The sequence below is a fragment of the Prunus mume genome, linkage group LG6 (assembly GCF_029339155.1).
Source record: "Prunus mume cultivar Tortuosa linkage group LG6, ASM2933915v1, whole genome shotgun sequence".
Classification (NCBI taxonomy): Eukaryota; Viridiplantae; Streptophyta; class Magnoliopsida; order Rosales; family Rosaceae; genus Prunus; species Prunus mume.
In genome coordinates, this window is record NC_142703.1 from 12768642 (window position 1) to 13039503 (window position 270862).

Here is a 270862-nt window from a genome sequence, read left to right on the forward strand (position 1 = left end):
CAGATTGATCCCTGAGACTGAGGAGTAGCCCTCCTATTATCAATTCAAATATCTATACTAGGAAAGGTAAGACCTGAGGCAAATCGTATTGAGAAATAAAATAATTGGGGTTTGTTTCCCTATATAAACACTTTTTTATTTGTCTAGACTTTGACGACCGGCATCATAATATACCTCCAGAATTAGCAGTTTAATACTGTTAAATATTCCTCCATGATAAAATTTATTATTATTAAATAACTGTTCAAAATTATAAGAACAGAAGAAGGTTGAGAGACAAGTGGTACTAGTCCGGGAGGAAGAGGGAATCGAATCTAGGATTTAGGATGCATAAGTAAATACTCTTAATTACTTGAGATACAAATTCTTTGCGAACGTTGAGAGTTTGAATATATTAAAGTTTCTTTCTTTAAATTGTCAAAAATGAGAAATTTAAATGTTGTGACGTTAATAGTTATTATAAATCTTGAAAAAGCTTATGACAGCAATTATGATTCACTATTTTTGTTAAGCATATCTAATCACAAATATTATTGTTGGATGTGCGTGTGCATACCCTTTTCTCGCTTTCCTTTTTCCTCCCACTCTCTCTAGAAGGGAGGAGGAGAAAAGGGACAATGTTTGAAATTACAAAAGTAGCCCAAAATATAGACCTGGGTATTTCTTAATTATTCTCACTAATTGGCCCATCACTGATAAACTTTGGTCCACTCCAAATGTCTTATATGGCATGATCTTGGATTAATACACGGCTTACATAATAATTTATGATTCAAATAATAAAAAAAGCAGTCTAGATACTTAAAGCCCGTCTAGTAACATTTTCGGAGAATGTTTTTTTAGAATATTTTCAGAGAATGAAAACAAGAAAACAAATTTGCATTTTCAGGAAATGAAAATGCGTTTGGTAGATTAATTAGAAAACATCTTCAGAAAACAAAAACAATAAAAATGTGTCTGGTAGTACAATTTGAAATAATAATATGTGAGTTCTTTTTATGAAAATGTTTCCCATGAGAATGACAACAACTTTTTCTGTTTTCTACAAGTACACATGAATTTGTTTTCATTTTATGAAAACATTCTCAGTGTTTTATGTTTTTGAGCTACCGAACGTGTTTTTGCCTCATTTTTGTTTTCTGAAAATGAAAACAACCCCTTAAAACGTTACCGAACGGGGCCTAACTTTTGGCTTCCCAATAATTCTTCTAGAACCTAGAACATGCATGTCTTATACGGGATTGAATTAGAAACCTCCTTTAAAAATTTATAATAAAAAAATAAATAACAGAATAAAGGTATCATATTTTAATATTATTACATATAAAATTTGAGAAAAAAATATAAAAAAAAAACTTTTGAAAAATATGTCAAAGCGTTTAGTGGATAGAAATTAATATTCGAATAAAAGTATTATTATTAAAAGGGTTTAGAGCCATAAGTTGAACGTAGAAAAATTAGCATAAACTAGTCATTTTCAAAATTATTGGATGTCGTGGTGGGAGATCCGCCTAATTAATTAAGGATATTTGTTCTTTTCTCAGCTGGCTTGCTATTGTGCAGGTAGGTGAGCACTGATGCTGAGAGAGTGATTCACTTGGACTACAATCTCAGCAGAGGTTAAAAGCTCAATCGAGTTTCAAGTTTGACAAGCAAACTAAAATACAATGAAATCAAATCACTTCACAGCTGTTCTTATGAATTATATCTTTGACTTTACAATTTTAGCTGTAATCAGCGACGGACCGAGAATTTTATTCATATGATGTTAATATAGGGGCGTAGTAGACTGCGAGCTAAATTGACGAAATTAAATTTTTACTGTGGGCTATATTTGACAAAGTGAGGGCTAATACTATTAATAATTAATATGTTTGGGTGAGTAAGTTGTATGAATTTGACAATGAAAGCTTAACAAAATGAAGTGTGGGTAGAAGCTTATAGTTGGCCTAGCATGGGTTTGCCGGTGACTGTAAACCGTGTTAAATAATTTTTATAGTTCTATATTTATTTATTTGTTTATACATCGTTAAATGGATCGCACTTTTGTATATTATATTATTATATAAATATGATCGGAAAATGCAAGAGGTTTAGAAGTTAAATAGTTCAGAGCGTTCGATATAACCTAATGAGACACATGAACTAAGATTTTGCATAGAAATCATGATACGATTTGGACTTGAACACAAAATAGTTGACTTATGGGTCTTGATCCAAGTCCACATTTGACATTCCCTCCACTTTTCTTGTTCCTAACCTCACATATAAGGTATCGACTGAAAGAAAAAAAACCACACATGTAAGGGACTTAATCCTCACTCACTCACTGAGCTTAACATCAAAGTTAAATAAACCAATTTAAAATCAATTGATATGCAACATGCAAATTTGTTAACCCAAGAAGTAATCTTAACTTTATATTGTTTCTTTCCCACACATTATCATTCACAAACAAGATCGAAAATGCATAATAATGAGGGGTTTGTGTGCGAGGTGTGAAATTGAGCCTTGTTTCGGCCCATTATCCATTCATAATTCAGTGAGTTTCTACGATTGAGCCTTCGTTTCAGCCCAAGGTCCCAATCTAGCCCAGACTTGGAAGACAACCCACCTGGTTTTTTTGTTTTCTCCAGGACGAGAACCCACCTTGAATCCCATCCCCTGCTGACTAGGCTTCCTTTTTTGCTTCTCTCTCTCTCTCTCTCTGATCTCAATGCCACAATTGATATCTGAAACCAGAAAAAACGATGGCATTTTGGGGAAGAATCAGCCAGTCCAGGCTAAGGCAGTTGTCCCATCATTCCAAGACTATTCCTTATGCTGCTTTGCTCAACCCCACGGTTTCACATTCGAAAGCATGTGTTTCAGAAAATCCATATTTGATCTCTCACCGCGGACCAACTGATTTTGGCAGTAAAGTTAGATTCTTTGCTGCTCCAGTAAAGGTAATCATTTGGGCATGGCTATTTAATTATTTGGGTAATCAAATATTTTATATAAATCGTTTAGGGTTTGAATATTTTTTTTTGGGTTGATTTTATTTTGTGGGTTGTTTGGCTTATATGCTGCTATTTAGTAATGAGTTACGAAGACATGATTAAACTGAGGTGGCTATTGACATTATTTGTAGGCATTGTGAATTTGTTTTTCACTTTTTGGAGTGCCTCTGTTTTTGAAGTAGCATATTGAATTTGGGTTTCTGTTTGGGTGTGACTTGTGAGGCATTTGGTTCTTGATGATTTAGTAAAGCTGAGTGCTGTGTGGTTTTAATTCATGCATTGTTGATGTTTAGGGAAGTAGAAAGTTGGCCACGAATGTTCCACGATTGAATGAGAAGATTGAAGCTGAGTTTGTTAGACTTGTGATGGACGAAGGTATTATCTTTTATAAGTGATTAGAAGTTTATGAGTTTATGTCTATCACATGTGTTTAAGTTTTGGAATTGATATTAAGAAGTGATGCACGCAAACACTATATTATGTGTATGAGAAAATGATGGCAACAATGTAAAAATAAAAGGTTTTAGTTTGGATGTGAAAGCTGTTAAATGTTAAGGAAACTGATAGAAGGAAGCAAAAATGGCATTCCGGCCAAGTGGTGTTTTGCTGAAGATGTGAGTCGGTATTTAATATTATATAGGGGGCATGAAAAAAGAAAAGGAAAGAAAGTAAGAGAAGGAAAGGAGTATCAACAAGTTTTCTTACCATTGATGACAGAAAACTAAGAATTCCAGTTAATCACAGCTAGTCTTGTAAATTGGCGGTTTTAAGCTGCATACTTATTGGGAGAGAGATAACAAGTTTTGAGACTTTTAAGTCATTGTAAAACAGATGGAATGCTCTGGTAGGTACAGCTTGGAGGGCTCATGGGTATATGACTAAAGCCAAAGGAGAAGGAAATAAAAGAATCACTATGTTATGGGGTGGTTTCAATGAAATGATGAGCTGTTTTGGGGTGACGTATGAGTGTAATGGACCCTATTAGATGTCATTCTGATTATAAGTATGCAGGGCATTGTATTGTCTCAAGGAGTGAAGCTCTGGAACGCGCAAGGAAACTCGAGCTTGATTTAGTTGAGGTAAACTTGTTTAATCATGTAACCATGCCACTTTTTCTGTATATTAATGATTTTGTTTTTCTTTTCTCATATATTACTAAACAAGGGGGTTTTTTCACGTCACTTTCTCCTTCATTTTTGCTATGGTATTTTTAGTCCAGGATGCACACTCGTGTAATTGCGATGAATATCTGAATGGTTAACTTAAAATGGGAGTTATCAATTAGTTTACTTTTTGTATGGATTCATCAATTAATTTTGCTGTATTTTTTACAGGTTCAAGGCACGAGTAATCCTCCTGTTGTTAAAATCATGGATTTCCATAAAGAGAAGTACAAAAAAGTTGTAAGGGAGAAAGAGCGGATTAAAATCAAGGTAAGTTTGGTGTATATTTGTGCCTTTTGGCTTTGGTGTTGAAATGAAAAACCCTCACCAGTAGGAATTATTAAAAGATAAATCTAGTGAAACTCATTTACAAGGAATCAAGGTGGAGGTGTATCTCTCTCTCTCTCTCTCTCTCTCTCTCAACTATAAACTAATGCTTCAATTTTAAGATGGAAAGCTTTTAGAAAATTAGACTACCAGTATGAATTTGTCTTTACTGTGGTCACTCTGCACAACAATACACGTCAAAAAATGCAAACTAAGCGGTTGAGTTGGCTGAACAATGCAACACTGAGAGATGATGTGGTTTGAGCCATTTCTCGGTGCATTAGCTACACCTAGGCAGTTTATAGGGTTGTCAACTAGGTGATTTGAATGGCAGATTCTCAGTTCACAAGTTGTTAGGAAATTTAATAGAATAAAATGAAATTATTTTATCCGGGTATAGATTTGGATGAAAGTGTTGTGAATCAACATGGTGAAGTGCATTGCTTTCTTATTTTTATCCCTATTGCCTATAAGTCAGTTGGGTTTGGGGGAGAGCAAAATATCCCATATTTTCAATAATTTACAATTTGCTTCACTAATCTTATAATGGTCATGATGATGCTAAAAAAACAGGCATCAGATTGATAACATGGGCATGATAATTCCAATCTTTACTTTCTGTAGAGTTAAATGAGCATTAGACCTCGTATTTAATAGATGTAAGTATAGGACCGTAGTTTTAAGTTGTTCCTATTGAAAACCTATTGATGTAATATAAGTAAACTATATATGGTCCATGGTAGTCAATTCCTTCCCCCCCCCCTGTTTTTGTTTTTAGTCTTCCTCAGCCTTCCTGTGATGTCTTGGTAGAGTTCTTTGAAAAAAAAAATAGAAAAAAGAATGTGCTGATAATGTTTTAATCAGATTTTTAATCCATGCAGTCTGACAAGACCTTGCGATCAGAGTCTAAGGAAGTTAAATTCTCTCCAAAAACTGTAAGTTATATCTTTAGTGCACTGTTCTTCATTTCATTCCACCATCCATTTATACATCTTCAAGCCAATGTCATTATTCAGATTAAGGGAAAATTGAAAATATTTTGTAAAGAAGGGAATTCTCATCAATAACCGCAAAGATTATGAATTGAAAACTAGTCAAGGACTCAAAGAACTAAATGATAACATGGTTAAATATTATTTTGTTTTCTTCACTAACTCAGATTATCATGTTGCAATGGATTGCTATGTGAATTTATTTGTGGTGCCATTCTGGGTTTCCTGAGAATTTCAAATTTTATCTCCCTTTAATCTGTTCGCTCGGTTTTCTCTTTCCCACCCCTCCTTCTCCATGTGTAATTGTGTAATTTTTTGTATGTATCTACGAAAGGTGATTTATAGTAGAGCAATAGTTCCCCACCCGCGCGGGAATTCCATCCAGCGTTGAGCATCTGGAATGTTGGGTGTCATTGGTCAACTCACTAACCTAACTGTATGGGTTGCTTGGAGAATTTTTCATAGTATCTTCTGTATTTATAGGTAACTTTAAACAACAACTAAGTAAATGGTTTTTTCATGCTTTATATATCATGGTGTTCATTGCACCTGGGATATGTAATATTGGGTATGCCAGTCATCTTGCTGGCTGGACTATTTCTGGGTTTTCTCATTCTATTTTCGTTTTCATTTCTGGATGAATATGCTGATTATATTTCGAGTATCAATCTAGTAATTTTATGATTTAAAGCATTTTGGGGTGATGTTACAACATACATACCGCTTCTGAGTACAGGACGCAAAGGACCTAAGGATGAAAGCAGATATGGCGAAGAGATTTATGGAGAAAGGTTACCGAGTGAAGGTACTTATTCCATTCGATTAAATAGTTGTAATAATCAACGGATCCATAATTGTTATTGTTAGTACATGCTGTCATGAAATTATTAGTGTTTCCCTGGTAAAGGCATAGATAGTCACAGCTTGCTCCTCTCTTTCTCCCTAGTCTTCGCTGCAGCTTTCTTTTGTTTCTTACTGTCTTTTTCTTAGACTGCATGCACTCCTTGTGAACACTACAAATTGCTACTGTTACCTTTTGCATCAGAAAATTTCTATTTGACAATTCTATTAAGAATCTCACACCCTTCATTTGATCAACCAAAAAATACTCAAGATGGTCATTCACGCTATCTCCTTCACTATTATTCTAAATTTCCTGAAACCTCTGCATCAAACCTCAACTTTCTCTAACCTTTAGAACTTGAACTTGCAATCTTCTTAAAATTTTGCCTGCCCCTATGGACTTGTCTGCAGCATATGCAATCTGTCCGTGCTGCCTAACGTCAAGATAGGATTGATGTGAAACTGAATTTGCATAAATTTCTCAATGCTATGATTCAAATGATTGTATAGTCTCGAGGTTTACGGTTAAAAAGAAACACACTTGTATAGTTTTGGGGAAAGGACTGCCCAGTTATCTGTGGCCAACGTTGCTTTTGTTTTCAAATCTGTATTTTGGGCCAAGGGAGGGGCAGATGGTTGGAGTGGGTTGGCTAGTTTCTAGGAACTTTCTGCATTGGATGATGATTCTGTATGTACCACTCCCTTTAGTGCAGGAGTTCAAGTGAGCTTTTAGCATTGGGAGAGATAAATGTTGCAATATTTTCATGGAATTCATATTTGCTATGGTAGCTACTGGCTTCTATTCAGGTTATCCTCAAATTGTGTTGTGAAAATAGAGAATTACTTAGCTTGTTCATTCACGAATTCTGTTGATAGTGAACTATGAATGCCGGATGGGGTTTGTTTAGCTTAAACTTTAGACGTTATTTTAACACAACAAACTTTTGGAAGAGTTTATACGAACTTTGAGATCAATTTTGCCCTCTGAAAGGAATGCCAAAAGCTAGATCATAAGCCATCCTAGAACATACCGTATTCCTCACTAATTTATTTATTAGCCCATCTAGTTCATATGTATGCTTGACAAACGCCTTGTAGATTCATGGGATAAGTAGTGTTGTATTTCCACATACGTCTGTTTCATGGATCTATCCACAAAATCCTTCAATTAAAGTAATCAGAATTAACTAATATTTACCTAATTGTGTTCTACGTATCTGAAACAGTGTACTGCCACAGATGCTGAGGATAAGAACTTGGAAGCATTGTTTGCTCCTCTCACTGTGTTGGTATCGTCAGATACTCTTTTGTCATTGTTTTGTATTCATTACTGTTTGTCTTCCTTTTTTCCTCCCACTCTTAACTGTAGCGACCATTTGCAGATAGAAGATGTAGCTCTCATTGAGTGGGAGCCGACGCGGGGAAAAGGAAAAGAGGCATATATAATCGTCAGGCATAGGAAGTTTGGCCCATCAAAGGGGCTGGAAAGAAAACGAAGACTGAAGAAGAAACTACCACTGATGTTCAAATGAAGGGTAGTGATGATGCAAATGCTACTACTTCACAGCGTGATATTCGGATAAATACGGTGCCTCAAAAAGCTTCATCGCAGTCAGATATTAGTGATTCAGGCTTATTGCATGCCACACCTACCAGAGCACACACAGTTCCACTGCCCCCACGAGAATCTTATGACGGGACTCAAAATAGGTACAGAAACGATCCAAGGAATCCTTTTCCACCAAGAGGAATGGATAATAGGCGCCCTGAAATGAGAGAACCGAGGCAAGCTCAGACCAATGCACCTGTATTTAGAAACTCGACGCCTCCTCCTAATGATATCCCCAAGCAAGAACCATCGAGTCCTAGCGCTCCCCGTACTACGGGACCTGGTTATGGGATCTTTAGCAATCAAAAAGGTAATGCTCCTCCTAGACATGGTGTAACGGAGAGGGTCCCAGCAAATTCAAACTCACCCAGTTCAAGACCTGATAGTAGCCAAAGACCAGGCGCAGGCATTGATAAGGTTGGCGGATTCGGGATCTTCAGTAGAGAAAGCTCTGGTGAGAGCCCAAACAGGACATTTAAGCCGAACTAAGGATGCTGAAATAATATTTAATATGTTATGATGATTTTTCAGAAATATCTTACTGTATGGTGCTTGCGATAATTAGTCATTGTGTTCACCAATTATTTTGAGATGACCATAGAATTGATTTCTCCTTCAAATTCAAGTTTTTCTGCCTTGGATTGAAGGGGTCAAACGAATGTTCATCTGTCTAGAATTTTTATTTACTTCGCTTAGTAAGCATATTTTGCTATGGTTTTGGTATCCTGTCGGTCTGTAAACAACATTCTAAAGATTGCACGTTTATTTTTTCTGTAAGCTTTAGAGATGGCCAGTGTTCGAAAAATCAACCTAAGCGGCGCCTAGGTGCTAGGCGGGAGGACACCACCGCAATTTCACCCTAATCATTAGGCCGTGCCTAGGCAGGTCGGGTGGTTGCTTCTCTACTAGTGAGAGAGGAGAGACAATGGAGTTAGAGAGAGATGGGAGGTGATGGAGGAGGAGAGCTAAGAGATAAGTGAGGATACGGTTCGTCCAAGAAAAAGGTGAAGATAGGGCTAGTGAAACGATGTGTTTCACTTATGGGCTTGGGCCCATTTACTAAAACATAACCTAATTATATTAGCCCATATGCTAAAACATAACCTAATTGTGTTTTTATGTCAATCCTCTGATTTATATCAAAGTATATATCATATGACTCACATATATGCATTCGTTAATATTAATTTTGGTATAAATTTATAATACAAAATAATATTTTTTATTATCAAGAAACGCCTAGGCGCCCACATAGGTCTCGATTACTCCTCTAGACATGTTATATAGTTTTGGTACTGCATTTAAAATTAGAGAGTTTCACTAAAACACCCAAAATGGGGGTTGAAATTATAAAAAAACCCAAGCACTGTTTAAACATATAAACACACCCAAAACCCATCATTACACACACTCAAAACCCATTTATAAACACACCCAAAAAGTTGACTTTGTGGTTGATTTTGAGTGTGTTTCTATGTTTAAATAGTGCTTGAATTTTTTTATAAATACATGTCTAGGATTGAATTTATTTATAAATTTGTATTAAAAGTTATAGTCTCATAAAAAAAACCCCAAAGAATTGAAAATGGGATCAAGAAAATTGGAGGACCAACGGACCCTTATGCTTTTTTACATAGTGGATCCAAATCCATGTTGTGTTACTCACCCAATTCAAAGCTCCGGACCCGGTTAAAACAGGCCAACCCACTCGGGCCGGGTCATATATATGACGTGCCGCCCAAGTGGTCAGCCCTCACAGTGCACTCACTTAAGCCCTAGCGCGAGCCCGAGACACAAACAGAGAGTGCAACACCACCATTAATCTCCAACTGTCAGCGCTCTCAATTTCAAGCTCGGACTTCAAACGCATATTCAGCTCTTCTTTGTCTACGTCTCCAATTCAACTGGTTCTTCTTGCCCGTCGTTCTCGTTCTTATTCTTCTTCTTGTTTCTACTCGTAGCTCACTGGAGGTAAAGATTTCAAGCTCGCACAAAAACCTAAAACCTTGTTTGGTTGTTAATGAATTTTGGGTTGGGAGATAATACAAGGAAAATTTGGACTGCTCTTTTAGGTTTCCTGCTGTTTTGCGAAGCTGTAAAAAGCAGCTGATTTGACTGTATTTTACGAACTAGGTCTTGGGTTTAGTTGATTTGTGTCCTTTTCACTCTGGTTATAGGGTTTCGGGATTGGTAATGCATTTAAACTGAGGTAAAATAATGGTTTTGGTTACTGAGTTGTTGGAGGTAAAATAAATCTGGTATTTAGATGAATTATAGTTTAAGAGAACTCAGTTTATGGGAGATTTATGTTTTTAATCTTGTTTTTTGGGTTTGTATCACCTACATTTAGAAGCTAGGTGTTTGTGGATACTTGAAAATACAAAAGCTCTAGAGTTTGAAAGGCTTTGAATTTGGTTTACTTTCTGCAAAATGCAGGCTTAGTACTTATAAACTCATTGCTCTGTTTATTTATTTTTTGGGCAAATGGTTGCAGATATCAGAAGCATTAAGGTCTATCTGTGAGGTTGTTTTTTGCTGCGTTGTTTGATTAGAAGAAAGGTTTAATGGATTTCGACGAGTATGAGTATTTAGAGAAAACGGTTGAAAATCCGGAACCCCAGAAAGCAAAGGAAACTGCAAATGGTGGTGAGGAAACTCTGAAATCTGGAGAGAAAGGTCGCAGTCGAAGTTCAAAACATAAGAGTGATGAGAAAGGTCATGATGAGGAACGTCACTCAAAGCGTTCAAAATCTGGAGATGACTCACGTGAACATGATCATGATCAGCACAGAGAGAGGGGATCTTCTCGTCATCGCTCACGGTCAAGAGAAGTAGAAAAGGATCGCCACAGGAGTAGCCGGGAACACAGAGGTAGGGAGGAGAGGGAAAGGGAGGAAAGAAATGGAAGGGAGAGAGACAGGGACAGAGACAAAGAGCGGGATCCCGATCGAGCTAGAGACAGGAGAGAACGTGACCGTGAGGGTGACAAGGAGGACAAGGACCGGGAGAAGGAGAAGAGCGATCACGCCGAAGTAGGAGTCATTCAGAAAGGCATCGAAGTGATCGGGATGAAAGAGAGAGGAGCCGGGATGTGGAGCATAAAGAAAGAGATAAGGAGAAGGATTTAAGGGAGCGGGAAAAAGAAAGCAGGTATTCTTTAGATTTATATTGTTTGGCTTTTTGGCTGTCAAATTCTTATTTAGACTGCATAGTTTGTGTTTGGACCACTATCCTTTTTAGCACACTAGCATAAGTGACCATCCACTGGATTAATCATTTAAAGTTTGATCAGATAGCAAGTCATTGTACTGCATATTAATACCTCAAAGTATCTGCAATGGAACAAAATTTGGTCAATGAGTTTTGCTGTATGGAAAGTTCATTGGCTTCTTGAGTGAAAACAGATTAATTAATCCATCTTAAGATAATATTTTCTGACATTTTGTGATGCTTCGTTGTTTTTCTCTTCTAAACTTGGACTGGATGACAGTAATTGTACTTTCAGAGGTATGAGAGAATGACACTGTTTCTCACTGCTTTACTTTCGGGGAGTGTGGATATCTATTATTAGCTATTGTTGTGTGCATATTTCTCTTTGTTCTCAATAGATTTAAACTATAGTTCTCGTGAAAGAGGTATTGCTGCCCTTTTAAAGTTAGTAACACACAGGAAACATATTTATTTTTGGTTTTGCATTTAAAGGACAACGCTTGGAATGATGCATCAACACCCTTCTATTTTATGAAATCAGGGTGAGATATTGTAGTTTTAGCAGTTAAAGAGTATATTATGCTTTTAGTTAGGGATCAACAAATACTTAAGAGTGGTAAGCCTATATATGTTTAGATGAAAAACAGACCTCTAAGTATGTCTGATGCTGAGTTATGTACTTCTGGAATGTCTTGGACAGTGTGAGCAAACTCTGTTCTTGGTTGATTGAATTTATGATTCATGGACCAGGCACTCTTCCAAAAGTAATGGTGGAAATAATTTGTGTAAATCTGTTGGTGAGGCTGCAGAGGCATTTACTGAGAATCCTTTGTCAGGATTTTGTTTGTGCAGTTTCAGTTGGCATGTGTGTGTATATGCGGCATATGCAAATGGGTAGTTTTCCCACAGGAGATAATTCGTGGGTTTCATAGGTGTTAACTGTGACAGGGGTATGTTAATTATTTTGTTTCCAGCTTTTCTCTCTCATTTGTACTTTCCATTTAGAAAGGGGGCAATTTTGGTTTGGGTGACCGATTGTGTTGCTATGTGCACTTTAATGTCAATGTGACAATTCGGAAAAAGGGCAGATGGTTAGGGTGGTGGTGTTTCTTTGTTATATGCTATATTCTTCTCTTTGTGGTGTCTCAGTGTCATCACTACCTATGTAAAACAAGAATTGTTTTTTTGGTTGTCATGAAGGCTATATTTGGGCTTCAGGCAAAACTAATGTGAAATTGCTAAATATGGTGAGTACTTGGTAGCCCCCCTTCTCTCTCTTTCCCTCTCTCTGTGAATATGCCTTGTTTGGTCATGCTTTACTTTTCTGGGTGGTAGTTGATGTAGGATTTTCTAGCTGGAAGTTGATTTAAGTTTTTTGGTCTCGATGTCTCTAGAACTGGAAGGCTGGCGAGTTGGTTTGAAATTATAGTATTGATAAGGACCTTGTGGATAATTTATCCGAAAAAAGAGTATCCTTTACATTACAGTAACTATTTAAGTCGATGGAGACTTTGTATGCAGAAATATAGTGGCATGTGTCCAATTGTTGCAACTCAAAAATTTTTTGGTTGCTAAGTGGTAAACTCACTTGATAGTGAACCAATTGTGTGCTTATTTCAAGTCTCCAATTCCCCAACAGTTTCCTGTTTGGTTTTTATGTTTATCCAGTCTGATTTGACATTGGTTCTCTGCTGGGTGTGGAAGTGTATCCACTTTGAACATAAACTCACCTTTTCTGTGCCATAGATTGTTATTATTGTTGTTATATATATTTTTTTCAGTGTCAAATTTTTTCCACCCAAGTACTTTTTAAGATTGGATAAGTGGGTTCATGCTATTGTTTAATTGAATATTCACAGTTAGTGATACTTAAGCTTCATAAGTTACTTCTATTAACAGCCTTAGAAATTCTGAATATTGAACACTAGATTCTGGGAACTCGCAGATATGCTAGAGCAATCTTCAGATGGTCTTTCTGGCAATTGGGCCAGGCACAGCTCAGGTCATGGGTCTTAAATGTTTCTTCTAAACTTTCTGGACTCTATTTAGAAGCTTGCAATGCAAGAGTGAGGGTTCAATGTTGGAGTTTTGATCGCGGTGGTGATGTCATGTTTTGCTTTTACGTTATCCTCCCCCTCTGAACTCAGTTGCTTAATTATATTTATTCTGTTGCAGAAATGCTGGTGGGGGAGTGATGGGCTTTGCTTAGAGAAGCACCTGATCTTCTGATGCTTGTGGGAAATTCAGTGTTCAGTGGTTACAAGATTGGCTGTTATTTTCTTGTAGTATATATATATATATATATAATTTAATTTTAACGTGATTGATTGCTTGCCCGTAGTGTTTAGGTTATAGATGACCCTCTGCAACCTTTGGAAGTTGTTTTTTGTGATCGTTGGGTCTGGAGAGGACTTTTGTGGTTCTCCCTTGCAAGCTTAGATATCTGCTACTATTTAGCCTAATGTGTCTGTGTATAGGTACAAACATGCATGCATCCTTAAATATGTATGTACGTACACATAAATTAATACATATATATACTCACCTGCAAGCTTTTATTCCCATAATGAGAAACTTATGCAGATTGCTCATCTTAGAGGTCTCACCTTAAGATCAATATTGTGTTCTATATTTGCAAGCTTTCTTATTGAGAATCATAGTTATAACACTCGCATCATTTTAACGTTATGTTTTGGTGTGACTGTGCAAATAGATATAGTCTGTGTTTTTAGTTTATAGGTATCATTTTGTTCTGTATGTTTGTGATTCTTTCACTGGAATAAAACTTCTAACAGGTTCCAGATAATTGCAACTAGGTCCTTTGGTACTGCCATCCATACAACTTGATGATGCTGTTTCATTTAACATTATATTGCTTATATAAGGTACAAAATCTGTTGTTAGTCCATCCTATGAAGTTGGATTGCATACATTACCTGCTTAGAATCAATGTTCCCATTTCACCTAATTGCCATAATGTACTCCAGATTGGTTCTATTTATGATTACGATAACAAAGGCTCTTATGGTCACCATCTACATACATTGGCAATTTCATTTTAACTTTGTGTAGTTCCCTGCAGAACTATGATTCATGGGTTCAGCCTTTACTCACTATTGGAGAAAAATTTGCTGCCATTTTGGAAATACTCTTTTATTCCTTTCTGTTTATCATTTAAGGTTGTTTTCTTTGCCAAATTGAGAGATTTTATCCATTTTGAGGATCCAAGGATATTCTATGTTTGATCTATACATGTGTTGTCTTGACATGTTCTCCCCTGGATTCATTTATTAATGTTTTGTCAATAATATTACAATTGTTGTCAATTTTTGGTTTCTCTTTTGCAGAAGACATAAAGACAAGAAGGAAGAAGTGACAGAACCAGAGGCTGATCCTGAAAGAGATCAGAGGACGGTATTTGCTTATCAGGTAAAGCAAATATGTTGGTGCATGCATTCTATGGTGTTATCTTGAACTTTCTATCTTTCACATTCTCATATCTTAACTATTAAGATATGGTGAACAACTTTGACAGATTTGTCTGAAGGCAGATGAAAGAGATGTATACGAGTTCTTCTCAAGGGCTGGCAAGGTTTGTACGTTTCTCGTTTATTTATCTCATGTTCATTTAACAAATCATAGAGGATGGTGGATAAATATCTTAAACTATTTAGCTAAAAGGGACTTCTTGATATAAATGCATTATATTTTCACCTTCTACTCTCAAGGGCACCCTAACACTATCTGATGCAATGCTTCAACTAAACCAAATACTGGAAACCCATAACGTTTTCCATTAAGTTCTTCTGTGGATGTAATTGTTAGTATATTTCTATGATTGTCTCTCTAATAGCTCTGAATTGTGTATTTTTAGGTCCGCGATGTACGCCTCATTATGGATCGCAATTCAAGACGTTCTAAGGGAGTTGGGTAAGTTTTTCTTATGTCTTGGTAACAAAATCTTTGGATGGTTGTTAACAGAAGGTTCACTTTAACAATTACCCATTATGCAATGGTAGCGTTTAAGATGATGTGAGAGTCTTAAATTATCCGGTTGTTAATGAAAAAGTTTATATGGTTGTGTTGACAAGAAACCAAAGATTTCATTCTAAGGTTCAAATAAGACTATCCTTTTAATGTCGCTTGGTCATTTTTGGAATGGTTGGCAGTTCCTGCTTCCTTCTTGATGGCTGCATCTTCCTTGTTCCAACGTTTTCTTGTGCAGTATGAAGAATCATCACATCATTTACAATGTTCAAAATTTGCACCATCATCTTAGAAAGTTTACGATGATATTGATCGCCTTTGTACTAAAAGCAGTACATATAGTATATACTATAGGTTATTCTAGTTGGTCAAGATGATCAGATATATCATATAGGACATTTTTCTTTCCCCATTTTGAACTATGTGTGAATGTGGCAATTGGTTTTTGATTATCCAAGTGTCTAATGTTGTCTAGTTTGTAGGTATATTGAGTTTTATGATGCAATGTCGGTACCTATGGCGATTGCACTTTCTGGTCAGCCTCTTCTTGGTCAACCAGTGATGGTGAAGCCATCAGAGGCTGAGAAGAATCTGGTTCAATCAACATCTGTGGTTAGCGGACCAGGTGGGATGATAGGCCCATATTCTGGCGGAGCTAGAAGGCTGTATGTTGGAAATCTCCATACCAATATAAAAGAAGACGATCTTCGCCAGGTGAGTACTTTTCTGACACAGATCTAATGTTGGCATCAGATAATGTACATAATCAAGCTTGCTGTTGGTTATGTAAATTTTTTTTTGGTTGCTTTTGAGCACTTCTGTTCACGGTTTCCTAATTTCGTCTTTGTAATTGTGAATATGTTTTGCATTTTGACTTTCACCCTTTAATATGTGATATATATGCAGGTTTTTGGAGCATTTGGTCCTGTAGAACTGGTTCAGTTACCTGTTGACGAAACTAACAACTGCAAAGGTTTTGGATTTGTGCAGGTCTGTTTGACTACAACTTTCAACTTAAGCAGCCTGGATATAGAATAAATATATAAATGTTTGCATGCAGCTAGTTATATTAAGCCAAAGGTCAACCAACAAGCAATCCATAACATGGTTTAATTAAAACTTCAAAGACTGTTGGCATCCTTCAGTTCTGTTATTTATTTATATTTATTTTCAAGTCCAAATCCATGTAGGGGAAATTTATTAAAGGAAAGAAAAAGAAAACTGTCAACTGCCGGTTCGTTGTAGCTTGAGTTGGAATTTGAAATTGACTCCAAACAAATGCACACCTTTTCTTGATTGGGTCTTCTACTGCACCAGAATTTAAAAAGAATCTAGTGTATTGTCTTTCAAGTTTCTTCCCAACTCAAACTGAGAAGAGTGGGCACCAACAACTTCCAACTGCCAAATCCTTAGCTAGGTGCGGGCATGGGTTGGGTTAAGGGTCAACCCATCATACAGTTTCAGGTTACAATATTTTAAAACCTGAAGGGCCAATGAAATCAAGCTGGGTTGGCGATGTATTTTTTCCCTTCCTTTTAGTTCAATTCCATTCCAGTTGTTCTTATCAGATGCTGGATATGATTCCTTGTAATTGTATTGAATAAATCAAACTCATTGAATCAGTTACTTGCTTGCAGTTCTCACGTCTTGAAGATGCTAGAAATGCACTGAGTTTGAATGGACAATTGGAGATTGCAGGTCGACTTATTAAGGTAATGGCACTTTACTATATTGTTATTATATTTCTTCCTCCAGAAATATGCTTGCAGTGTGTACTCTTTCCAAGTTCATCAATTAGGTTGTGTGTGTTACTGGTATGTTAGTTCCTCTGGTTAATTTGGCGATGCTTTTTTGACATGGCATGTATTTATTTGATTGTTGGAATTTTCTGTTGCTGACTCTGTTCAGCCTTTCATTGTCCAAATGGATTATATAGTGTGATCACTGTAAGGTAGCAAAACCCAGCAGGCCTACTGTGCAATAGTGCATGAGCTGTGGTTTTTGTTAATGCGCACATTGAGTAGCACGTAGTTGATGTGGTGAACTTCTCATAATGTGCAGATTGTTGTAGCACGTAATTTTACCGATAACTACAAGCACTAGTTGATGATACTATTAGTATCATGGTCTTAAATAGTTATTGTGGTATTTCCGGAATAGAAGCCGTTTTGCTTTTGTGTTTTGAAATATTTGAATGTGTTGTGGCGATGTGTCACCAACTGCTATCATTCTGAGACTTATAGGGTGGATCAGAGTTGCCACTTAGAATGATGTTTTAGATTCAGGTTTTCAGAAGTCGTTGCATTGTTACATAATTGTGCATCCTTATGGTTTCCCAAACGGATGATTTTGCTTAAAACCATATATTAAGTAATTTGGGAGTTCATCTACCCGTGTCCTCATTTTTCTATTTAGGTGTCAGCTGTTACAGACCAAGCTGGAATGCAAGATCTTGGAGCAAATGCCGGTGATTTTGATGACGATGAAGGTGGTGGCTTGGTGAGTAAGATCTTTCCTTTTATTTTCTATTAACACAAAGAATTTGTGGACTGATATGATTGCTAAGAACTGTTTGCTCTGGCTGAGTAATATCTGGGAATAATTGTTGGAAGCTGCTGCTGCTCCATTGCTTTTAAGCTTTTTTGCTGCTTGATGCTTATGGTATCTATAGTTGGTTCGATTGGCTTAGTATCTTTTGTGTTTATTGTTCTATTATTTATTTGAGTAGATATATATTTCTTACTTCTTAAATGATTAGAGTTCATTCTCCTAGGTGAAAAATGAGGTCAAAAAATAATTTGAACTACCATCTCTTGCACTCCTGCCAGCTTTTTAACCTTTGATATTGGAAAGATTGCTCATTTAAGATTGTTTTTTTTTGCTAGCAGATTATTGAAGTTGAGCTTGATAATTCAAAATAACATAGCATCCATGAATTTTGTAATCATTTTACTGGTTTCGGCACTTATCCCTCCCTTTTGCTTTAACTAGTAAGATATGCATCGTCTCTCAAGGCATTGCAGACATCAGCACTGCAAAGCCAAGGGTGATAGTTTGGCATAGAAAGAGTGTCTGCACTGCATAATTTTTGTTGTTGACCTGAGTGAAGGTGATTGACGTATTGTTTTATTAATCTTACAGTCATTGAATGCCCGCTCTCGGGCAATTCTCATGCAGAAATTGGATCGCAGTGGCTCTGGATCAGGGTTGGTATTTTCTGAGCACTTTATTCTATTTTGAATTGTTTTAGTTGGTCTTAAATTGGCTTTGTATGCAGTATTGCTGGTCCCCTAGGCACTCCTGCTGTCAATAGCCCTGGTGTTTCTCTACCAATGGCACTACCAACGGCACCACTCCTGGGAGCTGCACCAGTGGTTTCTCCTCTTGTTCCACCCATCACCGCTGTTCCTGGTATTGCTGGACTTGGTGTTGCTGGTCTTCAAATTCCTACTGCTACTCTTCCTTCTATAGATACAATTGGTGTTCCAAGCGAATGTTTACTGTTGAAAAATATGTTTGATCCGGCAGTTGAGGTTGGTGGTGGATTCTTCTGATACTGAGAGATTTTCTTCATTCCCTTGGTGGTTATATTATATAATTTGTCTTCCTTTTTGAGCAGACGGAACCAAACTTTGACTTGGACATTAAAGAAGATGTTCAGGAGGAGTGTTCAAAATACGGGAATTTGAGGCATATCTTTGTAGACAAGTAAGTTTGTTCGCATTAGTTATGTTGTCCTTTGTCTCTTGCACATGTCTGACTTGCATTCATGTCAATGAGCAGGAATACCGCTGGTCATGTGTACTTACGATTCGAGAACACACAAGCTGCGATAAATGCTCGGCATGTTCTCCATGGAAGATGGTTTGCCGGAAAGATGATTGAGGCAACGTTCATGGTACTTACATATGTTTGTGACTCTATATATATATATATATATATATATATATATATATATATTTCATTTTGGAACATCTCGTTTAAAAAAATATATTTTCATCTTTGCAGTTGCCCCAGAACTATGAGGCTAAATTCCCGGAAAGCAGATAGGATTATTATATGCAGTATTGGAAATGTAGAAAATGTAGCTGGTAATGCCTGTTGGTGGTTAGCCTTTTGGGTCCAATTTTCATGTGAGAGAGTATTTAATGAATTATCCTCAGGGCTTTTTGTGTGAGAAGAAAGAATGTCACGCTCAGTTCAGCATTTGGAATTTGTTGATGGGTCAAAAGTTAGATGTACATCAACTTGAAATTTTTACCGCCAGGGTGCCATGTGAATTTACAGTTACAGATATGGGTTTGTAGACTTATTGATGTTCTCATTTGTCAACAACTTTCAATGTTATAATATTTGTCTGCACTAAACTGCCTCATAGAAGGATTTCATATATTTGCAAGATTCATCTCACCTGAACTACAAATTGTGTTTTGTCAGAACTTGAAAAAATTCAACGCAATTTCTTTTACGCATTTACCTTCAAATTTAAATAACCGTTGATGGTACGTCCTTGTTTCGTATTTTCTGAAAAAAGGAAAAAAGAAAAAAATAAAAGACTATTTGTTTATGTTTTTCGATTAAAGAATGAAAAGGAAGAGGGAGATGTAAAACGAAAATGAAGAAAAGAGATGCAAGAAAATTAGAAAAGATAAAAGGTCCGTTTTTCTCAATTTTTTTATATTAAATGGTATCGCTCGTGGGTATAGGCTATATCCATTTGAACGCATGGGTGCCTAAATAATGGGTGGGGGTCTTATAAATAGTATAGCAGATCGACTCTACTTATTTTGACACGTGGGCGCTTAATAGGATGGCGGGCCTTTTTTAATTATAAATAGTATAGCCGATCGGCTGTACCCAGTTTTTTTGGATTTAAAAAAATAGTATAATCTACCGGCTATACTCTGCAACTTGAGAAAAAGTATTTCGGATGCTGCAACTATTTTGCAAGAGAGAATGCCAAACTGTTTTGTATTCAAAAAAGTCATCATGCACCTCCTCCATTATACAATCATAAGAAAAAGCTGAACTAGAGAAGAAGTTCCCGATGATTATCTTGCGGGTTTAAACTTGAAACAACCCACGATTTATTTTGATTTGCCTCCACAGTCAAAACAGAAGAAGAGAAGGGAAGTCAAACCCAAACACTGTCTGCTGCTGTCAGCATTGAAGACCGCCAATCATCATTCGTCATCCTCATCGTCATCTTCTGCTCAATTATACCTGACCTTTACATCCCCATCACAAATATGAATAATATAGTCATCTATCATTCTCACTGGTCTCTTTTGTGTATATATCTTTATTCTTCTCTTTCCACACTGTATCAAAACCCAAGTATAAGAAGTAAAAGCCTGAGTCTCCAGAGCATAATCAAGTACAACATGGAAGCAGAAGCAGATGTTGTGATTGTGGGAGCTGGAATTTCTGGCCTCGCAACATCCTTAGGACTTCACAGGTTCTCTCTCTCTCTCTCTCTCTCTCTCATACACACATATGTTACTGTTCATGGTTCATATATTTGTTACTATGGTTAATATCAAAATTGAAATTTCTGGATGCAGGCTGGGGATTAGAAGCTTGGTGTTGGAATCATCTGATAGTTTGAGGACAACAGGTTTTGCATTGTCAACATGGACAAATGCATGGAAGGCCTTAGATGCCCTTGGTGTTGCCGATTCTCTTCGCCAACAACATGTCACACTTGATGGGTAATTTTCTCTCCATGCATCACTCTCTCTTGCTCCTTCAACTATCCTAACATGTTATGTTCTCAGATTGCCAATCTCGACCGTTAGTTAAGCAAAATCAGTCCTAACATGTTTGCTGGTACTTACTAAGTTCTACTTTTGCACGCACGAAACTGATTGTAGAGATTTGAATGTACAGGAATGTGACTTCCTCAAGAATTACAGGGCTTCAAACGTTTGAGATGTCATTTAAGGCCAAAGGAAAGCAGTAAGTTTATCAATAGCTTAAGTGCGAAAAGTATCTTACTTGATGCTTAATACTGGAAATCAATTGTTTGCTAGATTCTATTTAAATGATTTTGTTAGTATCCATATTCAAGCATGCTCAAATGATTGAGAATGTACATGATGTGCAGCGGAGACCATGAAATTCGATGTGTGAAAAGGAAGTTGTTGTTGGATGGCCTTGCAAATGAACTCCCTAGTGGCACCGTCAGGTTATCATCCAAGGTGGTTTCCGTTGACGAATCGGGCTACTTTAAGCTGGTTCATCTTGCAGACGGGACCATCCTCAAAGCCAAGGTAGACTAATCTTTCCTTTTTATCTCTATTTTTCCCTAAAAAAACCCTTGCAAAAGTCAAGTCATTATCTGAAGGCCAAGATCTTATCCTAAAGAGGCACTCTCTCTTGCAACTTATCCCACATCGCTCGGTTGATATAAAAAACCACACTTCATAAACCTAACAGGAGGAAGTTGGATCGCCGAGCTCAGCAACGTGAGCTTGTAACCCGAGTGGGGGCTTTGAGGTGCTGGAACATTGTCTCAGTATTAGCTGGTCGGGTTCGGGTTGGCTATCCTCTGGCCCGCCCATTCCAAGCCAGGAGTTGAACCCTGTGGCTTGAGCGAAGGCTCTGGGTCACTGGGTTTCTAGAGTGGAGGGCACTGCGTAAGGCTGGCTTCACAGAGCAACGATTACCTCCCGCTCTTGGCAGTGGAAGGATAACAGGTCGGTGCCACTCGGATCCGCCATGGCCTGCTAGACTGTCCCAATTGAACCAAAACCTTTTTGCCTTTTTTAACCTCAAAGCTGGAAACTTTGTCATTTTCTTCCTAACTAGGTTGGTTCCACAAGGCAAATTAAACTTTTATGACATGTACGCCGTTAGAACAGCTTCACTTTTTAGGGAATACTTATTCATTTTAAGCAGAGTATCTGTTTGATGGGTGTAAACCAATAACATAACATCATCTCTTTTTGGATGGAATACTTAATTTTTTAGGTACTTTCATCTAGTCACTTACGGTAATAATGTTGTGATTGAATAGGTCTTGGTTGGGTGTGATGGAGTGAACTCCGTGGTGGCAAAATGGCTCGGCTTTAAGCAGCCGGCATTTACAGGGAGATCTGCTATTAGAGGTTGTGCTACCTTCAAGAGCAGTCATGGATTTGATCCCATGTTCATGCAGTACTTTGGGAATGGTATTAGATCTGGTGCCGTCCCTTGTGATGATGCAAATGTTTACTGGTACATTACTTGGACTCCCTCTAGCCAAGGTAAGATTTCACACAAATTTTGGGGATTTTTTTGCTTCCGTGTTTCCTTTTGGTACCCTCAAGGCTCAAACATACGACTGATCCTTGGGGCTAAAAATATAACTTAAGATAGAACCTTAGATATTGGTACTGTTTCACCGCATTGTAGCACCGGTATCGGTATGCTTCAAAATGGTTTTCAGACCTCAATCTCATCACAAATAAAAAACCCGTGATAGAATGTTTCATACGTACTATGTTACTGTCAGCATCTAGACAAGATGATAATTTTTTTCCTTTCCAATTCAGAAACTTTAGGACTTCATGTTGGCTGCTAATTAAGTGTTTGTAGTATGTAATTGCAATTGAACCAGCATCTGTATGTTACATTTTTTTGTTTATTCTTCTTGTCTTGTAGAGAAAGAACTAGAAGAGAACCCAGCTCAACTGAAGCAATATATGTCAAGCAAGCTCGGAAAGATACCTGATGAAGTAAAAGCTGTGGTAGAAAACACCGAATTGGATGCTTTTATATCCTCTCCATTGAGATATAGGCATCCCTGGGAGCTTCTTTGGGGAAACATCAGCAAAGGCAATGCTTGTGTCGCAGGGGACGCGCTCCACCCCATGACCCCAGACATTGGCCAAGGGGGCTGCTGTGCATTAGAAGACAGCGTTGTATTGGCAAGGTGTCTTGGTGAGGCCTTATTGAAGAACTCAGGGGGAGAAAGAAAAGATAAGGAGGGTGAAGAAGGAAAGGAAGAGTATGAGAGGATTGAGATGGGGTTGAACAAGTATGCCAACGAGAGGAGATGGAGAAGCTTTGATCTGATTAGTACATCTTATGTGGTTGGTTTCTTACAAGAGAGCAATGGAAAATTTATGAACTTCTTTAGGGACAAATTTTTATCTCCAATCCTGGCTGGTTTGCGATTGAAGAAGGCAGATTTTGATTGTGGAAAGCTCAGCATCTCTTAAATGCAATGATACGTCCTCTGCATATATAATTGTGATTTGCATGTAACCTTACATGTCAATCATATTAGTGCAAGAACTTTTCTTTTGTCATTTTGTAATTTGCATGGAGTTTCTGTAAGGGGAAATTTCTTTTTAATCAACAAGGGAAATAAGATTTGAACTTGAAATATCTTTTAACGACGTTGAAAAGAGAAACGCCATTAGATTACGAGTGAGTTGGTGTTGGACAGTATAATTTGTTGATTTTTCAATGAGAAATGATGTGCAGTTGTAGCTTTCTTCTCTATTTTAGCCTTAAACCCTAAAATAATGACAAAATTGTATATTTAAAGAGTACAGCCGATCGGCTATACTCTTCGAATATGTTTGTATAGCCGCGCGGCGATACCTTCTAAATACATTGCCCAGCGGCTATACTTCTTAAATATATTCAAGACGACCACGAAGCTTGCACTTGCAGATGACTGAACTTGCACTCGCAGTCAACCTTCGATTTGTTTTCTTTGGTTTCGGCTGCTTCGCCCTGCGGGTCCGGCAACGAAAAAAGACCCAACCCGCGCCTAGGTGCCCGCTAGCTACCGCTAGCCGCCTAGGGCCCGCATAGCAGCCTAGCGACCGCCTAGCCGCCGTGTGCCCACCTGGCGACCGCCTAGCGACCGCTTAGTCGCCTTGTGCCCGACTAGCCGCCTCGAACCCACCTAGCAACCACCTTGCCGCCTATCGACCGCCTAGCCGCCCGCCTAGGCCGATTTTGTGATTGGCTACTTTGTAAATTAAGGGTTCTGGACTTGGTGTTGCTGGTCTTCAAATTCCTACTGCTACTCTTCCTTCTATAGATACAGTTGGTGTTCCAAGCGAATGTTTACTGTTGAAAAATATGTTTGATCCAGCAGTTGAGGTTGGTGGTGGATTCTTCTGATACTGAGAGATTTTCTTCATTCCCTTGATGGTTATATTATATAATTTGTCTTCCTTTTTGAGCAGACGGAACCAAACTTTGACTTGGACATTAAAGAAGATGTTCAGGAGGAGTGTTCAAAATACGGGAATTTGAGGCATATCTTTGTAGACAAGTAAGTTTGTTCGCATTAGTTATGTTGTCTTTTGTCTCTTGCACATGTCTGACTTACGTTAATGTCAATGAGCAGGAATACCGCTGGTCATGTGTACTTACGATTCGAGAACACACAAGCAGCGATAAATGCTCGGCATGATCTCCATGGAAGATGGTTTGCCGGAAAGATGATTGAGGCAACGTTCATGGTACTTACATATGTTTGTGACTATATATATTTGTCATTTTGGAACATCTCGTTTAAAAAAAATATATTTTCATCTTTGCAGTTGCCCCAGAACTATGAGGCTAAATTCATGGAAAGCAGATAGGATTATTATATGCAGTGTTGGAAATGTAGAAAATGTAGCTGGTAATGCCTGTTGGTGGTTAGCCTTTTGGGTCCAATTTTCATTTGAGAGAGTAGATAATGAATTATCATCAGGGGTTTTTGTGTGAGAAGGAAGAATGTCATGCTCAGTTCAGCATTTGGAATTTGTTGATGGGTCAAAAATAGTAGAGCCGCCTGGCTAGACTCGATATTTGATTCTTTTTTAAAATAGTATAGCCGCACGGCTATACTGGGGTTTTTTCCTCTCTAATTTCTTTTAAAGCCGAGCGACTATACTCCGTACCTTGAGAAAAAGTATTTTGGATGCAGGGACTATTTTGCAAGAGAGTATGCCAAATTGTTTCTGATAAGATAAAAAAAGTTTTTGTTGTTCATTATTTTGCAAGAGCTCACTATAAGTAGTAAATACTTCCGTCCTCCAAAAAAGTGATCATGCACCTCCTCCATTATACAATCATAAGAAAAAAATTGAACTAGAGAAGAAGTTCCCGATGATTATCTTGTGGGTTTAAACTTGAAACAACCCACAGTTTATTTTGATTTGCCTCCACAACCACAGTCAAAACAGACAGCTTATCTGTTTTGAGCACAAGAAGAAGAAGAGAAGGGGCTCACCTTAACTTTGATGAGGTGTAAGTCTTAATAGTATGTGTTTTATCATATGTTGATTTCTAGGGAATACGCAATCTGGCAGCTTGTTTAGCTACAATGAACTTATATTTATTACTTTCCTCTGACAGTCATTCAGGTTTGCTTTTCTGTTTTTCCTTTTTTCCTCGGCTCAATTTTCCTTGTCTTAATTAGGGTGCTCTGCAGCTCAGTGATACTCACCCATCTCTGAAAAATAGCTGAGGTCATGAGAGTGCTTGTTGATGAAGAGCATTTGGGTTGGAATAAAGCATGGGACATTGCTTGCAACTGGCTTGCAAGCATATGCAGCAGATCTTGACCTTCAACAAGAATGGATGATGGTACCCACTAGGTTTAAATATCTGCTTAGGAACCAAAAATATATTAAGATTTTGGCTTCTTTTGTATTTAAATCTGTTGTATATATGCTCATGTTGTAGGTTAAGAAGGTTAACAAAATGAGGCTCACTGAGTACATTGAAGCAATGAGTGGTGTGAAGGTTTGGTCACAAGTTCTTAGAACTTCTATCCTGTTCATCTTTTCTCTTTTGTCTTGAAGGTATGCCTAATAGATTACACTGAAATTTATCACTTTCAACTGCAGGTCAGTTTAGATGCAATGTTTGATGTGCAGACAAAGCGAATACACGAGTACAAAAGGCAGCTGCTTAATATACTTGGCATTATCCATCGATATGATTGTATCGAGGTGAATATGATTTTATATGGTGAAAAACTTTGCATTCCATATTTTTATAACTTATTAACAAAGAACTACCTTATACCTTCTAAAGGGAGCTATCACCTTCAACATTGTGCATACCTAGTTCATCTTCTTATCACGGTAATTTAAGTTGTTGGACAGTAATTTGTTGATTTTTCAATAAGATATGATGTGCAGTTGGGCCTTTCTTCTCATGCTTTTTGTATTTTAGCCCTAAACCCTAAAATAAATTGACAAAATTGAATTTTTAAAGAGTATAGCCGAGCGGCTATACTCTTAGAATATGTTCGAATGTTTAACCGTTCGGCTATACGTTCGCAATACATTCGAATATTTTAAAGGTATAGCCGAGCGGCTATACGCTTTAAATATTTACGAACACGAAGCTTGCACTCGCAGAGGACGAACTTGGACTCGCAGTCACTGCTTCGTCCTCCGAGTTCGGCACCGAAAAAAGACCCAACCCGCCTAGGCGCTCGCCTAGCCGCCTAGTGACCGCCTAGCCACCGCTTAGCACCCGCCTAGCCACCGCCTAGCAGCCTATCACCCGCCTAGCAGCCTAGCGCCCGCCTAGCGACATCCTAGCAGCCTAGCGCCCGCCTAGCGACATCCTAGCCGCCTAGCGCCCGCATAGCGACTTCCTAGCCGCCTAGCGCCCGCATAGCGACTTCCTAGCCGCCCTTCTAGGCCGATTTTTCAAGCACTGCGATTGACTGAAAGTCTGAAACCCGAAATTGAAAAAATTTAGCTGCAAATTTGAGCTTGAGATTGGGAAGCTGAAGCAGTGAAGCACAAGTCAGGTCCATAGAAGAGCAAATATGTTGGTGCATGCATTCTATGGTGTTATCTTGAACTTTCTATCTTTCACATTCTCATATCTTAACTATTAAGATTTGGTGAACAACTTTGACAGATTTTTCTGAAGGCAGACGAAAGAGATGTATACGAGTTCTTCTCAAGGGCTGGCAAGGTTTGTACATTTCTCGTTTATTTATCTCATGTTCATTTAACAAATCATAGAGGATGGTGGATAAAGATCTTAAACTATTTGGCTAAAAGGGACTTCTTGATATAAATGCATTATATTTTCACCTTCTGCTCTCAAGGGCACCCTAACACTATCTGATGCAGTGCTTCAACTAAACCAAATACTGAAAACCCATAACGTTTTCCATTAAGTGCTTCTGTGGATGTAATTGTTAGTATATTTCTATGATTGTCTATCTAATAGCTCTGAATTGTGTATTTTTAGGTCCGCGATGTACGCCTCATTTGTAATTGTGAATATTTTTTGCATTTTGACTTTCACCTTTTAATATGTGATATATATGCAGGTTTTTGGAGCATTTGGTCCTGTAGAACTGGACGGAAGTTTACGATGATATTGATCGCCTTTGTACTAAAAGCAGTACATATAGTCTATACTATAGGTTATTCTAGTTGGTCAAGATGATCAGATATATCATATAGGACATTTTTCTTTTCCCATTTTGAACTATGTGTGTATGTGGCAATTGGTTTTTGATTATCCAAGAGTCTAATGTTGTCTAGTTTGTAGGTATATTGAGTTTTATGATGCAATGTCGGTACCTATGGCGATTGCACTTTCTGGTCAGCCTCTTCTTGGTCAACCAGTGATGGTGAAGCCATCAGAGGCTGAGAAGAATCTGGTTCAATCAACATCTGTGGTTAGCGGACCAGGTGGGATGATAGGCCCATATTCTGCTAGAAGGCTGTATGTTGGAAATCTCATACCAATATAAAGAAGACGATCTCCAGGTGAGTACTTTTCTGACACAGATCTAATGTTGGCATCAGATAATGTACATAATCGCTTGCTGTTGGTTATGTAATTTTTTGGTTGCTTTTGAGCACTTCTGTTCACTAATTTCGTCTTTGTAATTGTGAATATGTTTTGCATTTTGACTTTCACCCTTTAATATGTGATATATATGCAGGTTTTTGGAGCATTTGGTCCTGTAGAACTGGTTCAGTTACCTGTTGAGGAAACTAACAACTGCAAAGGTTTTGGATTTGTGCAGGTCTGTTTGACTACAACTTTCAACTTAAGCAGCCTGGATATAGAATAAATATATAAATGTTTGCATGCAGCTAGTTATATTAAGCCAAAGGTCAACCAACAAGCAATCCATAACATGGTTTAATTAAAACTTCAAAGACTGTTGGCATCCTTCAGTTCTGTTATTTATTTATATTTATTTTCAAGTCCAAATCCATGAAGGGGAAATTTATTAAAGGAAAGAAAAAGAAAACTGTCAACTGCCGGTTCGTTGTAGCTTGAGTTGGAATTTGAAATTGACTCTAAACAAATGCACACCTTTTCTTGATTGGGTCTTCTACTGCACCAGAATTTAAAAAGAATCTAGTGTATTGTCTTTCAAGTTTCTTCCCAACTCAAACTGAGAAGAGTGGGCACTAAAAACTTCCAACTGCCAAATCCTTAGCTAGGTGCGGGCATGGGTTGGGTTAAGGGTCAACCCATCATACAATTTCAGTTTACAATATTTTAAAACCTGAAAGGCCAGTGAAATCAAGTTGGGTTGGCGATGTTTTTTTTACCCTTCCTTTTAGTTCAATTCCATTGCAGTTGTTCTTATCAGATGCTGGATATGATTCCTTGTAATTGTATTGAATAAATCAAACTCATTGAATCAGTTACTTGCAGTTCTCACGTCTTGAAGATGCTAGAAATGCACTGAGTTTGAATGGAAAATTGGAGTTTGCTGGTCGACTAATTAAGGTAATGGCACTTTACTATATTGTTACAGACCAAGCTGGAATGCAAGATCTTGGAGCAAATGCTGGTGATTTTGATGACAATGAAGGTGGTGGCTTGGTTAGTAAGATCTTTCCTTTTATGTTTTTATTTTCTATTAACACAAAGAATTTGTGGACTGATATGATTGCTAAGAACTGTTTGCTCTGGCTGAGTAATATCTGGGAATAATTGTTGAATGTATGGAAGCTGCTGCTGCTCCATTGCTTTTAAGCTTTTTTGCTACTTGATGCTTATGGTATCTATAGTTTGTTCGATTGGCTTAATATCTTTTGTGTTTATTGTTCTCTTATTTATTTGAGTAGATATATATTTCTTACTTCTTAAATGATTAGAGTTCATTCTCCTAGGAGAAAAATAAGGTCCAAAAATAATTTGAACTACCATCTCTTGCACTCCTGCCAGCTTTTTAACCTTTGATATTGGAAAGATTGCTCATTCAAGGTTGTTTTTTTTTGCTAGCAGATTATTGAAGTTGAGCTTGATAATTCAAAATAACATAGCATCCATGAATTTTGTAATCATTTTACTGGTTTCGGCACTTATCCCTCCCTTTTGCTTTAACTAGTAAGATATGCATCGTCTCTCAAGGCATTGCAGACATCAGCACTGCAAAGCCAAGGGTGATAGTTTGGCATAGAAAGAGTGTCTGCACTGCATAATTTTTGTTGTTGACCTGAGTGAAGGTGATTGACGTATTGTTTTATTAATCTTACAGTCATTGAATGCCCGCTCTCGGGCAATTCTCATGCAGAAATTGGATCGCAGTGGCTCTGGATCAGGGTTGGTATTTTCTGAGCACTTTATTCTATTTTGAATTGTCTTAGTTGGTCTTACATTGGCTTGTATGCAGTATTGCTGGTCCCCTAGGCACTCCTGCTGTCAATAGCACCGGTGTTTCTTTACCAATGGCACTACCAATAGCACCACTCCTGGGAGCTGCACCAGTGGTTTCTCCTCTTGTTCCTCCCATCACCGCTGTTCCTGGTATCGCTGGACTTGGTGTTGCTGGTCTTCAAATTCGTACTTCTAGCCTTCCTTCTATGGATACAATTGGTGTTCCAAGTGAATGTTTACTGTTGAAAAATATGTTTGATCCAGCAGTTGAGGTTGGTGGTGGATTCTTCTGATACTGAGAGATTTTCTTCATTTCCTTGGTGGTTATATTATATAATTTGTCTTCCTTTTTGAGCAGACGAAACCAAACTTTGACTTGGACATTAAAGAAGATGTTCAGGAGGAGTGTTCAAAATACGGGAATTTGAGGCATATCTTTGTAGACAAGTAAGCTTGTTCGCATTAGTTATGTTGTCCTTTGTCTCTTGCACATGTCTGACTTACATTCATGTCAATGAGCAGGAATACCGCTGGTCATGTGGACTTACGATTCGAGAACACACAAGCTGCGATAAATGCTCGGCATGTTCTCCATGGAACAACCGACAGTTTATTTTGATTTGCCTCCAGAGTCAAAACAGACAGCTTGTCTGTTTTGAGCACAAGAAGAAGAAGAGAAGGGAAGTCAAACCCAGACACATTCTGCTGCTGTCAGTATTGATGACCGCCAATCATCATTCGTCATCTTCAGCTAAAATTGGGTTTTGCCAGAACTTGAAAAAATTCAAAGCAATTTCTTATACGCATTAACCTTCAAATTCAAATAACCGTTGTGGTATGTACTTGTTTCATTTTTTTAAAATAAAAATAAAAATAAAATATTATTTGTTTATGTTTTTCGATTATAGAATTAAAAGGAAGAGGGTGATGTGAAACAAAAATGAAGAAAAGAGATGCAGAAAATTAGAAAAGATAAAAGTTCCATTTTTCATAATTGTTTTAGGCTTAATATCACAAAACGTTCGTAATGTTTACGAAACTATTAGATTACATCTTTAATGTTTTTCTGCGTCATTCGTGGTCCTCAAGGTTAGTATGTGTGATCACAAATGGTCCTTGTTGTTAGGTTCTGTCAAAAATTTCGTTAGTTTGCTAACGAGGCTATACTATTTAATATAATGTATTTAAAGCGTATAGCCGGGCGGCTATACTCTCTGTTTTAATTTTTTCAAAAATAGTATAGCCGTTCGGCTGTACACATTTTGACAAGTGTACACCTAATCGCATGGCGCGCCTTTAAAAAAAATTATAAATAGTATAGCCGGTCGGCTATACTAAATTTTTTCTGATTTTATAAAAAATTAGTATATCCGCTCGGCTATAGGCGTATTTATTAATGTTTCTTGAAACGCGATTTTTTTTCCTTTTTTTAATAATAAAAATAGTATAGCCATTTTTTCCTGATGTGTTTTTTAAAATAATATAGCCGTGCGGCTATACCCTACAACTTGAGAAATACTATTTTGGATCCTGAACTATTTTGCAAGATAGTATGCCAAACTGTTTTGGATTCAAAAAAGTGATCATGCACCTCCTCCATTATACAATCATAAGAAAAAATTGAACTAGAGAAGAAGTTCCCCATGATTATCTTGCAGGTTTAAACTTGAAACAACCCACAGTTTATTTTGATTTGCCTCAACAGTCAAAACAGAGGGCTTATCTGTTTTGAGCACAAGAAGAAGAAGAGAAGGGAAGGCAAACCCAATCACTGTCTGCTGCTGTCAGTATTGACCGCCAATCATCATTCGTCATCATCATCGTCATCTTCAGCTCAATTATGCCTGTCCTTAACATCCTCATCACAAATATAAGAAGTAGAAGCCTGAGTCTCCAGAGCATAATTAATCAAGTACAACATGGAAGCAGAAGCAGATGTTGTGATTGTGGGAGCTGGAATTTCTAACCTTGCTACATCCTTAGGACTTCACAGGTTCTCTCTCTTTCTCTCTCATACACACATGTTAATGTTCATGGTTCATATATTTGTTACTATGGTCGGAATCAAAATTGAAATTTCTGGGTGCAGGCTGGGGATTAGAAGCTTGGTGTTGGAATCATCTGATAGTTTGAGGACAACAGGTTTTGCATTGACAACATGGACAAATGCATGGAAGGCCTTAGATGCTCTTGGTCTTGCCGATTCTCTTCGCCAACAACATGTCACACTTGATGGGTAATTTTCTCTCCATGCATCACTCTCTCTTGCCCCTTCAACTATCCTAACATGTTATGTTCTCAGATTGCCAATCTCGACCGTTAGTTAAGCAAAATCAGTCCTAACATGTTTGCTGGTACTTACTAAGTTCTACTTTTGCACGCACGAAACTGATTGTAGAGATTTGAATGTACAGGAATGTGACTTCCTCAAGAATTACAGGGCTTCAAACGTTTGAGATGTCATTTAAGGCCAAAGGAAAGCAGTAAGTTTATCAATAGCTAAGTGCTAAAAGTATCTTACTTGATGCTTAATATTGGAAATCAATTGTTCGCTAGATTCTATTTAAATTATTTTGTTGGTATCCATATTCAAGCATGCTCAAATGATTGAGAATGTGCAGCAGAGACCATGAAATTCGATGTGTGAAAAGGAAGTTGTTGTTGGATGGCCTTGCAAATGAACTCCCTAGTGGCACCGTCAGGTTATCATCCAAGGTGGTTTCCGTTGATGAATCGGGCTACTTTAAGCTGGTTCATCTTGCAGACGGGACCATCCTCAAAGCCAAGGTAGACTGATCTTTCCTTTTTATCTCTATTTTTCCCTAAAAAAAACCTTGCAAAAGTCAAGTCATTATCTGAAGGCCAAGATCTTATCCTAAAGAGGCACTCTCTCTTGCAACTTATCCCACATCGCTCGGTTGATATAAAAAACCACACTTCATAAACCTAACAGGAGGAAGTTGGATCGCCGAGCTCAGCAACGTGAGCTTGTAACCCGAGTGGGGGCTTTGAGGTGCTGGAACATTGTCTCAGTGTTAGCTGGTCGGGTTCGGGTTGGCTATCTTCTGGCCCGCCCATTCCAAGCCAGGAGTTGAACCCTGTGGCTTGAGCGAAGGCTCTGGGTCACTGGGTTTCTAGAGTGGAGGGCACTGCGTAAGGCTGGCTTCACAGAGCAACGATTACCTCCCGCTCTTGGCAGTGGAAGGATAACAGGTCGGTGCCACTCGGATCCGCCATGGCCTGCTAGACTGTCCCAATTGAACCAAAACCTTTTTGCTTTTTTTAACCTCAAAGCTGGAAACTTTGTCATTTTCTTCCTAACTAGGTTGGTTCCACAAGGCAAATTAAACTTTTATGACATGTACGCCGTTAGAACAGCTTCACTTTTAAGGGACTACTTATTCATTTTTAAGCAGAGTACTTAATTTTTTAGGTACTCTAGTCACTTACGGTAATAATGTTGTGATTGAATAGGTCTTGGTTGGGTGTGAATCGTGATGGAGTGAACTCCGTGGTGGCAAAATGGCTCAGCTTCAAGCAGCCGGCATTTACAGGTAGATCTGCTATTAGAGGTTGTGCTACCTTCAAGAGCAGTCATGGAGTTGATCCCAAGTTCAATCAGTACTTTGGGAATGGTATTAGATCTGGTGCCATCCCTTGTGATGATACAAATGTTTACTGGTACATTACTTGGACTCCCTCTAGCCAAGGTAAGCTTTCACACAAATTTTGGGCATTCTTTGCTTCCATGTTTCCTTTGGGTACCCTCAAGGCTCAAACTTACGACAGATCCTTGGGGCAAAAAATATAACTTAAGATAGAACCTTAGATATTGGTACTGTTTCACCGCATTGTAGCACTGGTATCAGTATGCTTCAAAATGGTTTTCAGATCTCAATCTCACCACAAATAAAAAAAAACCGTGATAGAATGTTTCATACTATGTTACTCAGCATATAGACAAGATGATAATTTTTTTCCTTTTCAATTCAGAAACTTTAGGACTTCATATTGGCTGTTAATAAGTGTTCGTAGTATGTAAAATTCCAATCAAACCAGTATCTGTATGTTGCATTTTTTGTTTATTCTTCATGTCTTGTAGAGAAAGAGTGTGAAGAGAACCCAGCTCAACTGAAGCAATATATATATGTTAAGTAAGCTTGGAAAGATACCTGATAAAGTAAAAGCTGTGGTAGAAAACACCGAATTGGATGCTTTTATATCCTCTCCATTGAGATATAGACATCCTTGGGGAAACATCACCAAGGCAATGCTTGTGTCGCAGGAGACGTGCTCCACCCCATGACCCCAGACATTGGCCAAGGCGGCTGCGCTGCATTAGAAGACAGCGTTGTATTGGCAAGGTGTCTTGGTGAGGCCTTATTGAAGAACTCAGGGGGAGAAAGAAAAGATAAGGAGGGTGAAGAAGGAAAGGAAGAGTATGAGAGGATTGAGATGGGGTTGAACAAGTATGCCAATGAGAGGAGATGGAGAAGCTTTGATCTGATTAGTACATCTAGAGTGGTTGGTTTCTTACAAGAGAGTAATGGAAAATTTATGAACTTCTTCAGGGAAATTTTTTTTTCTCCAATCCTGGCTGGTTTGTTGTTGAAGAAGTCAGATTTTGATTGTGGGAATCTCAGCATCTCTTAAATGCAATGATACTTCCTCTGCATATATAATAGTGATTTGCGTGTAACCTTATATGTCAATCATATTAGTGCAAGAACTTTCTTTTGTCATTTTGTAATTTGTATGGAGTTTCTGCAAGGGGACATTTCTTTTTAATCTTTATTAACAACAGGGGAAACAAGATTCGAACTTGAGCCATTTTTTAACGTTGAAAAGAGAAACGCCATTAGATTAAGATTTGGTGTAAGACGGCTTATACCGATCAATCCAACAAACAATATTGCACTTTCCTAGTGCTCAAAGATAGCTGCTAAAAAGAAAACATGGATGCTAAATAAACAGTACAAAGCATTTGGTGGCATTATTGGTTTAGTGCTTCAATAATAGATAAGAAATTGTGCTCCCTCTGTAGCACCATCCAATTGCCGCTGCAAAATATAATATAAATACCCATCTCGTCCTTCTATGTCTATATATTTGTTCTGCGAGTCTCTTTCCACTAAAACCAAAGTAAAAGCCTCAAATATCATTCATGGAAGTAGAAGCAGAAGCAGAAGTTGTGATTGTAGGAGCTGGCCTTGCAACATCCTTAGGACTTCATAGGTTTTCTCTCTCTCTCTCTCTCCCTCTCTCTCTCCCTCTCTCATCTGTGCGAGTCTGTGTGTGTTTTAGTACTGCTAAAACAAGTTATGATTGTAAGTATGTAGTTCACTATGACTCAAAGCAGCAAGCAAAATTCAAATTTTTTTGGCTGCAGGCTTGGCATATCCGAAGCTTAGTGTTGGAATCGTCGGATAGTTTGAGGACAACAGGGTTTGCATTCTCAACATGGACAAATGCATGGAAGGCATTAGATGCCCTTGGTATTGGTGATACTCTTCGCCGACAACATGAGACACTTCATGGGTACATTATTATGTCACCATTTTGGACAATTTGACATATTATTGTGTCAAATTATGTTTCAATGTTTGAACACTTTGACAACACAGCAAAAAAATAAACTGAGTTAGATATACCCCTTTTGCTTGATAAATTTCTGGACAATTGCTGTGTGTGTATATATATATATATATATGTATATTTTTTCAGCTAGTAGTTACTTGCTTTACATGCACACGTGAAACTGAGAGCAGATATTGAATACAGGAATGTGACTTCCTCAACGATTTCTGTGCTTCCAATGTTTGAAATGTACATTTAAGGCCAGGGGAAAAAAGTAAGTTTAACAGTAGAGCAGTTCCTCAGTTTTTTTTTTTTTTTTTCAATGAGATATGATGTGTAGTTGGAGCTTTCTTCTCATATTTTTTTTTATAGCTCTAAAATATACTCTTCAAATATGTTCTAATATTTTAAACGTATAGCCGTCCGGCTATACTTTCTGAATACATTAGCCGTTCGGCTATACTCTTTAAATATATTCGAACAAAGCTTGCACTCGCAGAGGACGGAACTTGCACTCGCAGTCACTGCTTCGTCCTCCTGGTTCGGCACCAAAAATAGACCCAACCCGCCTAGGTGCCCTCCCAGCGACAGCCTAGCTGCCTGCCTAGCAACCTCCTAGCCGCCTAGCTCCCGCCTAGCCGCCTAGCGCCCGCCTAGCTTAGCCGCCTAGCGCCCGCCTAGCGACATCCTAGCCGCCTAGCGCCCACCAAGCGACCGCCTAGAGCCCGCCAAGCCACCGCCTAGCCTCCTAGCGACCTCCTAGCGCCCGCCTAGCGTCCGCCTAGCCGCCTAGCCGCTCGCCTAGGCCGATTTTTCAAACACTGCGATTGACTGAAAGTCTAAAACCCGAAATTGAAAAAATTTAGCTGCAAATTTTAGCTTGAGATTGGGAAGCCGAAGCAGTGAAGCACAAGGCAGGTCCATAGAAGAACAGATTATTTTTCTATTTAGGTGTCAGCTGTTACAGACCAAGCCGGAATGCAAGATCTTGGAGCAAATGCTGGTGATTTTGATGACGATGAAGGTGGTGGCTTGGTTAGTAAGATCTTTCCTTTTATGTTTTTATTTTCTATTAACACAAATAATTTGTGGACTGATATGATTGCTAAGAACTGTTTGCTCTGGCTGAGTAATATCTGGGAATAATTGTTGAATGTATGGAAGCTGCTGCTGCTCCATCATTGCTTTTAAGATTTTTTGCTGCTTGATGCTTATGGTATCTATAGTTGGTTCGATTGGCTTAGTATCTTCTGTGTTTATTGTTCTCTTATTTAGTATCTTTTGTATTTATTGTTCTCTTATTCATTCTCCTAGTAGAAAAATAAGGTAAAAAAATAATTTGAACTACCATCTCTTGCACTCCTGCCAGCTTTTTAACCTTTGATATTGGAAAGATTGCCTATTTAAGTTTTTTTTTTTTGCTAGCAGATTATTGAAGTTGAGCTTGATAATTCAAAATAACGTAGCATCCATGAATTTTGTAATCATTTTACTGGTTTCGGCACTTATCCCTCCCTTTTGCTTTAACTAGTAAGATATGCATTGTCTCTCAAGGCATTGCAGACATCAGCACTGCAAAGCCAAGGGTGATAGTTTGGCATAGAAAGAGTGTCTGCACTGCATAATTTTTGTTGTTGACCTGAGTGAAGTGATTGACGTATTGTTTTATTAATCTTACAGTCATTGAATGCCCGTTCTCGGGCAATTCTCATGCAGAAATTGGATCGCAGTGGCTCTGGATCAGGGTTGGTATTTTCTTTACCAATGGAACTACCAACGGCACCACTCCTGGGAGCTGCACCAGTGGTTTCTCCTCTTGTTCCTCCCATCACCGTTGTTCCTGGTATCGCTGGACTTGGTGTTGCTGGTCTTCAAATTCCTACTGCTACTCTTCCTTCTATAGATACAATTGGTGTTCCAAGCGAATGTTTACTGTTGAAAAATATGTTTGATCCAGCAGTTGAGGTTGGTGGTGGATTCTTCTGATACTGAGAGATTTTCTTCATTCCCTTGATGGTTATATTATATAATTTGTCTTCCTTTTTGAGCAGACGGAACCAAACTTTGACTTGGACATTAAAGAAGATGTTCAGGAGGAGTGTTCAAAATACGGGAATTTGAGGCATATCTTTGTAGACAAGTAAGTTTGTTCGCATTAGTTATGTTGTCTTTTGTCTCGTGCACATGTCTAACTTACATTCATGTCAATGAGCAGGAATACCGCTGGTCATGTGTACTTACGATTCGAGAACACACAATCCGCGATAAATGCTCGGCATGTTCTCCATGGAAGAAGGTTTGCCGGAAAGATGATTGAGGCAACATTCATGGTACTTATGTTCTTCATATGTTTGTGACTATATACATATATATATATATATATATATATATTTATTTATTTATTTTCATTTAAAAAAAATTATTTTCATCTTTTCAGTTGCCCCAGAACTATGACGCTAAATTCCCGGAAAGCAGATAGGATTATTATATGCAGTGTTGGAAATGTAGAAAATGTGTAGCTGGTAATGCCTGTTGGTGCTCGGTGGTTAGCCTTTTGGGTCCAATTTTCATGTGACAGAGTATTTACTGAATTATGATCAGGGCTTTTTGTGTGAAAGGAAAGAATGTCGTGCTCTGTTCAGCATTTGGAATTTGTTGATGGGTCAATAATAGTATAGCCGACTGGCTAGACTCGATATTTTTATTCTTTTTTAAAATAGTATAGCCAAACGGCTATACGCATTTTTATTTTATATTTAAAAATAGTATAGCCGGCCGGCTATACTGGATTTGTTTTCCCTAATTTGTTTACAACTTGAGAAATTTACAAGAGAGTATGCCCAACTGTTTTGGATTCAAAAAAGTCATCATGCACCTCCTCCATTATACAATCATAAGAAAAAATTGAACTAGAAAAGAAGTTACCGATGATTATCTCACGGGTTTAAACTTGAAACAACAGTTTATTTTGATTTGCCTCCACAGTCAAAACAGAGGGCAAACCCAAACACTGTCTGCTGCTGTCGGTATTGACCGCCAATCATCATTCGTCATCCTCATCGTCATCTTCAGCTCAATTATGCCTGTCCTTTACATCCCCATCACAAATATAAGAAGTAAAAGCCTGGGTCTCTAGAGCATAATCAAGCACAACATGGAAGCTGAAGCAGATGTTGTGATTGTGGGAGCTGGAATTTCTGGCCTTGCAACTTCCTTAGGACTTCACAGGTCTCTCTCTCTCTCTCTCTCTCTCTCTAATACACACATGTTAATGTTCATGGTTCATATATTTGTTACTGTGGTCGGAATCAAAATTGAAATTTCTGGGTGCAGGCTGGGGATTAGAAGCTTGGTGTTGGAATCATCTGATAGTTTGAGGACAACAGGTTTTGCATTCACAACATGGACAAATGCATGGAAGGCCTTAGATGCCCTTGGTCTTGCCGATTCTCTTCGCCAACAACATGTCACACTTGATGGGTAATTTTCTCTCCATGCATCACTCTCTCTTGCCCCTTCAATTATCCTAACATGTTATGTTGTCAGATTGCTAATCTCGACCGTTAGTTACGCAAAATCAGTCCTAACATGTTTGTTGGTGTTGGCGTGACCGTTAGTTCTACTTTTGCACGCACGAAACTGATTCAGAGATTTGAATTTACAGGAATGTAACTTCCTCAAGAATTACAGGGCTTCAAACGTTTGAGATGTCATTTAAGGCCAAAGGAAAGCAGTAAGTTTATCAATAGCATAAGTGCTAAAAGTATCTTACTTGATGCTTAATATTGGAACTCAATTGTTGAGAATGTACATGATGTGCAGCGGAGACCATGAAATTCGATGCGTGAAAAGGAACTTGTTGTTGGAAGGCCTTGCAAATGAACTCCCCAGTGGCACCATCAGGTTCTCATCCAAGGTGGTTTCCGTTGACGAATCGGGCTACTTTAAGCTGGTTCATCTTGCAGACGGGACCATCCTCAAAGCCAAGGTAGACTGATCTTTCCTTTTTATCTCTATTTTTCCATTAAAAAAAGCCCTTGCAAAAGTCAAGTCATTATCTGAAGGCCAAGATCTTATCCTAAAGAGGCACTCGCTCTTGCAACTTATCCCACATCGCTCGGTTGATATAAAAAACCACACTTCATAAACCTAACAGGAGGAAGTTGGATCGCCGAGCTCAGCAACGTGGGCTTGTAACCCGAGTGGGGGCTTTGAGGTGCTGGAACATTGTCTCAGTATTAGCTGGTCGGGTTTGGGTTGGCTATCTTCTGGCCCGCCCATTCCAAGCCAGGAGTTGAACCCTGTGGCTTGAACGAAGGCTCTGGGTCACTGGGTTTCTAGAGTGGAGGGCACTGCGTAAGGCTGGCTTCACAGAGCAACGATTACCTCCCGCTCTTGGCAGTGGAAGGATAACAGGTCGGTGCCACTCGGATCCGCCATGGCCTGCTAGACTGTCCCGATTGAACCAAAACCTTTTTGCTATTTCGACATGTTAGAACAGCTTCACTTTTTAGGGACTACTTATTCATTTTTAAGCAGAGTATCTGTTTGATAGGTGTAAACCAATAACATAACATCATCTCTTTTTGGATGGAATACTTAATTTTCTAGTCACTTACAGTAATAATGTTGTGATTGTATAGGTCTTGGTTGGGTGTGATGGAGTGAACTCCGTGGTGGCAAAATGGCTCGGCTTCAAGCAGCCGGCATTTACAGGTAGATCTGCTATTAGAGGTTGTGCTACCTTCAAGAGCAGTCATGGAGTTGATCCCAAGTTCAATCAGTACTTTGGGAATGGTATTAGATCTGGTGCCATCCCTTGTGATGATACAAATGTTTACTGGTACATTACTTGGACTCCCTCTAGCCAAGGTAAGCTTTCACACAAATTTTGGGCATTCTTTGCTTCCATGTTTCCTTTTGGTACCCTCAAGGCTCAAACTTACGACAGATCCTTGGGGCAAAAAATATAACTTAAGATAGAACCTTAGATATTGGTACTGTTTCTCCGCATTGTAGCACCGGTATTGGTATGCTTCAAAATGGTTTTCAGATCTCAATCTCACCACAAATAAAAAAACCGTGATAGAATGTTTCATACTATGTTACTCAGCATCTAGAAAATATATTTTTTTCCTTTTCAATTCAGAAACTTTAGGACTTCATATTGGCTGTGATTAAGTGTTCGTTGTATGTAAAATTCCAATCAAACCAGTATCTGTATGTTACATTTTTTGTTTATTCTTCATGTCTTGTAGAGAAAGAGCTAGAAGAGTACCCAGCTCAACTGAAGCAATATATGTTAAGCAAGCTTGGAAAGATACCTGATAAAGTAAAAGCTGTGGTAGAAAACACCGAATTGGATGCTTTTATATCCTCTCCATTGAGATATAGACATCCTTGGGAGCTTCTTTGGGGAAACATCAGCAAAGGCAATGCTTGTGTCGCAGGAGACGCACTCCACCCCATGACCCCAGACATTGGCCAAGGTGGCTGCGCTGCATTAGAAGACAGTGTTGTATTGGCAAGGTGTCTTGGTGAGGCCTTGTTGAAGAACTCAGGGGGAGAAAGAAAAGATAAGGAGGGTGAAGAAGGAAAGGAAGAGTATGAGAGGATTGAGATGGGGTTGAACAAGTATGCCAATGAGAGGAGATGGAGAAGCTTTGATCTGATTAGTACATCTAGAGTGGTTGGTTTCTTACAAGAGAGTAATGGAAAATTTATGAACTTCTTCAGGGACAAATTTTTATCTCCAATCCTGGCTGGTTTGTTGTTGAAGAAGTCAGATTTTGATTGTGGGAAGCTCAGCATCTCTTAAATGCAATGATACTTCCTCTGCATATATAATAGTGATTTGCGTGCAACCTTATATGTCAATCATATTAGTGCAAGAACTTTCTTTTGTCATTTTGTGATTTATATGGAGTTTCTGTATGGGGACATTTCTTTTAAGCTTTATTAACAACAGGGGAAACAAGATTCGAACTTGAGCCATCTTTTAACGTTGAAAAGAGAAACGCCATTAGATTAAGATTTGGTGTAAGACGGCTTATACCGATCAATCCAACAAACAATATTGCAATTTCCTAGTGCTCAAAGATAGCTGCTAAAAAGAAAACATGGCTGCTAAATAAACAGTACAAAGCATATGGTGGCATTATTGGGGTTTAGTGCTTCAATAATAGATAAGAAAAGGTAGATCAGATTGAACATTGGCTTTTGTCACTTGTCTTTAGTGTGAACGTCATCCCCATCGTCGTCTAAATTGTACTCCCAGTGTAGCACTATCCAATTGCTGCTGCGAAATATAATATAAATACCCATCTCATCCTTCTATGTCTATATCTTTGTTCTGCGGGTCTGTTTCCACTAAAACCAAAGTAAAAGCCTCAAATATCATTCATGGAAGTAGAAGCAGAAGCACAAGTTGTGATTGTAGGAGCTGGAATTGCTGGCCTTGCAACATCCTTAGGACTTCATAGGTTCTCTCTCTCTCTCTCTCTCTCTCTCTCTCATCTGTGCATGACTCTGTGCGTTTTAGCACTGCTAAAACAAGTTATGATTGTAAGTACGTAGTTCACTATGACTCTAAGCAGCAAGCAAAATTCAAATTTTATTGGCTGCTGGCTTGGCATCCGAAGCTTAGTGTTGGAATCATCAGATAGTTTGAGGACAACAGGGTTTGCATTCTCAACATGGACAAATGCATGGAAGGCATTAGATGCCCTTAGTATTGGTGATACTCTTCGCCGACAACATGAGACACTTCATGGGTACATTATGTCACCATTTTGGACAATTTGACATGTTATTGTGTCAAATTCTGTTTCAATGTTTGACCACTTTGGCAACACAGCAAAAAAATAAACTGAGTTAGATATACCCCTTTTGCTTGATAAATTTCTGGACAATTGCTGTGCGTGTGTATGTATAAATTTTTTTTTTCAGCTAGTAGTTACTTGCTTACGTGCACACATGAAACTGAGTGCAGAGTTTTGAATACAGGAATGTGACTTCCTCAACGATTTCTGGGCTTCCAATATTTGAAATGTCATTTAAGGCCAGGGGAAAAAAGTAAGTTTAACTGGAGAGCAGTTCCTCAATAGCTTATAATCCTCCAGTTGCTGCATCTCATTTTTGCATACTTTTCGACCCCCCAAATATTGTTTTCCAGTTTTTTTGATTTTTACCCTCTATTGAAAATCACTTATGACAAGACCATGAACATTCAGTTTGAGCATGCTCAGATGATTGAGTATTTGTGAGTTTAACTGATGTGCAGCGGACATCATGAAGTTCGATGTGTGAAAAGGAACTTCTTGTTGGAAGCTCTTGCAAATGAGCACCGTAGTGGCACCATCAGGTTCTCATCCAAGGTGGTTTCAATTGACGAATCGGGCTACTTTAAGCTGGTTCATCTTGCTGATGGAACCATCCTCAAAGCCAAGGTAGACTATAAAAGGGAACCTTCATCAAAGGAAATCATCTCATCATCAACGCAATCATCTGCTATCTCTCATCAAAGTCAACCTTGATCTTTGCCTTCCTGTCATAGCTGATCTGGATTGATTCTCTTCATCAATCCCATTGTATTTACCTTATCTAGACAACCTGGATTGATTCTCTACATCAATCCTGTTATATTTACCTTATTTAGATATTATCAATTTGTATATAATAGTCATTCCGTGTATCAATCATATATCAATGAAACATACTATTCATTCTTAATATCTTTATGGTATCACAGCCCTAAGGCTCCAACGAGCATCCTCTGTTCCTTTTTTTTTCCTTCCTCTTCCAGCAGTCTATACTCATGGCTCCTCAATCCTCTGATATATCCAGCCCAATCATCACCAACACCAACTCCAACACCATATCCTCCCTAATCACCATCAATGCTGCTGCACAACTTCCCGTCAAGCTTACCCCTACAAATTACCCATCTTGGCGTGCCCAGTTTAACGCCCTCCTTATTGGCTATGACCTCCTGGGCTATGTGGATGGTTCTTCTACATGCCCACCAGACACTCCAGCCGCGCCTCGCGCCCTTTGGATTCGTCAGGACCAGCTGCTCCTCCATGCCATTCTTGCATCCGTATCACCGCAAGTAATATCCCTTATTGCCTCCGCCAAGACCTCCAAGGAGGCGTGGGACAAACTGCTCCATCTCTATGCTAGCAAAGCACGTGCTCGTGTCCTTGGTCTCAAGAAACGCCTTACTCTTATGCGTCGTGAGGATAAGCCTGTCTCTCAGTATTTGCAAGATGTTAAGGTTATCGCCGATGAACTTGCCATCATCGATGTCCCCCTTTCTGATGATGATCTTCTCCTTTACATTCTCAATGGTGTTGGTTCTGAATTTAAGGAGATCGTTGCTGTTGTTCGTTCCCGTGACACCTCTATCTCATTCGAAAATCTTCATGATAAGTTGGTTGAACATGAAGCTGCCCTTACACGTGCCGACGCTCCAGTTACCACACCTGTCATCACTGCTAATGTCACTCAAAGCTCCCAGCGAGCCCCCACCAACCGTGGTTCTCGCTCCCACACCTACAATCACAATCGTGGTTCTTCTAGCTTCCGCAACAATTACCGTGGTTCCTCTGAATCCACCTCGCCCTCAACCACTGACAATGGTCGTCATTCAAACAACACTACTGGCACTGGTTATCGTGGCTATTGTCAATGGTGTGGTACACAAGGTCATAGTGCCAAACGTTGTCCCCAGCTTCAATCTGGCTCCCAAAGTCAGCCAGTGGTCAATTCTACCTACCATGGCCGCCACAATGCCTCTCCCACATGGTTGCTTGATTCCGGTGCTTCTCACCATGTTACCTCCAAAGTCACCAATCTCTCCGATGTCTCCACATATGCTGGCCCTGATGAAATAATTATTGGTAATGGTTCAGGTTTGGGTATAACTCATGTCGGTTCATCCTCTCTCACTACCCCCTCCTCCAAAACCTTTGCCTTATCTAATGTTCTTTGTGTTCCTTCCATTAAGCAAGATATTATTTCTATTTCCAAATTTAACAAACAAAATAATACGTCTATTGAACTTTTTCCTGATTTCTTTCATGTCAAGGATCTGAGCACGAGGGCGGTACTTCTTCAAGGCCCGAATAAGGACGATGTGTATGAGTGGTCCTCCCAATCCCTCCGTCAACCTCAGGCCATGGTGGGTGTGGTGGTCTCTCCAAATTTGTGGCACCGGCGTCTTGGTCACCCACATTCTAAAACTCTTCACCAAGTTCTTCGTTCCTCTTCCATTCATGTGTCCTCCAAATTTTCCGAGTCTCTTTGTCATTCATGTCAATGTAATAAAAGCCATAGGCTCCCATTTGGTACTTCTTCCCTTCAAAGCAATGGTCCGTTAGAGCTCCTTTATAGTGATGTTTGGGGCCCTGCCCCTTATTCTTCCATTGATGGCTTTTCCTACTATCTTATTTTTGTTGATCATTTTACCAAGTACATATGGCTATACCCTCTCAAAAAGAAATCAGATGTGTTTTCCACCTTCACCACCTTTAAAGCCCTTGTTGAAAATTATTTCAAAACTAAAATCATCACCTTATTTACTGATGGTGGAGGGGAATTTGTCAAACTCAAAAACTTTCTCTCTTCCGCTGGCATCTCTCATCTCATCACACCACCACATACTCCACAACACAATGGTGTTGCCGAACGACGGCATCGTCATGTTGTCGAAACCGGTCTCACCCTTCTTCATCAAGCCTCATTACCTCTTTCCTATTGGTCATATGCGTTTCAAACTGCTGTCTACCTCATAAATCGAATGCCCACTCCCATCCTTAAAAATGTCTCACCATATCAACAACTCTTTCATCAACAACCCAATTACTCACGTCTTCGTACCTTTGGATGTCTGTGTTTTCCATGGCTACGGCCTTACAAGTCCAACAAGTTACTTCCTCGTTCCCGCGCGTGTCTTTTTCTTGGTTACTCCTCCAATCAAAGTGCCTACAAATGTCTTGATCTCTCATCCAATAAACTTTTTATCTCTCGTCATGTCCAATTTGATGAGTCCACTTTCCCTCTTGCTAGTGCCCATAATTCCACTTCTTCTGTCCCCTCTCCTACTTCCACCTCTTGCTCCTCCTGTTACTCTTATTCCTTTCCAAGCAACCCCCATGCCACCACCATCGGCTATCACCTCCTCACCGACTGCACCATCCACATCGTCCTCCGCTGCCTCTTCGCCTTGGAGCAGCTCTGCCCCCCTCCGCACATACCACCTCCAGCCCCTACTGTCTCTCCAACTTCCGCCACAAAACCCACCCTCCTCTAACCCACCTCATACTACTCATACCCCTTCACAAACCATGACCCCAACCCATTTCCCTTCCAATCCAACCCCCACTGAACCAGAAACCCAACCTCCCACCATCCCCTATCCGTACCTACCTCGAAACCCAAATAGACTCGTTCTTACCTTCCCAGCCCCTGACCCATCGCCTCCCCCACCATCTTCTATCTCACAACCCTTGGTTCCCGATCACCAAATGGTGACGCGTGCCAAAGCCGGTATTAGCAAGCCCAATCCTCGGTATGCTTTAGTCGCCACCAAACATCTCATACCCTCATCCGTTGAACCGACATGTGTTTCTCAGGCCATTAAAGATCCACTTTGGCGAGCTGCCATGTCTACTGAGTTTAATGCGCTCATTAGCAATGGAACTTAGGAGCTTGTTCCATCTGACTCTACTCAGAATCTCATTGGTTGTAAATGGGTATTTCGTATCAAACGACACCCAGATGGCACTATTGACAGGTACAAGGCCCGTTTGGTCGCCAAGGGCTTTCATCAGCGCCCCGGCGTCGATTTCTCAGAAACTTTTAGTCCAGTGGTTAAGCCCACCACCATCCGTGTTGTGTTGCATCTTGCCTTGTCTCATGGCTGGCCTATTCGTCAGTTGGATGTCAACAATGCCTTTCTTCATGGCACACTTAGTGACACTGTTTATATGTCACAACCCCCAGGTTTTGTTGATACCAACCTCCCATCTCATGTTTGTAAACTCCGAAAGGCTCTTTATGGCCTTAAGCAGGCACCTCGGGCATGGTACAAGGAATTGAGCTCCTTCTTGCTCTCACAAGGCTTCCGCAATGCTACCTCTGATGCCTCCCTATTTATTTCTACCTTTGGTAGAAATGTCATTTATTTCTTGGTTTATGTTGATGACCTTATTGTTACTGGCAACAATTCTTCTCTTGTAATCCAGTTCATTGCCACATTGGCTCGCCGGTTCTCTGTCAAAGACTTGGGGTCTCTTCATTACTTCCTTGGTGTTGAGGTTATTCCCACCACGACTGGTCTCTTTCTCTCGCAACACCATTACATTCGTGATCTCCTACTCAAAGCAAAAATGGACGGTGCCAAGGAGGTCAGCACTCCATTATCTACTTCTGATAGTCTTGTGCTCAATGATGGGACTCCACCTACTGATGTTACTCGATTTCGTCAAATCATTGGTGGTCTTCAGTATCTCAACCTCACACGCCCTGACATCTCTTTTGCCGTTAATAAGCTCTCTCAATTCATGCATAAGCCTTCGGAGTCTCACTAGCAGGCCCTCAAGCGTCTCCTTCGTTACTTGAAGGGCACCTTATACTTTGGTCTTCATTTGTCTCGTCGCTCATCTCATCGTCTCTATGCTTTCTCTGATGCCGATTGGGCCGGCAATCTTGATGATCGTAAGTCCACTACTGCCTATGTTGTTTATCTTGGTGGCAATCTCATCTCTTGGAGCTCTCGCAAGCAACGCTCTGTGGCCCGCTCTTCCACTGAAGCTGAATATCGAGCCATTGCTACCACCACTGCCGAAATTGCATGGATTCAATCCTTGTTACGTGAACTTGGCATTTCCCTTTCCGGTCCACCGCTCATTTCATGTGACAACATTGGAGCCACATTCTACTGTGCTAATCCTGTTCTCCATTCTCGCATGAAACATATTGACATTGATTTTCAGTTTGTCCGGATCGCGTCAATAGTGGTCTTCTTCAAGTTTCACATGTTTCTACTGTTGACCAACTTGCCGACGCCCTCACCAAACCACTTCCACGTCTGTGTTTTCAGCTTCTCCGGTCCAAGATCGGTGTCTCCGATGGGACCACCGTCTTGCGGGGGCGTAAAAGGGAACCTTCATCAAAGGAAATCATCTCATCATCAACGCAATCATCTGCAATCTCTCATCAAAGTCAACCTTGATCTTTGCCTTCCTGTCATAGCTGATCTGGATTGATTCTCTTCATCAATCCCATTGTATTTACCTTATCTAGACAACCTGGATTGATTCTCTACATCAATCCTGTTATATTTACCTTATTTAGATATTATCAATTTGTATATAATAGTCATTCCGTGTATCAATCATATATCAATGAAACATACTATTCATTCTTAATATCTTTAGACTAATCAGATGAAAAGTTGATTGTTCAAATTTTAACACCTTTTCATATTTATAAATTTTAGCATCTGGTGCATAAGAACATCTCAACCTTGCTAGGGACTATCTGTTTGATATCTGCACATTGTACACCATTAACTACATGAAGTTCTTGTTGTTGAGAGAATGCAAAGCCTTGCCCTATTATATATAATGTCTTAGGCCACCTCTCCATCCACCGTTATCAATTGGTTTTAGGTTGGATATATGTTCTAATCCTTTCGGTTATAAGTATCTATATCTTTAATTTCTAATCACTCACCAAGGCCTTGATTGAATAGGACTTGGTTGGGTGTGATGGAGTGAACTCGGTGGTTGCGAAATGGCCTGGCTTCAAGCAGCGAGCATTTACAGGGAGATCTGCTATTAGAGGTCGTACCGACTTCAAGAGCCCTCATGGTTTTGATCCCATTTTCATGCAGTTCTTTGGGAATGGTATTAGATCTGGTGTCATCCCTTGTGATGGTAAAACTGCTTACTGGTATTACACTTGGGTTCCCTCCAGCCAAGGTAAGCCTTCCATACCAATTTTGGAACCTTTTCTTTTGCTTCCACTGAGACTTTTTCTTCCATATGCTTCAGAATCAATGGTTTTCAGCTCTCAATCACAATACAAATAACAAAACAACAGTGATAAACTGTTTCAAAATATGTTGCTCTTACAACTTGAAGTAAGTTTTGTTTTGTTTTTTTTTTTTGGTTTTTTTTTTTTTTTTTTGTGCGTTTCTTTACAGTTCAGATATGAATGTGTTTTTGCTGCTAGTAAATGCACCATCCAAAATATGTTTATGTCACATTTGTTTTGTTTTGTTTAGTCTTCATGTCTTGTAGAGAAAGAGCTAGAAGAGAACCCGGCTCAGCTGAAGCAACATATCTTAAGCAAGCTTGGAAAGACACCTGATAAAGTAAGAGCTGTCATAGAAAACACTGAGTTGGATGCTTTTATATCCTCACCATTGAGATATAGGCATCCATGGGAGCTTCTGTGGGGAAACATTAGCAAAGGCAATGTTTGTGTAGCCGGAGATGCACTGCACCCCATGACAGGACATTGGCCAAGGCGGCTGCTCTGCGTTAGAAGACGGCGTCGTATTGGCAAGGTGTCTTGGTGAGGCCTTGTTGAAGAGCTCAAGGCAAGGAATGGAAGATAAAAGTGAAGAAGGAATGCAGGAACATAAGAAGATTGAGGTGGGGGTTGAAAAAGTATGCCAATGAAAGGAAGTGGAGAAGCTTTGATCTGATTAGCACAGGTCATGTGGTTGGTTGTCTACAAGGGAGTGAGGGAAAAATTATGACATTCTGAACAAGTTCTTGGCTCCTTCCCTGGTTCTGCTGCTGTTGAAGAAGGCTGATTTTGATTGTGGGAAGCTAAGCATCTCTTAATGCAATGAGACACTAATTTTATTTCATAACAAAAAAATCTGGAAGCTTCTTGTAGCAACAAATAAGATATTAACATATACTTACTTGTGAACATGTTTCGTGAATGGTTTTCTGATTGACAAATATACTCTTATTTATATCATTATAAACAATTTTTCATAACATATTTAATTAGCAATAATAACTAATGGCGGTGCGAAAGTTTTATGTTAAAACCTGAACTTGTATATTTTCGAAAAATGAAACCTTTCTTAATGAAGCTAAATTTTGATAGTGTGATGCATAAAACGGTCAGAAATTTGAATATAGGAAATCAAGTGCATAGTATTCCGTGCATAAAATAAAAGAACTGTTAAAAATTCAAACACAGGACATGAAAGGCATGAATAGAGGCTCTAGCCAATCGATTCACAAGCGTGTTGCTTTGTTTCCTCCATCTTTTTTTTGGGTTACATTATTTCCTCCATCTTTGTGTTGTTTAAAAGGCTGTTTGGATTGGGCCTTGTGGTTTCTTGGGCCAATCCAACCTATGGCGCTACGTAAAGTGAACCTATCAGATTTTTTTTCTTTTAAAAAACAGAAAAAGCGACGCCGTATGAACTTCGGCCTTTCCCTTCATTTCCTCTCTCTCACTCTTCTTCGTTCTCTCCATCTCTCTTTCGCTTAAACTTGCAGGGGAGGAAACGTAGCAAAACCCTAGTTCCTCCATCGCCAATTCCGATCAGCACCGGGCTACAACCAAAATCAAGGTAATTTCGTCTTAATTACAAATCAATTTCAACTTTTTCGCTTTCATCTTCGTTCAGCATTTGATTATATTTTGTTCTCTGTAATCTGGGTACAGTCTCTTCAAGATGACTCAAGACGTGGAGATGAAAGAGGTCCCAGTGCCTTCTATTCCTTCTAATTCAGCTTCTTCTACTTCTCCTTCAACTCTTCATAGTAAGTTTTCCATCTACATTCATATATCCCTCTTCTATTAAAACCCTAATTTTCATTTTCCTACATTGTTTCTGAAGTTTAACTAAGTTAGTGGTACTTTATCAAATTGGTTATGCGGGATTTGACTTTAGATGTTCACTCTTTACTGGTTTTTTATAGATTTGAAGGAGATTGCTTCACTCCTTGAGACTGCTGCATATACTCGGGAGGTTCGGCGAATTGTGCGTGCCGTTAGGCTAACCATGGTGTTGAGGCGGAAGCTGAAGGTTTCTGTGCTCTCAGCGTTCCTCAATTTTGCCCTTTCGCCGGGATCTGAGGTTCACAGCCGGCTATCCTCGTATCTTCCAAGGGTGATTTTGGATCTACCTTATTGAATTTTGGATTTAACCTTGCATAGTCAATGTTCTTTTTTACTTTTGTGCACTGGGAATGTGAAACATTGGTTACACAGGACGATGAACATGACATGGACGTTGATACTGCAACATCTGCTACCCAAGTTTCCTCAAAGCATGCCTTACCAGAGCTAGAGATTTACTCCTACTTGCTTGTGCTCATTTTTCTGATTGATCAGAAAAAATACAATGAGGTGAAGCATTGTACTTGTCATTACATGTGGGTCTTATACTTAAATAAAATAAAATAAATTGAAGTTCTCATGTTTTGTAATAATGTTGCATTGCGGTTTTTTAGGCTAAAGCTTGTGCCTCGGCAAGCATTGCTCGAATTAAGAACCTCAATAGGAGAACCATCGATGTTCTGGCATCCAGACTATACTTCTATTACTCCCTTAGCTATGAACTGACTGGTGATCTTGCAGAGATTAGAGGGTGAGTTGTATGATATCACGATTTTAAAGATTCTTTTTAGTGAGTTGTGTTTGTCTGTGTGTTCTTTTGACGTAAGAATGTCTTTGTACTATGGAAAGGTCTGATTGAATTTTTTTAAAAATTTCACTTATTCCCTTAAAACTAATTTATTCAGTCATTCATTAACAGAAATCTCCTTAATCTTCACCGGATTGCAACTTTGCGCCATGATGAGCTGGGTCAGGTAAATCGTAATATTATGAGCAATTGTGTCTGTTTTACCGGTTTCTTACATGTGTAAAACAATGTGATGCAGGAAACACTTCTCAACCTTCTGCTTCGCAATTACCTCCACTATAACCTGTATGATCAGGCAGAGAAACTGAGGTCCAAGGCTCCTCGATTTGAGGCTCACTCAAACCAGCAGGTCATTCTTAATTATTTCACTCTACTAGCCATAAACTGTCTATCTAGGATCACCATCATGTGTGAATGTAGATGTATGGTCCATCCTTTTTTGGAAGGCTAAGTTATGTTCTTGCATGTATATAACCAACTTCTAGGCTTCTGTGTAGTCTATTGTAATGACTTGCTGGTCTATCTCATGTCTTTGCTTTCTTCAATTGTCAATATCATGCTTATTATCAATGGATTTTATTCCTACAACCTTTTTTGTTTCTTAATTTTTTTTTAAACATATTGTAATGATGCACTGGTCTATCTCGCATTTTGCATTCTTCCACTGCCAATCAACAACTGACTATCAAGGACTTCTCCTCAATGTTAGCATGTTGCAGTTCCTGTTCTCTTAGGAATAAGCAAAGTTTTAAGAGAACTTTAGTGATTTCTGTTCTCTTAGGAATAAATTATATTGTGTGAGCTTTGAGTCTATATTTCAGAATTTTTTTTCTTCTTTTGTTTCAATCTTAAGCCAGGACAGTCCCTTGGGATGTAAGTTGATTTACCACCATTTCTCATAGAGTCAAATTAGCTTGATCTAAAACAGTGTGGTAGGTAATCTATACGTGGCAAAAAAAAACATATATATTTCCTCAGTGGTGGTTCCTTTCTGTCCAATTATAGGATGCATATTCTGATTCTGACAATGTTCTCTTGCAGTTCTGCCGGTATCTCTTTTACCTAGGGAAGATCAGAACAATTCAGTTGGAGTACACCGATGCAAAGGAGTCCCTCCTTCAAGCTGCCAGGAAAGCCCCAATAGCTGCCCTTGGTTTTCGAATTCAATGCAATAAGTGGGCAATTATTGTACGCTTATTGCTTGGGGAAATCCCTGAGAGAACTGTGTTTATGCAAAAAGGCATGGAGAAGGCTTTGAGGCCGTACTTTGAGCTAACAAATGTAAGTCTGAAATTCTCAAACCTTGAACCCTGAACTTTACTTCTCCTGGAAAGAACAAGGGTTGACAAAGGAGGATTATTTTTATTGCCCATCTTTTCTAGTGAAAAGCCGAACTCAATTACTTAATTGTGTGGCTTTACTGTCTTACCAAGTTTGAGAGTAATGACTGTATTTTCTGCTGAATATCGGAGATAATAATGCAATATTTTATAACTTCTAGGATGAGGCTGGGATGGCCTTCTTGGAATCAGTAGGCCCCTGAGCCTTTTCTAACTGCTGGTTTTGATTGAGACAATTTTTGTTTTCAGGCTGTGAGAATTGGTGACTTGGAGCTGTTCAGAAATATTGCCGAGAAGTTCGCAAATATATTCAATTCAGACCGAACCCACAATTTGATTGTTAGGCTGCGACATAATGTCATAAGAACTGGGTTGCGTAACATTAGTATCTCTTATTCTCGTATTTCTCTGGTTGATGTTGCTAAAAAGTTGAGATTGGACTCTCCAAATCCTGTTGCTGATGCTGAAAGTATTGTTGCCAAGGCAATCCGTGATGGTGCAATTGATGCCACCCTGGACCATACAAATGGATGGATGGTGTCAAAGGAAACTGGGGATATCTACTCTACTAATGAGCCCCAAGCTGCATTTGACACAAGGATTGCGTTTTGCCTCAATTTGCATAATGACGCAGTTCGAGCACTTCGGTTCCCACCAAACTCTCACAAGGAGAAAGAAAGTGCTGAGAAGAGGAGGGAGAGACAACAACAGGAGCAAGAGCTTGCAAAGCATATAGCTGAGGAGGATGATGACGAGTTTTGAATCAGTTGTATACTGAGAGGGCATCTACTTGCCCTGTGAACGCTCTCAAAAAGCCGTGCATTGATATGCGTGTCAAGGATATTTTTAGCTTCCAGTCTTATTGACTTGGGATAGTGGATGTTTCCATTTGATGTTATAGATTTATTGTGTTGAGCCAGAGCGACATCTGTTGCGATCATATTTTGAGGCCTGCTTGTTTCTTTTTCTCAGATATGACAGGAACATAAAATATTTTACATTTTCACCAGACATTGAACATGTTATCAGGTTCCCTTAGGAGTGCCCTCATGCATGCTCTTTTGTTCGTTCTATGTTCTCTGTAATTTGACAATTGATGAATTGCATATTGCTAGCAAGCATGTTTGGTCATGGGTATGTTAGAAAATTCTATGGGAACTATGGAATTTGAATTTGATGCACGATGGAACTATAAACGATCCTTTTCATGCCAGGAGATTTAAAATATCCCCTACCCTTTTTCTCGGTACTCTGTTCAACTTGTTTTTGGGGCAGATGTTTTGTAACCCATTTTCTTTCCTTTTCATTTTTGATATGTGCGTTTAGGGATGGAAATATTATTTTCGTTTGTATGCCAATTTTTAAAGAAGGATGAAGAGAACTTGCCAAAAAGAGAAGAAAATGAAGAAAGCCTTAATCAAGGCAATACTTCTCAAGTCATTGCGATTTACAATCTCACATTATCAAAATTAATCTAGTTTTAAGTTGCACAAAAAAATGTTAACAGATATGACTCCCTGTGAATGATCAGAAGCATATCAAATCCTTACATCTCTGGCATTCACTGACCCAGCGGAGCCAAATTTTACAAACTTTACAATGTTTCTGATTGGAAAGGAAGAATCACGATATTGGTTCCATCTCTAGTAGGACCGAAGGGATGCAATCTCTAATTCTAATGTCTTTTGGGATACAAAACATATGAGCTTATGTAATTCCACTTCGTAGGTGAGAAAAGGCAATGAATTCCACCAGTTCGATAAAGACCGACTCTGAAGTTCAGTTGCACTCTAGTTGAGATCATTCACCCAGTTGAACTTAAGCCAAACGACTTAACGATGGTGCTCACCCTTTCTGCAAAAGTTTTTGAGGTTATCTTTTTACCTGGCTCATGAAATGGGTTTGAAATTGCATCCACATAAGCAGCATGAAATCTCCTGAAAAACTATACAACAAACGAACCAATCAGAGGGCTTATCTAAACTTGGTTGCATATATAGACCACAATCATAAAGAAAGCATTGTGGAAGGACAAGGAAGCAAAACGAATTTAGAAAAATGGAGCAATCCAAACAATTATAGCATGCTTACTTTCAAAAAATATAACATCTGCCCTACAGTTATCGAAATAAGAAAATCATGACGGGATTAAGCATTTCTTATCAAGGGATGCTTTAAATGCATGCAAATAGAACTCCTGCCTCAATATTATATCTAACTCATGCTCACGAAGGTTAAGCAAGGACAAAGGTCGATCAAGAGCTCTTTCAATCTTTCAAAATAGATTCTATCTCAATCACTCTAAGTTCACATTATATTAGATATTTTCAACTATCTAGTCAGGTTACTTTAGCACAAGGACTGGTTGCCATACCTGTTAGTTGCATCCTCATGGACTGGTTTTATGATTTTCAAGGTGGCATTTAAATCTTATTTAATTAATGCAATAAACAACTCTGTATAATGTAGCTGAAAGTAAAGGTATGCAGTTTTAGTTAAGCAGCATAACATCACTTCCTTTTCACATCACCAGACTGGAACAGAAGGATGAAATCTATAATATCTATTTGCCACTCAGATGACAAAACCAATCTTGCATTTGTGCTCAATGAAAAAGTGAAAAAGTAAAAAAGTAACATAACTCATCAGTCAACTCCCTTTAAATCTACACAATCCTCCTAAGCTCAAATGCCCTAAATAATATTCAGGGTTCCATTTCTTCCAATAAAACTTGCATCATTCGCTTCCTATTTTAAGTCATTTCCCCATAAAACAAAATAAATAAAACTTGTTTCAGAAGGATGCACATAAACTTAAGAACAACATTCAGATAATCAGCTAAGAAACCAATTTATGCTAGAAAACATCAGTTCACTAGGCTAATAACTTAAATATGATGTCGTAAAATCGATGAAATATTGCTGAGTAAATGCCGCATCATGTTTAATTTTTTGCATAATGAGTTCTTTAGGAAGGTCCAAAACTCAGAGCCATACTCACATTTCTAACATCTGCATCCTTGACATCAAGATCAGTAGTTACCAAGATAAACTTCACCTTCGTATTGGTTAAATAGCCATACCTGCAAACAATATCACCATGTAAGACCAACATAACGCAATATACTGGTACTAAAAAAAAAAAAAAGCAAAGACGAACAAAAGAAAAAAAAAAAAAAACTCACACTTTGTAATTTTCAGTTGGATAAAGCAGACCCAAGAATGTCTCATTCAAGGTCGGTCCAGCCTTTTTAGGATTGTTCACTGCAAAATCATACCCAAATTCACAAACATACTTGAATCCAAACTTCAATACGAAAACCCCAAACATCAAAATCCTAATTTTGAGCTGAATAAAGCAGACCCAAGAAAGTTTTTCATTCAGCAATATCATCATACACATATGATTTCAGTGTTTCGTGCATTTCAAAATCCTAAAAGCACCCAATTCATAACTATTTACCAGAACCCAGAACTGAAATTTTCAAAATGTGAAAGAGACCCAGATCCGAATTTTTTTTTTACCTCGCTCGTCGACGACATCGAGGGAGCAGTGCACGATGTGGTGGAGCTTGAGGGCGTCATCGGCGTCGGTGAAGCTTTGAATGTAGAGTGGGTTGTTCTGGTGGCCGACGACGGCGACGCAGACAATCATCTTCTCCGGTTCAGTTTTCCGTTTATTTGCTTCAGTGGTGGGAGCGATAAAATGCCGCGTTTCGACGTTGTCCCGGGCTGCGTTACGACGTCGTTGTGAATATATGAGTTGGTCGATCTACACCGTCTAAATCTACCCGGGCCTTTTAACTACATGTACCGCTCATGTTTTGGGCCTAGGCCTCAGGCCCATTGTTCTGCTTGATTTTTTGATTATTTTGCTTTGATGACATTTAATTATGTAGAAAATATAAGGGCTAACATCAAAACACCCACTCAATATGGGCCCGAATTTCAATTTCATCGATCTACTCTATATACTATGATTTTTAAATCTGACCAATTTAAAGCTTTATGTTAAATTGACCGTTTGATCAGACGTTAACTAATGACGTGTCCACTATGAATCCTATCATTTTGTCCCATAAATTATCATGTGAGTATAAAATTATCTCTATAATTTTTTTTTTGGTAAATTAAGGGCATGAGTGATAAATCAAGAGTAAAGTGGTTTTTTATCCCCAAAAAAATAGAGATTTGTTTTCCATTGATTTTGAGGATATCCTAAGTTCATATTTTATGGACGATTGTTGTATTATAACAAAAAATAATATGGTTGGGGATGATTTTAATGCAATTTCATATATACATTTATGAAACTTTTAAATAATAGCGAAAAATAAAAGCTTTTTTCACTCTAAATTTTGACTCTTTTTTTTTAGTACAAACAATAATATAAATTATAAGAGGAGGGGGGAAATGATTTCTCACACACACTATTAATGTGTCATGGGGGTTCAAACTTGAAATCACTAACCTGCAACTTAAGGCATTTTCATAAGAGTTTTTATCAATAATAGCCAAAATTTACACCCAAATTTCATAAATGTCAATTTTTATAAAAACTTTCAACTATAGCCAAAAATCGACTTAAATTGACACAAATACCCTCAAAATTAAAATATAATTACCCATAAAACCAACCTCTTCGCATTATCTATATTACTAAAACAACAAAACAAAAAGAGGAATTTTTTTCCACAAACGAAGACTAAAGTCCCAATTATGCTGCTTTTTAATTATCACCACAAACACAAACATAGAACCTCAAAGATTGACCATGAAGAAATTCAAAATCCCATTTTGTTTTTGCTCGACTTTTGTAGATCTAAAACTTCCCCTTTCTAATAATAAAAAACCTTCAACCAAAAACAATGGAACCCATATCAAGAGAAACACAGCAAAATCGCAACAATATTTGCCTTCTGTTGGTTTTTATGTTCCAAAAGAATACAAACACAATTCATTTTATTTAATTTAAGAGAGTGCAAGGGAGATATTATTATATTTATACAGTTTGAAATTAAAAGGAAAAATCACATACGACAATGCAGAAGCATTTTATTCAACATCAGATAAAGGATTAGAAAAATATGGTATTTTAGTTTTAGGGTGAGAGAAGAAAGAAAAGCGATTGAATTTGTCAAGTCCATCAAACTTGAAATAAAATTAGGGTTTTGAGTTTTTAAGTAGAGTTTAGGGTTCATCGCCATAACTGCCACCGTAGTTGTGAGTAAGCTTGGCCACCGTAGTTGTGAGTTATTTGATTTGTAAGTTTTTTGTTATTTGGTTTAATTTTGAGAGTATTTGTGTTAATTTAAATGGGTTTTTGGCTATATTTGAAAGTTTTTATAAAAACTGACATTTATAAAATTAGGGTATAAATTTTGGCTATTATTGATAAAAACTCTTTTCATAAGGTTATACCCGTTAGCTACTCCAAGAATTGAAATATGTTTGTCTAAGGATGACGTATTGACTTAAAACAGTCCATAGCTAACTTTGAAAGGCTTTATACTGCCTTGAGGGAAAAGGCTACCTTGCCTTGCCCTTAAAAACTCTAATCCCAATTTCCGGGGCCCAAGAAAGCACAATCTATTTCTTTGCTTAAAGTCTTTCACCTATAAATCATATTTAAAATCAATTAAGAATTTGAACAAATTTTAGGCTTGAACGAAAGGAACAATCAGAGTGAAAAAAAGGGCCAAATATACCACTTATACCCCCACTTTTGGAAGAAATTATAGAATACTACGGTATTACGATCACGTAGTACATTTTGTACCCATATTATAATATGAGTGGACGACGAAATTTATTTTCTCCCTTTTTGGAGAATAGTATCTATAAATATCTAACACGTGTACAAGACCATAATATCATAGTATTCTATAATCTCTTTATTTTTACAATATTAACTATTGGTTTGTTCCTCACATCCAATGGTGGCAAGTATTTATCTTTAAAATTTTAATTGAAAATATTTAGTGAATTTTTTTGCTCCTTTGTCAACTCATTGTTATATTGAATATAGAAACAATATATATAAATAGAGAATGAAAAATAAGTTCGAATCCCATTATACCACCTCTCTCAAATATTTTTATTTTTATTTTTTAAAATTAATCTTTGAGTGAACAGTAATTAAATATAATAATTATTTTTTAAATGGAAGGGCGTATCTAAAATCACCAACAATCAAATTACGAAACCACCCTTATGCCGCTTCCAGCTCCGCCCTCTGCATTATATTCTCCACGACAAATCACAATACCCTGGGAGCCCCTCTCCGTTCAAAAAATCACAAAGCTTTTTCTCTTCTCTGTTCGTCGTCTTCTTCTTCTTCCTTTATCAGACTCATCTCTGTTTTTCTCTGCTCAAACTCTCAGATTTTCATTAGGTAATTTTCGCATAACTCCTTCCTTCAATCCTCTAATTACATATAGCTCCAAGCTCCTTTTTTTGTATTTTTTGATTAATCGTTTTCCTTTTTATCAAGTGATTTCAATCTCGATTGGGTTGGATTGAAATCTATGATATATAAAAAATATGTAATCTAATGGAGACGTTATTGTATGCCGAATTTTGCTGATATGGTTTTTCCATTGTTTCTTTATATTTAAAATCGAGTGCTTGGCTCGTCTGCTAAATGTGAGCTGCTCGAGGGTTTCTTAGCTGCGATTTTATTGATAAGATTACTTTTTCTATTTATCCAATACCCACCCTCTATCTTATTGAATCCGGTTGGACCGTTGGGTTCCACGTTCATATCTGATGATTTTCACCTTTGGATGTGTTTGTAAATTTTTTTATAGCTTGACGTGATTTGATTTTGAGGTTAACTCTTCAGTTTCTTATGTTGGATGAAGATCAAGTATTTGCATCTATGTTTTTTCAATTATTTATTTTTGGGGTGAGACTTTTAGAAGTATTTTATTAGTATCCATCTGGGGCATAATCAATTAACAGGCATTAAGTGTTAATCTTTTGTACGTATATATTTTTTTTATGAAGAACTTAGAAAAGTAACTCAGTTTGCTGGTTAAGTAGTAATCCACATAACTCTTTATTTTCCCAGAAGCTTTATGAAGAGGGAAATCATATGAGTTTAGCTTTATGATTATTTAAGTACGAAAAATTTAGCAAGGTGTTTCCTCTCTCTTAAGAAGATGATAAATCTCAAATTTTTGTCGCTTTTTTGGTTATATCAGCTGGACAATAAGACCACATTTAGCGTGTGTTCTCAGATTTTTGGATGGGAACTAAGCAGCATGACTCCGTTTTTAAAGAGGATGTGCCCACTACTCTTGACCGTGATAATAATTCTTTGAGTCAGGTTGATTCTTCAACAAGTGCAGTTCTATCTGATCCAAATGTAAATAATGAAAGCAATGAAGTTAAAAAGTTGAGTGAGGTTGTCAGTAACATTAACAATACCCCATATATCTATAGGCAAGACGTTGTGAGGAGCAAGAGTGGTATGATTGGGATTGTGACTGAAGTTGCCGGTGATTCAGATTCTGATAGCAGCATCACTGATGATGAGGATGATGATGAAGATGACGACAACGATGATGATGATGATGATGGTGAAAATGAGGAAGAAGCTCGTAACGATAATACTACCCATGGGAATGGTGACAAGAACAAAAGTGGTGGTAATGATAAGAGCGGTCCCCTTCCTGCTGACCAGGTTCGAGTACTTTGGATTGATGAAACTGAGTCAACCCAAAATATTAGTGATTTATCAGTTGTTGATCGAGGATTCTTACATGGGGATTTTGTTGCTGCTGCTTCTGACCCAACTGGGCAAGTTGGTGTTGTGGTGGATGTCAATATCTCTGTTGATTTGTTAGCTCCTGATGGATCAGTCATAAAAGATGTATCATCTAACAACTTAAAACGTGTGAGGGAGTTCACTGTGGGTGATTATGTGGTCCTTGGTCCCTGGCTAGGTAGAATTGATGATGTTTATGATAATGTGACAGTTTTGTTTGATGATGGTTCTGTGTGTAAAGTTATGAGAGCAGAACCAATGGATCTCAAACCAGTTTCCAAAAATATGCTTGAAGATGTGCATTTCCCTTACTACCCAGGACAGCGTGTGAAGGCAAGGTCATCATCAGTTTTCAAGAATTCTAGGTGGCTATCTGGCTTGTGGAAACCTAATCGTCTGGAAGGTACTGTTACCAAGGTTACAGTTGCATCAGTATTAATCTATTGGATAGCCTCTGCTGGCTGTGGGCCAGATTCTTCTATTGCTCCTGCTAAAGAGCAGATTCCAAAGAACTTGAAACTGTTGTCTTGCTTTACACATGCAAATTGGCAATTGGGTGATTGGTGTCTTTTCCCCATCAGTGTCATCATCTTCCATTCCCTTAGACAAGGGTTTGTCAAAATTAGAACTTCATGATTCTGTAAACGGTGAGTTAGAATCTGCTCAAATAGGTAGTGGGTGCGATTCAGAAGAGAGTGCACTAGAAGAATCAAATCGAAATAATGAATCCATGGATCTTGATCCAGTGTCTGTATTAGATGGAAACAATGAAAATACTGGAATGAATACATCTATTGATTCTAGTTCCTGCTGTAGTTCATTGTCAGTTTCAAAGGAGCCTGTCAATGAAACTTGGCCTCTTCATCGCAAAAAGATCCGCAAAGTTGTGGTTAGGAGAGACAAGAAGGTGCGGAAGGAAGAAAGTTTTCAAAGATCCTTTTTGATTGTGAATACCAGGACAAAAGTTGATGTGGCATGGCAGGATGGTACAACAGAATGGAAGCTGGACTCAACAAATTTAATTCCACTTGATAGTCCTGGTGATCACGAATTTGTTGCTGAACAGTACGTGGTGGAGAAGGCATCTGATGATGGTGACGATGCTGGTGAAGATAGACGTGTTGGGCTTGTGAAAAGTGTCAATGCCAAGGAGCGAACAGCTTGTGTAAGGTGGTTAAAGCCAATTTCCAGGGCGGAAGATCCTAGAGAGTTTGACAAGGAGGAAGTTGTGAGTGTCTATGAGCTTGAGGGGCATCCGGATTATGATTACTGTTATGGGGATGTTGTTGTTAGACTGTTGCCAGTTTTTTTTTCTGCTCAAACTGCTTCAGGAACAGACTTTGATGAGGAACCAAAGCAGCAAGATATTCCAAGTGAGCTTAGATCTGCTTGTAAGAAAAAAGAAGATCCATCTAGCAATGAAGCTTGTGTGGACTTCTCAGATCTTTCTTGGGTTGGAAATATAACTGGTCTTCAGAATGGGGATATTGAAGTTACATGGGCTGATGGCATGGTGTCTACGGTATGTTCATTGCCTGATTTCAAATCATCACTTTTGTTTTCTTCATGATTTGTATGTCAATCTTAAACCTCAAACTCTGTAACTTAGACTTATCAGATTCACAACATCAGTACTATATACTCTCCTGTGTATAAAATGGTTCAATTTAAAAGGTTGAGGGTATCTGTTATTTGAATTGTTAAAGTTATGTTGATTAGGCCAAAGAAACTTGTGAAAGGGATGTAAACCTTGTGAAATAAACCTGTTTTCCAATAGAGTATGAGAGAAGAGTAGGAACTCATGGGAAATTTCTGATGGTAAGAATAGTATCGTTAGCTGTGTAAAACAAAATTAGGATCTTTTGAATATTTTGGGCTTGGATTATTACTTGAGAATTAAGAAATAAAAATGAAAATCTTGGTTCAAACTGCTCAACCTTGATGTGCGGCATAAGTATAAATAAGTTTGTGCTTGTTTTTTATATATATTCGTACTTAACATTTTATGGAAGAGTTCCAATTATTGTTGATTCAATTACTTGTTTCTTTGATTTGTTACTAGGTTGGACCTCAAGCAATTTATGTTGTTGGTCGAGCCGATGATGATGAGTCAATTGGTGCTGGGAGTGAGGTTAGTGATGCTGCTAGTTGGGAAACAGTGAATGATGATGAGATGCATGAACTATTTACCCCTGAGGGTACAGAAGAGGTTTGTTTCTGTTCGAAATAGTAGTATTTTTCACCAAATTTACAATCAGATGTCTGCCAGAAAAGTTACAACCAAATTTACAGAAGAGGTTTGTTTCTGTACAGATGTCTACAAAAAGAACTCTAATGTGTAGCACTCTCATATGGGGTTGAAATAGTTATTCAAGATGTAGTTTGCTCAACTGGGATAGAGGTTTTGACTTTTGACATTATTGTATTCTGGAAGATCATGACCTAGCATGTTTTATACCTTTGGACCAGTAGGCCTTATTGTTCTCCCTTCCCTTTAAAAACATGGGTACTTGAATTTATCTTTATTGTCTTTCAAAGCATTATTAAATTGACAGACTGGGTACTTGAACTCATCATATTGGGAGACTGATTCTTTTTTCGTATCTGCGAGTCTGACCATTAAAAGTTTGATTCCTCCACTAGATGAATTTATTCTTTTCCTTGATTATAATTGGATATTGAAGACCTTACATATACTCGATTATTTGTGTGATTTTTTATTGTTGAATAAGATGAGCAAGTTTTTGATGTTCAGGAAGTTGGGCTACAAAATGCCTTTGATATTAATACTGAACCAGAAGAGAGTGAAGAGAACAATTCTGGAATTAACCCAGCTTTGTCCGTCCCCTTGGCTGCACTTCGGTTCGTTACCAGACTTGCAACTGGTATATTCTCAAGGGGTCAAAAGAATTTGGATTCAATTTCTTTGGATGCTGATGGTGAAGGTGAATTTGAGCCTCGTGAAGTGGAAATTTCTCAGGGAAGAGATCATGGTGAAGATTCCAGCTCTCAAAAATCTAACGTGGTGGATACTTGTGGTGTGGAAATAAATAAGGGAGAAGAAGAAAAACATGTTTCCCCCCAGACTGCAGAAGTGTTGGATGCGGCAGAAATCCTATATAACTTGAGGACTGAAGAATCAGATGCTAAAGAATGTAGGAAGGATGATGCTTGCAGTTTCAAACGCTTTGATATAGCCAAAGACCCTTTGGACCATCATTTTCTTGGTGCAGCTGGGCAGGTATTTTTTCTATTTCAATTCCAACCCCAATGTCCCTTTGTGTATTAGCATTGTGGCAGGACTGTCAGTTAAATCTTGAAGGATTCCTCATTCAGCATGCATGGACATACTATAGATTAGTTATAATAAAGTATAAACTAGGAGTTTATCTTTAGGAAAAGAAAAGAAGGAAGGAAAATGATGTGTTTAGGATATTTCGATCTAATAATGAATTTGTCCATTTGATTTCCATTTTTCTTTTCCTGCTATATTTTTGATTTGACAATATGAAGATAAATGAACTCGAAGTTCTTATGTCAAGAGACTTGCCCGTCATTCTATACTGACCTTGTTAATTGGTTTAGTCATTTTATTTGCGTATTGGCCATATGTGGTTGTTGACCGGACTGCTCTTTATATTTTTAACCTGTTTTTCACATTAAATGTACTTACAGAATACCAGTGGAAGAAAGTGGTTAAAGAAGGTTCAGCAAGATTGGAGCATCCTTCAAAATAACCTTCCTGGTAAGAATTGGTGTCTTATTTTTATTCTCACTATCTGTCCCAGTTTAGCAACACTTGGTTTTAACAGTAAAATTTAAACAGATGGGATTTGCGTACGAGTTTATGAAGATCGAATGGATCTCTTGAGGGCAGTTATAGTTGGGGCTTATGGGACTCCTTACCAAGACGGCCTCTTCTTTTTTGATTTTCACCTCCCTCCAGAGTACCCTGATGTTCCTCCGGTTAGAACTACTATCTAATTTTTGTTAATCGTTGGTTAAGCTATAATTTATTTTTATCATTTAATTAGCCAATTTGTAACATTCTCTTTGGATTTGATGCAAAGAAAATGTCATTTCCTCTGGTTCTCTGAATAAATTTGTGATGTTACAGACAGCATACTATCATTCTGGTGGCTGGCGGATAAATCCAAATCTATATGAAGAAGGCAAGGTGTGCCTTAGTCTTTTAAATACTTGGACTGGCAGAGGAAATGAAGTATGGGATCCAAAGTCTTCTAGCATCCTTCAAGTGCTTGTTTCACTCCAGGGGTTGGTGCTAAATTCTAAGCCATATTTTAATGAAGCTGGCTACGACAAGCAGATTGGGACCGCTGAAGGAGAGAAAAATTCATTGTCCTACAATGAGAATACTTTCTTACTGAACTGCAAGACAATGATGTATCTTATGCGGAGGCCACCGAAGGTGATGTTTCATATTTCGAATATTCAATTTTCCATTATAAGATTCTATTCTCTTTATGCGTGTCATATATATAGTTTTCCGTTATCTTTGTTTCATTAAAATTTTCTTGGTGATAAGGATCCCATCCTCAGGTGGTCCCATATTAGTTGGATTTTACTCAATCGGTTCATAGAATTTTCTTTGTTGCGTGTCTGATCATATACATCCTACCCAGTTGTAGCTTTGGCTATGGCTCTGGGTCCCAGTCACCTATGTGTAAATCTACCATACTTTTAAATAGAAGATGATGGTGCAGTCTTATGTGAATTAGATTCGGTATTGAGTTGGGTGTGCACCTTGAAATAAGTGGTATGATACGAGCACTATGAATATACATGGTAGGAAAGGAAGTTTATATGCCTGCCATGGCATCATGTTAAGTTTATCATGTAAAATATTTCCACCAAACTATATCATGTATAAGTTATCACCAAACTATATCATGTAAATATTGAGCTTATTTGATGTTTGTTAATACTTGCTTGTTAAATACTTGGAGACCACTCTTCATGTTCTTCTTGTGCTGACTCTCAGTAAAGGCTGGATCCATTGTTTAGCAGTATTATTCACATTTCAATGTCATGTACAGGATTTTGAAGAGCTTGTCAAAGATCATTTCAGGATGCAGGGTTATTATATCTTGAAGGCCTGTGATGCATATATGAAAGGGAATTTGATTGGCTCTCTCACTAAAGACGCCTCTGCTGTTAAGAGCGATGTAAATTCGACCTCGGTTGGTTTCAAGTTGATGTTAGCTAAGATTGTGCCAAAGCTCTTCTTGGCTTTGAGTGAGGTTGGAGCAAATTGTCATGAATTTAAGCATCTGCAACAATCATAGCATAGGTTTGAAGATGCAATTTGCCACTGGATCCGTCAAGCCAACAAGGTCAATCTGTTTTGATTCATTGTTGTTTCCTAAACAATTGAGATACTTGTCAATGTAAAGGTTTTCACATTCTATTAGATTTCAATTTTTTTCTTTTCTTTTACTCTCAATAGAAATTGAAAGCCTTGTCTATTTTAGGCTGTGGGGATTTGCTATAGCAAAGTTGCTGGCTGGCACTCTCGGTTTTTGGTAAACGGTAATTTTCTACGAGGAGCAAAATTGGCTGCTAGCCTTTGTTGACATAACTTTTGGTACGTTTTTGTACGGGGATTTCTGCGATTGCAAAAGCTTTACCTTTTGTCTGCTCATTTGTTCAGGATTTCAATGGATTGTATTGAATTTAAAAAAAATAAATGGCTTCAAATAATTATATATAATTTACCATGTGAAATGGCTTCTCATACTTCAATTCCTTAGCTCACTTGTTTATTTTGAGTCATTACAGAAAAACCAAAATACATCTCTTCTAGGCATCACCAGCTGTGTGTTCTATTCAATATTCAAGAATTTTGAACAAACTTTTTTTAAAGAATGCTTTCTTAGTCCTTGTAGAAATCAAACTTTTTGATGACCTTTTTCGGAGGGGCGATAGTATACTAAACTCACTGTCACACACTATATGAATGCTAGGACTTGAATCCAGAACTTTTCTTGGAGGAGCAATTACTCCAAACCACTACACTAGTGGGTCCTTTGAGGCTGGACTTGAGTTACATTTGCCATTTTATACCTGAATCATTTCAATTAATCCATTGAGCTTCAGCTTTAAACTTTTCGTTTTTACCATGTAGTGCATCTATTTGCAGATAGTGTCAATTTAAAATCCACCTCGTTGGAAAGGGAACTCGAAAGGTGCTTTTCCACTTTACAATAAGACATGTTTATCATGTAGCCTTGACCAGTTCCATAATTGTAATCATAAACCAGACAATTTGCCCAGTGTCCATTCACTAATTTTACCAAATAGACGTCGAGCCTTGTAGCATGAACTTGTAATTATGTATGACATCAAAGTGATTGGTTATCTATACTGTTGTATTAGAGCGGCTTCCAGTACGGTGTGTACCCAATGTGCAGCAAAGTTTGAGTATTTGAACGTGTAACATGTACATTATTAATAAGAACAAAATAAGTTCAATATCACACATCCAAATCTAGTTTAAAAAATAATAATAGTGGGATTGGAGAACCCATTTTTAGCAATAACATAATTCTCTTCTCACTGGTTTGGAACAGGTGCATTGTTCCCCTGCAAAGCTTAAACTGAATCTACTTTCACTACTCTCTGCAAACCGGTGGATTCCACGTGTTGTCGTCATCGATAATTACTAAAACTTCCATGGCTGTTATGGTCCCAGTGCTCCTTCCCCTGATATGCCACAAGAAAGATAGAAGAGTTTCATGCTAAAGCACCCCAGCAAGCAAGATTGCATCTGCATTGCTATATATTAATTGCAAGGTTAGGTTTTGTGGTTTCTGATTTTAAAGATAGTAAAGGCCTTTGTGCAGGAGCATAGCTTGCACAAACATCAAGTTATCAAAGCAAGTGAAATTTACACACACGGAAATGTATCTTTTTCAAGCTTTATACAGTACAAGAATGTAGATGTGAAATTTTGATTTCATGAACTTCTAAGAATTTCTCTAAAATCAAGTGACAACAAGATGAACACCAATACCATTACAAATTCCATCACGTCAGAGATGATGTCTTCTAGAAATAAGCATCCATGCCCAAGCATATCATCTTCATCTTTTAACTCAAGGTTTCTATGTGTTTTTATATACCCCCGATTACAGACTTTCTAATGCTAATAAAATTTTTTGAACCCTTAAGGATTCAGATAAACTAGATTATCAGCACCTGAAATTCAGCATTAGCTAGCTAAAAAGCTTATGTATGCAATACTATACAACTTTCAACAGAGACAAATAACTTAACACTGAGATGCTACACCGATTGATCCTCTGACTGATTTATCACTCTTAAACACTACGCAGTTCAATATTAACAATCATAACTCATTCATCTCCATTTGGATCTAGAAGAAGACAGAGGAAATAAAATTTGGTCATACTATTTGTGTTCTTTGTTTTTCCCAAGAAGTTAAACTTTGAACCAACCAGACAGTATTATTCACGAAAAAGTATAATGCGATACTTCGTCTTAAACTTCAAAGAGTTCATCTAATACCCGGATTTTTTCAGCACAAAACCCAAATCATGTTCTCAGAAAAAGTTGTTCACCCAATTCTAAAACAATTAAACATTCTTGATTTCGTCCAAAAAAAAAACATTCTTGATCAAGCTCTCACCTTTTCAAAATATTGCTTTTAATTTAGTCCATTCTAATCAAAGTATATTATAACCAGTTGCTCAACTTCAAATATCATCCAAGTTCCATATTCATAACATTGCTAAATCAAAAATCCACCATCAAATTCAACCCATGAATCCAAGTAGAGAAAATACAAATACCATGTAGCTGAACAGCATTCACTAGCCATTTTCTATGTTTATTTTCATCCCAATAAACATCACGGGAACTGGAAAAAAAAACTAAGGATAAACAAGTACCAGCAAAGGATGTTCATAGACCACCGGTCTTGATGAACCTTCTCCGAGCCAAAAACCTCGACAACGGAGGTGTAAGCGCCAGAGTAATCGGAACCCGAAGGGGAAACAGAGCCTTGTTACAGAGCACAGCCAATGCCAGTGCCCCACCAGTTGAAGCCGCGAGCTCAGCCGTCCGATTCCTCTTCTTTTCCTCAATCACAACCGTTGATGGGCCAATTTCGGAGGTGGGTCTGTCGCGAAACACCGACCCATCGGAGATTTCGGGTGGGTTTTGGGCGCTTTCGTCTTTGGAGGAGACGCTTCCCATGTGAAGCTTGTCGAGCAGCAACTCCACGTCGAGGTTGTTGTTGATGGCTACGTAGAGGCCTGTAATTGAGGCAGCTGAGACTGAGAAATGGACCCCAAGTGCCACCTTGCCGTACTTCTTCAGGAGCTCTTTGAATCGGCCAGCGCTGAGGATGGAAGCCATTGATGGACGAAAAAAAGTTGAGATTTTGGGGAGTCGGTGAGGTTTTTTTGAGAGAATGCTAGGGTTTTTGTGGACTTTAAGGTAAACTGGGTTACTGGGTTTCTTATAATTTTTTGTCAGTTTGATCCTTCTTTTCGTACAAGAAACATGAATAACTTGGTTATGGGGTCAAAGACTCAGCCATTCAAGTGGTTATTGGAGCTCCAAGTGGTTGCTCTTGGGCCTCATTCTACCTTGGTTCTTTTTTTTTTTAATCTTTTGGGCCATAATTGGTTAAGGACTACAAGTGGGAGGCCCATGATTGAAGATTGAAGCTTCAATTATATATATATATATATATATATATATATATTTATTTATTTTTTTTTTCCTCTCCATAAGCTACAGCTACTGCTACAGCATCATACTTAGTTCTTAGGACCAATGTCCTTGAGGGCACAGATCTGCTCCTCTCCCATTGCAGACATGACAATCACCACGAGATCCTTTCCATCAGCAAACCCATCTTTAATCTGGCTAAGCAGACTTTCATCGGTGGGAAGCCTCAGATCATCCTTGGTGTTTCCATTTTCAGTTAAAAGACTCACAAAACCATCTTCAGAGATATCAATCAGCTGGTAGTCGGTACGGTTGACATGAGGAACACCACAGTTGTGGGATGAAGGAACAATATCTTCAAGTTTCTTTCCATTAAAAATATCAATTGCAAAAAAGTGGCACTTTGCATGACCATGCTTGCCAGTTTTTGAAGTGGAGACTTCAACAACCTTGCAAGGCCTGGCCTTGATGACTATGTAACCATTCTTGCGAATGGTACCAGCCTGCTGAGGGTAGGTCTTGGAAGCCCCAGCATCGGCCTCAGACATCTGTCTCTCTCTGTCGAGCTTAGTAAGCTTCTCTGTTCCTCTTCTTTTTCTTTTCTACCAAAATAACGAAGAGGACTTCAATTTGATTGATGAATATTGTTTGTGTATGTGTTTGTTTTTCATCATTAGAGTGGGTGTGAAATTCACTGTTTATAGTGAGTTTCACATTTTTATGTGTGCAAGTTCGACACACTACATTGAACGCACATAAAATTTTAATGTAACTTTAGACCATGACTAAAATTGATGATTGGTATTATATCGAAAACTAAAGAATTTAATTCAATAGTCGCCACTTCTAACAATGGGCGGATAACATGTTTTTATAAGTCCTGTTTGCTGCTACAAGTACTTCTCAAAATCTTCGAACTGAATTTTAAGATATGTAGAATATGTCCTTTGAGATTGCGTCCGCAAGCTTCAACGAAAGTGAACAAATAAACAAATAAAATACTCAACTAGTGCTTTTTTCCATATAAAACACTGATGCTTCACGTTTCATTAGGAAGATGGCGCAAGTGGAAGGGATTAATATGGCGGTTGTGGAGGTGTAGGTGGTGGTGATGGTCATGGTCATGGTTGTCGAAGCTGACGCCATTCTCTGCGGCTTTAGCTATCTCACTACGCCATCTTGATGGGTTCCTTGTTAGCTCTAGCAAGGAGTCCCTCACATCATCAGCTTCAACCATCTCACTATCCTTTTCTGTTAACCAACAAATAAATAGGGATCATTTTATATAAGATTGCTTCCTTCTTTTTTTATATGGAAGATGTTACAAAGCCCACTTTTCTCTCAATGCTTTTTTCAACTCTCTCACAAGGTAGGTTGACCTACATGAGTCTCACAATATCACGAGTCTCATATTTTGTGAGGAAACTTTTTGTTTACAACGAGTGTATACAACATAGCGTTCATACGCTTACACGTTGATTATGTGACAAATGATTGTAAGAGGAGCAAATGATTGTGTGTAAGAGTTGGAAAAAAAAGAAAAAAAGTTAGGTTTTATAAGCCTTCCTTTTATGTACATGTTGAAATGTATTTTCTTAAGCCAGATTATGCTAGAAGAAACTAACCTCTACGACGAAAACATTGGACACGAGGCATCTGAAGCTAGTCACATTGGCATTAATAACTTCCAGGCTTAGAGAGCTCAAAGCCTCCATCAATCTCACAAATCCACCAGGCTTGTGCTCACAGAACACTTTAACAAAGAACTGATTTCCATCTAATTGAGCCACTTCCACTTGGGGCTACAGTATTTTCCCAATTTCTTTGATTATTAGCCAAGAAAGAAATGAAACCCAAAAGAAAACAAAAACAAAAAAGAAAGAAAAAAGATACTTAAAGAGAGAAGAACACAAGATATATCATATATACCTCCATCTGTTGTGTCTTGTGGTCATGGATAACATCTGAATCTTGGCTTTGTTTGGAGACGCTATCATGTTGATGATCAGTTTTAGGCCCCCCAGGGTCAAGTCCACTTTGAATCTCTGATTGTATATTGTTGTGGTGGCCAGTGATGCCAGAGTTCTTTGGACCTTCATCCTCTGCATGATCCATCAAGCTCATCTTGGAGTTGTTTAGCTTGCTTCTGCAACTCCTGCACATACTCGATTGCATCCCCAAGAATGGAAGCCCTGTCCAACTGTGAATCAAAATGAGTTGGCATTAGAAATAAGATGTCACTTTTCTAATAGTAATAACATCAAATGCCAGTTCACAAGAGTTGAGATTGCTAATTGGCTTTTTTCATCTTTTCTTGTATTGTTTATAAAGCTCAAATTGATCGAATACATAAGCGATGTGAGACATGTTTGCATAACATAAACACAAAACAATGAGGTATCAGAAGAAAAGGAGTAAGATGATATAATGGTTACCTTGGAAATATTGGGAACCAGAGCTCTAAGAGCAAAAAGTCTTTCATTAAGCTTCTTCCTTCTCTTTCTCTCAGCAACAAGGTTTTTGGCTTGAGGCACTTTCCCTGCCCTCCTTCTCTGGTATTTTGCATCATCCTCATCATCATCAATCTGATCACTGCAATCTGACAGTCCATCTGCAGCTGGTCCTTCATCATGTAAAATCGAGTCCTGCTTATCATTGCCGTCCTGCTGATCCATGTCTGGTGCTAATGCCTCCATGTATTGCATATGCATGTGTTGTTGTGTCTCATCAGCCATCATGGACCTCTGCATTGCCTCCATCTCTTGAAACCCGTTTTCTGCTGTGCAAATAAATGGGTCCATTTGTTTATCTGAAAGAAATGGTTCATGTGATGAATCTCCATAAGAAACATCAATACTACTCTTGGTTCTGTTTCCCAAGTTGTAATTAGTAAATTGCTGCAAGAATTTGATTGGAGAATTGCTTATTGTACCCATGGAGACATCATATGGTAGGTTCAGATTATCTAACTTCGAACAATTTCTAGAGGAAAGGGGTGGCTGGAAATGAACATTGTTGATATCCATTTGATCATTTCCATTATCTAAGAGGTTCTTTGATTCGATTTCACTCATTATACTCGTACCAGTTATGTTATCGAGGGTGTCCTGCTCCATTGAGATGCTGTATTGGGCTGTGATAAAATCAATAACATGCTGATCTTCAAATACCTGCTGTCACAGAAAACAGAACAATTAATACATTCTCAATGTGAGAGTTTTATTACCATGCAGTAGATCATTTCTTTCAGATAATGAAGGAAAAGGCTGTACTTTATTGCTCATACAAAATGTGCATGATTGTGGTAAAGATAGACAAATGAGAATTAAAGAGCAATGGAAACATTACTTGTTTGGTAACAAGCAGCTCAATTAATCCTCCTGGTATTGGAATCAAAACCTTGGTACCAACTGTTTCCTGCAATTGTAAATTGGAAAACTATGAGCTCAATACTAAAATTGCTTTCTCTTTCGGAAATAGGAGAAAGAAGCTGAGTGGTACTTGCCTCTAGAGTACTTAAACATGTGTTATTAGAGAAGTTTAACCAACTGGGTTGGTTTGATATCAAGGTCTCTGCATAAATCCTGTTCATAATCATGAGCTCTCATGGTTAACTAATTTAGATATATCAAAGAAAGTATCGCACCAGATTTTTCAACTGAGCTCGATATGAAAAGGGCATGTTATATTGCTAGATTGTTAATTCTGATCATACACATTTAAACAAGATTCTTTCTTATCGATAGTTCGGATTGACAGTTCCATAACATATATAACACGTCACAACGTCTAGCAACATAGTATGCCAGATCGTCTCGAAAGAGAAAATTTCTTATATATATATGAAAGAAATGAGGGATAAAGTAGAGAAAGGATAACCATGTAAATAGGTGCATACCCGGAGTCTAGGGGTAGAGAAGAAGGCATTTTGGCAAGAAGATCACAAGCTGTGGTTCTTGGATGCTGTAACATGGTATCCCTACAAGGAAGGACTGGAGGGAAAAGAAGATCTTGTCCAGCATCATATTGGGTGATTTCAGTCCCCGAACAGCAACAACCCATCCACTCAATGAACCTAAAAATTAAACAAATCCCAAAGTCACACACATATATATTTGTGACAGGAAGAAATTGACAGATTATAGTTTCTTATACCTTTGGTCTTCACTCAGTTTCCAGATAACACAGTAGTCCCAGCCTTTCAAACCCACAAGGGATCTAAGTCTCTGTATGAGGCTTGGCATTATCATCATGATGTTCATTCCACCTACAAGGATTGATTTTAAAACATTTATAAATAAAAATCAAGCCTAAACGAGGAACAAATTAATTAAAATTCCAACAGTTAGCTAGAGTACTAGTAGCTAAGAAGAAGAGAGAGAGAGAAAGAGACCTGAAAGATGATGGTTTGAGGAGTGCTTGGTCTTGCTTGGGAGATGAAGGTGGCTACTGCCTCTTTTGACTGAACAAATTAGCAAGAAAAACAAAACGAGGATGGAAGAAGAAACAAAGAGAGAGATCCATACAAACTTCAGTTGATAGCAATAGTTAACTGCTGCACCATCATCATATTCATATCCAAAAGCTAGACTAGATATAACACCCCATCTCAGCAAACTCACAACAAAACAAAAATTTCTATATCTGGTACATATATTTTTGGAGCTTGGAGTAAAATCAAGAAGAAAAACAATTGGGTCCTCGCTGCATTTCAGAAAATGTATCTTTTTATATGGAGAACTTGGTAGGTGAACTGCAGTCCATGCATGAGTGTGAGATAGAGCTTATTAATTAATCTTTTTTTTTTTTTTTTTTTGAAAAAGACTTACCTCCTTCTCTGTAAGTAAGAACTCCTAACATTCCTATCAAGGGCAGTTTGACATGTATGCAGAAGTTTTTCTTTATGGGTTTTTGATAAATTATTTTTGCATATGTGATATCAAATGTGATATGCAGGAATGAGGAGTTTTTTCTTTTCGGGAATGAGGCAAGCAGTATCTTTAATGAATTATTATTATTATTATTTTGGTATTTATGTTAATGATGGCAGGAGCATATTGCATGAGCTAATATAGCGTACAAAATGCTAACTAACTTTGCAAAAGTTTTTCATTCGTTTCGGTTTGGTATATGTATTTGCTCATGTTTCAACTACTCTAAGGCTTTAAACCAAAAATGGAAACCATGCATCAGCAATTCATCAAACAGGTGGTGAACAAAACGCGGGCTCTGCTGTCCCCCATTTACATGAAATGGCCAACAGTCCACAACAAAGCTAGCTACGTATGAAATTGAAGCTAAGGCTTCCACAGAGAAAAACTCTTTTGAGACGTCTTGACGTAGAACAAACATTTGGGCTTTGCCGTGACATATCAGCTTTTTAGGCTAAATAATTTTGTTCGCTAGGTCAAAAAATACCATTTTAAATGTTAAGGGTATTTTTGGAATTTTGTATTTCATCTTTTGCTTCCAATCCAATTAGGCTTCTTATTAGAGCATCTACCTTGGAGATGTCAAATGCAAAATGTTAAATTTTGAATTTGATGTCTTATGTGCAATTTGACATTTTGGAAAAAATTTAACTCTACCCGAAATGCCAAATATCATATTATTTTATTATATATTTTAAAGCAAATGGGGCCCATATGATACATAAAGTTTTAAAAGAAAGTAAATGATAATGCATGATTAAAATAATATTTGACATTAAGCTTTTTGATATGTTATTTTTGACATATCTCTTCTAGCCTTTAAATCCATGTAAGATTTGACTAATCGATTGGAACAACTTTAACCTTCAATTTTTGTCATTTTCATTGTCCATGTGACAATTTAATATATTAGCTAGAGATGCTCCAAGTGATGCTAGAGTTTGAGCTAGTATTAAAAACAATGGTAGCTTTCCGATTAGAGTTGTTATTCCCATTACTTTTCAATAAACTTTGAGATTTTTCTCCAAAAAAAAAAAATTTGGTGAACTTTAGACTATGTTTTAAAGCTATTGGTTCCAGCCCAACGGTAAATGATCTTTATTTATTAGTGGTCTCAAGTTCAAACTCTCATGGCACATTGGTAGTGAGTGAAAAAACCACCGCATCCTTCCTTCCTTTGGCCCCAAAAAAAGCTACTGTTTAATTGTTTAATTGCTTTTGCTTATTATGTCGTGTCACATTAACTAACAATTAATCAAACACCATTAACTAACAATGTCACTCATCGGTAAACTCAAACGTAGAGTAGCGTGTTTGTCCATCACTTTGCATTTGAGTTCGATCCTCCTTCCGCATATTATTGTAGTTTAGACAAAGTAGCAGTAACACCATGAAGCATGTTTAGTACTGAAAACGACCATTCTACCACTTAATTATAGGAAAAGTGAAAGAAACTGAATGTGCCTAATTAATTGATACATAACTAGTAGCTAGATTAAGCTCAATTAATAATTATAAAGATGTTGGAGGTATGAAGAAGCATGGTAGTTGTGGAGATGGTGTTGCTGGTAATGATGTTGATCATCATGATGAAAGTGATCCAATCCACTCCCATTTGCTGATGCTTTTGCTTTGGCCATCTCAGGCCACACTTTTGATGATGGGTTCCTTGTTATCTCCAGCAAAGAGTCCCTTACATCGTCAGCTTGAACTACTTCACTGTCTTTCTTCTGCATAACCAGACATAATATAAGCTAATATTAAGGGAAATTTATATAAATACCACCTAAATTTTAAGGCAAGTGCACGATTACCACCTACCTCTAACTCCGTTAAAGTTTCCGTTAAGTCAAGTCACAATCAAAATCAAAATCCTAATTAATCTTATTTGATAAAGTTAACTTATTATTACCTCAACTTTAAAGACATTGGAGACAAGGCTTCTGAAGCTGGTCACATTTGCATTGGTTACTTCCAAGCCTAAAGTATCCAATGCCTCCATCAATCTCACAAACCCTCCAGGCTTGTGCTCACAGAACACAGTCACAAAGAATTCATTGCCATCTAACTGAGTGACTCCCACTTGTGGCTGCAATTTTTTGTCCAAAAAATATATAATTTATTTTACATCCAAATATATAAGAATAAAATAAGATTTTATATTAAGTCTATATATGTACCTCCATCTGTTGTCCTCTGTCATTTGTACCCTCTGAGTCCTGTTGCTGCTTTGAGATGTTGCCAATATCACCTGCTGTGCCCACATAAAATCCATCTGGAGGCTTATCATCATTTTCTTGCTTGTTTGTAATGCTTGTTCCATTTTGATTTAGAATCTCTGGTTGGAAATTGTTGTGGTTTCCACAGATATTGGCACTAGTTTTCTTATTAGGTCCTTCATCATTTGAATGCTGTTCAAGCTCATCTTGGAGTTCCTTTACTTGCCTCAGCAAGTCCTTCACGTAATCAATCGCGTCCCCGAGGATGGCAGCCTTGTCCATCTGAGAATCAACATGAGTAAGCATTAGATGCTGCTGAAGGGGTCATGTTTTTCTAATCACATTAACTATGATCTCAACTATTAATCAACATATCAACTGCCACATGAGAAAATGTGGTTCATCTAGCATTACTTTTCTGTGTTACTTTCCTATTGAAAATGCTACTTTGAGAAAGAGCCAGGAAATTATACTAAGTTCTGAAGAGTTGGCAAAAATAAGGCCAATGATGATCATCACCTTAGAAATGTTGGGAACCAAAGACCGAAGGCGATACAGTCTTTCGTTGAGCTTCTTCCTTCTCTTCCTCTCTGCAAAAAGGTTTTTGGATTGAGGCCCTTTCCCTGTTCTCCGCCTATATTTTGTGTCATCTTCATCGTCAATTTGATCACTGCAATCTGAGCCTGAATTATCTGCAGTTCTTCCACCCTGGGCATCATGTTTAACTGAATCTTGATCCTCAACACCCTGCTGCTCCATATTTTCCATTGCCTCCATAACATGCATACTATTGTGCATGTTCGGTGCATCAGCATCAGCTTGAAGCCCCATCTCTCCTAAGGACTCATGTGAACGCTGCTCATAGTACAGATTACTATTACCATTCTTCATGCAGTTCTCTGAGTTGTAAGTGACATGTTGTAGGAAATTCATTGGAGAAGCGCTGCAGAGGCGGATTCGATCAACTGATATGTCGTATGGCACATTAGAATCATGATCCACTGAAGGGGAAACAACAGGTGGCTGCTGGAAATGATTACTGTTTAGATGATCATTTCCTTCATTCTCATTGCCTGGAAATGCATGTGGTTGTATTTCAGTGCTCATGTCATTTATATTGACAGGGAAGCTTGTATTGCAGCCAGCACCAAGCAGGGTGTCTTGCTCCTTTGAAATGTTGCATTGGGCTGTGATATAATCAATCACTTGTTGGTCTTCAGAGACCTGTGAAATTTGACAGTTACCAAAAACAAACTATTTGTGAGAGAGGTGACCAAATTATTTTTTTCAAATCTAACAAAAGAAATTAAGGAAGGTTTGAGAGAAGCATCATAAAATATCACACATCTTTGGAGACAAACAGCTCAATCAACCCTCCTGCACTTGGAACCAAAACTCTGGTCCCATCTCTTTCCTACAAAATGTAAGTAGAAGTATATAGTTACATTTCATTATATGTTCAGAAAAATGACTTTCTTTTGGAAATAGCTAGGAAAATGGGAAGTTGAGCTCACTGCCATGGCACTTGAATCTCTGTTAGAAGATGAGTTCAACCAAATGGGCTGGTTTGATATTAAGGGATGTGCATAAATCCTGCTCATGAGCAGCCATGGTTAATGATATAAAAACACTAAATAATTTCTTTTGTCGAGATATGTATGGTAATTAAAAGGATTTATAGGTACCCAGAGTCTAAGGACAGAGAAGAAGGAAGCTGGGCAAGAACATCACAGGAATTGGTTCTTGAGTGCTGCATTGTATCTCTGCATGGAAGGACTGGATAAACTGGAAAAAGAAGTTCTTGTCCCCCATTAGTCTGAGTGTTCTCATCAGCCCCAGAACAACAACAATCCATCAACTCAATAAACCTAAAAAAAATTAACCAATCTAAAAATTAGTCACAAAAAGAAAACATGAATTAGTAACAGTTAGTTAAAAATTTCCTCCTTAACCTTTGGTTTTCACTCAATTTCCAAATAACACAATAATCCCAGCCCTTCAAGCCCACAAGGGGTCTAAGCCTCTCAGTCAAATTTTGCATAATGATGATCATGCCTCCTGCAATAATTAACTGCAAAAGACCAGTGGAAACATGGAATTAATTGCATATTCTTGTTGTGATAGATCAGCTAGAATTTGTCAGAAAACCAAGTTAAGATGACTATCAATAATACAACAAATTGGGAATTCTTCACAATGCTCCAAGTTTTTTTGTTTATTTCTATTGGACAGTTGTGTTATGTTGGTTCGAGGAGGTCTCAAGTTAAACTCATATGGAAGCGATGACGATATATGTATATATTTGTGGTGAGTTCGATGCCTAGTTGTAGCTCTCATTTTAGTACACTAACAAGCACTCAAAGAGAACCAGACCTGTCAGGTGAGAACAATGCTTCTTGCTTCCAAGATTAATGTGGCTGTCTCCTTTTACTGAACAAAGTAAGAAACTTTTTTGGTGAAAGAACAAAAATTAAAAATTAAAAAATTACCAAAAGAAGAATGGAACCAGAAAGGAGTAAGCAATAGTTACCTACTGCTTACACCATCAGTCAAAATAAAAGCTCACAGAAATCTCCACCCACCTCATCCCTGAAAACCCATCTCAGCAAACTGAGAAGAAACAAAGCTCAATATTCTGTTTTGAATTTTCCAGTGAGATGTCAAGAATGCAAAAAACAGTTTAACCCTGCGTCTCACAAATGTTCCTTTGTTTATATATATGTGTTTTAAGGCTCTGGCTACCTTAAACCTTTGGTTGGTGAACTGCAGCCCATGCATGAAGGAGAGAAATTTGTTTTTATTAAAATGATGTATACATTTCAATAAAACAATGCCGAAGGGACCACATTTCTTAACCGTAAAAGTTAAACCATATTACGTGACATACGGAGTTCACCGTATATCAATTATTATGAACGATTGTACATAATACAAATACTTCATGTGATTAAATTAATGTAATCTTGCTAAAATTACTCCTTTTTTTATGTGTTTTTAGATAGTTAAAGAAGAAGAGATTAAAAAAGATTGTATGTGAGTTGGAAATGATGGGTAAACGCAAATCGCATGACCTTAGAACCCTAACTACCTTACCTAGTTTTTTATTCGTTTTGGTTTCAGTTTCTTTCATGCTTCAACTACTCTACAACTTGGAAGTTGGAGCTGAAAACAAAAACAATTAACACACCAGCAATAATATTATCATGCTATCATATAGGGCAGTGCCACTGCCATGTGGTGCAAGACTTGTCCACCCATTTTGATTAAAGGGCCGGCTAACAGCCCCAGCTATATATAATATATGGATACACATATCCATATGCACGTACGCGTGTTCCATTATTACACTTTAATTTTTACAAATTAGCACACAAACTTTCGGAAGAAGAAGAAAAATCAAATTCGAAGCCAAGAATTTAACTCAAAATGTAATGTTTTTGGAGAATATTTTTTGAGAATAAAAACAAGAAAACAAATTTGCATTTTCAGGATTCGAAAATGCATCTAGTAGATTAATTGAAAAATAGATTTAGAAAATAAAAATAGTGAAAACGTGTATGGTAGGATAATTTGATAATAATAATATGTGAGTTATTTTTCAAGTATTTTTTTGCTAATTTATGTCCTACAATTTTTTTAATTGTGATATTATAATAATGTATAATAAAATAATAATAATAATAATCTAACTTTAGAAAACACTAGATAATAAAAATCTTAGTACCTTTAGTTTAAAATAAATATGAAATGAATAATATATGATGGTTTTATCATAAAATTAATCTACACTAGTATAGCAAAATAAAATAATGAAGTGGAACGAAAAAACTAAAAATTTGAAGGCAAAAAAAGGGACAAATGAAAAAAAAAATTAAAAATTAAAAACCAAACCAATAAAAAAAAAAAAAAAGCAATCAGACCAATACACTGGGTAGAAAATGAAAACGATAATTTGGTGTTTTTAGTTTTGGTACATGAATTTGAATTTGTTTTCAGAAAATGAATTCCAGCGAAAATATTAAAAAAAAAAATACCAAACGGGTTTTTAGTAGAAAATAAAAATAGGACTTTAAAAACTTTACCCAACGGCCCTAAGTTATAGTTGGAGAGAGAACTTTTAACAAACACTAGGTACCCACTTGCACCTTTCCTCTAACAAAATAGATGCAATAGCTTAGGTAAAACTCCAACTCTCTTGAAAGCTAATGAGAGAATGGTAGCCCGTAAAGGGATCTACCGACCTCGATTATTGATTACGATGCATCTCTAAGTTATATATTTAAATACTCCTGCAGGTCGGGGAATTCAATCTCTCAGCTGGCATGTTCAAGTTCCTCCACCTGTGCGTGCGGCTCATAGAATTTTGTTAGAAGCTTTACAATGTGGACTTCGTGCGGTTTTTGACTTTTTATTTTATTTTATAGAGAGGAGAAGATCGAAAAGGGTTTACATATCCGTGACAGAAAATGACCTATATCACGATCTGACTAGGGCCGGCATGTGAGAACTCAAATTTTCATATTGATGAAATCTAATTTCCTCTCACGAGACCATCAAAATATTACACTAAACAAAGAAACCAACGGAAGTATCCATGAAGTCATTTGGGACCTTAATAGTTATTTCCCAACTAATTTATAGGCGGTCCATGTTCTACTTATTCTTCGTAGGGGGCTCCCTTATTCACACCTTTAAATGCAAGAGAAAAAGTACACTTTTTTTTATATCCACATGAGCCTGCCATTTTCTTGGGAACAAACAAGGGTGGCAAAATGATGAAGGTGCATGATGTAGAAAGCAATGAGCTTCTAGAGAGGAGATGCAGATGATGTATAAAAAAATTCACTTCTAGAATCGTGTGATTTATTGCATTTAAACTAAAATTCACTAAATTGAATTCTGATTATTCAAATTTAATTTAATAGGAGTGCTGCTATTTTCATACTCTGTTCTGTTTTCCTACTTATTTTATCTTAAAAATTTTAAAGATAAATGTATCCTTTTGTAAAATGACTTCTAAGGACTTGGGGAAAAAGTATCAACTCACGTAACCCACTTGTTCTATCGTTTGACATAAAAAAGCGTACAATTTCTCAGTTACTAAAACATTTATCCAGTCCGTCAAACACAACTTGATCTTCTCCATTATCTCAACTACTCATGATTCGCAAAGAGAATTTGCTTGAATTAATAATTAAACGGTATTTTAGGAATAATGGTGGGTGGAAAGATATAATTTGTTTTTTCAAATTTATATGGTAGGTGGGAAGATAAGGTAAGTAGGAAAATAGAACACAAGTGAAAATATCAGCGCTCATTTAATGATTAATGTCAATCTATTGAATTGGGGATTCCTTACTTTAATAATAGAGATCTTATCCTTTTATATTCACACAGTCAATTCTTCCCAACCCAAGCGATCACGTAAAGTAGCTCATATCTAATGGCTTATGACTAACTTTCTAGAAGTATTTTACACCTATGCTAATGTCAATTGATCCCATTATCAAATCAAATCAAATCAAATCAAATTGTTAGGATATGCAATAGAATCTACACATCAAAATGTGCCTCTCGATGAATTTGAACTTAACATATTTTGTTAACAATAAAAAAAGGAAAATTACTAAACTAATAGCAAGTAAGTTCTTTTAAACGCTCATTAGCACTAACAAGGCTATAGTTCAATAGTAAGAACATTACTTACATTGCATATCAATAATTTCATATTCGAACTCCAATAACACCTCCTTCTTCCCTTTCCTAACTTAGACAACGAACTAAAGTGCGCAAAATTATTTACAATTGATTACATGCATGATGTGGATGTATAATGTGCAAAATTATTGGTACATGACAGGTATTTTCAAAAGAGAATACATACAAGAAAACGTACCTACCACTACTTTAAAAACATAATATTGTCTTCGATTTTTCCCTTTTGGGGCTGTCTTTTGTCTTTAACTATTTACTTTCCATCACCTAAATCTTTGTTCTAAACTCTCATTTCCTCCACAAAAATTGTAGCCAATTGTTAGTAGGAGCCACAACATCATCAGCCAGAACGTCAGCGAAGGGGGGCCATGGAGAAAAGTGGGCAGTGGCTGGCTCACCCCACCACCTATGCCGTCTGTTTACCGTGCAGGAGTACATAATAATCAACTTGGAAAAATATTAAACACTTTCACATTGGAAAACCTGTGAACTTTTCGGGGTTTTTTAATTTATTAGTTGCTTTCTTGAGAGAACTGATTAGTCATCCCCATGGTCAAAACAAGAGTGCTCCACCAACTTTTAGTCATCTGCTCTTCGTCACACAAAAACCGTTTCCTATAGAATCGCTGGGAGAGCAGAACAGAAGTCCCCACAAAACCCATTTCATTTCAAGGTCTTTTCTCTCACTCTGGCCCTTATATTTTTTTTCTGTTGGTTGTTATTTTTGGTGGAATTCTGATGTTGGTTTTCATTGGAATCTGTTAAAGATGCTAAATTCTTTAAGCCCATGAATGATCTTGTGGTAGTTGATGAGAAAGTTTAGGAAATTATATGTGCATGTTTTTATGTTTTTGAAGATTGCTCTTCATACTCTGTTTGGTTGCTGAGCAAAAAGTGAGAATACCAAGGGACTTGAGCTTCTGTTATGATTTAAGTTCTATGGGTTCTTTTTTCATATGAAAAATCTTATCTTGTCAGCTTAGCTGACTTGTTAAATTGACCTGAATTGAGTGGTGAATGTTAATTCTTGTTTGCTTGGTTGCCTGATGGTAAAAGGTTCAATTTTAACTTTTCTTATCTGTTTTTTTTTTCTTTTCCCTTTTCTTACTATACTTTATCAGCAACCAAACGAACCTTTATGGAAGTTGTCGGTATTTCTGAGTGTTAATTTTCATGATTTTATTAGAAGACATGTTGCTTTTTTTGTTTCGGTTGAATGATTGATTATCAATTGTATGCCTGCCTGATTATTCCTGAACTTCTGTACAAAATATTAGAGAGAACCTAAAGGTTTTGGAATTTGAAGAAAATTATAGGAAAATTTGTTAGATTTGAAAAGAAAATTTCAGAAGCTTCCAATTGTCTGGATTAATAAAAATTCAAAATTGTTTAATGGAATTATAATTTGCAGCCTTGTAGGTGAGCTCAATAGAGAGATGTCTTTGATAGGAAGAGTACACCCTGACTGCGTAAATGTATCCAATCCATACCATGAATGCACTGAAAATTGCTTGAGAAAGATTCAGGAAGGGAAAGGCCGGAAGACTAAAAAGAAATCAGGTTAGTATTCTTGGATCAATTTTTTTTATTTTTAGATAAATGTAATTAAATATGCTTGAACACTGAAGATTGGCAAATTCATTTTCACTATAAATTCTGACTAGTTTTTCTTAAAATGTGAGTACCCGTGTTTTCCCCTGTTGGCACACATTTCATGTCATTGGTTGTTGCTCACATAATTTCTTATTGGATAATCCGTTCTGTGTTTTGCGTAAATGATTGGCATGTTGTTTAGTCTCATAACTCTTTAAATTTTGTATACCTTGCGGCTTTCATTCAAATTTTATCTGGGCAGCAGATATGTTTTACTGTCTTGATTGATTAGGAAGTAGTAGGGTCTTACGAGGTGCAGTGAATTATTCGTTTAGAGATTGTTTCTTGTAGTGAATTAGTGGCTCATAGAGTGTTTCTTCTTCTTTGAGGGGTCTTTTCTTTTAATCATTTTCTGAATGTAGGTTGGAAATTTTAGAATTTTTTTCTTTTCTTTTCTTTTCAAAGATAATGGAAGCACTTTTAAAGGTGGTGAGTTCAAAAAAAAGGCAGCGGACGATAGAAGAGCATCTAATCCTTACCATGACCCTGAATATTACCTGCAACAAACCGGTGGTGCCAAACCTCGTGGGGATATAAAAGAACCAGGTTTTCCCCCACTTTCGTGTGATAACTCTCAATACACTGTGTTAAGTAATTTTGTACATTTTTCCTTTCCATATCTGCAATAATTGAAAAACCACATAGGAGAGCAAGCTGTTCATACAGAGCTGAAAATCATTCCAATTGTCAAACCTATGTTTTCTGTTTGACAACAATTAGATGCTCTTCCCATGCAAGATATTTATTTCACCATCACTTTATATTACCTTTCATGACATTCCCTTCTTACATACGAAAAACCTACAAAACTTTAACCCCCCAGTCCTGGGAAATGGAAATGCCATCAATTCATAGCCAGTGTGTAATTCTAAAAACAGAATCTAGTCTCATGTTTGCCTTAGGAATGCCTGAGGTTCTGCAAGGAAATCTTCTTCTTCCAAATGATGAACTGGAGTTTCTATGAGCTCCTGGGCAAGAGAAGCCCTCTTCTCGTTGTGCAGGGAATAAACAGATTGTGAATTATTCATTCCTCTTCCACCGGCAATGCAAATAATGCTCATGGACTGTAATCCTGATTGTTAGCTAATCCTGGTTGTTCCCTTTTCTAATGGGCTATTTTAATTGCAGGTTCCATACTCGATGTTCCTATATTGGGCAGAAAAAAGGAGAGATCCCGACCAAAGCCCCCTCAAGAGCTTGACAATGTCCCTGGGCAAGGAGCAGTTTATCATTCAGATGCTCCATCATATAAGGAAAAGGTGAATTTAGAGAATGGTAAGCGTAAATCTTCTTTCACCTGACATGTTGTGGATTTATTTATGCATTTCCTCTTTCCCCTCCCATGCACATATACTATAGGTGCACTGTGCAGATGTAATTATGCTTTTTTTTCGTAATTTAGGGTCAGTTTTGATTGCAGGCTCCATCCTTGATGATCCTATTTTCAGCAGAAGAAAGCAGGGATCCCAACCAAAGACTTCGGAAGAGCTTGAAGATGTCCCAGTTGAAGGTATAGCTTATCCTTCTGATTCTTCATCATCTTCATCTAAAGAAATAGTGAAACTAGGGAATGGTGGGCATGCATCTTCTTCCACTTGACAGATTGTGGATTTATTTATTCAGTTCTCTTCCCCATGCCATTCCCATATACACATGGATGCAGACGTATTCATGCTTCTTTTTCCTAATTTAAGGTCAGTTTTAATTGCAGACTCCGTGCTTGATGATCCTATATTCGGCAGACGAAAGCATGGATCCAAACCAAAGCACCCTGAAGAGATTGAAAATGTACCAGATGAAGGTGTACTTTATCCTTCTGATTTACCCTCGTCTCCATCTAAGGAAAAGGTGAAATTACAGAATGGTGACCATAAATCTTATTCTCCACCGATTTCTGAAGTAAAAGATCCTTCTTTCAACAAAGGACAAGTGCAGTCCTCTCTGTTAGTGCCTCCATCTGGAATTATCACCATGGTGCGCTCCCTCTCTTTCTCTTCTCCCCACACACCCCCCCAAAAAAAGGAGCTAACACACAAATTTGTTACAAGTTGTGTCTTTTTTTCCGTATCAATTTGACTCCCCTGTCATGTTATCTCTCTCTGACAGCCTGAATATCCCAAAGATCCTCCAGAGAATGGTGCTACTGATGTCACTAGTGAATTACCTGGTCATGGGGAAGACAATGAAAATCTTCATCATTCTGTTCCAAATCTTACTGTCAACAATGCTGGAGAGGGTGCTGCTGGTTCAGCTTCAGATTCTAGAAGCTTTAGTTTCTCAGGTACTCTCCAACCTTTTGAAGAGAGTGATGAAGAAGAGACACGATCTGTTAACTCTGATTCCAGTGTGTCTGTGGGAAAATACCGTGTGAAAGGAAGTTTCTCTTCAATTCTCCAGTCGATTGTTGACAAATACGGTGATATAGCAGCAAGCTGTCAATTGGAATCAATTGTCATCCGCTCTTACTATCTTGAGTGCGTATGTTATGTGGTTCAAGAGTTGAAGCGAACTTCAATCAAGCAGCTGACAAAGCCTAAAGTCAAAGAAATGTTATCCATGCTCAAGGATGTAGAATCCTCAGGAATGGATGTTGGTTGGCTTCGTCTTATCATCAACAAATGTGCAGAAGCCACCGAACTTGTCAGTCAGCATCGAGCATTCGAAGCAGCAAAGGCCAACTGTGATCGCGATATAGAATCAACAAAGAAAGAACTAGAATCACAAATGGAGGTTTTGGCTCAGAAAGAAAAGGAGGTTGCTGAAACCAGAGCCCACCTGAGGGAGCTTGAGCTTAAATCTTCTGCTCTGAGTGAGACTGTTAGTAACATGAAGTCCAAGGTTGATAATCTTCAAACCAAGCCATTGTTGGACAAAGTGTTGTGAGGCGACTTCAAAAGCTGTAAAGCCTGTAATCACTAGGTCACATATAAAATGTTCTGAAGGGTGAAACAAATTTAGTACATCCTTTTATACTTGTAGCTATATAGTAAACATAGGTTATCGTGTGGATTTCGGTGTGGTACTTGTACTACAAGTCATGTGAAGATTAGGGGATTGAAGACGCTACTGACTCAGTGACTTGATGAAATCATGTCACTTTTCTTTTGATTTTTTCTGTTTCTATTTATATGAACACGCTGGAGGTAGAAGAAAGTAATTGAAAAATAAATGCTTCTATATCCTTTTTTCTGAACAAGTGAGCTAAATTAGATCCGGCTCGTTTTCTATAAACTGCCAAGGTTCTTGTTTGTGCCATATTTCTCAGCTTCATAGCATACTTTTAGCATCTACATCATTTGTGATTGGATGGAGATTTGATTAAATTTTGGAAGGGAAATCTAACCTTGTAGCAATTTTTTCCCATGTGATTTTAGAGAAAAACATATATATCATGAGGATAGCACTATTTTACAATCCCCAACTAATTATGTTATGCCACACTTGATAGAAATTCCACATGGCAAAACATGATTGGTTGAGAATAATTACAATACTATCTCCATGACATGCAAATTCTTGTGATTTGAAGTTGTTGGATGGAGGTCTTGGATTTAGATTTATGAAATTTGTATGCGATAATTGGGCAAATTATCACAGTTTTGTTGGGCCAGCCATTTAAGTTGACCTTTGTTTTTTGGGTCGAATGCTTTGGGACAAACTTTTTCATTTCCATATCAATGAGGAGGCATATTAAAAATAAAATAAAATAATCACAGCTTCACCTCACCGCCCAAAAAAATAGAGAAGAAAGAAAATATAGAATTTTCTTTTTTATTCGAATTCGCGCGTCAGTCTTAAGCCTTTTGTTCCTCATCCCTCTTTCCCTAAGCAAAACCTCAACCCAGACACCGACCACAGCAATCGAAGCAATTCATCACGCAGGTTCGTCCTTTATCTTCGCAATTAGTTTCGTATTTGATTTGGCTATGCTTCTTTAGGTTTTGGTTTAAGTTAGGTTTCGTTTAGTTCCCGATAAGCCGATGAATGATTTCAGGAATTGAAATTATAGAGCCAGACTTCATTATAAGCTTTCTAAGTAAAGATTTGGAATATAGAAGAGTTGGGTTTTTGACATTATTGTCATTGGTTTGGTTATGGAATCTGAAATTAGGTTTATTTGATGTAGTTTATTTCAGGTAGCTTCAGAAATATAGAATATCTGAATTACATAAAACATGTCTGACGAAGGAAGAGTACACCCAGATTGCAGAAATGCATCCAATCCCTACCATGAATGCAGCGAATATTGCTTTGCAGTTATTGCCGAAGCTAAGGCTCGAATGGATCAAAACCAATCAGGTAATGCTTTTTTCTTTAACCAGTGCATTTTGTGTCTGTTTAGTATGTCATAATTGGCTATTTTCTGTTGTGTCGTTTCGTGGCCTTGAGAAATATGAAATCTTTCTTGCACTTCAGTTTTGACTCCATAACTGTAAGCTGTATGGTCTTGGACAGAAGCTGCTTTCATCTGAAACTGAACCTCAGGGGACTGATTTTATGGGATAATACATTATTTTCAAATGTTATTACGGAGCAGGGACTCAAGTTATCAATTTTTCCTCCTTTTTTATATAGAAGTCTGCATTTTTATTTTTATTTTATATTCAAATATGTGTGGTAGAACTTTAGCTATACTTGAAAACTCTAGGTCCTCCATGTCTTTGACCCCTTGTGAAACTATTTTCCACCCCAATTTGTGTCTGTATACCTAAATCATTCTGTTCTACACTACATCAGAAGATGTGCAAGCCAGTGGCGGTAGTGGAAAATCCAACTCAGAGGCCGCTGAGCAAGAGGAATATGTACATAATGAAAAACCAGATTCTGAAGAACTTGCTGATGATGGTGATGACCATCCTGAGGAGAATATGGAAGGAGACTTCACAAAGTTCACAGGGAGGAAGAAAAAATTGTGGGAATTGAGGATGAAGATGGTAAGTCCTTGTCATTAAGTTCATTGGAATTTAAAATATAAAACTGTTCCATCATACTTCTTTATTGATTCCACTGTTAACTTTTATTTAGAATAAGGCAAGAAAAGACAATCAAACGGATATTGCAGCTGAAAAGAAAAGACTGGAACCTCCACAAGAGTCCAGGGGCATTTCTAAACAAAAATGGCTTGAAGAGAGGAAGAAAAGAATTGGCAAACTTCTAGATGCAAATAATTTGGATATGAAAAGCGCATACATGCTAGATACACAAGAGATGGCAGAGGCAAAATACAAGAAATGGGAAAAGGATCCCGCCCCAGCTGGCTGGGATGGTATGCTTTAGAATCTCTGCTCATTAATTCATTATTATTTCTGTGTTTGGTTAAGGTTTTAGCTGGTCTCCTCAGTTCGTTGTTAATGATGATACATATGCTCTTTATGTTCCTTTGTTTCGGAACATACTTGTAGCTCTATTTGATATGGACTCTTGATTTTTATCAAACTCAATTTGCTTTTGAAGTTATAGAATATGAGAGAAAGTTTGTTGATGTAAACTGGAATGGCTTAGTTACTCTTAATGAGTAAATACGAATATTTAGGACATATGAGGAAAGGAAAGGGCATTGTGTAACCTAGGGTTAAGCAAGATAAAGAGGCGTATTATTGTTATTACATTATTTATTTGATACTACGCCATACATATGTTTAAGCTAAATTGGGTTTGTATACATCGTATTTTCAACCATGTGCTTTTATGCATGCTTGCACACATATCAGAATTCTCTATTGCCAATTATGATGCAGAAAGAACAATATTCTTGATATCCACTTTGTTCTTCTATTCTTGTATAAATTTATAAAATCAAAATGTGATCTGACATGTTGTTCAAACAGTTTTCAATCAGAAAACTCTGTATGATGCATACAAAAAGCGAACAAAGAACATTGAGATTGACTTGGAAGAATACAATAGGATGAAAGAGGCTGATCCAGAGTTCTATCGTGAAGCTTCCAGCCTCCAATATGGGAAGGTATTTTGCTGTTGAGGGAAATCTGATTCCTGGTAATCTGGTTAAAAATGGAGTCTAAGCCCTGAATGTTCTATTTAATTGTGCAGGCTCCAAAGATATCAGAGGACAAGATTGATAAGATGGTGAAGGAACTCAAGGATCGGGAAGAGAAGAAGAATTCATTTAGCAGGAGGAGGAGGTTCCACGATGAGAAAGATATTGACTCGATCAATGACCGGAATGAGCATTTTAATAAGAAGATTGAGCGAGCCTTTGGTAGATACACACTGGAGATCAAAAACAATCTTGAGCGAGGAACTGCCTTGCCTGACTAAGGTAAACTCAACAAAATGCACTGTCTTCCGATGTTTGTCTAATTGTGTAATCAACTGACGTATGGGAACTTATGATTCCATCGCCTTACTTCTGGCAGATTGGTGCTGGGGAATTGTAATAATACATGGAATTTGGGGTGAAAGTGTTTTGTTATACTCAGATTTCGTTACAGTTTGAAGTGGCATAACAAGTTTTCGTGTAGAAACTGATAATAGTTGTCCAGTTAACACCGGAATTTATCATTTTTTCATATGAGCATATATGTATCATTTAAAAAATATATGAAAATGCCTGATAATATGTGGAATTGCTATTATCAGTTTTATGTTCACTCTGAAGTGCCTAAAGGCAGATGCGGCCCTCCCGCAGATAGGTCCCATGTGATAGGAAAGTGGAAACTTTATCTAAATTTGGGTGATTTCAGCCCTGCAATAACAGGCTAAAAATCATGAATAATGGCACGTTGCCCAAAGAGGAATGGAATGGGCCTACAAAACTCTCAAACGTCCTAGCTATGAGTCCTTCATGATTGCAGTGCTTTTATTGATGGCATCTTCTTATGAATGTTTCAGAGGGTGTTAGAAGACCCCATCCAGATTCCCCCCCTTTCACCAAGATTTTTTTTTTAATGTCCCAAAACGCGAAGTTCCTCTCTTGTGAGGTCCAATCACCATTAAAATGGTAGAGCAGTGCATGGCATATCATTGTAAATGAAAAAAACAAAGTTGTTAGCTCTCAATTTCAGAATGTTGCACAAGTTGGAAATATAAGAGTTGGAAAAAACATATATATACATATATTGGGTTGCATAGCATTGTCCTATTCATTTATTCTTCTGAGATTCAAGCTTTTGGTGGTGTGTTGAGCTTCACGTGTATCTCATATTCCACGCGTTGATCTGTAGGTGCAGCTTTTGAATCTTCTACCAGTTTGAGGCAAGATGAACTGAAAGATACTACACAAGGATTTCTTTTTCTTTTTAGAACTCAGAGCAGATGTGGATTAGGCTATTTAACCAGAGCAGGGCGTCTTTTTGTATTTAAGTTCGGGTCTCCTTGAATAATTTAGAATATTGCTCATACATAAAAAAAATATCAAGAAGCGAGATGAGGTTGACTGCTGCTTGAAAATTTGTAGCAACGATTTTCAGAGAATTGTTTTGTATTATTAACCATCTACAACGGTAAAACCCTGTGGTCCTGCTGGAGCGACATTCCTATCATTTCAATTTCTCTTCATGCTTATCAAAAAATACTGAAAAATAATAAAGGAGCACAGTTATTTTTGAACCACAACTATGCCTCACTGGCATCCTCGTGAAGAAAATATTGAAGACCCAGCAGGACAGGTGAGGACCACAGCACTAAATAAACCAATTTGAAGCCTGATTTTTTGACACTGCATGGACCACACTCTCTCTCTCTCTCTCTCTCTCTCTCTCTCTCTCTCTATCTACATCAAATACACTTAGGTTTCCAACGAAATGACCATCGTGAAAAGACGAGAGGCAAATAAAATAACAGGTAAAAAATATACAAAATGGTCATTTTTCCCTTCCTTTTTCTTTTTTGGAATTTCAGTGGACCAATGAGCTTCATCGACCCATGTGCTTGCCATGACATGCAGTCCAATGCGTGGCAAATGCAAATACAGAGAGTATTGGTTTATATATATAGTCCCGTCCCGGTCCAGTCCAGTCCCATTCTGCTTTCACTTTCTTACTTTATTACGAGGCTGGGTTATTATTATAGTCCCACTCTGTTCCAAAAACTGGACCCAATGCACTTGTCATTTCAGACCTTTCCAGAAAGGCACAAAGAAACCCGGGCTATAGCAGCACCTCACTCACAAAACCCTGCAGGCCATAATGTATATAATAATATATATATGTGTGTGCAGAGGCATCTTCAATGCTCTAGGCTGCTCTTCTGGAAGCACACGTGGCCTGAACGAACCCACTGGAATCCAAGGCTAGCAGGACAAACCACCCCGCCAACACCCACACCTACACAGAAAGCAGCTTTGCTGCTTTGTAGAGCCAGCAGTTGTGCCAAGAAAGTTTAAAACTTTGGCCTGTGCAATGCATGGATTGAAGACAGCTAGCTGGCTTAATTATTTTAGCTTTGCTAATGCAAGTTGGTCTAAAATTTTACCTAGTAAATTGCTTGTTTGATTTTCTATTTTTAAAGGGTTTCCAAAATATAATTATTAGGTGGGTAAGAGAGACCATAATGAAAATAATTAGAGAGAGAGAGAGAGAAAGAGAAAGAGAGAGACGGGAGCAAAACATCACTACTCAATGCACATCATGCACAGCTAACAAGAAGAAATTAAAAGATAATAGAGAAACAAGAAAGATATAAGATGATCATCAACATCAAGATCTTCTCATACACAATCATCAACAAACTAATAAATAGAACAAAATATCAGAACTTGACACTCTTTTCTTCCTTTTTCATCTCCTCTCTTTTGAATCAGTTGGTTGGGTTGCTTCTGAATGATCCCAAAGCCTTGATAGCTGCTGCTCTGAGAATGTACTGGTGGTATGCAGCTGCAGCCAGAGCTCCCACAAATGGCCCAACCCAGAAGATCCACTGCACAAATTCACAGAACCATCGTAAAAAAAGACCAAATAATCACAACAAACAACAATCAAAACGGCATGTAGTATGAGTTTAACAAAGACCAAAAGCAAAAGGGTCTTCTTACCTGGTCATCCCAGGCTTTTTTGTTGTTGAAAATCACAGCAGCACCAAAGCTCCTTGCTGGGTTGATTCCGGTACCAGTGATGGGGATTGTAGCTAAGTGCACAATGAACACAGCAAACCCAATAGGCAGTGGAGCCAAAACCTGCTCATACAAACCAACCCACATGTTAAAATCATCAAAATCTCAAGACCCAGAAACCAAAACCCAATCTCTTTTTTTGGTTTGGAAAACAAAACAGAAACCAATTATGGAAAGGAAAAGAGAAACAAGAAAAGCTAAAGAATTTGAGACTTACAGGCACGTGGGAGTCACGTGCACTCCTCTTGGGGTCAGTGGCTGAGAAAACCGTGTAGACGAGAACAAAGGTGCCAATAATCTCAGCACCCAAAGCTGTGCCCCTGCTGTAGCCAGAAGCCACCGTGTTGGCTCCACCACCCTGTGAGTTGTAGTTGTGTTTCTGGAAGGCCTTGACAAGCCCAACGCCAACAATGGCTCCTAAGCACTGCGCCACGATGTAAGCCACAGCTCTGATCAACGAGACCTTGCGAGCCAAGAAAAGCCCGAAAGTCACAGCTGGGTTAATGTGACCACCTGAAAACACAAAACGAAACCAAAAACTCATCAGAAATCAAGCACCAACAGGGCAAAAAGACGACATGGGTTCTGAAGAAAAGGCCTGAAACGAAATGGGTTGCTGGTATTTCTTACCAGAGATGCCGGCGGTGCAGTAGACGAGGACGAAGATCATGCCACCGAAGGCCCAGGCAATACCCAGAAGGCCAACGCCATCGCAAGGCCCGCTCTGGACCTTGTTGCCTATGACAGTGGATACGGTGATGTAGAGGAAGAGCAGGGTGGCTATGAACTCGGCTATGAGGGCTCTGTAGAAGGACCACCGCTTGAGCTCATCGCTGTCGATGAGAGGAGCTGGTGGTGGGTCCACATAGTCCTTCCCATGGTGGTGGGCTTGTCCCTCTTCACTCACTTCTTTGGACATTTTCCTCAAGCAGGTAGAGAGCGCTCAAAAAGTTTGGTCTTTTGCTCAAAAGAGTGTAGAGAAAGAGCTTGGAGGTTTTTGGGAATGAGGGGTTTGTTTTTAAGAGTGAGCAGCGAGGAGGGAGAAAGGAAGGGAAATGGTACATTTATGGATAAGGGAGGGGTATTTTGGGGATTTTTGAAATATGTGAGAAATGGTTGGGAGTGGGACAGAATAGGTTAGGGAGAGAAAGAAAAAGGATGTGTTTTTTTAGGGTTTTTAGAGAGAGAGAGAGTAGTGGGTGGGGCTAGAGGGTACAGCAAGACCATGTGAAGGTTAATCATCTCTGTGACGGTAAAAGGAATAAGGGGTTTAGAGAGGTTATGCTGATGGGTATTGGGTAGGGCCAAAGGTGAGTCAGCCTGGCACCCAACTAGACCCCGACCTACAACGGTTATATGTCTCTCCAATCTCTCTCTCTCTCTCTCTCTCTCTCTCTCTGTATGAAAACTTGTAGGGTTGAAGAGACTGGTTTGGAACCAGTGGGTATATTTGTATTTGATGCATTTAGGGCTTGCATTTGCATTTAGAGCTGTATGTAGAGTAACCAACCTTTTCCCTTGAACAATAATTCAGCTCAAATATGTGTGGCTTATGTTTTAGTTTATTGGATTGAAAATTGAAACTCACCAAACCAAATGTTGAGCCATGTTTAAGGGTTCAATGTTTTTTACCTACTTCCGGTTGAGGACACATGTAATAAACAAATATGTGACTTTCTATTTAAAGTGGCATTTTGATTTCTGTTTCAATTACACTAACCCTACAAAGGCTGCTTTAAAATGGGTACTTTCTAATCGTAGATTTTCATGAGTCCTACAATAAAATGCATTTACAAAGTACCTGACTTTAATAGAATTCAAATGACAATTTTAGTTGTGCAAGTCATTCTTCTTCAAACATTAATATCATATGATCACTAATAATAGAAAGTTTCAAATCTTTAGAGGCTTATCTTGTGAAATACATCGGATTTCAAGATTGACGGGTTGAGAAAGATAATATATAAAATTATGATAGCTACTGATTAGTGCATTGAACATGCATTAGACATATACACTAAAACCTATTAATGAGAAATGCTAACGTGACCTGCTCAAAATACAATGAGGTGACAACAAATCCGTGTATGAAATTTCTCTTGAGCAAGTATGATTAGCATCTCTCATTCTTAATCTAATTAGGATTTGTATAACATAATTTAATGGAACACACGAAGATTCACAAATTTGAATTAAGAGATGGATGACCCCGCCACCCCCTCATGCGGGTTTACCCGAAGACATGTGTAAGGCATGTACAGAAAGAAAAGGGACAAAACTATGGCGACAGTCGCATGTATGTGTATCATCAGAGACACAGGATTTGAGCTGGACTTACATTCTTTTTGAATTATTTTAATGGTTGAAATTGAAGATGTGGGCCCTTTCACAGAAAAACAAAAGAAAACGGTTGTTGCTGGTTGTGGGAAAGTTTTCTTTATTTTGATAGTAGGATCATCGTCCAAGACGTCTTTTAGCCTGGCTTTTGTTGATTGCTTTGTCTTCATCCAATCCAACGGTACTATTTTACTAGCAAATTGCAATGCGAAGAAAAAGAGAGTGATGCAGTGCAGTCACGAGCATCATGAAAGATGTATGTCCGCCTTCCTAATCCTCTGAGAAGCTCTGATGATTTTGATTTCAAAGTACCTGATCAATTTGTCGTGGAACAGGCAGGCAGGGCCCTCATGTTTTCTTCTGCCCAAAATACCCTCATTATTGATGGAATTTGATTATTTATTTATTTTTTATTATTTATAAATTAAGATAAAAACTAGTACTAGTAAGTACTGACTGGTAAATTAGTGGCAATGAAGTAAAAAAAATTAAATGGGTGAGAAGAGAAATAGGGGGAAGGGTGGGGGTGACTTCAATTACAATTTTTTTTCTTCTTCTTATGCAGTGCATTTTTTTGGTATTGTTTGGCCAAGTTTGGAATGTAGAGGCTCATAGCCTCATAATATCTATGTCCTTCTTCACTGTTTTGTTTAGAAATCCCAAAAAACAAATTCGCGTGTTGAGTACAATTTAACTCTTTTTAATTATTGAATTTGACAGGTTCGTTTTTCTCCCTAGAATACAATTCAACTCTTTTTAATTATTGAATTTGACGGGTTCATTTTTCTCCCTATAATTTAGAATGATAATCAACATAAAATCAATAAGTTATGTGCACGTGGCATGTTTATAAGAACGAAAATAGAAACCCTAGCAAACTATGTGAAATGTTATTTGGCAAAAGAAAAGTGTAATCACAAAATAAATAGTGACTAATGTTTTGAAGAGAGAATTTACTAACTCAACTTTTTTAGTATTTTATATACAAGCGAATGGATAATCTAAATTACTTATAATTTATAAATAGACTAATTTGCAGATGGATTGAAACTTGAATGTAAAACGAAGGAATCACTACCCTGGTTAAGTAAATATAATCCATGTCTCTCACCTAACTCATAATTTGAACAAGAAATTCTTTGCTTAATATTCAAATTTGTGTCACATCAGTAAATTAATTGACATGAGGGGACAAAAAGATCCACGTGTCCAGTAGCTAAAACAGCTAGATGCTTCCAGAGCCGTCTTTCTTCAACCGTTGAATGGGTAACGGAAGGGCGCAACGGTCATATTTTCCGAAAATTCATCTTTGTGGCTGTGAGTGAGGCAGTGGGCCCCGCAGAGCAAGGGACCCACTTCCTTTATAAAGCTACCTGCTAATTTCCGAAGAGATAGAGCTAGATAGAATTACTGATGCGACCAGTGAAGAAGGCACTCACAACTTTTGATTCGTTCTACCATTTTACGAAAATGTCCAAATTCTTATCCGCAATGCCCTGAAAACAAATTGCATCTCCTCAGTCTGATTATGATTAATTGTGTTCATGTGCCTCATCATAATTCATTTCTAATTTTACACTTGACTCTTGTTTCCTTTCCGAAGGAGAAGACTAGATACATTGTCCATTGTATTTTCCTTTCTAAATCAGAAATCCTCGAAAATTGTTTAGTCATTTACGATTATCAAATATATAGACGAACTCAGTATTTTCATTAAGCACTAAATTATGACAAAAATAGGTAAACAGCTAAATAATTTTCATACGATACAACCACATGATGAAAAGGAAAAAAGAGAAAGGTGGAAAATGAATGTATAATACGGAAATTATGTCATGTTTTCTCTAACATAATCTTTAATGAATTATATGAAAACTTTCTTTTTCTCCTACTTGAGCAAAAAAGAGAAAGGCAAAAAGAAAAAGGGTTTACACATTCATGGTATTCGGGATTTGGATAGTGATTCGGATGGAAGGTTATGGCTTTTTTCTGAACATGAAAAAGGGAATGCCAATTAAAGGAAAAAGTACAAAAATGAAAAAGGAAAAGATAAAGGATAAACAGTTATTTGGATGGTATTGTGGCAGTAGAAAAGCCAAAATTGACTGTAATTTTAGGAAATTTGTGCATGTAAAAATGCATCATCTTTGTTCTTGAGAAAGCTATATAGAACATCCACAATAGAAGTACTTTATAAACCTCATAAAATTTGTTTCGGAGAAAATCGAACCAAGAACTTCTAATGCAGAGTTGAATACTCTCTTTAACAAGTTTTTAGATATGCTTCAATGCAAAAGAGAAACTACTAGCCCATCACTTGCCCGCATAAAATTTGTACACACCAATCACTCTTGGAGAATGGCTTGTATATATGGTGAAAATTTTGAGAAAGACCCAATTAGAAATGTTGTCAATCAATAATATATTTTTCTAGGGGCATATTTGTCGTATTGGGAGATTACAAGGATGGGGGTTCCCCCAATTTTTTGATATGATCTTGTTGGAAGCTTGTGAGGGAGGAAAACAAAAATGAAAGCGTGAGCAAAACAAACAGATTAGACAAAATGTCCAAATCTAAGTAAGTAAGTTTTGGGTTTTAGTTACTCAAGGATAAGGGTCCATCTTGTGTTTTATATTTAAGGTCTATTTTGGCTTAACCACAAAGGCTACGATCACTCATAAGTTGCAGATAAATTTTGGAAATTTTTTTTAAATTAAATTTTGGAAGGAATTTATTTTTGGGGAAGACATAATCTGATTTGATTTTGAAGATCTTCATTTTAAAACAATAGAAATGATAGGAATAATCCACAGAAGATATTCCCTTTCCACACCTGGCTGATTAACTAAGAGATGGATTAATTAATGTAAGTTGGACCATTAGAGATTAGTGGACCATCTAATCATTGATGCTTAGAACATACAGCATAGCAGAGAGATTATTCTAGCTTCAACCCCAATAAAACAATAATTGTTTAGAAAACAAATATTAAAAGTACAGCGTATTAGTAAATACTAATACGAAAATGGTTTTTAATAAAGAAACATAATCTATACAAACATGTAAACCTCATTTTCTTATCACTACCTTAAGCCACTGAGTTTTACAGAACATACATTCACATGGATCATGGCCGGTTGAAATAGCTTGGCTGTGCGAAACCGGTTCAACCCAGCCAACTTGAACATCACTTACGTTGTCGGGATTCAACTTCAACATACAGTAACTTGGATCACGTCACATTGTCGAGGCTATACATGTAAAACAATTATAGATGATGGAATTAATTGTTCCAAAATTTCCTGCACATATAAGCAGAATAGGATAAAGAGTGATAGTTCGTTCTTTTGTGGTTGAACTAATCTTGGTTGCGAGATATACAACAGAGTCAGCAATGAGTGTGGTTGTGACAATAGTAAATCTCTTCCCAAGTGTTATCTGCTTCATGATCGAAACAGTAAAAATCGGAGTCCAATATTCAGATCCCGAGCAAACTTGATCAATATGAAGAGGAGTAATCATAAAGTATATATCTCAATCAAGTTTCCAATCAAGGGTTTAAAATGCTTTATCCAGGAGTGAGCGTCTGATAGCCACTTCACTTGTGCACAAAGCGTGTGATGACCCAATGAACCTGTTTAGAAACGGAAAGTGTCAAAATAAATGAATGGTGAAGGAAGGTTGTGTATAATTTGGGTTTGAGCAAGAGTAGCTTTCTATTGACACTTACAATGTTATTTTCAGGATCAGACCAGTACAATCCTTGTATCGCAATAATGGCTAGGTTGGAAGTTACGAGAACAAAAATACTCAAAGAATGTACTCCCATCCACTCCAACAGAGATGTAATGCACCTGTAACCGTAAACATCAATCTGCAATAAAGAGCAGGCAGTATACTCATCAATTGGGTTGTTACCACCCTCATTAACTGAAAATTTGTAAGGATGGGACTTGTTATACCTACCTTGACTGAAGAATGATGCAAAAATAATAATAATAATAATAAATAATAAATTGCAAGCATGAGGCTAACATTCATTTGGAAGAATCGTAGGCATTTAAATTGTGCCAGAAATTAAAGTCTGACATAAGTACAAGGCAAGAAGAAAACGGGATTGTGTGCCACTGAAATTTGATCTTTTGGTATAAGCTCCTACCATCCTTCATGAATGATTTGTTTATTAAAAAAAACAAATAGACCGAGCTTAAAAACTCTATTTTCAGGTATATTTGCTAGAATTAGTATGGTAAATGGAAACTTAAAAAGAAGAGACCGAATCTCAGATAGGAAACATGATCATTATGTCCAAGTCTCATTAGCTCACCAAAGACAAAGCATGGTAAAACAAGAATCATTTATCACTTCCAATATATAGAATAAACTCTTAGCACTGACCAGTAGATACAGAGCGCAAAATGTGATTCCCGCAGAAGCTGAAGTAATTAGCATATAACTGATTGTGTACAGAGATTTATTTACAGGAATGCCTGAAAATCAGAAATGAATGGTAGTGCAGGAAAGTTAGTACTAAAGTGCATTAGAGCTAGCTCAAATCAAATCCACATACTAAGAGCTTGAAATTCATCAGTGAAATGTAGATTTTGCTGAAATCATCTTAGCCGGAGTAATTTAAATGAAGTACCCACTGAGTTCAAGGCACAATAACATTTTATACCTATGAAGGCAAGGAATGAACCAAGGACAAAGATTGAAACTGAAAACAAGGACCAAGCATTTAGGCGCCCTTTGTGGTCCTGAAAAAGTAAACAGAACATCTGCTGAGTAAATTACCTAAGCAATAAAAGCTTGCATGAAGATTAAAGATGATAGACAAGATAATGTATAACTCATTGAACGAGTCATTTGTCACAAATATCACAGCATAGAGTTCAATGCATCTTAAGGACTATTGTCAAGGTTTTTGTTAAAATTGTGTCAACACTAGAAAGCTGCTAAATATTTTTCTAAAGTGAATATTGAAATCCGCTAAACTCATGAACAAGGCATTACCTCTATGTGTGCAAGAATGTGACCATATTGAAGTCCAATTATGCAGGTCACTGCAGCTGTTAGGGAGCTGTGAACACATAATGAATGTCAATAGACTGATATTTGTAACTAGCTGTGATGAAATGCTACGACATAACAAAATCAATTACTAAAGAAGAGGAGCCAGTGGCCAAGTGGGTGACAACAATGGATGATAGTGACTGCTCTAAAGTCACAGAGGCAGAGAGGATGCTTGTACAGGCTGAGCCAATTAAACCAAGTAGGAACACATTTCTACAGCGACTGTTATCTTTGTTATTTTGATGCTTCTAAAATATTTGCAATTATGGTTTTGATATGAATTGAGAAATACTATGATGGGCTGTATTAGGCATCATCTAGAGTAGCTGTAAATAAAACAAGATATTGACATGGAAGGAAAGTAGTTTGAATTTCTGTAGCTTGACAGAAACCTCCATTTGAATTGTTGGTTTCTTCTTTTTCTGAAGTTTGCGCTAAGTAAATCTTAAAATATATTGATTAGCTAAAATGGTATGTCATGAACAGAATAACTGAAGCAAACACAACTTAACACCCTGTGAATATGATAGAATAGAAAATGGTTAGATAGGCCACCTTAAAATACCTTCTGGATCAAAAGGAGCATGACACCATGAAGGCGAACTCTCTGGAACCTCACCATCGGCAGACAAGTTGCACTCCTGTAAATCATGATTTTCATAAGGAAATAATCACTCACATAAGCATTATAGAATAAGTAACAATGAGCTAGTTACCTTCAGGTTCCTGTAAACAGGTTTCAAATATAGATGATCAACACCCAGAATACAACGATCAATCATGCCAGCAGAATTACAGGCAGGTCCAAGATCTCCTCTCACAGAACATTTCACCTACGTTAAAGTAATCAGAATGAGATAATCAAAGAAAAAATAAGGCATGCTATTCAACTAAAGAAAGGCTCATTTGGAACAAGGTGGATTGGTATCCGGGAAGATGACTTTTACCATAAAAACCTATCCTAATATCAACTTGACAATGAAAACACTCATTGGCAGATGGGTATCTTGGTATGGAAGAAAATATTAACTTCTGAAAAAAGAAAAACACTGTACATGTTCTCCTTTTACATACATGCATTCAGATGCGGAGATGCAAGCATGTAAGTTCTATGCTTTAAGCATGATACTAACAACACAAATCATTGAAAGACAGCATGGAGAAAAAGGGTTATAGGCAGAAAGCAATTTTAAAGATTCTACAATGTAAACTTTTGCTTGTTCCATACTCTAAACATTAACCAGACAAGCCAATGAAAGACAGAAAAACAAGTATTAGGAGAAGAACCAAAGTGATGAAGATCCCATGACCTAAACATTTTCTCTTTTCCATCATACTCTAAGAATGATAAAACATGACTTTAAAGTTATTGAGCCATATCAGGAATAAAGTTATTTGAACCATAGCAGGAAAGAACATATACATATAAAAAAAAGGAGAGAAGTTCTGAGCGTGGTCTCACCAAATAAACAAAACTATCATTAGAGGGACGCACAGAAGTTGGTGTCGATGCTTTGAATTCCCAATCTGGTACATACAAACCATACAGTAACCCTGCGTATATGGCTGATAATGAAAAGATGACACACCTAAAAAGTAGAAAACATAAATTGACACTACATAAGAAGAAAATAAAATTTATAAAAAATAAATTCAGTGTATGAGAACAAAATCAAGTGATCCAAATATTGCTTAGACATTACTCCAGTTGCTTTGCATTCTAGATAAGACACTAGTGATATGCTAAGTTGAATGTCAACTTTTTGGAGTACATATTTGGAGAACAATAACCCCCTCCCTGCTCATCTATGTTGTTATAGACCACACCATAAATAAAAAATGGATGTTTTAGTGATCATGTTGATGATGTCCTATTGATCATGTAGATGACTCCACATAAAGCTCTATGCTAAACACATATTATGAAAGAATTCAAATAATCTACTTTAAGTGTTCACAGACCAACAACCAAGGAAGTCAGACAATGCCCGTAGACATCATTCATAGGACCATCGTTCTTCATGTTCCTTGGACTTGTTGGAAAAAACACTTATGATTTCTTAGGTAGAAGTCCAATAAAAAATGCATATTATACACATAGTTACTAAATATGTTAAGTAACAAAGTGCTATAGTCTATGGATTGAAACCTTACCAGTGCCAGTAATAACTCCTGAAAAATCCCACTTCACCCCATGTCTGACGTGATAGCCAGATTTCGCATAAAGCCGCAACAATATATCCAAGTGCTATCCTCTAATTAAAATGACAAAGGTGATAGAAAGTCAACTACTGTATACCCTAACAATAAGAACGACGTAAGGAAATGTATTCAGTTAGAACTATATGTATTGTAAATTCACTCTGCTAAAGCAAGCAACTATCTGAACTGGAGGCTAATGTGATCACCCTTGTGAGACTTTATTTTTTGAAAAATGAACTGAAACCATCAGATCAAAAGTTAAGGCAATTACATCCGTTTTCTCTATAAAAAAGTTAAGGCAATTACACATGGCAATGCTATAGAAAAAATACACGTGGTAATTCCTTAGAAAAACTACACATGGTAATTCCATGGAAAATTTACACATGGTAATTCTATAGAAAAATTACACATGGTACTTATATACAAGAATTAAACCAATTCTCAAGTATTTGGCACCCAATTACTAAACCCACATCCTAACCACTTATCTTTTCACTCGGAGATGTGCACACCCCAACTATTCTAGAATGGAAAGCAGTTCAAACATATTGGAATGAAAAATTTATGCACCTGCAGAATTCCAAACCACCGTATTCTTTCAATGTCAACTCCAAAAGTCAAGGAAGTTACTCCATGGAAATAACCACCTGAAATGACATGTATCAAGCACAGTTGATATTTCCAGTAGTATTACATAATCAATAGAAAGAAGAAACATGTAATACAATGCCAACTGCAGGATAAAGGATGATGGAGATAAATGAATTTTGGCATAGGAAATAGCATAGATGTTATGTCATTGGCAAGATAATGCTTCTCTTTTCCAGTTCATGTCATGCTAATACGTACACCATGTTGCAAGGACAAAAATCAACATCTTTCTTGATGTATAATATCATTTAATATAGCATAGATGTTTCTGTGCACGGCATGCTTATAGAAGAGCTTACACTGAATAAACAGAAAATATTACCTTGAAGCAGAACGCCTAGAAGAAAAAGTTTTAGGGCCTTAAACACTGCCTTCCATGTAGCTTCTGCTCTGTTTGTCACCTTCTGTAATTTTCAATCAAAATCAAGTTTTTAAATTCTATAAATTCATAACTAAATTAAGAACCTTAATAAAATAAATAAATTCAAATAACCTTCTATTCCCAATCACAATACTAAACTCGAAAGTTGAAAGCAACAAGTTGCCGAATTCTATGTAAAAAAAACCTCTATCAACTCTGTAAGTACCTTGTAGACAAGAGCAAGAGAAACTCCAGCAATGAACAGAAAGAAAGGCATAACAAAGTCTGCCAAATGGAGACCGTTCCACGGCGAGTGAGCGATTATCGGAAAAATTGAGCCGCCATAATCAACTAGCATCATCAGCTGTGGAATTCAAACAATGCAGATTAAATTTGGCAAACACAAATCTATGTCACGTCCTCAAAAAACTTCCTAAAGATAAAGAAAATGAATTGAAAAGTGAAAATTCGATGTTCTGCTTTCGCTTTCCAAGAGCCGAAAATTTCACTTCATCTTCACTACCTAAGCTGATCGAAAATTACAGGAAAAAGAAAGAAAGAAGAAGAAACGAGTAAGAGTAAGACTTGAGAGTATCAGTCTCTATACTACTACTCATTTCCCGCATTTTCTCAGCAGCCAAACAGTACGGATCGAAAGTCAACGCGTTTCACTAGAAGCTTAAACGTTACAATTCGAAGCTTTAAATCGAAATGGAGGTGTTTAGAGAAGGGGAGGAGAGCTCACGAAGACGCAGAGGCCGCGAAAGACATCGAGAGAGGCGATACGCGGAGGTTTCGCGCAGATGGTCGCCGGATGGTCTACTCCGTTTAGTAACGGCGCGTAATCGGCCATTTTATCGGCCGAGACGCCGAATATCAGAGTTTCGGTAAAGCTGCGGGCTGTGAGTGGCTGGCAGTACGAAAAGTATCGCCTTTATTGGATGTGAATGCGATGAAGAATACGGCGACAAGAGAATAGAAGAGACACCGGTGACGTTTTTTAATCCCGTTTTGGTACAAAAATACGCTCCAATGCACCATGCTATTTTGTCGCGGGGCTATAAATTGTTACGTGGCGCGGTTTTATTGGCGGTTCAAATGTTGGTGCGAAGGCTTGCAACAAAAGGGTGTTCGTATGGTTTTTGAATTTTTGATTAAATATGTATGGGGTTGTAGGGGCCTGTGAAGATTTGTTGCTTTAATGAGCTAAGTACTTTTCAATGGAGCTCATGCTACTCACTAAAAATAGAAATATCATGTTGATTGCGTACTAAAGTAGTAGTCCGAGCAAACCAAGGTGTTTGGTGTGAGTGATTCGGCACTCTCATTCCTTAAGAGAAGGTCAGGGGTTCGATTCCGCCTCGTATGGAGTCACTACTTTGGCAAGACTTTACCCCTTACGGGCGACCCGGTGTGAGCGAGGATTAGTCGGGTTGTGGTTAAAGGCAAGGTGCCATCCATAGTTGGGGCCCATCTAGGACCACCTCGTGGTTCAGACAAAAAAAAAAAGTAGTAGTCCGAGCATATGAAAATACCACACTTGATATCATGTTTTATTGACTAGTGTAGCATCGCTTTAAGAGCAGGACGGATTCATAATTTTTAAATGGACTAGGCTAGATTTACTTTACAAAGAAACTTGATAGCACGATGAGCCATATACCTTCCAAAATGCATCAATACATAAGATAGAAGCTAATAAATAAACATGCAATGCAAATACAAGATAAAACTATTTAAGTTGCATTCTTCGAGTCTTTAAAAAATTAAAATGATTAATTATTCATTCATTATCGATATTATCAGTTAATTTTTTATTATTTTTTTAGTTGTGTTAAATACTACATCGCATTTATAAAATTCTTGAAAAAAATCTAGGGTTAATTACAGTTTAGTACCATGTGGTTACACCCTTAAGACATGTTAGTCCCTATCTTTTCAATTTTTACAATCGCATACCCCAAGCTTGTAAATTTGTTACAATTTGATTCCATCGTTAGGGTTTCCGTCAGTTGTATCGTTATTTGTTGATCTAGCACTTATGGGGCCCACTTTTTCGCTAGTTTTGAAGTCCTTCCAAGGGCATTTTCGCACTTGAATTTTTTCCTCTCACGCCCTCCAACGCGCAAACCAAAAATTAAGCACCATATTACCAAAAAAATCTTCCACACTTGCAAGTCTTCCACTTGATTTCCTTCATTTCGCTGGAGAGGACGACGACACAAAATCAATTGAGAGAAGGCTACAATGAGTTGGGATCCACGACCACCTGGAGAGGACGATCCAGTTTACAGTATGTAGGGATTTAGGTTTTATTTGAATTTTGTTTTTCTAAATAAAGGTTTCCAAGTTCGCATATTTGGATATTAGGGTTTTAATATTGATTTATTTGGGGTGTTAGGATTCTGAGTTCCATTTTTTAGGGAAATGGTTTCAAAGTTCGCATATTTGGGGAACATGGTTTTAATATGGGGTTTTTTTGGGGTTAGGCTTATGAGTTCAAAGTTCTGGGGATAAAGGTTTCCCAATTCGCATATTTGGGGTTTTCTGGTTGTTGTCAGTGGCCTTTATGTAAGCAAAGTTGGTCCGTGGTCCTACTGTAACTCATGTGGATGTTTGGCTTTTGGTCTGGAAAGTGACTTTATTGTGTTGAATAATTCAAATCTCGGTGGTATAGTAAAGTGCATTCTAAAAGTGTTTGCTTGGATTTTTCTGTGTGGTAATTGTTTAGTTGGTGGTTTCTGTGTATGTCTATAAATCCATGCAATGTGTAATAGTACCATAATGTTGGATCATCTATGTATGCAAACGATGATTGCTTATTTAGCATTCGAATGCACCATGGTGGAAGACTGATACACAAGTACTATTTGGATGAAATTGTTACTTACTTTGATTATGTGGATAAAGACAAGATGTCTTTAATTGAAATAGACTGCATGGCTGTGTATTTGGGCTACATAGGTAGGATTGATTATTGGTATAAGGTTGAATATGAGGGTGGAGTTTGACTTAGAAGTTATTGAAATGTATGAAAATGTGTCTGAGGTTAGGATGATTAACATGTACATGGATCATCAAGACAACCTCAATGATGTTCTGAATAGCCATACTAATTCTATCATGTATTGCCGATATTCTTCACAAGTATATCATTATGTTGATGATGTGATAAGTCCAGTTGTTATCCTTCAAGAGCTACCAGAGTTTGATAAAGCAATTATACTACATGATGGGTTGGATGAATCTACTTCCAATGAGGTACATAGGACAAGGAAACTAACTCAATCAATGAATTCAGCTACTGCCAAAGGCAAAGAAAAGGTGGCAGCAGTTGATGAAGGGCGTGTACAACATGAGCCAAACAAAGGTAATTCCAAAGGCAAAGAGAAGGTGGCAGAAGTTGATAAAGGGTGTGTACAACATGAAACAAACAAAGCTACTTCCAAAGGCAAAGAAAAAGTGGCAGAAGTTGATGAAGGGTTTGTAGATTTGAGATCAATGAAGTAAAAAGATCAATGAGTACGGTATTAATGAGGATGATGACAGAAGTCTTCTTACATGAGGTTGATATAGATGGTGAGTGGGGTTGAGCAAATTGAGCAATAAGTACCAAAGCCTTCGGATGTGGGAGACTTTGTGGATAATGAAAACTCATAGATTCCTAGAGTTTAATACTTCTTGTGACATACTGGCGAGTTTGAAGTTGGCATGCAGTTTGCAGATAGTTCTAGCTTCATAAATGCTCTGAAGGCCATTTCAATAAAAGAATAATGAGAAATATGTTGGATGAAGTTTGAGAAGTATAGGATTAGGACAATTTGTGCAGCTGAGAACTGTCATTTTGAGATTTATGTATCCAAGATGCAACATGAAGACATACTACAAGTGAAGAGACTAGATCCCAAACACACATGTAACAGGGTATGAGAAAACAAATGGATAAGATCTTCCTGGTTGGCTCAAACATTTGTGGAAGAGGTGAAGACAAACCTCATTGTACCAATGGTGTCCTTGAAGGCAATAATGTAGAGGATATTAACAGTGGAATATCATTGTCCAAGACTAGGAGGGCAAAGAATAAAGCTTTGAAAATCCTAGAAGGTACCATTACTGCACAATATGCTAGACTTTGAGATTATGCTGCAGAATTGAGGAACACAAATCTTGGAACAATAGTGCAAATCAAATGTGATTTCAATACATTGTTACAAAGGCATGTGTTCCAAAGAATGTACACTTGCTTAGGTGCCTGTAATAAGGGATTCAAGGCTGGATGTAGACTTGTAATAAGACTAGATGGGTGCCATTTGAAGAGTCCTTATGGAGGCCAGTTGCTGTCAGTTGTTGGTCTAGATGCCAATTATATGACATAGTTTATTGCTTATGCTTAAGTGGAAATGGAAACCAAGGATTTATGGATATGGTTTTTACAGCTGTTGGTGAAGGATATTGAGTTGGTAAACCAATATAGGTTTACATTCATAAGTGATAAGCAAGGCTTGGTGGAGGCTTTTAAAGAAGTCGTGCCTAATTGTGATCACAGATTTTGTGCAAGGCATCTCTCCACAAACTTCTATTTGGTATACAAGGGAAAAATATTGAAGGATGTAATGTGGAGGGCTACATTTGCAACCACAATTCCAGAGTTTAGAAGGGCAATGGAAGTGTTGAGGACATTAGATGGTGAAGCTTATAAATGGCTAACATGTTTTAAGAACATTATGTAACAATAACTAGTTATTTTTCTGTTTAATTGAACTCAATGTACATTTACTAATCTAAATGTTACTAATGTGAAACAGCTCCAGAGACACCACCAAGACATTGGTCAAGGTCACATTTCAACACTACTTTGAAGTGTCCAATACTATTGAACAATCTATGTGAGTTTTTTAGTTCCTGGATAATGTCAGCTATGTGTAAGCCAATAATTTCAATGATGGAGGAGATTACGGTTAAGTTGATGAGAAGGATACAAATGAGAAGAGATTTGATGATGAGATGGGATCGTGAAATATGTCCCAGGCCCCTAGGAAAGCTTGAAACCAACAAAAAACAAGTTGTTAATTGCATTGCTATTATGTCTGGAGGACCCAAGTTCCAATTAGATACTGCAACTGGTGGGCAATTTATAAGGTAATTTGGATGAGAGGATCTGCTCATGCCAGAATTGAGATTTATCTAGTGTCTCATGTAAGCATGCAGTGCCAGCTATTAACCATAAGAGAGGACATGGGCCTGACACTTATATAGAAATGTGGTATATGTGGCCAAAAGGTTCATAATTGAGTAACATGTCATAGACATAAGCCACCAAATGATAGAAACCAACCTAGAAAGAAAAAAAAGGCTAAGTCTGTTGTTGGAACTTCTATTCCAGCTTCCAAACCTGACAATTATGATGCTGAGATGAAGAGGAAGAATCAAATGAGAGAGAAGGCAAAGCAAAGGGCTAAAGTACTGAAGGTAATTGCACTTTACAATTGTATTTGTTTGTTGGGATGATGGTTGTGTGACAATAGGTGATAGCATTATGTCTTTGTTTGTTTTTTCAGGAAAATAGAGACAAAAATAAAGCAAAAGCTGCAACAACATCTGCAAGCATATTCAAGCAATCCAACTGGAGTGAGAAAAAGGACTAAATATAGCAACACCAAATGTAGCAATTATGCTTCTGTCCAAGAATCACAAACTGGAGTGGATGATCAATTAAGGTTTTGTATGGACAGACTGTATTGGAAGGTGTTTTTTGGCTTTGATATGAATCATTGGTTGTTAGCTGGCTTTGGTATGAATCATATTTAGTAATGTATTTTTGTTATGGAAAAACTACATTAGAGGTTCTTGTCTGCCTTTGGTATAATTTTATTTTGGTTATGGACAAACTATATTAGAGCCTGGGTTGTTTTGACATTTCGGTATGAAATGCTTTATGTAATGCACTCCTATTTTGGTGTAATGCACTCTTATTTTGTTAGCAGGCTAAGATCAATGCATTCTATCTTTGTTTATCTTCTTTTATGTCATCAGTTATTTTGTACAATATTACCTCCATAAAATACTAAAAGTCATGCACTCATTTTGGACAATTTGCAAAAGGAACGTGAATTTCCAATTTCTCATTTCATACAATCCACAATTTCATATGTTCATACCAACGTAATCAATCAAGCAACATTACAACCTATGGTTTCACAACCAACATTACAAAACCTGCAGTACACAAAAAGCAATTGAAACCATCAAGCAAGTTCCAGTACTGTCTTCGTTCCACTTGAACCCTTATGTTGATTTGCATTTGTTGAGAGCATAGCAATATGGATGCCAATAACGATGAAAAACCAAAGTAGCTTCTCTCTCCTGCGCAACCTCTTCAGTTCATCATCAGCCTTATCTATCCTCTTCAACAACCCATGAATTATCATTTTTGACTGAGCACACATTTGGGGATCGAACCAGTCGAAATACCCACACCTTTTCTGCTGAACATGAGGTAAATAACTTAAATAATCACCCAATTAAAAAATTCTTACCATTTGAAACCCTTACACCCAAATAACAAAGAAATTGACTGAAATTACCTTGCGGCAGGATGTCCAGAATCTTCTCTCTGGATTATCTTTGGTCTAAGAGGTTTCCAGTAGAGCAAACCCACCACAAAAGCATCGACGCGCCTCAATCATTCTAGATTTCCTTACTTCACGAAGAAAAATTGAGGATTTGGAGATAATTGGTGTGAGAGAGAATTTGGGAACTTAGGGTTCTTGTTTCTATCGAGCTATATGGACAAGGAGTTGAAATACAAATTTTAAAAGTTTCCGAGTTCCAAGCCAATCAGCCCATCCCACGTGGGCATAATCTCAAGATAGGGGTTGGAGGGCGGGAGAGGAAAAATTCCAAGTGCGAAAATGCCCTTGAAAGGACTTCGAAACTAGCGAAAAAGAGGGCCCCATAAATGCCAGATCAGCAAATAAAGGTACAACTGACGGAAACCCTAACGGTGGAATCATATTGTAACAAATTTAAAAGCTCGGGGTATGTGATTATAAAAATTGAAAAGACAGGGACTAATATACCTTAAGGGTATAACCACAGAGTAATAAACTGTAATTAGCCCAAAAATCTATATGGGCTAACAGAGATACGACCCTGGTTAAAAGTGAAATTTACCATGATATGATGACACAACGAGTATAGTATTTCCATGTATTCGTGCTAAGCACGATATCACACCATAGAAAAAATCGGACACCAATATTATAGATTTTAATGAAAACTTAGTAAAACAGTACCGTGTCATTTTGTAGTAAAGTAGTGAAAAATACTACTAAACTATAATCTAATATAATTGGGAAAATAGTAATGTTGTAGGCACTGAAAACATTTCCAAAATTTTGAATCATATCATTCCACTTTCATGTCATTTCGTAATCAATTTTTTGTTGATATCTCTAGTATTACTGTTGAAAGTTTGTAGGGCTACTTCTTTAGTAGCAACCCATCTCCGTAGTTTGGTCTCCCATTCCTTAGGCCAGACAAGTCTCTCTCCTCTCCCAAAAAATAAAAAGAACAACTTGAATTGATTGATTTCGTAATAGGTTAAGCAAATATTTGGTTTTGGTGAAACTTAAGAATTTTATTTTATTTTATTCATAGTAAATTTGAATAGGCTTTAAGGAACTTTTTTTATTCTTATAAATAAATAAAAAAAGAAGAAGAAAAAGTAAGGGGTATGTAGCGATCAAGTGATTAAGAGCATTTATCATCGTTCCTAAAGTCCTAAGTTCGATTTCTCCCTATCTCAATATCATTTATAATAAAAAAAGCGAAAGCATAAGATTCTCAATTAATTAACCTCAAATTCTTATGGCCAATCTTCAACATGCATATATTTTTTCTGGTTGTGTTCCACTATTATTTACAATAGCACTTGTAAGATTCTCAATTAACCTTCTCGAATTCTTCCCAAGGTTAAATTTGACATGTGATATGGTTGTGGTCCTTGATACTTCTTGATATATTCTTTTTTTTATTATTCTCGTTGTCTGCCTTGATTTGATACGATATGTGTCATGTACTTTCCCTTTGATTCCCCCCTATATCAAATTGATCTAGGTTATAAGCTTAGCTACTTTAATGTTGTGACTTCCTACTTTTAAGTTGAATTTTTCAAATCATGTTCCCAATTGAAATCCCCGTTTCTGACGGTTTCCTATACCGAATAGGCTTTTCTGTACGCTATATAAGGACATGGATATTTACCTTATGAGTCACACAAATCAAACCTAGCTGGTTTTTCTTTTTCTTAAAGCCAAGGTGACGATCAATCCAAAAGAAAAGAACACGTGATGGCCAAGACAATCAACAGAGAGGAGCTGGGCAAGGTTGAGATTATATTAGACCAAGAATTAGAGAAAGCACAAGGTGAGATTGGTGTTGGGGATGCTATTTACTTGGAGGAGCTGTTATCCGAAATCAGGGATAAGTGTGACCAGGGATTGCAGAACCTCAAAACCAAACAGGGGGAGTACAAATTATGGGCGGACAAGTTGGAGCAGGAGTTTCAGTTGAAGTTGAAAAAGAAGAAGGAAAAGTTTGAGGAGAGTATGAAGAGAGAGAAGGAGAAGCACAGAGAAGAGAAGGAAAAGTGGGAGGAAGAGACAAGTTTATTGAAGGCAAAGTATGAGGCGATGCGGTGGACTTAAGCTGGGTTTATTCTAGGTTATATATTTTGATTAAAAAAGAAAAATAATTAGGGTTTATTTTCTTGTTTTTCTTCATTATGTATTATTCTTTTTCCTTGTTGTTAATCAGAGTTATCAATTAAGTTTTGGCCCAATTGTTCTTGTTCTGAAAATTAGCACCATCAATACTTGTGTTTTGATGCTTGTATAATGCTTATGTCCAAAACAATGTTCTTTTAAGTTCAATGGTTTTTTGAAATTTTTTTTCACTTTTACGGGCGATATTTTAAGGGGAAGGAGTTTCGAACTTGAGTTCAATGGAATGAACACATTGTCTTAACCAATTGGCTTAACCTATGTTTGCAGGTTTAGTGGTTAAGTGTTACATGTTTAGGAAAGTTAACAAAAAATAATAATAACTTCATTATTTTTCACTTTAACTGACTTTTCAGACTTTCCGAGACCATAAGAAAAAAGATTTGTGCAGAACTAGGACACAGAAGGAGAAAGAGAAAAAAAAAAAAAAAAAGCTTCTAGTGCAAGTATGACATCTTATTTTTGCTATTTAATAACCCTGGCTTTCCACAAAATCCTCCCATACATAGCTTGATGCGATCTGCATAAGTCAAATATTCTTCAATTAAAGATTTTACTCTTATTTAAAGAGAATGGCCGCGCGCGGCTTTTTAAAATATATTAATATTTTAATTAGTATAGCCGCCCGGCTATACTCTTTAAATTTATACTAATATTTTATAAGTATAGCCGGTCGGCTACACTATTTTAATTTATACTAATATTTTATTATTATCTCCGCACGGCTATCCTCTTCAAATTTATACAAATAGTTTAATTGTAAAGCCGCGCGGCTATCCTCATTAATTTTATACGAATAGTTTAATCGTATATCCGTCCGGCTATACTCTTTAACATTATATGAATATTTTAACGGTATAGCCGCGCGGCTATACTCTTTAAAATGGTAGTTATAATATCCAATTGGGCTTGGCTATGGAAAGTTAACAAAATAAAATAATGACTTGATTATTTTTCACTTTAACGAACTTTTCAGACTTTCCGAGTCCATAAGGAAAAAGATTTGTGCAAAACTAGAAGGACATAGAGGGAGAAAAAGAAGAAAGCTTCTAGTACAAGTATGACATCTTATTTTTGTTATTTAATAACGCTGGCTTTCCACAAAATCCTCCAATACATAGATTGATGCGATTTGCATAAGTCAAATATTCTTCAATTAAAGATTTTACTCTTATTTAAAGAGTATGACTGCGCGGCTTTTTAAAATATATTAATATTTTAATCGTATAGCCGCGTGGCTATACTTTTTAAATTTATACAAATATTTTAGGGAGTTTCACTAAAACACCCAAAATAGGAGCTGAAATTATAAAAAAACCCAACACCCAAAACACTTTATAAACACATTCAAAACTCATCATTACACACACTCAAAACTCATTTATAAATACACCCAAAAAATATACAATTGTTGACTTTGGGGTTGATTTTGGGTGTGTTTCTATATTTAAATAGTGTTTGGGTTTTTTTATAAATACATGTCTAGGATTGAGTTTATTTATAAATATTTTATCAGGCGCGACTATACTCTTTAAATTCATACGAATATTTTAAAGGGATAGCCGCGCGGCTATACTCTTTAAATTTATACTACTAGTTAATAGTATAGCCGGTCGGCTAGACTATTTAAAATTTTAATAGTATAGACGCGCGGCTATACGCTTTAAATGTATACGGATGGTTTAAAGGTATAGCCGCACGGCTAAACGCTTTAAATATACGGCTATACATGGTAGTTATAATATCCAGATTGGGCTTATTGGGCTTGGCTATGAAAACGGTAGTTATAATATCCAAATTTTCTCTAATCGTTGATGCTTGTTGGGGCCCGCACATCCAACAACCAGATTTTACCCACGCCTAGCAAAATTCTTTAAATTATACAAACAATGATAATTACGTTGTAGAACCAATAGGAAATACATTTCAAGAAACAATGATGTTGTAGAACCAATACCAAAATGCCACGTAATTTAAGGGAAAAAATTAAAATTAGGATTGTCAAGTATATATATAAAAGAAGGAGAAGAACAATTCCCTCAATCCCAAGAACCCCCAGCAAGGTTTCTGTATTTTTCATAGGCAGTTAAAATGGCAGAGAAGAGCAATGCCCTAACATTCAAAGAGATTGTGCTCCAAGTAGATCATTTGCTCTTCCTGGTTGAGAGGCTTGCAATTTTCTTGGTCATAATTCATGCTTTTCCTTCTTCTATTTCATTCTCACAACTTTCTTATGCATGGAGGCCTCCCTCCAGCGTCAACTTGTTTCTAAATCAACTGTGAGTTTTATATAATCTTCTCTGTTAAGTAAGTCAGAATTCAATTTGAGATTGTTGCTAATCACTTGCTAATAATTTTGATTATAAATGTGCAGCCAAATTATCAACATGTGTTTGTGTTTTTGCTTGAGAGAGCTGCCACCATTGTTCTAGTGCTCTACAATTGGGCTACAAACTATTGGTATATAGCTATGGCTTCCTTGGTGATATCTGCCACATGCAGTGCTTGCATCTTAAACGAAACATATTCATAGCAAGAGTTGTTTTTGTTGTCACCAACAGTGTTTACTTTGTTGACACCCTTGAAACCAAACAAAAGTCAGCCTTTCGACCAAAAAAAACAAAAACAAAAGTCAGCCCAAAAACAACCTCAACAACAGCACTCAGGCCAAAACAAACCAAAACAGGGGGAGCAGATGCAGGGGATTATCAGCTCTGTTTCTACAACTCACACTTCTAAATTTAGAGTAATTCCTGATTTTTTTTTTTTGGTCAATTTTTTTTGTTTTGTTATACAACATTCATATGTGATCTGCATGATTAGAAATGTAAAACAATTGAATTTGACTTTCTTTTATAAAATTTATAAATAAATAAATAAATAAAACTTTGCAGGAAACTGAAATTGAAGAAGAATCAGCAAAGGAAGAAAATACCAAATGGGAAGAGGGTTTGGTGGAAGCTGATGGCCAGCTGAAAGAAAAGGCTGAAAGTGCAGCAGGAGCATCAAAAGGAGAAAATAACAGATGGGAAGGGGATTCGATGCAAGAAGACGAGGACCAATTGAAAGAAAAGCCTGATACTGAAGAAGAAAACACGAAACGGGAAGATGATCTTCTAGAAGTTGATGACAGTTGGGAAGATTTGAATTCACTGGAAGAAGTTGATGGTAGTTGGGAAGAAGAATTGGTGGAAGCTGATGAAATTGATAGTGTCAGTGAGATAACAAATTTGATGAAGAAGGGAGAAGTTGAGGGCAACGAAGAAGTTGAGAGATTGAGGGCCGAAAATGAAAGTTTGAAGAGAGAAGTATCTGTTGAGGCAGAGACTGGAAAGAGAAAGAGAAGCATATGAACAAGAATACAAGAATATGTTGAAGAAAATGCAAGAGGAATTTGAGGGAACATTGATGTTAGAGAGACAACTTTCCACAATAGGTTGTCACAATGGTTAAGAGAGGAAAACTATAGATAGATAGCAAATTTTTGTTCCTTCAAAATTGTACTACGAAAGTGACCTAGGTGGCACGTTTTGCAGAGTTACTTTTTGTTAATTGCATCAGTGATTCCAACACTCTCCAAATGCAAATTTTATTTTTTACATGATACGAGCTTATTGGTAGAACTTGCCCTACACTTTCGTACTTAACGTCCTTGTTGGTCCCTTCGTCCTATCGACAATAGCTTGACAGTGGCTACCTTTCGAGGAATCAAGCCAACTGCTTAGGAGCTCATATACCGTTTTATGATATGTTCTTTTTTCAATTTGGCATATTAAAAAGAGAAGAATCACTAGACTGTGTGGTGTTTAAAAAGTTTTTTTTTTTTTTTTTGGGGTGTTAAGTGTTGGCGTGAGTCCAAATGAGTTTTTGTAAGGATAATCGTCATATGCACTTAAATAGGATAGAGTTAGCTAACAATTTGAATAATTATCGAAGATAAAATTAATCTTAGTCTACTAGATACAGTAGTACTCCATCTCTTAAACCCTAAGCTTAGCTCTCTCCCTCTCCCTCTCACCCTCTCTTGGTAGGCAAACAATGGCAGAGACAACAAAGGTCTTCAAACTCATAGAAATGCTACCCAAAATAGATACTGTCCTCCTCAAGGTCGAGAAGCTTGCCATATTCATGGTGATAATCCTTACCAAATTTGAATGGCCATCCATCAACAAGCTCATTCTGACTAGTTATTTTCGCGCTGAGCTCTCCAGCCGTCATCGACTCGATCCATTAACTGTGAGTACTTGATGGATTTAGGGTTTGCATGTGCACCTGTACATGTCGTATATTATTCGTAAGAGTTTTCTTAATTTAATTATTATTATTTTGGTGTTGTTGTGTGTTAACTTATAATTTTATGTATGCAGCCGAAATATTATTGGTATTGTTTTTGGCTTGAGCGAGTTTGGAGTGCATCCTTAATACTTACCTATGGGTCTGCAAACTATTGGTCTATACCTACTGTGGTTTCCTTTGTGATATCCACCATATGCATTGCTAGCACTATGGAGCTCATGCCTTCGAAAGGGCACAAGTCTCGGAAGAATGGAATCTTTAGCCCTAACCCTAGAGTGAGTTCATGTTCATTCATAAATCTTTACAATTATATTTATGATATATATATATACATGCATGCATGCATAAGTATTAAGTAACATTTGATGGTATTCGTTTGAGATTTGGACGCGTACATACGATGTACTATGCACATGTTTACACATGTTACATAATGCGTATTTTATATTATGAATCTAAATTATTGATCAAGTTGCTTCTTATCGGAATATGCAATTCCGATTCACATTCCAGAACTATAAGCATGATCAGAATTGTACATTTGCGCTCAGTATTTGCGTTTTTGTATATGTGCAGTTCATGTTGAGCTGGTAGGCCTTGTGAGGGTACCATGAGATTCATGGGCATAAGTTATACTGTATATTTGTTTTTGTATATATATAGTAAAATAATCCAATATTTTCAGATCAATTATATATATTTAGACTGGAAATTAGCTGTACGTTTACTGTCTGTTATAATACAATTACACATTTTATTTGGTTTTGCCTTATTTATGTTCTAATAATCTTGTAGGAAACAAACATGAGATCAGAGGCGTTGACAAAAGTGGCAACAGTGAGTACTTCACAAGAGGGGGACGCTTTCTTTCTAGACCGGTTTTTGAGCTTGTTCTTTGTTATCTCGACATCCTCTGTTGCAAATATCGGGGGTGGAATTTTTTGTCTTTGTCACGTTCATCACTTAATTTCCTTCACTATGTCGTTGGACTACAACTTTTGGCCACCTTTGAGTGCTAAAGCTAAAAATACACGAGGTATGTATATATATATATATATATATATGTTGTTCTCTTGTCAAACAGTCTGAGATTTTATGTTACTAGACAGGGAACCCGAATCATTGATAAGGTGAATTATGTTACTATATATGCATGTGGTGTATACGTTACACAAATGCATAAGATTTCTTTTGATGGATTTGTGTTGGTTGACTGTGAATCTTATTCTTTGTCCCGAGAGTTAACTTGATCAATGACTTGCAAGATGAGCATATTATGTTGTCAAACTGTCTAATAAGAGATTTCTTAGCATACAATCATACATGAACATATGTATATTGTATGTATATACGTGTATATATATATATATATAGAATTTTGTTTGGGATACTTCTACTAATGCTTGACTGAATTTGACTATGCGCAGTGTGGCGATATCTGTTTTGGATTGAGCAAGCTGCGACAATGATTTTGGAACTCCATTGTGTCCATGGAATCCCATACAGCTTGGCAATAGCGAGATGTCTCTTTGTTTTGACTAACATTGGTTACATTGTTGCTCTATCCATTGAGCCAAAGTGGCAGCAGATGATTATCAAAACTATTTTTAAATTCAGAGTAAGTCCTGATCCATTTTATCAATACCTTCTTACATATACACATGCATCTTGAATTTTCTCTATTATTTACGCATTTATTTTGTTAACAGAGGGCACCAAAAGAAGAAAATAACAGAAGGGTAAGAGTATGAGATGAACTTAATCCAACAGTGATGAATTCATAGAGTAGATGTATATTACTTGCATTTTGTATGGAGAATCAGTCTTTTTCTTAGGCATTTATTTATTTATTTTGCAGGAAGCTAACAAGGGTGAGCAATCAGAGAAAGAGACTCCAAAGAAAGAGAATGATGGACCAAAAGAAAATTTAGAAAATCACCAAGAATCAGCAAAAGAAGAAAATAACAAATGGGAAGAGGATTTGGTGGAAGCTGATGGTCAATTGAAGGAAAAGTCAGAAGTTGAAGAAGAGGCAGTAAAAGATGAAGATAACATATGGGAAGAGTATTTGGTGGAAGCTCATGACCATTTGAAAGAAAAATCTGAAGTTGATCACCGAGAAGCAGCAAAAGAACGGGAACGTTTGATTTTGCCAGAATTGGGAAGTTTTTTGAACTGGAAAGAAGAACGGAGGAAAGCTGATGAAGTTTCTCATCTCAGTGGCAATGGGAGCAGTGAGATTGAGAATGAACTGAAGACCACAACAGCTGAAAATGTAAGAATCTATACTGAGGAGGAAGTTGTGGACATTGAAGAAGTTGAGAGATTAAAGGCTGAAAATAGTATTTTGAAGAGAGAAAAGGAATTTTTGGAGGAGTCAGAGAGACTTATATATAAAGATTCTCTCCATGTGTGGGAAATGCATAATCAAAAGCTTAATGCAATGCGTCTTGAAGCGAATCGGAAGTCTGAAACTTTGGTTGGTGAGCTAGAGAAGCACTTCAAGTTAGAGAAAGACATGCTGGCAAGGCTTTATGCTTACGAAGTAGATAACAACAAATGGGAGCAAGAGAAGAGAGAAATTGCCGAAAAACTTGAAGCTCTAACTGCTGCTTTCGAAAAAAACCAAGGTACTGTGCAAAATGGCACAGAAGATCTAACAAAAAGATGGGAAGATGAGAAAACTGAACTAACTCAACAGCTTTCTGCAGCAAATTCTTGGTACCAATACTATTATCAAGTTGCGATGCATGATGAAGAAATTGTCCTCAAGTTGGACCAAGAGAGGAACAATCTTTCTGCAAAGCTTTGTGCTGCAACACAGTGCTCTGATTATTATAGAGCTTGTTTCCGTGACTGTGAAGAAAACTCCCTCAGGTTTATGGAAAAAAACAATGAGCTTGCTAGACAGCTTCAGGATGAAATTATTTTGGCTAGTTCCTATCATAACCGTGTTTATGAGCTTGAAGAGAAATGTCGAATGCTCGAAGAAGGCAAAACCAATCTCACTGCAAAGCTTTGTGCAGCCACTGCTTCCTCTGAACTATATCGAAGCATGTTGCATGATGCAGGCTGTTAGATTTTATTTTATTTTTTCTATTTGCTTGGATTGGTATATGTCACAAATGATGAATTGATTTCTTACTCAAGTTACTCTATTTTTGTTAGTATTGTCTATAATAATAGATGAATCAACATTTTCAATTGAATAGTAAGAAAGATTGAGAAATAGACCCATCTGATTTGATTACCGATATTTATATCTACAACTGTGGCAACATGCGCGTGATTTGGTAATACGCCAATTTGTCATTAGTAGATAAAAGAATTTCTTTCACTTCCGAATCCTAAACAATTTGGTTTGGTACCCTCTTTTTGAACAGAATTATTTGCCTTCACTGGATTTTGATTTGTCTAATATTTTTATCAGTTTTTTGGTTTTCAATCTTTTATGTAACATTGAACGTTAGGTCTCTCAAATATAGCAGAGAGATCAAGGTTTGTATGATGCCACCATACCGCAGGTTCGGGGCATGACAGAATGGAAGTAAACCCAGAAAAAACCAGAGATCAAAGGGGTTGTAGCAAATAGCGTCAGACCCATCCACTTTTCATAGATAGGGTACGAATATGAGCAAAAGCTGGGAGAGTTAAGATTTTATAATCAACACCAGCGATCGCAGTTTTATATGACAAAGTTTGCCCTTCAGGACTGCTGAATATGAAAACCATTTTTCTTTGTGAAAGACAGAGTTTATAGGGCAAATAGGAAAGAATTGAAAATGGGTAAAAGATGCATGTTTGGTATTCAACTTGAATCAAAATTTTTAAACTTAAAAATAGAATTTGTGTCCAAAACAAAGAAAACCTGTTTGGTAGCCCTATTTTTTAAAACTCAAACTCAAAAACAACTAAAAAAACACCCCCATTTTTTCTCTAACAACCCACAGTTCTCAAATTTTTAAGATTTGAAAACAGTTTTCAAATTGCATACAAAAAAAGTTTTTGAATCTTAAAAATAGATTTAAGAACTCCTTATTTTTGAGAAAAATCAAAATTTTTGAGTTCCTTATTCGAATAAGATACCAAAAGCCACTATACCCCAAGTTTGGGGCTTGACAAAATAAAAGTAGACCCAAAAAAAACCAGAGATCAGAGGGGTTGTATCAAATAGCGTCAGACCCATCCACTTTTCATGGATAGGGTAGGAATAGGAGCAAAAGTGATTGCTAGATTTTATAATCAACACCAGCGATCGCAGTTTTATTTGACAAAGTTTGCCCTTCAGGATTTATGAATATGAGAACCATTTTTCTTTGTGAAAGACAATTTACAGGGCAAATAGGAAAGAATTGAAAATGGGTAAAAGATAAGGGCTTGTTTGGTATTCAACTTGAATTCAACTTTTTAAATTCAAAAACAGAATTTAAGTCCAAAACAAAGAAAACCTATTTGGTAGCCTTATTTTTAAAAACTCAAACTCAAGAACAACTAAAAAAACACCCCAATTATTAAAAACAAAAAATATATGTTTTTCCATTTTTTTTTCTAACAACCCACAAATTCTCAAATTTTTAAGATTTGAAAATAGTTTTTAAATTGCATACCAAACAAGTTTTTGAATCTTAAAAATAGATTTAAGAACTCCTTGTTTTTAAGAAAAATCAAAGTTTTTTAGTTCCTTATTTAAATATAATACCAAACGCCCCCTAAATTTTCTGCTTGACCATGCATATACCACAATTTATAAAAATAAATAAAAACATCATGCACCAATTTATAAAAATAAAAACAGAGCAGCAACCAATTTAGCTAATAAAACCGTTTCATATTAAAATAACAAAAGAGGTTTACAGAAATCTTGGTAAGATTTCAGCAAATTGATGAGTAAACCTTCCTCTAGAAGCAAAATATGAACGGCCCTCTAACTATATCAACATTCCTAGCATACTATCAACATTCTGGACAAGGAATGTCATCGACTTCATTCGAATGCCCATTCGTTCTCCTTACGAATTGCCGCTTCTTCCTCCGGAGTGAAATCATTCTGGATGTTAAAGGTCTTGCGAATCTCCTCTGGTGTCTTTCCCTTGATCATGTCAGCCACAGTCTGGCAGGTCAAATCCAGCAGGCTCTTGATGTTCAGATAGTTTGCAGCCTGAAATTGGCGGGAAAAAGTTGTTAGTCAAAAGATGATGATAATAAAACCTTATCAATGTCGCATACGCAAAAACTGCTGATAAAACCTAGCCAGTGATGCATATACAATCAGAACCAATGACAGATTTCATATTGCAGTACCCTGCACATGTCTCCAGTTACAAAATTCAATGATTTCACAAAACAACAATCAGCAAACTATAATAACTGCAGTTCTTGAGTCCTAAAGATAGAAATTAACAAAGCTATGAGACTCTAAAACTCAAGTTCTTGAATCCTAAAGATAAATAATATAGCATTATCCACAACAAACAGTCAAGAAGAGGCATTAAAAACCCAATCTTTTTCCAAGTATCACCAAAAGAAACATAAACAAAAACCCCTTTTCTGCTCAAGTTTCTCACAATTAAAACTAAAATTCAACACAACATTCAAGAAGATAGAAGATGCAACAAAAACGAAGCATAAACACTGAAAAAGATTTGGTTTTGAGGGACTATACCAAGATTGTATCAAACAGAACACTCTGGTCGGTCTTAATTTCGTTGACGAAGTCATCGTTGAACTTCTTGACGGTGTCCTTGTTCTCGTCATTGGCCGCAAACTCAACGTGCTTCCGGCAATACTCTATGACCTTGGCGAGGATATGGCTTTCGACGATGGGCAAAGGAATTGCATTGTCAACGCAGTCGTCCTCCGCCATATGCTTGATGGTCTGCGATTCCAGAGCCACCGCCTCTTCCACCTCGAAAATCTCGCCGTCCGCGCTCTTCAGGGTTATGATCTTCTTCTCAGTGGCCATCGCGCCTTACGGTTTCAGAGAATTGAAAGTGCGAGAGCTTTTCTTTGGCTTTCGCAGTGAGAGAGAGAGAGAGAGAGAGAGAGTGTGTTTGGGTGAATTGGTACTCCAGAGGGTGAAAATTGGGGAGCTTTATATAGGCACTGAAGGTAAACCTAACCCTAGCTTTGAAATCTCCCTGTGGTAAAAGGACACTATTTTTATTTTCTTTTTAGTTTGGTTAAATCCAAAAAGGATTTGGAATTCCCTAATTTATGCGGAGACGCGACGTCGTGTTTCGGAAGGATAGAAGATAAAAGAGTTTTAGAATGTTCCAGAATTTTCATGGTTAATAAATCCTATTTCTTTTTTCTTTTGCCATTAGGTAACAGTCGGGTCTAATACAAGACCATATTCGAAATTGTGAACTTTTTTTTTTGTTTTATACTATAATTACTAAAATAGCCTCAATTGTATACGTATTATTCTATCCACACAAAAAACAAAAAAATTGTATACATATTATTCAGCTTTTTTCAATTTTAAAAAAGTATAATGGAAATTTCAACCGAGGAGACTAACATGATAAAATGTACTAGGGGTGGGCACATGATGAAATGAAAGAGGTGTATTTATAAAAAAAATTAAATGTACAATAGGAGGAAAAGGGTTGTGTGTTAAAAAAAAATTTGTTCAACGGTAACGGTTGGAGGTTCAACTTTCATTCCATATCAGCTTTGACAATTCGGTTGGAGTGATTGACATGTTATTTCTAGCTGTTAATTATTTATGTGGCACTTTTGACACATCAATTGAAGATGCTCTTAGATTTTAAAATGGAAAAACTAGTAATAGTTGGATTGGAATTTGCTTCGTCGTCAAGTTTCATCTTTGTTTTTCTTTTTTTCGCCAAAATCTTTCTTTTCATTTATCATGGTAATTACCTTCCTTGCCCTCATTGTCATAACTTCCTTTTGTTGTATATATGACTATTATATGAATCGAGAAATTGCAGTTTTATGTGACCTTGATATCCAAAAATACTATATGTAGCAATTTGTTGAAAGTATCCAAATTTCTTTGAAGAAGGGATTTGTTAAATGATGGAATTTAAGCAAATTTGTAAAATGTGATTGTTGCTCAAGTGAGGAGTAAGTGAACACAATTCTTTCAAACAATGGCTACTAACTAGACCCATTAGACTAGTGTAATAGTTTGGAGTAATTGCTCTCTCGAGTAAGGTCCTGGGTTCGAGTCCTAGCATTCGTGTATTGCGTGTAAGTTTAGTATATTATCATCTCTCTCAATAGAAAAGGTTCTCCACCAAAAAAAAAGAAGTCTTAAAAAGCCTAAAATATAACCAGCAAATTCCAAGTTTCCAACGCAATTTGAGCACATAGAATTATAGATGAAAACAATTATATATATGACAGGATTCTGAAGCCAGTATTTTAAAAGACAACATAGTAGATATACATGTTTGTCCACATTGATCCTTATAAAATAATTTTAACAACTGCACTCTCAGTAGCTAGAGCCTGGATTTCCCATCAGTAAAATTACTCCATTTGCACCAGGAAAGCCCTGCATATCACCCTTTACACCGATGCTCACAGCCTCGAAACTGGTAAACCTGCAGTGGAACAGAAGTTTCAGAAGAAGATAACTTTCCTGTATGACCTTGACATAGTTTTAAAGACATTGTTACCTAAGGCTTTGGCATTAACAATGCTAGGACTGGCGGCCGGTGGTGGAACATTCTCGTTGAGGAATGGTTCTACCTGGTTTGGATCTGACCAAATTGGATATCCTTTAATTTTTCCCTAAACCATGTAGTAATGTAAAGGGGGTCAGTACTTTAGTGCCACAGATGAAGATATTCTTTTGAGGCCATTTTTGAATTATGTGAATCTTTTCTCTTTTGTTGCTGCGATTTTCGAAGATTTAAGTGGCATACCAGGACATTGAGAGCAGCCAGTGTTGCCATTCCTTCACGAGTCCACTACATAAACCATCAAGAGACACGGTTAACTCTCTGATCTGAGTAATTCTAAGTTCTGTAGCTTGATATGGTAACAAATTGCTATGTTCTCAAATCAGAAAGGTAGGTCTCCAAATTGTCAGCTTAAAAACAATATGGACCTAAATTACCTTGGAAGCAGAAGCAATGTGAGGTACCACAATAGCATTCTTTAAGTCGGCAAGCCCGGGTTTCATGTAAGGCTCATCCTGATACAACACCATTTATGAACCACTCAAATGTTAGAGATGGTGACCAGGAGAAAACTGGAATTGGGCAGGGAAGGTGATATTATTTACCTCAAAGACATCCAGACCAACTCTAAACATGGGATTTTGTTTCAAATGCTCTACAAGAGCCACTTCATCAATCACAGGCCCTCTGCTACAGTTTACAAGTACTGCTTCCTGTGAATATATATGTGACATTATTCAACAAGTAAATACAAATGTGAATATTTCACAGTTTTATACAAATAAGAAACATTCGTTCGAGGTTCACCTTCTTCATGATTGCAAGTCTTTCTTTGTTGACTAGATGGTAAGTGGTTTTATCCAGAATTGGGTGAAGGCTTATCTGGAATGAGAATCAATAACCACGGCATAAGAAAGAGAGTAATAAAAAATGGGAAAAAAAGTGTGAGGGGAGCAAGAGCCATACCACATCTGCATCTCGAAGCACCTCCTCCATGCTTGCTGCTCTTTTCCAAGTCACAGGCTGTTCACCATTGGCTTTAAGGAACTCGGCATAAGCTGGAACATGAAACATACAGGTATCAGAAAAGAGTTGGGCAAGATTTATGCAATAAACTGACTAGACATGCCTGTAACAAACTTTTCTAGCCGTGTAGCCTGGTACAGATCATAGTAAATTAGGTTCATTTTGAAGCCTTCAACCTATTAGAAATCAACAGTCACTGATCAGGATTGTTAGCGATAAAGCGTGAGAATCAGCAGGGGATTAAGGAAAAGAAAGCAAGGATAAGTCTATGCTTGCCAATCACTAGACTAAGAATAACATATTGGACCAGGAAAAATACCATCATTCTGGCATATGCAGATCCTATACGACCAGCTCCTATCACACCAACAGTCTGTCCTTTGAGTAAGTTTCCCACAAACCTGCCATAGTAAAAGAGACCACTAATAATTCATGTACAATGAATGGACAATTGAAGAATCGATAGTTTTTATAAACACAGTAGTCATACAGGTTAGGAAGCCATCCATCATATAAGCCAGCCCTCATAAATTCATCTGCTTCAACTATTCTTCTAGCAGCTGATACAGAAAGTGAAGCTGCCAGCTCCGCCGTAGTTTCTGTAAGTACTCCCTAACCATAGGAGCAATAAAACCATTTCAATATCCCCAATTTTTCCAAAGAACCAAAAAACTAAGATCCTAAATTTTATTTCATGTACCAAACAGAAATAGCAGATAAGAGGTACTAGTTTTCTGTAAATAAGGTTCCTGACATGTTGGTTAGTGACCATATGTGCAAGCATTTCTGAAGATATGTGAAATCAACAAAACTTCTATCAGAAACACAAGTATATGAGAAAACTTGCACTATTGGTACCTATAAAACTACAAGAAAACAAGCAGTGGAGTTTGGAACATTCACTTTTCTAGAAATAAAATAAAAAAGGGAAAATAGAGAGAGAGCAAAACTTACAGGAGTGTTTCCAACAGCAACTCCATACTTGTTAGCAGCATTAACATCAACATTGTTGTACCCAACAGCCATGTTACTGAAAGCTTTGCCTCCTGCTCTGCTAAGTGCTGAGAACAAAGTCTCTCCCCAATCTTCTGTCAGCTGAAAAACCAACACACAAACACAAATTAACCACTTTAAATACAAAAAATCCAAATTCTAAGGACACCCAACAAAAAAAATTATTTGCCTGTCCAATAACTCCATCACACTTATCCCCAATCAGAGCAATGATATCCTCAACAGACAGAATTGTTTTCTTCTGGGTACATATCTAAACACAAAAATCAAACATTATCTCATCAAATTCACATAGCTAATGGTCCAAACAGATTCAAGAAACTGAGAAAGAAAAAAAAGAATATCACTTCAACTCTGCAGTCTTGTTCAATTAAGAGATTTATCCAGCGAGTTCCGGGCATGGGTTTTGTGCTGACAACTCTGTATTTCCCATGCGGGTTCCACACTTCAATTGAAACTGGTTTGGCCATGAAAGCTTGTCAGCAGCTCAAAGGGGTCTGGCTGAGGATGCTGACTGTAGAAGCAGAGAGCCCTTTAAATTTTTGGTTCCAACTGTTCTGGTATGGTGTGGTGTGGTGTGGTGTACAATAACATGTAGTCTTCACCAGTGAGATTGATTGAGCGTGTGGACTGTTGAGTTTGTGATGTATTGACCTATTGGTTTTATGGTTTATATGATAGATTGATGGGTCCTTTCTTTGTTTTTTGTTTTGGTTTTAGGTACAGAAATAATATGATGGGCTCTTCTTGCTTTGGAGTTCTTGGACCTCTCATTAGGTATAAGATAATGATGACATGGCATCATGGATGGATGACACATAACCCTTTTGTTAGTATAAGGTGATTAGGAAAGTGACCAATGACATTGGACCATTTTCTAGGCACATGAGAATCCCAATTCTAGCAATTAGAAATAGGATGGAACCTTGATTTTTAAGGGGTATTTTGAATAATCAAATAAATTATGTTAGTGATTATGTATTATTCACCAAATGGTTTAAAATGTCAATGTGTGTTGATTACAAAACTTTGGTATCTCAGTCATAACTATAATTTAACAATTCCTTAATCTAGCTTAATTCTAATCCATTTCTCGTTCACCTTCACCACTCGAGCTAATTTTAAAAGCGAAAAATTATGCGTATGCAATGAGGGAAGTGGGCCTTTGGACCCATGCAACCTTCTATGGGTGTTGATTTGAGATTGGAGTTGATGAAGTTGTTCCATTGCAGAAGAACTATCAAATTTGGACCATATCTCAAAACAATGGGTTTTGCGGGGTTGGTCTAACCTTTCCCTTCTAACCAAAGCCCACAAGCTGTGACTCATGAAGCTTGAGTTTGTCAAAACTGGACTCAAGGCCCATATCTCAAAATTAATCAGGCTTTTTGGGTCATCAAAAGTGAAAGCAGATGAACAAATGGATATTCAATCAGAAAAAGACAACAACAACAAAAAAAGATGGATATTCTTAATATATTCCAGATTTGGCTTACTCTTTTTTTTTAGCAGGGGATTTGACTTACTTGGTGTCTGGCTTTATGAAGATGAAGCAAAGATAAACCCAAGGTGAATAGCAAGCCGCCTTAAAAATTTAAGTGGCCAAAATTTCTTTGGTAAGTGCGTGTGCACAGCACAAGCAAGCTTGGGGAATGCATGTGTAAGCATGTGTAACCAGGATTCTTCTATCATAGGAAGGGAGGAGGTGCCTTATCCTTTCAGGCATTTAATACTCTCCCAAGCTCATTGTAGAAAAAAGTCCAAATTTCAAAATCAACCACCAACTTGGATTTACCTACCAACTAGTTTTATTCCAAGCAAGATTGACCCCTATCAACCCCATAGAAATGTCTTTGCATCTATGTTGTATATACATGTGTATCCACTACTAAATGGTGCTCTCCATAGTGCAATAGATTATCTTTTAGATGGAGAACAACTTTTATAGGACGGTAAGAAAAGGCTTATAGGGTGTGCAAAGTGGGCGACAACACAAGACTTCTAAAAAAAAGTCTCTTATGAAACCTTTTAGTTCAAAAATAATAATAACCAAAAAAAAAGGTAAGAAATCAACTTTTGTTTCTGCTCGGGATTTTCAAAATCAATGGACCAATCATGATAACAGTCTTATGTGTTTTGCGTGTTTCTCTTATGAGTTGACATTATTATTTGGTAATTTCATTTGGTATGACATTATTATTTATGTGGTGGTAAATGTTCAAAGTTGAGGAGGAAGAATCGTTTTTAGTGTGCTCCAAGTCCAATCCCATGTCTATTAATTTGACAAGTCGGTTGTCTTGTAAAGCTGAAAGTGGGAATGGTAGGGCAGGCTCTACTCAATTTGAGCAATGGACGGAATTGTTGAGTTGTTGACCATTACACTTGACAATCCTAATGAATAATAATAAGGATTGATGCGTCCCTTCAAGACCAGGAAGTGGAGAGTGGAAAGGGAAGGGAAGAAAAATAGTAACGTGAAGGCTTCTATTTCTATCTGTTCAAAGGGGACGTTGTGGACAAAATGAGGCCATACAATTTGTTTCAGAATTTTAGTTCATAGAGTTTAGACCTATAACAACTAGTTACCTACCCATTATTTATATATAGCACACTTTATTTTATAGAGTTTACTTGAGTTATAATCTTCTTATATATACAACAGCATTTATAAAAGGCCTATATTTTAAATATAATTTCTGAGGATAATTTATATCCGGTTACGATCTAAACGATAATTACATACTTTCATAATATTTCTCTAACAAAAGATAATTCCTATTTGAACAATCTTCTTCCCCACCCGCCCTATCTCTAAAATATTTTTTCAAACTTGCAACTTTATCTTCAATTTTTTTTTCTTCCAATTTTCAAATTAAAGGTCTCACATATTGATCCATAGTTAGCTCAATAAAATGAGATGGTAAATGTTGATAAAAACAGAAATATAAAAATTGCTATATTAGAAGTAGAGAAAGGGGCTTCTCGAGAAGAAAATTGAAGAGCTTGACAATTTAGGCGGGTTAAGATGCGTCAAATAAATTATAAAATTATATTTTAGAATATTCTATATTAAATTTTCATTTTTCGGTTAAAATTTAACCTTCTCTGAGTTTTGAGCCATAGCTTATCTTCTTCAGTTATACTTCTTCACCACATTCCTTCTCCCTCTCTCTCCAAATTCTCTTTACCTCCCAAATATAAACCCTAACACAGACACACAGAGAACAAAGAGGTAGAGAGAGAGAGAGAGAGAGAGAGAGAGAGAGAGAGAGAAGCCATGGAAAGGCTTCTGTCCTCTTCATCCCCAACCCCTTTGAAACTTCATCTAAAACCCTCTCCTTTTCTCCATCGACTCGGTCGCATTGACTCGGGAAAACTCAACCTCCCCGCTTCCCAACTGCCCAATCTCAGACGGGTTAGCTTGGTTTCCTGCAAACGTCAAAACCCATCTCCACTGTCTTCTTCTTCTCCTTCTCCATCAGCGTCGTCGAACATTTTGCCGTCTCTCTCGTCGAACCAGGCCGAGTCTCCAATTGGGTCGGAGCCAAAATACCAGCTTCTCAATCAGATCGCAACTGGGGCTTCTAAGCAGCGCAAGGTATTTTGATCTCTTGTTCAATTGAAAGAAATTGATAAATAAAAAAAATTTGTGGGGCTTTTTTGTTGTTTTTGCTGCAATCATGTTTTGAAATTGCAAACAATTGGTTTCATGGGCGATGGAATGTTTGGTTATTTTCTACGGAGTTATTTTTTTAATTCAATGTAGTAATTTTTGCTCTCTAAATCTGCCATCATCTTTGTATTTCAGAATATGCCTATGTGAGATTGTAATGTCCCATCATTCTTTATTAGCCCACGTCCGTATAGGCAATAGTAGCAGTCTCATTTGTTACTCTCTTGCAAATTTTTATGGCTGGAAGGATTGTCTTTGGTGGTTCGAACTGCCAAAAATTTGATTATCAACCAATTTGACTTTGGGGTCCTCGAAGAGAATGCATATCTTACAGTCAAGTTTGGTCCTATTCATATTCCATAGTAATCCTTTGGATTCCAGGCGGTTGGAGAACTGAATGGTATATGCGTTTAGTATTTTGTAGCTAAGTCCTCTTCTCTGCCTGGAGAAATAAGTCATTACAAATATTCAATTCCAACACAAAGCCTCTCAAATCTCTGAAGTTTTTAAAAACTTAGCATAGCTTAGTTGGCATGGTACTGGAGTCCTAGGGCTGAAGCTCGTCGCTCGTCTCACTAACCACTAGCAGCAAAGCTTTGACATGGGGAGCCAGAAGAAGGGAACAAAATTAGGGAATTTCGCATATGTACCGACCAGTCGATTGGATGCAGGTAGCTTCATTGGATTAGCAATGTTGGATTTTAGTATAGGTCTGGGTGTTTTTGTTGGTCTCAAATGCTTTCATTAAGGTAATATGAGCCAACTTCAACAGTTTTTTCGAAGGTGTAACAGTCAGTATTCTGGAGTAACCTATCCCCTGTAAGACTGCAACAGTGCACTGAGATTTTCGAAGTTTCCAAATGATTGCTATACGGCTGTGTTCACGTTTCATATTTTCAACAATTTTCAGATTTCATACAAGGAAATTTCAGACATTATATTCAAAATTTGACGACTTATTATATTAGTAAGCAAGATGTTGAAACTGGATGGAACTTTAAACACATGCTATCTCATAACAGTTAATACCAAAACTACCAGCAAGTCAAGTGGATTCTCTCTTATTAACTTCTTGTCTACTTGGTTGCACCCTCAGGGTAGGTTTTAAATCTAATCTTTAGAAGAGGACTGTGGATCTTAACAGGGAGTCACTATGATAGAAATCATGGATTGGAGTAGGAACATAGATGATACTGTCTAGACAAGTTTTCATTATTGTCCAAGTGTGTGCATCGGTGCAATTATATCTTACCCCATGGCAGTTTCGTATTTGACTTACAACTACTATCAACGTGAAATTTATAAGTTATATTGAAATATTCTTTGAGAATATATTGTTTCTTTCTTTTTGGCGTTGAGGTGGGGCTGCAAATTCCCACCTACAGTTACTTTCACTTTTCACATGCAACCATTAATCCATTTATTTTGACCAGATAACTTACTTTTATATTCCTAACATGTCCAGGCCATCACCACTGGGGCATTTGTTGTGCTTTCTGCTGTTGTTTTGATCTTAATACAACCAGCTTTTGCACCAGCAGCTTTTGCATCCTTTCAAACTGCAACAAAGGCAGGTAGCCCGGCTGCTGCTATTGGGAGAAGACTGATCCAGACTGAATTACTTAGTAGTGCATGGACTGGTTTCTTTGCTGGTTGTTTACACACATTATCAGGGCCTGACCACCTAGCTGCTTTGGCTCCTCTCTCAATAGGACGCACCCGCATTGAAAGTGCTTTAGTTGGAGCCCTATGGGGATGCGGTCATGACGCTGGCCAGGTTATCTTTGGCTTAATATTTCTACTGCTAAAGGATCGGCTTCACATTGAAATCATCCGAACCTGGGGCACAAGAGTTGTGGGCATTACTCTTCTAGTTATTGGTGCTATGGGCATTAAGGAAGCTTCAGAAGTCCCAAGTCCTTGTGTTGCCTTAGAGAATGGCGAGTGTGATGTTAGTGTATATGAATCTCTAGAAACCCCTGCAGTTGGGAAGAAGAAGATTGGTTTTGCTACTTTTGCCACTGGAATTGTCCATGGGCTGCAGCCAGATGCATTGATGATGGTCTTACCCGCGCTTGCCTTGCCATCTCGCATTGCTGGTGCTGCATTTCTGGTTATGTTTTTAGTTGGGACCGTGGTTGCAATGGGAAGCTATACAGTCTTTCTAGGCTCATGTAGTCAGGCACTAAAGGATAGAGTTCCCAGAATAACAGAGAAGCTAACATGGGCATCTTCCCTGGTTGCAATTGCTCTCGGGTTTGCCATAATCATCAGCCAGTTCTTCGGGTATAGCCTGTATTAGTATTTTTGACCGAATTAAGATTCACATTTCACAGGCTTCTCCATGAGTGTTAGATAAAGATCTTAGAATGATTATTCGATTTGTTTAGAGCAAAAGTTCATCTGCGCAGCACCATTTCTCAGTGAGAGTACCATCATATTTTCTTTTTAAAGCTTTTTCCAGTTTTAATATAGAGGGGCAACCTTTCTGCAGTTGTAATTCTTTTATGATTGAAATCAGATTGGCTTAACGATTTGCATTACTTGATTTGCTTTATGTTAAATGGTTAACCTTTATCTACACAAATGGTTCTGTTTTGTTGCACCAGTTCATAGCAGTTATCATTTATGGAAATGTAAATTCCGCATCCAAATAGTCTCGACTGCTACCCATCCAAGCAATGATATCCAGTTGTATGCAATGTCGACAGAGTGAAGACATTGTTTGGGCTGGTCCTAGTCCATAGTTTAAGTGCTCAAGCATTGACCATTTCTAAGTGTAAGGTCGGAATTAGAAATTTTTCAATAGGTAGGTTAGCTAAAGTTATTAAGCTTAAAATCTAATGATCAATTTTTTTTGGGTACTTACTTACTGTTTCTATAGTTTTTCTAGAAATAAAAGTATACATTGAGATAAAATAGTAAAAGATAGAGAGTTAAAATCATGAGTGTTTATTAGGAGATTATGTTTCTTAATTGAGCAAGCAAATTAAATATAAGATAATTATAGACCTACAAAATTGAGTGAAACAATGAATTACAAGGCTACATTTGGGTGGGCTATACTAAGCTTTTATGGGATGAATAATATTAAAATACATATAATATATTTTTATTTTAAAAAGAAAAGTTACCTAGGCTAGAGCCCATAGCATCCTCTACCTAGTTCAGCCGGTGTGTCTAATGTGGAATTTGCACTGTTTTTTTCTTTTTGTCTTCAATCTAATATGACTTTTAGCAGCTAAAAGGAAAAAAAGGTGGAATTTGTAAAGGTAGAAAATCAGATAGGCATTCAAATACACTTGGGGCCTCTTTTTGCAAACAACATGGTGTAAATTGAGCCATATGTTGAACCAAAAAAAAAGTTTACGAGGTAGCCAACGGATCTAATAAAATAAAAAAAGTCTTAATTTGTAGATTAGTGATCTCAAATTTGAACCCCGTGTGATATCTTGGTAGTGTATGTATGAGAAACTTTTCTCCTTTGTAATTTAAACTATCACTTGTGTATTTTTTTTAATTTTTTATTATGAGGTAAATTGACAATATCGATATCATATTATTCTTATTCTTGTTATAAAATATTATGTTAAAATCTAGCGTTGTCTTTGTGCATCATGTTGACTATAATGAGTCCTATTAACATCTAAAAGATAATGTATTGGGGAGAAAATATTACATTACGTACTAACTCTATGTACTTAATTTGTAAGTTAGCTGCATTTTCTCAACTATTTACATATCACTTCTTGATATTTTTCCAACAGCCTAAAGTCTTGTTAATTTTATGGGTATCTGTCACGTTACTGTCAGAGGCAACATGCTCTTGATTAATTATTTACAAGTGCATGCATTCGTACGTTGGGTTAATTGGAAAGACATCTTATTTCGATACATGATCTAGATTCTAAAGCATACCTAAATAATTCACAAAGTAAATATCTTGAGTTTTTTTTTTTGATATAAAACTTTCTCGTTTATAAACTTTAAACTAGAAACCTCTTCCAACAAAATAAAAATTATAGTGCTGTTACGAAAAATTGATATCAGTTTTATGTCCAAGATGAGTGCGTATTGTTTGAGTCCCACGTGAATTCTAAGGAGCGAACCATGCCCTATCATGTTCAATTTATATGAATTATTATCTTTATGAATAACGAAAAATGTTTTCTGCATTAAAAAAAAACAAAATCGACATATCGACATAGTGTTACAAAATTCAATTATTTCGTATAATTATTATTGTTAAGAGTTTTATTTGTATTGTCATTGTTTGGTTTTTTTAAGCTTTATATCTTTTTGATTATTATGAACTTGCAATCTTAGTTGTAATGCTTATAGCATAGTTTTTTCGATTCTGCGTGATCGTTAGTGGAGGCGCACAAGATATTATCTTAAATTTGATGTTAAACCTCCCCGTTCATAGCCCTTTGTAGTTAGTGACTTTCTTAACTAAATTATGAATGTAATCTTAAAAAATTTATATATATAAAACTATATGTGTTATAAATGAAATGAATTTGTAACATCAAATTGAGATATTATCATTATGCTTGCCGTACACAAAAGAAAAAGAAAATTCCTATTTCAATTTCTCCTAAAACAATAAACACGGCAGCAAACCCGCGAATCGAAATCTCTGCCTACTATTATTAAATTGTCCTCACAAAATCGTGAAAAGGGCCCCAAATGGAAAGAAGAGAGAAATATCACGGAAATGAGATGCACCCACAAGAAGTTGAATCAGAGCCCCACATCAGATAAAATTTAAATAATAATAAATAAAAAGTGTAAAAAGAAGAAGAAAGAGAAACGCTGTACGGCCACTACTGTAAACAGCGGATAACTAGGAGGACCACCCGCAGCACCAGAATCTCCCGTCAACGCTTATCCCTTTTCCTTTTACTTTTCTTTTTCGTTTTGCCCAAAACGCAAACCTTCAATTACTTCCAAGTATTTTATTTCATTCATTTTCGAAACTACCAATTTTTCTTCTTTCCATTTTATGGCACATTTAACATGGCATGATAGAAAGTTTTTTAGCATATCCAAATCTTAGTGGAAATTAATTCGAATTATCTCATTTTTTAGCTTCGATCTTGTGTTTACATCAAAAATTAAGTACTTGTGAACATATGTACTTTATCATCATGAATCGATACAATGTGTTCGATTCTAATAAAAATACAAAGAATCTGTCATGTTACAATACATCTCTTACTAATTTTTTATTATAGCCGATATAACAGATATGGGTAAAACTTCCCAGATAACCTGAGTCGAAAAACCGAAACAACTCTTGAAAATAAGTTTTGTAAAACCCCTTTCAACCAGGGACGGACCATAGAAGCAAAATACATGTAGCATATCACCAAGTCAAAATATTTTTTTAAAAGCAAAACTCAATTATACCCTTTTCTAACCTATTATCTTTCTTCTACCAAACAACGCACTCAGGTCAAAATTATATATTTTTTTCTTCTTTTGGTATTATGGATGGATGCCAAAGCTCAAACCCCAATTCAATTCCTAGGTTGAACACGCGTTGGGCTTATCCAAAAAGAAAGAAAAAACTTCTTAACACTCATAGCTAATGAAGTTTTTTGTTAAGTTGAAGTGAATGTTTCACTCTTAGTTAGGTGTCTTTTTTATTTTTTGGTTATAAATGATTCACTTATGCTGTTGAAATTTTTTTTTTTAGGAGGTTTATACATTAGATAAATTTAGCCCATCATATTCTGAAATCTCGAGTCCGTCCGTACTCTCAACCGACTTAAGTACCTAACAATATTGGAAATCTTGGACTAGAAGAGAAATTTCTTAGCTTGAACAAGAGGCTGTTAGGAGAAGTATAAAAGGTAAAACAGGTAGAAGATGGACCATATTATGCTTGGCGATTATGATGCATATTCGAACGACGGCTATATGATAATGTGGACCTAAAGAAATTCCAAAAACCCCATCCCTACATGTTTAAGATGCCGACTTGACTTTTTGTTTGCTCACTATAAATAAATAAAAAGGATGTTCTTTCTTTTCTTATTAGATAGTTTCAATGTGAATTTTATATCACCATCAAGTGAGTATGCAAAACAAGCAAAAGATCCAAAGTCCCTGGTTTACAAAGTTTAGCTGCTAATTTTTAGCTTTAAAAAACTTTCATTGACTTTGCAAGAAATTAAATAAAAAATAATTATTTTGTGCATGAAAATGTTTTTTTTATCTGACATTTCTTTCAATGAAATCTGTCAAGGCAAATTGATGACCTGCCAAATGCAAAATAGTTGGTGTACAAATCTGCTATGAATAATCAAATCAATCCACCATTGACAGAAAAAGAGAAGCAAAAAATATTGAAAAAGGAAAAAAGCAGCACCCTCCATGAAAGGAAAAAGATGCTCTGTGCTGTATTTTTCTGTTCAATTGGGTTGTTGGTCGTCTAAAGTACAAACTAAAATCTAAATTCAGAGACCCTAAAAGGGCAGAAAGTAAATAAAATAATTAAAAAAACCATTTGCATCGAAAATGGTTCTGTTCACTCCATCATCAATGATCATCATTAACATCATCCTCTGCTAAAACCAAGCATTCTCAGTCACTTTCTTTCCCTTTCTTTTTCTCTCTTCACTTTTTCCCGGAAAATCAGCCTAGAAAATCAAAGCCTCTATGCTGGCCTTCTTTGGTGTTCTGCAAACAGGGCAACAATCAAGAACCGCCTCACAAGCTTTGCATGAACATAGGTGTCTGCAAGGAAGGAACAGGACACACGAACTCCGGGAATTACAGCTTTTGCAAACCTTCATCTTCATCCTTATCTGTTCATAATCAACACCATCACTCTCTGCTTCTTCTTCTTCTCTGTTATCACAGCAAGACTCTGCATCGTCTGCCCCATTAATGAGACAACACGAGACTCTCTCTCTATACTGTTCTAGAGTGTTGTTTAAGGACATAACCATGGCTTCGTTTTCCTGTGCCACTCTCTGCCATGCTTGGTTTTCAGCCTCCAATTTTCTCAAGAAATCTTCAAGCTCCATTCTTCTCCTGTTCGCTTGTGTTATTTCATCATCCTTTTGCTTTAATAGTACTTGGGTTGTAGACTCTATTTTCTTCAACAGCATTGCAAGCTGCTGTTTTCTCTGTTCTTGAAGTACCAATCTCAATCTCTCGTTCTGTTTTTCAAAAACATGGGAATTGAGAACAAATCCAAAACCATGAAAGCAAAAGCAATTTCAAGTAAATTGGATGAAACCCAAGTCATATAATCACAAATTGTACTTAAAAAACTGGTTTCTAACCTGTATTCTGATGTACTGATCAATCTCTTGTCTATGCTTGGCAGCCTGAGCTTCCATAGTTTGAGAACAGGAGGCCATAATGCTGCTACAAGTATTGTTGTTTTCCAAAGTGGGAACCAGAAAACTGGTATCAAAGCAGAGATTTTGATTTATCTGCTGCTGGTTTTGTAGTTGTTGCTGCTGTTGTTGCTGTTGTTGTTGTTGTTGTTGAAGTTGGTGTTTCTGTTGAACATTGAAACAGAAGTCACTGAACCCACCTCCACCGCCACCACAACCATTGTCTACCATCCAATCCTGTGAGCCACACAATGGAAACCCAAGATTCTCTGAACGCATCTGAGCTTCAATGGCCATCTAAATCAACCAACCCAAAAGATCAAAACTTGAAACAAACCTTTCTCTTCAGATCTCTCAGGCTTTCTTCTCAACCAGTTCTTGGACCCAAAAACCAAAACCAAAACCAAAACCAAAGCCAAAACTAGGTCTCTTGATTGAGGAATATGTTCACAAAGGTGGTGGACAAGAAGTGGGGAGCATATATATAATAAGTGAAGGAAAGAAAGGAACCGAAAACATAAAAAAATGTTTTAATTAATGAGGGAGTGTAGAAAATTAGGGAATGAATAAATAAAGTAACAGGAAACTTGGAAAAGGGTAAGGAGATGTGGCCTAGGATGCTTAGTTTCTGCCAGTCTTTTAAAACTGCCTTTTTCTGCCTCTTTTTTCTCTCTTTGTGGATGGACGGTGTTTTGTATATATTAGCATTAAAAAGAGAGAGAGATGTATGGGACGCGGTAAGCAACAACGTACACATGCAGATTTTGTGACTAAACTATCGGGTCAGAGATTTCAGAGGAAGCGTTTGTTTTTGAATAGAAAGAGAAAGGGAAAGAGAGAGAGAGAGAAGAATTCAATTCCAAGTGGGTGAGAGTGAGAGGGGCCTCTCTGTTCTCTCTTGTGAATGAGTCAGTTTTCATATTTATATCTCACAAAAAAGATGAGAGAGAAGAAGAGAGAGAGAATTATTAGTGATTTTTGTCAGTTTGGTCATCTGGAAAGGCTGAGACTAGCCAGAATAGGATCCTTTTATTTCTCTCCTATTTCCATACACTTTCCCCTTTTTTTTAATCTTGGAAATGTATATTTATAATTTTTACTTATTTTGGGCACCTTTTGTAATCTTAATCAGGAACATTGCACCTCAGAATGTGGTGTGATCATGCTAATCTGTTCAAGTATTATAACCCAAGTTTTGGAAAACATGCTTAAGATTTTTCTGGAATTTGTATTTGTATTATCTTCTTCCTTATAAGATAATTGACAGAAAAATGTGTTAATGCAAAATTACTGGGAAAGTCCTGCCTGCTAATCTTTCTAGGTGTTGCAGGATTAAATGTAGGAGATCTTTTTGCAACTAAGTCCTTTTTTTTTAGTAAAATGGATTTGTTTTGAACCAATTCAATGTATCAAAAAATACCTAAAATATTGTAGGCAGGCGTATTGATCAGTTTGTTTGATTTCCTGGTATTAGGATATCTTCAAGGCATTGTTTTATCATGATGACGTGGTTAACTTGTGGAGTTCTTATTGAATTGGTTTATTATCGATTCATCGAACTATGATGGTACGAGCGCAACTTTATTAAGAAACAGAACTAAAGCGATGGCTATAAATTCTCTAACCAATAATCGATTGAACCTTTAAACAACATTGATTATTATGTCACAATTTCCTTTCAAATCCTCAAAATTTATCATCATATATCTGTGTTTCACATGGTTTCTTGTAGTGAAAAAGGGCAGGGATTTTTTTATTTTATTTTTCCTTTTGTGGCTAGGAAAGTACACCAAACGTAGGACTTAAGGAAGTAATTTAATTGTATATGACCTTTTGAACATCCCTACAAGGCAGTGCATAATATTTAGTAAATCTATGAATTGTTGTGACTTACCTAATGAAAACACACTTACTGCATTAATGGGTCTCATAAAAATATTAACAAAAGTTTATTTTGAGTAGGAATATGACGTGCACACCAACTCAGAGATCAACTTACTTTCATACCATATAAATTAATTACTATCAAGGAAAACGATATGCTATACTAGAAGCTAGCACAGATGATTAATGTAGAGATTCCAGCTAATATCCCTTGTAATAACAATCTTAATATTCGGGAAGAGGCTTCCTTTAAGCATGTATTTCGGGAAGCTGACTTCACAGCTGATACTATTGCAAGTTTAGGTCATGGTCTTGCTCCGTCCCATACGTGGGAGCATGAATTATCTCTGAGTTGTTCTATTCCGTTTTATTTTGATTTAGTTGGGCCTGTGTGCGCTCGTAGTTTTCAATTGTAGTTGTTTTTCCTTTCCTGTAAAAATTTTTAAAAAAATCTTAACATTTGACTATAATAGGAAACATCTCTACTTCGAGAGATGAATTTCTATCTGTGTTGCATCGTTTTCTTTTCACGATAATGCAAACAGATAGGTAGAATAGAGGGCAATGAAACCGGAAGATGTAAGTTATTAACTTAACTATTTTCCTAACTTATTCATAGAGACCCATATTGTGTTCCCATAACTTATCAATCATGATTTTTCGATGGGAAGTCTATTAAGGAAGTGACTCATAATCTTCCACCCCTGAAGGTGACAATGGAGAGAAAAAAATGAAAGCTTGACTCAAAATAAATATTTCTGTCAGCTGCCATATCAAAATCAAACTATTGTTTTGTTCATCTCCCTTGAACATTGGACCGCTATTTATACCTAGGAAATGATCTCTATTTCCTTCCCCTCTGTAGATAGAGTTATCCCACTAAACTCCATTGAAACTAAAACTCCAAATACCAATTTATTCAGTCATTGAAAATTGAAAAAAGCAAAAAGAAAAAAGAAAAACGAAAAAGAAAGGTTAAATTGTTGTTTTTTTGCTGCAGAAAATTTACAGTTTGGTGAGGAGCCATGTGGTGATGAGCCTTTAGGTTAGGACCCCATATGAGGGCATGAGGGCTTTGTGATACTTTGTTGTGACTGTTTCTGCAATGAATATGTGCAATCCATGTGAACCCATCCACCACTTCATTGACTGGCTAGTTTTCTATTATTATTGAATTGAATGATCTGATGAGTCTCTGAAGTCTCTGAGCCGTGAAATGTGCAAAAATCCAAACCCCATTTCTCATCATCTCATCTCTCTCATAGAATTCGATGCAAAAGTCTCTTCTGCAGCTTCCCAACTGTTTCTCTTTGTTTTGTAGCTTTCGGCAAAGTGATATGGACGCTCTACATGTCCTGCCTCTCTATCCCTTCCCATAATTGGTGCCAATCTCCCCCTACCCATAAGTCTTTGCAATCATATAACTCACATAGTCATTTGTAAGGAAAAAGAATTCCAAATTCAATCCCGTTTATTCTTTTCAGATTTATGTAAGACTTGTTGTTGTCGTGTAACATAATGTCATAATAGTTCAGTTAAAAGATACGCATAATTCTATATCGAAAATAGATGATTCGCTTAATAGAATCAAAACTGAATTAGATTTAACTTATAATGAATCCGGATTGTATGAGTTGGAAACAATGTTATACAATTCTACAAAAAGTTTTTATTTTATTTTTGATATCAAATACATTCAATAATTTGTCACAAAATAGGTGGTTTGATTTATGGTTGGAAGGCTCCTACCTCATGACCCACCAAAGAAGGGTGTGATATGGAATACTCTGTCTTGACGTGCCTCAAATTATGACTTGAAGAAGAGGTAGACCCACTTTTGATGGGGGCATTAACAATTTAACATTATCTTATGGTTTCAATGCTAGCCATACCCAAGTGGTTTTGTCTAGATTCACCTAGGTAACCTAGTAAGGTCATGCATTCATCCATTCACAAGTTCACAACGGCATCATTTCATTTGTCCCTTTTCATGCTGCAGCCATGTTTTTTGTATTCTATGTACCTATAGGAAATAAAAAAAAGCATGAAAAATTCAAATAATTTCAATTTTCAAGTCGTTTTTCTATGGGTACACGCGTATAATTATTAGTCAATATTAAGACATCTGGAGATTTGATCGATGTTCAGGACTTTAATTGAATTATTATAATGGTGAGGTTGGAACCAACAACACCTAGTGCCTAGTGACATCCACCATTCAAACATAAATATTATTATCAAGTAAATTAATGGTCATTCTACTTGAATTAATCTCATGAATGACATGAGTGGTGGTAATCCTTTTACCTTTTCCTTTCAACAACCATGACCGGACACAATAGTAAAACAAAATAGCATAAAACAAGTCGTTGATTTAAATTTCGGATTATACGTCAAATTTGAAAATGATCACATTCACATATAGCATGTATTCTCGCAAACAAAATTGCTGGTTGAACGATTTCTGATCCTTAATGCATGTAGAACCCACTATACATCAACAGTTAGAATTTATCGAGACTTACTCATCACTCTTTCTTGTTCCTTTTGTAATTAGTAGTAATTAGTTAAAGATTATGTTTGTGTTGTTGGGAAAAGGGCCCCAAGTTTCTTCCATGTTGCTCCCCTCAAAAAGGGAAAATAAATAGTCGATAATTGTAATCATGTCAGGTTTGATTTCTCATATTCTTACCTTGGAGACCGACACACGCAAGTCATGTGAAGTTTCTTTACAGCCAGTTCCTCCCAATGTTCTCTTCAAACTTCAAAATCTTGGTCCTGTCTGTCGACCCAAAATCACAATTTAAAAAAATATATATATATTATGCAGAAAGAAAAATGAAAAAAAGAAGTTATCATTAAAGCTAGCTTTTGTGGTGCTTACTTCTCTCGTGCATCTTCCAGACTTTGACTGCATGATTTTGTTTTCCTTTCAGTCACACTGTCTCAGTCGTGCATGCATAATATTATATTTTTGTACTTTTTTATTCTTCTTTTTGCTTGCCTTTAATTGATTTGGAGCAAATGAACACGTCTTCGACTCTGCTTTTTCTAACTTTGACGTGTAACGTATAGCATGGTGTTCTTGTTTGTTTTCAATCTAATTTCTGTTTTTCCTCTTTTCAGATCTAGTTTTTCTAAATACGTGTGTGAACTTGACCATAGGATGACTAGTTTCTTAAATGTTTTCGAAGTTAGAGAAATTCTATTAACGATTGGAAGGATCAGGAAAACGAAACTGCTAAATTTAATACGTTATTCGTAAATGCTGATCATTTATGACAACATAATATCATTTTTAGAGATTTTAAAAATATAATATTATCGCACAAAGTTATGATAATATCAAAATAATATATGTCATATAAATCATGTTGAATAATATAAAGTTCTACATCGAAAATTTCACTAAATAAACTACAACTTATAATAAGTAGACTCAGCATGATTTTTTAAAGAATCTTCATTATCATCCTTTGTCCAAATCGTAAAGGTTTTGATAATATGATTCTTTATTTCCAATTCCCTATCGTTATATGCAATATATCTTGTTCAATATTTTAATGTTTTAAAGTTTCATTATCACTAACAAGTGTCATTCTAAACCTTTTCCTATTTCATCGATCAATTTTGTTTTTTTGTTTTATCTTAATCATTCATATATTATCTATCTAAACATTCTCATGTAGATGTATTGCTCATATTTTTGTTTAATTTAAACTCATTTCCATACCCTTTTTTTTTATTTTAAAAAAATAGCCGCAACAGTTTCATTAATAAACGGGCATTACAAGATCGTAATCCCGTAAAGAGCTCTTGTAAACAATAAAAGATATAAATAATAACCACAACTATTGCAAGACAATGAACAAAAACAATTTTACATCTTGAAGACTCAACTCATTAGAAATTGAAAACATAAGAGGATCCATAAAGCAACCGCCTATGTTGTACGGACACTTCAAAATGCTGGAAGTGTCGGAGTGTCGGACACGCCGACACTCGGACACGCCTCCAACACGGTTAACGGCTGGGACACGGTCAAGACACGGTTCCGATATAGTCAAGATACGGCTCCGACACGGTTAACAGGGACATATTGAAATTTTAAAATAAAAATAGGGGTCAAGAAACTTTATTGATTTGAAATTTTTAAAAAGATGGGTTGAAAGTGGAAAAAGACTTTTTTAAACCTAAATGAATCCCACGAAAGTAGCAGCCACTTCACTTCATTTCTTCCGTTGCAGGAGCTCCTCCACTTCTCCAGTTTTTGCAAAGATAGTGTTTTTGCAATTTTTTTTCCTTTGTTTTCAAATGCTTTTATTTATGTTTTCTATTTTCTATTTTTATTTCCCTCCATAACAATAGAAGAGTTGACTTTGTGGTGAGGTGAAGATTCTTTTCTTATGTTTTTTTTAAGAGAAACACAACAAATAATAAAAGTCTTATGTTTTGATGTGCTTCTTTTTTTTTTCTTTTTTTTTCTTTGGTGTTTGTATTTTATATGAGTTATTTGTTTTGTTTTATGGAATTATGTGATATTGAAGTATTGAGAATTAGTTATTATTTTAATTGCTGTGTCCTAGCCGTGTCTGTGTCCTAATTTTTTGAGATTTTCGGTATCGACGTGTCGCCGTGTGGCGTTCCCGTGTCCCCGTACCTGTGTCCATGCAACATAGGCCACCTCCTTACCCTCTTAATATTTTGTTTGTATTTTTTCAAACATTGTCCTAATTCCACCTATTCCCCATTTTACATAAATAAAATAATATTGGGCCCCTTCACTGTTAATTGGTAGCCTGGATACGGCTCAAGTTCACTGGAGGTTAAAAGTTGTACCCATAAAGCCCAAAATTAAATCCTTTCTGGGCCAAACTGAAATGTGGCAAATTGGTGCCTAATTATATAATAATATTATTAGAATTTGATGGTCTCACTCAAGTTCGAATTTCATGGCACGTTGATAATATGTGTGAGAAACCGTCTTCCTCCTTATAGACTATCGCTTGTAAATATTATTAGAATTTAGAAAAGTTGCATCATATGCACCTTCGACCAACATTAATATTTATATAGTCATCGAAAGATATCATATATAATTATATATATGGTCGTAGAAAAACAGAGGAAGGCGACAAAAGAGTAACATCTTAGCTCCTAAACATTTCATAAATAGTCTAGATCATTGCCAGCTTAAACTTTTAATCAACTGTTTTTGCCGTCGGTGGTGTTTCTCAAGTCAAGGCCCAGGCATCTCCATTTATCATTACAAAATCCATATGTTATCAAACACCAGTTTCCAACAGCCTAGAAGATCCTCAGCAAAACAATGTCAAGAGAACTTAGGTTCAAAGTTCCACATGTTTTTCCGTTTTAAGGAACTTCTTCAACCAGTCTGCTGATTGTTTAGGATGTCTTTTCAGCCCATTTTTGAAGTCTATGTAGTTTATGCCGAATCTAACGGTGTAACCGGTGTTCCATTCTATGTTGTCAAACAATGACCATATAAAGTATCCCATCACGTTAACACCATCCCTGCTCAAAAAGGAGTCAAAAACAACTATATTAGTGAAATTCTTGGCCAAGGAGGGAGAAGAAATCTTTGTTTTTACTAGGAACGTGCACTTACTGGATCGCTTTATGAAGATAATAAAGATGGCGATCAAGATAGTCGATTCTTTTCTTATCGGCAAGTGATTCCTCCATCGGAATTTTGGGATCATTAGGGTCATCGTACCCTACAATAGTAGGTAGTAATATTTGACACATGCACGAGATTACCCTTAAAATGTTGAAATAATGTAATGTTGATGGTTAATGCCATAATTACCATTTTCTGTGATGTAAATCAGTGGATTTTGATAGTTTCGCTTTGTGTAAAGTAGTAAATCCCGAAATCCTCTTGGGTAAACATGGAGCCAGTCAGAAGCACCCTGCCAACCCAATTTATGCAAATTAAATCATATAATTAATTCATGGTAAGCTCAAAGAGGGTTTGATTAACATGGTAAATAACACGTACGCACCAGTGGACCAATGAGGACGCCATTATGCTCGACTGTCACACCATCATGTTTGAAACTTTGTTAGTATATTGTGTATATATATCCACATATATATATATATATATATATATATATATAGTAAAATTAAGAAAGAAAAAGCCATAATTTGTGGCAGCTTAAACTCGAGGTTTTCCACTTACCTGATTGATTAACAAGAGCGTCTGTCTTGTAGTTTGGTTTTGCATCATTTTGACGAGGTACATCTGCTGCATACGTTCCTGAGTAGTAATTTAGTCCAATAAAATCAAATGAACCTTTTAGCATCTCGGATTGCTCTTTAGTGAACTCGGGCAATCGGTTTTTAACAAGAGATTGCATGGTCTGCGGATAGTGACCCTTTGTCAAGGGATCCATAAACCTAAAATCAAATCCAAGATTCAAAATATTACTTTAACTCAAGCCCATCTGAACATAGAAGGATATTGATGCTACTCAATTTCAAAGTTACTCATGACTGACCAGAAAATTTACCTAAACACTAGACCATATGAAATCTAGATCAATCAAATTCAACCTTCATCTGCAATAAGAACGATTTGAGTTGTTATTTTATAAGTGCATACCATCCATAAGAGAAATCCAATGCTCGTGATGCAGCATCTTTGTCTTTCTTTTCATCAGAAACTGGCACAAACCAATCTGTGTTCAACGTTATCCCTATCGATCCCTTTTGTGATGCCTGTGCTTGTTCAACATTTGATTGTTTAACACAACAAAGAATCCATCACTGTCAAGAAGATAAATTATAACCATTGAATTTTGGGTGTAATCAAGACCTGATATTTGTCTTTGTATAATTTTACAGCGGCTGCATGAGCTAGAAGTTGGTGGTGCGTCACTAAATATGGCTCAGTCCCTGAATCTCCACCAAGGCAATTTAATTTTAGCCAATCAGAACATCGTCCGGGTGCATACTTCCCAGTTGCATACCCATTCTTGCTGTAACTCAATGGCTCATTCAATGTAATCCAGTGCTTAACTTTGCCACCAAACTCCCTAAAGCAAAGCTCTGCGTAATCTTGAAAATCATCCCTGTCATATATTACATCAGAAAATTTTAAAAATAAAACAAGAATTATAAGTTTTTCAACATAAAAATATATTTGATTTTCACTTACACAATATTAGGGCTTAAGAAACCACCGTAATCATCCTCCAAACCTTGGGGAAGATCCCAATGAAAAATTGTGACGAAGGGCGTTAGACCTGCCATATTCAACAATTAATATCCAGAAAAATTAATTAAAAAAACTTTAATTGATGAATTTTTTTGGTTGATTTCTCCATTAGTCAGTGGGTCATGTGCATAACCATTAGCTAGAAGCTCGTTGATGAGGTTCTTGTAATAGTTGATTCCTTCATAGTTCACACCCCAACTTAGCTTTCCTTCTGATCATGATCAAAATATAATACAAATTAATTTTTGACAGAAAAAAAAACGAAGAATTTATGTAAAGGATTAAAGTAATTAAATTGATGGTCTAATTAATTACTTGGTATCACTCTAGACCATGAGATTGAAAATCTGTAAGCATCTAAACCAATATCCTTCATAATTTGAACATCTTCCTGTAAACCAAATATAATTAAATTAATTAGAGAACTCATTCAGAATAATTTTTAGAAGATAACCATCTTCTTCTTGTACCTTATAGCGATGATATTCATCAACGGCGACATCTCCGGTGCTGTGGTCCGTTATTCTCTCTGATTTTTTCAATTAAAACACAGTGAATTTCAGTAATTTCATTCAATTTATTCTCTTTCTTTCTTTCAATGATGGTTTTGATGCAAATTTGAAGACATGAATAGAACAGAAGAGACCTGGATGCTTGTGCATGTATGTATCCCATATACATGGTCCTCTACCACCTTCTTTTGCAGCACCTTCATACTAAAATTCATATACAAATAAATACACAAATATAAAGCTACGGCGCATTTGATAACTATTTTAATTTCAATTTTTAGTTTTCATTTTTCGTGTTAGAGTATAGAGGAAAATGAGAGTGAGACCGGGAGTGATGATGAGATTGAGAGAAAGGATGAGATATGTGTTTTCACTTTGTTACTCATCCCTCTCATCTTCCCTCTCCAATTCCATTTTCACTCTCATTCCCACTTCCATTCTCCATCTTGTTCCTCTATATTCTAGCACAAAAATAAAAAATGAAAAATGAAAAATGAAAAATGAAAAATGAAAAAGAAAATGAAAATGGTTATCAAACATCACCTAAATGAATCATCTCAAGCTTGACATCTAATGAGAACATTCAAAGATCAAAGGCCTAGCTAAGAGGTACCTGGTAGGCGGATGAAGCTGTCCCGAACACGAAACCCTTCGGAAAACTGCTCCGGTTGAGGGAAGCCAAAGTCTCAGATTCAGCATCAAGATGCTTTGCCTTGATAGATTTACTACTTGTCAATGCACAACCAAGAGCAAGCAGGAGGCCTAAAAGGAGCAGGGTGCATTTTGCCATAACTTCAAATTCAATTTCGTTGTCAGGTTTCTACAATTGGCCTTTAATTATATACATACATGGAAGTAAAAAAGAAAGTGGGGTAATTTGAAAGCTGTCGCTGGCCTTGAATTTCAATTAGAATCCGGTCAATTATGCGGGAAATTTGTTTTAAGTTGTGAATTTGTGACCATGTTAAATAGTCAATGAAACCACACAAAAGTTACAATCACAAATTAACATCTAATTTACAAACCAAATTTTTGCAATATGTTTGTTTTGCTACCCGCGCTCATAGTGGGTGGTATAGACACGGTAAACATATTACGAACATCTTGCTCACCTGACTTAATTTCCGTCACATAACAATCGCTTTAATACTCTCCTTAATTACGGTTGAGCTTTAGAGAATCTCTAACCAGAGTTATTTTAGTTAGTCCATTACATGCTTTCTATTTAGCTTTTAAGTATCATGGTTGGTTGGTGCAACCTGGGGTTCCTCTAACACACTGAGATAGCGACAAGTTGGATAGTAAAGCAAGCATGGGAGAAGGAGCAGAGGCAGCGTGGTGAGCATGCTCAAATGGGAGCAGAGGTCCCAACAGCGTGAAGCAATTGCAGGGGACACGCATGGATTGAATTGTTGGGATCAAGATAGCTTTCTGATTTCTTGGTTTCGATCTCATGTGGTTTGTGGGAATATATAGTTTATAGTTTATTGTAGCATATGTAATTGGAGTTTTGTGTAATTCGGGTATTCCACATTCTAGGTTCGATTTCCTCATCTCTCAGTATCGTTTATATAAAAATAAAAAACTAGTTAATCAAAGATTCTGTTTCAACTTTTAACATGCACCTTCTTCGACCGTTTAAACAAAAAAAAAAACGACAAAAAAAAGAGTGTCATCTGAGCATTATAACATTGCAAAACCAGTCTAGATCTTTGCTAGCTAACCCCCAAAAGATATAAGAAAGAAAATAAAAGTCAGGATTATTGCTACTTTAAACTTTAAAATATGCCGTAGAGGTAGAGATCTATCTCCATCTTTTATCATTATCGAAACCATGCATGTGAATAAGTCCAGTTTCCAACAACTTATACAACAATAGTTTATTTGACCCAAAAAAGAGTTCCAAAGCTATAACATACGCCAGGCAAATCTCAAAGACTAAAAAGATGTGGAGATCTATGATGATGAAATTAAATCTCCTCTATGGGTTTCTTTTTCTTTATGTTCGGAAAAGTGATATCGAATTTGAAACATCTTCTAACGTTACATACACAAGAAAGGCGCATACAAGAATGGTTAAGATTATAATAATCATTATACTATGGAAAGTTAATTAAGAAATTGATAATCAGACAGAATGCGAATTGTGGTACATATAGCTGGAAAGAAGTCATAGCTTGCTTTCACATTAGTTCGACAAAAGAGTATTTTGTCTTTTAGAGCTGCGGGAAGAACGTTCAAAAGAATCAAATGACAAAACCACTCAACGTCACTGTTTGTTTGAGATTGAAGGGCCAAGTTTTAGTACTGCCCGGAATGAAAATGGATAAGGCATTTGTAGTTAAGAGCAATTAATATGAAAAATACTTCGAACGATATAAAGAGCTTCAGTTGCGGAATCCTGCAATTACCGGATGGAGACAACCCGAATGCTTGTGCTTGACAATCAGCCCATCCTGTCCCGCAACTACTGTCTCTATGTTCATTATCCTTATAAGATTTCAACTTTCAATAGGATGGCCCTCCCTCGGAAAAATACTTCCCTCAGGTAGCCAAAGCTAATAGGTCTGAGCTTTCAACAGCATCATAGACATGCGGTCCCAAGTATGACAGGCAGGAAGCGGAGGAAGGACCATATTAGACTGAATCCTCAATGAAGCTCACTATGGGACCATGGGTGCAACAAACCCTAGCCACCTTATATATATCCGGAATCGATTAGAAACCAAGAATAGTGTATTTTTCTCTGAGTTTTTTTAATTCAATTTCGACAAAGTTGATTATTTTAAAGTGTAGAATCATCCTTCAAGGGTTTTGAATTTAGATTTTAGCTATCGAATTCTTGAGGAAACTCAAAATCTAGAAAGTTTAACTCTAACTCAAAACGCAAATGTGAAATAAATCAAATGACCTCGGAAATGTCCTCACTCTGTAACATCTAAGTTCGAATCTTCCTCCTCATAAAATAATAAAAAACAATATTCACGATCCTTCGGAAATAATATGTGATATAGTTGTTAAGAGATTTACATTTTTCACATTATAAAAAATAAATAAAAAATACTGACAATGTTATAAAAAAACAAAAGAGATGGTTGGACGGTTGGCCACTGCTTTGAAGTTTGAAACTCGCAGTGTCTCGCATCTACGCACGAAAGATCCCAGTGCCACACTGGCCTGTATGTACATGTTTGAACACGCCCCTACCCATGCTGGACCCTCATATTCAAACCGTGCCCACCACACATAACCTTTGTGGGGCCCGTTTTAAAAGGATCTTATAAGTCGGGTCCCGGTTTGGTTCCTAGGCCCCACACCTGCAATGTCCCGCCAAAACCGCAGGGCCCACACGGTCGGTGCATGGATAGTCTCGCCCGTTATTGATGAGCTCGTCGACCTCGAAGACCACTGACAACAACTGACGACCCAGATCTCTTGATGGCCCATACGGACGACCCAGATGATTTTAAAAATATAAAAAATATCCCAAGGCTCAAGACAAGAGGAGTTGCTTATAAAAGTGGAGCGAAGCCCCTACTCACTTTTGTCCATTGTGCAATCACTCTCTCTCTAAGATTCAAAATCAAAATCAAAGCTTTTAGATCCTTCATATTTTCTCACAGCTTATATTATATATTGTTGTGGCCTGTAATTTTGGTTCCAATCTTGTGCTGAATCAAAAGCGTTGCCATGGGTGCTCTAGATCATCTCTCAGATCTCTTTGATTGCTCAGGTGGGAGTTCCAGGCTCAGGAAACGCAAGCAATTCCAGGTATTTTGTTTTTCTTCACAAAATATCCATCGCCAGAAAGTGCTTATAAAGAGTAGATCAAGCAAATCCGAAGTGATTTTTAATTTTACAAATTTATAAATAAACTCAATGTATTTATAAAAAAAACTCAAAAACTATTTAAATGTAGAAACACATCTAAAATCAACAATTGTATATTTTTTGGGTGTGCTCCTATGGTTTTTGAGTGTGGATAATAATGAATTTTGGGTGTGTTTATAAAGTGTTTTGGGTGTTAGGATTTTTTTAATAATTTCAAGCTCCTATTTCGGGTATTTTAGAGAAACTCCCTTTTAATTTTGTAGTGTTTTTCTTTTGGGCCTGAAAATAAGTGATTTTGTTACTTGCTTTTCTGCCTTTTTTGCTAAAATTTGGGTAAATCCGTAATTTTTGTTGGAGGGTTTTTCATTTTGAATCTTGGAAATTCCAAAAGTGGAAGCAAATAATCACAAAAGCTCAAAAGTTGTGAGCTTTTTTTTTTTTTTTTTTGGGGGGGTGTGAATAAAATCTGTCTTTTACTATTTTGAGCTGGATGGTACTGCATCTCTGTTGCTTTGTTCATTTACGGTTAGCTTCCAGAACAGTTGTACGTAGTAAAAAGCAACTGGGCTGTCGCCACATGTGCAATGCAGCTATACAATCTAACTTACATGTCGAACTGTTTGGTTTTTTTTTATCAGACGGTGGAGATCAAGGTGAAGATGGACTGCGAAGGATGCGAGAGGAAGGTGAGGAGGTCTGTGGAGGGGATGAAAGGCGTGACGCAAGTGACCGTGGAGCGCAAGGCCCACAAGCTCACAGTCGTCGGATACGTGGACCCGGGCAAGGTGCTGGCACGTGTCGCGCATCGGACGGGCAAGAAGGTGGAGTTCTGGCCATATGTTCCGTACGACGTCGTTGCCCACCCGTACGCCGCTGGGGTGTACGACAAGAAGGCTCCGTCCGGGTACGTGAGGAACGTGGAGGATCCGCAGCTCCGGAACCTCGCACGTGCGAGCTCCACGGAAGTGCGTTACACCACGGCTTTCAGTGATGAAAACCCAGCTGCCTGTGCTGTCATGTGAGCTGTCAATTTGTGACGTGACATGGATGGAATCTTTTTTGGATATGTCAAATGTCGTGTATGCTGTGTTGCACATTTTTTTCTTTCTTCCTTTTTATCATTATAGGTTTTGTTAAGAAATCAACGCTATGGAATTGGCTATAAGCTTGAGCTTTTGATTGTATATGAAGTGGTTGAATTTAGTGGAATATTTTGGATATTTGACCTGTAAATTGGTCTTGGTATTTTGTATACCAAACAAAGGATAAAAAAAGGGTTTAATATTGAAAATGATTCTTATAGACCTCAAATTCGAATTAGCGGTTTTCAGTCGTTGATGCGTGTGAAGTGCATGATACATCATTGATTGAGATCATTCACTCGTTGAATCATTCTGTCAATAGTTGAGATTCGTTTAATTATTGAAACATGTTTCAAATTTGAATCATACTACCACTGAAATGTCGTGATGAATATGATAAAGGTACAAAAGCGCTTTTGTATTTACCTATGAATCACAAAAAAGAACTTGCAGGTGCAGCCATGATCACTTAATTGAAACTCGGTAAAGTATATGGGATTAATTGATCTGGAACATGGCATCAGATGGGACTTTGCTTTCAAGTGGTATATAATTCAGTTTTAAATCTTGACTTTCATCACAAGGGTTGTACAGTAAAATCACACTATTGCCTCGGTGGCTCAATGGAAGATGAGCTTTTGTTTCATAAGAAAAGTTGCATATCTAAATAAAACCCTTGACGAAAATTGGACGCAACCCCTTCTCCAAATTCAAGCGTCGTGTCGTCGGAAATTTCTTGGATAGAAGAAAATATAATGATCCAACCGCCCTATATCTTGGGGTCCAAGTTTCCGTGCCCCCAAGTCATCAAAGCTGATCATGGTTTTATTATGTAATGAAAACGACTTCGGTCATATTGCTTTAATTATCCAATACTTTCGGTACGCAGCCTAACAAATGGAATATTTGTCTCCCATCGCGATAGGATAATGTTTCTAGACAACATATTCTATTTATATCAATGATTGACAGTCATCTATGCGCGCGTGAACGACTGTTCCTAGCATGTCTTAACACTAATTAAAAGTTCAAATGTGCAATCCACTTGACTATTAAACGAATAATAGTCATTATAGACATCAAATACTTGGAAAAGGGAGTTGTGGCGGTGTGATCGTCGCAAACAAAAATGTTCTACTGTTTTGGAGTAAATAATAACAATTCTATTTAGGAAGTTGAATATATCAAAATATATTTTTCTTCAAAGTGGGCTTATTTAGTTGGGCCCAAACCCGTTGGGCTAACCCAATTTACTTCCTCTTATAAACCATACTTCGTACCCTCACTACCTTTCCACTCTCACACACTCACCACATTTTGGCGGGAAAGCAGAAAGAAGCAGAAAAAGCAAAGGAGCTCAAAGAGACGGCCGCAGCCACAGCCATGGCGGAGGACCAGGACCAGGACCAAGACGCGGCTCTCCTTGAGGAAGAGTACGCCGTGTGGAAGAAGAACACCCCTTTCCTCTACGACCTCATCATCTCTCACCCTCTCGAATGGCCATCTCTCACCGTCCATTGGGCCCCATCGGCTCCACAGCCCCACGCCGAAACATCTTTCGCCGTCCACAAGCTCGTCCTGGGTACCCACACCTCTGATGGCTACCCCAACTTCCTCATGGTGGCCGACGCCCTCCTCCCCACATCCCAACCCAACTTTGGCGCCATTTCTGAAGAAGATCCCGAGATGCCTAAGGTACTCAAAATCGGTGCTTTTTCTCTCATTTTCAAATGAAAAATTTGTCGGCACCTTGTATTTTGTACTATTTTCAAAAATTTGACGTGGGTTCGGAGTATTTTCAGAGAAATGAATTGTGGGTAATCGGTGTTTTTGAAGAAGTATTTTGTGGGCACCTAGTGTATGTTAAAATTTCTAGCTGAAAATGTTTGAATGTATGGTTGGTGTGAATGTAGGTGGAAATAACGCAGAAGATTCCTGTTGATGGGGAAGTGAATAGGGCACGGTGGATGCCACAGAAACCAACTATTGTGGGTGCGAAGACCAGCGGTGCTGAGGTGTATGTGTTTGATTCTGCGAAACATGGGTTGAAGCCTCAAGAGGGTGGTTGTGATCCTGATTTGAGGTTAAGGGGTCATGATAAAGAAGGATATGGCTTGTCCTGGAGCCCTTTTAAGGAGGGTTTCCTTTTGAGTGGTTCTTATGATTGTAAAATTTGTTTATGGGATGTGTCTGCTTCGCCTCAAGATAAAGTGCTCGATCCAATCCATGTTTATGAGGTAAATTTGGGGCTAAACTTAATAGTTGTTGGCATGTGTAGCATACATGTTTTGGCTATGGGGTGTCTAATGCTTTGACTATGGGAATTGTGAATGCCTCTTTTCAGCGTCATGAAAGTGTGGTTGGAGATGTATCATGGCATCCAAAGAACGAGAACCTATTTGGGTCTGTTGGGGATGATTGTCAGTTGATGATTTGGGACTTACGCACAAACCAAACGCAGCATTCTGTCAAAGCTCATGAGAAAGAGGTCACATAACTTTGAACAATATCATTTATATGATAGTGGCTTTTCAATCTATCTGTATGATATCGCTTTTACGAATCTCATACCCTTCTGAATTACACATGCACTTGGGAATTAAGCATGTTACCTTTCATGTAGTTTGGCTCCATATACGGTATCTTAAACTTCACATATGCAGTTTGGTGCAACTAATACTAACGTATTTCAATGATTTGAGTTATAGATGATGTTCTTTAGAAGTTTTGTTGATGGTTTAACGTATATGTTATTCACTGCCATAACGTTAGTTCAGGAAAGATTTGGAGAATTGTTTAAATAGGTACCTAGGGTGAAAGTGAAACCAAAGTTGTAGCTAGCAAAGGTATCAGTTTCAGAAATATGAATCTATTTGTTGCTTCACTTATGGGTATTGTTGTAGTTTGTGAAGGGATCATTGTTGCTTTCTCATTTATCTTTCTATTACTATATCTCTTGTATATTTTTACTGAAAACTTCTCCCTCTCTCCCATTTTTTGGGTGTTTTCAGGTGAACTATCTTTCTTTCAATCCGTATAATGAATGGATTCTGGCGACAGCATCTTCAGACACTACCATTGGTCTGTTTGATATGCGGAAACTGACTGTGCCATTGCATGTTCTGAGTAGCCACACGTATGTTCTTTATGCCCCTGCACCCCCTCTTCGTACAAATCAATTATATTATCATCATCTATGTTCTTTCATGCCTTTGTGTGTTTCCCTTGATCTGTGCACAGTCAAGAATTCTGTTACTAAGTTTTGGATATCATTCTACTTCTGTGGCTCCATGTTCTGTTAGGTCCATAGTTTAATATCAAAATCCAAATTAAACACTATACTAAGACATATTCTTCATGCTACAATTTGCAAAATTACTTATTTTTCGTTTGTATTTGAAGTGCATAAAACCAGTATCTTAGGATTGATGCAGCAGTCTGATACTTATGTAGCAGTCACATATCTTTGCAGTGTTTTAACTGAAATTCCTCATTCTTTCCTTGCAGAGAGGAGGTGTTCCAGGTTGAATGGGATCCGAATCATGAAACTGTGTTGGCATCTTACGCTGATGACCGAAGGTTGATGGTTTGGGACCTCAACAGGTATTTGATTTCACAGATTGCTGCTGCTAGAAGTGCTTTTGCTTTTGTTTATCTTCTAGGTTATGCAGCGTTTACATATTTCATTCATGCTTCATTAGGATTGGGGATGAGCAGTTGGAGGGAGATGGTGATGATGGCCCACCAGAACTTCTCTTCTCACATGGCGGCCATAAAGCAAAGATATCAGATTTCTCTTGGAACAAATATGAGCCATGGGTCATTTCAAGTGTAGCTGAAGACAACACTCTTCAAGTTTGGCAAATTGCTGACAGCATATATGGGGACGATTATGATGTGCAAGCTTCCGATGTTTAGTCATAAATTCTCGACCGCCAGCTTAGAAGATAATTTTCCTACCTCCTTGACCTGTGTAAACTCTTGTTGTTGTTAGGTGCCGTGTTGAGACTTTTCTTTTGAGATGATTACAAGACTAGAAAATTATGTATCTTCAAAAAGAAAAAGAAAATTTTATATTTGGATGGATTTGACAGAATTGGTTTTTTCCTTTTTATCATCTTTGGATGAGTATGTTTGTCTTGATGGATTTGATCGACTAAGCCTATGCCAAACCATTGCCCTTGATTTTAAAACCTTCTAACGTCTTGTTTTTTACTCTTTTTTAATACAAGCAATAATTCTAAAGATGGTGCGCACGCAAACAATCAAAGTGCTAATGGAATTCAGACATGAAATCACTGGTTAGGAAGATTGTGTTTCTCGCTTGGCCTTCTTTTGAAATAGGAAAATATCAACGCTAAATATAAACTAATAATTTTGTCCTCCTTCGCAATTACTATCAAAATATCATATCACCTTTTCGAGGAGAGTTTACAGCAGCTCTTTTTGTAAAGGGAACTTTTGGGTTATTTTTCCATCACTTTAAATCCCCTTCCCTCATTCAAGAATCAAATATTCAAAAAGGAAGAAGAAAAAACTTTATTCGTTTCTCAGTGATCAAAATCACGTTAGTGGGGATATCAATATACACCAACTCTTTTCACTTTTCTCTCTAATGATATTACCCATCATATAGATGAGAATGAACCTATAAGAAATTCACCAGTGGATATTAAAAGCCAACTGTCTACACATGAATCCAGATCACTAAAATAAGTTGGTTAGCAGAAGCACATACTGACCATCCAAAGGCAAGGAACCTACAGAGATTCTCCTTGCCATCGTCAATGGTGGAAATAGGGTGTCCACTGACATGCACAATGACCAGATGCATCACCTAAGGACAATGTACTGTGAAATTTATCCACTAGTCAGTCACCCACAAATGCATTCTTTTTATTCCTTTTCACCAAAATGCTAAGCTCTTAAGTTATTTTGATGAAGAGAAACAGTAAATCAACAAAAGCCGGAAACTATGCAAGCTTCCACACAGATCACAAATTTGGATCTCACAAAGTGATTCTTGTGACTCACCTGTTTACAGCTCATAGTACTGAAACATGATAGAAATCACATGCCACCTTCTCTACGGTCTGTAATTCAGCAATCAAGAATTCATGTGGCTCAGAAAGAGAAAGAATGGATATAGTAGAACTACTTATAGCATATTGAAATGAAAATTTCGCAAAGTTACATGAACCAAAGGTAATTTGACTGATATATGTAGCCTAAGACTATTAGAAGGTTAATCCTAAGGGAATTTGAGCTTCATTGAAGACCATTAAGTTGTCTCTGCCATAAGTTTCACTGGCTACACATAAACTAAGTTTACAGCACTACAGCACATGCCAACTCATATTATAACTTGAACAAAATAACAGCAAATCCAGCAAAACTTCAGCTTTACGTAAATAAACCATCCCATGCAAAGAACCAAACAAATGGTTCAAGAAATAGAAAAAAAAAATTTAACCAAAAACACAAAACGACCTGAAGGAGAGCTGATGCTGCAGTTTGAAAAACTACTTATTGCAGGGCAATATATGTACTCATGGGGATAATGACACTGCTTCCTTCCCAAGCCCTTCAGTTTGCTGCTGCGGCTCGAGCCCCTCCTAAAAAGACAAACACCATCTAATCAGTGAAAAGAATTGCACACTTCCAAGTTCCAACAGCTGTATTCAGGTCTATTCATTTCATGGTCAACAAAAGAAGAATCTTCAGCCACCTGCCCAGGAGGAAGATAATAAATTGTAATGCACAATAGTTAACTCATAACATAAAGGGCTTAACCAACCCCAATTTGCCAATTACCGAATCAATAGAGATGATTTTGTTTATATAGCCAGCCAAAACAAGTACAAGTCTTTGTCTAGCAGCATGACATGGAAACCCTTTATTGACTCTTTTGTACTTCCTCCTACTGAACTCTTCTTTTATTTTTTATAGTTAAAAAGTCTCCACTTCCAGCTCTATCTCATGATCCACTTTTCTCCACAGAGTAAAGGGTTCTGAACAGAACGGAATAAGAACATCCTCCAACTCTTATGATATATTCAATCTTCCAGGAGAAAGCCAAGTTTACAGAGATGATTTCACAAACTAGGATAATTTAGCCAATCCTTTTAAAGGTTATGGCTAATTATGATACATTTCAGACATGTAACAACACAAACACCAAGATGAGGCGTTATTCATGAATTTGAAAAGAAATATGCTGACTACAACATTACAGGCACAAAAATTTGTATTCCAACAATCCAAACTTTGCGTGGAAACAAATAAAAGAAAATCTTAAAAGACCTCATAAAGTACCACCCAATTCCGAATGCAACTGATTTCATCAGGGCTCAATGAAAATAATCCTTTACAACTAGATGTAGCGCCCTAGAGAACCATCTTGCTAATGCATGCACCAAAGACTCATGAGACAAGTTCTGTGTATATCAAAGATGCAGAATTGCTCATGATTAAAACCCAACTATAACAATAGAACAGGAAACATATATGAGATAACAGATATGAATATAAAACCACACAAATAACTCCAATTAGCCGACTAACTAATGTAAAGTAGTCATAAAAATAAGCCATTTAGGTTAAGGAATCTTATGTCTCACCCTTCCTCTTATTTGTGGCAGAAGAATTACCATTTGACAACCCATCTCCAAGTCCACAACCAGAAAGCTCCTTGTATCCTCCATCCTGATTTACCAAACACTGAAGATTCTCAAAATCACAACCGCTAAATCCTTGCCCATTCATCACCGCCCCATCTCCACATTTTCCATCAGCCCCTTGATGAAGACAATAAAGCTGATCATCACGCTGTAGATTACATGGATTCATCACATACGCACTGGGGATGTTTGGGTTGGGCAGGTTGGGATTCACTGATTTCTGATATGGAAAAGATCCAATTTCTCCTTCAATCCTTCCTCGAATGTCCACAAGCAAACACTTGAGCCTCGCAATCTCAGCCTCCAATGCAGCCTGACCTTGCAACCTCTTCAACAACTGCTGATTCAGAGCTCTCAATCTCACAACTTCATCCTCCAAAGACGCTGCCCGTGCCTTCTTCTTCTCGCGGTACTTACGAACTGCTTCTCGATTACCTAAAGGCCGTTTCTTCGATTTCTTTTCCCCAGATTCAGCAGTGTCATCAGTTCCAGCCTTGTCTTCACTTCCTGTTGCTGAAGACACGATTTTAGTGTGTACATGAAAGCAAGTGTGTGTATGAGAGTAGTCAGGGCCAGGTGGGTTGCAAGTGTGGGTGTGAGTGCAAGCATGAGTGTCCTTAAGAAGGTCATCAAAGAAGCTGTCCATTGAGCAACTACTCGGATGTTCACCCCCCATGTTTGGACCCGAAAACATCTCTTGGTTCGAAAAATCGAGCTCTCCGTCCTCCATTATGGCAAAGAACACGAAGAACTAAGAGCAATAAGTTCCAATCGAGTGAGACAGTAGCAAAATTTCAAACTTTGGCCTCCACCCAGATGAAGTTTCGAGCCCTCTACTCTTATCGACGGAAACCAGAGAAACCCAGATGGACAATTGTAGTTCAAAACTTGTGTTCTACACTAACACAAAGAAATCTCCCAATTCAATCACGACCCAGATGAGATTTCATCTGCCCAAAGTCTAATCATCAGTTAAATTGGCTGAAAACCAAAGATTTTCAGCCCAAATGAACAAATAGTATGGAGGATTCAAAAGCTAAAAGATGAATTAAAGAGTTATTCCCTGCGATTAAAGTTATGTGGCTGACATAAAAGTAACAAGGAAAAGAGCAGAAAGTTTAAGGATTTGATAATGGAACCCTAGAGAACACAGAGAGCCAATGACAAAGAGAGAGACAAAGCAATAGCGAAAACTCTAGAGAGACAAACATGGCAACATCTTGACGTGAAAAAACCAAAAATATGAACATACCACGGATTGGCAAGTGGTTCAGAGATTCCGCGAAACTCACCTCTCTTTCAAAAGTCAGATGACACAGCGGAAATGTCCTCGCTCTCTCAATATATACGTATTTAAGAAAATCGGAGATTAAAATATTTTGGGGACTAATTATCTCGTACGTCTGGCACTAGAGTTATGTGGAAACTTGAGAAGATAAATGTTGATCCTGGCCGTTGACTGAATAGATCGTGTCCTGCATATTAGCACCCTGTGATTTTGCGACTCTGGTTGCATATGTATACAATGGTACTGCTATAGGCTATAGACCTCACGTGGGACCAGGAAACCTGAGAAGAACATTTTTGCTTAGGCCCGGCACAGCCCAATACAAGGCCCAAGAAAACTGATTGCCGTTTTTTTTGGTATCTGGCGATAGTCTAAACTAAAGAGGAGGAAGATTTCTCTCACACACACATCCACACACAACTAATAAGATGTCATGGGGATTAGAACCGAGACATTTTATCTGCAAGTCAAAGTCCTTTTCCACTAAGCTTGACTCTGTTGACAATTGATTGCGGTTTTAACTCTATTGGAATTGCTTCTACAAAAAATACTTCTTCTCACAACTTCTTTTGTTAGAAACAATTTTCTTGCAAATGGTTTATTGCTCAAGTGGTTAAGAGTATTTACCAATGCATTCGAGTTTCATAAAAAAGAAGCAGTTTTCTTAAAAGAACACTGAAATTTTTGTTAAAACCACTTTCCAATTTTATTGTACTACCACAAACGAAAATAATAAAAAGGGAAGTTCGTCATATGCAATGCATGTTAATCCTGTTTTTTTAAAATATTTTAGTAGTTGAAATGATAAACTCTCGTTTGATTGAAGTTGAAGGAGAAAAGAGAAAAGGTTCTCTTTCATGCTGGAATGAAAATGCTAAGAATATTTTAGAGAGATGATGCTTGTTTGACTTTAGGTTGATGTAGGGTGTTGCGACATTATCCTTCCATCTTCTTCATGTTGTTTTATATATGAAACCAACATAGACAGGTTCTTGTTACAAAAATAATTATCAATTGTTTTGTACATATCATGTTTTTTATGTTTGATTCTTGGGTCTCTGGCTTTTAGGCCCGCCCCTTTCTTTGGTTTCAGCCCTGTCTTCCTGTTTTGGGCCGGCTTTTGAGCATTTTCAATAGTGTTACGCTTATTCCACTACACTTACGGCAAGAGTTAGATTCTCACTCTCTTTTTCATGAATTTGAAATAAAAGCGTTTTCTTATCGTTGGATGTTGAGCAAGGATTCAGTAATATGACATGAATGTGCAAGAGTTATGATTTCTCACTCTCTTTGATTGAACTTTTAAAGACTTTGAATTAGGGAGTTTAGTTAATCCTACTAATGATAAAAGCGTTTTCTTAATCGTTGGATTATTCTCTCTTTATATATATTGTACAATGATCATTGAATAATAGAAAATCAGTTTCAATGGGAGCTAATGGCTAATGTAATCCTTATGCCAACATTGAGATGTTGGCTTTCAGGGTGTTTGCAGTTCTCCATCTTCTCCTCCCTTCTATTCAGTCTTTTTTTTTTCTTTCTCTATGCTGTTGCCATTTCCTTTTATTTTTCAAAGCTCCCTTGCTCTCTGGATGGCCTTTTTCTTTACTCTCTCCGTGTCTAGCTCTCTGTTTTGAGCCAATTTCTCCATGATGCTCTCTGTTGAAGATTGAGCCATTTCTCCTTTTTATGCTCTCTATTGAAGATTGAGCCTTCTCCCCCATCAGTTGTATCGCTCGCCAAGCCTTATCCTGCCATCCTGCTGTGCTTCACTGTCGTTAGTCCCTTTGCACATCGTTGTATATCCTTCATGTGCTCTACTCTCTTCTCCAGGATCTCTTTTTTTTTTTCTCTATCAAAACTCCCTCTTGAACTTTCTCTCTTTCTCTTTTAAAGACTCCCTCTCTTTCTCTTTGGTGTCATGAGCCCCCCATTTTTCCAATATCTATCTACAGACAGACCACAAGAAAAAAGGTTATGGACTGTCTTTAACATCAAAATTAATGTATCGGTGCATGCCGTTCCCTCCACCAGGTTACTTGTGGAAGGGTGTGGGTGGACAAGCTCTTATAGAACTGATCAAGGTTTGTTTACCAAGCAAGCAATTTATGCTCTCATGGTATTTGGTGCATATAGTCTTCTGCATACATATTTAAGATAGTGCATAGAAAAAGGAAAAAAAGGGTTGAATTCTTGCTCTTAGGATATCAGTTTCAAACTCCAAAGCCTACAGTTTTTATCTGCTTTGCTTCATCTTATAGTATTTGGCATTTTAGATTTGTGTTTTTACATCCCATGTTCTCATCTCTTTCGCTTGATATTCTTCTTTACTTTTGATCTCATATTTTCTTATAATGCTTGTTATTCTCATGTTCTGAAGCTGAACAGAGGAAAGGTGGAGGCTGATAAGGAAGGAAAGAAGGAAAAGATGAGGAGGAGGAAAGAGAAGAGGAAGAGAAAGGAAAATGTAGAGATTAAGCAGAAAAGGCCAAATCTGCAGGATAAGGGGCACAAGATTGATGGAGAGAAGAAAGTTCAAGAAACAACTGACAGTAAAATAAGAAAAGATAATCTCACTGGAGAGGTCAAGCAACATGACTCTTCTGGAAGCTTCTGTGCTTGTTGGGTTTGCTCCCTTCATGCAGACGTTGATCTTCCCTTGCCATGTCTTTTTCAACTGAAAAAATGCCTGGATCAAGTGCTATATAGAAAACCAGTTTGTTCAACTCCCACACAGACACACACTGCTGTGCAAGAGAAGTTTAAGAAAACTTCTATAGCTGATGAGAAGGCTAAAGCTGTTCTTGTACCCAGCTTATCTCAGAATGGTTCTCTGCAGATAGAATCACGATTTAAAGAGTTGGTTTTGAATTGGGTTCCTCCTCCCTTGGAGAATCTAAGCAGTGAATTTAATGATCAAGATCAACAGTGGCTCTATGATGGAGTGTCACTCAGGAATGACACAAAAAAGAAAATTGAAGCTATCAATGATCATTTGTGCTATCCATTTACAACGCTATTTTAGGAATGAGTGTGAGAAACTCATGCCATTTTGTAAGCCGGTTTGTTTTAATGTAATCGGATCGAAGTAAGCTTAGCCCTGAATTCAGATATCTGATTTCTTTTACAATTGGACTTTCCTTAATCTGGTAATTACTTGTGGATTGATATTTTTAAGATTTTGATCATTTGAGCAGAAGCCATTTATGCAGAACCATGTAGATCATTGGCACTATAACCCAATTGCAAACTGTTATTTTTATTCATACCTGTGTGGAGGAGATATATTCACCTCCATCTGGCAAGATAAACCATATGCTGAAAACTGAGTTTCCCACAAGCTATAGATTCCATCTCATTCTGTGATTATGTTGAAAAACCGAGTTTCTGACAAGCTAGCAAGCTACAGATTTCCATCCTTTTCACACTATCACTTCTAGATTTTATTTACATCTACAATCCACCCCACCATTGGGTGCACATATTTTTCTTCCCCTACGCTGTACAGATGGTAATTTCATGTCTGCACAAGTATGTGACAAACTTACAAAACAAGAGAAAAAGAATTCAAGAGAGTACAAAAGAAGCTAGTCAAAGCTTGATGATCTGCTCCACCTTCCTTTCAAATATTCTTCCCAAGAAACGCTGTTGCTCCGCTCCACACTACTGAATGATGTTGTATCATCATCGACATCAAGCAGTGCGAGACCCAAATGTGACGCCGCACATGAATTTGGATAAACTTCATCATCATCATTATCATCCCGGATTTCTGAATCCTCCAGATCAAAAGATTGAGAGTTCACTTGCTTTTCAACATCTGAATCCCCTTTCAAGAGCTTCAGAATCTGAGGAAAAGAAGAGCATGAAACTTGGAATTCATTTACAGTAATACTAACAGAAACCTATTCCCTACATATTACTAAGAATATGACATTTTCATACCGCACTCATTTTAGGACGAAGCCGAGCTGAGCGTGTGATGCAGAGTTTTGCTGCATGAACCATTCTCAGCACCTGAACCTCATCAAACTTTCCACCCAAACTTGGATCCAGTATATCTTTTACATCCCCTCTATCTATTTTAGGCTTTGCCTGAGATGTAATTCAATGTGATTCATCCAAAATAGTTACAAGGAGTCAAATAAAAACAATCAAAATATGGAGGTGGCTCTTACCCACATGACCAAGCTTTCTTGTTCCTTGGGAGTCTCAGAGCCAATTGGTTTTCTTCCTGATAATAATTCAAGCAGGACCACACCAAAAGCATAGACATCAATCTTGTCACTGATCTTTCCATACATGAAATATTCAGGAGCAAGATAACCAAATGTTCCAACCACATCACATTCAGTCAGAAAAGATGTAGTTGTTGGTCCCCATATTGCAAGGCCAAAATCAGATAACTGTCACATAGATGCAAGCAATTAGCCAATGTCATAAGGTTGTGATCATGTTTTAAACACCATTTGGTTAACCAGTACCTGTGGTACAAACTCTTTGGTGAGAAGAATGTTTGAAGACTTGACATCTCTGTGAATAACCGGTGGAGAACATTCGTTGTGCAGGTAATTGAGGGATTCAGCAATCCCAACAGCAACATTAAATCTGACTTCCCACGGCAATACAGATTTGCCTATGTTCTTGCCTGCATCACCTTTCATTTTGAAATCAACATGGTTTATGACAATTTTTACCAAGCAAATGAAAGAGGACTAGAGTAGTTAAACTTTACCATGTAAATTTCCCTCTAAGCTTCCTTTAGGCAAGAAATCATAAACAGAGATTAGAACATTGTCTTCAATGCAGAAACCAAGCAGAGGCAAAATGTGTTCGTGCTTCAACGAGGAGACGATATCAACTTCATGGGCAAAATCCGTCCATGCTTCTTTGGATGACTTCATAAGCTTTACTGCCACTTGCTTGCCATCTGCAAGAGTTCCCTTGAACACAAGGTTGCATCCTCCTTTCCCAATAAGATTTTCTGCTAGAAGAAGAGGAAGTTAGATAGAGAGATACTCAAAAGTCTAAATAGAGAGACGGGAAGTTAAAGAAAAGGCACTCTCAGGAGAAAGTATATGTTAAAAACCTGAGGAGAATTGAGAAGTGGAAGTTTTCAGAACATCATGACTGAACCATCTGCAACCAGATGAGTTTGTTTCCAGGAGACGCTTTAACTTTTCTGGTAGCTCATCCAAACCAGAACAACTATCCTTGATAACCTCATCAACAATGTCACTAATACCTCTTTCAAAAGGATTTTCTTTGATAGTTGAACATTGAGGAGACTGCTGTGGAGAACGGTCCGGTAAGCTCATCACCCATTGCACCACAGACATGTCTCTTGGGGCTGGGAATTGTGGATTCGCAGAAGTCGCTCTGCAGAGTAGGGGCCAGCCAAGGCTCTTACCCACATGCTCTCCTGCACCAAGTGAAGTTGATCTACAAGGGACTCTCTTGTGTTCGTTCTTCAAGTCTTCACTACTATGCTTTGAACCATCTTGGGAGCTCTGAGCCATATCAGAAAATGATTTCACAGTTTCTGTATCTTCCTCAAAGTCACCAAACTCAGATGAGCTTCCTTTAGAAGTGAGATTTTCAATCTGAGAAAGACTTGGCCTTGGGTCACCTGTGAAACCTACCATAACCGAAACACAATTTAGTATTCATGAGAGACCTACTGGTGGGGTAATTTCTTGGACTTAAAACACCAACCTGGTAGTTGATTACTGGTGCACCTTCTGAACACAATTTTCCCATTGTGGATGGCCACAACATCAGTGGTTGGTGGCAATTTCTTAGCACAGAATTTCGCCGTAGAATCCCAACCCCTGCAAATGAATCCTGCTTAGAGTAATCAGAAAAGAATCACATACATTAAAACCAATGCGAGTTTTCCTTCAGTTCCAAACTCTCTCCCTTACCCAAGAGTGTTTGGCTTGCTTGTGCCTACAACTATGGCCAGAGTAGCATGGTTCTTTGCCTCTCTAACTAAAGCCTTTTGGATTGACCTACCTGTCAAGACCTGAGTGGTGAGGTCTACCTGAAATTTTAAGTATGACAGTCCATAATCAATCTCAAATTTTGCAACATATGAAATAGTGCAAGAGTTATGAACAAGGATTAAGAAGTATGAACCTTTTTCATATCACATAGCCCCTCATAACCCTCTAGGTAACCATCCAATATCGTCTTGGCTTTCGAGGCGAAATCTATACTCATTAACATAACACATAATGTTATTTAATGACATGTTACATTGTCAGACTCTCAATTGGAACTACACATATAAAAAAGATTTACCTAATCGATAGTTCATATTGACAGAAACATAACATTTTATTTACGAGTATAACAAAGGAACACATATGCAAATGAAACTATATCTGCAGGCATTACCAGAACTTCGACAGACATGAACTGCAATGACGCAATCACCGGGTTCAGCGACTTTCACCAGAGCCCAGCCGAGCAGCTCTCTGCTCTGGCTATCAATTGGAATCCCAACCAACACAACATTCTTCTTCTTCTTCTTCTTCTTTATAAGATCCTTGAACACCTCCTCAAGTATCATTGTGTTCTTATGTTTATGCCTCTGATAAAATCTCTCTCTCCCCCTCTTTCTTTCTCTATCACAATCTCAAAATTTCTATAAACGTTTTCTGGCTTCCAAACTTCCCACTTCTTGAATTTAACATTTCAACCCCTGCAACAACAAAAAAGCCACCATGGTAACTCAGCCCAGAAGAAACCAGAAAAACCAATGTCCCATTACAACATAACATTTCCGGAGCTGCCAGTTGTGGATATAAATGGTGCCCATCAACGCATAGAATCCCATTAAAATATTGCAGATTTATAAAATTCAAACAAATCCCATTTGAAAATTAAAGTCCTTTCATATAAAAAAAAGGAAGAAAACCATGAAAAGAAAGCAGAATCAAGAAGAAGATAAACGTGACCAGACAAAATAACACGTACCTAAAAAATCTTGTACCCACTCGTGGCTAAATCCCAACATGCTGTTTTAAAAACCAATGCCCCCAAGTAGCATCAGCAGCCTACCTACTGCAACTAAATTCAACACCCAGAATTCAAAATAACTATTAACAAAATAAAGTGCTAAGCTGACAAAAAAGAAGAAGGCTTAGATAAGCAAATGGGTGCTTTTAAAAAACAAAAACAAAAATTCTGAAAAAGGAAAACAAGAACAAAAAAAATGCTGGGTTTTGGGAATTGTGTCGGCGAGAGAGTGAATTCCCGCCAAAAGTGGACAAAGCCCTGTTTTTTTTTTTTAAGGTGTTTTTTATTTTTTTTGTATTTGTTTTGATTTCTGGTTTGGCTTTGGTTCTTGTTTAAAGTGAAAGTAGAAATTGAAGAGCTTATTTGAGGCCGTTAAAAAGCAGCAGTTTTCGCGGGAAATCCCAGAAATGCGACAAAAGAGGACATGCGGGCTTCAACCAGTTTTCTCGGGTTAACGAAAACAGGAGGCTGTAGACGGCCGTTGCCGTACCACTTATTATTTAAATTCAACTAATCATAATTAATTAATTAATTATTGACCAAGAAAAAGATAATTAATTAATTTACACAAATAAAGTAAATAAACGACTGCTGAGCAAAGAAAAAATTTCACCAAAAAAACATGGAGTGATGGCAGTCACATCAAACATTTTGGATGATGTTTATCATGTTACTGTTGCAGGAAAATTATTGGCGTATTTATTTTTAATTGGGTTTTTATTTTTATTTTTATACAAGCGATAATCTACTTTAAACTAATCTAAATTATTTGGAGAGGGATTTGAACTCAAGTGCAGAGTGATGAGTACATCCGCTCTAGCTAACTTAAGCTCATGTCTAGAGAAACACTTGTGTGAAATAGGGATAACACTTTTTACTATTCTTGGTCAATCGGGATGTGTCACGATTATAACTTTTCACTGACATAGATTAATTGGCGGATATAACAAAACAGTGATATCTCTATTTCATATAAGTTTTTATGTCAGGCGACATGCCTGCCAGTATTTCATTTCAGTCAAAAAAACTCATTTTCCGGCTCATTCTAGTCACTTAGAACACTTAATTTAATCGATATGAGCTTTAGCTGAAAGAAAAAAATAAAATAAAATAAGAAATTAGACAGTATTTTGACAGGAAAAGTTTTATTCCGTGTTTGAATGGAATTAGAGTAGGGTGGATTGGAAAAATTCATAGGTCTTCTAAGCTATATTCTCTCTTATTTTTTTTGTTCGAAGCTATATTCTCTTTGTTCTTGTTTCTAAAAGGCCACCTGCATTTGAAAGTATCTCGTGTGGATGCCCTTTTTTTTCCTGCTAATTGATTGTTCCGATGTCTGCTTCATCCACGTGTTCCCACATCTTTTCAGAATCTACCGACAAAAGGATGGTAGGGCAACACATGGAACATATGTGCTGGACAAGTAAATGTATGACCCATTGACATGAGATGAGAGCAATCCATCCAATCAACAATTATAGAATCAACTTTTCTATCTTTTTGGACCAAATTTTATGTTTACCACTTGATGGAAGGTGTGATATAATGTGTCACGATGCTATCATAATAACCGATCACGTAATACGTACGTTACACTAAATAAAAAAGTTGGTATATACTTAATCTTTTTTTAAATTAAATTACACAAATACAAGATTATATTCTAAAGTACGTACCATTTGCGTCTTGGTGTCAGATCTTTATCATAATTTTTTCTGCAGTTTTTTTATGTTTGGAATAAGTCACAGAAACTCTTTAGGTTTTTAGTGTAGTTTTCACCTCTCCTTTTGTGAGAGCTCTTCATCTATCATTTACGATAGTTTTATTTGTATTGTTATGACTTGAGTTTTTCAAGCTTTATCTCTTTTTGATTCTTCTGAGTTTGCAATCTTAATTGAGATGTATATGCTAGAGTTTCTTCGATAATTCATTATCGTTAGTGAAGACACATCAGATTGTCTTAATTTTGATGTTAGACCATTCTGTTATTGAAATGACCCTTTGTGACTAGTTTGTATTGACCATTTTATGGCTAGTAACTTTTTTAACTAAATTATGAATGCAATCTTATAATTTCTCAATAACAAAAAAACGTATGTACCACTCAAGTAGTTATTGTAATTACCATGTTATGCTCAAATAAAAATTTATATAAAGTAGCTACAAATATCGTACACATCACACGCATTATACTTCTAAACGTAGAGTAATTTTTTGGTGTTCCGGGTACACCACGTGGCTGGTGTACCATTCAATAGACGGAAGACATATGAAATATTTGCAATGCAGCCCGCCACATGTTATAAAAAGAAATGCAGTAAGTTGTACAATAATTCCACATGTCTTAATATTTATTGGATAATACACCAGTCTCGTGGTGTACCCGGAACATAAAAAAATTTCTCCTAAACACGATACTAAACTTTTAATCATGACCAACTACTATATCAAAAGTTATTGAAACTATAAACTTACCAATTTTCTTTACATATCATATTTCCATATCGTACAATATATAATTTTTTTTATTTTTCATTTGAAAAGTACTAAATTTAAATAACATAAAATAAAAAAGTTGCATCCACAAAGTCAAATGCAAAAATCAACACACATTATTCGACTATATTTTGAATTGAAATTGGTTCGCTAAATTACATTAGGAAACTGTGTAACAACTTCTAAACTTATTTATTTGGAAATGGATCGTCCTAAACCCATTTGGGAAAAAGCTTATCATAATTAAGCTCGTAATTAATAAATTAAGTAGGGTTTCCACTTTCCACCACGTTTTATTGGTCTAACAAAGGGAGCTAACTGCTCTTCCCAATGGACCATGGTGCTCCATCACCGTTTTTTGGAGCCATGCAAAGAAATTATTTGTTAGGAGAATATATGGTAGGTCAAGAAGATATATAAACCCTACCAACCTTCTTTTCTATAATAATAATATCATCCCAACAAAAGAACAATTAACCACGAAAATGATAAACACGTATGCTCGCACATAATCAAACTCTTCGTTCTGGCATAAATGACATCATTTGATTTTGATTTTGAATATGATTCATTTGAATTCCGTGGAAAATAATGGGAATTCATGCATGCATTAATCAATACACGTTTATATTAATATGCATTGCTTGTAACATTATTATTTATATTCTATATAGTTGTTACATATGAGTATTGATTGAACTATAATTATATTAGAAAAACCTAAATATTATGGCCCCTGGTGGCCCTCTGAGATTGGATTGGTAAGTGAGAAAGCGATTTGCAAAAGAAGAATGACGACTTTGATTCCTAACCGAATGGATAATGACGGAAAATTATATTTTAATTAAGATTAACTATTATTAAGACTAAGATCATAGCAGAATGGGCCCATTTCTGTGGGTATTTCTTTCAATGGGCTTTTGTTTGGGCTGAAGCCCAATTATTGCAATGGGTCCAATGGGCTTTGCTCATGACCCGAAAAACGCCTTCGAGTCTCACCAACGATAATCAACATGTGATTAAATTTAACACAAAAGTTCAATCATAATTATGAACATTCTTCCAACCAAGAAAACAACAGTAATGTTGAAGTGTAGCTTCAAAAACTTGGCAGCTATAATATTCATTTTCAAGCAAAGGAGCTCAAATTACAATTTGGGGGCCTCAATTCAATATATATAAGACAAGTTATAGTAATAGAGAAGCTGGATATATATTTTTTAAACAAAATTAATTAGCCCATGGCATACTTCTGGGTCCAGCTCCGAGCTGTTGACTCATATTTGACTTTGTCAGTCTTGCACATATGAGCAATTTCCGGAACAAGAGGGTCATCAGGGTTCGGGTCAGTCAGAAGTGAACATATCGACAGTAAAACCTGCATGTCACAAAAACAATAATATTAGAGACACTAACTAACCCATATGACCCGTTCACGTGTAACTCCTTCATGTAAGGTCAATTAAACCGACACCATTTTGAAATTCTTGATCCGTCTCTGACTCAGAACAGATAAAACGTGTCGATGGTATAAGTTTCATGTATGTTAGGGTCTAATGCCACCTAAAACTCATATGTGTCACCTTGGATATGGTGAGTGCTGGACTCCATTGCTCCTTGAGAATGTCCAAACAGATATTGCCATTGCTGTTTATATTTGGATGGAACACTTTGGTCCTGAAGGCAACCTGCAAAAGATTTATTTATTGTATCCCACAGCAAAGCATCAGAATATATTTGTATGGCAAAATGATGCAAGATTGATAACAGAATTTGGTGATAGATTTGTTGTATATACCTTTGGAGGTTTGAAAGGATAATCAGGTGGAAAATGGATGGTTACAAGGAACACACCCCCTGAATAGGGACTGTCATTTGGAGCAATGATTGTTGCTTGCCAATGGAACATGTCCTCAGCCACAGGACCTGCAAAAAGGAAAAAACACCATAAGAAATTACACACACACACACACACACACATATATATATATATATATCCATTTTCCAAGCAATAAGACCTCTTTTTTTCAGTTCTTTTACCTGCACTGCATGAAGTTGGTGGATCTCTCTGCAAGTCCTTGAGCTCCTTCAATATTCTCTTTGAGGCCATTGAAGCAGTTTCAAAGATAAAGCTTCCTGGTTTTGAGTAAGAACTTGAACAGAAGGATGAAGGATGGATTAATTTGCAAAAGAATTACAATCTATTGACACCCTGAAAAATGGTAGGTTGGGGTGTCGGTGTATTTAATGAAGGGTGAGAAGGAGAGGTTCATGAATTCTTGTGGGCTGATGAAAGTGGGAACAGAATCAGTTCCAGAACAAAGTTGAAAGCAAAAGAATCAAGAGACTCAGAAAACAAAAATTCAAAGATTATCTGCTGCCACAATTTCTCTATATCATAAATAAGCAGCTGCTGACCAAACAAAACTCTAATTGTTTTGTTATGCAGAAATTGATGCCACAATCTCTTTATAACAAGTACTGAAGGTCATCTATTCTAATTGTGAGGGCATGCTTTACTTACTTTAAGTAGAAGGCTAAGTTTTTTAGGGAAAAGATCTTTAGGCCAACTATATGCCATGAGAACAACTCTTACCACCCAAGAGAAAAAGATATTCGTGCTTAGCTCAAATAGCTCAGTTCTTGAGAATCTGGGACAATTTTGAAGTTGATGAGTGGTGGGGATGCATAAGAAGATCTAGAAAATATTCTCAAACGAAATACAAACACAGTTTAGCCGTAGCTTATAAGGACCTTGATAGCCCCACTTCCTTTGCCTTGATTCTGCTTTCTGTTTTGCCTTTTTCTTTCTAGTCTCTTCATTCAATCATTTGCCACCATTCTTGGACTGGTTAATTTTCCTTTCAAACCAGTCACATGTATGCGTATACATATGCCTATTCAAGATTCAGGTGCAGACATTCGTACTGTGAACTATGAGAGGCCGGTCAGCTGGCAATATGGTCATTTGTCAGGCCTCTCACAGTCCGCGATCCTGATAATAGAGGATGTCAAACTGTCTAACATTCAAGATTGTATGTCATGAAAATATAACTATCTATATATATTCTTGAAATTTGAAGTGTACTAAATCAGGTTACAAGACGTGGATTTTATATGGCTTAAAAAGTAAAATATCAGTACTATATAGAGACAACACATTAGGGAAATCAAACCCAAAGAGGAGGGTTCAGCATGTTAACAAACACGTAATGCATAGCATTAATATACAAATCAAATCAGAACACTGCCCAGACAGCATAAACAAAGAACTTGATGCATAAAGAGAGCTCCTACATCTGTCAGTCGAAACTACGATGCCCAGCTTGCTGCTTCCTCCAGACGGAAAAATATAACAGGGACTGAAGAGCATTAATGGATAACTGACTAATTAGTCACAGTTTCTTCCCAACGCTACTCTTTCCATGCTCACAATATAGAACAGGCCTTCTGTGCCTTTCTCTTCTTTTTCTTCTTCTGTTTTGGTGGCTGGAGAACCACTTTAATGGCTGCGTCAAAGACTGCTTTCACATTCTGCATTCACAAGGGGTATTTAACATAAACATAGTCATCAGTGTGAGATCATGGCGTGCTTCCCCTGTAGGAATCAAGTGATTTGAATTGAAGTTACAAACCTGCTGTGTTTTTGAACTACACTCGATGTAAACCGGAGCCCCAATCAGCTTCTTTAGTTCCTCTCCCTTCAAAAAGAACCCCCAAAATAAAAGGAATGTAGAAAATGAGGTCTTAATCCCATTAGTTGGTCTGAGTTTGTGGAATAATTTTTCTATATAACAAGAATAGTTAGGAAAAGAAATTGTGACTATAACTCAGGTTGCAGTAGAAAATACCTGGGCTGTGGTAATCGGCACTGCACCAGGGTGATCTACAAAGAATTTCCTATCATCCCGAAGATCTATAAGAAGAAAATTTAGCAGTCATGAGAAGCGAAGCACCAATAATGGGCAAGATAAAGATTATGTCCAGTAAGATACTGCAATACAACATGATATGGACTAAGAGTACATGTGATCACTACTGCAACACAGAATCAGATATGATCCGATCAGAAGATACTGATTATGCCTCTGTTAATCTCTATAGCAGAGAGATATCTTCATTTCAAAATGCACATGTAAATGTAGCAGCATATGTACATGATTACATTTTATCATATATAAATGCTGATCTGCAAGGGATTTACAAAGAGCACCTCCTGACAAAAACTTCAGTGCCACTAAAATTGAACAGGTGGTCAGTATAGACCAAAAGATCTGTGTGTGTGTGTGTGTGTGTGTGTGTGTGAGAGAGAGAGAGAGAGAGAGAGTTACAAGTGTTCATCAAAATGAAAACTTGCAACCTTTACCAAGAATTTACCATTGAGGTTCTCAAAAAGCTAATAGTAAATTCAGATTACATGAGAAAGCAACCCAGAAGGTGTACAAAAAACAGAAACAGACAACACAAAAGCTGCACTTGAACCATTTGTATCTCGAAACAATTATACTTAAATGGCACCCCCAGAATTCTTAGGTTAGCATAAGCAGGCAAAGCTAATAGCCAAGGAAAGAACTTCATAGGGAAATCAAAAGTGCTACATAATATCTCAATTAAGGTTGAATCAACTGATATTTATCACGAGTAGCGTAATAGGAAACAAAGGAAAGCAGGGGAGTAGAGATCTAACCAAGCTTAGTTCCAACAAGAATAATTGGAACACCAGGTGCATAATGCCTCAATTCAGGAACCCACTAAACATTGAAATGGGGAAAAAAATAACCTCATCAGCAAACTTAGACATCAAACAATAGTTGAAGAAACTTGGGGAAAGAAAAGAATTAACTCTGAGGATAGTGTGAGTCTTACTTTCTTGGCAATATTTTCATAGCTGGCCTTACTTATGAGAGAGAATGCAAGTAGGAAGACATCTGCCCCACGGTAGCTCAGTGGTCTTAATCTATTGTAATCTTCCTGTCCTGTTCCATAATTTTAAACATCAGGGCCAAGCTTTAGAAAAAGACAAAACTATGAAGAATTTTTCAGATTTGAACTAACCAGCAGTATCCCACAATCCCAAATTAACAGTGCTCCCATCCACAACCACATTTGCACTGAAATTGTCAAACACGGTTGGCACATAATCCTGCTCCCCAACATATTGCAAGCAAAAACAGAAAATCATAATCATCCTCTAGAAAATTCAATCTCATACAAAAAAAAAAAAAGCGAAAAGCAAAATTTTGAATCTTAATAATCACATCACTGCAAAATATAGATGTGAATATTCTCAAATTTACATACATGCTATACTTTTTTATATCACACAAAGCACCTTACACCGAACAGTCTTCTAGTCTATTGAACAGGTATAATGCAGAAAGGTTTTTACTAAGTGATTCTGATCAATCAAGGAAATATGTACGCAGGCCTCTACAAAAGAAAGAAAAATAAACAAAAAGTAAGAGAAAACTGTAGACATGAAAATTTTCTGAGCTTAGTATTCAACTTAGTTACTAGGCTTAATCCAGAGATATGATTCAACACAGGTTCAGGAATGACAAATTATAGAAAGGGTCAACGTCACTGAACAAAACCAAGAAAACCCTCTTAATAAATTCTGCACCACAACAAAGTGAACAAAAATAAAGGGCTATGATCAGCTCAATTCAAACATAAAGACTCAAACTTGATCGAAATTTTAAGATTTCTTCACTATATTATACATACCAAACAGGGTAAATTGAAAATGTTAAAAAGAAAGACCTACAACAAATAAAAGCCCTGATCATGCTAAAACCGAAATTCGAATTCTATGGGAGTCAAGTTTCATGTGATTTCCTGATTTTGCTTCTGAACACCCAAATGAGGAAACAGAATAGAAAAAAACAAAGCTTTGCTTTCTTCATCCCACGTTTTCTTGAAAACCAAACAAAATCAAGTAAATTGTGCTCAAGAATCTTGCAGTAACCCTACATTGAAGAACCTAACTACCCTACCAGGCTCAGCTAAGCAACCCAACTAAAGACAAACCTCAAAGACTTAAACTTTCTCTCTGCAATCAAACAAAAGAAGAAGAAAAGAAAGAAGAGCCCTTTACCGTAGGGAAAGTGTTGCTGGTGTAGGAGATGAGCATGCAAGTCTTGCCCACCGCTCCGTCCCCAACTGTGACACACTTTATGAACCTGGAGGCACTCATTTCCTCCCAACTCTGTCCCTTCCTTCTTCAACTTATGCTTCTACAAAAACCCTAATTCAGATTATGGCAGAGGTTTCTTAACACCCACCACAACCCAGTTTAGTTGAGAGACACAGAAAGAGAGAGAGAGGAGAAAAAAGAGAGAGATTTGGGAAGGCAAAGATGAAGGGTGCTGGGCCTCAAGAGCCAGCTCTTGCCAGCTATAATAATAGTATGATATTAATGTGTTACTGTGTACCTCAAAGACTCAATCCCAGGCCCCATTTCAAGTTTTCAACCTTTCTTTCTATCTCAGTAAACTCCACCAACCAAAACAACCAATTTGTCCTCTTGGGCATTCTTTTATATTTCAAAATATCCAAAAGAAAATCACAAGATCACAGGCATTTGTCTTTTATTTTATGTTTTTTTACTGTCATTGACTCATTGGGAAGAAGTTTACTTATTGGGGAAACAAAGGAATATTAGGCTATTAATTTGGTGACATGTAGTTATGAAGGCTGAACCTGATTTATTCTGTGTTTCTTATTGTGGGGGTGTCAATTGTCAAACGAGTTTGCATGTGGTGTGGGGTTGTGAAACATAAAAGCTCTCTCTGTTCAGTGCTGCATTCCTAAATTGGCAATTCCCCTTCTTCCATTTCTCTGTTTCTTTTCCTTTTCTGCTTTTCAAGAATATGTCAAAATAAATTTATATTCTCAACCATATATGTAGAGAACATCTAGCATTTGATTTTGTGGCAGTTGTTTTATCAGTTAAAGGATGTTTCAAGTTCGAACTCACACAAATACGATAATAATTATATATTCGATATCTAGTCGTGATTTGCTGTTTACTATATTCAAAGTCAACCAACGTTTTACTTTTAGCTAAGCTAGGTGCATTTTGGTTGTTACTGCAGCTTCAATTGGGACCTAAATTCTATAATATTGTACAAATAAAAAACTTAGAAATGCTCAATGCCTTTGTTTTCAAACTTGAACTTGGTAGTTAACCTAATAGATTAAATAAATCATAGTTTGATGCATCATTTTAGGCACGCATTACAGCCCCACGAAACAGCACCAAAAGCTGATACAAAGTGTGAGATTGGTTACATAATTAAAGAAGATGAATAAGATGAATGTGAATGCCTGAGAAATGAGTGCATGTGTTCAAATTTCGTTTCAATGGTGAAACCCAAGTTTGATCAAAACGAAAACTAAAAAAATATGGCCAGTTAAAACCCATATCAGGGTAGATGCTGACAAGTTTTATGGCTGAATTTGCAATGTTAAATTTTCTTTTGAACATTTTGCTTTCTTCTGAAGCAAATCAATGGAAAATCATAATATGGGGTCCTAGGGTTCCTTCGCTTTCAAGCTTGCCCGACATAATGTGTACTATTATGGACCAAAAAGAGAAAAATAAAACCAAGTAGAAGGTTAAAAAAAGGGACTTGACTAGTTGACTTGGTTAGGATGGTCCTTGGCTTGGCTTTCAGTTTATTGACCCATCATGCTACTCTGCAACCACGCAATTCTTTAAATAAAAATGGAGGTGGTTGAACCGTTAATGGCCAGTCCACCCACCACATCTTACTTATTGGAAGACAAATTATAAGATATATAAATATATAGATTTTCTCATGAAGCTGAACATTATTATTATGCGGACATTATATATTTTTTTTATGCTTATAATGACGTTCGCATGGTAATAATGTCAGGAGGTTACAGGAGAAGAAGCATAATTTAATAAAAATTAATAAAATATATATAGCATAGTTTTAGGAGGAAAAAAAATGAGATTAGAATATTTTGGTTGTGGTGCAGTCTATTAGTTGCAGGCCCTGTCATGGCATCTCATAGATTAAAAGCTAATTTTGAGAAGGAATTAACACAACGTGGGGGGAGGTTTAAGAAGTAGATGATCATTCTTTATCAATGGTGTAATTAATTAATAAAATTAAAATGCATGTTCAAGGGTGGGCATTTTCCATGATTTGAATTTTGAAAACTTGAAGGAGGATTGATCACCTGCTACACAATAAACTAATTTGCTTTCTTTCAAAGTTTTGTTTTGTAGTTAGTTGGTTCTGTCTCTAATTTTTCTATGTTATTCTGTTTGTTGTTTTGGTATGTATTTTCAAAATCAAGGCACATTCAAGCATACTTGTTAGGTCAAATCTTGGAATTTAAAGGAAAAAAGAAAAAAGAAATCTTTGCCAAACCCTTTGGTTTCAGTCTCTATCAATTTAAGTGAAGGAAGATGTTGTCTTTATTGATACTCTTTAGGAAAAAGGAGGAAGAATCTTTGCTAAATGTACTTTAATAATAAAAACTCTGGAAAATCCCAATTACCTAATTATTTATTCCTACAAAATTAATGTGGGAAATCAATACAAAATTGAGTAGCACATGGGGAGATCTACTCCATAAGTTCATGTGCATGAATGACCATCCCTCCAACTCCTATCAAATCAACATCTTTACATCTGGCTCATTGTCAAGATACCTTGGTCCCCTACCCATAATTAAGACAATAATCAATTTTATATAACTTGATTGTGTACTTTTTTGTAAAAAATAAATACAAGTGAAAGTTTAAATTATAAACAAAAGACGGGTTTCTCACACATACTATTAAGGTGTCATGAGAATTTAAATATGAAATTATTAGTCTATAAGTTAAAATCCTTTTTTTAACTGAACTAGACCACGTTGGCCATATCTAAGCAAATAACACATAATTAATGTTCCAGTTTTCTAGCATGTGCTGACTAAAGCTTGGCTCATAGCTCTAACAATAGAGATTGATAGTCAAACAACGTGCTTGGAATTGTGACCCTTATGACATTTAATATGTGAGAAATGATTGTGATGTATAAGAATTTTTTTTTTTTTAGACAAACAATAAAAGAATCGAACATAGGACATCAAATGGGTTTAGGGTTAATACTCTTTATCATTTACCACTTGAGCTATAAGTCTCGATTATATACGACTTTGTAGAATATGAAACTACAAATCTGGCATCAATAATATGCACTGCCCAACCCAACACTCGTGACACAAAAGGTTGCTGTAACTAAAGATAAAATCATAAAACCAGACAAACTCTTACAAAGCAATGGATTGAGCACTCAAAGATGAGTCAGATAACTGCTGCTACTAAAAATTGAGAAACCCTGGCTACAAGCTTGTCACAAGTTCAAGTCAAAACAAAAACAAATCATTAAGAAAAAGGAAAAAAAAGAAACGTACAACAGAAGCATATACAGCTTTTCATTCCTTTCTAAAAGTTTTCAAAACTTGGGATGAAAATTTGAAAGCAAATTCATTGACTATTTCTTTTCCACCTATCTAACTAATAAGAAGAATCAGTTCTGGTTGGAAAAATGAATAAATAGAACAATTCCCTCATTAATGTTACACTAAAAAACAAAAAAGAAATGTCAGCTCACAACCTTTACAATTTTAAAGCAATTAAAAAAGTGAACGGGTCCAAAATGTATTGGCTTACAAAATTTTGGTTCACAGTGACTGCTTCCAAGGCTCAGAATCCTTCATCCGAGCTTATATACTCTAATTCAATCATCTTTCCCATGCCCTCCTTTGTTTTGTCTATCAAAATTTTCTCCTTCCCAGTTTTCATTCTTTTTGAATCCATTTGTTGGTTTTTTATGACTGCAGATGGATCCATGCTTATACTAGATGGTTTCCTGAGGAACAATAAACAAAACTTCAGTAACAAGGAAAAGAACAAGTTACATTGTACAAATAAAAATATTGTAAAATAATCTTATATATGAATCACCTCTTCTCTAAACTGGAGATCGGTTTGCTTTGCATTTTTGAAGCTTTAATCGCATCTTTCGGATCTGTCTTCCCTGCATTGCAAAGGTATCTAATGAGGAAATTGCACACAACACTGCCAGCAAGAGCATATAGGGATCATACACTTAACCTGTCATCTCAGCCAAAAACCTTATTCCTTGTGAGTGTGTATTTGTAGTCACTTTACCTGCATTGCTGTTCATATAAATCACTAATCAGACCATTTGACAGAATCCTATAAACTTACCATAAAAAAAAATCGCATGTCTTGTATATTGAACACCTTTTTGCATTTCATTTCTGGTTGCACATCTTGCAAGTATAAATGCGAGAGTAATTATGTTCTCTGGTTTCTAGATGGTGATGGATTAATATAATTTACAAGATGAGAAGGCGTTGTATCATTGGCAACTAAAAAGCATTGCTGAATTGCTTCACAATAAAATGATGCTTAAATATTTTCCTTTCCTATGCTGACTATGACAAACCTTAATGCCTTCTTGAGCCCTTCCACTGACAATAGCTTCACTGGCTGCTTACGCTTGCACGCGTTTGTTTTGTCAGATAGAGGATCAACCATAAAAATCCCTTCTCTACTGTGAGGAGTCCGAAATGCTGTTCGCAAGTTCCTGGTAGCGTTAAAAAAAATATGCATAATCAAATGAAATATACCACCAAGTTAAATAAACTAAAACATATTATACAAAGGGGGTCATTTCACAACACAAATGTGAAGTCTAGATTAAAGAGAACCAGATCATGCAAAGCATTCATCACTTACCCTCCATTGAGCTCAGTTCGCATTGTCATCGTGGAATATTTCTGTGATTCTTTCTGAAGAAATTAGAGATACAGGAAATATTAATAAGTTTGCCTTGAAGACGGATCAGGCAAGCAAAGACTAATGCTTTAAATTCACATGCTTACCGATTTATGAAATTTACAATATATTCCACAGCGTCTGAGATAACATGAGGAACCAATGTTAAAAATATTAAGAAATAAATGGTACAAAACTACTGCAAATGTAGACGTACATAATGATACAAAAGAACTTCAAAACTTTATTGGTTGGCAAAACCATAGAAAGTGCTTAAAGACACCATACTAGATTGTGGTCAGATGGATCAGCAAAAGATTATTTTTCACTTGGTTTAGGTATCCGGTTTCTGGTTAAAGAGCATCTATATGGTGCAACTTATTACGCAAATATCTTTCTGTGACAAAATTCTATATGAAAGCACTGATGTGTATGTATAGATGTTTATCCAGTGCCCTTGACTAGGGTTAAAGATGATTCATAAACCTCAATATCTTAGTGAAGATAACAGTCAGATGGTAGTGATTATAACCATCTGTCTTTGAATTAAGGTGATCAAAGAACAGGATCTTACATACTTGTTTATGACTACAGTACAAGCCATTCCATCCTTTCTTTTCCCTTTGCAAACTCCATAATCAACTGAAGTGCCCATCTTCAGCATTTGATTGGCTGAATACACACTCAAAGAAAAACCACCACCCTGCATAAACAGATTAAAGAAAAGTCATCTTTAGTGATATAAGAAGAAAATGTCAATAAAAGAAAAACACTGATTGACAAATTAATACCTTAGCATCCTTGCGTACGGTGCAATTAAGTAGCGCAAACACCATTCCAGTCTGCTCTTTGCAGTTCATCTCATAAGCATCACCAAACAAGAAAACAGAAATGGTATCTTCATCCAAACACCCAAATTTCCATATAGAGTAACTCTTCCCTGTGGAACTAGTTTTTGGATTCCCCTTCTCAGTCAATACTCCAACACTTGCCCAACATCCTGAAAGAGTATCCCCACGCAGCAAATTCCTAGAAAACCCCATTTGAAAAATGTATATCTCAACCCAGTTCAATCATAGTTTGAACATGTACAATAAAATTGATTTTGGTTTCTGAAAAATAGAATATCACTCTAAAGTTTCTAACCAAACAATTCCTAAATATGCAAGGATGTGAAAAGCAAGAAGATTACTTTATGGCGGATAACCGAACAAAACGGATGTCTGAAAAGTGATCATTAAGCTCTAAAGGAGTTATCAACTGCTTCCTGTACGAAAAGAAAAAAAGATAAACAAATCAAACACAACGTCCAAATTTCCTCACATTAATTCTTACAATGTGCATCATGTACGAGTATTGGGATTACCTGATTCGCAAACCCGAAAATTTCTCAACTTCTGGATCAGTGGAGGCACTGGGTCGGTTCAATTTCCCAGTCTTCAGAACCGGTTTAGGCTCGTAATCAAGGCAGTCCTCGACGGCGTCCCTGAACACGGACATGTCCACCGGCCCTCTTTGGCCCGTAAATTCATCGTCCGATAAGTAGCCTGCAAAAAGTAAAAATGAAGTATTGATAGAGACCCATTAAACTTTTCAAGGAATTGAGAGAGACCCATTAAACTTTTCGACAAATTAAGAGATACCCAGATCGAATTTCCAAGAATTTCACCCAAAATGAGCAACCCAATTAAAAAATATTCATAAAGATTGAAAAGAAAAGAAAAATAGTTAGGTAGGTGTATAAAATATACCTGCTGAATGGGAAGGAGAACCAGGAGGGGTTTCCAAAACCCTATCTTGAAGAGAGAGAAGGAGATCAAGGTCGTCTTGGCGATTTGACATGGTTTGGATCTCTATCTCTGTCCTCTGTGTCTTGTGAATTTTGTTGTAGAAGAAGAATGTATCAGGCTAAGACAGTTTCGGTGTTTGTGTGTGTGACTTAAAATTTTGGAGGTCAAAAAAGATTCGTTGGGGCTGTGGAGGGAGAGTTTCAATATTTTGGAGGGAACGTGAATTGAAGTTACCAACGACACCGCTTCGTCACACGTCGTAAAAATGTGATTTGGGCCTGGCCCATATTAACTTGATCAAATTTCGGCCTGGCGCACATCCCTTGGGCTTATTACTCATTAATAATGCGAAATTCTATAATGAGGGTGCCATATATGAATCCTCAAACCCCTAATGTGGATCTTCATATTAGGCACAATCAGTATAGATTTTGCATTATTCAGATCATTTCATATATGGACCCTCTTGAGCCACAGGATCATTTCATTATAAATAAATAAAAATTTAATCGATCATTTCATTACACTTAAGTAAAATTACTATTTAGATGAATCATGTGGCTAATATGAAAGTTGACATCTATAGTCTATGTATGACACTCTCACCATAGAACGACTATTAATAATTTGGTACATAAATTTTGTGAGACTAGCATTACACTAATTTAACGTTAAAAATAAATGGGTTATTTTCATACATGGTCTATGAGATTCACGAAATTATCACATCTGGTCCTTGACGTCCTTAATAAATAACCTTCTTCAATGGTATCGAGCCTCCCACAATGCTTCTTATGGAATGCCAAGATGAATCGTGCAAAATTAGTTAGATTCATAGTGGTCAGCTTTTTTTCTCTATCAAGAGATTTTCTCATAAAACTGATGGTGCACATAAGTGGTAAAAAATTCGAAACCCATTAAAATGAATTGGTTTTGTAAATGGATCGAAGTGTGGATACAAATTTAAATCTTTTACTTGTAGGCCAATAAATGCACAACTTAAAACCATTTTTGACATGGAAGGACACAATTAATATGGAAAAATAATAATAATAATAAAAGAAAAAAGGGAAAGTGCCCAAGTGGAAGCGTATTTCTGTGGGATATGATTGATTTATGAGAAAACAAAGTCAAAAATAATGAACCTAAAAATCGGACAAAGACATGGCTAAATCTGTGCCCAGTAAGTTTCCATATATGCCATGCAGAGAGTGATACAGGAAATCTGGTTTAGCCTTCAGTCTCGGATGTACTGTTGCATCTTACTAGAGTGAAGAAAGCCACACATCCACACATTCCCTCCTGGCCACAGTCCGCATTCAAACCCCAAAAACGTCGGATTTTTCTTTCTTCTAACAATAATATAAGTGAACCCTTGATATTCAAACACTTCAACTAGTGAGGCGGTCAAAACATCACAGAAAACCCAAGAAATAAGGTTCAGGAGATTGAAACAATCAAACTCCTAATTTTTTGTTGGCTAGAAAACCCAAGTTTTTAACTCTCCATTTCATTGTGTTTGATGGAAATTTGAACCAGTTTTACTTGTCACGGTTAGAGAGTTGAAGAACATACTTATAATAATGGTGGTACTAAGCAGGGTGCTATTGCTTGCTCTTGTGTTTTTGGTGGCCTCGGCCACATTAGTCCATGCCAAAGGTAAGACGCCTGCTCCAGAGGAGGAGGGGGACGAGGGGGACGAGCTGGTAATTGAAAAGGGAGGGAAGAAGCAGCTAGAAGTTGGTGAGGTGACATATGATGCCAGGTCCCTCATGATCAATGGAAAACGGAAGCTTTTCTTTTCGGGTTCTATTCATTATCCGCGGAGCACGGTGGAAGTAAGTTTGTGATGTCCATCTTTTGTTTTTTTGTTTTTTGTACAAAGGAGATTAAATGGGAAAGAGGTTCAAACTCTAACCTCGGGTGCACAAGTAAATGCTCTCAATAACCAAAGCTGTATGCCACCCCTCTTATATTTTATTCTAATGGATGTGTCTGTTAATGAAATTCAATGTTTTAATGTCTCTGCTGAATTGGGTTTCTTCAGATGTGGCCTGATCTTCTCAAGAAGGCTAAACTGGGAGGTTTGAATGTGATCGACACTTATGTCTTTTGGAACCTTCATGAGCCTGTGAAAGGCCAGGTACTAAAATGCTGTAGAGATTGTTGCTTGCAGTACATAGAGCATTTGTGAAAATTGTGGCTTGCATTAAATCTTGTTCTGATTTTGCAGTTCAATTTCGAGGGCAACGCCGATGTGGTGAAGTTCATTAGGCTGGTACAGGAGCACAAAATGTATGTCACCCTTAGGGTTGGCCCATTCATCCAAGCAGAATGGAACCATGGGTATGTAAATAATTATTAATTCTGAAATCGTCTCATTCTCTTGCCATGGTGAATTATTTTTAAGTCTATCTATACATATTTCTTTGTCACTTTAGAGGGCTTCCATATTGGCTGAGGGAGGAACCCGACATCATATTCCGTTCGGACAATCCATCATACAAGGTATGTCAGTTTGTTCCACCTTAATGTCCAAAACTACTATCTGCACAATATGATATGCTACAATTTGAGGAGCCACATTGAATGATCACTAAGAGCTTTCTATTTGCAGCACCACATGGAGGCGTTCGTAACGAAAATAATTGCGATGATGAAACATGAGAAGCTATTTGCTCCACAGGGAGGTCCAATCATCTTAGCACAGGTTGGTACTTGGATGGTTCCTCTCTGAAAATTATAAGTAACCCTTATACTTAACATAATTATGAAGTAAATTTCTTTTATGGCTGAACTATAATGTTTCATGACACAGATTGAAAATGAGTACACTCATGTCCAACTTGCATATAAAGAATTGGGAAACAGTTATATACAGTGGGCAGCAAATATGGCACTGTCGCAGAATGCCGGCGTACCATGGATCATGTGCAAGCAGAAGGATGCTCCTGATCCAGTGGTAAGTGCGCAAATTTGATTTTCATTGATTCTAAGAGAAATTATGCCTTACAATTGGCCCAGTAGAACAAAGTTTTATTTGTTGTTCTGTCTTTTGGCCTTATATATATATATATTTTTTTTAATTTTCTGGTGCAGATTAATACTTGCAATGGAAGGCACTGTGGAGATACTTTTACAGGCCCTAATAAGCCCCACAAGCCTACTCTATGGACTGAGAATTGGACTGCGCAGTGAGTATATACCCCTTAGCTACTGTCAGTGAACAACTTAGCTGTAAATGAACAAAAAAGGAGAAGATCGGACATCAGAGTAGTAAATGAAGCTTGGAATCTATTTTTAAGTGATTTTGGTTTAAGTACTTATCTCCTTTTCCTTCTGGCTGTTCTTGGCTTCTATGGATTGCTGACCACATTTTTCCTTTTCTTTTCATAATTACAGGTACAGAGTATTTGGTGACCCTCCTTCACAAAGATCAGCAGAAGACATTGCATTTTCAGTTGCGCGTTTTTTCTCGAAGGACGGAACCCTAACCAACTACTATATGGTAACTTGGCACCTCTTTAAGTCGTTCATAAAATCACCACTAACAGAATGCTATTCCCCTGTATATATATACGAGATAATAAAGCACCCTTATATTACACTTGCAGTACCATGGTGGGACAAATTTTGGAAGAACAAGTGCTATTTTCACAACAACTCGCTACTATGATGAAGCTCCTCTCGATGAATATGGTAAAGATCTTAAATTTGTTTACATCTGTAATGATGACTCAACAAGGTTGCTGCATCAAGTTGGGTCTTGATTTTACTTGTGATGCAGGTTTGCAAAGGGAGCCTAAATGGGGTCACCTCAAGGACTTGCACAGGGCTTTGAATCTATGCAAGAAGCCTTTGTTTGGAGGAACTCCTGGAGTGCAAAGGTTGGGGAAAGAAACCGAGGCAAGTATCTAAATATTCCATAAAATTGAGAGTTAGGAGGGAGAGAGGGGAGAAGAAATTGTCACTAACAGGAAAAAAAAACTTTTCTGCTTTGCAGGCTCGTTTCTATGAGAGGCCTGGGACAGACATATGTGTTGCTTTCTTGGCAAACAACCACTCTACAATTGAAACAACTGTGAATTGGCGTGGCCAGGAATATTTCCTGCCACCACATTCTATTAGCATCCTCCCTGATTGCAGGACTGTGGTCTTCAACAGTCAACAGATTGTATCACAGCATAATTCAAGGAACTTTGTTCGATCGAAGGCTGCTAACAAATTTAACTGGGAGATGTTTCCAGAACCAATTCCAACCACCGTGCAAATCCCAGTCAACCACAAGAGTCCACAGGAACTGTACCACTTGCTAAAAGATGCCACAGACTATGGATGGTTCACCAGTAGGTAAGTGCAAGTGTGTAGCTTAAGCACCATATGATATGAGGAAGTCAAAAAAATTTAAAACCAGATTGATTTTACTCTCATAAACATTATTGTATGACTTGTGTAAGTGCTTCTACTGCTGACTTGATCTTGTGCTCTGGTTGCAGCCTTGATCTGGGTCCATATGACTTGCCAATGAAGGAAAGTATTCGCCCAGTTTTACGAATTCCAAGTCTTGGTCACGCAATGAGTGTATTCGTCAATGGTGAATATGTTGGTAAGGACACAATAGCACGGATCATACATTATTAGTACAATTACATACAAACTTTTGTCACTTGATGATAACCAGATGACGAAGCAATTTGAGAATGTTTTCAGGAACGGAACATGGAAGCCATGCGGAGAAGGGTTTTGTTTTTGAGAGACCTGTTACATTCAAGCAAGGGGTCAACCACATATCACTGCTTTGCATGACAGTGGGACTCCCAGTAAGTAGCTCATAACTTGGAATTAGTACTGTTTGATCACTGTGGTAGAAAGCAGACACTGACTATCTGTTGTTTGTCAATGAAGGATAGTGGAGCCTACATGGAGCACAGATATGCAGGACCCCGTACCATAACAGTCCTGGGATTGAACACCGGGACAATCGATCTCTCACAAAATGGCTGGGGCCATAGGGTAGGTACCACAGAATTTCTTTCCCATCTGTCAAATATAAAAAATGAGCATTGGATATTAATTATATTGGTTCCATTTTTCAGGTTGGCCTGAATGGTGCAAATCTCCGAGTGTTCACTGAGAAGGGAGCACAAAAAGTCCAATGGACTAAAGCAGCTGGGAAAGGAAGGGCTCTCACATGGTACAAGGTAAGTCTGAATCAAGCAAGCCTATTCAACTTAGATTCATACTAAGAAATTCTAAATTGTGCTTGTACACAAGCACTTTTTTATTTCCTTTTTTGTTGCAGCATTTAAGATCCAATATTTTTTTTCTGCAGACAAATTTTGAGGCTCCTGAAGGGAAAGACCCTGTTGCTATCCGGATGGCTGGTATGGGCAAAGGGATGATTTGGGTGAATGGTAAAAGCATAGGCCGGCACTGGATGTCCTTCCTCTCTCCTCTTGGACAGCCTACCCAATCCGAGTAAGTAAAATTAATTACATGAAAAAGTATGCTGCAGCGAAATAAATCACCATGGAAACTGCAAACTAAAAGTTTTAATTTGCAATCCTTGTGATTAGGTACCACATCCCAAGAGCCTTCATTAAGCCAGGTCAAAATTTCCTTCTTGTATTGGAGGAGCAGGAGGCTGACCCCAAAGATATTGAGATCCTGACCGTCAACAGAGACACCATCTGTGCCATAAGCACAGAGATGCATCCTCCACACGTGAAGTCATGGGAGAGAAAGGGCGGCGATCTCAAAACCATTGGACCTGTCTCCGGAGCCAGTGCTCAGCTCATGTGTCCAAACTTGAAAAAGATTGTTGGTGTGGACTTCGCAAGCTTTGGCACTCCTGAGGGCATGTGTGGAGCCTACAAACCTGGCAAATGCGACTCTCCGGCAACCAGGAAGGTTGTTGAAGAGGTAAAAAGCTCCTTGATCATGCAGATCAATCTGAGATTTCTCAACCACATTAAGTTCTAACCAATCTTTCTCTTTTTCTGTTTTGGTTTTCTTTATGCAGCATTGCTTGGGACAGACTTTATGTACAGTCCCTGTGGAGCCCAAGCTTTTCTTCAAAGCTGATCCTTGCCCAGATATCAAGATCAAGACACTTGCTATCCAAGTAACTTGTGCCTTTTAAGGGGTACAGAGAGAGTTTTGATAGAAAACTTATTTGGGGTGATCGATTGTCGTCGTGCATTGAAGTGAAGATCCTACAGCTAGCTTTGTGAAGATCCTAGAAGCTCAAATCTGTTCTTTGTGGTAATTTAGTTCTCATAAACATGTATCCAGATTTTTCTTTTTGTGACGTTCATTTATAAATATAGAGGCTGACTTAGTCAGTGTCAGTCATTCATTTTCTTTATGCAAATCTTTCCCAAGGTGCTATAATCTAATTCCACATTCAATTCAAATATTTCTTCAAAGTTCAAACAGTTGCAATATATATATAGCAAACCAAGCAAACGTAATTTTTCAGTAACAATCATATCCATGTTAAAATGAGCCCACAGACAGCCAAGAAGCATGACATGCATACTTTTGAACCAAAAATATCCATGTGAACTTTTTGATAATTTCATGAAAACAACTATTTACCAAGAAGACTAAAAATTTATGAAATGGAAACATAAGAGTTTAAAATAAATTCAGAGTTTGCAAAATCACTCGCCTTTCGTCATCGTAGAATTTACAAAAAAATGCAAGCTGCATAGGAGTACAGAATTTTTGCAAGTTCTTTCCAAGTTGCTATCCAGCCAAATTAATCTAGCAAACTACTTTTCTCATTGTAATTAGTTAGTTAATGTTGCCTCAGTTAACAATCAACTATGGAAACAACTTGTAATTAGTTAGTTAATGTTGCCTCAGTTAACAATCAACTATGGAAACAACTTCTCCATTTTTCGCCGATGCTTCTTGCTTCAGTAAGCTTGGAGAGCTAGAAGAAAAAGGAGTATGGAATAATCGGAGAGGATCCAAATTCTGTAAAAGTACTTGTAACTTAATATGAATTTTTCCCATATATTGCATTGTTTAATGATGAACCAAATTGGTAGGTTAATCGAATCAAATCAAATCAATCCATTAGTGAAATTTGAGCAGTTTGGGCAACCTCTACATTACCAAAGAAAACCAAGGAACATTGTATAAATGGAGAAGGGCAGTTCGGTTTGGTTTTGTTATAGCAATTACTTTTTCTTTTAAGACAGCTTTTCCCAAAGACTAATACGATGTGATGAGAGGTGAGGCTCGTAAGAACTAGGACACAACTCCAATACAGTCCAAGCCGAGCCATCAAACGTTGCGTGCAACATAAGATAATAAATTACCAGCATATACACCACATATAAGGCATAAGTGAGATTTTAAAAAGAGAAAAATGGAACTGTAACGAATTTATTTCGAAATCAGAATTGGCATGAAATAAAAGGCATAAAAATATTTCAGACGTTTGTTTCCCCTTTCATACTTCTACGCCATACATGTGTATATTCTACCAGCCTATATGATTGGAAAACAAAACCGAAATTTAAAAGAACAAAAGAAGATCAAGATTTCCTATTTATTTACAATCCCTGGCGGCTGAAACGGCCCTCTCGGAAAACTCTCTTTACAGTTTAAAATTGCATCGATCCAACCTGAAATTAATTCAATTAACCCTTCAGAACCACAAATAAATAATTTCAGATAAGAGAAAAAAAACATGAATATTAAATAAAAATGTGAAAATCAATAGAGGAAGAGAGGAAGGGAGGAAGAGATGAAAAAAAAAAAAAAAGGACCTAAAAAAAGCCAAATATACAACCTTAACCCATGTGAAAACGTACGAAAAACTTACCTCAGACAATGTTGTTAAGTTTAGAACCGCACCAATGAGAAGCCATTATTTGAGTAGAGAAGTAGGAATGCCACTTTCAACACCATATCATTCCAAGGCTAAACCTAATTTAATTGCAACCAAAAGACAAAACCACTCCTAATTGTTTTGATGTAACTAATATACACGGAATCGATACGGCTAGTCCCAAAATCTCTCATGACAAATCAAAGGATCCTTGCCCTTCACTGATTGCATACAATAGTTTCTTGAACATAACTTCCTGTTTAAAGCAATAATCCCAGAATGAGTGAGATTATATGTTGCAATAAAGAATGTCAATGGCTGATGAATTAACCGAACAGAATAATACCTTGGTAGAGTAAGGAGGAAGCTTCAGGTAATTCGCGCATGTCATGACACTTGGCAGATCATCATCCGCCAACTCCGAAGGCCCAGTCCCATTGGCTGCAGTATTATTTGTGGTCGAAGAATGCTGCACACACCAAAACATTAACTCATTCTCCAATTCGCACAACCACTAAAAAACATTATTTACTATATATATAATGTACAGTCAGCGTTTGACATGATTCTACAGACGCCACAAAAAGAAAACCCCCAATTTCAGAATCTCGCACTCAAAACCTCTATCTAAATCACTTGTACCATACCTTTCTCACAATGGTCAATTTTGGATTCAACACCGCCAAACCACCAGGCGGAAGCCTCGGTGCACCAGTAACAAACTGGCAGAAGGCGCGCTGTTGCTCTGGCGTGAACTCTCCCATAATCTCGAGCAACTACAAACATTATAAACAAGGCCCCATAAGACAAAAACAGAATCATTCATCTCCAAAGCACTATCTTCAATATAGAACAAACACTTACATTGAGTATTGCAGGGCTCTTGGCAGTGTATCCATGATCAAACTTTATGTGATCAACAAGGGTCTCCGCCTGCATATAATAGAAATAAATGCAATGAGCATAACAACACTTCAAATAAAATAGTGTGAATTAGCGAAGGCAAAATAAAAAAAAAAAATACCTCCCACAACTCTCTACGACCACAAAGCAGATAGTCCAACTCATGTGGAGTAAATATTTGTAAAGACGATATGTCAAAGACCTGATAGACATGTAGTACACGAGAAGAGGAGTTAAGTATTGGACAGTGTCAAACAATTCTCAGAGAGTACAGAAAAACATACAAAGGATATTAAAACATGAAAATACAGCAAGCACCAGACCAAAAAGTTAATAAACTACAGCAAGAATCATGATCCTGTGACCTACTACAAGACCAGTTGAGGTTATTCAACGTCAGAAAGGAGATCCCCCTTTTTATTTAATAAAGGTCTTTTCATATTCCTCCACTTCTCCCCCTCCCCCCACTTCCCCAAAAAAACCTTCCCTTTGCATGAAACTCATTTGCAGAGTTGTAAGATAAAAAAAATAATGCGTACTAATTATAACTGCAGCAGGACATAGAACTATAACAATGATATTTAAAGAATTCACGCACAAATACCTCATACGGAAATGTCAAAATGCAACGATTTTATTTGGTTATGAACTCAGTCAAGATCAGAATAAGTAAATAAAAAAAAAAAAAACTAAACCTGATTAAACCCTGCTCTAAATGCTTCAATTTGCCTCATTATTCCAGTCTTCACTGTCGCATCAACAACTAAAGATATGTACTCTTCCAAGTTATTGATATCAACCTGGAATTTGAACAATATGTTAAAGACGTCTTTACAAGCACAGAAGAACTGAAACAAGTAAATAAAGGCTCAGAAAATACAGATGAACTAGAAGGTTTTTTTTCTTACATTTTCATCTCCAGCTTTCAAGACGTAATCTGGATAACCAGGAAGTGTAAAATCAAAACAGAGATCATCAATTGAAGCCCCACGGAAGCGCAATTCAGCAATGGCATCACGATTATCACCGCTAGATTCTAGATATAGTTTCCGGCACACAAGGTTATGTAATTCTTGCAAAGTCTTTCCAAGCTCAGCATCAAAGGAAAGAACATCATGTAAATCAAGGTCCTGAAGGATGGGGAGGGAGGAAAGAATAGAGGTTAAATATCTACTTCAGAACCATGTTGATGAAAGTATAGAACAAAACCATTGGATCACAGCAAGAAAATATAACTCTAAACACAACAAGGTGAAATGAAAAAGGATATATTTTCCATTGGCTTACTTGACCAAGCAAAAGTTTATAAAATGCTGTTGATAGTGGTAAGTCCAATAGCCGCCCATCTTGAAGAGCCTTCGCCATCACACGCCCGACCAGTCGGAAATACTCTATGACTTTTGAAAATTGGCTACCATCAGAGGCAACAGCATTCAGAGGCCAGGGACGAGGGAACAACCCAAGAGGAGCTTGGACAATGTCACCATTGCTTTTTCCATCTTTCTGTTCATCTCCATCAATATCCATTGATGTTTTCTCCATTGAAGAATTTGACCTCCACATGCCAAGCCTTACTTTTTGGAGGTCATGACTTAAAAGTGTGTAGAACTCAAGTGTAGGACCCAACCCAGTGCCCACTTCACCGAAATATTCTACTTCAAGCACTGACTTTTGGCTGGAATACATCTCCATTACTTTTGCAGCAGAATCCAAAATCCGGTTTCGGGAGACACGGACTTTCTGGCGCTGCATTCTCCCAACTCTCACCTCTCGTTCATTTGCTGATCCATGACCATCAGCACCCTGCTGCTGCTGAAGACGGTACAAAGCACGAGACAATCCAAAAGCAGTTGAATAGAAATACTGTCTTCGAGTCTCAAAAGGAAACAAAAATGGACATGCTTTTGTCAACTGATAACACCAAGAGGGAAGACTCCCACTACACAATGCAAGGGCATCTTGAATTTGTCGTGCTAATTTGGGAGTGAGTTTGCTGTTAATAAATTCCTCAGGAAAAACCCTCGCACCAGTTGTACTCAACTCATCCAAATTTAAAATTTTCCCCTCAGCAAAACTGTCAGAAACTATCTGAGCTCTCAGACGAGGTGCAAGCTGATTCAAGCCCTCTAGTACACGCAATAGTGCCAATATATTATAAGTAGAATTAGACTTTTCCAAATCACAAGGAAGCTCTCCCTGCAAAATGCTATCCAGAAGTGACATTCGGTGCAATTGTGAGTCAGAGTTGGAATTGGAAGCAGATCCAGATTTGCCAGATTTCAATGCAGTTGTAGAACTTGCTCCTCCAGCAGATGCCCTGTCAGCTAGATTGTCTGGCCTCTGGTATGTGATAGTGTAAATATCACTCCACAGCCTGCTACCATCACTGGATGATACGAAATCACTACCAGCATACCGCTCATCATCATCATCATCCTGCACAAGCTGTCTCTGAATGGCCTGATAGATAGTCAGATGCCTATTAAGCTGCTTCCCGCCAGAAGTAAAAATCAACTTAGGAGGATCATTAGAACCACCAAAAATGGGGCGTCCTTGTCTATCTCTGCCTCCCCTGATTCCCCTGCTAGCTGATCCAAGCCCAGCCATAGCAGCAGCAGCAAATGACATTGCACCCTTTGAACCATAAGAATTACTACTCCTATGCTCAGCAGAATCTGAGCCTCTGACTGTAGCAGCTCTGCTACTAGAACCAGAAGCTGGATTAGTCTGGCTGTCACTTGTTGCTGAAGCCACAGTAGCATCCTCAGCTGAGTCTCCCAATTTCACATCATGCACTTTATCCGGCATGCAAACAGGAAGAGAGTCGTCTCTTAGAACCTGAAGGCAACCCAAAATACCAAAAGAGAACAATAGTCAAGGTAAGTATCCAATAACTCCTATCCTGTACAATAAAAAAGTTAAAGACACAGAACATACATCATCATGGTCATCATCTTCGTCATCTGAGATATCATCATCTTCAATAACCAATGCATCATCAATCTCAACAGGTGATATATCCAATTCCTCATCCTACAGAGAAAAGGAAAATAAATTACTATTCAGATAGAAATGTAAAAAGCAGGGGTAATTAGACCATCTATTCCTCCAAACCAAACAAAAAGAAGAAAAGAAAACAGTACACTAGCAATAGTCTAGTGTATTAACAAAACCACATAAATTACATATGACTATAGAAGTAACTACCAACCAATGTTAGCCAATTATCTGATATCCAATCCCACCACCACAAATAAAGAAATGCTAGCATTAAGAGAATAGAGTTTAGGAGGAGAGGGTGAGGCTACATTATAACGACACCAAATCTAATGTGCCATCTTGTCCTACATACCATTCTAAGTTCCCTTAAAAGGGGATTCAGTTTCAGCAAATACCCTATAAACACTTGTTTGGATGATTTAATTTCAACCTACCACCAGACATTTTGAAAGAACAGAACTTTCTAGTAATTCTATCCCTACTTTACAACACCCTGAGGTTGCATGAAAACTGAATCTACATCAGAAACCCAATGCTAAACATGAAAGATGGGTTCTTAGTGCAAGTTAGCATAAAATATTATTAGTTAGTTTATCAGATACGCAATGAAAGAGATTGGTGAAAGAGTACTCATGAAGTGTCTGTCAGCATGAACTAAACTGACCAAACAACTGCATAATTCAACACCAACTGTATCTCCTTCATGATTTCGGATGTCATTTGGGTATCAATAACAAACCTCAGAAGTAGTGTCCCCGTTTGCAGGTTTCATTTGAACATCTTTATCAAGAGCTGCTCGTCTACGAGCTGCATTTCTCGTTTGAGGGCCTCTTCCTTCCTCCTGAGAAGGCTTCAAAACAGCTTTACCCTTCCCTTTTGATGAGCTTGTGCTCTTCTCTTGTGATGGTTCCCTCCTAGCAGCATCTCCTATATTCACAGATGTTCTGGACCGAGTTGAATGACGACGAGTGGTGGGAGCAGGATTTGAAGTCGACAGAGATGAAGCACCAGCTACTGTAGGTGTAGTTCCAGATTCTGAGTTTCCAGCAGATGCAGCAGGCTTCTGACCAGATTCACCTCGCTGAACTCGAGGCCAAAGAAACTCTTCTACAGCAGCTAAGCTTGCCAATGGATCAATCAGTACAACATTCGATGAATAATCTCGGAGAGCCTTTTCTCCTTGTGCTCGACAGAGCCGCAACTTAAAGGGCTGAGATAATGCACTAAGTCCAGAGGAGAGACGTGCACTCCCAGTGGATGACCTAGATGAATGACTCAGCACGACAGGGAAACGCTCCAAGGAGGACAAAGCATTTTGGAGTTTCTGAACAAGGATAGTCATCGGTACTACTCTTCCTTCATCAATACTGAAAGGAAGAGCAACAGCAACAAATGACTTAAATCTTCTAAGTGCTTGTTGACGAAGCTTGGGTAAATTAGCTTCTGAAATTCTCTCCTTGGAGAAGTACCCACAAGAAAAATAGTTCAGCAAAGCTGCAACAACACCACTACCAATGAACTCAAAAGTGGATACACCATCCCCTTTACTTAGTTCAGATAGCATCTCAGATACCACACCAATCAAATACTCCTCCTTATTTGCAGAACTATCAGCCAAGCGAGACCCAGAAGCTTTTGATTTTCCCTTTGCTTTTGTTTTTTGGTCATCAACCCCGGCATTCAACTTCATGCAGAGATTCTTTAAATGTAATAAATCATCTGTAACTCCAACTTCAACAGCCCCAGGATCTGAAGGGAAATACTTGTCTTTAAAAGCTTTAGCACATGCACTGACAGACATTCGAAGGCTGGAGTTAACAGTAGGAATCTCCACTGAACTTGGTGGTGAACCAATATTTGCTGAAGCAGGAGTCTTAGGTTCTTCCAATGAATTTCCATCTGGATTTGGGTTACTGTTGCGTCGTCTATAACGCCTAGAACGTGATGATGTTCCGGGCACAGGATCACTATCCTTTTCAGCAGAAGATACTTGGGCAGGAACTGAATTTGGAGTACCAGGTAAGATAAGTTGGTCCACCGCATGAACTACACCTTCTCTGATAAACACCTTGGCAAAAGTATTGGGAAGCTTCTCCATGAGTATCTCGGCAATTTGGAGAGCAGGAACCAAGACATGTGGATCTTTCCATGCTAAAACACCAGCTAAGAAACTATAGAATCATTTATAATGTACAAGTTAGTAACTGTACTAGCAAGCTATCAGCATATCAAGAGATCTGGTTGAGACATATGGATACCTTGAAATATTTGTCACACTTAATAAAGACTCTATCATCTCTGCAGAGCTGAAGTACATTAATTTCCCAATGACTGATAGACATTTGTGGCGAACAGGGCCATTAACGCTAGAACCATAAATCTGTTGGGATGGTATACAAAAATCATTTATCAACTACAACAACTAACAAACTATAACTCAGCTGAGTGCTAAAAACTGACCTGTATTAGAACAGGAAGGAGATCCATTCCAAATTGCTGAAGAAGCCCAGGCTGCTCATTCAGTAATTTCTCACGAGCTGAAATCTCAGGACCATTTCCGTTGGTGTCTTCTTGTTTCCCAGAACCACTAGCTGATGCTTTTTTCACAACAGGTCCTTTCATAAATAAATTGATGTTGGATGGAATGGAGATGGTTCCTTGTGGTAATGGAGGAAGTAGCTCATTTGCCAGATTGACAATCTCAAAAATCTAGGCAGTGGAATAAAAAATAAGGATAAAGCTGCAAGGTGTAAAAAAATGGCACAGTTGAACAATAAACTTTATGCTAACAATTTGGAACCCCCATAAAAATTATAAATCATCCGATTTTACTGCTGTTTAGCTGTTACTGTTCAAAGAACCGAACCACCCAATGGGTAGTCAAATAAATTCGCATTGGAATTATATAAAGAAACCAATCATGAATCAGAGGTACAATAAAGTCTCATGTGGGTCTAGATGTCATAACACACCATGAGGTTGCAAACCCTGCATCGATGCTCTCTCGTGGATGAACTCCCCATGAAAGAACATACAACAGCCCAATTCAAAAAAATAAAAATAAATAAATAATAAATAATAGTACTGTCGACACCATTTTCACCCCAACTCAAATTCATCAGGTTCAATCTCATAAACTTATACGCATGCAGAAAATATATTAACTTTCAGATCTAATAATAGCTCACAGTTTCAAGGTAGGAACAGACTCAGATCAATACAGAACTTTTCAATTTGCTAAAATTGCAAAATAATTAAACTGAGAAGGTACAATGAGAAACTCCAAATGAAACTGTAATTACCTGTTCTGGTGGTCTACTTAAAGCAGGAGAAACTGATGTGCTAGAAGAAATTCCAGAACCTGAAAGTACATCTTTAAGAATGCCACTGATCCCAAGAAGAAGCAAAGTTTTGGAACCTAAAGGGGAGCCACTTGCACAGGTTGAAAGTAGTCGGATTAAGCCCTGTATGGTTTGCAAGTGAAAATTGGAACCCTCTTGTATATAGATTGTGTGCTTATATGTTCAAGCATTGAAATTTGAAAAAACGAATTGGGAATTGGACTTACAGTATAAGTAGGTGTACTCAGAGATGACTGTCCACCTCCAGAATTGCTGGTGGAAATAAGGGAGGCAGATTGAGTAACTAACCCATGGTTACATAATTCATCAAGTTTGTCAGGAGATGACGCAAATGCTTCAGCAATTCGTGTCAGACATACAGAAGCATGCTCCAAAACCTACAATAATAACAAAGAGCACATCATGCAAAGGAAATGAAAACAAGAAAGCAGCTGTGCTGGTTTTAAAATTGAAACTCAGAAAAGATGAGCATACCTTTGCATCTGGATACTGCAGAAGGTTTGTCAACAATGGGACAGCTTCCATCACAAAGTCAGCTGCATCTGAAGGAAGTTTCTTGCACATATTCGCAGCAGTTGATAATGCCACACGCTGAAACATAACAACAGTTGAATAAAATCCAAAGGGAAAGTAAATTTTTCTCTCAGCATACCTAATAAGTTATAAACTAAATAGGTTAGCTGGATCACCTGGACTCCTGTAGAGAAAAAATCCAGATAAGAAAGGACTGCCATAAGAGCACCAGCTCGTAGGCAGGCAGTTGGGTGTTCCTGAGATATTTTCTTCAGAGCTTGAAGTGACTGTTTACATCATAACAACCATATCAGTACCGACGAAGTATATCTTAAAAATGCACAACATTAAAACCTCTGAGTAAATACCAATACCCATTTTCATTTCATTATCATCAAATTAATTAATGCAGAACACATACTAACCTGTTCAGCCAAGTCCATGTACTCTATCGTTAACAACCTTGCACAGAAGCAAGAAACAGCACCATAATGGACAACGGCAGCGCAAGAAGACGGAAGCACATCACAGAGATGGGTGAGTGCTCTAGCTGCAAGGAGCATAATATCGGGATTGCTCTCATGATTAAGCAAACTCACAAGCACAGGCACAAACGAATCTACTGAAAACGTGCTCAGTGACTCCTCGGTACCAATGGAAAGCATTTCACAGAGCTGAGTCAATGCCTCAACCTGCTTCCCTTCTTCCCCATCAGCTCTTAACCCAGATAGAATCTTCTTGAGTCTCCCACTCTGGTGCGAAGATGAAGCTGAACCCATAGCCGAAGACGGAAGAAGATCATCCAATCCGGCACCGATTTTCCTAAGAAGCCCTTGAAGGGCACTACTCGCGGAAGTCAAGTTCTGGTGCAAAATCCCAACACCGCCTTCGCTATCATTGTCATCGTCATCGCCATTTCCCCCTCCATCCATATTCAACCCTAGGTTCCGCTCAGCTTCTCTCTCCCTCTCCCTCTCTCTCTCCCGCTCCCTCTCCCTCTCCCTTTCCCTCTCCCTATCCCTAACCCTAACCTCGTGCTCCTTCTCCTTGCCTTTATCGGAGCCATCCTTATCAGAACTCTTGTTGCGGCGACCACGCGAGCCAGACGATTCATTGGTGGGGTCCATGGGTGCGGGTGCGGGCTCAGTTTGGGTCCGAGAGGCGCGAGAGCGGGTCGTGATCGGCGCGGGGTTAACAGAAGAGAAAGAAGAAGCAGAGAGACGAGTGCGCTTGTATGAACGAGTGGTACGACCAGACGATGAAGAAGAAGGGGCTGCTGAGGTGGCCTCCGCCCGCTTCCGGCTCCGAGTTTCCATACAAGAACCCCAACCCCCAAATTTCGTTTCACTCGCTCGCCACGGAGCGGCGATCACACCATACCGGATCCGATTGTCCCCTGCATCAAAATTGAGAATCCTAGGGGGAGAAAAGATCAAATCTTTGCGAAATTCAGCTCAGCAGGAGCAAAACCCCAAATCCGAAACCCTAGATTGTTCACTCTATCAAATTTTTCGAACAAATAAAGCCTAGAAATCCCCAATTGAATGCGAACCTGTATTATTCGAAGACAAAATTGATTGAATTAAATAGTAATTTTGGATTGAAATTCCAGTTCGATTTCGATTAGAGAGACGAAGTGAAGGAAAGAGTGAAGGAAATGGCGGAATGAAACCCTAAAAAGTGACTGCAAGAATAAAAATAAAGGAAAGGAGAGCTTTATACAAATATTCGTTCTTATTTTATTTTCATTAATTATCTGTTTATTTTGTGAAAGGCCAAGTAGCAAATTGGTCGTGGCCTTTTGATATAGGTAGGCCCCGTTTGGGATTCTTTTTAAAAATTTGCTTAATTTTAAAGTTAAGACTTTAAAGTGTTTAGTAAAATTAAAATATTCCGATTATTTTAAAAGCGCTTTTAATTTTTAAAATGACTGAGTTCTTTTCAAAAGAAGAATAAATGAACATTTAATTAATTTTTTAATTCCCAAAATATCATCATTCATTTTAAAAAATAACACCACATCCAACTTCACCACTTGCACCACCACATTTACTACCTCTACAACCACCGCCACCACCACCACCACATCTTCTTCCTCATCCTCCACCACCACCACCACCACCTCCACCACCATCACCACCTCCTCCAAAACGTCCACATCCACTAACTTCGTCTTCATCTCCACCACCAACTTCACTCCATCACTACCACTACCACCACATGATTAGTGCATAACACTTTTAACATAATATCTATTTTAGTCATTATTCACAATTACAATAATTTTATATTAAAATTTACCAAACGGTTTTAACACTGTTTTTTGTACTAACAGCACTTTAAAAATAGTGTTTACAAACATGAAGTTGTTTTACTTTACAACTAATTATTTTTAAAGCACAGAAACAACTTTTTAAAGTGACAAAGAATCCCAAACTAGGCCTTAGGCTGGTCTTCTAACTGGTCGGAATCATCCAAAATATTTTGGAATGAAAATTATTTTCCAATTCTATTAAAAAAATTTGGAAACTTACAAATGGTTAAAATTTTAAACATGTTCAACGATTTGAAAGCTTAAGATTGGCTCAAAATTGAAGACTCATACAAAAAGCTCGAAAAATTATTATATGTTTTTATCTCTTATGAAATTACTTGTCTATGTCTATTTAGGGCCAATTTAGCATTATTGTGCTGTGAAAATAATCAATGTCAGATTTCTTTGTGAGAAATCAGTGTGAAAGAAAGCAGTTTGGTTTTAGTAAACTTTTGTTAAAAATGTTGTTGGTAGTGATTCCAGCATAATCATTAAACTCAGTCTCTTCGAGACTGATTCTAGCATAATCAAAAAATAAAAACACATCATTAAGCTGCTTTCCCTTATAGTTTTCTATCACATCAAATTTTAACAATAAATGATTTTCTCATAATTTACCAAATAGGCTAGACTTCCCAAAAAAAATTTTAAAATCATTTATTACCCCAAATAAGCAATGTCAAACAGGTACTTAGTCATAAAGTCATATTTAGTTATGGCTTATTTGTTGAAATACCCCATGTGGTTTTTAAATCTTCTCAATTTGCCCCCTGACATTTTAAATGACTCAATCTCCCATATGAACTTCCATTCTATGACCAAAGTTGCCTATTCCGTTAGTTTTTAGATAATAATCATTAAATTCGCTTACGTGGCTTGAGTATTTTAGTAATTTTAACTATTAGAAATTGAAATATTAAAATAAATATTAAAAAATTACTTGAAATTAGTCAAAATCAAATATGTAAAATAATAAAATAACATAAAAATTAAATAAATAAAAAACAAAAAAAGAATGAACACAACCCCAAAGTTCTGCATCATCTTTTTCGACTCCATCACATCACCACTCCCACTGTACACCTAACCACATCAGCAGCAGGCCACACCTCTCATCCCACCCACAACCACCAAACTCATCTTCCCACACAAACCCAGTCGTCTCCTCTCCCTCTCCTCCTTTGTCTCCCTCTAAAGCTCTCCTTCTTCTTCAACCCCTTTCGCTCGCTATCTAAAACTTTTGGTTTCCAGTATCAGAAACCAATAAAATAAATTTCCAAAATGAATTAGCGTGTTTGTCATCAAGAACAATGATTACCAACCCAATTATTCAAAGAAAAGCAAACAAATTTTGAAACATGGTTGAATGTGGCCCATCTTTATCCCTAGAACTCCTGCAACCTCAAACACCAACAACATTGACCCAACGACAACAGCCACAAACATTATAATTAATCAAAACCCATCAAACTCTTCCTCAAACCCACTAATTCTATCCCTTCAGCTCTCTCCCAATCTCCTCAAATCGCATCCCTTATTTTGCCCAACATATCTCTCACTAAAAATCAACATATTACACCCAATGTAGGACTAGATTACACACAAAGTGAGGGATGAAGAAGACCACCGATCAGGCTTGGCCGTTTTATCTTTGGATTAAACATCTAAGGTTTCGATTCAGGCTAACGGACGAAGAGCTCATCAAACACTACTTGAAGCTCAAGATCAACAGTCGTAATTTCGAGAGACTAGATCTCACAGCTCAAGACTTTCTTTTTTGTTTTTATAATTTTACATATTTGATTTTTGAATAATTTCAAGCATTTTTTATATATATTCAATTTGATTTTTGTAATTTTTAATAGTTAAAATTAACAACATAACCATGTCACATAAGCAATTTAATGGTTTTTAATCTAAAAACTAACGGAATGTGGCAACCTTGGTCACGAAATGGAAGTTCAATGGGGAGATTAAGTCATTTAAAATGTCAGGGGGCAAACTGAGAAGATTTGGAAACCACATGGGACATTTCAACAAATAAGCCTTTAGTTAAACATGAAATTAGTTATTAAGTGTAATCTAAACATGAAACCACAATATATTTTGGAATTCAGAAGTTACATAATTTTAAAATACATTCCAATTCCAATCCAATTTTATTTTTCAAAATTTTCGGATTTTGAAACTTTCAAATTGCATAACTGATTTAGACTAGCCAAATTCGGAAATTTACAAATCGGAATCGGAATTTCCCATCCAACTTGCATCCTTAGGTGTGGGTGAGAAAATATATAAGTTGGTGGTGTCACTGTCATGTCGGATTTGTGCGACATCCTTCAAGTTGTGGCCTCTTCTATAGGTATGTATCTGGGTACCACACAAAAACACACCCTACCCAAATCATTATTCTTATACCATACTCCTCATTAGATCTCTTTAGTGATATAATTGAGGGTGGACGTCAATTTGGCCAAATCGGCTAAAGTGACTTTTTGAAAATGTAATGGTCGATTTGGTCTTGTTTGATTTTAATGAAGAAAAAATTCAAACGGTTCAAAATCAAATCTAACTGTAATAGTTTGTTTCAGTTGCGGTTTTAACCTTCTGCAAGTGAAAAAGATACATAACTGGTTAATCACTCTTCTCTTTATCATAAAGGTTAAATTAATCGCTTAAAAAGTATAATGATAAAATAAAATCCACTTTAAAAATTAAAAAGAAAACATAATCCATTGGATTTAAATTGGGTCACCGAATTCACCTTTAAGTTTAGTGAATCCCACATGGGCCTATCACTTAATATATGCAAATCGTGGACCCTCCTCCTATTAACATGAATTGGTCCAGCACGTAGGCAAAAAATACTATAAAGCCCATTATGCCCATCAAAGTTTGATGTGCTTTCCCAGCAAATTCGAGATGTAATGCAACTATTCATTCCAGTTAACCGGAGATGTCGGTGCTTGAGGGCGGTGTTTCGGTGTCGGTTCAAGAAATACCTCCGCCGAGACTCTCGGTTCCAAGTAGGAAATTTATTAGAAAGAAAAATATATTGCAATACAAGAAAGTTTATCTCTATCATTTGTGTTCCCATGTTTATATCGTTACTATTTACCCAACGAGTATAAACTGGTGATAGTCTAAACCATTTTCGTGAATGTGAAGTACGTGTCATGCTACTATATAAGTGATAAAAAGTTGTTAACTACCAAAACATTGTTCTAAAGGTGACTAAGAAAACACAATTAGATGGATGCTTCGCCACATCCAAACGAAGTAAATTATGACGCCGTATCCTCCAGGATAGCTAATATGAGCAAACATTTGCAACATGGTGAAAGAAATGGGAGAGCACATCAGATCAAATCCAAAGGATCATGAAGAGGCGTTTTTGTTATTCGTCATGAGGAGCAGATCAAATGGGTCTGTCGCGCATTTTTCAATACAAAATGTTGGAAACATAACAAAGATGAGAAAAAATAATTGACCACCAAACACTGGGTATTTAACACCAAATCTAAATTGAATGATAAACAAATTTTTTAAAACTATATTTTTTTTGGCAATTCCAAATTTATAAATTAAATTTTCTTTAAATCCTCAATATTAAAGATTATCATCTAACCAAACATTCTTTTAAAAATATATATATATATTCATCTAACCCAACATATAAAAATAATAGATTATCAATTTTGACTTCGGTTGTCTTTTTAAAAAATATTTTTTTAAAGAAATTATGAGATATATTTATAATTCAGCCAAAAAAATCACTAACCAATATAAATTAGCCACAAAGGGAGCGAGCTAACATTAAAATTAAGATAATATGGGGCTCATCCGCTAACGATAGCACATGATCGAATAAACTTTAGCATTCGCTTCCCAATTAAGAGTGCAAATTCAAAACAAACAAAAAATATAGATAAAGCTTGAAAAAACCAAGCTATAACAACACAAATAAAGCTTTCTTAAAGGAGAGGGGAAAAACTCTCACAAAATGAAAGGTGAAAACTACACATAAAATCCAAAGAGTCTATGCGACTTATTCCAAATATGAAGAAACTGCAAAAAAAATAAAATTTGGTGGTATATATCCGACACTAAAACACAAATAGAAATCCGAAGCTGAGATGCATCCACCTGTGATAAGTGGAGGAAAATCATTACAATACATAAACAAATAAGGAAAACCTTTTGTCTTTGAAAAGTGGGAAAAATATGAGAAGGGAGGAAGAGGGAGAAGGGATGAAGAACAGTGGCTTCCTCCCCACACAAAGTGAAAACATATGTTGAGTGTTTTTTTGGGAGAGAGCTGGCTAGGGTTTTCACTTAAATCAAATAATGGGATTAGAACATTGCAATCAACATAATCTACTTTCATCTCACATATTCTCACTCTTAGTTGTGTATTCTAATCTCATCATACTACACGTGTGTTATTGGTGCAGATGAAAACTATCTATGCATATATTAATAGCAAACTAACCTTAAATATTTTATGTAATGGTTAGTGAATACCAAGGAAGACAATTTTTATACAACAAGATACCACGACTTGTGTATGACACAAAGTTAGTGAGATTGTGTTGATTATTGTTGGCATGACACGATGACACGAATACAAATAAGACTTACAAGAGAAAAAATCTTTACGGGGTCCATTAATCATATGACCAAAAATTGGGAATTACAAAAACAATATGGATTAAGCTTGAATTTTGATGGAGAAGATGTGGGTTTGGTGGGAAAGGCCATTGGTTATGTTTTGGTTGGGTACGGAGAGTAAATTATTGAACTTTTATTAAAATCTTGTTGGGTGTAGAAAATTTGATGGGTAGAACAAGTAGTCAACAATTGGGTATAAATAGAAACATCCGTCGCCGTCCCAGACCCAGAGTCCCATCTACGCTCACCTGTCAAAAAAGGACAGAAATCAAAGTGGGCCCCAATTGCGGAGCCCACACACATCTTAAAAATAGTCAGGCTTTTGCCTGCAGTCCGGCAGACGAAATTACCCGATTGAGCCACGTGGGGCCTCCTCGTCAAATCAAATACGATCTTTTCGGACACCAAACGCCAGGCCGCCACGTGTACGACCCCACCACACTGTTCTCACATCAAATCAGATCTGCACTCCACGTATGACGCGAGTTGGCCAGAAAAGCCTTGACGGTAGCGGTTGAGTGCCTCTGCCTCTGCCTCAACCTCAGTTCGAAACTGCCAAATCCCACCTGGTTTTGTGCTCCATAAAAGGACAATTAAGTAAAATTACGTAGTTATCTTCAGAATATTCAACGTTTTTGCTCTTAATTAAGCAATGTGGATGTAGTGATCTGCACTAATCTGAAAAAAGTTGAAAATGAGCGTTCTCTGGAAGATATAGAGAGAGAGAGTAAGCCGAGAAAACCGTGATTTGAGAAAATGGGATTCTTCAGTACGATTTTTGGGTTTTGTGGATTTGGACTTGGTATATCGATTGGTCTTGTGGTTGGCTATTTCCTTTTCATCTACGTCCAATCTACCGATGTTCAGGTTCTCTCTTATATTTTGTTTTTTCTATATTGGGTTTTGATTCTTTTAGCTGAATTTAATGCTGTGAGAAAGCCAAATGGAATGTGAATTGATTTGTGTCTCATTTGAATTCTCAGAACCAACCAGGCTATGATTTGTTTTGAGTTTTCGTTTTCTTGTCAAATTATGCAAGTCTGTCAAAGGCTTGTTTCTCTTTGCCATTTGGCGGTTGTTGATTTAGTGCAGAGAAATAACAAGTTCCGTAGAAATTAATGGCTATTGGTATATATACATTTATCTTATGTGCATGTGTGTACTGTCTGAGTGTGTAATGCTGCATTGTTAATGAGCATTTACCCTGTACTTGAGGTCGTAGATTCGTTTCCCCCCTCCCCCAATATCATTTGTATAAAAATAAATAAAAAATTGGTCAGAAACAAATATGTCCTGCATTTAGGTGGAGTAGGAGAGATTCTTAAGTGAGCTTCACAATCATGAAGCAAGCAATGCAGGTGCTCTGTGCTTGTTGCTGCAGCTATGACAACTCAGTACTCACAGAGGCTTGAAGCCTTTAGCACATCATGTCTGCAAGTGGGTTTCACAGAGCAAGGATATAAATGTAGAGAAAAAAAAGAAAAGAAAAGAAAAACTGGAAAAACATGCGCAGTGTGTGTTGCATATGTTTGAAAAGTATGACATGCCTATCTGTGTTTGTCTAAGTCTAATTGATTGCCTTGGGTTGGCCAGAATCCCGAAATTCGTCCTTTGGTTGATCAAGATACGGAAACGTTGCAGCGGATGCTTCCTGAGATACCTCTTTGGGTGAAAAATCCAGACTATGATCGTGTAAGTAACTAATGTCTGTAACTATTCATTGATGTCATTTATTATGGGTCTTAACAGCCTGGTGTTTTAGCACTTACACTGTTATTGATATTTTGTTCTTTTCCATGTGAAGCTTGATTGGCTAAACAAATTCCTTGAGTATATGTGGCCTTATCTGGACAAGGTGATTTTATATTGTCTGATTGTTCTTGGAATATTATGTTTTCAATCTTAGTTTGCTTTTGTCATCTATTCTTTACTTCTTATTGATGGTTCATGGCTTTCTATTTAATTTTTTTGTAGGCAATCTGCAAGACTGCAAAAGAAATTGCAAAGCCCATAATAGCTGAGGAAATTCCAAAGTACAAGATTGAGTCTGTTGAATTTGAAACACTGACTTTAGGTTCCTTACCACCAACTTTTCAAGGTTAGTAAACTTGAGATTTCACTATAGAGTTTCTCTATTAAAAACGCCTCGTCTGAGAATTATTGGGAACTTCAGATCCAGCGTTGGCAGCCCACTGTGTTCTTGAGTTGTGAGGAAAATTTTTTATAATAATTTTTTTTCTATTTGAGGCTAATTTATATGAGTAATTCAAAGGAAACATAGAAATTTTTGATAGGATCCGTTTTGGAAACATAGAATGTAAGGAAAAAAAGGGGTTCCGACTCCCCTACCAAATCAGTGAACTAGGTTTACACGAGAGGCAACTTAGATGCCGTTGTTTCTTCCTACCTACCTACCTCTTCACTTGATTACTTATAAGTAATGGGAAAAGTGGTTGACTTAATGTGTATGTATTTTATTGGTCTTGTGTTTGTTTTTGGATATATATTCACACACACACACACACACACCCCTATATTGTACATACGACGTGTTTTCCCTAGCTTGCATTTAAATTTTTGCATCTTGTTGGTTTTAGGGATGAAAGTTTATGTCACTGATGAGAAGGAGTTGATTATGGAACCTTCCATAAAATGGGCTGGAAATCCTAATGTCCTTGTTGCTGTGAAAGCATTTGGATTGAAAGCAACTGTTCAGGTTTATGCTCTACTTTGCTAGGAAAATGTTCTACTGTTAGTTTATTTGTGTGCAGGTGAGAGAGAAACGAGAGAGATAAAGAGATATAAATGCTTCTGTCGTTGCTTTATTGTCTGGTTCATTTCAGGTGGTGGATTTACAAGTTTTTGCTGCACCACGTATTACTTTGAAGCCGTTGGTTCCAAGCTTTCCTTGTTTTGCCCAAATAAATGTATCTCTCATGGATAAGGTCAGTTTTGCGGTGAAATAAAATTTTAATAATGGCATCTTTGGGAGTTGGATTATCTGGTTAATTTTGGCACTTGGCTACAGTATTGTAACCGCAGCTAAATAGTCCTGGTCTATTATAATTTTGCAGCCCCTCCTTCTCGTACAAGTTTTACCTTACATTTAAACTGGGCATTTTTTGAAGTCCAGATTAATCTTTTACATTATTTGTTGAATCTATTTAGTGTTGGTTCATGATTTCCACCAGATTTTTTTTTATTTAGATCTTATGCTTTCCATTACTAGTCTAATCTTCTCCTTGATTATTTTCTTGTGGTTTTGCAGCCTTATGTTGATTTTGGATTAAAGCTAATAGGAGCTGATCTTATGTCAATACCTGGCCTTTATAGATTCGTCCAGGTAGATTGCCTTTCTCTGTTTCTGTCCTTTACACATATGTATCCCCCTATTTTGTAAACACACATGCCATAGATAGATTGATCAGTAAGACGAAAGATTACGGAAAGCTTACTGTTGCTTTATTTCTTACAATTTGTGGCCCCTACATTGGTGGTGGAAGTTGAATGATTGGGTCTATTTATGCAGCAGTTCATTATTTAAGCTGATTTTTCACAAAAGAATCTTCTCCTTGCTGTGATGCTTATCAGTTTCATAATAATGGTTTTAACTGTGTTACAACGGGGTTTTCTGCAGGAGCTTATCAAAGATCAGGTTGCTAACATGTATCTATGGCCGAAAACTCTTGAAGTACCAATAATGGACCCAGCGAAGTACGTCTATGCATTTGTATGAAATTTAGTGTGACAAATGCTTTTTATTTAGTTTGGCTGAAAAAACTACTTGGACTTTGCAGAGCCTTTAACAGGCCTGTAGGAATTCTCCATGTGAAGGTTCTGAGGGCAATGAAGTTAAAAAAGAAGGATCTTCTTGGTGCTTCGGACCCTTATGTGAAACTAAAGCTCACGGAGAACAATCTTCCATCACACAAGACCAGTGTCAAGCTCAAGAACCTGAATCCTGAATGGAATGAGGAATTTAACATCGTTGTTAAAGATCCGCAATCTCAGGCTTTAGAACTTCTTGTTTATGACTGGGAGAAGGTATATTATTTCAGTTTATTAATCAGAAGTCATATGTATTGTTTTAATTATGTATGTCTGAAGCATTTTATCCCTTATTTTAGGTGGGCAAACATGAAAAAATGGGTATGAATGTAGTACCTCTGAAAGATCTACCCAAGGATGAGCCAAAAGTTTTGACTGTCGACCTTCTTAAAAATATGGACTTAAATGATGCTCAAAATGAGAAGCAGCGTGGGCAGCTTGAAGTGGAATTGACTTATAAACCTTTTAAAGAGGAGGACATGCAAAAAGGATTTGAAGAAACACTGACAGTACAGAAGGCTCCTGAGGGAACTCCAGCTGGTGGAGGTTTGCTTGTTATTGTAGTTCATGAAGCTCAAGATCTTGAAGGAAAGCACCACTGTAATCCATCTGCTCGACTTATTTTCAGAGGGGAGGAAAAAAGGACCAAGGTATGAGGATTTTGAGAACATTTGTTAAATTTTTTTAGGTATCTTGGTTTTGATTCTTGCAGCCCTCTATATTCCTTCTCTTTTGTAATCTTAAATGGTTGGTCATGGGAATGATCTGTGCAACATTCAGCCTTTAGTTATTACAATGTATGCCTTGTGTAGACTTTTATGCCTAATATTGTATGGTTTTCTTCTTTGGGTGTCAAAAGAAGAGAAGGGACAAAGGAGTCTATGATTCTTAAAGGAGTTTTCATACATCTTTATTCTTATCCTACATACACACATACAAACACTGACACACACGAGGATGTATGCTTCTTTGTTCTTCACTTGAATGGTGACATTAGACAATTTGATCTCCAAAATTTTACCCTGAATTGGCCGTCTTGTTTTAACGAATGGAGTTGTAAGAAATGATAGTTCTTCTAAATTCTAAGATTGCTTGTTATTATGTTGATGGATTTCCCTTTAACTGTGCAGCCACTAAAGAAAAGCAGAGATCCACGATGGGCTGAGGATTTTCAATTTATGTGTGAGGAACCTCCCATCAATGACAAATTACACGTGGAAGTTGTCAGCACCTCATCAAGAATGGGCTTGCTGCATCCAAAGGTGTGGATCAAATATCTTTTTTGCATAGTATGCAATATTTACATAGAAAAATGGGCAGTTATCATGGATTCTGCTGCATGTAGTTGCTGGGACAATCAAGCTGCATTTTAGTTTATCAGAAAGTATGCAACTTTTAGGCTATAATTCCCTTTGCTTAAGAGGTCATGGTACTTTATTCATTTTGGTAATGTTACAATAGAAAGCAAATCATGGTTTTGATTTGCACAATATCATAAATTGTTCAGTCATAATACAATATGGTCATGCTGCTTATGCCCGATTGCATGCCCTTTGGAAATTCTCCTGTATTGACTGTTTTACAAGATGAAACTGGATATGCCTGGGAACACATGCTTCATTTCAATGGTTTGAGCAACAGTGATTATCTTGTTCTGCACTCAGCTTTGTATTTTCACATCCTTGTTTTGTTTATACATCTGATGGAAACCTTTTTTTTTTCCTCTTTGGGAATCAGGAATCTCTGGGGTATGTTCAAATCAGTCTTTCGGACGTTGTGTCCAACAAACGGATCAACCAGAAGTACCATCTTATAGACTCAAAGAATGGTCAGATCCAGATTGAGCTGCAATGGAGAACTGCTGAATGAGCTCAAACTTTCTTTTTCTTCTTTTTTGTTTTCTCCCCTTTAAACCTTTCAGATGGAACTTGGTACAAGATTTGAGTCTTAGCATACCACTTGATATGGAACTTCTATACTTCATTGTCATCAAATCATATCGATTTGTTTGTTCTTATGTACATGATTGTAATAATCTTACAGCGAAGCTTATTGCAAAGTGAAAACATAAAATCCTTGGTATTATCAATTATTGGGTTTGCGTTGCTCATGTTTTAGCTTGGATTTGGCTTTGTTGTGTTTGATTATTTCCAAGCAGTGAAGAGATCTTATTTTTCTTTTTCTTCTTAAAAATCAAACATAAAAATGAAATTAAAAAAAATCCTCATTCCTTACCGTGAGGGGATTCGAACTTGAAGTTTAAAGGGCATTGGCTTAACCTATGCCTGCCTCGTCCCTCTATTTAAATGTAAAATATACATATATAGTCTTTTCTTAATTTGAAATATGAGGATGAGTTTCACATACTAAAAATGTTGGAGAGGTGAAAAATTACTCTAAAGAAAATATTGGTTTGTTTTTTGGCCAAGGAATCAAAATATTGGATGAGTTTCATATGGTAATAACGAGGGTACGGGTTTGGGTAACCCGTTTACCCAGATGGAGGCAAAGGGAATTTTCAACTTAGGGGCCGGGTATCACCGAGAATTTTCAACTAGGACCCGCCCCGCGAACCCATTACCCACGGCCAGTTCAGTCAGCCTAACCAACTACCAAAATCTCAATCTCATTACTGTCAGTCACTCTCCCTCATCGTTTCCTCCTCTCTGCTCCGAGTCGCAGTAGCTCTGAGTTTCGGGCTTCAATGGCGTCACCGCTCGTTGATAAAGAGTACCTCAAAGAAATCGAGAAGGCTCGCTGTGATCTCCGTGCTCTGATATACAGCAGAAGCTGTGCTCCCCTCATGCTTCGCTTAGCGTATGTCTCTCTCTCTCTCTCTCTCTCTCTGTGTTTGTTTCCCGAGAAAAAATTGCGATGAAAAGACAATCCGAAGGAAACATTGAGTAGAGATATATTTTTGTTTTCATTTCCTGTTATTTCTCAGTAGCTCAGTGTATCATATCTACACATTGAGCTTTTTTTGTTTTGTTTTTGTAAAAGAAATATTTTGCATGTCATTGTTTGTGTCGATTTTGTTGAAATTATGACTGTTCTTGGATATGTGAATTTGTAGATGGCACGATGCTGGCACCTACGACGCCAAGACGAAGACGGGTGGGCCTAATGGGTCGATTAGGACTGAGGAAGAGTACTCTCATGGTTCTAATAATGGCTTGAAGAAGGCTATTGATTTTTGCGGTATGCTTGTGTTGCTTCATTTTATCAATATTTGTTCGATTTTTTTACCTTTGATCGTATAAATTGTAAAATTTACTCCTTAAACATAGGCTGGGTACATGAGAAGTGAAAACTAAGATAATTATTCTGTGTTGTGTGTGCTGATAATTTGTTCATGGGTTGTTTTTTTGAATTTATTTGTGATCTTGAGGGGTATTGTATTTGTTCTTAGATACGAGCAGTGAACCCAAATATAATTTGTTGTTTAAATAGTGCAACTATGCTACTATTGGTATTGTTTGCAATTAATAGCTCTAATCCTTGATGAAAGGGGCATTTACCAAGTTCAGATGGTTTTACTATATTGCATATGTAGCTCAGCAGACTCGCATTGTGCTTACATTCGCTTTGTGCTTACTTTAGCTTCAGACTCTCATTTCTAAGAAAAGGGAACTACATTGAAACCGCACATAAGAAAGCATGTATAACAGTTGTCAATATGTTGCATATGAGGTTACCTCCAAGGTGCCCTACATTTGCCAATATTTGTGTAGTAATACCATTCTTATGGCTGTTATGCAATGTTCTCATTGCTTTCTTCATTTATTTATTCTTTTTTCTGGGTGCTTCTCTTTCTGGTGTCAGAGGAAGTGAAGTCTAAGCATCCAAGGATTTCATATGCAGACCTTTACCAGGTGATTATAGTTTTTCAAGAGTTACTCTTCCTATATTTCAGTTCATCCACTTGCAAATTAAGAGATTTTACAAAGATCATAAGAGTTTTTTCCCTTCAATTTGTTGGACATAGCGTGGATTCTTTAATGAAGATACTGATTAAGGGACATGATTACTTGTACTTTCAGCTTGCAGGTGTTGTTGCAGTTGAGCTGACTGGAGGCCCCGCCATTGATTTTTGTCCTGGCAGAAAGGTATGTTGTGGTCCATGATCAGTTATTTCAAGAAACATAGCTAGTCTCCCTATCATTGTTTTTCAAGTTTTCATTTGCTTTTTGGTCCTTTATAGGATTCAAAAATCTCTCCTAAGGAAGGACGACTTCCAGATGCTAAACGAGGTCTATTCCAATACCTAAGATCACTTTTGCAAATTTTATTTCACCCTACTTTAATGTATTGGTATTCCGGTTTGCTTTATATACTAGCATCTTGATTGAATTATAACTCATAGTTGGGATTTCTCAATTATCCCATGCTTTAAGCTGCTTTCATGTGACAACTCAACCCACATCCCCTTCCCCCGGCTCTTTCTTCTATCTTTGTTAATGTATTTAAGCATGCTGAAGTTGTTACGCTTGTTTCTGTTTGCATGTCGTTTGCTTGCGTATGATTTTCAGTGAAATTGTTTGGAAGATGACAATTTTTTTTCCATAAAAGAGAGTTGAATTTCTTGTTGGGTTTATAGGTGCACCACATCTGAGGGAAAAATTCTACAGAATGGGGTTGTCTGACAAGGATATTGTTGCACTATCTGGGGGTCATACACTGGTAATTATTCCTTCTTGTTTGCATCTATATATGGTCTTCTTTTGTATTTGACAGACATGTTTACTCTCTGTCATTTTCTGTGGTCATAGGGAAGGGCACATCCCGAGAGATCTGGTTTTGATGGTCCTTGGACTAAGGAACCTCTGCAGTTCGATAACTTATACTTTGTGTAAGACTTGAACATGGGTGTGGTTATGAACATGCATTTGTACTCATTATGCATTATGCATAAGTGTCTATGGTTATGAACTTTCATTCGTATTCGTTGTTGATACCAGGGAACTGTTAAATGGGGAATCAGAGGGGCTGTTGAAACTTCCAACAGATGCAGCTTTAGTGGAAGATCCTGAGTTCCGTAAATATGTTGATCTGTATGCGAAGGTAATTTGGGTTTGGGCTTGTTCAGTTCTATTTGGCTATGAAAAAATGTTTGGGGAATTTATCACTGCTTGTTTATATTAACTCTTGGTTCAGAATTCTTAGAATTACTTTAGTCCTTGTTATTATAGAAGCTGGTTGCTGCCCTTACGAAATAATCAAATGTGGCCTTACCCATGTTCTCGTGGTGTATATAATCTGATCAACTGATCAACCCTGACATGCCAATCACTTGGGAACTGGTAAATTTAGTTCAAACCGTTTATAAGATGCTTTACTGCTTATATTACCCTTGTAAGTTGTAAGCAATCCTATGACAACAGGTTTGGGCAGATTGAAAGCTTTTTCTTTCACCAACTTGCAGTGGAGCTTACTCAATCCTATCATCTCTCCTCTCTTTGTTCTATAAAGTTAAAAAATTTAATTATTTTCCTGTGAATTATGCTTTTATGTAAAATTGACATCAATTTGGGCGGGGGCTTTTCTCTGAATTGATTTAACTGATACTGGGTTAGATCAGGCTCTTGCTCTACTATGCAGTAACACAACACCTCTTCAGATGATTGTGGCCCCTTCGAAGCTGAGGCTAATTTGGCTAAATTTCACATTTGTGATGGGTCTTGGGGCAGGAATCATTTGTGGTTGATACCAAACCCCCAATTTGGTGTTTGGTTGAATTGATTAAACTTTGTTACTTGGCTAGTGATGCACATGAGAAGGGTTGGGGCCTGCCCCAACTGGGGAGACTTACTCATGGAGATGAGTTTCAAAATTAAAACCAGAGGCGTGATGTAGATGGTCTTCTCTTGTGTTGTCTGGTCCTACTGTGCATATTTATGATATTATTACAATAGTTTAGCTAATATGGTGGGACAGAAAATGCGAGGAGGGGAATCAATACACCCCTTGAGGCATAGATGGCAGTGAATGTTTACCTTGAAGTGGGATGTGGAGCGGGAATGGAACCAAAATTTTTTAGGGCAAGGCTGGGATAGTGAATGCGATCCTGACCATATTGTCTTGTGCCATCCCAATGCTTTGATGTTTCCTAAAATAAGATATCTGTGTCTGTTTATATATTTGTTTTCTTTTGACATTCCTTTTCTTACTTACGTAAATGTGGCATACGGTGCAGGATGAAGACGCATTTTTTAGAGATTATGCTGAATCACATAAAAAACTTTCAGAGCTTGGGTTTACTCCAATCTCCTCTTCTACTAAGACAGCAAAGGACAGCACCATACTGGCACAAGGTGCAGTAGGAGTTGCAGTTGCTGCTGCTGTTGTGATCCTAGGCTACTTGTATGAAGCTAAGAAAAGACTGAAGTAGACTTGCTTAGCCGATTACCTTGTTTTTTACTTTTTCGGCTGGAGATTACCTTGATCCCCTATGAATAAATGACATTGATTATGGTTATAACTGTTGGTTTTTCTTTGGGTTTAACCGAGAGGTTGTATAAAAGGAGGATTGTCACATGCCTTTTCAGCTTGGTAGCTAGATTGGTGTAGTAGAAAGATACTAGTGAACTTTTTCTTCATTTTGAAGTAAATAACATAACGCATGGATTACTCTTTCAAAGAAAGCGGATTATCGTATGCATTCGATTGTTAGGCGTACAGATTACTTCGTTTCCTACTGTAATACAAACATGCATGCATCTGGGGCTTGTGTGCAGATTTACAAGCGCTCTACATTTGTATGCTGGTGTGATGTGCTAGGGATCTTATTATTCTTTATACATTGCTTAAGCTATTTCACTCTGGTAGCTCATCCGCTTCTTTTTAGACCTTTTTTTGTGCCATTTAGGGGCCTTACCTATCTAACTCGAAACAAAGTAAAATCCCTAAAACAAGGTCAGTCAGATTGTGATAGGAAGATGGAAGATGGTGTATCAGTCAATGTGACAGCTTGGTGGCAAAATGGGTCCCTGTGACAGCCTTATGCCATAAAACTCATGAACTGAGTTGAGTCCAGCATCCCAATTGATGCTGGGATACCCCACTGTCGCATTCCCACAGTTCTTTCCCGTTACATGTAAGTTCTTATCCGAGTTGCAAAATTTTAAATTAATTAATTGTTTCAGAAATAGACGTTGTCTATGTGAAAAATGGTACCAAATACTAGGAGAGTAATTAGGAGGAGGCCATTTCAGAAGCTTTATCCACCATGTGGGTCATTGAAAAATAGACCTCCTCCCTGCGCTTAGGGTTGAGAGAGCCCCACATGGGGGGAGAGAGGGCAGCCAAAGAGGTAGGTAAGAGTTTTAGGACAGCCCTCCACTGTCCTATACCTAAGCACATGACCTCCACGTGTTGATGTGCTGGCTCTCACCATACATAATTGTCATACAAAATTTTGCCGATCTAGAGCCATACCCTCCTCCTCATAGCCCCTTAAAACCCCATTTACCTAATTGTGATTTGATTCTTTTTTTTCTTCCACGTTGATTGTCTTTCTCTTTGCATTGTACATGTGCTAATGTGGCCATTTTGTTGGAAAAACCGGTTGCAGACAGAGACCATTGTGCTAATCTCTGGTGTCTACACACAACCTAACAGATTTCAATCATTGAGTTCAGTTCGTTAAGAGTTTGGAGATTTATTTTTACAGGTACATTCAATAATGCAAGTTACATTTGGTTTTAACTTTTTTGGGGTTTTCTCTTTTTGAAAGTTACATACAAACTATGTGGCTTTAATGCAAATAGTCATGTTTGAGACAATATATGCATCAACAGTTGAGAATCGTCCACTTGTGCTTATGAGTTGTGTTTGGGACAGTATATGCATCAACAGCTGAGAGTCGTCCACTCGCACTTATGAACCATGTTTGGGACAATATATGTATCAACAGCTTAAGAGTTGTCCACCGCGAAGTGGCTTTATCATTTCTCTTAATGCTAACATATGGATAAGGCTATATGGGCTTTGTGAAGGAAAGAGAGAAGTACCTTGTGGGGAGGAATGAGATATCATAAATCATGCCAAAGTTCAACATCAAGAGTGAAGGCAAGAAGAAGTTGGACTGGGTGCCATAGGACAGTCAGAAAGGATGAAAGAAAAGAAAAAAAAAAGGTAGGTGAAATACACACAGAGATAATAACACAAGTGGACCTCTCTCTCTCTCTCTCTCTCTCTCTCTCTTTGAAAACAACTTCTGCCCATGATCCTTAACTCCTACCATCCACTTGAAATTCATGATGAGAGAGAGTGTGTATGTGTGGTGTGGTGGTGGGTTACAAATAATAATAATTTGCAAATTGGAAGGGGGAGGAAGATAACAACAAAAAGGTGAATCAACCTTCCCATCCCTAACCCTACCCCTTGTTGCCTAAACTTGCACCACAAGGTTGGGGGAAAGAAAAAAAAAAGGAAAAGTGGAGGGTGAACCAAAGCCCACATACAACTACAACCACACTCATTATCTTTTTCCTTTTCTCTCCTTTTCTTCCATCATCCTGCCCTTGAAACCCAACTTCTAACCCTTCTAGAAGCTCTCTCTCTCTCTCTCTCTCTCTCTCTCTCTCTCTCTCTCATGCATCACCAATAGAATACAGAACCACAACTACCCTCTCTGTACTCATGCACAAGAATAGCCAAACCACTTGTGACATTTCTTCCCAAAAACCCACTACAACCAACTTATAAAATAACAAGCCATTACTTTCTAAACCTAGCTCACTTTCATCTCTGAGCCCTACAAAATTTTGATTCAGTACAAAACCCCCAATCCACATTTACCCAGATAGGTTGTATGCAGAAAAACTTGAATGAAACATGAAAAATACTGTTTTACTATTATCAATCACAAAATGTCATATAAACAAAATTATCACGAATGACATATCGTGATTGGTCATAAATAATAAAAAAATAGCGTCATCCCTATTTCATGCAAATGTTTCACCCCCTCATGACATTCCATGGAACCAACTCCGAAGCATTCAAAATGTTCAACTGTGGGGCAATAGAAACCAGCTGAAAGAATCAAAAATTTGCCTCGGGACAAATGATGAAGTACTGAGAGATCTGCAAGAAATAGGCCAGTATGATCAATTCACTTGGTACCAAGTTTACCAACTACACCATTAATATTATATAATGTTATAATATAAGTTCCATGTATACGTGTAATTATTGTATATGTTGTCTGGGCGAGTTTTGAGAAGAGGGTAATTGGAATTATTTAATCTAAAAAGTTTTGAGACATGAGAAAAAGAATGGCAGAAATCAAACCATGTCTTTGCCTAATTTAATTTATTTTTTTGATGTGATTTTATATTTATATTACCTTACTTTTACACCTACCTGAAGGTTACTCGTAGGGCCGTAGTTAATGTCCCTTTAACTTATTATATGTGATTGATGCCATAATAATATCAAGTTAGAGAGAGAGAGAGAGCTTAGAGAGGCCACCAGCCACTCCCTCTAACCTGTCTCACCAACTCACATCTAGAAGCAATTAGGGCCCCCTCTCTCTCTCTCTCTCTCTCTCTCTGAGTCAAAAGGCTATAAAATCATACGCCAATTCCTCGCAAGGGCCGGCCTTTATGTTGCAGCAATACAAAAAACAAGGCCTCCATTTTCCACCTCCACCACCACCACTACTTCAGCTGTAGCTAAAACCAAAAACACAACATAACAACAACAACAACAACAACAACAACAGCTCTAGCTGCTCCTACTTCTTCTTCTTCTAAAAAGTCTTTAACTTTTTTTATTTATATAGTTTTTGATTAAATGGGAAGATCTCCTTGCTGTGAAAAGGCTCACACCAACAAAGGAGCTTGGACCAAAGAAGAAGACGATCGCCTCATTGCCTACATCAGAGCCCATGGCGAAGGCTGCTGGCGCTCACTCCCCAAAGCTGCTGGTCTCCTCAGATGTGGGAAGAGTTGCAGGCTGCGTTGGATCAATTACCTTAGACCTGATCTCAAACGTGGCAATTTCACTGAAGAAGAAGATGAGCTCATCATCAAACTCCATAGCCTCCTCGGAAACAAGTAAGCCCAACAAATCATATCCTCTGTTTTTTGGAACAGAGTTTTTGCACTTTCAAGTTTTTGAGTTGTTTAACGTTAATGGATGTTACAGATGGTCTTTGATAGCTGGAAGACTACCTGGAAGAACAGACAATGAGATAAAGAACTACTGGAACACCCACATAAGAAGGAAACTTTTGACCAGAGGTATCGACCCTACAACTCACAGAGCACTCAATGAGACAGCTCAGGATTCTGCTACCACCACAATTTCTTTTGCAGCTTCTGCTAATATCAAAGAAGAAGATCAAAAAAGCAGCATTATTAATGGGCTTCTGGGCAAAGACTCAAAAAAACCAGTTCAAGAAAGGTGCCCAGACTTGAACCTTGAGCTCCAAATCAGCCCTCCTTGCCAGCCACAACAACCCAGTGATCCTTTGAAGAGTGGAGGGAGGGGCGTTTGCTTTTCTTGCAGTTTGGGGCTTCAAGATGTAAAGAATTGCAGCTGTGGAATTGACACTATTGGCAGCAGCACCACCAGTGGCACCACCAATGTTGGTTATGATTTCTTGGGCTTGAAAAGTGGGGTTTTGGATTACAGAAGCTTGGAGATGAAATGAGACTGGTTTTTCAGGTCATGAAAATATTGTCATATGTAGTTGGGGCTGAGTGGGAAGAGACAATGAGAAAAAAAGAGATTGCTTTTGCTAATTATATCCCTTGAAAGCTCTCTAATTATTTTCTCGTTTGCCTCTAATTTTTATGACTGTTAGTGAATGTTAGTATAATACCAGTACAGCTGATTGATGATGGAAATGTCTTTGATCCTTTACTAGAATGAGTTTGTCTGCCCAAGGCCAAGTGTTTTATTATTCTATTTCATTTTTATTTTTATCCATTTGAGAGGACAAATTGGGATTTGTCAGATTCATACCAGATCTTCAAATCAAAAGGGTTAATGCTAGCCAGGTTATGGTGGTTGTTGTTACCTGCAAATTTAGGTAAGGGTTGGTAAATAATATAAGTTCCTGTTGGCCTCTTTATGCACCAAAGTAAGGGGTTGCTGAGATTTTTTTTGTATTTTCTCTTCCAAGCACAAATGATCACTCTACATCTTCTGTCAAACAGAAACTCTCACATGAACACAATAATGTAGTAGTCAATTCTTAACACCCCCCCTTATTGGTAGAAAAACTTTTAAGAAACGAAGATATCACTGTTTTGTTATTCCCGACCAATTATACTTATGCCAAGTAGAAAAATTATCACACGTGGCATAACTCGATTGATCAAAAATAGCAAAACAATATTATCCACGTCGCACATAAGTGTTTCTCTCTTATTTGAGATATTCCAAAAAAGCATATTTCTTTTTTTAATTTAAATTTTCAATGTCCTGCAAAATGGTTCTTATATTCAATATAATATCTCAATTCACAATAATTTTATCATATTTTGATTTTTGAAATAATACTTAGATTCTTTATTGGGGTTTGTCTTTTTGTTGAGCAAGGGATTGAGTTTCATTTGAAGGAAATGGATAAGCTCTGAGAGGAGGAGAAATAAGGAAGATAGGGGTGGTGGTGGGTAACCAATCACTTCTTTAGTTACAAAGGCCCCAAAAAAACCTATTTAAAAAGCGTGAAGGAAACTAACAACTGTCCGTAGTGTACCATCTCTCTCTACCAACCTCCCAACTTTAATTATCAAAGCCTTGAGCCAACCTAACATACTCTTTTATTGCAGATGAAAACCCTAGCTAGATTTGGGCCCTTAATAATTTGATTCTTCTTTTCTCATTATTCACAACACCCACCAATTTTTTTTTTTCCAAATAAGTTTGAAGGGAATTCATTCTATGAAGTTTGAAGTAGTAGGGTACTAATTATCACCCCAATAATCACATTTGGAACAAGCATGAACCTAACCCCCGTATCCCACCATCCCTTCGTTATTGATTTAGTGACACTTTTCTTCTATGCTTACATATTAGTAATGGGTTTCAGAATAATTCTGATTCCTTCTTCCTCTATGTTTGCTAACACATGGATATAAAATGATTTCAATTCATTACTTCCCCTGCTTTTACTTATATCTAAGGAATGAAAAATTATGAGAGTTTCATGTTAAAATTCATAATCAAATACCCTCAAAACTAGGCATCAAATCAACTAGGGGGAATAATTGATCTGATTCATATTGCTTATTCCCTTATTCTTCAATTCTCCGATCCATGAGTTCCTCAATGCCAATATTGAAAGTCCTAAATTTGAATCCTCCCTCCTTTATTGATTTTTAAAAAAATCCCTATATCTCAACAAATTTTTTAACCATTTGAATTGAAGTCAATAAAACCTTCAATGAATATTGTGTAGTCTTATTTGCTTGAATGGCATAATATTTTACTCTATGACAAGAATTTGATTCTAGTCTAAAGGTATTCCTTTACTTAATCTAAATAATAATAAAAAACCTTTCATGATTTTTTTTCAAAAGATTTGTCCTTTTACTACACATTATGATATATTAGATGAAAAATCAATTAATATAATAAAATGTAAAATCATCGTCTGATAACATAACATGTCATTATCTAAAACAAATACATATCTCCTATATATATTTGAGTTACATTACTATCTCCTATATCTTAGTTGCATTAGTTTAACGTTGCTTTGGTAATATTTGCTTATAGGTTGGTGCTACCAGCTACCTTCATTTATATATATGTATATTGGTGGAATGAGAAATTAATAAACAATATGAAATATTTTGGTTCAATTATGAAACAAGAAGTCGGTGATTATGCAGATTGAAAATTTATTTCATGAATTTAAGTCTCTGCTAACAAATTGATTACACTTGAAGAGTCAACTCTTTGCCTTTTTTTTTTCCTTGTTTTCTTTTGATAATTATTTAAGTTGAAGGCCTCAAACCTTGAAGAATCTGCTCAAGGCCAAATGGCTTGATTGCCGATCTGTCATCTGTGTGCCCCAACAACTTATAGCTCGAAATGTTAGGTCCAAATTGAAGGGACCAGAAGATTTTTGAATTTGGCATGCCACCAGAAGAATTTTGAAGGCTTTATAATTTTGTCAACTTTTACCTATTTTCCTCTTCTTTTTAGGATGACAGAGAGTCTTCCTTTTCATTTTATCATTTCAAACTACACCTAAGACTTGGAGTGCATGCATGCCCAGATAGTTGGAAATGAAGATGCAAATAAACAATGCTATGAAAAACAATTGGGTTTAAAGTCTTCGTGAACTCTTCTTATTGTGTTTATACTCCCACGCTCAAGTCTAGCGTCAGAAAAATCTAGATATACAGAAATATATTAGCACACCCTATTAGGGTTCGAAACGAATTTGGTATGTCAAGATTATAAATGTGTGTAGCGTGTTTATCAAGTTGTAATTTTCTCATGCTTGCCTCATGATTATAAACTTGACCAAATGTGTACGGTCAATGAGACTCACATCCACCACCCAATTGTAATCAACAAGCATTTCTTCATTCAAATGGTTATGCTTATGTATGTCACTGGGGTCCAACCAGAACGACAAATTCAAATTCACATTATTAATCATTGAAATAATTATTAATTATATACTAATAGAGTAATTAGTATCATGTGTTATGGATGTATTAGCAACCTAAATATGTTTTTAGTTTGGAGATGAGTGCAAAAACAAAAACAAATACAAATACAAAAGCAGAGGCAGAGGCAGAGGCAGAGGCAGAGGCAGACAAAATGATAAAGCGAAATCTCCCAAAGAAGAAAGACTTGCATTTCCCAAAAGCAATCGAAGGGTCTCAAGACATGGATGGTCATGAGCAAAAGGACACACCAGAAAAATCCAAAAAACAAAATACCACTAATTTTTTAAATTTTTTTTTTAAAATTAATGGGAAAAGCAATGGCCCTTCCCTTCCCCCCACATAGAAAAGGAGCCAACTTTTCAACCCTTTGCTACTTTGCGTTTTCTTTTTCAAAGGTGTTAGGTAGAAGCATCGGAAGCTTCCATGGAGATATTTATGCCGAGAAAAATTGATTACCAAGACTTGTTTTAACTTAACTTGTTTTAACTTAATCATTTAAGCTCTCTCTCTCTCTCTCTCTCTCTCTCTCTCTCTCTCTCTCTCAATATGGTAATTATTGTTCCACCTCATATTGTTAATGGGTTCAACTTCCACCAACATTATATATGCATGATATACACACACACACATATATATATATCTATATGTGGGTTTTTTTATAATTTTTTTTATAGTGGGTCCTCTAGGTTTTGTTCTAGATCTTGAATTGGATTTTACTAAAATGGCCTTAGGTAGGGTTTCAATTATTAAACAATTGTATTCAACATATGCAAACCTTTAGTTTGGTGGAAAGGTATTATTATATCCCAACGGTTGTTAGATCACAGCATGTCTTACTTTTAATGACAAAATAATGTGCATGTTATATGAATATGGATTACACATGTGTGTAAGGCTAATAATGATTTCACATTGTATGTTCCACATTGCCCTATCCTTCCTCCTCCTGTCCCCTCCCAACCCCAATAATACAAAAGTTATAGTCAGATTTTACAAATCATTTTAAGAGTGGGGGTTGGGGAAATTTGGCATCACAAAGGTTCAACCAGCTAATTATTATGCTAGGGTTGAAAACATTGCTGAGAGCTTAACAATTAAGGTTCGCTTTCCTTGATTGATGCTAATTATTGAATTTATGAATTACGTTTTTTACTTAAGTTTACACGCTACTGAAGTGCACTTACGTGTTTAAATTCAAATTTTTTTAAAATTGAGCTTGATTCAAATTATGAGATGTTAGTTTGACTAAGGAGTATATAGAGAGGTTAGAGATGCTGTGATTTTGAACTATTAAGTCATTATACAATTATGTTTATATGAATTTCTATTTTTGTTTTTTTATAAACGACCTAGGTCGTGCCGTATCGTGTTGCTCGTGTTTTAAACAATCAACCCATTTAGATAATAACCTGACTCGATTTACACTTCTACCTCAAATTGAGTCAACTCGCACTTAATTAGTAAGTTGTTAAAGTTTACAATCGCATTATGGAAGTGTAATCAGCAGTCTAAAGACTAATGACAGGTTTGTAAATTTGTTGATGATGGAAGGGCAAAATAGAGAAAAGTGCAAGCAAAGGGTATGTTATTTTATTTTCTATTTATGAAAAATAAAAAACAGGGCAGCGTCTCTGTCCAACACGCTACCAACTCCCCTCGTTTCGGGCAGTAGTTGGCAGCCGTCCGACGTAGGCTCATGTGCGCGTTGCGGCGGTGGTCCCCAACTTTCACTCAGCTTGTGGTCCCCACGCCTACCCTCAACGACAATGAGTTCACCTAATTAATTATTTAATATATTTTGCCCCATTTCTTTATTCACCTTTCCTTTTCAATTGTCATTTTCTTACTCCTATTATTTTTTAAAAATAAATCCCCTAACCTAACTTCTTCTGATCCTTCCTTCCTTTCCTAATCAAACATTAATGTTGTTTCTAAACTTCTACTTAATATTCGAAGACAACAAAAGTTAAATTATTAACTAGAAATCAAGAACATGCACCATGATACACAAATAACACCTAACTGTTTGTCTTCCCTTGCATGGCCATGGCATGTTACTTTCTTTTATTTTGTAACTTTTTTGATACGTTATCGATTTAGGAATTTAAATACAGGAACTTACGTGCAGAGATAGCCATTTTTAATCACTTGAGCTATAAATTCCTTAAATAATCGCGTGTTTGTCTGTCTAAATTCTAGATATTTTACGGAAGTTTTATCCAAAGCCTACTTGCGAATCTTGAAAACATACAAATTCTTTTCGAGAACGTGGGAAGAATATTAGTACTCCTGTGGCTATGAGCTTTTTGCAAATTTGAAATGTCATGCTTATTAGGCAACTAGGTTATAATTTGTCGTGGCTTCTTTTTGTAAGAATATAATATGCGAATTAATTTGCGTGTCCTAGGATCTGTATTTTATTTTTACATGGGACTTCGATTGCCATACGGAAAACCTAACCCTTACCTGCTGCTACTGCTGCTGCTGCCATATTCGTGCTATAATAATATATTTTTATATTTTACAGATGCAAAGTACCAATAATACATTTGGACTTTTGCAAACTCTGACATGAAGTGTTGGTTGGGTTGGGTCGGTTTGACACTGCATGTAGACTTTTATTTACATTAAAGGACATCGAAGTTTAACTCTAATTTTTCACTAAACAATAACTTAATTACTCATAATTTTGATTATGAGAGGTAGCAATGTGATGCCCATGATATTGGTATTAAGGTAGTCTAGTGGAAATTTGTTTTTAATCGAAAGAGGAGGAGAGTAAGAGTCGAATTCTTAACGTACATATAAAAGTAAATGTTCGAGATTGGGAACATATCTTACTCTCACAACAAAAGTGGAATATTTTCCAAAATTCCTCAACTCTAAAGTAATATTATAATTATTCCATTATAGAAAACACTTGTGCTTGAAGACGTGGTTAACTAAAAGAACAAAAATCTTTCCTTGTTAATTTGGACTGATAATTTGAAACGAACAACGAGAGAATGGTGCGTAGGTTAAGAAACCTGCGCAAGATAGCTAGAGTTGAGCTGGTAGGAAAAGCAACAAAGTTTGGTGAGTTGCAGAGGGCAGCATGATTAATATTAATGGGATAAAGAAGCACACACACAACACAAACTCAAATACATGGGATTTTGGGAGAGAGAGAGAGAGAGAGAGAGAAGGCATAGGGATATGAATCAAAATGATGGTGTGTGGTTGAGATGCAGGGTGGCTGAAGTTGTTGGGTGGTGGTCGCTTGGTTGATGGTGATGGATTCCAAAAGTCCATCAGAATATCAGTCAACTTTATGTCGTTTTCACCTTATATCACCCTTATTTTCTCATGAATTTAATTATGAGGTCCTCCTCCCTTCTCTCCCTCTCACCACCATCTTACCCCCATGTCATCCTCATTCATAAATCCCCCTACCTGCCCTACATTTTCTTCTAGCTAGATTCATCTTCTAATAAGATAATAAATTAGAGATAATACTCTTTTGTCAGATATATGAAAAATTGGGATTTTAATCACAACGGTTTCTGAACTGTGTTTTGGTACTTCAATTCGTTTTTGAGTCATTTTGATCCTCCGACCTCTCGCGCATGTTCTAATTTAATCATTCGGTAACATTTTCGTTGGTTTTTAGATGATATATAATTGTATCAATATTGACGAGTTTACCCCTCAAATATATGAAAAAGTTTGACAACATAACACAGCATGTGTGATTGTCCGATAAGAAAACAAAATTGAAAAAGTGAAATTATGTGTACCCCACATTGCATTAGATAAATAATGATTTGAAGTTGGGTGCAATGGAGGGTGGGTTGATGATGGTATTTTTCTGATTAGAAATCCTGGGCTGTGCGTGCTTCTATTGGTAGCTTACCCATTTGGATCAAAGATATCTTAAGTAATGTGAGGTATGCGTCAATTGGAATAGGACATATATGTATCTATATATCATGTCACATAATTATTATTATTGCTTTTTATCCAACAAAGGGAAAGGACAAAAATAAAGAGAGTGAGCAAAATAGTAGGTAAAATCGTATACAGGGCCTCCATCATTGCCTATAAAAGATTGCTTTTGGAAGACCAAACGAATGGGTAGGTGTCGAAATATAATCAAATACATAACGGTGCATTATTTTATCCATGCCAAATTTGAATATAAACAATGCTTCAACAAAACGCCAACAGAGGCTAACCTAATTGTAAAAGAGCCTTAACTTGCAAATTATAGTTTCATGTTCGAATTTTATAACCACGGGGCTCTCTAAGTCTCAAATTGTTGATGAGAAGTCAATTTTATATGGATGCAAAGTTGTAGATACATACCATATGTACAGGTCCATGCAATGCATAGGCATCACATATTTCTTTGTCCAAATAAAATAAATTTAATGTTTACTGGTATAATTTTAATTAGATAGGATAAGTTGGTAAAAAAGAGGGCGAGAGATCCGTGGGTGTGACTGATATTTGTCAAGAGTTGGGTCAAGCGGTCATTATGATTGTTTAGACTTCATGCTCCAAACTTCGAACAAGTTGTTGTATATTGTATGCCCCAGCTATAGGGGTTTCTTAGTCTTTAATGTTCTAGTAGTGTTATTGACCACTTTTATGACTTGGGTTGGTATGAAATTTTAGCCATATTTGATTAATTGTCAACCAGTTACGTGTGTTGATTCTGATTACTGATGTGAGTGATATACATTATAAACTTCACATGAATTAACGATCAAGATCCATGTTACGCGTGCTTGCTTGATTGACCTTAACAACACTTAATTTATCCAAAATAAACAAATTTTTAGGGATTGGGTAGGGTAAACATTTGCATATGCTAAGCATGTATTTGAGCTTCACAAGCAAAATATTCAAAGAGGAACAATTAATGGTAACCTGTCAAGAGGGTGTGGCCAGGCTGGTTTGGTGGCTTGGCTCCAAAGACATTGATCACACAAACTTTTTGAAGGTCAAAAGTATATGCAGTTGGGGTCAGATCGTACATGGTTTTGGTAGAGTTGTAAAAGTTTCTTTCTGTGGAAATACTTGGGGAAAGATTTTGAATGCTTTGTGTATTCCAGCATATGCCCCTTTGACAGTCTTTTTGTAAGGTAGAAAAGGACATAGTCTACCAAGTGAATTGTTGGAATGCAAGTTGCAAAAGCCGTACTTTATCATAATAATGTGGGGATATAATTTTGGTACAAAATAGATTTTTGATAGATCCTCTTCTACCAATTTCTTGCAAATTCAGGAGTATTATGATAATTTGGTAACAATTCACCCGACTTGGAATGAGATCTGATCACATTCCTTTAATTTTCGTAAGAATGTGCATTCTAGTACTCTATTATGTTCGAGATAAGAAGGATGTTGTTTGTCTGGAAGGAGATACTCCTCATTCCTACAAATCATAGTTTGATATGTGTGTAAAAATAATTCATCAAAATACAAAAATAAAAACTTCTACACGTATGAAATCTAACCATATTATACTACTATTAGCATGAATGTATGAGTTCGTATTTTCCGAATAAGAATGCTTACTATCATTCGGTGTGGGAACCAAACATAGGAATTACTTCATTTCCTATCATTTAATTCCACCCAACCATGCATCATCAACAATCTCTTAAAAGATCGACCTAGGACTGAAAATTTTGGCACTCGTTATTGAGCCCACTGAAAGCACAGGAATTGAACAAGAAAACTTGTTGCGTGAAGCACAGGGCCTGGTCCAGCTTTTGGTTACAAGTTTCAATTTCAAACCCATATATATAGCTAGGCCTGGTCAGATTTCATGGGTTGAGCCTCACATTTTCCATATTTTGATTTTGGGCTTAATGAATGGAGCCCAAGGATTCTGCTTATTGTAAAGTTGATGCTGGGCTATAACTATTGTTAATGATTTCAAGATCCAATTCAATTCGATTTAATATTGGGTTAAAACTATTGTGGGTAAAATACTTAGATAGTCCTTAAATTTATACCAGATTTACATTTTGGTCCCTAAATTAAATTATTTGTTCAAATGGTCCACTAACGCTTTATTAATCAGCGCTTTAGTCTTACCGTTACATTTTCTGTTAAATTTAGTCAAGTGAACAGCACATGCCACATTTGTGGGGGTAAATAAACTTTTGACCTAGTACCACCACTTTATCACCTTGACCTATGTATCACCACTTTATCACCTATTTGGGAAACATAGGACGGTTATGGATGGATTTTACCCATTACATTTGACGGCAACATTCACATAATGTAATGGTATGATCAATGGAGAAGCGATTAATATAAAGTTGATAGACCATTTGAACGAATAATTGAATTGAGGGACTAAAATGTAAATTGGGTATAAATTTGAGGACCATTTAAGTAATTTACCCAAACTATTGTTAATGATTTCAAGATCCAATTCAATTTTATTAAATTAACCGATCCAATTCAATACGATTTTGATGATTTAGCGGTCTAAATTGGATTTCTAAAATTTCTAAATTGACGTAATTAAATCGGATGACAAACTTGTTTGTGATAATCCAATCAATTTAGTTGGTCTCTTGGCAAAAAAAAGTTCTTTTTCCTTGTAGCATTTTTTATTTTTTATTATTTTACATGTATATCCACTAAACATGTGATCGCAATATGAGTGGTAGGTAGGGACGATGAATATTTGTGTAGCTTCCAAGTGGAGTTTGTGTTGAGAGTTAGGTTAGGTTAGGTTAGGTTTCTCAGGTAACAGATGATATGCAGACAGGGGATTGAAAACAAATGATTCAGTCTATTATTACAAGTTCGTTTCCTTTCGCCAAAACAATAATGATTACATTATCTTGTCACCTTTCATTCTCCCCTATATAATCAACAATTCCAATCATACAAAATTTTAAAAATCTGATATTCTTCACAATTATTATTGTTCACCACTAAACCCTAGCTATATATGTGTGTGCCTCACGTGTTCACAAGCATATACAATCCTAGTTGCTACAAACCTACATGATTTTGAGCATGCATTCATACATGAATTTTATTTTTTACATTATGTGTTTGTTACATCAATTATTAATCGAGAACTGTTATATTATACGATCAACTCATATAATAAAGAAAATATTACTCGTTCCTAATGAGTTGATCATAAAATAAGATTTTCTTGAGTTATTTTTAATGTGAATGCATGCTATAGTATTTGTGCCTCAAAACACCACTAGTTTTCACATCAATGGGAAGCACTCAACAATGATCAAAATGAACAATAACTTCGTGAAACACACCCTCTCATGGATTCTAGTAACCTGGTGTCAGTAGGGTTCTTGAAGCTGTTGATTGTGGAGGGGTGAGTCACAAAGCATAATAATATAGAAAGTGTGTAGTGGGGCAAAAATGCTCCATGAATAAATTATAGAAATGAGACCTTTCCTTTGAGATGTTTGTCGTTGACTCCAAGAGACCACTTATCCACACGTAGAGGAAGATATTTTTCTCACTATTACCCAAAAACCTAAAAAGAGTAAGAACAGTCGCAAAAAGAGGTTTATATATGGTTTAGCTTTCATGTCCCAAAGTGGAAAATTGACGTACTACCATTTTCATATGCAATACAGTAGAATTAAATCTTAACAAGCATTACAAGTACAAAATAACTACGATTTATAGTTTAAATAGTTCGAAGTAATTTGTCATATGATCAAAATTTTATGTTTTACTTTTTATCTTTCAAAGTAGCTTGTAAGAGTAAATAACCATCATTAACAAAAACGAGCAAAAGTAAATGTCCATTTTATTTGGGACGGTCATCATGAGCAAGTGTCGAAAGTGTGGAAAATAACAGTTAATGAAGACTATTGATTACCAAAGTTCAACATTATCTTCTATAAAATGTCGGATATACAACCCATTCCTTTCATACTATTCTTATTAAATTTGCCTGTCATTTTCACATGGGGATTTTCTACACCACTTTTCTTATAAAGTACAAAGATGCAGCTTCATCATGAGGACTGTGGTAAATGTGAAAAATGGGTACTTAAACATATCATGGGGCTGGGAATTAAAATATGCATCTTGCTATGATGCCATGTTTCCAGGAAGTTAGCAGACATACGTTTCTGGTACTAATTATTGGATTAAGTTACTTTTAACTATTCCTTAAGCCACTTGTATTGTTAATCCTAGTATTTCCTAAACACCATACTTAGTTTTTGAACTTGATTTGATTCAAAATCGACAAGGAATTTTGGAACAAGCAGTATAAGGTGTGTGTGTGTGTGTGTGTTACACGATCCCTTATGCACTGTACTTCTTTCTAATCAACTCATTTTCTTCATCTATAAAAGCCCACTTCATATTTTGAAACATCAATCATCTCTCTCTCTCTCTCTGATATTCTAAATACTGTCTGTTACCTTGAAGCAATGTTGCAAAGAAGTAGGACTCTTCCAAGCAGAATCCACCATGGAGCTGTGAGAGCCTCTCTCTCAGTTCTTTATTTCTTTATTTATTCTTTAGAGGTTAGAATAATATTTCTTTCTCTTGGTGTATTTAATTATTTTCATTTCAATTTCAGGTGGAAGAGAGGCATGACATCAGGCACTACTTGCAAGTGGAAGTCCAACCCAAAGTCACTGAGTCTGAAGCCATAAACCCTCAGTCCAGCTATATCAAATGCTTTGATGATGATGGTCGCCTGAAGAGAACAGGTAGCTGCACTTACCCATCTTTGAATAATTTGCTTCACCACTTTCCTTTTCAAGGAAAAACAATCATGTTGTAATGTGTTTTCTTCAAAACCATGCTTCATTTTCAGCTACATGGAACTCAATTAATAAACTTAACTTTGAACTTAAAAACCCATGTTGAATTTCAGGCAAAACTCTCATATATATATATATATATATATATATATTCTATTTCCTGATTTGGGTCAATAAAGTGATAATTTGCATGCATGGTCTCAATAGATTCAGCTGTATAAAATATATATGCATAAGATCCTTTCCAAAAAGCAGAGTTTTTTTTTTTTCTGCAGGACCAACTTATGAGTTTATGATAAGTTGATATCAATTATCAAGTAATTAGTACCTTAATCATAGTTCAAGAATCACAAGGTGTTGCTGGTGCAGGAACTTTTTGGACTTCGGCGTCACATATTATCACAGCAGTTATAGGATCTGGTGTCCTTTCCTTAGCATGGGCAATAGCTCAGCTTGGTTGGGTTGCAGGACCATCTGTCCTGCTGCTTTTTGCCCTTGTCAATCTCTACACTTCCAATCTCCTAGCAATGTGCTACCGGTCCGGTGATCCTGTCACAGGACAGAGAAATTATACCTACATGGATGCTATCAAGGCCAACTTAGGTAAGGGATTGTCTTTACTCGTTAGCTACCTTTCAACTATGGAAATGATTGGTTTTGGTTGTGATGATGCCAATTTGGAGTTGCAGGAGGAAGAAAGGTCATGTTGTGTGGGTTGGTCCAGTACTTTAATCTATTTGGTGTAGCAATTGGCTACACCATTGCCTCATCTGTCAGCATGATGTAAGTTGCCTGAGTAAACTAAATTCTTGTGTTCTGTTTGAACATAGAAAATACTTACACGCAGATGAACTGTAATTTATTAGCATATGATTTGTGTATTAGGGCAATAAAGAGATCAAACTGTTACCATAAAAGTGGAGGGAAAGATCCATGCCACATGTCAAGCAATGGGTACATGATAACATTTGGAATCATAGAGGTGATATTTTCTCAGATCCCAGATTTTAATCAAGTATGGTGGCTCTCAATAGTAGCTGCCATTATGTCCTTCACATACTCCTCTGTTGGCCTTGGACTTGGCATTGGCAAAATTGTAGGTACAACTAATATTCTTATTACATACTTGAAATCTGTTATATGCAAACTTCAGCTATGAAAGAGAGACAAATTTTTTTTTTGTAAAGTCTGAAAGTTGATAAACTTAATGATATCCTTTTTTTTTATTGTATATATATGAACAGCTGCAATTTTTGTTATATTTTTTCAGGAAATGGGGGATTTAAAGGAAGCCTATTGGGTATCAGCATTGGGACAGTAACCCATGCAGGAACAGTTACTCCTGCACAAAAGATGTGGAGGAGCATGCAAGCTCTTGGAGCTATTGCCTTTGCTTACTCTTATTCTTTGGTTCTCATTGAAATTCAGGTACTTCTGCAATATATTTAGCAAATGAAACAACTATATTATCCTCTTCTTTTTTTAATTGTAGAATCTGATTGTTAATGCTAGCAAAATTGATGTGCTCTGCAGGATACAATAAGATCTCCTCCTGCAGAACATAAGACCATGAAGAAGGCAACTGTATTCAGCATAGCTCTGACCACAGTGTTCTATCTACTCTGTGGTTGCTTTGGGTATGCAGCCTTTGGTGACCTGGCCCCAGGCAACCTCTTGACTGGCTTTGGATTCTACAACCCTTACTGGCTACTAGATATTGCCAATGTTGCTATTGTTGTCCACCTTGTTGGTGCATTTCAGGTATGCCTCCGAGCCGCTTGTTGAGTTTAGAGCAATACAATTAGTAAAACCCGTCTTGCAATTTAAATTGAATATTTTATAATTTCTCAGCATTCGTTAAGTAGGAAAAAAAACTCATATTATACTGAAAATACCGAAATACTCCAACTTATACATCCAATTGCTAAAATCTTAATAATCTCGACTCTACAATTGTCACTAGTCTCTGTTGTCTTTGATTCTTTCCGGTATCTCAAATTTAAGTAAGGTTGTTTCAGTCCTTTCAATTTCAATTGAGTTATAAGCTTGATACACATTGTTGGCCTATTTCCTGACAACTTACGCTTTTGAGACTCATTGTTTTCTAACATGAATTACTTTGCAAAATTTATAGAGAAATGTTACTTTTCTAAGTACCCACATCAAGTTGAGTCCTTTGCAAGATCCCCTCGTTTATTAAAAGGAATATTTGTCTATTTCAAAGTTCTAAAGCAGTGAACCCTGCAGGTCTACTGCCAGCCATTATTTGCATTTGTGGAGAAATGGAGCGCACAGAGGTGGCCAAAGAGTGACTTTGTAACAGCAGAATATGACATACCAATCCCCTTCCATGGCGTCTACCAACTCAACCTGTTTCGCTTAGTATGGAGGACCATATTTGTCATGATAACAACCCTCATATCCATGCTGCTGCCTTTCTTCAATGATGTGGTTGGAATTCTTGGAGCCTTTGGGTTCTGGCCATTGACAGTTTACTTCCCAGTTGAGATGTACATTGCTCAACAGAAGATTGGGAAATGGAGCAGCAGATGGGTTGGGCTTAAGATGCTTAGCATCAGTTGTCTCCTTGTCACCATAGCTGCTGCAGTCGGTTCTGTGGCTGGTGTGGTTCTGGATCTCAAGACTTATAAACCTTTTAAAACTAGCTATTGAAGCCTGAAGAAGATGCTCATGAAATGGAAGGCTTTACAGATTAGGAATTTGATGAAAGCATGTGTATATCTAGTGCCTGCTGTGTATTTGTGAGAGAGGGTTTAAAAACAAGAAAAAGAAAACATTGCAAGGAGTTACAATAAGGAATAAGATGTCTTCTTTTACTATTTATTGTTGTAAAATCTTATGCTCTGCTCGTGAAATGCATGCCAACTTGGCTACAGAAGCAGACAACTTGTAATTGCCTGAAGCACAACTTTGGCATCTTAATCGATAGCAACATTATAAAGATTCCACAGCAACATGAAAATAAGAAAACTAAACTCAGTGCCTACTTTTGAAACAAAGTGGTTTTCATGATATATATATATATATATATATATATATATATTTATATGAAGATCATGGACATGACGATGAACCCATATTGTTAAACTAACTGTAGTGGCCTCTTGTCAGAATCGGTCACATGCCTATTAGTACATTTACATTTTTGGTGCAGACACCCCATCGTTTTCAGATCATGGCAAAATGGACAGAATAAAATTTGAATAATCCCTTAATTTTCAAAATAACGGATAAGTGCATCGCAAACAGCAACCAAAAGAGGCCAGCTAAAGGAGCAACCCACCACCCCAAGTATCCATCACTTAGTTTGAGACTTCAGCTTGGAGGACTTTGATTCAGCAGCAGCTTTAACAAGGGTTGTAGGCTTGAACACACTCTTCGGGTTTAAAGCCCTTCTCACCTTGAACACAGCCCAAGCCGTCCCTATAGCATGCCCGGCAGCATCAAGCCCTTCATTCGTTACCCTTGCCGCTGGTTCTCCATACCTGCAATGAAGAAATCACCTTCAGTAATGTGCTCTCCCCGGTGAACAATCAAAGAAAAATATATTGTTTCAAACATTAGGGCCACGAACTAAGTCCAAGTCTCAGCCAACCATGGAACTTGCTCTGAAAATCAAGCTACAGGCATGCAGCTGCAATAATTGTGCAATTAAGATATGGTTCTCAAGAATGATGCTGTCAATATTAGTGGGATAAGAACTGTATTAAAAAACAGCCATCCACTCAATAGAAATATGAACAATCCACAGAACAGAGCACCACCATCACAAAATTTAATGCCAACTATTGGAAAAGTAGTGTTCATGATGTAAATTGATTATTGTACAAATCATCAAAGGGATGAGGATTGAATTGAAGCATTGATAATTTTCACGGATTAAATTTAGACTTACCTCTGTGAAACAAGTCCAGTGGTGACAACTGATGTGGTTGACATAACATTCCTTCCCGCCACTTCAACAGCATCACAGACCTTGTCTGTGTTTGCACACAAACAACAAACATTGAGGACAGGAAAAATGCCACTAGTTCCTAGTTTATACAATTGCAGAAAAAATGAAAAAAAAAAAAAAAAACAGGAAAAGAATAAACAGAGATCCCAATGTCCTATATTATCTCATGTTTCTAGTTCTTTTAAGAGCCTACTTCTGTGTTTGAAACTCCTACCCCAACATGCATGATTTCAGCTCCTCCACATCTCAAATATGATCATCTAAAGGAAAGCTGAAAACACTTCCAATTTCTCACCAATACAAGACAACAACTGTGGGAAGCGAATCCCTACCAGAAAATTTGTTCCTGAACAATAATTTCAATAAGAATTCATAATTCTTCTTTTCCTTTCTCTAAAGGTGTATGGCATGAGACCTAAAGCTAGTAGAAGCCTATGGTAGAAAATCTACAGTATCTAAAGTAGCATGATATAAGAATATGTATAATTCAAGTGTTTGAGATAAAAGACTCACTGAATCCATCCAAGGAAGCAAGGACGATCTCTCCGGGCAGAAGGCTAAAAAATTTCTGGCCAACTTTAGAGTTAACTATAGAACTTGTGAAGAATCCAGATACTTTAACAACCCCAGAAAGGATTCCAGAGGCCACGTCCTCTGACATCTTTGTCAACTTCTTAACCCTGAAAGTTTACACCATAATATGTTATACACTCTCTTCACTGTATAATAAGTACAAACCCAAAGGAAAAGACATTGGCAGTATACAAATATGACAATCATATAATAGTTAGAAGTCAAACTAAACGTTTAGGCTTTATTTTGATCAAAGGACAAAGGTTTCTTTGGATTTTCAGTCATTATATCTATTCATTGAATAAGTGATGATCCAACGGTTCTTACTCAGGGAATTTTGGGACTTAGTTTGAAAGGGTTTTATTGAATCATCGTGGTTCTAGTATGAATCTGAGGTTTTAATCAATTAATAGGGTCTTAACAAGATAATTCCTATGAAACTAAAATTCATGTACCTTAAACATGCTAAAATTGCTAACATAGTGAAAATTTATGGCAGCAAAAGTGATGCTTTTGTAGATTAAGGATGAAAATTAAAAAAGGATTCCCCTAACATTTACGATTATACTGGTTCATTAATGGAATATGGGCAGTAAAACGTGATGCAAGGTGGACTCTTTAATTCAAACACAAAAATATTTTGGAGGAATTTTTTATTTTTTTTGTTGCCAAGTGGAGATTGGTCATGGCAGTCAAAAGAAAAAACCATATTCAAATGTGCAAAAGGCCAAATAGGCAGATTTGCTAGCACAAACAAAACTAACAAAAGTTTAAAACCATAAACAATGATTTATTCAACTTAAAAACAATTCTGAATAATCAAATAACACACCTTTGTATCCTCTTCAAAGTCTCTGGACTAATCTCTGATTCTGAAGTGGGCCCCATTCTCATCTTCAAGAACTCATTCCCCCACTTCAACCTATCCACAGTCACATCCCCACACCACAAAATTCCCCTAATCACCTGACCCGAACCCGCCGCAATCAACCTCGCGCACTTCCCGCTGTAATCCTCTACATTCGGAGCCAGCGTAGTCCAGTAGGCCGCGGCCCTCTCCTCCTGAGACGTGTCCCTTCCCACCGACCCATCCAGAACCTCCCAATTCCCCAACCCCTCCACCCTCTCCTCCGAAAAACAACTGTAAATCCCCAAAATCTGATCGAGCTCCTTCAGCAAACCCTCTTGCCCCTTCGAAGAAGCAAAAGTTAACCCATAATTCAGCAGAACAAACTGACCTTTCTCATGGGTCGAGTCATCAATTTCGTCTCTTTTCGGCGACCCATTTGCGGGGACCCGAAGAGTGAAGAAGTAGTGGGCCTGGTCGAGCTTCACGGCGGCTTCGTCTTTGGCCAGAGGCCATTGAATCTGGTCGCCTACGCGGGCAAGTACAGCGACTATGTTCCCATTTTGGCGGAGACTAACTATGGTGAGTTCTCCAGTCGCAAGTTCGATGCTTGAGTCTTTCTCTATGAGGTGGACGATAGCCCCTGGGATTTTGACCATAAGTTCTTCGGATGATTGCGTATTTCGGTTAGAAACGGCGTCGTCTTCCGGGAAGAGGTTCTCGGCGAGGTCCTTCATGTCGGCTGAAGGGTACAGAGACGAACAAGAAGAAGGAGAAATGGGTTTTGAAGCAGACATGGTTTTGGATTGGTTGGTCTCTGAGTTTTGTCAATGTTTGGTTTGGGCGAAGTCACAGCGAGAGATTTTGGGGGTTTTATTAGGGTTGGACTAATCTTGGGGTTTAAGAAAATGGAGGAAGCGTGTCAGTGACGACGACGATGCAGAGGCTCGAGACACGCGGCGACACTTGGATTTGCCGCGTAATAACCGTGGAGGTCGATGCTCTGAAGTAACTGCTTGTTAGTTCGGGGTGCTTGAGCTCTCGCCACGTGTCAATTTGGGTCTCGCCTATTAAGAAAGAAGTCTACTTTGGATTGAATTGGACGAGACTCCCTCTGCAATGTGTCCGACATCTTGCACCAAAGATTGATTTTCTCTGTATTAGTCGGTTATACGTGCTTCCCCTTTGCACTCGAGATAAAATATCGAAATATCTATCGATATTTTAAATATCTTATAAAAGAAGAAGCATCAATTAGATGGCATGTAGTAGAAGACCCAGATTAAATGATGTCGGGGAGAATGACGGGAAATAGTAATATGTTCATCCGTTTAGCATCTTCAATATGAATATTTCTTTGTCCTTTAGGAATAATAACTTCTTAACTTATGGTCTACTGGTATTCCTGTTCCAAATGTTGACGGGTCTCATATTCGAATCTCTTTTTTATTAATTACAAAACATAATATAAAATAAAATAAGGGAGGACTGTTTGGCCATCTTCATAGGTTATAATATATTCCCATGCTCAAAACCTCTGATGCAAGAAGATGCCTGCTTGTTCAGAAAATTGGGGATAAGATTTGATCCAGAGATTGCAAAAAAGCAGCCCTTTTTTTTCAGATAAAGATCTTCCAATAGTTATGGCAATTCAGATGATCCCCATATAACGCCTCAAATAAGTTCCTCGCTATAGAATTCTACCCTTATGTTATGCCTTCACTCAGGTTGGGTCCATCAGTTGGGTCCAAATCCAATACATATTGTACCTTGGTTTTATGTGCATCAAATGTTCAAAATAATCCAAAGCCTCTTAAAGTCCTCATTGCACCACAACCATCAACATCAAGCTCCACAACTAGATTATTTTTCAATCAATTTCCAGCTGAACCACTCTCACTCTCCTTTCAACTTGATCTGATAAACCCTAAAAATGCTCCTTCTATATATAAAGTGCTAGCAAGTCTCATTTATCTATTTAAATTCTAACCCTATTTTACATTAAAATGAGGACCTCAGATGCTCTTGCATCCAACTGGACCTACATTTGGGGTTTAAACATCTTGGCCCTCAAGTTCTTAGAATTGAACTTCTCGAACGTTGCTCTCGTTCTGATTTCTGCCATCTTCTCCTTCATTCTTATCTTTGTTGCTCTTCTCATAGAGGTAGCAGCATTGTTCGTGCTCCATAATTCCAATGCCACACTTGTGAGCTTTAAGCTCTGCCATGGAGGAATCTGTTGGCATAGTTTTCCTTGCTGTCCGGTTCGTTGTGACCCGTGCTTGAACGAATTTATGTGGTCAATGCTGCATAATTAATTTCTTGCCAAGAAAAATGCCGTCTGTGTTTCGGTGGAGCTGTTATTCTACAACAGCAAAAAAATGGGTAATCTTACCTGTTTTTCTGCTTTTGCTATGGTCTCGTTTCCAACTTTCCTGTCTTCAACTGGATTTAAAGGGTACTAATATGTAATGAAATTTCTACTTTTTGGTAAAGTTAAGTGGCTTTTTCTTTTTCTCTTTTTAGCTTTTTGTGGGGTTAATTATTTTATTAATAAGATTATGTTGTAAATATAATATTGAGAAAAGTAATAAGACTGAATTCATTATCCATATGATCTAAGATTGTTGAACTCGATGATTTATACAATAGCAAAAGGAGGAATTTAATGAGCATAAATTACATATCTTGATATGTGTGTGGAGTCACCAGTAGACAAGTCGTTAGTGTAGATGAAATATGTTTCTCTCTCTAGCTTTTTTTCATGTTAACTTTGCTAACGAGGGTATATGATATGATAGTATTTTAGTTACTGGAACAAAATAGGGTAAAACCAAATATGTACAAACTTTGCCAACGAAGTCTAGCTCAATAAAAAATGAAATTAACTTATAAATTAGTGATCTCAAGTTCGAAACTCTACATGTAACAAGTTTGAAACTTTACATGCACGTTTGTAGCTTAGCTTGGCTCATGAAGGTGGGAACTTGAACTGAATTTCTTCATGGGCCATGGGAAAATTGGGCTGGCTCACCCACTTGACAATAGAATCCAATGTGTTGCACCCAGGCCCACCATTTCTACCATCTTCTGCACAAACTGACAATGACAATGGTATTCAAACTTTTTTAATCACTGAGAACTGGCTTTTGTGGTCAGAAGCTTGGAACTCACTTCAAAGATGACTTTGGATGGCATCAAAGTAGATAAATTATGCATGGGAAAAGCGCGAATCAAATCAAAGTCATATTTAATTTTGTGCCCAGATAAGAAAAAGAAAAAGAAAAAGAAAAAGAAAAAGGAAAAGGAAAGAGTAAATTGCAAGCAGTTTGTGCATACTTTAATTTCGATCTCATCTTTACAACAAATTTCTTCAGTCCACATATCTTAAATTATGCATGGTATGTGCTCGCTTCCTTGCACTCGAGATAAGAAAAAAGTGGATTCCACACCTGTGTGCGCTATTTTAGTTCTTAAAATAATGCTTCAAAGCGCAAACAACCAAAAAACTTTGAAAGCAATTTTGTAAAAGATTACATAAATCGTCTTGTTCACTTAAAGCATGCTCAACCAACTGATTTGCCTTTAGCAAGTGTAGTAGTGGTGTTACAAATAGTCACATATATATTTTAATAAAAACATGTAAAAATAATGGAGAATCAAACACATGAATTTGAGTTAGTCGTGTTTTTTTATTTTAAATGAATTTTTCTATTGAGATGAGCAATAACGTACTAAATTCACACATGCTATACAGATGCTATAACTTAAACTCAGGACATTTCCTAAAGAGCAAAACTACAAATTCTTTGTCACGGGTAGTCATATTTAAAAGGACCACGTTCAATTGAAAAAACATCACATCTAGCAGACTAATTGATTGGATTGACTAACAAAAATGCTCAATCCGTGACACTAACTTTAAAGTTTAACCCTTGGGCAAAAAAATAGAAGAAGAAAAAAAACCCTAAAGTTTAACCCAATTATAGTTTATATCATCTCTCCTCAAACGAAATTACATATTATGAAGTGAATTCCTTTTTGTTTTTGTTTCCCTCTGTGTTATTGCTCGTCTCTTTACCAAATGGGTGAATTATGGGGTACAAATCTTTTGTTCATTAGTGTGGATCCATCATGGGACCCACCCTGATATTTATATGCTAGATTACTAATGTATAGCATAACGTGATTAATACAGGGCCGGCAAGGTCCTTCCTGTCACCAACTTGTCACATATGGGACATATATATATATATATATATATATATAGGTGACAGAAATTAGCCTATAATTTAGGGAGGATCAATCAAAGGAAAGTAGTGTGAAGTCAAAAATCGTCGTGTTCTGAAGTGTTTGTTCTCTTTGTTTTCTTAATTCATCAACAATAAAGAAAGAGTAAGGTTATTATAGATTGTGCCCATGAGGTTTCGTTTTGATTTGCAGGTCAATTGTATCGGGTTCAAATGCCATGACAACTTGTATAAAATTATCGCTCGTATAAGATTTTAAAATTGTATTTATAAATTAAAAAGGAAAAAGCGACGGTTGATGGTTCTTTGAATTAATTTATAAATTAATAAGAAAAAGTGACCGTTGATGGTTTAATTTGTTAATTTAAAAGGAACAAAGATTTGGGTAGCTCAATGTGACAAAAATAAAAGATTTGAAAAGATTAACTTAGTGCTCCCACATTCTTGAGAGCTTCCCCACACTCCATTATAAAACATGAGATGGTTTATAAAATTCATTTATACCAAGTGGGAGTAGGAATATTAACCAAGAAATTCATTCCCTTTTGAATATCTTACCAATACTATTCTATATATTAATATATTATAGTAATTTGATTCCCTCAGAAAAATAAATTATTTTATGCATGATATATTTATATTATACAAAATTCCAAACTTAAATATATATACATTTTCGTCATGGTTTCCGATTGCATTGACTGATTTTAATTTCAAAGAAAAATTGTTTGGCCATTGACATAAAGTTTATATTATCCAGTAATATATATATATATATATATATATAGACGGCTAACAGTCTACAGATATAAACGAACTTGGAGATTTTATAATTTAAAGAAAAGAAAAAGAAAAAAAAAAAAAAAAGGAAAATTTCACACTACATCAACCCTCCAAAACCAGCTCTTGGGCCTATAGGTAAACACACAACTTGTACATCTACCTTTACGAAAGATCAAAACGACGTGTTTTGATCCTCCCTCCGATTTACAAGGGATCCATTTGGGTCACCACAATGGGGCTCCGAACCACATGCTTCCCATCGCTCCAATAGAGCGACCCGAACACAGCACCCGCCTCACCAAACACCACATTCTTCCTATCTACTCCAACCGTCACTATGAAGCTCCGCTTCTTCACGGCCTCGTTAAACACCAGCCTCGACGGCTTCACCGCTACGGTCACCCCTCTCGGGGCCTCGATCCTGGGCCGGTACACCGCGTTGGGCTGGCCCACATTTGTCACGGTCCGGATAAACGTCTTACTCGACTTACCCGCGGTTGAAAACAACGCCGCAATCGATGGGTAATTGAGATTCTCCGGCGAGGGCTTCTTGGCCGGGCAATTGAGCGGGGTCCGTGTGATCACCTGGATCACTCGGGGCCCGTACCCGACCGAACATAGAAACCGAACATAATCGTCATTGGTGATATCATAAACAAGCCCCGGATCCATGGCCCGGCCCAGATTCAAATGACCCGCACCCAAATCATAAGCCGTGGAGGCCTTTCCAGTGGCCTCGTCGGTCATGGTCTGATTTCGATTATCGGTCACGCTCGCTGTAGTCATCATAGCCGATCTTATGGCGGCTGGGCTCCAATCCGGGTGAGCCGACTTGAGCAAAGCCGCGGCTCCGCTCACGTGTGGGGCCGCCATGGAAGTCCCAGACAATATATTAAACTCCGTTTTTCTAATGTCGGTTTCCAGGCCAGTGGGCCCCACCGCGTCTGTCCAAGCAGCTAAAATGTTAACTCCGGGAGCAATCAGGTCCGGCTTGAGAATCTCCGGGTTCAACCCGTTCGGCCCACGACCCGAGAACGAAGCCACAACTGGAGCCGGTTTGATTCCGATCACAGTGCCTTCGAAGTCGAGCGTCGCCGTGGGCGTCTTAGTGGACGACACGTACGACTTAACTGCATCACCCTCGTCTGCACCCACAGCGCAAGTGGGAATAAGATGAGCGTCGCCGACGAGACCCTCGCCGTTAGAGATTCCGTTAGCCAGGATCATCCCCACGCCGCCAGCTTTTTTCACGACCAAACCTTTAGCCACGCGGGGGCTGCTCCCCCGGTCGCAAATTACGATTTTGCCCCTGACCTCGCGGGGGTCCAGGGAATTCTCCATGCACAGCGAACCAGAGAGCATGCCGGATTTCCCGGGATAAACGACAGGGTACATCTTGCCTTTCAGAGGCGATCCAGCGTACAACGACACGCCGTTTAGCCTCCGCCCGTCGCCTAAAATCACAACTGCCGGGAAATTCCGATCGATGGTGCCCGCACCCACCGTCGTAAGCCACGGGGCGAGGTTCGTCACCGACATGCCGTTTGGACCGTCGTTGCCTGCCGACGACGACACGAACACACCGTGCGCAACGGCGCCGTACGAGCCGATTGCGATCGGATCGAGATAATACGGAGACGATATGCCGTCGCCGCCTCCGATGGAAATGGATATGACATCCACGCCGTCGTTAACGGCGGCGTCGAAGGCGGCCAATATATCGGAGTCGAAGCAACCAGATTCTTTCCAGCAGACCTTGTAAACGGCCAACCGAGCTTTCGGAGCGACGCCTTTGGCAATGCCGGAGGCGTAACCAGACATGCTGGCCTCGAAGGCGTACCTGCCAGCCGCCGTGGAGGCGGTGTGTGTTCCATGGCCGTCGGCGTCTCGCGGGGACCGGTACTCAACGGTGTCGTTGATGGCGGATATCGGACCGCCGGCGTTGGCCGCCGCCTCGTGTCCCTTGATGAAGAACCGAGCTCCTACCAGCTTCCTGTTGCAGTTACTTTTCGCGAATTTCACTCCGGTTTCGCAAACCCCTCTCCAGCGTCTGGGAATCGGACCGAGATGCTTATCCGAGAAGCTCCGGCGTTCTGGCCAGACTCCGGTGTCGAAGACTCCGACGATAACGTCGGAGCCGTAGTCAGATTCGGACCAGAGCCCGCGCTGGTTTCTGAGCCCCAAAAATTGAGGGGAGCGAGTGGTGTGGAGGTGTCTGCGCTGGTCCTCGATCACGGCGAGGACTGAAGGGTGGCTGGAGATGGAGGCGACTTGGTGAGGGGTGAGAGATGCGGAGAAGCCATGGAAGACGGTGTCGTATACGTGGAGGATCTGAGGTGGGTCTGCGAACTCCGATGCGTACCAGTGATAATGGGTCGGGAAAATCGACGGCTTGGAGTTTCTGTCTACTCGGAAAAGGAAGGTCTTGAGTGTTTGATCGGCGGTTTGCGAAGCTGAAAATTTGAAGAACGTGAAGAGGAAGAGGAGGAAGGGGAGAGAAGTGGCGGCCATTGGAGAGAGCAGACAGTGAGAGTGAGGTGAGTGGACTGTGAGTGACCGACAGAGAAGGGACTGATGATATAATAGAGAGAGAGAGAGAGAGAGAGATTATTGTCTTTTTTTAAATTTAATTAATCAAAATTAGTTTTCAATATAAACGTTTGATAGTTTTGATTATTTAATAGCGGGGGAGTGTGAGTTGATATAATTTTGTCGTGTCAAGGACCCTAATGAGTCAGCACTTTCACTGCGGGCCCTAAGAAAAGAGACCACGTTGGATTTCTATATCCTGCTACCTAAACGACGGCGTAGGGTCCTTAATTTAAACTGGAAGATTGTGATGTCGTTTTGTGTCCCCCGGTCATTCGGTGTCTAAACTTACTAAAGATAAAAGAAAGAAAAGGAAATTAAAGTGACGGTCCATCAATTTGGAGGGTTCCTACTCCTTCCTTTACTCCTCAAATGGAGGGAGGTATTCATAAATAAACGAAAATGAAAAATGTGGGAATTTGTTTACATTAGTCCGAACACAGAACCTCGGATGCACAATAATTACCCTTTGCAAAATTCAGGAGGAAATTAATGTGAGTTAGGGGGAATGAATGATGATTAATAATGACCGTTGGATTAGTGGAGATGATCATGATGTTGTCCATGCTGTGCACGAGTCTTGGCATATAGTATAGGCAAATTGATTATTAATAACTGGGATGGAATAAATTTGACTGCTCCTAAAGTGTAGACACAGGAAATCTTTATTCTTTAGCTGGATTGAAGTATTAAAGTGGATGGATGTGAGACACAACCAGACGCATTTAGAAAGGAATCTCAGTCGTTTTGATTTAAAGTAGATATTTTCTTTTGGAGGCTATTTGTTTGTTAATTAATTAGAACTTGACTGACAAGATTATCCAACCATATAAGTCCCGTCGATAGCAGTATGTGATATGTATGTATAAGTTTTTATTTTTATATTTTTTATAAATTATTTTTGCATATGTGTCAAATTATGATTCACATAAATAAAGAGTATTTCTTTACAGAAAAGGAGTCGAACAATATCCACCAAAATATATACCATATCCATTATCAATCTTTTATCCTATTAATAAATGCTCATATACTATCTGTTATTGAACTTGCATGCTGGATTTTGTTTGGTTTTTTTTTTTTTTTTGGTACACTTCATTTTTCTAGTATCATGCAAATGATTAAGTATGGGTTCATCTATTTTGTGTGATATTTTCATCTATTTCATACATACATGCTAATTGAGAGATATACCTACTATCAGTATTGAAGTAAAGTGGATGATCATTCAGTTTTAGATGTAGGGAATTATCATTCAACTTTAGATGTCATTTGTCATGAAATAAATGTCATTTGAATGCTAAATAATAATAAAAAATATGACAACAGATGGCACAATCAACATTCATGATTTATTTTAGCGAGAGACGGAACTAGAATTCAATGTTTAAAGATACCAAAGTATGAAAATTAAAGTTTAATTATGTAATCATTTAGGGTTTTGGGTAGTTATTACCTATGAGAGATGCAAGAGGTTATAGTAACATAATACAAATCCACCATAGATTCATGTTGGAATGGAAATTTGGTATCTTTTTATTTAGGTGGGTGTTCCTCTAAGCTGAAGCTTGCTATCAAGTAAACTCTTCATTACGAAACTTATGCTTCATTCTTTCAGATTTTAGAGGACCTATATGGTTAAAGAAAGAGTACTGCTATTTCCACCCAATTGTCATATTTCCCCACCCACTTTATTTTCAAAATTTTATAGACAAATTTATTCATTTGTAAAATGACTTATAAGGACTATCAAATTTTTAGACACATGTTCAATAACTAAAAAAAATCAAAAACTAAATATTAAAAAAAATTAAAAACCCAACAACCACCAAATCTCCCTCACCTACCCACCCGACTTGTCAGTCATCCCATCTCGCCAGCAGCAACCCCTCCCCCGGCCACGGACAAATCCTCTTTTCCTCTATATTTCTCTCTATCTACAGACCTAACTTGGTCAAAACATTGCTATAGAATCCCCGACCGCCCCACCACCCAACCACACATCCGAACCTCCGCTCTCCTTATTTTCTCTCTTCTCTCTCTCTCTCTCTCTCTCTCTCTCTCTCTCTCTCTCTCTCTCCACCCTATTGTCTGTCTTATCTTCCCCACACTATCTGTCTTATCTTCCCCATGCACCCATCCACCCTCCCCCTCCTCCTTTTTTATCCTTATTTCTCTCATCCCTCCTCTCGACAACCACCCCAATGAATGAAAAGATTCTTTATTTTTCTTTGGTTTGTTGTTTGGTATGGTTTTAGGTTGAATAACTCAAAAGAGTTATTGGGTTTTGGATTGGCAGGGGGTTGAAGGGTAGCATGCTTTCAATGAAAGCAAGGGCATGCTGTAGGGGCTTGGGACTAAAGGGTGTCTTTCGGGATTTGTTTAGAATTGTGATTGAAGAAGAATAAGAAGAGGTTGCTGGGTTTGTTTGGGTTTTGGTTGAATTAACAATGAAAGGGTATCTTAGGAATAAAGATGGGTGGGAAAATATGATTGTTTTTTTTCAAATTTACATGGTGGGTGGAAAGATAAGGTGGGTGGGAAAATAGGACAAGGGGTGAAAATAGCAGCACTCTTGAAGAAATTGATAATTTTTGTACTTTTCTTTTATGTTGTTTAATTTATATTGGAATTTGTGTTTGATTACCCTTTTATTTCTTTTTTTGATTGATTTCTAAGTTGTTGGGTAACTTGAGTTAGGTATGGGCGAACAAAAAGTGTACCAAAGAAGGAGGGAGCATGTTTCTTCTTTCATGGCATTGCCATTGGAAGCATGCCCCCTCCTTACTTTTAATTTGGCCGTACCGAACTCAACTTATCCAACAATTGAGAAATCAAGCAAGCTAATAAACTAAAGAGGAATCAAACACAAATTCTAGTACAAATTATACCACACAAAATAAAACCAGAAAGATTGTCAATTGCTTCAGCCATGACCTCATAAATCTAAAAGAATGAAGCATAAGTTTCACAGGAAGAGTTTACATGATAGCAAGCTTTAGCTTAGAGAACACCTTTAAAAAAAAAAAAAAAAAGCTCGTTTGGAAATGAAGAAACAGAAATAGAAAACCAAAATGGTTGTCAAATTCAATCTTAGATTATTGTTTGGTTTTTTGCACAATTGTGGTGTTGGATCATGCAAATGATTAAGCACTGGGCTCATATAATTTGTATGATAAACTTTTCATCAATTTCGTTCATACATGCTAATTGGGAGATTTACCTGCTGGGATTGTGCAGCAACTCATGTAAAATTCACATGCAAAATTCAACAATTATTAAAATTATTAGACAAAGATAATCAAACAAACTTTTATACCAATAATCAGAAGAAAAGAAAAAAACACATTCATCACATTAATGAAATTAAATTACCAACTTCTCCTTTTTATGTTTACAGGCTTAATTAAAGGTCAAAGTGATCAGAGGTAGTTGAGGACGTACTCTGTAGGCGCGTGGTCCAGTACTTTCTGCAGGATCGCTTTTTGGCTGACACTGTTACCTGCAGCTCGATCCAACGGTCATGATAGCGTCTCGGAACGTGAGATGATCATTGACTGGGCCAGTGTTCGGCGACTAGACACGCCGCATGTTAAGGGGTCGCGTGGCAGACGCTCTCGATCATTTCGTTTCAGTCATGTGCCCACAGGCGGAGTGGGTCCCGCGAGCTCAGTGTCGAATGCGATGACGTCAGCCGACACTTATTTTGTTGTTAGCTGGAAAGTTTTTGTCTGCGGTTGGACGGACAGGTACGTTCGACGACAAATCCGAGTTTGGGGCTTTTGTTTGACTCAACGATCCGAAACACCGTCCAGGGCGTAATTGGCGCGAATTTTTGTAATTGGACTGAAGCTTCTACAGTAGGCCCAACTAGTCCGAAGTTTCAACGTTGGTTGGGCTGTGCCGTTTTACTCATGAAATGGGTCGTTTTGTTTAGAGTATTTTGCACTTTGGAGGGATACAAATTCTCATGTGTTATTGAAAGAATGCAAGTTAACTCATGTGTTGCTTTTCAGTTCACTTATGTTTTGGGTTGTCTGTGATAGGGTTTTGTTTTTGGTGGGTGCCCAATGTTGGTGGTGGCCCTGGTTAGTCTACGGCGGTGGCAGTTGCGGTAGCGGGGGCTTCGCTGTTTTGTATTCTTGGGTTGGCTATTTGGGTTTTGGATTGTATTTTTGTTTTGGGCTCTGATCCAATCCTTGCTTTGAGGTTTTGATCCAAATTCTTACTTTGGGCTTTTGTCGTGTATTGTATTGTATATAGGCACTAAATCATCTCAAACTATTTTTTCAGGAAGCAAGTTTGTTTATGTGTGTTTTTGTTGAAAGCACTTTTATCAGAAATAATTCAAAATTTTAATACACATTTCAAGTGTTTCCTAATTCAGTATGTACATGAAAATATTAGCAGTGCTTCCTAATTGTATACTCTTTTTTTAGTACTCCATAATTGTATACCTTTGGAAGCAAACTCAAAATTAGCAGTCTCAATTAAATAGCAAATTTTACTAAATAAAATTTAACGATACAACCAAGACCTTACAAGACGGATAAAGCGCCAAATTCGATGTTTTTTTTTCATAAGAGTTAGCACAAGGCATGCCACTCAAATCATGTGGAATAATTGTGCAACTCCATTAAAACAGTGTTACAATGTGATGGTGGTTGTAACAGCCCCAAATGTAATAAACAAATAGAGAAATTATTATCATGACAACGAAAACGGAAGGTGGTAATAAGAATTTCAGAGGATAAAGTTAACAAGAAGATGCCAAAACATGATTGAGTTTTTTCGACGGTGGCCCATGACATCAAATCCCCATTATCTTTCCTGCTTTCTTCCCCAACCCTCGTATCCATGCTTTTTTAACAGTCTTATGAATATTTCAAGAGGCAACTATTGTTTATATTTTTTGCATCAGAGTATTATGAATATTTCCTAGACACCTTCTTTCGTACCCGCACGAGTGACCGACTACAACTGTTGATGCATATAGTATTTACATTTGTATCAATATTTATAAGTCGATTCACTCAAGGAGATTACAACTGTCGATATACATGGTGTTCACATTACATCAAAATCTATAAGTCGTTCACTCATAACAATTATCCGTGTCGTTTACAAATTACAACTAGCCGTGAGTCATAAGTGAACGACGAGTAGTTCACGACAACTGTTCCGGCCCGCAACGTTTCTATACAGGGATTATCATGTTATTTTGGATCCACCCTTTTGATGATAAGAGCGGGGAAGTACTTATGTCCCTCATACCTCAAAGATCAAATCATATCCGATTAAGTTTAGACTTACCCATCAAAGATCAAAGCATCAAAAAGCGAGTGTGTAGTCAACATTGTGGGCAAACGGGTTCTAAAAAAGTGATAGAAACCAATGAATCATGCCACACGATTTGCTACAACTTTCTGGAAAAGATATGTAATAAAAGAAAAAGAAAAAACAAAGTGAAAGGTCAGTTTGACCTACCACACCACACAACCATCTTTTGTTTAACAAAGTGAAGGGTCATTTTGCCAAAGTCTTATTTACTCTCTCAGAAAGGCATGTTGTGGCATCAAAATCACAAAGGCACATATAACATTCATTTGAAAGTTACACTAATCCAATCCAATCCAATCCACCTTTTCTCCAAGACAAAGTAATTACATGAACAAGTACTTTGTGGTTAATTTGCAGCACACAATTATTATTATTACAAAAATTAGAGGATTAACTTACATTAGTGCCAAAAATCTAGACAAGGTGAAAATTAAAAGATGCCACCAACAAGAAAGAAGGAAAAAAAAAAAAAAAAACCATGTGGTTGGAGTTATTAAATATAAAGTAAGATTCCCAGAACATAATTAAGCTGCTCTAATCACAATTATTTGGCTCTGTCCTTGATCACATCCATCCCCATCTCAGTTGGATCAGTGGCCTGGAGTTCATAGCTGATGCCATCCAGAACTCTCCTCAGCCCAGCTTTGGAGGTTGCATACAGAATTTTTGCCCTAATTCTTGATGCACTTGGTGACCTGCCAAAAAAATCCAAATTCCCATCACCTCTAAATCCCCCATAATACAAAATGCTTTACTGCATAAATCATCATTAGGAGAATAACCCATTTTCCAAAATAAAAAAAAGGGTTTAATTTCTGATGTCCCCATGTAAGCAAATATTTTATCAGAAATCCAAAATTAGGTAGGCCTAATTAGGTACAATTTCAATGATTACCAGAAGACAGACAAAATTAAAACATTATTATACAAATTTTGATCTTGATGATGAGCATGGAAATTAAAAAAGAAATAGAAATGATGACAAAATACACTGACCAAGCAATGAAGAAGAGTTTGCTCTTCCTGCAATTATCAACAGTGACAAAATCAAAGTCAAAGACAGCATATCTGCAATCATCTTTGGGCAAGGAGGCTGCCAGATCATCATAGCTCTCACCAGGCCCTCCAACCTTATCAACAGTGACCAGCCTTGATCCTTCATCAATCTTGAACACTATGTACCTGTGGACCTTCTTCCATTTCATCTCCATGAATGAGCTCTTGCACTCATCTGTAACCCACATCCCAGTTGTAGCCTATAATTGCCACAACAGATTAAAACCCACAAGTTAGAAGAATCCCATCAGCATTCTTCAGGGTTCAGCTAAAAATTGAGAGCAAATTATATTTATTGAAATTTAAAAATGAAGAAGCAATTAAATATTCAAAGAAATTAATTGACTTTGTACCATCTTGAATGCCATTGCCATGGTTGTTGAAAACTTGAAATTGAAGAAAGGAGGTCTGCTGCTGCTGCTCTGCTAAAACTCTGAGGCTGAGTCTTCAAAGTTGTGCTTTGCTCTTTATATAAAGGTAAGGTTGCTCAAATGCCCATTAATGTTCACTTATATTACAACTTTCTCCATGCTAGATCTATCTATGCTGTGCACACTCATTTTCAATGACCAAGTTGCCCTTAAATTAGTAGATTTAGTTTGTCGTCGAGTTGGTTACACTCGGGCTCTTGTCTCCCCTTCCAGGTGAGTTTTTTTCACCGTGTTGGTATTTTGCACCCAAATGTCTGTATGTAACTTCATATTTTAACCAATCACAAGTTTTTTTATTTCCGGGTTTTATTTGAGAGTCCATCAGGACCATCGTAAGATGTCATCCGATAAAATTAGAATGATACAAAGAATGTTAGGAAGGTGTTACGAAAGGAGTAGTACAGGCAGCTTAAGGCAACATACCTCCAGCTTAATGACTTTCCAAAATTTTCTTTAGCTTTTAATATCTGTCTATTTGAAGGTATAAATTTTATCCCAACCATTAATTGTCTTCATTATCCAATGAATTTGTTCTATTGGTGCTAAGGGGAAAAAAGTACCAGACTTGGTTGAAATTTAATTCTTTCTCACTCATATCATGCAATGGACTTTATATACTCATTGTCTGCAGTTAAACTTGAATTCTTACCCCATTTCCAGTAATTTATAGTGCAAATAATTGTATATGGAAAACTGAGGGTACAAGGTCCTTTTCCAACAAGTAATTCCTCGGTGTGATCGTAATGGCATGTAACATGATGTTGACGTAGTGTTAACACACGTGTATGTTTATTAATCCTATATCCTAAAGTATAAACACATCGTCCATACCCTAACATTACAGTAGCAAAAGAAACGATCGGAGCACAAACTGCAATAGCAAATTAGTGCAAGGTTCATTAACCCAATTACTTAAATACCATACTGACCTATATACAAGCTGGTCAATGTGATCAAATTATAACTAAATATATAATTTTCTTAAAATGAACCCATATAGATGGTATGCTGGTCCCATCTTGGACCGCACACCCACATCCCAATCTCCCATTCAATCTAAATATTTTTGTGTTCTTCTATGAGTCTTTGCGTGAAAGCAAAGGAGAAAAAGAAAGAGAATTCATCACCTCTTGCAGTAAAAGAAGGGAAGGGGGGGACTACAGATAAAAAATGAAAAAAGAATAGATTTTCTCGGGTGAAAATGAGTTAATGTATGTGCCTCCAATCAGAGTTTTTTTCCTTCTTCTGGTTAGGTTCACTTGCCTGCCCAGTGCCCACTTGTTTTATCATATTCTGCTTGTTTTTATATTCATAATTATTGCAAAGCTTGAGTTCTTCCGTAAATTTGTCTTTAAAAACTGTTGAAGATAGGAGCAACAACCCAACATTCATCCCATAAAATAATGGAGCAAAATCCACACCTAATATTTGTGATAAACATGACACATCTGAGAGATAGAAAGAGTAGAAAATACCAAGCCCTAAAATCCAGGAAAATTTGCATACAAGCAGAGGAAATGCATGGATGGACGTGTATGGGGGAACATGCCCTTTTCATATGAAAGACCCTGCCCATTGACAAAAAGCTCCATCAGCCCCGCAACTTGTGGGTGTGGCTCATTTGTTTTCTAGGGTCTCAGTTTATAGGCCCCATGTATATGTACTCATGCTCAATGCAAGGTTATGAATAATATGACCTGGATTTGATACCATTTCAACAAATCTCAGCTTCTTTTTAATGGAAGTGCTTAAATGGTGGTTCACATTGATCTGATGGCATAATGCGTACCCAACTATCAACAGAGGCAGACGTGAGTTAAGCAAGTTGGTTAGGACAGTGAACGCGCTCTTTTGCGCTAAAATTTGAATCATCATCTCCGTAAATTAATTTATAGTCTATTATATATATAAAAAATCTAGCATTTATAGAGGCAAATATAATTTTCATGCAAAACCAGCTAGCCAGCAAATCTATGAGCCAGGGATAAGGCCACAGAAGAAGGTCAAACATGGTGGCTGGATCAGCTTTTAAAATTCTTTAAGACCTTTGCATTGAAAAAGTAATCAAGAGTTCTACAACTGTTACCAAATGCAAGCCTCCATGCATTAGAAAGTTCTTGGAAAGGCTCTAAAAGCTCCTGCAGAGACCAAGTTCGTCTCACGGGTAAGGGGGCCTAAGCACCAAAAAATGACATCTAAACAATGAGAAGCAAAGCTTTAGATTGGAGGCTCCAAACGAAAAGGCATCCATACCAAGTAGCCATTATTTTAGAAGCCAATAAGAAGAGTGGTTTCGATGAGCTGTTAAATGATGGCGTAAATTTGATTGAACAGCTGAATGATTGCGAACAACCAAATTATGAAGGAGCAGAGTTAAAGCATCTGGAAATCTATTTGTTCTTTTCTTCTCTCCCTTTTTGTCAATTAAAACAACCATACATGACGCCATGAAGTTTGCCACAGTTCATCCCATTGTTTACATTACAAAAAACATGAATTGAAATGCAGCATAACTTGATTAACTTGTAACATAATCTCAGAAATCCTGATCTGCATCTGTTTCTGTATCATCTTCCCACAACATAAATAAGCCTTCCCTTGGAACGAATAGTTCATTGATCTGCGACAGAGGAAACAGATGCTTCTGAGAAAATCAATCTAGGTCAACACAGAGAAGGCGTCATCATAGTTAGAATTGGATTCTGAATATGAATGCTTACTTCGAAGATACAAAAGTTGATCTAGTAACATTTTCATTTGTCCTTGTTTGATGGTTCTTCTTCATCCTTTTGTGGGGACTAGCGATTACAGGAACGGAAAAACTATCATTAGTTGGTAGATCTAGAAACTCGCAATAACAGATCTTAACACCAAGTCAAAAGATGAACTTTATGACATAGAATAATCAGAGTCGTAACCCGTTACCCATGAAATGTAAGGTTTGTGAACATACCTCGGACTGATTCTTCAGAGATGCAAGAAGATCTTTCACTGAAGGATCATTGGGATCAACTCCCGGAAGCTGTAAGGAAAAAATAACATATCAGAAAATAAGAAACATAGGTATACATATAGTACCACAGGCTAGGTTCAACTGGACATACTGATTCAAGGATAGATGAAAGAAAAGACTGGTCCTCCAACACCTTGCTGACATCAGACTGGGATGAAGGCTCTCCGGCACTTTCCTGCATGGACATTTGAAGAGCTGCATGCAGCAAAGATATAATAAGCATGCAAAAATAACAAATATTATCACATTTCTCTGTCAATGTTCCGAATATTGGCAAATCAAATTCCATATTAACCAGACACAAGGTAAAACATAAAAATCAATCAATAAAAAGCCACACCATAGGTGATCACATTCTGATGCCCAACTTCACAAAATTAGTCTCGGGGCAGCTAAGCGGTCCATGGCAATGACTATGAATTACATGAACTCATAACTCATAGATTTGGGATTCAGTAAAGGATACCACTAGTAAGAACAGCCCAAAGTGGAACACATGAAGAAAGTAGACCACTCAACATGTAAAGAGAAAGAACTGCCAAGTATAAACCTATGAATGGCTTATTCATCTGATGGTATTGCTATCAAGTTGCTTATCAAAAGGAAAAAAAGGAGGAATATGAAGTCAAATAGTTGTAGAGATAAACTAGAATCTATTAAAATGAAAGGATTGTGACCTTCAAAAATCGTACAAGAATACTTGTACAAATGAAAGGAATAATTGCACAATAATACTTAATGTCATTGAAATACAATACGGAGTGGCACCGTCCCTTAATTAAGCTTTCTTGAGGGTTCCCTCAATTGTGCATGAAATGGAATAAACACAAACACATTGTACATCAATTTCCACAAGTAATCAAGTACAAGAAACTAAAGTTACCACACACAACTAAATAATTTGAGATATACAAAATAGAAAAACCCACCTAAAGCCAACTCCTGATCTCCACTAGTTGCCTCTGACATCTCAGTATCACCTGCTGAATGACCAGTTCCAGAGATATTCATTGACATTGCGAGAGCCTCCTTCAGCAAGTCATTCTCATCAACCTATCACACATATCACGAGACAAGGCCAATTTGGATTACAGCAGTTCTTTAAATGATAACTAATGATGACATAAAAACCAACAATTATATAGACTTTGAGAACTACACAAGCAAATTGAAACCAACCGCATTATCAGTAAGTTTCTTATCCTCATTGGAAGAAGAAACATTGGCTTGATCTGTCATGGTTACATCCTCTGATTTGGATGATGGTTCCTCTCCTTTTTCTTGTCTACCAGCTTCTTCAGCAGCTCTTTTGGCAGCAGCTTCTTGCCTAGCCCTTTCCTCCTCCATAGAAACTCTAAGGGCAAGAGCGAGCTCAGGATCAATATTGGGATCTACGCCAAAATCGTAGCCAGAACCACCACCAATAGCAGCCGCAGTTGCTGCTGCTGCTGCCACTGCAAAGCCACTACCTCCTTCTCCGTCGCCAGTGAATACAGGTGTACTGCCATAAAATAGGGGGAAAAATCATCACTGGAGACATATAATAAGAGTGATCTGGTGTGATGTGTTCACTGTGTTATTCAACAAGCAAAAATTGGCCATGACACGTAAAACATATGTGAAGATAGAAAGAAAATTAGAAACTTATGCCTATTAATTTCTGAAAATTAATTTGGCAAATAATACTTTGAGCTTATATACATATTCTTCCACAAATTCTCCTCGTCTTTTCAATACCTCTTATTCTCACTTTTCTGTTCTTCCTTCGTTTAACATGCATCGTTTTTATAAACAGTATCATGAATCTAAACATATATTCCAATTAGTTCCAGTGACTCATAAATTTAAAATCGGTTATACGCTTACATATAAACAGACATGGGCAAAAATTAAAAACTGCACCTTATAAGAACATCAGAGAGAGCATTTGGACCAGGAGGGACATGTACTATATGACTGCTGTCATTGTTATTAACAGCAGACAGAAGGGCCTCCAGCTTCTCTGGCTTCCCATCATCCTCTTCACCGAAATCAACAATATCAAGAGCAACACTGTTCTTTTTCAGTTTCTTTCCAATTGTTTCCAACACCTTCTTTTCATATTTGACAGGGCTGAACAGGCAGTAAATAAGTTAGAGGTCAGCAAGAAAATACAAAGAAAAAAGGAGAGGGGCAAGTCAGAAGTCAGCACTATCTATACCTCCCAGCAAAAACTATAATCCGCTGCTGTTGGTTTTTGTTTTGGCGATGCTTAAGAGCCAACTGAGCTACTTGGATCGCAGCTGTTATGTTCATCTCACCTCCCATCTCCAGACCTATATATAAGGAATTAGAGATAGAAAAATAAGAAGAAAGGAGAGAGTACCCATTAAACTAAAATATTAACAACCAGCATCAAAAAGAAAATGAATCATAGTCAAGCAGAGGCCTAACCATCTCTTGTTACTTTCTCAGTGTATATAGTAAGACCCAATCTCAAATGCATAGATATTATCTAGTAGTAAGCCCCTTCAACAATGTCTTTAAAACCAAAAGTAACAACATTCAATTATTATCTTGTGCTCCCCATATGGCTTTTCTAAATACCAATGCCCCCCTTGAGCAAGATCATTTATACTCAACTAAAACCATTCTTAACTGCTTCAAAGATATATTTTTATCAGCTATTTGACTCTATAAGAAAGGCAAACATATAAAGTTTTCCAATCAGAATCATATAACACAGGCAAATTAGTAATGAATGAAAATACCGTGCATGCAAGCCAAAATCCTGCCAAGATCAGAGGTTGGAGTGGCCAACACGCGAACCCCTTTGCCCGCCATTGTTAATACCCCAACTGTATTCTCCGGATTGGCCTACTCCAATTACAAACACCATTATTGAAAAAAATTGAACTGGTACCAAAAATTCGTAAAGGGAAGAACTTGATTAAGAGAAAAAGAACCTGGGTTTTGGCACCACAAATGAGATTAATAGCGTCAGCTTGAGCTTGTAATCTGGACGGAGAGTAATCGCCGTTCCGCATCCATTCTGAATTGTCGACGCAGATCATAGTCGCCTGAGAATTCATCAAATTTAAGTATAATCATCATACAATATCGTATAGAAACCCTAAAGATCTGAACTTTCGAAGAAGAAGATGGCTAACCTCGAGAACCATGATTGCAGAGTTTGTTGAACGTTGGCTTCACAACTCAAAGAAGGTATCGCAGTGTTTTCTGTAAATGCGTAAAGTTACAGTGTCTCCCAAAATGGATTTGTATTTTGTATGTTATGCTTCTTTTCAGTTATTTATTTCTTTTATTTATCAAGAAGTCACTCCATAAATAGTACGATTTTATATTTCAATACGAAAACTAATTAACGGGTTCTTTATTTTAGAGCATGGTTTAAATTTGTAAATACAAGATATACATTTGGGTTAGGCCGGTTGGCTAAAATAGTGTCCTTACACTCGAGTTCGATCCCCTTCTTTGTAAGTTAAGGTGGTTTAGAAATTAAAAAAAAAATTGTAAATCATTGACGACGGGGTCACAATTTCATAGCCGGGTTTAAATTTGTAAATTATCATTCAAAGAAGTTCACCAAACCTCAATCAAAACCAATTTCATTGAACTAGTCTAAGTCCAGACCAAGCCACCAAGCCATCAAACTCCGCTAAATATCAACCAAATGGGATCGCAGTGCAGTGCTTAAATTAACTTCGGTAAGATTAAGCCCCTCTGCCTCAGAAATGCCATGAAGATTATCAAATAGGAACTGCCGCCTACTAAGGAACCTATACTTATTGGATTATGGTGTTCATGGAGATGTGGGGCTCATATGCATTCTACATCCTACACAGGAGCAATTGATTCAAGAACCAGGTTGACAGGTTCATAGTTGGCTTGATGCTCAAACTGGCCTGGAATTTTTTTCTTTATTGATGAAACCTCAGAAATTGTACAAGGCAACACTCAAAGGTATGCACAATTTGCGGGCAGGCAATTCTAACTTGATACACGGAACAAATCAACAATACAAGATTGAAATCCAAGGATAATTTATACACCCAGAGTTCTGGAGATGATAGATGATGGTCTATGGTTTCGACTAATCGGTAAGTGAACGTAAACCTCATGAACTTCCTGTTTACAAACCTCACCTCTGTCCCTATCTATGGCATAGCACACGTACACGGTGTCAATTACATTGTCCAGCACATGGACAAAGAAACCCAGTACCAAGATCAGCAACACCCATGCCAGCAAAGCCACAAAGTACGAATCAACCCCGAGATTGCTTACGCCCTTTAAGATAGCACACACCTGTTGATGCAAATCCATTATCAGGAGATATTAAGGAAAAAAGCAAATGAAAGAAAGATGATGCAACTAAAAGAGAACCCTCAACTCTCTTTGCTCAGCCAGGCCACACTGAAAAGTGCAGCGGAGGAGGACTAAAAGGTAAGAATGTCACATGTCATTAATTGCATTAGGAGATCTAAGCAAAGCCTTTTCTAACTTGCAAGAATTTCAAATGTTCAATATATGGATGGGTTCCTTACATACCACACATAATGCACTAATCAATGGAATGTTGAATGATTGAGATTTGAAAAGACAACATACCGCAATTGCATATATTGCTGAGAGTACAAAAACAATTCCAGCCAGTAGACGAGTGGAGATGGTTTCTACGAACACCGCAGAGAGAAGATTACGTTTTAGAAGCTCATATGTCATCCTTGCAGAAGAACAGTAAGCTTCACCAGTTATTGCTGCAAAGTTGATTGTAAACTTGTTGAGGAAGTCAATCGCTGAGAATAAGGCATTAACACAGCAGCGTAATAAAAAATTCATCATTCCGGGTGCACCCTCTCGTCTTGCACCATCAACAACGGCACGCACCACTCGAACAACAGCTAAAAGCAATCCAGATACACATACTGTGCCAAAGGAGGGGCCAAAGGCATTTCTGCAAGTGTTTACAGGAACATGAGAAAGGAAGATCTTATCATGAACACAAATGACATGTACAGTAATGCATAAATCTTGGTTGTGATTCATATGTCAACCAATTCCCCCCCAAAAAAAAAGAGGTAGATAAAAAGAACATCATATTGACCAGATTACTATTCTCACAAGCATATGATTTGATTCACGGACAAAACAAATAATAAAAGCAAGATTGAAATGTACGAATAATTGTATCAAGAAAACAAATTTGTAAAAACAAGAAGCAGGTACCCATCTGACTCAATGAAGACAAGCTAAACAAAGATTGCCTAGTATCTATATCACAATTGGAAAATATTTACATTAGAGACAATATAGTCATTCTGACGGGTTGGTTCAGAATAGGTGGAACTTAGAAAACAAATTGGTGGTACACCGGCCTCCGGGACAAAAATGTATACAGATTACCTTCCCTACAAGGGATTTATATACATACATACATTGTTTGCAAGTAAATTGACCGTGTTTTCCTAGCCTATCGAAATTCAACAGAGTGAATCACCAACTTTACAGAGCTCTACTACTCTTTTTCATCTAGTTTGGAGCAGTGTACATTTCAATTGCAAGTTTCAACTACCTTCAAGAATAGCAAAGATATATATGAACTTATATAAATCACTCTAAACATAGAAGAAAGACAAAAGAAAGTAGCAATAGATAGTTCACCTTAAAGAACTTCTAATAATCCGCCTTGGAGTTGAATCCTCCTTCGTGAAGTACCACTGAGCAACAGTCCCACTAATCACATACACCTGAGCTTCCACCATAGTCGTTAGAGACCACAACATAGTGAGAATTGCCAATGCATAATAAGCAGGCACCCAGCCATCTTGCTTCCACACACAGGTATACACATCGTTCGATTCTCGGGGCACAATCTTCCCATTCAACCTCGCAAACACCAAGAACACAACAATGGGAGCATAGTAAACCAACAATGCCAGAGTCAAACATGGCAAGACCCCAAACAAACCCAAGTTCCTCGAAAGCGCATCGGAGGCCACCCCAATTATACTCACAGTGAGCTCAATTCGATGCCAATTGACAACAAGTATCCACACAAGGACCCCAATTACCAAAAACACAAATATCAAAACCAAAATTCTGTAAAGTAAAGGCAATGCATCGCTGCAAGTTGAGCTGAGAGTACAAGCAACGAACCAATACACGTTGAAGAAAATTGGGAACACAATGAAGAAGGGGAGAAAGACATAGACAACTTGCTTAGCATAGTGCTTGAGAAGCAACAGCAAGCTGATGCAAATGGGCAAGCTCAAAATCAACGTAATTACGAGGGTCCATGTTAAATCTTTGAGAAAAGACGAAGAGGAAGAAGAGAAAGTGAGGAGGACCCAGTTGGGGTGATGGGTCAAAGTGTCGTTTTTGACGCAAGAGGTGGAGTCAGAGTCGTAGACGAAGGAGGAGAGGTTGGAGTAACTGGTGTTCCGGTGAAAGACGGAGAAGATTCCGAAGGCGAAGGTGGCGAGGACGAAAAGGACGAAGATGATTAGAAAGGGTAGGTCTTTGAAAGGGCGTGGGCCGTGGTTGTAGGAGATCTGGAGATACTGCGTCGGGTCGGATTCTGAATCGGGTTGGTCGGTGTAAGACGGGGGTGAGGATGGCGGTGGCGGTGGCGGTGGCGGCGGTGGGTCGTCGATTGGGTTGGGGGGCTTGGAGAGGAGGGGTGCGGAGGGAGACGACGAGTCGAAGAAGGAGATGGGCCTGTTGGGTTCTTCAGAGCTGCCCATCGGAGCTCAGAAAGAGAGAAGGAGATGGTGGTTGGGGTTTGGGTTTAGGTAAGGTGGAGAAGGAGGATCATTTTGGTTTTGTTGACTGTTAAGCTGAGAGTGCGTGGAGTAGTAGATGATGATGAGGATGATAAGCCTACACTACAGAGAGTATGAGTTGGCAATTCCCAAATGCAAATTTTGGTCGGTTCGGAACAGTGGACTTTAGTAGGGGAGAGACTCTTACTTTTAGACATTCCTTTTTAAAATTTGCTCGTTAAAAACGTTATTTAAAAAAAAACATCGAAATTTAATTAAAAAGTCAAGTGTGTTTTCTGAAACATTTGAGCTTCTGTCCTTGATATCCCTGGGAGGCATAACTGCCGGGACATGAATTGGTTTCAAGTTTTCAACTTTGATGAGTCTGTCTGATCGGATTGTCCTATAAATATATGCATTCGTTTAATAACATGCATCCAACAACTTTTAACTCAACATCTTGATAATGATATGGTTTATGTTTAGATATGAGGACAACTTAATGGTCCTATTCATATGTTATTTTCAAAAATCTTCATTATTTTGTTGTGATTAGTCGTAGGACCTAGTATCAAGTGTGATTTAGCTGCAAATTAGATGAGAGGAAAAAAGAGAAGAAAAAAAATATTATTGTGATCGGTCTCGAGTGTCGATTTACACTCAGAATTCAAGAAACTATGTAAACATGTCACCGTCCAATGTGTTACACATGAGTAATAATATTACACGCACCAACTCTTATCTAAACTTTCTCACATAATATCAGCGTTTACATGGTTTCATAAGCTCATGGCAAGAACAAATGGGAAGTCATATTGACAACAATAAATGCTTGTCCCTTGAAGCTACTTCAATGCCTTCAAAAGCAAACTTCAGAATGAAAGTCAAATATACAAGCCTGGGGAAAATGGAGGCAAACGAAAAAAAATAACGATGGTTTCTATTCGGTTCCTCACTTCCTCTACAACAAACATGTTTTGTATTAACAACTGCTGCCAATTACAAAAAAAGAAACTGTAATATATCCAGGAGAAAAGCCCAAGCCTAGTGAAACTTTGGTAAAAGGGGGCAAAAGTGTATCAGTCATCTAAGAATCAATTTAGTAAGCTCAAAGTAAAAATTCTTTGTAAAAAGTGTCAACTTTCCTCATCCCACTGGCTCTGGGGTATCTCTCCAGATTCAGCAATAGTAACCTTCTTTCTGGGTTTTCCGCTGTAGGTTCCAGCCCCGCCTTCAATGGCATACACAGCGTCCATGCCTTGAATTACCTTGCCAAAGACAACATGCTCCCCATCCAACCTGTAGAACGCATACCACACATTGCCATTATATAACTAGCCTCGGGTGAGATGTGCATCATAGCCTCATACCAATATAGCATGCAATGTAACTTTTTCCCCCCTCCTCTTATACTGTCTACAATTACAAACACTCTGAAGGTAATTTCGTATCTCTAGAATGATGTAAGTTGATGATCCTCAGAAACTTGAGTGTTATTCTTAAAGGTAAGATTCCAAAAATCAGCATCATAGATGCATGAGAAAGTTTTCAATACCTCCTGTTTGTGATGTGTGTGTAAGCACACATGCAAGCATGTGGATGCATGCACACAAATACAGACATTTTCTTTCTTGTTTTTTTATTTAAAATTTTTAATTTTGGCCTGCTACACATGTTCTGTCAACTCCATTTGATAATAATAGCTTTGATCTTATCATCTTCTGTCATATGCATAAAATTCTTGACTAAGCATGGTCAAGTCCGACTACTCTTATCGAAGCACCACAGGAGAAGCTGTCCTAGTAGCAGTTAAATAGTCATTAGGAATTTAGGAGCAGATTGTATACTATAAGTACACAATCTTGGACAGTTGGACCTATCTCAAAGAAGAAGAAAAGGTATACTATTGGAAAGTTCTGAAAAGAGAAATAATGCATTTGTCTGGCTGTATACTCTGAAACTTTGTACAGAGCCAATTATTTCTGCTCATGTACTAATATTCAGAATTCCAACCTAAAGAATAGCTTACCAACTAGCTTTGATTGTGGTGATAAAGAACTGTGAGCCATTGGAATCAGGTCCTGAATTCACCATAGAAACAACACCTGCACATAAACTGCAGTTTCAGAGGAATAACAATATAAATGAACTAGAAAGAATTAGAGAACTTGGAGCTTTAGAAATCCATAGATCATTAACAAAAGAAAAGTGACAACCATAAACTTTTTTAAATTAAACACCTGCGTGTGAATGTTTCACTCTGAAATTCTCATCAGCAAATGTGCCACCATATATAGATTCATATCCCCTCCCATCACGATAAACAATATCTCCACCTTGAATCATGAACCCAGATACGATACGATGAAATGGTGTTCCCTTATAGTGGAGCGGTTTTCCCTTAGCACCTTTGCCTTTTTCCCCTAAATTCAAATAAAGTTTCAATAAGCATAATGACTGTAAGAACAGCTTCTTTCAGTGATAAAATATCGAAGTAGGTCCATGTACCTGTGCACAACGCCCTAAAATTTTCTGCAAACCAAAGATTCAAGTATTAGGCAATTAAGTGGTATGAGGTAAACATAATCAATTCACAAGAAAGTGCTAATGTAATAAGCATGGTGCAAAAGAGGAAGCAAGTGGGCACATCCATTTCTAATATAGCAATCAAACTCAGCAAGAAAATGCCACTGCTTGAGAAGGATTACAGCTTATCACCATGAACTGCTGTCTATATTCCCACATTTGGATATGTAAAATAAGGTGGATTATTGTCAACCTATTTGTGAACTAAATACCAAATTGTGACAAATTGAAACAAATTAGGTTTCTACAATTCTAACGTAAAGGCATTAAAACATGAAATGAACACGTACCAACAGTTTTTGGTACAACCTGACCATATAATCCAATCACAATTCTACCTGCAAATGTAAAGGTGAAATAGAAGTTATCAGTGGATAGGAAACCAATATGAAATTGGCGGAAGGTAGTTCATGTAATAGTATTGACATGAAGCTGTACCTAAGTGCTGTCCCTCAATATCAACATCCAGGTATACTCTGTGGGTAATTTCAGGCACCTCTTCTAGTTTCTCTTCCTCCTACAAATCAAGTTAGAGACTCTAATCAAATTTTTTGTAGATACTGATTTTAGATGCAGGCCACTGTACTCTTACAGAAGCTGAAAACATCATTACTCAAAGAATAAACCACTTCAAACTACACCCGTCTATTCAGAAAAGTTTTGCAGCCCACCAAGACTTCACAGGATCTGGTACACCAACAAGGCATGAATAACATGCAGCCATGTTTTATCATCCCTATATATATCCTTAACGAAGCATTAATTGACACACCCGTAATGTTTTCTTTTGTTCGGGTGATATAAATAGAAACCAGATGTCAAGCACCAAAGATCCCCCACTACCCACACCCACCTACACTTACATTCTGGTATCTATTTTAAGCAAACTGCCAGAGTCTCTGGACATTACAGATCCCGCATGGGGCTAGAGAACAGAACCCCCAACTAGTAACTATGTTTCAAGGAACCAAATGCTTGAATCTGGAATGTATTATGACAATGAAAATAGCTAGACTCATAGACATGAGCTACATAGGCAAGCACTCTGGATATATAACATAATAATGGCATTTACACAGTTTGACCAACATACAAGGCTCCATTCATAAGCAGTTGTTCAACATTTAGAACAGCATCCCCATCTAACCACTCTTAACCATTTCACCATTTAACAGATTCCAAATTATTAGTACCCAATTAAGCATTCATTAAATAGAGTATCTGTGACTAATATGTCGCAAATTCTGATTCCCAGATGCCATAAGCAAGACACTCCAACCAAACCCATATGAGAAAGCAACCCACACAAAGCATCCAGGTCATAAAGCACCAAAATTTCAACAAAACACATCAAACCCACATTGTAAATCCCAGATTTCAGCACAAAGAGCTACAAATTGTCACTCAGATCCATGAAAGCTAAATAGCTTACCTTTTTATGGGTGGACGAGAAGACGAAAATGAGGAAAATGGCAAGAACGAGGAAGATGAGGAGGGATCGTGGCTGAAGCAGAGCGGAGATAGCTCGACGCATCGTTTCAATCCTCTCTCTCGCTTTGTTTATCTGAGTTAAGAAGTAGGCTTATATCCACCACCTGCTTGATCTTCCATGTTACTTTCTCTCTCTCTCTCTCTCTCTCTCTCTCCTTAATAGAAAGACCAAAAATACGGTGCTGCCAGTGACCTCTGAACTCAGACAGACAGACTGATGAGAAGAGAGGCAGAGAACAAAGGCCTGGAATTTCCGGTCCAACAGACACAACACAATGAGAAAGTTTAGGTGCTCTAATCTTATACTTTACATTTTATTTTTTTGGGTAAATACGCTATTCCCTTCTAATAATCTTTTTTTATCTTTTTGTTTTTCTAGAATGATTAATCTTATTTTATTAAACAAGTACAAATGATTTATGATTATTTGTTGAGGGCATTTATTGATTTTTTTTTTTATGTGTCTCAGCATAGTATAGAGGCAAGGATGAAATTAAATCATGTTTCTGGGTAAAACTACTCCGCAATGTACAGATGTTGGGCATTTCTATTGTCCCTTCGAGACATCAGATAAAATTGATTTTGAGTTAGATATTCTCATTTTATTAAAAATTTAAGCGAATAAATTGTTTATGTGTTGGACCGAACAGCCACGTGTATGACTTAAAATTGGTCAAATTTTAAGAAATTAAGTCATATCTATGCATATTTTGAACTGCAACAGTACAGCAAAACACAGATCCAAATGACTTCAAATTCTTTTCAATTCCCTAAAAACAGTGCATCCCTTGGGCCCTCAAAAAGGGGTACATAGAACTGACTTCGGTGGCTCACTTATTGAATCAAACTTTGGGCTGTCCAACCTTTTATCTCCAGGGAATCTTATGAAAATCCTGTTCATATAAGCACTTGCAAAATTGGGCCATACAACAATTATGGTAGCAGAAAGTTGAGCTTTACATTGTGCCTTCGTTTTTTTTATAAAAGCACTTGTGTTTCGTACAAATTTGAACAGAGTGCTTCTGAAAAAAGCAAAGATGAGCAAAAGTGCTTTATTTATTGGATTGAACAAACTTTTATCTCCGACCAGAACCCAACCTAAATAGAGGCCTCTTTCTTTTGGGAAAAGGCCAGAAGGCCCAACAGTGCAGTCTCATCAAAATAAACTAATATATTATGTGACAATGTTGCTATTACAAACCTAATGATTTTGTGTAGAAAAAAAACAAGGAATAAAAACTAACGATTTTTTTTTTTTTGGTATATAAGCGATAATCTAAATATAAGGGGAGGGAGATTTCTCACACACACTACCAAGACACGATCAGAGTTCGAACTTAAAATCAGAGAATGTCCTTTTTCACTATATTAGACTTCGTTAACAATGAATTTAATTTATTTTTATTTTTATTTTTTGTTTATCACCAAACCTAATGATTTTGACATGCGAATCCAAGTTCTTTGGTCAGGACATTTTGAAAAAGGCCAAATGAGAGAAAAATATTTTGAAAAGAAGTCAAAATGGACAAAAATGCCCGTATTTATTTTTGAATTTCTTAAAAAATCTCTTACATTTGCATGTCTTTAATTTGAAAGTTTAGAAGTTTTTTTGTATTTTTTTTGTAATTAAAACCTAATTTAGGTATTCGAGAATAGCAGGTCTTGATCAATCAAGTACAGCCGTAGGTTAGATTTTTGTAAAATATTTTAAACAGACAAAGTGAACCTAATTCATGATCCACACCATGATGTAACATCTAACCAAACTCCTGTTTTAATTTATTGAGATTGTCGATTTGTGCATTTTTAATTAGCAACCTGCAGGTCAAAGAGATTTGGAAATTTATGCTAAATATCTTTAATAATAGACAGATTATGTGCGTTGTCTTGTTAAAAAAAAACCCTTTAATACGAAAAATTCTTCAATGTGTGACTATATCACCATACAGTGTATGATTGTTGTGTTTATGATTACGATTACGAGCATACTTTGTAATGGTGAATTCACACGGTATTATAATTTGTGTGAATTTAAATCACCCTCACATGGTCTTACCCAAAAACGAAAAAAATTTTTGAAGATAAATACAAATTGCAGCTATCTGTGCATGATTCTCGCAGCACATCTTGTTTTTCTTTTCCCTGTCTTCGCTTATATTCGGCATATTCCGTGGAAGGACCTTTCAGGGATGAGGTAATATTCCAACTTCCCAATCACTCGTAAGCCCACACGTTTAATATTTTACTGGATTGAACATCACTTAGGGCAAAATATTGATATGTGAATCACCAACGAGAAATATATACGTGCGGACATTCAAATAAAAGAATAATTATATATATTTAAAATTTGCTAACTGAACCTTTACAAAAGGGATATGAAAAATGTATGAAAATTCCAAAATAAAAATTCAGACCTATGTATGTCACCCAAAATTTGATCCGACTAAAATAACATCATGCATATATACAAATAAATAAAAAAGTATATACAGAATAAAGCATGGATGACAAGTTGCAACATGCATGGCAAAGGCCGCCTATTTCAATTTGTCTCTACATTCAAGAATGCCCTTTGACACAAACAAGAGGACATATATATAGAGTGCCGGCCGGCCCTCATTCAATTTGTTCAAGTTGATCAAGACTTATCCCCATGAAACTTTTGGCAGCCGTGTTTTTTACTGGGAAAGTTTTATCATGGTAGGGTAGGAGTTTTATCATGGTAGGGCAGGACGAGAGGAAATTAAATTATTAAATCAACTTTGAGCAGCGGATTCAGAAATTTTTTTATTGACAACTAGATGTAAAGCAACAAACAAAAAAAATTGAGTACTAGATATTTATAAGATTGCAGTCCAGAGACTCCCTCTCCGAGGACTTTTATCAAACGGTTTGCTCCCATTGCATACCTTGCCCTAAAGAGCATCAATGGAACTTCATGAATCAGCAAAAAGGGCGAGTACGGGAAATAGCCTTCACTCGCCCTCAAATAAATCCACCATTGGCAACTGTCAAGATACCAATAATATAGCCGCGTTCTTATTTATTCTCAACAAATAAAAAATTGTCACATGAATTAATATACCAAAAAATTGTGTGACTAGTATGACTGCTATGTGTACTTCTAGCGTATTTGTTGATTGGCACTATATGCATGAATGATCGGCTAATATATATGTCATGTCGGTCGCTCTTGGGTCCATATAGGTATAGAAAAGTTGAGAATAAATAATTGAAAGGGCATTGATATTTATGTAAGGCGTGGTTCATTTTCTTGTTCCCTATGTTTAATCCCTTGCCCGCTGACAAGCATAGCATATTATATTTTGTGGCTGTCGCTTTTCCAGGTACATGATAAGCCAATTGAGTCGAAGAAATATTTATGAGGATACTGTTTGAACACTTGAATGTAAATTGTTAACCAAATGACATGAAAGCCTGAGTCTGATTGTTGCTCGTTTTGAAACCGTCCCTTGTTTGCAACTTGGGCCTTGAGGCCTCATAATTCAAACTCAAGATAAACTGGATAAGAAAAGTAGGAACTCTCAATTATTTTAAATAATTTTATCGAAAAGTATATGGAAAGGTGTTTCTTTCCAGAAGTAATTTAGGCATATTCAAAATCACTCCCGAACAAGTCATGAGTGTACAATAGATAACATTGAATCATCCAACACAAACACGAGTTAGACGATTTTTTGTGTGTGGATAAATTATAGGATTGCATTCATAATTCAGCCAAAAAAGCTACTAACCACAATGAGCAATTACAATAATAGAGCGGTCTAACATTAAAATGAAGACAATCTAGTGCACATCCACTAATGATTATGCATTATCGAAGAAACTCTGGCATAGACAAGCCCAACTAAGATTGCAAACTTAGAATAATAATAAAAAGATAAAGCTTGAAAAAATCAAACCATTACAATACAAATAAAACTCTCACAAGTGAGAGATGGAAAGCTCTCATAAAGGAGAGGTAAAAAACTCTCATAAATGGAAAAATGAAAACTACACAGAGACCCAAAGAGGTTTTACAACTTATTCCAAACATAAAGAAAAAGCAAAAAAGATGGTGTAGAGATTCGACCATGAGACGCACTGTGGACCCAGACTTTCGTTTATCTGGGGGCTTAAAAATATTTAACCATTATATAATCAAACAAAAAATATTTCAAACTTTAAATATTAATAGCATTATTTAATAAGTAAATTTACAATTGTCCTCAACGACTTTTCATATTCTGAAAACGTTGCATAATAAGCTCATTATCAATACCATTAAATATGTCTTTTTCAAGATATACTACAATGTAATCATTCATCCATTGGTCTCCCATTCGATTACGCAGTATGTTCTTCACAATATCCATTGGTCTCCCATTTGATTTGTTGAGCTGTAGACTTCTGTCAAATAACGAGTTTGGTGGCTGAGTTCTCCACAAAATTACAGAATGAGTGAACTTGGTGGGATCTCTATTTTTTTTTTTAACATAGGATTTAGGGTTTTTCTTTTTTAATATAAGTTTTGGGCTTTAAGTGTGTATTGAATAGGCTATGTGGGGGCTTTACTTGGAAGGGACCTAAAATTAATTAAAAATTATGAATTTAAGTGGGATTATATGGCTGAAGGTTTTTTGGTAAGTGTGGGCAGCTGCCCACAGTTGTCTTTAATTGGGTCCGCCAGTGGATGCAGCCGCCTTTGATGGTTGGTTAGAAATCATGTTGCTAATCGTACATTTTGATCTTCCTATGAGGTAGACGTTCTTAACACTTTGTTATATTATCCAAGCACAAGAAAACTACTCTCCCAAGTAAAGTTAATTTTCTCTCATTTTGTCATATTACCCAAACATAAGCAAACTATTTTTCCCAAGTATTTCTTTATCAGTCTTGGTAAACAAATTATGACATCGCTTTTTACACTTAACAGTTAAGAAACACAAACTTTTTTTTAAAGCCGTTCTTTTTGTGTCATAATCACTGCTAATTGTCTAATTTGGACGGTGAGGACTGAGGAGGAGCCTACCTTATTGTCAAATATATTGGTTAGGTCATGTCATCAACTTGCAATTTCTCACGTAAGTTGTGCGGCATCCGTACCGATCTGTCGGCCGCGCAGCAGAGTTTGGACGATTCTTGAGGACTTTTACATGCCATTAACTCTCTGTCAACTTGAAAAATCAACTGGGGACCCTACAGATTTGGCTTTAGATATAGAATTTCATCTTCTCTTTTCTTTTTTCTCCGCCTGAAAATGTGTGTTGAATTCAACCACATTTCATTCTCATTGTTTGATTTTTCTTCTTCTCCTTCTTCTTCTTGTACCTACCTAGCTGCCCACTCTCTTTAAACATTCGAGATGAGTTGAACGACAGTTGTTATATTCTGCTCTTAATTTAATTTCTTGCTCGACTCACTGAATGTCAATGACATATATATAAATATATATATATCTGTAATAAGTTCGATGCTTAAATTTTCTCATGCTAGTCTGCAAGCATGTTTGTAATTAAGTAGCTAGCGTACTTCAGTAAAATTTGTTTGTATGGGGTGCATGGCATGTTCTATTTTCCAATGTCGTTTTAATTGTATTTTTTTTTATAACTATTTATCCATTTGGACTATTCTCATGGCCATTGATCAGACATCATGATCATTATTGGAAAAAGTAGAAAACACAAATCACTCATGATCATCAAACAAGAGATAAGGTCTAACTTGACGTCCCTTATCTTAATTACTATTTCTGAAATCTGTACAATTTGTGATTTTATCAATGTTTTTCCATTAAAATTTTGAGCTTTATGCTTGAAAATGATGGTTGCCTACCGAAAGGGGTTAGATGATATGACTGTGGAAAATAGAATTACTCTCAATTTCCATTGTTTGGTAGCTCGACTTGCATGCAAGTTGCAACAATAATGATAAATATTGGTAGTGTTTATGATATTGAAAGCTGAAATTGCTATAAGGAGTTTTCCTTATCTTCAAGGCCACCATGTTTGCTTATACTTGAAAGGAAATAATAATATCATGAATATGATCAGCCAAAATTACATGACTTAAGCAAAAAAAAATTCCTTCCATTGAAACCTTATCTTGTTGGATCTAATAATTAAGATTGATTAGTGTCTGACTCAATGTATGAAGAGTTTTACAGGTAAAGATAATCAATCTATAAACATCAATGATACTAAAATTCAAGATATATCAAAATCATTTGATAGTTGGAATCAATTGATGGATTTTGTTTTTTTTTTTTTAACAAACCATATGATATTTATAATTTACTTTTATAACGAGTAAAAATTTTCACAACAAGGCTACACCATTATCTTCATCGACATCTCTGTGAGTCGAAGTTACCAACTAAATTAAGGCAATATCATGACTAGTTGATATTCACGACCAACTTCCTTATTCAACATAAGATTTTTGGGTAAAAGTTATAGATGTGTGATTATTCGCAAACTACTGTTTAAGCAAACCCTTTGAATTTAGGACTTTATGTATAAAAAAACAACAAAATATAATTTTTGTATTCAGAAATAAAAATATATACACTCAGATGAACGCATTGAGGGCAAGAGAGACAAGTCATTTGTCATTATGTTTGTTATTTAGCTATAAACGTTGTGATACGTGAGCGTACTTTTATGCTTTTCCGAGACAAATAAACCTGATAAGCAGACCACTGGAAAAAGAGTGGTCCATCCCACGTGCAGGCAGTGCCAAAATCGAACAGCCTGTCATGAAAGAGATGTTTTTCATTTAAAAATAATAATAAAAATTAAAAAA

The 270862-nt window shown here is 37.2% G+C and overlaps 43 protein-coding genes, 3 non-coding genes and 3 pseudogenes across 82 annotated transcripts; 26 read left to right on the forward strand and 23 right to left on the reverse strand.

Annotated features, from left to right (window-relative positions):
• Positions 1–2641: 2641 nt before the first annotated feature.
• LOC103334850 (translation initiation factor 3 (IF-3) family protein) lies at positions 2642–8713 on the forward strand. The gene is given in 9 exon segments (XM_008237826.3): positions 2642–2948; positions 3296–3377; positions 4014–4081; positions 4337–4435; positions 5374–5427; positions 6221–6289; positions 7554–7616; positions 7710–7805; positions 7808–8713. Coding segments are annotated over 9 exon segments (1347 nt in total). The 5' UTR covers positions 2642–2750; the 3' UTR covers positions 8426–8713.
• Positions 8714–9690: 977 nt separating this feature from the next.
• LOC103334919 (uncharacterized) lies at positions 9691–19500 on the forward strand. Of its 5 annotated transcripts, XM_089055330.1 has the most exons (16): positions 9692–9907; positions 10431–10906; positions 10954–11103; positions 13960–14020; positions 14494–14575; positions 14682–14738; positions 15021–15076; positions 15616–15847; positions 16040–16123; positions 16771–16845; positions 17549–17632; positions 18275–18339; positions 18411–18666; positions 18753–18841; positions 18917–19031; positions 19142–19500. In XM_089055330.1, exons 2-16 carry the CDS (start codon positions 10501–10503, stop codon positions 19181–19183), a joined length of 1854 nt encoding a protein of 617 aa, XP_088911456.1. In that variant the 5' UTR covers positions 9692–9907; positions 10431–10500; the 3' UTR covers positions 19184–19500. The 5 variants fall into 5 exon arrangements, with proteins under 5 accessions (XP_088911453.1, XP_088911456.1, XP_088911452.1 ...); XM_089055327.1 differs by lacking the exon at positions 13960–14020 and adding an exon at positions 14229–14325 and having other exon boundaries at positions 9691–9907; positions 10431–11086; XM_089055328.1 differs by lacking the exons at positions 9692–9907; positions 10431–10906; positions 10954–11103 and adding exons at positions 13092–13212; positions 14229–14325 and having other exon boundaries at positions 13322–14031.
• A 926-nt stretch (positions 19501–20426) lies between these two features.
• On the forward strand, positions 20427–23435 carry LOC103334849 (monooxygenase 3). The gene is made up of 6 exons (XM_008237825.2): positions 20427–20591; positions 20698–20844; positions 21023–21091; positions 21240–21405; positions 22152–22380; positions 22778–23435. Exons 1-6 carry the CDS (start codon positions 20518–20520, stop codon positions 23335–23337), a joined length of 1245 nt encoding a protein of 414 aa, XP_008236047.2. The 5' UTR covers positions 20427–20517; the 3' UTR covers positions 23338–23435.
• Positions 21586–21891, forward strand: LOC148916121 (signal recognition particle RNA). Its single transcript, XR_016128394.1, has one exon.
• A 362-nt stretch (positions 23436–23797) lies between the features above and the next one.
• On the forward strand, positions 23798–24900 carry LOC148916122 (uncharacterized). The gene is made up of 5 exons (XM_089055063.1): positions 23798–23866; positions 24116–24235; positions 24322–24410; positions 24486–24600; positions 24682–24900. Exons 1-5 carry the CDS (start codon positions 23798–23800, stop codon positions 24721–24723), a joined length of 435 nt encoding a protein of 144 aa, XP_088911189.1. The 3' UTR covers positions 24724–24900.
• A 144-nt stretch (positions 24901–25044) lies between these two features.
• On the forward strand, positions 25045–30621 carry LOC103334848 (uncharacterized). Its single transcript, XM_089055332.1, has 11 exons — positions 25045–25375; positions 25548–25714; positions 25814–25873; positions 25978–26082; positions 27011–27067; positions 28056–28139; positions 28784–28954; positions 29613–29677; positions 29748–30003; positions 30090–30178; positions 30254–30621. The coding sequence occupies exons 2-11, from the start codon at positions 25616–25618 to the stop codon at positions 30348–30350; spliced, it is 1083 nt and encodes a 360-aa protein (XP_088911458.1). The 5' UTR covers positions 25045–25375; positions 25548–25615; the 3' UTR covers positions 30351–30621.
• A 753-nt stretch (positions 30622–31374) lies between these two features.
• LOC148916123 (monooxygenase 2-like) lies at positions 31375–34532 on the forward strand (annotated as a pseudogene). The gene is made up of 6 exons (XR_016128208.1): positions 31375–31724; positions 31821–31967; positions 32146–32214; positions 32353–32518; positions 33206–33441; positions 33834–34532. The product of XR_016128208.1 is annotated as a monooxygenase 2-like (transcript).
• On the forward strand, positions 32699–33004 carry LOC148916124 (signal recognition particle RNA). The gene has a single exon (XR_016128393.1).
• A 1720-nt stretch (positions 34533–36252) lies between the features above and the next one.
• LOC103334918 (uncharacterized) lies at positions 36253–37787 on the forward strand. The gene is made up of 5 exons (XM_089055064.1): positions 36253–36343; positions 36989–37273; positions 37360–37448; positions 37524–37638; positions 37746–37787. The coding sequence occupies exons 1-5, from the start codon at positions 36287–36289 to the stop codon at positions 37785–37787; spliced, it is 588 nt and encodes a 195-aa protein (XP_088911190.1). The 5' UTR covers positions 36253–36286.
• Positions 37788–38377: 590 nt separating this feature from the next.
• Positions 38378–41295, forward strand: LOC103334847 (monooxygenase 2-like). Of its 2 annotated transcripts, none has more exons than XM_008237824.3 (6): positions 38378–38536; positions 38642–38788; positions 38973–39041; positions 39131–39296; positions 39952–40180; positions 40567–41295. In XM_008237824.3, exons 1-6 carry the CDS (start codon positions 38463–38465, stop codon positions 41124–41126), a joined length of 1245 nt encoding a protein of 414 aa, XP_008236046.1. In that variant the 5' UTR covers positions 38378–38462; the 3' UTR covers positions 41127–41295. The 2 variants fall into 2 exon arrangements, with proteins under 2 accessions (XP_008236046.1, XP_088911457.1); XM_089055331.1 differs by having other exon boundaries at positions 39952–40105.
• Positions 39479–39784, forward strand: LOC148916125 (signal recognition particle RNA). Its single transcript, XR_016128395.1, has one exon.
• Positions 41296–41445: 150 nt separating the features above from the next.
• LOC103334917 (monooxygenase 2-like) lies at positions 41446–49288 on the forward strand (annotated as a pseudogene). The gene is made up of 6 exons (XR_016128209.1): positions 41446–41789; positions 41934–42081; positions 42314–42382; positions 42591–42756; positions 48066–48294; positions 48616–49288. The product of XR_016128209.1 is annotated as a monooxygenase 2-like (transcript).
• A 458-nt stretch (positions 49289–49746) lies between these two features.
• On the forward strand, positions 49747–53467 carry LOC103334846 (putative 26S proteasome non-ATPase regulatory subunit 3). The gene is made up of 9 exons (XM_008237823.2): positions 49747–49916; positions 50012–50109; positions 50269–50459; positions 50561–50698; positions 50803–50939; positions 51108–51162; positions 51235–51345; positions 52038–52277; positions 52586–53467. The coding sequence occupies exons 2-9, from the start codon at positions 50022–50024 to the stop codon at positions 53096–53098; spliced, it is 1473 nt and encodes a 490-aa protein (XP_008236045.1). The 5' UTR covers positions 49747–49916; positions 50012–50021; the 3' UTR covers positions 53099–53467.
• Positions 53468–53796: 329 nt separating this feature from the next.
• Positions 53797–56107, reverse strand: LOC103334845 (SNARE-like superfamily protein). The gene is made up of 4 exons (XM_008237822.2): positions 55861–56107; positions 55521–55599; positions 55337–55418; positions 53797–54281 (listed from the first exon to the last, which is right to left on the reverse strand). Exons 1-4 carry the CDS (start codon positions 55988–55990, stop codon positions 54141–54143), a joined length of 432 nt encoding a protein of 143 aa, XP_008236044.1. The 5' UTR covers positions 55991–56107; the 3' UTR covers positions 53797–54140.
• Positions 56108–58601: 2494 nt separating this feature from the next.
• Positions 58602–65705, forward strand: UBC23 (ubiquitin-conjugating enzyme 23). Its single transcript, XM_089054653.1, is given in 9 exon segments — positions 58602–58729; positions 59577–60681; positions 60683–61628; positions 62169–62315; positions 62862–63347; positions 63782–63851; positions 63933–64072; positions 64224–64535; positions 65164–65705. Coding segments are annotated over 8 exon segments (3447 nt in total). The 5' UTR covers positions 58602–58729; positions 59577–59584; the 3' UTR covers positions 65413–65705.
• Positions 65706–66532: 827 nt separating this feature from the next.
• On the reverse strand, positions 66533–68665 carry LOC103334843 (transmembrane protein, putative (DUF1279)). Of its 2 annotated transcripts, none has more exons than XM_008237818.3 (2): positions 68038–68665; positions 66533–66829 (listed from the first exon to the last, which is right to left on the reverse strand). In XM_008237818.3, the coding sequence occupies exon 1, from the start codon at positions 68504–68506 to the stop codon at positions 68051–68053; it is 456 nt and encodes a 151-aa protein (XP_008236040.1). In that variant the 5' UTR covers positions 68507–68665; the 3' UTR covers positions 66533–66829; positions 68038–68050. The 2 variants fall into 2 exon arrangements, with proteins under 2 accessions (XP_008236040.1, XP_088910780.1); XM_089054654.1 differs by having other exon boundaries at positions 66533–66901.
• Positions 68666–68871: 206 nt separating this feature from the next.
• On the reverse strand, positions 68872–69430 carry LOC103334842 (eukaryotic translation initiation factor 5A-2 pseudogene; annotated as a pseudogene).
• Positions 69431–70434: 1004 nt separating this feature from the next.
• On the reverse strand, positions 70435–73788 carry LOC107881396 (transcription factor ABORTED MICROSPORES-like). Its single transcript, XM_089055065.1, is given in 10 exon segments — positions 70435–70626; positions 70754–70937; positions 70939–71024; positions 71260–71633; positions 71910–71994; positions 72173–72241; positions 72330–72408; positions 72723–72899; positions 72980–73091; positions 73218–73788. Coding segments are annotated over 9 exon segments (1353 nt in total). The 5' UTR covers positions 73087–73091; positions 73218–73788.
• A 1298-nt stretch (positions 73789–75086) lies between these two features.
• On the reverse strand, positions 75087–78662 carry LOC103334915 (transcription factor ABORTED MICROSPORES-like). Of its 3 annotated transcripts, none has more exons than XM_089055268.1 (10): positions 78557–78662; positions 78348–78404; positions 77927–78045; positions 77660–77842; positions 77489–77567; positions 77320–77388; positions 76494–77198; positions 75936–76256; positions 75668–75844; positions 75087–75485 (listed from the first exon to the last, which is right to left on the reverse strand). In XM_089055268.1, exons 3-10 carry the CDS (start codon positions 78025–78027, stop codon positions 75261–75263), a joined length of 1860 nt encoding a protein of 619 aa, XP_088911394.1. In that variant the 5' UTR covers positions 78028–78045; positions 78348–78404; positions 78557–78662; the 3' UTR covers positions 75087–75260. The 3 variants fall into 3 exon arrangements, with proteins under 3 accessions (XP_088911394.1, XP_008236124.2, XP_088911396.1); XM_008237902.2 differs by having other exon boundaries at positions 78505–78654; XM_089055270.1 differs by having other exon boundaries at positions 78509–78652.
• Positions 78663–82093: 3431 nt separating this feature from the next.
• Positions 82094–86573, forward strand: LOC103334914 (uncharacterized). 8 transcript variants are annotated; one of them, XM_089054655.1, is made up of 7 exons: positions 82097–82362; positions 83101–83249; positions 83748–83888; positions 84471–84617; positions 84745–84852; positions 85042–85316; positions 85449–86573. In XM_089054655.1, the coding sequence occupies exons 2-7, from the start codon at positions 83126–83128 to the stop codon at positions 86223–86225; spliced, it is 1572 nt and encodes a 523-aa protein (XP_088910781.1). In that variant the 5' UTR covers positions 82097–82362; positions 83101–83125; the 3' UTR covers positions 86226–86573. The 8 variants fall into 8 exon arrangements, with proteins under 8 accessions (XP_088910787.1, XP_088910781.1, XP_088910788.1 ...); XM_089054658.1 differs by having other exon boundaries at positions 82109–82362; positions 85054–85316; XM_089054659.1 differs by having other exon boundaries at positions 82110–82362; positions 84763–84852.
• Positions 86574–87064: 491 nt separating this feature from the next.
• On the forward strand, positions 87065–90789 carry LOC103334839 (GCIP-interacting family protein). 5 transcript variants are annotated; one of them, XM_008237813.3, is made up of 7 exons: positions 87065–87224; positions 87469–87641; positions 88080–88276; positions 88368–88608; positions 89171–89307; positions 89394–89622; positions 90527–90789. In XM_008237813.3, the coding sequence occupies exons 2-6, from the start codon at positions 87518–87520 to the stop codon at positions 89619–89621; spliced, it is 927 nt and encodes a 308-aa protein (XP_008236035.1). In that variant the 5' UTR covers positions 87065–87224; positions 87469–87517; the 3' UTR covers position 89622; positions 90527–90789. The 5 variants fall into 5 exon arrangements, with proteins under 5 accessions (XP_008236035.1, XP_016650547.1, XP_008236036.1 ...); XM_016795061.2 differs by having other exon boundaries at positions 90533–90789; XM_008237814.2 differs by lacking the exon at positions 90527–90789 and adding an exon at positions 89720–89874.
• Positions 90790–91896: 1107 nt separating this feature from the next.
• Positions 91897–93454, reverse strand: LOC148916126 (aquaporin PIP2-7). Its single transcript, XM_089054666.1, has 4 exons — positions 93043–93454; positions 92630–92925; positions 92335–92475; positions 91897–92219 (listed from the first exon to the last, which is right to left on the reverse strand). The coding sequence occupies exons 1-4, from the start codon at positions 93329–93331 to the stop codon at positions 92100–92102; spliced, it is 846 nt and encodes a 281-aa protein (XP_088910792.1). The 5' UTR covers positions 93332–93454; the 3' UTR covers positions 91897–92099.
• A 4303-nt stretch (positions 93455–97757) lies between these two features.
• Positions 97758–104330, reverse strand: LOC103334913 (uncharacterized). The gene is made up of 13 exons (XM_089054664.1): positions 103786–104330; positions 103267–103404; positions 103002–103083; positions 102599–102675; positions 101978–102078; positions 101286–101412; positions 100540–100656; positions 100379–100464; positions 99764–99830; positions 99429–99507; positions 99149–99240; positions 98481–98624; positions 97758–98384 (listed from the first exon to the last, which is right to left on the reverse strand). The coding sequence occupies exons 1-13, from the start codon at positions 103891–103893 to the stop codon at positions 98349–98351; spliced, it is 1254 nt and encodes a 417-aa protein (XP_088910790.1). The 5' UTR covers positions 103894–104330; the 3' UTR covers positions 97758–98348.
• Positions 104331–115661: 11331 nt separating this feature from the next.
• On the forward strand, positions 115662–119323 carry LOC148916127 (uncharacterized). The gene is made up of 6 exons (XM_089054982.1): positions 115662–116059; positions 116191–116394; positions 116915–117155; positions 117547–117737; positions 117829–117858; positions 117978–119323. The coding sequence occupies exons 1-6, from the start codon at positions 115862–115864 to the stop codon at positions 119196–119198; spliced, it is 2085 nt and encodes a 694-aa protein (XP_088911108.1). The 5' UTR covers positions 115662–115861; the 3' UTR covers positions 119199–119323.
• A 1603-nt stretch (positions 119324–120926) lies between these two features.
• On the reverse strand, positions 120927–122207 carry LOC103334834 (SKP1-like protein 1). The gene is made up of 2 exons (XM_008237807.2): positions 121782–122207; positions 120927–121277 (listed from the first exon to the last, which is right to left on the reverse strand). The coding sequence occupies exons 1-2, from the start codon at positions 122079–122081 to the stop codon at positions 121104–121106; spliced, it is 474 nt and encodes a 157-aa protein (XP_008236029.1). The 5' UTR covers positions 122082–122207; the 3' UTR covers positions 120927–121103.
• A 1252-nt stretch (positions 122208–123459) lies between these two features.
• On the reverse strand, positions 123460–126364 carry LOC103334833 (glycerate dehydrogenase). The gene is made up of 13 exons (XM_008237806.2): positions 126159–126364; positions 125981–126064; positions 125752–125892; positions 125288–125409; positions 125117–125198; positions 124901–124973; positions 124738–124829; positions 124579–124653; positions 124377–124484; positions 124209–124286; positions 124015–124059; positions 123766–123880; positions 123460–123690 (listed from the first exon to the last, which is right to left on the reverse strand). Exons 1-13 carry the CDS (start codon positions 126279–126281, stop codon positions 123668–123670), a joined length of 1161 nt encoding a protein of 386 aa, XP_008236028.2. The 5' UTR covers positions 126282–126364; the 3' UTR covers positions 123460–123667.
• Positions 126365–128913: 2549 nt separating this feature from the next.
• LOC103334831 (high-affinity nickel-transport family protein) lies at positions 128914–132027 on the forward strand. Its single transcript, XM_008237805.3, has 2 exons — positions 128914–129409; positions 130950–132027. Exons 1-2 carry the CDS (start codon positions 129089–129091, stop codon positions 131784–131786), a joined length of 1158 nt encoding a protein of 385 aa, XP_008236027.2. The 5' UTR covers positions 128914–129088; the 3' UTR covers positions 131787–132027.
• A 4066-nt stretch (positions 132028–136093) lies between these two features.
• On the reverse strand, positions 136094–137453 carry LOC103334830 (putative BOI-related E3 ubiquitin-protein ligase 3). The gene is made up of 2 exons (XM_008237804.3): positions 136783–137453; positions 136094–136656 (listed from the first exon to the last, which is right to left on the reverse strand). The coding sequence occupies exons 1-2, from the start codon at positions 137134–137136 to the stop codon at positions 136132–136134; spliced, it is 879 nt and encodes a 292-aa protein (XP_008236026.2). The 5' UTR covers positions 137137–137453; the 3' UTR covers positions 136094–136131.
• Positions 137454–143790: 6337 nt separating this feature from the next.
• Positions 143791–147607, reverse strand: LOC103334829 (cyanogenic beta-glucosidase-like). 3 transcript variants are annotated; one of them, XM_089054976.1, is made up of 14 exons: positions 147591–147607; positions 147092–147270; positions 146613–146682; positions 146437–146495; positions 146282–146357; positions 146100–146177; positions 145907–145994; positions 145565–145820; positions 145352–145467; positions 144929–145146; positions 144750–144781; positions 144554–144656; positions 144353–144461; positions 143854–144261 (listed from the first exon to the last, which is right to left on the reverse strand). In XM_089054976.1, exons 2-14 carry the CDS (start codon positions 147266–147268, stop codon positions 144072–144074), a joined length of 1572 nt encoding a protein of 523 aa, XP_088911102.1. In that variant the 5' UTR covers positions 147269–147270; positions 147591–147607; the 3' UTR covers positions 143854–144071. The 3 variants fall into 3 exon arrangements, with proteins under 3 accessions (XP_008236024.2, XP_088911102.1, XP_016650540.2); XM_008237802.2 differs by lacking the exon at positions 147591–147607 and having other exon boundaries at positions 143791–144258; positions 147092–147391; XM_016795054.2 differs by lacking the exon at positions 147591–147607 and having other exon boundaries at positions 147092–147394.
• Positions 147608–150015: 2408 nt separating this feature from the next.
• On the forward strand, positions 150016–151542 carry FP6 (farnesylated protein 6). The gene is made up of 2 exons (XM_008237801.2): positions 150016–150249; positions 150948–151542. The coding sequence occupies exons 1-2, from the start codon at positions 150169–150171 to the stop codon at positions 151329–151331; spliced, it is 465 nt and encodes a 154-aa protein (XP_008236023.1). The 5' UTR covers positions 150016–150168; the 3' UTR covers positions 151332–151542.
• A 1131-nt stretch (positions 151543–152673) lies between these two features.
• On the forward strand, positions 152674–155487 carry LOC103334827 (WD-40 repeat-containing protein MSI2). Its single transcript, XM_008237800.2, has 6 exons — positions 152674–153086; positions 153305–153628; positions 153736–153879; positions 154403–154527; positions 154899–154994; positions 155093–155487. Exons 1-6 carry the CDS (start codon positions 152775–152777, stop codon positions 155307–155309), a joined length of 1218 nt encoding a protein of 405 aa, XP_008236022.2. The 5' UTR covers positions 152674–152774; the 3' UTR covers positions 155310–155487.
• Positions 155488–155906: 419 nt separating this feature from the next.
• LOC103334826 (basic leucine zipper 23) lies at positions 155907–159471 on the reverse strand. 7 transcript variants are annotated; one of them, XR_514290.3, is made up of 4 exons: positions 158012–159399; positions 156882–157006; positions 156426–156484; positions 155907–156242 (listed from the first exon to the last, which is right to left on the reverse strand). XR_514290.3 is itself a non-coding variant. In XM_008237795.2 (3 exons), the coding sequence occupies exons 2-3, from the start codon at positions 158799–158801 to the stop codon at positions 156978–156980; spliced, it is 819 nt and encodes a 272-aa protein (XP_008236017.2). In that variant the 5' UTR covers positions 158802–159032; positions 159324–159471; the 3' UTR covers positions 156644–156977. The 7 variants fall into 7 exon arrangements, 6 of the variants coding, with proteins under 6 accessions (XP_008236017.2, XP_008236018.2, XP_088910094.1 ...); XM_008237795.2 differs by lacking the exons at positions 155907–156242; positions 156426–156484 and having other exon boundaries at positions 156644–157006; positions 158012–159032; positions 159324–159471; XM_008237796.2 differs by lacking the exons at positions 155907–156242; positions 156426–156484 and having other exon boundaries at positions 156644–157006; positions 158012–159021; positions 159324–159450.
• Positions 159472–161242: 1771 nt separating this feature from the next.
• LOC148916128 (uncharacterized) lies at positions 161243–162551 on the forward strand. The gene is made up of 2 exons (XM_089053970.1): positions 161243–161443; positions 161740–162551. Exons 1-2 carry the CDS (start codon positions 161363–161365, stop codon positions 162382–162384), a joined length of 726 nt encoding a protein of 241 aa, XP_088910096.1. The 5' UTR covers positions 161243–161362; the 3' UTR covers positions 162385–162551.
• A 138-nt stretch (positions 162552–162689) lies between these two features.
• On the reverse strand, positions 162690–166827 carry LOC103334824 (kinase with adenine nucleotide alpha hydrolases-like domain-containing protein). 4 transcript variants are annotated; one of them, XM_089053965.1, is made up of 11 exons: positions 166341–166827; positions 165759–166065; positions 165498–165571; positions 165284–165402; positions 165075–165190; positions 164449–164997; positions 164095–164346; positions 163844–164016; positions 163538–163765; positions 163305–163454; positions 162690–163207 (listed from the first exon to the last, which is right to left on the reverse strand). In XM_089053965.1, exons 2-11 carry the CDS (start codon positions 165931–165933, stop codon positions 162947–162949), a joined length of 2097 nt encoding a protein of 698 aa, XP_088910091.1. In that variant the 5' UTR covers positions 165934–166065; positions 166341–166827; the 3' UTR covers positions 162690–162946. The 4 variants fall into 4 exon arrangements, with proteins under 4 accessions (XP_088910091.1, XP_008236014.2, XP_088910092.1 ...); XM_008237792.3 differs by having other exon boundaries at positions 164095–164343; positions 166341–166826; XM_089053966.1 differs by having other exon boundaries at positions 163844–164007; positions 166341–166826.
• Positions 166828–169976: 3149 nt separating this feature from the next.
• Positions 169977–171778, reverse strand: LOC103334823 (ubiquitin-conjugating enzyme E2 28-like). 2 transcript variants are annotated; one of them, XM_008237790.3, is made up of 4 exons: positions 170919–171778; positions 170677–170804; positions 170462–170566; positions 169977–170256 (listed from the first exon to the last, which is right to left on the reverse strand). In XM_008237790.3, exons 1-4 carry the CDS (start codon positions 170986–170988, stop codon positions 170113–170115), a joined length of 447 nt encoding a protein of 148 aa, XP_008236012.1. In that variant the 5' UTR covers positions 170989–171778; the 3' UTR covers positions 169977–170112. The 2 variants fall into 2 exon arrangements, with proteins under 2 accessions (XP_008236012.1, XP_088910098.1); XM_089053972.1 differs by having other exon boundaries at positions 170677–171778.
• Positions 171779–171918: 140 nt separating this feature from the next.
• On the reverse strand, positions 171919–175352 carry LOC103334911 (rac-like GTP-binding protein ARAC3). Its single transcript, XM_089053971.1, has 7 exons — positions 174976–175352; positions 173934–174021; positions 173745–173854; positions 173566–173629; positions 172730–172794; positions 172514–172579; positions 171919–172412 (listed from the first exon to the last, which is right to left on the reverse strand). Exons 1-7 carry the CDS (start codon positions 175072–175074, stop codon positions 172308–172310), a joined length of 597 nt encoding a protein of 198 aa, XP_088910097.1. The 5' UTR covers positions 175075–175352; the 3' UTR covers positions 171919–172307.
• A 2917-nt stretch (positions 175353–178269) lies between these two features.
• MCM10 (minichromosome maintenance 10) lies at positions 178270–181665 on the reverse strand. Of its 2 annotated transcripts, none has more exons than XM_089054793.1 (11): positions 181464–181665; positions 181079–181259; positions 180905–180979; positions 180504–180741; positions 180291–180415; positions 179820–179853; positions 179674–179726; positions 179381–179521; positions 179023–179087; positions 178873–178936; positions 178270–178777 (listed from the first exon to the last, which is right to left on the reverse strand). In XM_089054793.1, the coding sequence occupies exons 1-11, from the start codon at positions 181552–181554 to the stop codon at positions 178612–178614; spliced, it is 1233 nt and encodes a 410-aa protein (XP_088910919.1). In that variant the 5' UTR covers positions 181555–181665; the 3' UTR covers positions 178270–178611. The 2 variants fall into 2 exon arrangements, with proteins under 2 accessions (XP_088910919.1, XP_008236011.2); XM_008237789.2 differs by having other exon boundaries at positions 178873–178945; positions 181464–181662.
• A 1281-nt stretch (positions 181666–182946) lies between these two features.
• On the forward strand, positions 182947–187867 carry LOC103334821 (beta-galactosidase 11). Its single transcript, XM_008237788.3, has 18 exons — positions 182947–183340; positions 183550–183645; positions 183736–183848; positions 183944–184010; positions 184120–184212; positions 184321–184464; positions 184602–184696; positions 184905–185010; positions 185117–185201; positions 185290–185408; positions 185506–185852; positions 185999–186108; positions 186213–186322; positions 186408–186515; positions 186599–186703; positions 186835–186980; positions 187079–187424; positions 187525–187867. Exons 1-18 carry the CDS (start codon positions 183086–183088, stop codon positions 187642–187644), a joined length of 2565 nt encoding a protein of 854 aa, XP_008236010.2. The 5' UTR covers positions 182947–183085; the 3' UTR covers positions 187645–187867.
• Positions 187868–188867: 1000 nt separating this feature from the next.
• On the reverse strand, positions 188868–198816 carry KAK (HECT ubiquitin protein ligase family protein KAK). The gene is made up of 18 exons (XM_008237787.2): positions 197552–198816; positions 197303–197413; positions 197088–197204; positions 196820–196990; positions 196554–196715; positions 195712–195960; positions 195510–195631; positions 193991–195422; positions 193189–193284; positions 191539–193089; positions 191160–191381; positions 190947–191051; positions 190373–190453; positions 190213–190281; positions 189996–190124; positions 189695–189817; positions 189343–189604; positions 188868–189142 (listed from the first exon to the last, which is right to left on the reverse strand). The coding sequence occupies exons 1-17, from the start codon at positions 198440–198442 to the stop codon at positions 189539–189541; spliced, it is 5697 nt and encodes a 1898-aa protein (XP_008236009.2). The 5' UTR covers positions 198443–198816; the 3' UTR covers positions 188868–189142; positions 189343–189538.
• A 5778-nt stretch (positions 198817–204594) lies between these two features.
• LOC103334819 (synaptotagmin-1) lies at positions 204595–210028 on the forward strand. The gene is made up of 12 exons (XM_008237786.2): positions 204595–204978; positions 205705–205803; positions 205916–205966; positions 206086–206209; positions 206709–206827; positions 206955–207056; positions 207380–207454; positions 207749–207825; positions 207909–208155; positions 208239–208589; positions 209070–209201; positions 209677–210028. The coding sequence occupies exons 1-12, from the start codon at positions 204868–204870 to the stop codon at positions 209806–209808; spliced, it is 1620 nt and encodes a 539-aa protein (XP_008236008.2). The 5' UTR covers positions 204595–204867; the 3' UTR covers positions 209809–210028.
• A 542-nt stretch (positions 210029–210570) lies between these two features.
• LOC103334818 (L-ascorbate peroxidase 3) lies at positions 210571–214580 on the forward strand. The gene is made up of 9 exons (XM_008237784.3): positions 210571–210756; positions 211013–211137; positions 211762–211811; positions 211980–212045; positions 212141–212189; positions 212537–212619; positions 212709–212788; positions 212898–213000; positions 214133–214580. Exons 1-9 carry the CDS (start codon positions 210644–210646, stop codon positions 214325–214327), a joined length of 864 nt encoding a protein of 287 aa, XP_008236006.1. The 5' UTR covers positions 210571–210643; the 3' UTR covers positions 214328–214580.
• A 2954-nt stretch (positions 214581–217534) lies between these two features.
• LOC103334817 (myb-related protein 308-like) lies at positions 217535–218795 on the forward strand. The gene is made up of 2 exons (XM_008237783.2): positions 217535–218000; positions 218092–218795. Exons 1-2 carry the CDS (start codon positions 217738–217740, stop codon positions 218597–218599), a joined length of 771 nt encoding a protein of 256 aa, XP_008236005.2. The 5' UTR covers positions 217535–217737; the 3' UTR covers positions 218600–218795.
• An 11044-nt stretch (positions 218796–229839) lies between these two features.
• Positions 229840–233196, forward strand: LOC103334816 (amino acid permease 3-like). The gene is made up of 9 exons (XM_008237782.3): positions 229840–229858; positions 230016–230065; positions 230170–230302; positions 230726–230959; positions 231046–231139; positions 231242–231456; positions 231627–231784; positions 231890–232117; positions 232604–233196. Exons 2-9 carry the CDS (start codon positions 230018–230020, stop codon positions 233027–233029), a joined length of 1536 nt encoding a protein of 511 aa, XP_008236004.2. The 5' UTR covers positions 229840–229858; positions 230016–230017; the 3' UTR covers positions 233030–233196.
• A 244-nt stretch (positions 233197–233440) lies between these two features.
• On the reverse strand, positions 233441–236958 carry LOC103334814 (protein EARLY-RESPONSIVE TO DEHYDRATION 7, chloroplastic-like). The gene is made up of 4 exons (XM_008237781.3): positions 235738–236958; positions 234846–235012; positions 234273–234357; positions 233441–233862 (listed from the first exon to the last, which is right to left on the reverse strand). The coding sequence occupies exons 1-4, from the start codon at positions 236547–236549 to the stop codon at positions 233676–233678; spliced, it is 1251 nt and encodes a 416-aa protein (XP_008236003.2). The 5' UTR covers positions 236550–236958; the 3' UTR covers positions 233441–233675.
• Positions 236959–240811: 3853 nt separating this feature from the next.
• Positions 240812–243454, reverse strand: LOC103334813 (subtilisin-like serine protease 2). Its single transcript, XM_089053973.1, has one exon. It carries the CDS (start codon positions 243294–243296, stop codon positions 240990–240992), a length of 2307 nt encoding a protein of 768 aa, XP_088910099.1. The 5' UTR covers positions 243297–243454; the 3' UTR covers positions 240812–240989.
• A 5539-nt stretch (positions 243455–248993) lies between these two features.
• On the reverse strand, positions 248994–250281 carry LOC103334812 (actin-depolymerizing factor 5). Its single transcript, XM_008237779.3, has 3 exons — positions 250124–250281; positions 249711–249970; positions 248994–249409 (listed from the first exon to the last, which is right to left on the reverse strand). Exons 1-3 carry the CDS (start codon positions 250142–250144, stop codon positions 249259–249261), a joined length of 432 nt encoding a protein of 143 aa, XP_008236001.1. The 5' UTR covers positions 250145–250281; the 3' UTR covers positions 248994–249258.
• Positions 250282–252574: 2293 nt separating this feature from the next.
• On the reverse strand, positions 252575–256566 carry RPN10 (regulatory particle non-ATPase 10). Of its 3 annotated transcripts, none has more exons than XM_008237777.3 (11): positions 256364–256566; positions 256160–256273; positions 255965–256070; positions 255415–255529; positions 255117–255326; positions 254394–254715; positions 254144–254267; positions 253306–253409; positions 253155–253223; positions 252922–252999; positions 252575–252821 (listed from the first exon to the last, which is right to left on the reverse strand). In XM_008237777.3, the coding sequence occupies exons 1-10, from the start codon at positions 256373–256375 to the stop codon at positions 252955–252957; spliced, it is 1221 nt and encodes a 406-aa protein (XP_008235999.2). In that variant the 5' UTR covers positions 256376–256566; the 3' UTR covers positions 252575–252821; positions 252922–252954. The 3 variants fall into 3 exon arrangements, with proteins under 3 accessions (XP_008235999.2, XP_008236000.2, XP_088910189.1); XM_008237778.3 differs by having other exon boundaries at positions 252575–252842; positions 256364–256565; XM_089054063.1 differs by having other exon boundaries at positions 252575–252845; positions 256364–256565.
• A 549-nt stretch (positions 256567–257115) lies between these two features.
• LOC103334810 (Plasma-membrane choline transporter family protein) lies at positions 257116–260159 on the reverse strand. The gene is made up of 3 exons (XM_008237776.2): positions 258879–260159; positions 257826–258171; positions 257116–257522 (listed from the first exon to the last, which is right to left on the reverse strand). The coding sequence occupies exons 1-3, from the start codon at positions 259958–259960 to the stop codon at positions 257259–257261; spliced, it is 1692 nt and encodes a 563-aa protein (XP_008235998.2). The 5' UTR covers positions 259961–260159; the 3' UTR covers positions 257116–257258.
• A 430-nt stretch (positions 260160–260589) lies between these two features.
• LOC103334809 (Cyclophilin-like peptidyl-prolyl cis-trans isomerase family protein) lies at positions 260590–264333 on the reverse strand. Its single transcript, XM_008237775.2, has 7 exons — positions 263997–264333; positions 263003–263081; positions 262855–262902; positions 262487–262510; positions 262219–262401; positions 262008–262083; positions 260590–261277 (listed from the first exon to the last, which is right to left on the reverse strand). Exons 1-7 carry the CDS (start codon positions 264096–264098, stop codon positions 261115–261117), a joined length of 675 nt encoding a protein of 224 aa, XP_008235997.1. The 5' UTR covers positions 264099–264333; the 3' UTR covers positions 260590–261114.
• Positions 264334–270862: the final 6529 nt, after the last annotated feature.

Excerpts from the sequence above, each read along its gene's own strand:
- LOC103334919 (XM_089055330.1), top strand. The coding sequence starts at position 10,501 with ATGGATTTCGACGAGTATGAGTATTTAGAGAAAACGGTTGAAAATCCG. Across the intron at positions 14,739-15,020 it reads TCTTCTCAAGGGCTGGCAAG|GTCCGCGATGTACGCCTCAT; the intron begins GTTTGTACGTTT and ends GTGTATTTTTAG. Across the intron at positions 15,077-15,615 it reads AGACGTTCTAAGGGAGTTGG|GTATATTGAGTTTTATGATG; the intron begins GTAAGTTTTTCT and ends TCTAGTTTGTAG.
- LOC103334849 (XM_008237825.2), top strand. The coding sequence starts at position 20,518 with ATGGAAGCAGAAGCAGATGTTGTGATTGTGGGAGCTGGAATTTCTGGC. Across the intron at positions 21,092-21,239 it reads TTTAAGGCCAAAGGAAAGCA|CGGAGACCATGAAATTCGAT; the intron begins GTAAGTTTATCA and ends CATGATGTGCAG. Across the intron at positions 21,406-22,151 it reads GGACCATCCTCAAAGCCAAG|GTCTTGGTTGGGTGTGATGG; the intron begins GTAGACTAATCT and ends GTGATTGAATAG.
- LOC148916122 (XM_089055063.1), top strand. The coding sequence starts at position 23,798 with ATGACTGAACTTGCACTCGCAGTCAACCTTCGATTTGTTTTCTTTGGT. Across the intron at positions 24,236-24,321 it reads TGTTTGATCCAGCAGTTGAG|ACGGAACCAAACTTTGACTT; the intron begins GTTGGTGGTGGA and ends CTTTTTGAGCAG. Across the intron at positions 24,601-24,681 it reads TGATTGAGGCAACGTTCATG|TTGCCCCAGAACTATGAGGC; the intron begins GTACTTACATAT and ends TCATCTTTGCAG.
- LOC103334848 (XM_089055332.1), top strand. The coding sequence starts at position 25,616 with ATGAAGAGCATTTGGGTTGGAATAAAGCATGGGACATTGCTTGCAACT. Across the intron at positions 25,715-25,813 it reads TTCAACAAGAATGGATGATG|GTTAAGAAGGTTAACAAAAT; the intron begins GTACCCACTAGG and ends CTCATGTTGTAG. Across the intron at positions 30,004-30,089 it reads TGTTTGATCCAGCAGTTGAG|ACGAAACCAAACTTTGACTT; the intron begins GTTGGTGGTGGA and ends CTTTTTGAGCAG.
- LOC103334918 (XM_089055064.1), top strand. The coding sequence starts at position 36,287 with ATGCAAGATCTTGGAGCAAATGCTGGTGATTTTGATGACGATGAAGGT. Across the intron at positions 36,344-36,988 it reads ACGATGAAGGTGGTGGCTTG|TCATTGAATGCCCGTTCTCG; the intron begins GTTAGTAAGATC and ends TTAATCTTACAG. Across the intron at positions 37,449-37,523 it reads AGGCATATCTTTGTAGACAA|GAATACCGCTGGTCATGTGT; the intron begins GTAAGTTTGTTC and ends GTCAATGAGCAG.
- LOC103334847 (XM_008237824.3), top strand. The coding sequence starts at position 38,463 with ATGGAAGCTGAAGCAGATGTTGTGATTGTGGGAGCTGGAATTTCTGGC. Across the intron at positions 38,537-38,641 it reads ACTTCCTTAGGACTTCACAG|GCTGGGGATTAGAAGCTTGG; the intron begins GTCTCTCTCTCT and ends TTCTGGGTGCAG. Across the intron at positions 38,789-38,972 it reads CAACATGTCACACTTGATGG|GAATGTAACTTCCTCAAGAA; the intron begins GTAATTTTCTCT and ends TTGAATTTACAG.
- LOC103334846 (XM_008237823.2), top strand. The coding sequence starts at position 50,022 with ATGACTCAAGACGTGGAGATGAAAGAGGTCCCAGTGCCTTCTATTCCT. Across the intron at positions 50,460-50,560 it reads TATCCTCGTATCTTCCAAGG|GACGATGAACATGACATGGA; the intron begins GTGATTTTGGAT and ends TTGGTTACACAG. Across the intron at positions 51,163-51,234 it reads GCCATGATGAGCTGGGTCAG|GAAACACTTCTCAACCTTCT; the intron begins GTAAATCGTAAT and ends AATGTGATGCAG.
- LOC103334845 (XM_008237822.2), bottom strand. The coding sequence starts at position 55,990 with ATGATTGTCTGCGTCGCCGTCGTCGGCCACCAGAACAACCCACTCTAC. Across the intron at positions 55,600-55,860 it reads CGATGTCGTCGACGAGCGAG|TGAACAATCCTAAAAAGGCT; the intron begins GTAAAAAAAAAA and ends ATGATTTTGCAG. Across the intron at positions 55,419-55,520 it reads CCAACTGAAAATTACAAAGT|GTATGGCTATTTAACCAATA; the intron begins GTGAGTTTTTTT and ends TATTGTTTGCAG.
- LOC103334843 (XM_008237818.3), bottom strand. The coding sequence starts at position 68,506 with ATGGCTTCCATCCTCAGCGCTGGCCGATTCAAAGAGCTCCTGAAGAAG.
- LOC103334915 (XM_089055268.1), bottom strand. The coding sequence starts at position 78,027 with ATGATCATCATTATGCAAAATTTGACTGAGAGGCTTAGACCCCTTGTG. Across the intron at positions 77,389-77,488 it reads GAGATTCAAGTGCCATGGCA|GAAAGAGATGGGACCAGAGT; the intron begins GTGAGCTCAACT and ends TACATTTTGTAG. Across the intron at positions 75,845-75,935 it reads ACAGAGGACAACAGATGGAG|CCACAAGTGGGAGTCACTCA; the intron begins GTACATATATAG and ends AAAAAATTGCAG.
- LOC103334914 (XM_089054655.1), top strand. The coding sequence starts at position 83,126 with ATGTCTTTGATAGGAAGAGTACACCCTGACTGCGTAAATGTATCCAAT. Across the intron at positions 83,889-84,470 it reads TGGGGATATAAAAGAACCAG|GTTCCATACTCGATGTTCCT; the intron begins GTTTTCCCCCAC and ends TTTTAATTGCAG. Across the intron at positions 84,618-84,744 it reads AAAGGTGAATTTAGAGAATG|GGTCAGTTTTGATTGCAGGC; the intron begins GTAAGCGTAAAT and ends TTCGTAATTTAG.
- LOC103334839 (XM_008237813.3), top strand. The coding sequence starts at position 87,518 with ATGTCTGACGAAGGAAGAGTACACCCAGATTGCAGAAATGCATCCAAT. Across the intron at positions 88,277-88,367 it reads GGGAATTGAGGATGAAGATG|AATAAGGCAAGAAAAGACAA; the intron begins GTAAGTCCTTGT and ends ACTTTTATTTAG. Across the intron at positions 89,308-89,393 it reads CCAGCCTCCAATATGGGAAG|GCTCCAAAGATATCAGAGGA; the intron begins GTATTTTGCTGT and ends TTAATTGTGCAG.
- LOC148916126 (XM_089054666.1), bottom strand. The coding sequence starts at position 93,331 with ATGTCCAAAGAAGTGAGTGAAGAGGGACAAGCCCACCACCATGGGAAG. Across the intron at positions 92,926-93,042 it reads CTGCACCGCCGGCATCTCTG|GTGGTCACATTAACCCAGCT; the intron begins GTAAGAAATACC and ends TTGTGTTTTCAG. Across the intron at positions 92,220-92,334 it reads AAAAAGCCTGGGATGACCAG|TGGATCTTCTGGGTTGGGCC; the intron begins GTAAGAAGACCC and ends GAATTTGTGCAG.
- LOC103334913 (XM_089054664.1), bottom strand. The coding sequence starts at position 103,893 with ATGGCCGATTACGCGCCGTTACTAAACGGAGTAGACCATCCGGCGACC. Across the intron at positions 102,676-103,001 it reads TCTAGGCGTTCTGCTTCAAG|GTGGTTATTTCCATGGAGTA; the intron begins GTAATATTTTCT and ends ATGTCATTTCAG. Across the intron at positions 102,079-102,598 it reads GGTGGTTTGGAATTCTGCAG|AGGATAGCACTTGGATATAT; the intron begins GTGCATAAATTT and ends CATTTTAATTAG.
- LOC148916127 (XM_089054982.1), top strand. The coding sequence starts at position 115,862 with ATGGCAGAGACAACAAAGGTCTTCAAACTCATAGAAATGCTACCCAAA. Across the intron at positions 116,060-116,190 it reads ATCGACTCGATCCATTAACT|CCGAAATATTATTGGTATTG; the intron begins GTGAGTACTTGA and ends TTATGTATGCAG. Across the intron at positions 117,738-117,828 it reads AAACTATTTTTAAATTCAGA|AGGGCACCAAAAGAAGAAAA; the intron begins GTAAGTCCTGAT and ends TTTTGTTAACAG.
- LOC103334834 (XM_008237807.2), bottom strand. The coding sequence starts at position 122,081 with ATGGCCACTGAGAAGAAGATCATAACCCTGAAGAGCGCGGACGGCGAG. Across the intron at positions 121,278-121,781 it reads TTCTGTTTGATACAATCTTG|GCTGCAAACTATCTGAACAT; the intron begins GTATAGTCCCTC and ends CGCCAATTTCAG.
- LOC103334833 (XM_008237806.2), bottom strand. The coding sequence starts at position 126,281 with ATGGCCAAACCAGTTTCAATTGAAGTGTGGAACCCGCATGGGAAATAC. Across the intron at positions 124,654-124,737 it reads TGCTTCGAGATGCAGATGTG|ATAAGCCTTCACCCAATTCT; the intron begins GTATGGCTCTTG and ends TTCTCATTCCAG. Across the intron at positions 124,060-124,208 it reads ACATTGCTTCTGCTTCCAAG|TGGACTCGTGAAGGAATGGC; the intron begins GTAATTTAGGTC and ends TGGTTTATGTAG.
- LOC103334831 (XM_008237805.3), top strand. The coding sequence starts at position 129,089 with ATGGAAAGGCTTCTGTCCTCTTCATCCCCAACCCCTTTGAAACTTCAT. Across the intron at positions 129,410-130,949 it reads GGGCTTCTAAGCAGCGCAAG|GCCATCACCACTGGGGCATT; the intron begins GTATTTTGATCT and ends TAACATGTCCAG.
- LOC103334830 (XM_008237804.3), bottom strand. The coding sequence starts at position 137,136 with ATGGCCATTGAAGCTCAGATGCGTTCAGAGAATCTTGGGTTTCCATTG. Across the intron at positions 136,657-136,782 it reads ATCAGTACATCAGAATACAG|AACGAGAGATTGAGATTGGT; the intron begins GTTAGAAACCAG and ends TTTGAAAAACAG.
- LOC103334829 (XM_089054976.1), bottom strand. The coding sequence starts at position 147,268 with ATGGCAAAATGCACCCTGCTCCTTTTAGGCCTCCTGCTTGCTCTTGGT. Across the intron at positions 146,358-146,436 it reads ATGAATATCATCGCTATAAG|GAAGATGTTCAAATTATGAA; the intron begins GTACAAGAAGAA and ends TTTGGTTTACAG. Across the intron at positions 145,147-145,351 it reads TTGGATTTCTCTTATGGATG|GTTTATGGATCCCTTGACAA; the intron begins GTATGCACTTAT and ends ATTTGATTTTAG.
- FP6 (XM_008237801.2), top strand. The coding sequence starts at position 150,169 with ATGGGTGCTCTAGATCATCTCTCAGATCTCTTTGATTGCTCAGGTGGG. Across the intron at positions 150,250-150,947 it reads GGAAACGCAAGCAATTCCAG|ACGGTGGAGATCAAGGTGAA; the intron begins GTATTTTGTTTT and ends TTTTTTTATCAG.
- LOC103334827 (XM_008237800.2), top strand. The coding sequence starts at position 152,775 with ATGGCGGAGGACCAGGACCAGGACCAAGACGCGGCTCTCCTTGAGGAA. Across the intron at positions 153,880-154,402 it reads TCAAAGCTCATGAGAAAGAG|GTGAACTATCTTTCTTTCAA; the intron begins GTCACATAACTT and ends GGGTGTTTTCAG. Across the intron at positions 154,528-154,898 it reads CATGTTCTGAGTAGCCACAC|AGAGGAGGTGTTCCAGGTTG; the intron begins GTATGTTCTTTA and ends CTTTCCTTGCAG.
- LOC103334826 (XM_008237795.2), bottom strand. The coding sequence starts at position 158,801 with ATGGAGGACGGAGAGCTCGATTTTTCGAACCAAGAGATGTTTTCGGGT. Across the intron at positions 157,007-158,011 it reads TGCCACAAATAAGAGGAAGG|GAGGGGCTCGAGCCGCAGCA; the intron begins GTGAGACATAAG and ends TTGTCTTTTTAG.
- LOC148916128 (XM_089053970.1), top strand. The coding sequence starts at position 161,363 with ATGTATCGGTGCATGCCGTTCCCTCCACCAGGTTACTTGTGGAAGGGT. Across the intron at positions 161,444-161,739 it reads CTCTTATAGAACTGATCAAG|CTGAACAGAGGAAAGGTGGA; the intron begins GTTTGTTTACCA and ends CATGTTCTGAAG.
- LOC103334824 (XM_089053965.1), bottom strand. The coding sequence starts at position 165,933 with ATGATACTTGAGGAGGTGTTCAAGGATCTTATAAAGAAGAAGAAGAAG. Across the intron at positions 164,347-164,448 it reads CACTTCTCAATTCTCCTCAG|CAGAAAATCTTATTGGGAAA; the intron begins GTTTTTAACATA and ends CTCTTCTTCTAG. Across the intron at positions 163,766-163,843 it reads CCAAAGAGTTTGTACCACAG|TTATCTGATTTTGGCCTTGC; the intron begins GTACTGGTTAAC and ends TCTATGTGACAG.
- LOC103334823 (XM_089053972.1), bottom strand. The coding sequence starts at position 170,988 with ATGGCCTCAAAGAGAATATTGAAGGAGCTCAAGGACTTGCAGAGAGAT. Across the intron at positions 170,567-170,676 it reads ATCCTTTCAAACCTCCAAAG|GTTGCCTTCAGGACCAAAGT; the intron begins GTATATACAACA and ends AATCTTTTGCAG. Across the intron at positions 170,257-170,461 it reads CAGCACTCACCATATCCAAG|GTTTTACTGTCGATATGTTC; the intron begins GTGACACATATG and ends TGTGACATGCAG.
- LOC103334911 (XM_089053971.1), bottom strand. The coding sequence starts at position 175,074 with ATGAGTGCCTCCAGGTTCATAAAGTGTGTCACAGTTGGGGACGGAGCG. Across the intron at positions 174,022-174,975 it reads CCAGCAACACTTTCCCTACG|GATTATGTGCCAACCGTGTT; the intron begins GTAAAGGGCTCT and ends GTTGGGGAGCAG. Across the intron at positions 172,413-172,513 it reads GTAGTTCAAAAACACAGCAG|AATGTGAAAGCAGTCTTTGA; the intron begins GTTTGTAACTTC and ends TTGTGAATGCAG.
- MCM10 (XM_008237789.2), bottom strand. The coding sequence starts at position 181,554 with ATGTCAAATCGCCAAGACGACCTTGATCTCCTTCTCTCTCTTCAAGAT. Across the intron at positions 180,980-181,078 it reads TTTTCGGGTTTGCGAATCAG|GAAGCAGTTGATAACTCCTT; the intron begins GTAATCCCAATA and ends CTTTTCGTACAG. Across the intron at positions 178,946-179,022 it reads GTTTTTGGCTGAGATGACAG|GGAAGACAGATCCGAAAGAT; the intron begins GTTAAGTGTATG and ends TTTGCAATGCAG.
- LOC103334821 (XM_008237788.3), top strand. The coding sequence starts at position 183,086 with ATGGTGGTACTAAGCAGGGTGCTATTGCTTGCTCTTGTGTTTTTGGTG. Across the intron at positions 185,011-185,116 it reads CCCTAACCAACTACTATATG|TACCATGGTGGGACAAATTT; the intron begins GTAACTTGGCAC and ends TTACACTTGCAG. Across the intron at positions 186,109-186,212 it reads CGTCAATGGTGAATATGTTG|GAACGGAACATGGAAGCCAT; the intron begins GTAAGGACACAA and ends GAATGTTTTCAG.
- KAK (XM_008237787.2), bottom strand. The coding sequence starts at position 198,442 with ATGGAAACTCGGAGCCGGAAGCGGGCGGAGGCCACCTCAGCAGCCCCT. Across the intron at positions 195,961-196,553 it reads TAAGTAGACCACCAGAACAG|ATTTTTGAGATTGTCAATCT; the intron begins GTAATTACAGTT and ends TCCACTGCCTAG. Across the intron at positions 190,454-190,946 it reads TTAGAGCAGGGTTTAATCAG|GTCTTTGACATATCGTCTTT; the intron begins GTTTAGTTTTTT and ends CATGTCTATCAG.
- LOC103334819 (XM_008237786.2), top strand. The coding sequence starts at position 204,868 with ATGGGATTCTTCAGTACGATTTTTGGGTTTTGTGGATTTGGACTTGGT. Across the intron at positions 205,804-205,915 it reads AAAATCCAGACTATGATCGT|CTTGATTGGCTAAACAAATT; the intron begins GTAAGTAACTAA and ends TTCCATGTGAAG. Across the intron at positions 206,828-206,954 it reads GATTGAAAGCAACTGTTCAG|GTGGTGGATTTACAAGTTTT; the intron begins GTTTATGCTCTA and ends GGTTCATTTCAG.
- LOC103334818 (XM_008237784.3), top strand. The coding sequence starts at position 210,644 with ATGGCGTCACCGCTCGTTGATAAAGAGTACCTCAAAGAAATCGAGAAG. Across the intron at positions 212,190-212,536 it reads ACTTCCAGATGCTAAACGAG|GTGCACCACATCTGAGGGAA; the intron begins GTCTATTCCAAT and ends TTGGGTTTATAG. Across the intron at positions 212,789-212,897 it reads TTCGATAACTTATACTTTGT|GGAACTGTTAAATGGGGAAT; the intron begins GTAAGACTTGAA and ends TGTTGATACCAG.
- LOC103334817 (XM_008237783.2), top strand. The coding sequence starts at position 217,738 with ATGGGAAGATCTCCTTGCTGTGAAAAGGCTCACACCAACAAAGGAGCT. Across the intron at positions 218,001-218,091 it reads CATAGCCTCCTCGGAAACAA|ATGGTCTTTGATAGCTGGAA; the intron begins GTAAGCCCAACA and ends TGGATGTTACAG.
- LOC103334816 (XM_008237782.3), top strand. The coding sequence starts at position 230,018 with ATGTTGCAAAGAAGTAGGACTCTTCCAAGCAGAATCCACCATGGAGCT. Across the intron at positions 231,140-231,241 it reads GCCTCATCTGTCAGCATGAT|GGCAATAAAGAGATCAAACT; the intron begins GTAAGTTGCCTG and ends TTTGTGTATTAG. Across the intron at positions 232,118-232,603 it reads ACCTTGTTGGTGCATTTCAG|GTCTACTGCCAGCCATTATT; the intron begins GTATGCCTCCGA and ends TGAACCCTGCAG.
- LOC103334814 (XM_008237781.3), bottom strand. The coding sequence starts at position 236,549 with ATGTCTGCTTCAAAACCCATTTCTCCTTCTTCTTGTTCGTCTCTGTAC. Across the intron at positions 235,013-235,737 it reads ACTTTGAAGAGGATACAAAG|GGTTAAGAAGTTGACAAAGA; the intron begins GTGTGTTATTTG and ends GTAAACTTTCAG. Across the intron at positions 234,358-234,845 it reads TGCTTCCTTGGATGGATTCA|ACAAGGTCTGTGATGCTGTT; the intron begins GTGAGTCTTTTA and ends GTGCAAACACAG.
- LOC103334813 (XM_089053973.1), bottom strand. The coding sequence starts at position 243,296 with ATGGCCGCCACTTCTCTCCCCTTCCTCCTCTTCCTCTTCACGTTCTTC.
- LOC103334812 (XM_008237779.3), bottom strand. The coding sequence starts at position 250,144 with ATGGCAATGGCATTCAAGATG. Across the intron at positions 249,971-250,123 it reads TGGCAATGGCATTCAAGATG|GCTACAACTGGGATGTGGGT; the intron begins GTACAAAGTCAA and ends TGGCAATTATAG. Across the intron at positions 249,410-249,710 it reads AAACTCTTCTTCATTGCTTG|GTCACCAAGTGCATCAAGAA; the intron begins GTCAGTGTATTT and ends TTTTTTTGGCAG.
- RPN10 (XM_008237777.3), bottom strand. Across the intron at positions 256,071-256,159 it reads TTTGTGGTGCCAAAACCCAG|GCCAATCCGGAGAATACAGT; the intron begins GTTCTTTTTCTC and ends TAATTGGAGTAG. Across the intron at positions 254,268-254,393 it reads AGAAACTTACTGATAATGCG|GTTGATGAGAATGACTTGCT; the intron begins GTTGGTTTCAAT and ends TATGTGTGATAG.
- LOC103334810 (XM_008237776.2), bottom strand. The coding sequence starts at position 259,960 with ATGGGCAGCTCTGAAGAACCCAACAGGCCCATCTCCTTCTTCGACTCG. Across the intron at positions 258,172-258,878 it reads ATTATTAGAAGTTCTTTAAG|AAATGCCTTTGGCCCCTCCT; the intron begins GTGAACTATCTA and ends AAACACTTGCAG. Across the intron at positions 257,523-257,825 it reads CAGCAATATATGCAATTGCG|GTGTGTGCTATCTTAAAGGG; the intron begins GTATGTTGTCTT and ends TTGCATCAACAG.
- LOC103334809 (XM_008237775.2), bottom strand. The coding sequence starts at position 264,098 with ATGCGTCGAGCTATCTCCGCTCTGCTTCAGCCACGATCCCTCCTCATC. Across the intron at positions 262,402-262,486 it reads TTTTAGGGCGTTGTGCACAG|GGGAAAAAGGCAAAGGTGCT; the intron begins GTACATGGACCT and ends ATTTGAATTTAG. Across the intron at positions 262,084-262,218 it reads AGTGAAACATTCACACGCAG|GTGTTGTTTCTATGGTGAAT; the intron begins GTGTTTAATTTA and ends GTTTATGTGCAG.